At 40.4% G+C, this 246790-nt stretch overlaps 3 protein-coding genes and 1 long non-coding RNA gene across 17 annotated transcripts; 1 reads left to right on the forward strand and 3 right to left on the reverse strand.

The window, feature by feature from the left end:
* Positions 1–105305: 105305 nt before the first annotated feature.
* STYX (serine/threonine/tyrosine interacting protein) lies at positions 105306–216884 on the reverse strand. Of its 8 annotated transcripts, none has more exons than XR_011568722.1 (12): positions 215121–215480; positions 200244–200276; positions 195163–195216; positions 191537–191634; positions 182684–182744; positions 182252–182288; positions 181780–181819; positions 181637–181687; positions 179896–179968; positions 168330–168423; positions 108928–112629; positions 105306–108660 (listed from the first exon to the last, which is right to left on the reverse strand). XR_011568722.1 is itself a non-coding variant. In XM_070796890.1 (12 exons), the coding sequence occupies exons 3-12, from the start codon at positions 200259–200261 to the stop codon at positions 165636–165638; spliced, it is 600 nt and encodes a 199-aa protein (XP_070652991.1). In that variant the 5' UTR covers positions 200262–200276; positions 214847–214871; positions 215121–215480; the 3' UTR covers positions 162129–165635. The 8 variants fall into 8 exon arrangements, 7 of the variants coding, with proteins under 7 accessions (XP_070652989.1, XP_070652991.1, XP_070652988.1 ...); XM_070796890.1 differs by lacking the exons at positions 105306–108660; positions 108928–112629 and adding exons at positions 162129–165709; positions 214847–214871; XM_070796888.1 differs by having other exon boundaries at positions 105306–112629.
* LOC139185193 (uncharacterized) lies at positions 128007–147858 on the reverse strand. The gene is made up of 2 exons (XR_011568723.1): positions 147689–147858; positions 128007–133231 (listed from the first exon to the last, which is right to left on the reverse strand). It is a non-coding gene; the product is annotated as an uncharacterized lncRNA (long non-coding RNA).
* GNPNAT1 (glucosamine-phosphate N-acetyltransferase 1) lies at positions 147942–165462 on the forward strand. 5 transcript variants are annotated; one of them, XM_019968110.2, is made up of 6 exons: positions 147942–148167; positions 153079–153246; positions 154212–154274; positions 155443–155570; positions 158129–158190; positions 159463–165462. In XM_019968110.2, the coding sequence occupies exons 2-6, from the start codon at positions 153093–153095 to the stop codon at positions 159608–159610; spliced, it is 555 nt and encodes a 184-aa protein (XP_019823669.1). In that variant the 5' UTR covers positions 147942–148167; positions 153079–153092; the 3' UTR covers positions 159611–165462. The 5 variants fall into 5 exon arrangements, with proteins under 5 accessions (XP_019823669.1, XP_019823671.1, XP_019823670.1 ...); XM_019968111.2 differs by having other exon boundaries at positions 147994–148255; XM_070796892.1 differs by lacking the exon at positions 147942–148167 and adding an exon at positions 148205–148225.
* A 506-nt stretch (positions 216885–217390) lies between the features above and the next one.
* PSMC6 (proteasome 26S subunit, ATPase 6) lies at positions 217391–241449 on the reverse strand. 3 transcript variants are annotated; one of them, XM_070796884.1, is made up of 15 exons: positions 241299–241449; positions 240245–240324; positions 240114–240153; positions 239813–239865; positions 236851–236918; positions 236492–236606; positions 232301–232388; positions 230959–231020; positions 230753–230876; positions 230338–230399; positions 228795–228915; positions 228571–228651; positions 221459–221530; positions 219057–219124; positions 217391–217883 (listed from the first exon to the last, which is right to left on the reverse strand). In XM_070796884.1, exons 1-15 carry the CDS (start codon positions 241423–241425, stop codon positions 217848–217850), a joined length of 1197 nt encoding a protein of 398 aa, XP_070652985.1. In that variant the 5' UTR covers positions 241426–241449; the 3' UTR covers positions 217391–217847. The 3 variants fall into 3 exon arrangements, with proteins under 3 accessions (XP_070652985.1, XP_019823674.1, XP_070652986.1); XM_019968115.2 differs by lacking the exon at positions 219057–219124; XM_070796885.1 differs by lacking the exons at positions 217391–217883; positions 219057–219124 and adding an exon at positions 219151–220159.
* Positions 241450–246790: the final 5341 nt, after the last annotated feature.

Consider the following 246790-nt stretch of genomic DNA (forward strand, 5'->3'; position numbering starts at 1 on the left):
AAGCAAGAGAGTTCCAGAAAAACATGTACTTCTACTTTATTGACCTCACCAAAACCTTTGACTGTGTGGATAACAACAAACTGTGGAAAATTCTGAAAGAGATGGGAAAACCAGACCACCTGACCTGCCTCTTGAGAAACCTGTATGCAGGTCAGGAAGCAACAGTTAGAACTGGACATGGAACAACAGACTGGTTCCAAATAGGAAAAGGAGTATGTCAAGGCTGTATATTGTCACCCTGCTTATTTAAACTATATGCAGAGTACATCATAAGAAACGCTGGGCTGGGTGAAGCACAAACTGGAATCAAGATTGCTGGGAGAAATATCAATAACCTCAGATATGCAGATGACACCACCCTTTTGGCAGAAAGTGAAGAACTAAAGAGCCTCTTGATGAAAGTGAAAGAGGAGAGTGAAAAAGTTGGCTTAAAGCTCAACATTCAGAAACTAAGACCATGGCATCCGGTCCCATCAGTTCAGTTCAGTTCAGTTCAGTCACTCAGTCATGTCCGACTCTTTGTGACCCCATGAACCACAGCACGCCAGGCCTCCCTGTTCATCACCAACTCCAGAGTCCACCCAAACCCATGTCCATTGAGTCGGTGATGCCATCCAACCATCTCATCCTCTGTCGTCTCCTTCTCCTCCTGCCCTCAATCTTTCCCAGCATCAGGATCTTTTCCAATGAGTCAGCTCTTTGCATCAGGTGGCCAAAGTACTGGAGTTTCAGCTTCAACATCAGTCCTTCCAATGAACACCCAGGACTAATCTCCTTTAGGATGGACTGGTTGGATCTCCTTGAAGTCCAAGGGACTCTCAAAACTTCATGGAAAATAGATGGGGAAACAGTGGAAACAGTGGCTGACTTAATTTTTTGGGGCTCCAAAATCACTGCAGATGGTGATTGCAGCCATGAAATTAAAAAATGCTTACTCCTTGGAAGAAAAGTTATGACCAACCTAGACAGCATATTACAAAGCAGAGACATTACTTTGTCAAGAAAGGTTCGTCTAGTCAAGGCTGTGGCTTTTCCAGTAGTCGTGTATGGATGTGAGAGTTGGACTGTGAAGAAAGCTGAGTGCAGAATTGATGCTTTTGAACTGTGGTGTTGGAGAAGACTCTTGAGTGTCCCTTGGACTGCAAGGAGATCCAACCAGTCCATTCTGAAGGAGATCAGCCCTGGGATTTCTTTGGAAGGAATGATGCTAAAGCTGAAACTCCAGTACTTTGGCCACCTCATGCGAAGAGTTAACTCATTGGAAAAGACTCTGATGCTGGGAGGGATTGGGGGCAGGAGGAGAAGGGGACGACAGAGGATGAGATGGCTGGATGGCATCACTGACTCGATGGATGTGAGTCTCAGTGAACTCCAGGAGTTGGTGATGGACAGGGAGGCCTGGCATGCTGCAACTCATGGAGTCGCAAAGAGTCAGACGCGACTGAGTGACTGAACTGAACTGAACTGAACACAGTCAAAGGCTTTAGTGTAGTCAATGAAGCAGAAGTAGAAGTTTTTCTGAAATTCCCTTTCTTTTTTCTACGATCCAGTGGATGTTAGCAATTTGATCTCTGGTTCCTCTTCCTTTTCTAAATCCAGCTTGAACATCTAGAATTTCTCAGTTCACATCCTGTTGAAGGATAACTTGAAGGATTTTAAGCATTACCTTGCAAAAATGTGAAATGAGTGCAATTGTATGGTAGTGTGAACATTCTTTGGTATTGACTTTCTTTATTATATATGTCTTTTTCTGTTTTCTATAGTAGTTCATTGGTATAAATTGATAGATTCCTCCTGTAGGTGATATCTGATGATATTTCTCCCTCTCCGACTTACTTCCATGCACATGGTAATGTCTTTGTCCATCTTTGCTGCTCCCAATGGATTTATTTAATTCTGTTTTATGAGTGAGGAGTATTCTAGTGTCTAGTTGTCTCACTAAGTCTTCCGTTTTTTATCTCTGGCCATGTTTGTTGATTCTCCTTCTCGGCTCTAATAAATAGTGCTGCTCTGAATATACGAGTGCACGAGTCATTTCAAATTATGATTTTCTCTGTATCTGAACCCAGGAGTGGGACTGCTGGATCATATGGTACCTGTGTGTTGAGTTTTTTAAAGAACCTCCTGCTGTTTTCCACAGTGGCTGCACCCATTTACACCCCCACCAAGAAAGAAGGAAGATTCCTTTTTGTCTCTGACCTCTGCAGCGTTTATTCTTTGTGGGTCTTTCTGATGATGGCCATTCTGACCATGGTGAGGTGATTCCTCAGTGTTGTTTTGATTTGCATTGATTTGATAATTAGTCATGTGAACTACGTTTCCATGTGCTTTTTGATCCTATACAGTGAGAGTACAGTTTGCCTGTTGAAATTGGCTTCTTGAACGACAACCCTATTTTGAATTCATTTTTTGGTGATTTACCCCAAGGACTTCACTTGAGGGCAGGTGTCCTTTCCAGCCCTGCCTGCCTTGTGAATATTCAGAACCGATTCAGTTCAGTTCAGTTGCTCAGTCACGTCTGACTCACTGCAACCCCAATGACTGCAGCACGCCAGCCTTCCCTGTCCATCACCATCTCCCAGAGCTTGCTCAAACTCATGTCCATCCAGTCAGTGATGCCATCCAACCCTGTCATCCTCTGTCATCCCCTTCTCCTCGTGCCCTCAAACTTTCCCAGCATCAGGGTCTTTTCCAAGGAGTCAGCCCTTCGCATCAGGTGGCCAAAGTATTGGAGTTTCAGCTTCAACACCAGTCCTTCCAATGAACACCCAGGACTGATCTCCTTTAGGATAGACTGGTTGGATCTCCTTGCAGTCCAAGGGACTCTCAAGAGTCTTCTCCAACACCACAGTTCAAAGGCATCAATTCTTTGGTGCTCAGCCTTCTTCACAGTCCAACTCTCACATCCATACATGACCACTGGAAAAACCATAGGCTTGACTAGACGGACCTTTCTTGACAAAGTAATGTCTCTGCTTTTTAATATGCTGTCTAGGTTTGTCATAACTTTCCTTCCAAAGAGTAAGCGTCTTTTAATTTTATGGCTGCAGTCACCATCTGCAGTGATTTTGGAGCCCCAAAAAATAAAGTCTGACACTGTTTCCACCATTTCCCCATCTATTTGCCATGAAGTGATGGGACCGGATACCATGATCATCGTTTTCTGAATGTTGAGCTTTAAGCCAACTTTTTCACTCTCCTCTTTCACTTTCATCAAGAGCTTTTTAGTTCCTCTTCACTTTCTGCCATAAGGGTGGTGTCATCTGCATATCTGAGGTCATTGATATTTCTCCCAGCAATCTTGATTCTAGCTTGTGCTTCCTCCAGCCCAGCATTTCTCATGATGTACTCTGCATATAAGTTAAATAAGCAGGGTGACAATATACAGCAGCAATTGCAGCTCTTCAATATGAGCCGTTGAGACTTCAGGAACTCAGGAAGAAGAATATCTGCTCTCTAGCAGCCATCAGACTGCAGACACTCCCTAAGGTGAGCCCTGAGGAAAGGAAGCTCAGGATGCTGGCCCAGATTGGTGAGGTGCATATGAAAGGAAAGATTTCAGGGAGCCCTGACTCTTGCATCTTCCCTTACACAGAAAAGCACTAAATTCCTTGACTCAGGATGTCTGGCTTTCTTTAGCAGTAATCTTTTGATATTCAGACTACCTGCCCTTTGTTACAAAGCTCTGTGTAAGCTGGCTCCTCCCCTCCCCATCCCAGGAGCAGTTCTCTCAGGGTTGCTTGAGATGGTGTCTCCTGAGCTCGAAGTCCTAAAAATTCCTACTGAATAAAAAAACATAACTCTCAACTTTTAGGTTCTGAATATTTTTTAAGTCGACAGGGCTGTTGTAATTTTGTTCCCATTTTCCTTGTTTAAGGAACCTCCACGCTGTTTCCATGGGCTTCCCAGGTGGCGCTAGTGGTAAAGAACCCTCCTGCCCACCCGGGAAACAGACGTGCGTTGGATCCCTGGGTGGGGAAGATCCCCTAGAGACAACCCACTCCGGTATTTCTTGCCTGGAGAATCCCATGGACAGAGGAGCCTGGCAGGTTACAGTTCATAGGGTCAAGAAGAGTCAGACATGACTGGAATGACTTAGCACGTGTGCACACTGTCTCCATAGTGGCTGTTCCCAGTTGGCATTCCAGCATCGATGGGGGAAGGTTCTCATTTCTCCACACCCTCTCCAGCCTTGGTTCTTTGTAGAGTGTTTGACAATGGTCATTCTGATCGGTGTGAGGTGATACCTCATTGTAGTTTTGATTTGGATTTCTCTAATATTTAGCGAGGTTAACATCATTCTCTGTGATTGTTTTTTAAAGGGTATGAGTGAAATATCTAGCAATTGGCTTTTGAATGTCTGCCCTGTGTTTCGACCAACACTGCTAGAACAGTCCTTGAAGGCAGGTGTTGTTTACGCACAACCCCATGGGTCTTCTGAATATTAAGTGCCCATCAGCACAGCTTTACACGTTGCTGTCATGGAAAGTGCCAGCAGCATTTTTTCATGCCCCTTTCTTTTTTCTTTCTGTGCAATTTCATTTTGATCCTATATTGGAATAGAGTTGATTTCCAATGTTGTGTTTGTGTAAGGTGTACAGGAACTTAATTCAGTCATGCATAAATGTGTATCTATTCTTTTTCAGGTTCTTCTTCCCATATATAGAAGAGCCTAAAAAGTACCGAGAAGCAAGAATCAGAGAAGAGAAAAAAAATGCAGGAAGAGGTGGCGGAGGTGTTGGAAACAAATGCAAAATCCAAGAAATGTAATCCTGTAGAAGCAGGGCTCTACAAATTTAAAGCATGGAAACTGGATTCTAGAATTCTTTACAGTGGGGGCATTTTCCCTAAGAAACTGCCAGAGAAGCAGGCAGTGCCTAGTGGCTTTGACTTTGAAACGGAGAAAAGAAATCAAACAGGGAGAAGCAAAGAGGATAAACACTTTAAATTTATGTGAAGCCTTGCCCTTATCGCATCTTGTTAGGTGTTGTGGGTGTTCCTGAGAAGAAAGAAATTCCACTCACTGTCCCCAGGACTCCTGCCTTTGTTCAGAAGAAGAGAACCCCCAAACCCACCCAAGAAGATGAGGATGAGGAGCAGCCAGTAATAATAAGAGCTTGATAACTGCCCCTTGACGGAGTACCTTCGAAGCCCAAAATCCCAGTGGTGAGAACTGTGGAAATATACCCTTTCTCTTTTGATTCAGAAAAGTCATTTACAGAAAGAGAAGAAAATAAAACAACTGCAGAAAGGGGAGGTGCCCAAGTTCTAGGTGCTTCCTTTGCCCCATTTTCCCATCATTAACCTGCAGGAGAAGATGAAGAACACAACTCAAGTGGAGCCTTCTGCTTGGAACCTGGCAGAAGATGTGCCTGAAGGCACAGACTTGGGTTCTCTCTGTGCCCTGGTGACAAAGAGGGCTCCTCCCAGTGTGATGGTAAGAGCAGCTTTGGTTCCCGGATGGTGTCTGCAGCCGAGTCTAGCGGTGGAGCTGACTAGAGAACTTGGGTGGTACCCACATAGTCACTTATAGAAATTTGTGTTGCTTCCATCCTCCTCCTCTTTTTTAATATGTCAGAATATACAGTTGATTTAGTTTGTAATTTATTCACTTAAAGTGTGATTTTTACTGCTTTTATCCTTCACTTTTTATATTTAAAGTTAAAAATAAAGATACTTGATTTAGTTTATAGTTTATGTCTGATTCTTTCCTCTTCTCTATGCAAAATGAATTTGGAGTTAAGGAGCCCTTTGCTATGAAGGGGGAGCCTCGTTAACCATCTGACAAGGAAGAGACTTGACTGATGTGTCCCTCACCGAGGCTGTCTGCTGGCTTCAGGCAGAGCTGCTGTTCAGGCACCTTCTGCCCTTATTGGTGCTGACAATGGGGGAACGCTGAGCAGGACATGTTTTAAGTCATCCTGTGACCTGGGCTGGAATCGATGTTTGTCTTGGTGAAAGTGAAAGTCTCTCAGTTGTGTCTGACTCTGTGACCCCTTGGACTATATAGTCCATAGAATTCTCCAGGCCAGAATACTGGAGCAGGTAATCTTTCCCTTCTCCAGGGGTATCTTCCCAACCCAGGAATGTAACCCAGGTCTCCCACACTGCAGGCGGATTCTTTACTAGCTGAGCCACAGGGAAGCCCAAGAATACTGATATGGGTAGCCTATCCTTTCTCCAGGGGATGGATCTTCCTGACCCAGGAATTGAACCAGGGTCTCCTGCGTTGCACATGGATTCTTTACCAACTGAGCTACCAGGGAAGCTCAACTTGACTACAGATCAAAAGCAGTTCCATACTCCTCTCCACAGTGATTCTTAGCATTTATAGCTCATCAGCACCGTGAGTGTTCTCTTTCCTCCGTGTCTTCTCCACCATTCACCTTTGTAGACTGAGGATGGCCTCAAACAGGTGCAGTGTTCCCTCGCTGTGGTTTTGATTTGCATGTCTCTAACAATTCCTGATGTGCAGCACATTTTCATGGGCTTTGATTTAACTAGTGTGTGCGGAATTGACTGTGGAAATTTTCTTCTTCACCCTCTGTCCAGTTTTTATTTATTTTCAATTAGTTACCCATGGAAGTTTTTAAAGTGCCAGTGTCATTTAGAGCCCAGCAGTCTTTGTGAATATGAAGTGTTTATAAGTGTTGCAGTGAAATAAAAAATAGTTTTCTTTTTCTCTTTTGCCTTTTGAGTCCTTGTCTATTTAACTGTTCCTGATCTAGACGGCATTGATAATTAAGTTTCCTTCTTTTCAGAAGACTAACCTGTTATACAAGCTATATCCTACATGTGTGTGTGTGTTAGTCACTCAGTCATGTCTGACTCTTTGTGATCCCATGGACTGTAGCTCACCAGGCTCCTCTATCCATAAAATTTTCCTGGCTAGTATACTGGAGTGGGTAGCCAATCCCTTCTCCAGGGATATCCCACACCTATCGCCCTCTATCTCTGCATGAGCCATACTTTGCTTCTATTATCTTTTAATTTTATGCTAGTCACATTCTAATGCTTAACTTTATGGTACTCTCTCTGCAAAACTCCCCTTATAGTTTGTTTTCCCCTCTTTTTGCATTACAGGGAGAAAGCCGCAGTGCAATCCACAAAAGTCAAGGAACCCACCTCCTGAGCCTTGCCGGACCCAAGTTACTGGGCTCCCTGATGCCAGCCTAGTGACTGTTTTGAAACAAAAATGCAAAAAGAAAGAATACTCTTTTTGCTCTTTTGCTCTTTATCTCCAACCTCTAACTACGAGCCCAAACTGTGTGATCCCCTTGATTCCTCATCGTGGGGGAGACACAGTTCTTGAGGCACAAGCATATTGTGTTTTTGTCTCTGCCAGCTTAGGGATTAAAGCCACCTTTCTATTTCCTCCAAAACACATGTATTTCCACAAAGGTATAAGGTTTTTATATTCTTGTTCCTTTTATCATTGTTTCAAAAAAGTCAATAGCTCAATCTTCTGAAAAGAAGAAAACTTAGTTATCAATGCAGACTATAGATCAGGAACAGCTAAAGTAGAGAAGGAATCAAAAGACCAAAGAGAAAAAACTGTTTCTTATTTCACTGCAGCATAAGCAATAGCTTTACAGTTTCTGTTGTGGGAAACGGCCACAAGGAGACAGGATTTCTTCATCCCCTACTCCTGTTACTATAGTAACCAAAGCCTTAGGGTTACTCCTAGTCCATGGTTTCTTCTGGCACAGGCCAGAAGCCTGTGTCTCATTAATCCTTGTTTTTTTTGTTTTTTTGTCTTTTTAAGTTAGCGTTTACGTTTTTAGGAGGATAGCTGACTTACAACGTTGTGTTAGTCGGTGTAGAGATTCTTCATCAGTTATCTCCATAAACATATTGATTCATCTTTTTTTTCTCACGTAACATTATTATAGAGTGTGTAGTACACTACCCTTTCTAAAGTAGGTTCATGCTGATTCTATATTCTATATGTATTTGTGAGTATAAATGAATCCCCACCTCCTAATTTATCCCTTCCACCCACCACTCCTCTTTGGTAACCATGTTTGTTTCCTAAGACTGTGCGTGTATTTCGCTGTTATAAAATAGCTCATTGGTATCAGTTTCCTTCTGAAGTACTTCACTTACTATGATTGTCCTAGATTAATCTATGATTGTTCTAGATTATCCCTGTAAATGGGATTTTGTTTTCATGGCAATCACATTCCATTCTATGCATAGATGACTTCTTTCTTCATTCATCTGTCCATGTACATCTTGGTTACTTATATGTCTCAGCTGTTGTAAATGATGCACAGTGCATGCTTGTGTGCACTGCTGTCAGTCGCTACTTCTATCTTGCAAAACCAAAACAGTTCCCATGAGACACGCAGTCTGCATTCCCCTCCCTCATCTCCTGGCACTCACCATCCTGTGGGCATCAGCCCCAGCAGGATGTTACCTGAGCGGGAGCCTAGGAGGTTTCAGCCACCCTCCCCCAACCCTGCGGGGAAGCAGGACCTGAGGATGCTCCACTCCAACTGACCATCAGGATGGACGGACCCGCTCTCCCTGCCAGACCTTAGGGGACTGTCCTTCCTGGGCGACCGGGGCAGCGCCTCCTGCTGGAAGCTTGCGACGCTGCAGCCGAGCCACTTCCAGTCTGTCCCTGCAGGACCCTGGGCTGCGCTCGAGGTTCCTGGCTCTCTCCTGGGCCCTGACCACCACGTAGCCGCAGAACCTGCTCACAGCTTTGTTCTGCCCCTTGAGATGTTTAGTGACGAAGCTTTTGTTCCGTTTCCTGACGTGGGTGAAATGTGGAGCCCAGGGATGATCTCTTCTTCAAGAAGGGTACATCCTAGTTCCCACGTAGGGGTGAGCCCCCGTCCAACGATGAGAGACCCCGGGGGTGTGCCTCCTGGGAGCACAGCCCTAAGCTACTTTGAACCTGACCAAGTTCTGTCTACATGGTAGATTCAGACCTCTCCAAGTCCTGTCTACCCTGATTATGTTTAGATGAGACCGTGTGCTTCTATAATGAGAATATTTACACCTGACCGGGTTCTCTGTGCAGTAGGACATGGAGACCTGGGTAGAGACCCCACCTGGCCTCTGTCCCAGAAAACTCCGTGCCTACATCTGAATGTCAGCGCTCAGATGCTGGGGTCTGGAGCTGAGGTGGGTTTCTCTGGGTAACCGTGCTTTTCTCTGAATGGTGTTCCAAGGCCCTCCCAGGGGTCAGTGCTGAGGTAGGGCTCTGAGGCTTTCCCTCTGACAAGTTCACCTCCCCTGGGGCTCATAGAGACACCTCGGGTGGGCTACCTGCTTGCTGTCATTCAGTCTCTAAGTCCGTCCAACTCTTTGTGACCCCATGGACTGCAGCACGCCAGGCTTCCCTGTCCTCCTCTATCTCCCGGTGTTTGCTCAAGCCCACGTCGGTTGAGTCGGTGATGCCATCCAGCCATCTCATCCTCTGTTGTCCCCTTCTCCTCCTGCCTTCAATCTTTCTTAGCATCAGGGTTTTTTCCAATGAGTCAGCTTTTCCCAGCAGGTGGCCTAAGTATTGTAGCTTCAGCTTCAGCATCGGTCCTTCCAATAAATATTCACAGTTGATTTCCTTTAGGATTGACTGGTTTGATCTTGCTGTCCAAGGTCTCTTAAGAGTCTTCTCCAGCACCACAGTTCAAAAGCATCATTTCTTCAGCACTCAGCTTTCTTTATGGTCCAACTCTCACATCCATACATGACTACTGGAAAAACCATAGCTTTGACTACATGGACCTGGCTTGTTTACACTTTGGAGGCCCACCAATCACAGCCATGGTATCCTGACCACGGAATGTGTAACCCCAGGTAGGAGGCTCTGGGGTCTGTGTGAATCTCACTCCATCTGTGTGGGTCAGAATCATGTGCAGAGGGAGACCATACACTCAAAGCCAAGAAAAAGGGAAGAATATATGTGAGCTTCACTTGACCTGTGTTTAGTAATTAATGCTTTACAGTATCATTTTACACAGGCCTGTGCCAATTCCGGAGAAAGCAATGGCACCCTACTCCAGTACTCTTGCCTGGAGAATCCCATGGACGGAGGAGCCTGGTGGGCTGCAGTCCATGGGGTCACGAAGAGTCGGACACGACTGAGAGATTTCACTTTCACTTTTCACTTTCATGCATTGGAGAAGGAAATGGCAACCCACTCCAGTGTTCTTGCCTGGAGAATCCCAGGGACGGGGGAGCCTGTTGGGCTGCCATCTATGGGGTCGCACAAAGTTGGACATGACTGACGTGACTTGGCAGCAGCAGCAGTGCCTATTCCCTCTTTACCCCTGCAAGATTCCCTATCCGTGGGGCTCCTGGAGACTCCTCAGGTGAGCTGCTGCTGCTACTGCTGCTGCTAAGTTGCTTCAGTCGTGTCCAACTCTATGCGACCCCATAGACGGCAGCCTACGAGGCTCCTCCGTCCCTGGGATTCTCCAGACAAGAACACTGGAGTGGGTTGCCATTTCCTTCTCCAATGCATGACAATGAAAAGTGAAAGTGAAGTCGCTCAGTCGTGTCCGACTCTTCGAGACCCCATGGATTGCAGCCTACAGGCTCCTCCTTCCATGGGGTTTTCCAGGCAAGAGTACTGGAGTGGGGTGCCATTGCCTTCTCCATCTCAGGTGAGCTACCTGGTAATTATTCCAATTCACCAGCACGAACATGGCAAGAGGGGAGCAGGTTTATCTGGGCAATTGATTGCAGGGCACATGGATCAGGCAAAAAGCCAATGGGCAGCAGGTGAGGTTGCTGCTCTGCTCTCCTTCCAGCAGAGTGTCCTTACTCAGCAGAGACCAGACCTGCCCCTCGTCTTCCAGCCCAGCGTCTGGTGTGTTTTCACAGCACCTCAGCAGGACAACAAAAGACTGAGACTGCCAGCACCAAGGTAGTGTTTTCAAGTAGCTGTCATTATCATGACAGCTGTAAAACCAGTTAATATAACGTAGAACTGAAGGGAAAAGAGGAGGACTGCTATGGGACAAGTGTTGGGGAACGAGACTGACCCGACAGTTCTATATCTGCCAAGCCAGGAGCTTACAGGAACTCACTCATTTCCACCGAAGGGGCCCAACCAGCAGAGGCCTGGTGTCCTAACCAAGGGTCTTGCCACCAAAGGTGCAGGGTCTGGGAGAGGGGATCACCCTAGAGACTGTAGACATGTGACCCCAGGTACATGGTCTGGGAAGGAGGGTCACCCTGGAGACTGTGGACATAGGACCCCAGGTGCAAGGTCTGGAAGGGATCACCCTGGAGACTTTAGACATGTGACCCCAGGTGCAGGGTCTGGAGGGGTCACCCTGGAGACTGTAGTAGACATGTGACCCCAGGTATGGGGTCTGGGGGGGATCACCCTGGAGACTGTAGACATGTGACCCCAGGTACGGGGTCTAGGAAGGAGGGTCACCCTGGAGACTGTGGACATAGGACCCCAGGTGCAAGGTCTGGAAGGGATCACCCTGGAGACTTTAGACATGTGACCCCAGGTGCAGGGTCTGGAGGGGTCACCCTGGAGACTGTAGTAGACATGTGACCCCAGGTATGGGGTCTGGGGGGGATCACCCTGGAGACTGTAGACATGTGACCCCAGGTACGGGGTCTAGGAAGGAGGGTCACCCTGGAGACTGTGGACATAGGACCCCAGGTGCAGGGTCTGGAAGGGATCACCCTGGAGACTGTGGGCATGTGACCCCAGGCGCAGGGTCTGAGGATTGTGTGGGTCTCATCCCATCCACACAAGTCAGGTCCTGTACCTGCAGACCCCACATGTGCTCTTTACATACGTGTGCCTTGTCCCCTCTGAGATTTCCAACATCTGAATGGAGGATGTTGCCCTGATTAACCTGCGGTCCTTTTTTTTTTTTAATTTATTTATTTATTTTTTAATTTTATTTTATTTTTAAACTTTACAATATTGTATTGGTTTTGCCAAATATAGAAATGAATCCACCACAGGTATACATGTGTTCCCCATCCTGAACCCTCCTCCCTCCTTCCTCCCCATACCATCCCTCTGGGTCGTCCCAGTGCAACAGCCCCAAGCATCCAGTATCGTGCATCGAACCTGGACTGGCGACTCGTTTCATATATGATATTATACGTATTTCAATGCCATTCTCCAAAATCATCCCACCCTCTCCCTCTCCCACAGAGTCCAAAAGACTCTTCTATACATCAGTGTCTCTTTGGCTGTCTCATATACAGGGTTATTGTTACCATCTTTCTAAATTCCATATATATGCGTTAGTATACTGTATTGGTGTTTTTCTTTCTGGCTTACTTCACTCTGTATAATAGGCTCCAGTTTCATCCACCTCATTAGAACTGATTCAAATGGCTGAGTAATACTCCATTGTGTATATGTACCACAGCTTTCTTATCCATTCATCTGTTGATGGACATCTAGGTTGCTTCCATGTCCTGGCTATTATAAACAGTGCTGCAATGAACATTGGGGTACACGTGTCTCTTTCAATTCTGGTTTCCTCAGTATGTATGCCCAACAGTGGGATTGCTGGATCATAAGGCAGTTCTATTTCCAGTTTTTTAAGGAATCTCCACACTGTTCTCCATAGTGGCTGTACTAGTTTGCATTCCCACCAACAGTGTAAGAGGGTTCCCTTTTCTCCACACCCTCTCCAGCATTTATTGCTTGTAGACTTTTGGATCGCAGCCATTCTGACTGGCGTGAAATGGTACCTCATAGTGGTTTTGATTTGCATTTCTCTGATAATGAGTGATGTTGAGCATCTTTACATGTGTTTGTTAGTCATCTGTATGTCTTCTTTGGAGAAATGTCTATTTAGTTCTTTGGCCCATTTTTTGATTGGGTCATTTAGTTTTCTGGAATTGAGCTGTAGGAGTTGCTTGTATATTTTTGAGATTAGTTGTTTGTCAGTTGCTTCATTTGCTATTATTTTCTCCCATTCTGAAGGCTGTCTTTTCACCTTGCTTATAGTTTCCTTTGTTGTGCAGAAGCCTTTAAGTTTAATTAGGTCCCATTTGTTTATTTTTGCTTTTATTTCCAATATTCTGGGAGGTGGGTCATAGAGGATCCTGCTGTGATGTATGTCGGAGAGTGTTTTGCCTATGTTCTCTTCTAGGAGTTTTATAGTTTCTGGTCTTACGTTTAGATCTTTAATCCATTTTGAGTTTATTTTTGTGTATGGTGTTAGAAAGTGGTCTAGTTTCATTCTTTTACAAGTGGTTGACCAGTTTTCCCAGCACCACTTGTTAAAGAGATTGTCTTTAATCCATTGTATATTCTTGCCTCCTTTGTCAAAGATAAGGTGTCCATATGTGCGTGGATTTATCTCTGGGCTTTCTATTTTGTTCCATTGATCTATATTTCTGTCTTTGTGCCAGTACCATACTGTCTTGATAACTGTGGCTTTGTAGTAGAGCCTGAAGTCAGGTAGGTTGATTCCTCCAGTTCCATTCTTCTTTCTCAGGATCGCTTTGGCTATTCGAGGTTTTTTGTATTTCCATACAAATTGTGAAATTATTTGTTCTAGCTCTGTGAAGAATACTGTTGGTAGCTTGATAGGGATTGCATTGAATCTATAGATTGCTTTGGGTAGTATACTCATTTTCACTATATTGATTCTTCCAATCCATGACCATAGTATATTTCTCCATCTATTAGTGTCCTCTTTGATTTCTTTCACCAATGTTTTATAGTTTTCTATATATAGATCTTTAGTTTCTTTAGGTAGATATATTCCTAAGTATTTTATTCTTTCCGTTGCAATGGTGAATGGAATTGTTTCCTTAATTTCTCTGTTTTCTCATTATTAGTGTATAGGAATGCAAGGGATTTCTGTGTGTTGATTTTATATCCTGCAACTTTACTATAATCATTGATTAGTTCTAGTAATTTTCTGGTGGAGTCTTTAGGGTTTTCTATGTAGAGGATCATGTCATCTGCAAACAGTGAGAATTTTACTTCTTCTTTCCCAATTTGGATTCCTTTTATCTCTTTTTCTGCTCTGATTGCTGTGGCCAAAACTTCCAAAACTATGTTGAAGAGTAATGGTGAAAGTGGGCACCCTTGTCTTGTTCCTGACTTTAGAGGAAATGCTTTCAATTTTTCACCATTGAGGATAATGTTTGCTGTGGGTTTGTCATATATAGCTTTTATTATGTTGAGATATGTTCCTTCTATTCCTGCTTTCTGGAGAGTTTTTTTTTTTATCATAAATAGATATTGAATTTTGTCAAAGGCTTTCTCTGCATGTATTGAGATAATCATATGGCTTTTATTTTTCAATTTGTTAATGTGGTGTATTACATTGATTGATTTGCAGATATTGAAGAATCCTTGCATCCCTGGGATAAAGCCCACTTGGTCATGGTGTATGATCTTTTTGATGTGTTGTTGAATTCTGATTGCTAAAATTTTGTTAAGGATTTTTGCATCTATGTTCATCAGTGATATTGGCCTGTAATTTTCTTTTTTTGTGGGGTCTTTGTCAGGTTTTGGTATTAGGGTGATGGTGGCCTCATAGAATGAGTTTGGAAGTTTACCTTCCTCTGCAATTTTCTGGGAGAGTTTGAGCAGGATAGGTGTTAGCTCTTCTCTAAATTTTTGGTAGAATTCAGCTGTGAAGCCATCTGGACCTGGGCTTTTGTTTGCTGGAAGATTTTTGATTACAGTTTCAATTTCCGTGCTTGTGATGGGTCTGTTAAGATTTTCTATTTTTTTCAGGTCCAGTTTTGGAAAGTTGTACTTTTCTAAGAATTTGTCCATTTCTTCCACATTATCCATTTTATTGGCATATAATTGTTGATAGTAGTCTCTTATGATCCTTTGTATTTCTGTGTTGTCTGTTGTGATCTCTCCATTTTCATTTCTAATTTTATTGATTTGATTTTTCTCCCTTTGTTTCTTGATGAGTCTGGCTAATGGTTTGTCAATTTTATTTATCCTTTCAAAGAACCAGCTTTTGGCTTTGTTGATTTTTGCTATGGTCTCTTTTGTTTCTTTTGCATTTATTTCTGCCCTTATTTTTAAGATTTCTTTCCTTCTACTAACCTGGGGTTCTTCATTTCTTCCTTTTCTAGTTGCTTTAGGTGTAGAGTTAGGTTATTTATTTGACTTTTTTCTTGTTTCTTGAGGTGTGCCTGTATTGCTATGAACTTTCCCCTTAGGACTGCTTTTACAGTGTCCCACAGGTTTTGGGTTGTTGTGTTTTCATTTTCATTCATTTCTATGCAAATTTTGATTTCTTTTTTGATTTCTTCTGTGGTTTTTTGGTTATTCAGCCGCATGTTGTTCAGCCTCCATATGTTGGAATTTTTAATAGTTTTGCTCCTGTAATTGAGATCTAATCTTACTGCATTGTGGTCAGAAAAGATGCTTGGAATGATTTCAATTTTTTTGAATTTACCAAGACTAGATTTATGGCCCAGGATGTGATCTATCCTGGAGAAGGTTCCATGTGCACTTGAGAAAAAGGTAGAATTCATTGTTTTGGGATGAAATGTCCTATAGATATCAATTAGGTCTAACTTGTCTATTGTATCATTTAAAGTTTGTGTTTCCTTGTTAATTTTCTGTTTAGTTGATCTATCCATAGGTGTGAGTGGGGTATTAAAGTCTCCCACTATTATTGTGTTATTGTTAATTTCTCCTTTCATACTTGTTAGCATTTGTCTTACATATTGCAGTGCTCCCGTGTTGGGTGCATATATATTTATAATTGTTATATCTTCTTCTTGGATTGATCCTTTGATCATTATGTAGTGACCATCTTTGTCTCTTTTCACAGCCTTTGTTTTAAAGTCTATTTTATCTGATATGAGTATTGCTACTCCTGCTTTCTTTTGGTCCCTATTAGCATGAAAAATCTTTTTCCAGCCCTTCACTTTCAGTCTGTATGTGTCCCCTGTTTTGAGGTGGGTTTCTTGTAGACAGCATATGTAGGGGTCTTGTTTTTGTACCCATTCAGCCAGTCTTTGTCTTTTGGTTGGGGCATTCAACCCATTTACGTTTAAGGTAATTATTGATAAGTATGATCCCGTTGCCATTTACTTTATTGTTTTGGGTTCGAATTTATACACTGTTTTTGTGTTTCCTGTCTAGAGAATATCCTTTAGTATTTGTTGGAGAGCTGGTTTGGTGGTGCTGAATTCTCTCAGCTTTTGCTTGTCTGTAAGCTTTTGATTTCTCCTTCATATTTGAATGAGATCCTTGCTGGGTACAATAATCTGGGCTGTAGGTTATTTTCTTTCATCACTTTAAGTATGTCTTGCCATACCCTCCTGGCTTAGAGAGTTTCTATTGAAAGATCAGCTGTTATCCTTATGGGAATTCCCTTGTGTGTTACTTGCTGTTTTTCCCTTGCTGCTTTTAATATTTGTTCTTTGTGTTTGATCTTTGTTAATTTGATTAATATATGTCTTGGGGTGTTTCACCTTGGGTTTATCCTGTTTGGGACCCTCTGGGTTTCTTGGACTTGAGTGATTATTTCCTTCCCCATTTTAGGGAAGTTTTCAACTATTATCTCCTCAAGTATTTTCTCATGGTCTTCCTTTTTGTCTTCTTCTTCTGGGACCCCTTTGATTCGAATGTTGTAGTGTTTAATATTGTCCTGGAGGTCTCTGAGATTGTCCTTATTTCTTTTAATTCATTTTTCTTTTTTCCTCTCTGATTCATTTATTTCTACCATTCTATCTTCTAATTCACTAATCCTATCTTCTGCCTCTGTTATTCTACTATTTGTTTCTTCCAGAGTGTTTTTTATTTCATTTATTGCATTATTCATTATATATTGACTCTTTTTGATTTCTTCTAGGTCCTTGTTAAACCTTTCTTGCATCTTCTCAATCCTTGTCTCCAGGCTATTTATCTGTTATTCCATTTTGATTTCAAGATTTTGGATCAATTTCACTATCATTATTCAGAATTCTTTATCAGGCAGATTCCCTATCTCTTCCTCTTCTGTTTGGTTTGGTGGGCATTTATCCTGTTCCTTTATCTGCTGGGTATTCCTCTGTCTCTTCATCTTGTTTAAATTGCTGAGTTTGGGGTGTCCTTTTTGTATTCTGGCAGTTTGTGGAGTTCTCTTTATTGTGGCGTTTCCTCACTGTGTGTGGGTTTGTACAGGTGGCTTGTCAACGTTTCTTGGTTAGGGAAACTTGTGTTGGAATTCTGGTGGGTGGATTTGGATTTCTTCTCTCTGGAGTGCAATGAAGTGTCCAGTAGTGAGTTATGAGATGTCTGTGGTTTTGGGGTGACTTTGCGCAGCCTGTATCTTGGAGCTCAGGGCTGTGTTCCTGTGTTGCTGGAGAATTTGCTTGGTATGTCTTGCCCTGGAACTTGTTGGCCCTTGTGTGGTGCTTGGTTTCAGTGTATGTATGGAGGCGTTTGATGAGCTCCTGTCAATTAATGATCCCTGGAGTCAGGAGTTCCCTGGAGTCAGGGTTTGGACTTAAGCCTCCTGCTTCCAGTTATCGGTCTTATTTTTACACTAGTTTCAAAACTTCTCCTTCTATACAGCACCATTGATAAAACATCTACATTAAAGATGAAAAGTTTCTCCACCGTGAGGGTCACCCAGAGAGGTTCACAGTGTTACATGGAGAACAGAAGAGGGAGGAGGGAGTTAGAGGTGACCTGAATGAGATGAGGTGGAATCAATAGAGGAGAGAGTGGGCTAGCTAGTAATCACTTCCTTATGTGCACTCCACAACTGGACCACTCAGAGATGTTCACGGAGTTATACAGAGAAGAGAAGAAGGAGGAAGGAGACAGAGGTGGCCAGGAGGATAAAATGGGGAAATGAAAAGGAGGGAGACAGATCCAGCCAGTAATCAGTTCCCTAAGTGTTCTCCACCATCTGGAACACACAGAAATTCACAGAGTTGGGTAGAGTAGAGAGGGGTTAGGGAGGAGACACAGGCGACCTGGTGGAGAAAAAGGAGAGTCCAAAGGGAGAGAGAGCAGTCAAGCCAGTAATCTCATTCCCTAGTGAAAAATGGGTACTGAAGATTGGGTTCTTAAAGGTACAAAATTGGTAACAAATACATAAAAGCAAAAATTAAAAATCTAGAGTAGAGTTTGGGATTTCAAAAATACAGTGTTAAAGAAAAGAAGGAAAAGAAAGAGAGAAAACAAACAAACAAAAACAAAGTCGCAAAAATTATAAAGAAAATATAGGTAAAAAGTTGATAACAAATACCAAAAAGCAAAAGTTAAACATCTAGAGTAGAGTTTGGAATTTCAAAAATACAATGTTAAAAAAAAGAAGAAGAAAAAGAAAGAGAAAAACAAACAAAAACAAACAAAGTCACAAAAATTATAAAGAAAATATAGGTACAAAATTGATAACAAATACCAAAAAGCATAAATTAAAAATCTAGAGTAGAGATTGGAATTTCAAAAATACAATGTTAAAGAAAAGAAGGGGAAAAAAATTATAAAATATATATATATATGAAGTTTGCTTTAAAAAAAATAGGGTCTTTTTTTTTTTTTTTGTGAAGTAATAGTAGGTTATAAAAGTGAAAATTAAAGGAATAATAGAGGACTTAAAATTTTTTTTTTAATTAAAAAAAAGAAAGAATGAATGATCGTATAAATAGTAAAAATATATCTAGGACTTTCTCTGGTTTTGTTGTGAGTATTGTGGGGTCAGTTCATTTTTGGCTAGTTCCTTGGTCCAACTTATATTTCTCAAGATCTATAGGCCCCTTGCTATGTAGTCAGTACTAACCACAGGGTTTAATCGATTGCCTGTAGCTTCCAAGGCGGTTCCCTCTGTTATAGCTTCTTCCATTTGCTGGTCTCTTCAGTGTCTGGTTTCCGCCCTGACACAAAGGGGACAGTGGTGGACACTTTGTTTTTTTTAGGCTCACTTGTTCAGTCGCGCTTTGGGGAGGGATGGACGCTGCAAACAAATAACACTGGTGTGTGCTCGCAGTGCCTCAGCCACACTGGGCCTGTCTCCGCTCATGGCGCGTGTAGCCTCCCTGCCCACACTGCTCAGGCTCTAGGTTGCTCCTCCAGGAACCATCCGAGGCCGGCCCTGGGCTGCTTGCACCTCCCAGGTCCAAGCCGCTCAGGTTCAGGCACTCGGGTAGTCCTCAGAGGCGCAGACTCGGTTGGGCCTGCGTTTTGTGCCCTTCCCAGGTCCAAGCAGCTCAGGTGATGAGGTGTTTGGCCAGCAGGATTGCTGCGACTTATCGCCTCCCCGCCCTCGGTTATCTAGGTGTACATCCAGCGCCCTTTCTCAGGAGGATGTTGACGGTCCAGACCCCCAAGAAGTTTTAGTTAGCAAAGAAGTCTGCTTACAGTTTTATAGATAATGTCTCTCTGGGGCTGCGATTGCCCCCTTCCGGCTCTGGCTGCGTGTCACCGGAGGGGGAAGGTCTGCAGCCGGCTATCTCTGTTCAGTCCTTTGTTCCGTGCACAGGCCTGGCGGTGTCTTAGGTTAGGGCTGGCTTTTCACGTGGTAGATATCCCACAGTCTGGTTTGCTAACCCAAATTATTTCGCTCAGATAGTGCTCGGGGTATTCAGGCCAGATCCTTACTCTAAGCGATGCAGCCTGCGCCGTGCCTCCCTGCCCAGCCCCCGCTTGCTAGTGATGTGTGCAGGCGTCTGCGCTGCTTCTCCGCTGGGGGAGTTACCGTAGGGCTCGTAATCTGCAGGTTTTAATTGTTTATTTATTTTTCCTCCCTGTTATGTTGCCCTCTGTGCTTCCAAGGCTCGGCACAGATTCGGCAGTGAGAAGGTTTCCTGGTGTTTGGAAACCTCTCTTTTTAAGACTCCCTTCCCGGGACAGAACTCCGTCCCTCCCTCTTTTGTCTCTTTTTTGTCTTTATATTTTTTCCTACCTCCTTTCGAAGACTTGGGTTGCTTTTCTGGGTGCCTGATGTCCTCTGCCGGCATTCAGAAGTTGTTTTGTGAAATTTACTTGGCGTTTAAATGTTCTTTTGATGAATTTGTGGGGGAGAAAGTGTTCTCCCCGTCCTACTCCTCCGCCATCTTAGCTCCTCCCTCTGCAGTCCTTTTTTTTCTCTTTATATTGTCACAATCACATGAGGTCAGGCACCTTTGAGTGAGTTGCCACTCTGCATTCTGCTGAGTGAAAGAGAAGCTTTGGTGGGGTCATGTATTGATATCATAGCATATCATGTATCTAATTCATAGGGTCACCACTGTCGGGTTTCCTCTAGACTGAGTTCATGTAATTTAATTTGTAATTTATTGTTATTTTATATTGGGGCAGAGTTTATTTCCAATGTTTTGTTTGTTTTAGGTGTACATGTGTTACAGAAATCAGTACTCGAGAAACCAAGCACCACACTTGGAGAGTTGGAAAACTCAGGTTTATTATGCCAGTGGGCCCAGAGGAGTTAACACTCCAAGCTCTGAGCCCTGAACAAAGGGGTTGCAGAGTTTTTATACACGGACAGGCATGATTAAGCAGGTTTGCAGGGGCTGGGCAATTGCAAAGAGCAGGACAAGGGTGAGTGAGATAAACTCCAGTTCCTAGTATTGTGAGTCCCCACTTTCTGAGACTACGCGACCTACGTGATCCAGACTTTGCAAGGAGCAAGCTGAGTTACAGGGTCAGAACGAGCAGGAGGCTATGTAAAATTTTAACTTTTCCTCTTCATTCCCCCCTCTTGATGCTTCTATCACTTACTGTAGAAAGCATCATCTCATGTTTGGATAGGACATTCAGAGCCCCATCGTTTACGGGCTATATTGAGCTATTACCATTTATAACTTTGTGGAATCAATTCAAGAGGTTATGAAGTGGGTAACAGCACTGAGAATACGAAGGCCAAACAAGAATGCCCCAAAGAACATGAAGAGAGGACCTGTTAAAGGGAGAAGCCACAATGCCAGCTCCAGATATTGTTCTAATTACCCCAGGAATTTGCTATTTCCTCTCTCCTTTTTATGATTTGTTTCCTTAGCTGTTGGGCCCTGTCCTTGACTATTACTGATTGGTTTACATAAAAGCTGCATTCTTTGTTCAAGAAGAGGCAGAGTCCTCCCTTTTCAGCTGTCAGTAGGTCTAGCCCTCTCTTATTCTGTAAACGGAGAAGGAAATGGCAACCCACTCCAGTGTTCTTCCCTGGAGAATCCCAGGGATGGCGGAGCCTGGTGGGCTGTCGTCTATGGGGTCACACAGAGTCGGACACAACTGAAGCGACTTAGCAGCAGCAGCATTCTGTAAAACCACCTCAGCCAGGGAATCTAGTTGGTCCTGTAAGGCCACTTAAGATTTGGCTACTCTCTCAATGTCCAGACCAACTAGTAAAGGTATAAGCTGGATGGCTCTTTTTGACTGTGTATGTCCTGCCAGAGGTACGGTGAGAGTCTGGTTGTTAGGGACAGTGCTCATCTGGGGAGTGAGGAAAGCTAAGGTGCAGATACCCATCCAATTGACTGGTAGATGTAAGCAAGCATCTGGCCCACAAAGAAAAGGCCTTGACGGGGGTGGCACCGTCTTGTGTTTGTCAGAGGATAAGTGGGCCACTCACCTTTTAAAGTTTGAATACATTCGTCCCTGGCTAAATTGCCTATAGGCTCAGTTCCTCCATCATTTGTAAAGCATTCTGGAGCCTTTTGAGTTAACTCAATTGTCCTAAAGACTGGCCCTTGTAAGGGAGAGTCTATAGGAGTTCCCATGGCTGTTGCATTATTTGATGGTACTGGTGTAGCTAAGTACCGTGGAGCTCCTAAGGATGAGCAGAGCCAGCAGTTCCTGGCCAGCACAGCTGGTGTTGTTGAGAAGGCGATGAGCTGTGTTGAGAACCTGGTCCTGATGGGGGTCTAAGGGGGGGTTAACTCTGTAGCCTGGGTCTTACTGCCAACAGGCAGAGCTTGAGTTTTTAGGGCAAAGTTGGTCCATGATTTTGCTTGTCTGCATTATTGTCCCTGTCCAGTAGGTCTTTCCATTTATTCGGCAGACAGACACCTGCTCTGGGTGGTAGCATGTGCGTGGCATTTGGGGGTAGACAGAGGCACAGGGGCATGATGGCAATGCCATGGTGTTGGGATACCGCCTGGGGTTTGGATCCTCTGATGGGGGAAAGGTAGCAGCAGCAGGGGGCATGACTGGAAAACATTTTGGCCCCCAGGCCCCTGGATATACATCGCATGGTTATGAAGGCAGTGGGTGATCAGCCTATAGGATTGGCTATCTATACATTGTTCTAGCTGATGGTTGAGTAAGTGATTTTCCAAGGGTTGACTGTAACGTTGACAGGTGCATGATGGATAAGGAACGGCACCATCTGTTAGAGCAAGGGGCACCAAAAGCCTGCAAAGCAGCCTGCACGTAACAGATAACTGAGCTCTAGCAAAAGCTTTTCTCCCCGTCTTTGGGTTGTCACGGCTATAGCAACTGAGCCTATCGTGAAGGTTATATTGTGAGCGATTTAGTTAGCAGGGAGAATCGATCATGAGAGTCTGATAAGAATGAGGCTTCCCACTACAGTGAGATAACAGACAGCTAACCACAGCTTCCAGAAAAACATCTGTTTCTACTTTATTGACTATGCCAAAGCCTTTGACTGTGTGGATCACAATAAACTGTGGAAAATTCTGAAAGAGATGGGAATACCAGACCACCTGACCTGCCTCTTGAGAAATCTATATGCAGGTCAGGAAGCAACAGTTAGAACTGGACATGGGACAACAGACTGGTTCCAAATAGGAAAAGGAGTACGTCAAGGCTGTATATTGTCACCCTGCTTATTTAACTTCTATGCAGAGTACATCATGAGAAACGCTGGGCTGGAAGAAGCACAAGCTGGAATCAAGATTGCTGGGAGAAATATTAATAACCTCAGATATGCAGGTGACACCACCCTTATGGCAGAAAGTGAAGAGGAACTCAAAAGCCTCTTGATGAAAGTGAAAGTGGAGAGTGAAAAGTTGGCTTAAAGGTCAACATTCAGAAAACTAAGATCATGGCATCTGGTCCCATCACTACATGGCAAATAGATGGGGAAACAGTGGAAAGAGTGTCAGACTTTATTTTTGGGGGCTCCAAAATCACTGCACATGGTGATTGCAACCATGAACTTAAAAGACGCTTACTCCTTGGAAGGAAAGTTATGACCAACCTAGACAGCATATTGAAAAGCAGAGACATTACTTTGACAACAAAGGTCCGTCTAGTCAAGGCTATGGTTTTTCCAGTGATCATGTATGGATGTGAGAGTTGGACTGTGAAGAAAGCTGAGTGCCAAAGAATTGATGCTTTTGAACTGTGGTGTTGGAGAAGACTCTTGAGAGTCCCTTGGACTGCAAGGAGATTCAACCAGTCCATTCTGAAGGAGATCAGCTCTGGGATTTCTTTGGAAGGAATGATGCTAAAGCTGACACTCCAGTACTTTGGCCACCTCATGCGAAGAGTTGACTCATTGGAAAAGACTCTAATGCTGGGAGGGATTGGCGGCAGGAGGAGAAGGAGACGACAGAAGATGAGATGGCTGGATGGCATCAGTGACTCGATGGACATGAGTCTGAGTGAACTCCGGGAGTTGGTGATGGACAGGGAGGCCTGGCATGCTGCGATTCATGGGGTCGCAAAGAGTTGGACACGACTGAGCAACTGAACTTAACTGATACTGTTTTCTATATTGCCTGTTTCAAAAGTGTTGTCCCAAGCGTATTATACAAAATGAAGTAAGTCAGGAGAAACCACCAATGCAGTATATTAATGCGTATATATGGAATTTAGAAAGATGGTAACGATGACCCTATATGCAAGGCAGCAAAAGAGACACAGATATAAAAACAGACTTTTGACTGTGGTAGAAGGCGAGGGTGGGATGATTTGAGGCAATAGAATTGAAACATGTATATTACCATATGTAAAATAGATGACTGAGGCATGGTCAGTGCGTGACGCAGGGCACTCAGAGCTGGTGCTCTGGGACAACCCAGAGAGATGGGGTGGGAAGAGAGGTGGGAGGGGGCTTCAGGATGGGGGGGCACATGTGTAGCCGTGGCTGATTCATGTCAATGTATGACAAAAACCATCACAATATTGTAAAGTAATTATACTCCAATTAAAATCAATTAATTTTTAAAAATTAAAAAAAAAGTGTTGTCTCTTACATTACCAAGTGTGTGACAAAATGGTTATGTAATTTCCCCAAACTATGGTCAGATTCATTACCTTGAAGGAGCTCTGCCATCTACCTCTACAAAGATTAAATCATGGCCACTGAAGCCATTGACCTTCAACACCCCCTGAAAGGAGTTCAGGATAGAAATTAGGAATGAGGCACTCTGTGCTCTGTAAAAAAAAAAAAAAAACTGCAGAAGAGACATTCAGATAGACACTTTGGGGAGGAGATTTTATGACCCCCGATTCTTGTATCTTCTCTAACCTAGAGAAACACTAACATTGCTGACAGTGACAGCTGCTTTGGCTATTAAGACAAAAATTTACAATTAAAGTCAAAATAGAGTAGCTATGGAAATAACCAGGTGACACTATGGTGTCATTTCAGACAGGTCCTTGTATTGTTGAGAGCTTGAGTTTTCTGAGCTGTGTCAGACTTAGGATGCCGTCAGCCATTCTGAAAACCAAGCCTGCTAGCAGCAGGTGACTACAATCTTACTTTTTAAAGGTCTCTTCTTGTAACTATTATACATTTAAGTGAGGAAATTGCTCGGCATCATATGTTGACAAGAAAAAAAAAATGTGTAGTGACCAATATCCACATTAAAGGTTAAGACCTACATAGATAAACCTAGACAACTGGCTACCTGACTACAGGTCCCTTCAAAGTGTTAAGTATAAACTAGGATTCAGGCTTAATTTTTCCTAATTTGTCTATTAATGTTCAGGTTGTCATTCCTCCAACTATTTCTGAGTCCTAAAGGCTCCATCCCTTTGAACAGGATGACCCAAGCACTGACCCTATCTGGACCACAATCAAAATCACCATCAAATGTAATGTGGTTCTTACTCCTTCTTTGACTCCTAGTTACAATAACTCTTTTACTGATCTATGGCCTCTGGTTTCTTAAACTACCTGTTAAGACTTAACTCTTCCAGATAACAACCGATTTACATCAAGATAATAATGATGCAGAGAGAAAACCCACACCCCCAAAGAGATTACAGCCACTCCTCTGAACAGACTCTGTGGGAATAACCACAAAAGTCACTCAGGGGTCCCTTAATAAAACAGGGCCAGAGCTCTGTGACCTCGATTAGATAGGGTCTATGAGTCCCATGTTGTTGGGGTCCTTTAATGGACTGGAACCTGGTGGTCCGGAGTTGACGATAAGAAAGTAAAAGAGAGAGAGAGGCTGATATTCCCTGGTTTACACAGAAAACCAATAAAGCCCTTGACACAGAGCTTGCGTTGCTCACGAAGGCACTGGGCACCCTCTCGAGGTGGTGAAGGCACAGGGCACCTTCTCGAGAGGGTCTCAGAAGCCCGGGCAGAAGAGTGAGCACGACGGGTTTCTACACTCCAGAGAATTAGCCGGGGAAAGAGAGAAAGAAAGACACAGGGACACAAGCTCTGATGAAGCAAGGGTGGGTATATATACTGTCTTACAAGGTAGCTATTTTCAGCAAAGATAAAGATCAAAAGTCCAGACTTACAAATTATCAAGGAAACATAAGGCAATCCATATCAAAGAAAGAGGGTTGTAAATAATCACTTTTACCGTATGGTTCATAAAAAGGAAGAGGGTCATAAATAGTTACTTATCACCATATGGAAAAACTAACAGAGGAAATGCATGCATTCCTCAGCCCTGGGAGCGGTTTGCCACTCCTCTTAATTCCTGAATATTCAGGAATTAATAAGGAACAGAGGATTCATGACAGATCCAAAACAGCACACAGGAAGCCTCCTGTTAAATGCTTTCTGGCACCATGTCAGCATTAAAGTTACAAAAGATTGACTTTCTATCCCTCATCAACCCAAAAAAGATTTCTTGGGGTTCACATCTCTCAAGGAAAATTTGAAGTAGGAGACAGCTGGGCCCCTGGGCTGAACAGCTGATGGTTATCAAACAGAGCAAAACTGAGGTTTGTCCTCAACCAGACAAGAACAAGAATGACACCTATTTCCCTTTCTCCATTGATAACAGAGGAAATAAAATGACAGGGAATTTGTTGCAGTGAAAAGGAAAAAAAAAGAGGAGTGAGATTTTTTCTTTTCTTTCCTGAGAACAAAGAAGATGAAGAGAACAGTGAGCAGGCCTGAGCATTCCTAGTTGTTTTCGTTTTTTTTTTCTTTTTTCTTTGTTACATTAGCTGCTCCTAACTCCATGCGTCTGTAACTTAGTTTGCTTTCCTGCCCCCTAACTCTGCAGGAGCTACACTCACACCTATGGTCCTTTGCTTACCCTTACAACACCCTCCTCCTTGCAGTTCACATCAGAAGGAGGCTGCAGAGCCACTGGCCTGCCAGACTCAATCACTGGGTTACTGATGCCAGCCTATGACTGTTTTTGAGAAGATTCTAACATATTTGTTAGAGGATGTGTTAGAATGCAGGAGGGGGGCACAGTTCTTGGGGCACGAGCCCCCTGTGTTCTCCTCTCCACTGGCTGAGTATTAAAACCACCTTTCTATTTCCTCCAAGTTCTGTCTCCATATTTTTTTATTCAGCTGCAGTGGACAGAGAAAGCCAAGATTTCTCCTAAGTACATTGCAAACAACCGTGCAGGAGGGTTCCTTTCTCTCCACGCCCTCTCTAGCATTTGTTCTTTAAGATGTTTCAGTTCAGTTCAGTTCAGTCGCTCAGTCCTGTCCGACTCTTTGTGACCCCATGAATCGCAGCACTCCAGGCCTCCCTGTCCATCACCAACTCCCGGAGTTCACTCAGACTCACGTCCATCGAGTCAGTGATGCCATCCAGCCATCTCATCCTCTGTCATTCCCTTCTCCTCCTGCCCCCAATCCCTCCCAGCATCAGAGTCTTTTCCAATGAGTCACCTCTTCACATGAAGTGGCCAAAGTACTGGAGTTTCAGCTTTAGCATCATTCCTTCCAAAGAAATCCCAGGGCTGATCTCCTTCAGAATGGACTGGTTGGATCTCCTTGCAGTCCAAGGGACTCTCAAGAGTCTTCTCCAACACCACAGTTCAAAAGCATCAATTCTTCAGCACTCAGCTTTCTTCACAGTCCAACTCTCACATCCATACATGACCACAGGAAAAACCATAGCCTTGACTAGACGAACCTTTGTTGGCAAAGTAATGTCTTTGCTTTTGAATATGCTATCTAGGTTGGTCATAACTTTCCTTCCAAGGAGTAAGCGTCTTCTAATTTCATGGCTGCAGTCACCATCTGTAGTGATTTTGGAGCCCAGAAAAATAAAGTCTGACACTGTTTCCACTGTTTCCCCATCTATTTCCCATGAAGTGGTGGGACCGGATGCCATGATCTTCATTTTCTGAATGTTGAGCTTTAAGCCAACTTTTTCACTCTCCACTTTCACTTTCATCAAGAGGCTTTTGAGTTCCTCTTCACTTTCTGCCATAAGGGTGGTGTCATCTGCATATCTGAGGTTATTGATATTCCTTATTTACCACTAAATTCTCCTTTGGTTTTTTATTTTCTAAACACTTCTGTATAAGTTATGTTCCTGAGGTACAAAATGTAGCCTACGTCTTCCCTTCCCATGGGCTATGCCTTGACCAAACATCTGACAGTTATGGTAATTATGCTTTCTGCTGTTCCTCCCCCGGGTTCCCTGAGGATGGGGTTTACCAGAGCCTGTCAATGATCAAACAGGCTTCTCTAGAGGAACATGAATCACTGCCAAGTTCTCTGACTTTTAGGCTGATGCTCGTCCTATTCTGGTGAATAATTTTGTTGTTATAATTATGTGGATGTAGGGCTGAGCATAGAGGGATATCTAATCCCAGTGTGGGTCTTCGTTGTGGTGTCATCAGAAGTGTTAAAGTCAGCTTCATGGCTTATTTATATTTTTTTATTATTTTATTTTTTAATTTGAAGACTTGTCTTCCACTTTTACTGATATGTAATTGACATATAGAGACTGTATAATTTTAAAATATACGCTGTAATAAGTTGACTTATATACATGATGAAGTGATTATCACAAAAAAATTATTGAACATCCAGTCTTATGTAAAAACAACATTAAATAAATATAAAAAATATTTTTTCTTTGTGTTGAGAACTCAAGATTCTCTTAACTTTCATAGGTAACATACACAGTGTTAATTTTATTTCGTGGTTTATTTTCTTTTAGCTATGGATTTTTACAGCTTCACTAGGACTTAACTTTATTTTGAGGTAATCCTTAACATGCTTTACACTGGATTTCTACTGATATGAGTTAATCTTAGGGCCAAAGTAGCTGACATGTGCCAACCCTAATTAGTTAACATAACTCACTCAGACTTCCTCTCGTGTGTGCTTGGTCTCAGTCGTGTCCGACTCTTTGCAACCCCATGGACTGTGGCCCGCCAGGCTCCTCTGTCCATGGGATTCTCCAGGCCAGAACACTAGAGTAGGCTCCCATTTCCTCCTCCAGGGGATCTTCCCAACCCAGGGATGGGCCCTGCGTCTTCCTTGTCTCCTGCCTTGCAGGGGGTTCTCTACCTGCTGAGCCTCCTCTATGGCTTACCTTTCATCCCTGCCGTTTCCCATGGGGCAGGGTTACTCAGCCATCGTCTTTGTGTACCTGGTGTCTGCTCCTTTTAATCTTCTGTGTTTAGAGACCTCACCAGATGCAGATAATTACATGTGTAACTGTATCAATATTAGACATTAGTAGACTGGAACTTGTGTGTTTATGGGGTTATTAAATCCATCCAGGTGTTTATAGGGCTTCACTTTAATTGTTAAGCTACATCACCAAGTTGAGTAGGATTTTGTAAGTATAAGTTTTATCATTTAGGTGATATATTGATATTCAGTATAGTAGTTTGGGTTGGGTTAAAATTAGAATTGAAATATTTAACATTTTTTCTTTTGAAGATCATTAAAATGTACTTTATTGGTTATTTTGTTTGAGGTACATGGCAGATCCAGAGGGATATATATATATATATTTTTTTTTTACATCCATTATCTCTTTTATTGGGGTATAGTTGCTTTACAATGTTGTGCTGGTTTCTGCTGTACAATGAAGTGAACCAGCTGAGGTGTACATATATCCTCTCCCACCTGAGCCTCCCTCCTCCCCATCCCACCCCTCTAGGTCATCACAGAGCACAGAGCTGAGCTCCCTGTGCAGGACAGCAGCTTCCCACATGGTGGTGAGTATACATCAATGCTACTCTCTCTGTTTGTGCCACCTCCTCCTTCCCAGACTGTGTCCCCAAGTCTGTTCCCTAAGTCCCTGTCTCCAGTGCTGCCCTGCAAATAGGCTCATCAGGACCTTGAGTCAACATTTTACAAGAAAAGGACATGGGGGTTTGTACAGGGTTTTATTAGCTGGAACACCATTAGCTCCTCCTGCTGTCTACTTCTTGCCCAGCAGCTGGTCTAGAGGGGAAGGGCATGTATTCAGCAGAATTAACTGGAAAATGGGACAGCAAGGAAGGCAAATTTGTGATAATTTAAAGCAACTCTGTATGGTGGCTTTTGTTAAAAAAAAAAAATCCCAGTTCCAGGAGCCTCTCCAGGAACCAAGCCGGCAGCTGACACAGAGCATCTGTATTAAACCCAGCCACGCCACTCTCGGCACGTCACCACACAGTCATTTACATGGAGTTTGTCAATTTATTGGGTTTCTCTGGTGGCTCAGCTGTTAAAGAATCTGCCTGCAGTGCAGGAGACCTGGGTTCGATCCCTGGGTTAGGAAGATCCCCTGGAGAAGGGAACGGCTACCCACTCCAGTATTCTGGCCTGGAGAATTCCGTGGACTGTATAGTCCATGGGGTTGCAAAGAATCGGACACGACTGAGAGACTTTTACTTTCATTTTGTCAATTTCTTACAACTGCTACACTCGACAACACTTCGATATACCATGTGTCTCTGCCATTTGCTATTGTAAAATCACGCAGAATCTATGGAAATACAGCTCAGTTCAAGTGTGGCTTTCCATTCAATTCAGTTTGGTTCAGACTCTCAGTCATGTCCGACTCTGCGTTTCCATTAAATAGCTTCAATTTACTCATCCGTACGATGAACTTTTAACCATGGTCAGAGTGGGCTTATCCAGGTCACAGGATAGTTTTAAAAATCAAATGAAGTAGTTCACTTTCAAGTAATGAATTTGTTTATTTATGTTTGGCTGTGCTGGGTCTTCATTGCTGCTCAGGCTCTTTAGCTGTGGCAAGTGGAGACCACTCTCTAGCTCTGGCGTGTGGACTTCTCATTTCAGTGGCTTCTCTTGTTGCAGAGCACAGGCTCTAGGGTGCAGGCTCAGTAGTTGTGGGGCACACGGTTAATTACTCCACGACATGTAGGATCTTCCTGGAGCAGGGATCAAACCCATGTCCCCTGCATTGGCAGGCAGACTCTTCACCACTGGACCACCAAGGAAACTCATGATGTAATTTATGCACAAGAGAATTTTATGGAAGTCATACATGCAAACAAGTCCAGTAGTTGGAATTCTTCAGAAGGAAGTAATGAGTGTATCATTTCAGGTTTATATTTAAAGCTTTGCTTGCATAATAGTTTAAAATCATTTCCTAAAAACACAGCAGTGCACATGCCTCTAAGCGGGAAGCTGATGTAGTGGAATGCTGTGGAGAGAGAACAAGGAACTGTGTGTCTATCCACACACACACTAATCAGAAATGTCATTAGTGGCAGTTTTCTCTGGGTAGTGGAATCACAGAAAATGATTAAAACTTTCTGTTTGCTTTGCAGTAAGTAATGAATTTTCTCCCATATATGTAAAACTTTGATAACTTTTAAAAGAGATTACTTGGGGGGAAAAAAATCAATGCGTCCCTGTAAAACAGCATTTAGATAGCTCTCCCCAGAATTTTCATTCTACAGAATTCCACTATTCGAGGCTTGCAGTCGAACAGTAAGTGCAAGGCCATTCCTGAGTGCTATCAGAAAAGTCTGTTTAGCAAAATTACTGCCTTTGCAAGTAATCACACCAGCAAAAGAAAAGGATTTCTCTTCCATTTCCCATCATTATAAGTTCAAATTAAATTCTGTCTTCTCTTTGTTTCCTTGTGCTCTTGTCTGTGTGTTTTCTCTGTGGCTTAGAAGAGGATCATTTTGTGAGACTGTCTCTATGGAAACTCTAAGAAAATACAGAAAGAATTGGCCAAGTTGGAACGAACACACACAGTGAAATCCATTTCGTAGTCCTTTTATGGACTGTGATTGGCCAGTGCATCTCTGTCTTTTCTGGTTCTGAGGCTGAAATGCTTCAGCTCTCATTTTGTACAGCCTCGGCCACCTCTGAGACACCGTGTCCCTCTGACCCGAGGAGGAAGGCTTTGCTCCCTACACAACAGCCCCAGCAGGACAGCTGTTCTCATTCCCGCTGTGTCTGGGGATCTGAGGTAAAGGAGAGGAGGCTTTGCTTGCTTTGTTTACTGCTTTTCTTTCTCCCTGATGAAAGCCAAGGCCCTGTAAATGTTATTGTATTCTATTTATTCTATAATCGTTACTTAACAAAAGGGTTTAGCCTTTCTTCTCTACTGAATCTCAAATGAGAGCCTTTAAAAATGTAACTTCTCTCTTCAGGTAATGCAACAGTAACACATATTCAGGATATGACGAACTCTTGGACAGACTCTTTTGCATCCTGCTGGTTGTAGAAGCATTTTCCCTGCAAAAAGTCATCAAGATGCTTGAACAAGTGGTAGTCAGTTGGTGAGAGTGTGTGTGTGATATAGCATACACCTTGTCCAGATGGACTTATAATATCAAAAATCTCAATGAAATTATTTAATATGTACCATTTTTGAAAATATGAACTGTTGAAGACCGCTGTTGAAGACCAGGTCAGTGGATGGACTGAGTAGAAGCTCCAAAACACTTTCCAAAGCCACCCCTTATAAGAAAAAATTGTCATGGTAAATGTTTGGTGGTCTGCTGCCCAAACTGATCCGCTACAGCTTTTTGAATCCCAGCAAAACTATTATATCTGAGGAGTATGCTCAGCAAATCAATGAGATGCACCGATAGCTCCAAAGCTTGCAGCCAGCATTGGTCCACAGAAAGGGTCCAAGTCTTCTCCATGACAATGCCCCACTGCACATCATACAACTAACATTTCAAAAGTTGAACAAACTGCTATGATGTTTTGCCTCATCTACCATATTCACCTGACCTCTCGCCAACTGACTACCACTTGTTCGAGCATCTTGATGACTTTTTACAGGGAAAACACTTCCACAACCAGCGGGATGCAAAAAAAAGCTGTCCAAGAGTTCATCATATCCCAAAGCATGGATTTTTTTTTTTTTTTTTTTGCTACAGGAATAAACAAACTTATTTCTCATTGGCAAAAATGTGTTGATTCTAATGGTTCCTATTTTGATTAATAAAGATATGTTTGAGCCTAGTTATAATGATTTAAAACTCACAGTTCAAAACCACAGTTATGCTTGCCCCAAATTAATAGATGGACAATAGGCACATAATAAGATGCTCAGCATCACTAATTACTAGAAATGCAAATCAAAATCACAATGAAATACCACCTCACACCAGTCAGAGTGGCCATTGTCCAACCATTCTTGTAGACAGGACACAAGTCAGGGATCTCGATGTATCTTTGTACCTATTTGTATCTTTCATTCGTAAAAGTGGTGAATAGCAGAGAGGCAGAAAGTAGCATGATGTTTTGAAAGGTTCTTAATTCTCACCAAATGAGAATTTCTAGCAACATATTTATTTTAGATAAAATGGAAAGATGATATTAAATATAAAATTATGAAAAAGAAGGAACTGAAGAAGTTCTGATGCAAATATTGTTGAACTCTTTTGTCAATCTCAGGGAGAGAGTATTAAATGTTTAATGGCATTTCAATGATGATAATCTTGGAATTAGATTTCTCCAACAGTGTTAATGCTGAGGGAGGCTATTTCATACATTTGTAAAATGTCATGTAGGTGGGATTTACATATATAGCAGCAGTTATACAGACATGCAGATAACTAACATTTGTTTGCTAATATGTATCACTGTAAATCTAAGATAGGGCACAGAACAATAGATTAAAACATTTGTCCAGCCAATGAAACAGCAAATTAGCTAGTTGCCATGGGATTTTTAATTGGAAAATTGCTGACTAGATCCAGGCATGGTATGGTATTTTAAATTAGTGTCTTCCTTTATCAGATAATTGCAATAATTTGAGGACGTGAGAAAGAAGCAGCACATCTTTTGTCTGCCATAGTTCGTGACTGCATGAAAAGAACGTTGGTTATTCTACATCCGAAAGAGTGGAAGGCTCTTAGTCCTCAGGGCAATGAGCAGGATGCTGTAACTCTGTTCCTTTGGGCACGTGGAGCTTTAGAACTTCCTGTAAACCCAAGTTCAATGCTGTTACTTTGCTTAAATCTCACGTCTCTGAGTAAGTTAGTTCTCATGTTACCATCAAGGAGCATGGGTAAGCAAGTTTCATCTAGAGAACTAGAGTGCATGCCCACAGAATTTCATGCAGAAATAAAATAATCCCTCAGATCCAGCAGACTGGCTTTTACATGGAAGTTCCTGAGCATGAATGTGTGTGATTTAATCTGCTTCTCAAACCCAGGGCACCTGAACATTTGCCCGAGATCCTGAAGGAAAAGAGAGATCATGAAAGGACAAAGCAAGCTTCATCACCAGCTCCTTTATGATGGTCTCTGGTGGTAGACATGACAACATGGAGAATGTGCCTACATCAGACGGTCCCCAGAGCCCAGAACCCCAGCAGGAGGACCACAACCACAGCCAGGGGCCACCCAACCTGGAGTGCCAGACTTCAGTCCCCACCACGTCTCCCAGCATGCAACAAACGATTAAATTGTTGAATGGATGAGAGAGTGTCACTCTCATGACAATGAGAGATGATCTGGAGCAAAGAGCTTGGAAGGAGGAAACCGTGCTTGTCTGATCACCTCTTAGGGCTCATCCATGTAAAATGTGAGAGTCAGTGGCCTTATTCTGCACAACACACCACACACACACATACACAACACACAACATATGCACACAACACACACACACACACAACCTTTTTCACAGAAGTAGAGTGAGGGGAGGGCCCTGGGCCCTTTGGGCTGCTGTAACAAAAGACCACAGCCATGGAGGCTTATAAACAATAGACCATTCTGGAGGCTGAAGGCCAAGTGTGGTTGGGGTCAGGGTCAGGGTCGGGTCCAGGTGGACCTCACAGGGAGATAGGGGCAGGGGCTCCATGGTCCTTCTGTAACAGCACTGACCCCATTCCTGAGGGCTCCACTCTCACGATGAAGTGTCTCTCCTGGGCCACCTCCCAGTACCATCACATGGGCATCAAGATCTAATGCGTGAATCTGGGGGAGACACAAACGTAGCAGGAGCCGAACTGAACATCCCTGGGCCATACTTTTGAGTTATTACTTTTTCACCTTTTTACTTAACAAGATAAATTTAAAAGCCAGATGTGATCAACCAGGATTACTATTCTTTGTAAAATTAAAATTAATAGAAATGTTGTACCAACTTTGCATACTTGGGGTAAACCACCCTTGATTGTGGTGTATAACTATTTTTATACATTGTTGGGTTCTATTTCAGAGAAGGCGATGGCACCCACGCCAGTACTCTTGCCTGGAAAATCCCATGGACGGAGGACCCTGGTAGGCTGCAGTCCGTGGGGTCACTAAGAGTCGGACACGACTGAGCGACTTCACTTTGACTTTTCACTTTCATGCATTGGAGAAGGAAATGGCAACCCACTCCAGTGTTCTTGCCTGGAGAATCCCAGGGACGGTGGGGCCTGGTGGGCTGCCGTCTATGGGGTTGCACAGAGTCGGACACGACTGAAGCGACTTAGCAGCAGGGTTCTATTTGCTAATATTTTCACATAGCGATAGTTCACGTTTATATTCATGAGAGATATTGGTCTGTAGTTTCCTTTCGTTTTTTAGAATTTGCTTCTGGCTGTGCTGGGCCTTCCTTGCTGTGTGAGCTTTTCTCTAGTTGCGACAGACGGGGGTTCCTCTCCATCTGTGGTGCACGGCTTCTCTCTGAGGTGGCTTCCCTTGTGGAGCATGGGCTCTAGAGCACAGGCTCAGTGGTTGTGGTGCATGGGCTTAGTCGCTCTGTGGCCTGTGGAATCTTCCTGGACCGGACATCAAACCTGTGCCCCTGCAATGGCACATGGGCTCTTCTCCACTGTACCAACAGGGAGGTTCATTACATTATTTCTGTTGTTTTAAACTTGTTAAAGTGTGTCTGTGGCCCAGAATGTGGCATGGTGTATCTTTGTGAGTCTTCCAGGTGAGCATGAGAACAACGTGTGTTCTGTTGTTGCCATAATTCGTAGATGTGAATTGTATCCAGTTGATGAATGTTATGTTTTTAATATTCATTTATTTGGCTGTGTCGGGTCTTAGTTGCAGCATGCGGGATCTTCACTGCATCACGTGGAATCCTTTGCTGCAGCTCACAGGCTCTCTAGTTGTGACGTGCAGGCTCAGGAGTTGGGGGTGCGGGCTCTAAAGCACGTGGCTTCAGGAGTTGTGGCACGCGGCCTTAGTTGCGCCATGGCATGTGGGATCTTAGATCCTGAACCAGGGTTTGAATGTGTGTCCCTTGCATTGCAAGGCGGATTCTTAACCACTGGACCACGAGGGAAGTTCCTAGATGTTATTGTTGAGTTTCCTTCCTGATTTTCTTCCTGATGATCTGTCCATTTCTAATAGACTTGTGTTGAAATCTCCAGCTCGGATAATGGATTTACCTACGTCTTTTGCAATTCTATTAGTTTCTCCTTCACACAGTTTGCCCATTGTTAGGTTCATTCACATGAAGGATTGTTATGTCTTCTTGATAATTGATTCCTTTATCATTATTTAATACACTCTTTATCCCTGATACCTTTCCCTGCTTTGAAGCTTGTTCTGTGAAATTAATAGGTTACTCCTGTTTTCTCTGGACTGCTGTTTATATGTGGATTTTCCTTCATCTGTTTGTCTTTACACTCAGTGTGAGTTTCCTTAGACAATGTGTGATTGACTCTGCTGTTTTGACCCAGCTTACAAACAATTATTGGTCATTTAGATCACTGACGTTCAAAGTGGTTGCTGATGTAGCTGGATTCGTATCTGCCATGTTTTTACTGTAGTTTATTTGTTGCCCTTTACCATCTAATTTTTTTCAACACTTTTCCTGCTTTTTGTGACTTTACCTGAGCATTTTGTATGATGTCATTTTCTCCCTTTTATTAGCATGTCACTTAAATATTCTTTTTTTACTTGTTTTAGTGGTAGCCCTAGAGTTTGCATCATACATTTACAGCTAATAGTAGGCCACTTTCAAATAATGTCATAATTCAAAGGTAGTATAAATACCTTAAAGTAAAAAGGCAATGGCACCCCACTCCAGTACTCTTGCCTGGAAAATCCCATGGATGGACGAGCCTGGTAGGCTGCAGTCCATGGGGTTGCTAAGAGTCGAACACGACTGAGTGACTTCACTTTCACTTTTCACTTTCATGCATTGGAGAAGGAAATGGCAACCCACTCCAGTGTTCTTGCCTGGAGGATCCCAGGGATGGGGGAGCCTGGTGGGCTGCTGTCTATGGGGTCGCACAGAGTTGGACACGACTGAAGTGACTTAGCAGCTTTGCAGCAGCAACAAAATAATCCTAGTCCCTTCCTTCAATCCCTTGAATCTTTGCTGTCATTTTTAAAATATATATACAAGCATGTTGTTATTGTTTAGACACTAAGTCATGTCTGACTATTTGTGACCCCGTGGACTGTGGGATTTACCAGGCAAGAATACTGGAGCAGGTTGCCATTTCCTTTACCAGGAGATTTTCCTAACCCAGAGATCAAACCTGCATCTCCTGCATTGGCAGGCAGATTCTTTACTGCTGAGCAACCTGCGAAGCCCATATACAAGCATACACAAGCATATATAAGTATATTATATATGATTACATAACTGAATATATTGTTGGTAGTATTCTTTAACAAAATGTTATCTGATAGATGCATGAGAACTAAGAAAAATAAAAGTTTATTTTGACTTCACTTATTCTTTCTTCAGTGCTCTTTCTTCCTTTATATAGGCCTAAATTTCTGACCTTCTCTCTAAACAACTATTTTTCCCTTCTGTCTAAATAATTTATTATTTTCCTTCTCTAAAAGCTCCATCTTGGACCTAGAAAGGTATTTCAACACCAGACAAGGTGCTTTGTTTTTTGTTTTCCCCCGCTCTGGTGTCTCAGGATTTCTTGTCTATCTTTGGTCTTATGGAGATTAAGCATAAAATTCCAGCCGGTATTGTTTCATAACCCTCAAAACGATGATGCCATTAAAATGCTGCACTCAGTGTGCCAGCAAATTTGAAAAACTCAGCAGTGGCCATCGGACTGGAAAAGATCAGTTTTCTTTCTTATCCAAAAGAAGGGCAATGCAAATGAATGTTCAAACTACCACACAACTGTGCTTATTTCACATGCTAGCAAGGTAATCCTCAAAATCCATCAAGATGGGCTTCAGCAGTACATGAACCAAGAACTTCCAGATGTACAAGCTGGATTTAGAAAGGCAGAGGAACCAGAGGTCAAATTGTCAACATCCATTGGATCATAGAAAAAGAAAGAGAATTCCAGAAAAACATCTACTTCTGTTTCGTTAACTATGCTAAAGGCTTTGTTTGTGTGGATAACAACAAACTGTGGGAAATTCTTAAAGAGATAGGAACAACAGACCATCTTACCTGCCTCCTGAGAGACTTGAATGCAGGTCAAGAAGCAACAGCTAGAACCAGGCATGGAATAATGAACTGGCTCAAAATTGGGAAAGAAGTACGTCAAGGCCGTATACTGTCACCTTGTTTCTTTAATTGCTATGCAGAGAACATCATAAGAAACACTGGGCTCAATGAGTCACAAGCTGGAATCAAGATTACCGGGAGAAATATCAACAACCTCAGATACGCAGATGATACCACCCTATGGCAGAAAGCAAAGAGAGACTAAAGGGCCTCTTGATGAGAGTGAAAGATAAGAGTGAAAAAGCTGGCTTAAAACTCAACATTCACAAAAAGAAGATCATGGCATCCGGTCCCATCACTTCATGGCAATAGATGGGGAAACAATGGAAATAGCAACAGACTTTATTTTGGGGGGCTTCAAAATCACTGCAGATGATGACTGGACCATGAAATTAAAAGACACTTGCTCCTTGGAAGAAAAACTATGACCAACCTAGACAGCATATTAAAAAGTAGAGACATCACTTTGCCAACAGGGATGCATCTAGTCAAAGCTATGGTTTTTCCAGTAGTCATGTATAGATGTGAGAGTTGGACCATAAAGAATGCTGAGTACTGAAGAATTGATGCTTTCGAACTGTGGTGCTGGAGAAGACTCTTGAGAGTCCCTCAGACAGCAAACAGACCAAACCAGTCAATCCTAAAGGAAATCAACCCTGAGTATTCCTTGGAAGGGCTGACTCTGAAGCTCCAATACTTTGGCCATCTGATGCGAAGAACTGACTCATTGGAAAGGACCCTGATGCTGGGAAAGACTGAAGGCAGGAGGAGAAGGGGACGACAGAGGATGAGATGGTTGGATGGCATCACTGACTCAGTGAACATGAGTTTGACCATACTCCAGGAGACAGTGAAAGACAGGGAAGCCTGGCGTGCTGTAGTCCATGGGATTCCAAAGAGTCAGACATGACTTCATGACTGAACAACAACAAATGGGTTCATACATTTCATTTGTTTCTTTCTTTCTGCTCCTTCAGTTAGGCCCTGATGACCCCAGGTGGTTGTGCAGCCTCGTTAAGAAGAACAGAGTGCTGTCTCTGTTAGAGGACAGAGGCTTTTCTCACTGGTATTTAATGTGAGGACCAGGTTGAACTCCTCAGGGAAAAGCCCATAATCTTGTGGGTGTCCCTCCATCATTAGGTCCTTCTGGAGTTTTTAACACAGGTTGTCGCCCATGAGCCTCAGGCAACTCATAAATTACAGTTAAGGCTTTCCTAGCCCAGGACTGGCTCCTGTGGTAATTTCCACTTGTGTGTCTCCACTCCAGATGTTTCGTTACCCCATGTGGGATTCAGAACCGGAACAGAGGTGGGTAATTCCTGGCTCCGGGGCAGCTAGGCAGTGAGGAAACCTGAGTAGGTTAACCTCTGTAAAGTGGTTTCTCTTGAGGTCAGGTCTGGTGAAGGCCTGGAGCATTGGGGAAAAATGACACTGAAACAAAAGTGTCGTGAAGAAGTCCTTGGACCTTATAAGCAAAAGCAACATTCCTTAGTGCCAATAAAAAGTGCACATTAGGTTTTGACTTGATTTACTGATCATCAGTCCTTGAGTTGAGAAGATCCCTTGGAAAATGGAATGGCTACCCCTCCAGTATTCTTGCCTGGAGGATTCCATGGACAGAGGATCCATGTGGTCACAAAGAGTCAGACACAACTGAAGCAATTGACACACTTTTGCTTCTTATCCAGTGTAATGGAGCAAGATGTCACCAGTGATATTTATATGATAAAAACTTTTAAAGCTTTGAACATGTAGTTTTGTTAGTCTGACTTCATCCTCTCTATACTCAGAGACCACACATTATAAGTACAAGCTGGGAGGATATCTGTGCAAGTAATTCAGGGAAGCTTGAGACTTGTGACTGTGTCAGCAGGATGTGATGACTCCGTGACAGACACGTGTGTGTGAGTGACTGGTTGTCTTGGAGACGAGATATTCAGGGCCACATAGAAAGACATTTCAGACATTGTCTTGACCGAGGTCTTCCCAACAGGGCGATTCCTAAATGACAGACTCCGAAGAATAAGTAGTCTGTTCCTGGGAACCACACGCAAGTCTCCTCATCAGATGTTTGTTTACATAGCAAATCATTGCCTGAGATACTGAACCACCCTGAATCCTTGACACGCTATTTTTGTGTGATATAGAAACTCACAAGTGTGCTCTCGGGTGACTGTACAAGCCAGCTAAAGTAATTTAGCAGGTTCAAGGCCACTTCTGCTTTCACCTGACTCACTTTTTAGAGAGATCTGTTTTTAAGGTAGGGTTTAAATGCTGCATGAGACCCGAATCTCTTTTTTCCTTTAAAAAAAATAAAACTTATTGGTGTATAATTGCCTTACAGTGTTCTGTTTGTTTCTACTGTACAGCAAAGTGAATCTGTTGTATGTATAACTATATCCCCTCTTCTTTTGGATTTCCTTCTCATTTAGGTCACCAAGGGGGACAGAGGAGTGAGATGATTTGGGGGACTGACATATATACATTATTGATACTATGAATAAAATAGATAATTAATGAGAACCTACTGTACAGCACAGAATCTTTAAAAATTTTTTTATTTATTTGCTTATGGCTGTGCTGGGTCTTCACTGATGTGTGGGCTTTTTTCTAGGTGTGGTGTGTGGTGGTTTCTCTTGTTGCTCCCAGGCTCTAGAGCACAGGCTCAATAGTTATGGCACAGGCGTAATTCCTCTGCAGCGTGTGGGGTCTGCCTGGACCAGGGATGGAACCCATGTCTCCTGCATTGGCAGGTGGATTCTTTACCACTGAGCCACCAAAGAAGCCCCCAGAATCTTTTTAAAACACTCTTCTGTCAGTTCAGTTCAGTTCAGTCACTCAGCCATATTCGACTCTTTGCGATCCAATGGACTGCAGCACGCCAGGCCTCACTGTCCATCACCAACTCCTGGAGATTAATCAAACTCATGCCTATTGAGTCGGTGATGCCATCCAACCAGCTCATCCTTTGTCGTCCCCTTCTCCTTGTGCCTTCAATCTTTCCCAGCATCAGGGTCTTTTCAAATAAGTCAGTTCTCTGCATCAGGTGGCCAAAGTATTGGAGTTTCAGCTTCAGCATCAGTCCTTCCAATGTATATTCAGGACTGATCTCCTTGAGGATGGACTGGATGGATCTCTTTGCAGTCCAAGGGACCCTCAAGAGTCTTCTTCAACACCACAGTTCAAAAGCATCAAGTTTTCAGCTCTCAGCTTCTTTTATAGTCCAACTCTCATATCCTTACATGACTATTGGAAAATCCATAGCTTTGACTAAAAGGACCTTTGTTGACAGAGTAATGTCTTTGCTTTTAAATATGCTGTCTAGGTTGGTCATGGCTTTTCTTCCAAGAATCAAACATCTTTTAATATCATGGCTGCAATCACCACCTGCAGTGATTTTGGAGCCCCTCAAAATAAAGTCTGCCACTGTTTCTACTGTTTCCCCATATATTTGCCATGAAGTGATGGGACTAGATGCTATGATCTTAGTTTTTTGAATGTTGAGTTTCAAGCTAACTTTTTCACTCTCCTCTTTCACTTTCATCAAGAGGCTCTTTAGTTTTTCTTCACTTTATGCCATAAGGGTGGTGTCATCTGCATGTCTGATGTTATTGCTATTTCTCCTGGCAATCTTGATTCCAGCTTGTGACTCATCCAATCCAGCGTTTCTCATGATTCACTCTGCACAATAAGTTAAATAAGCAGGGTAACAATATACAGCCTTGACGTACTCCTTTCCCAATTTGGAACCAGTCTGTTGTTCCATGCCCAGTTCTAACTGTTGCTTCTTGACCTGCATACAGATTTCTCAGGAGGCAGGTCAGGTGGTCTGGTATTCCCATCTCTTGAAAGATTTTCCACAGTTAGTTGTGATCCACATAGTCAAAGGCTTTGGTATAGTCAATAAAGCAGAAGTAGATGTTTTTCTGGGACTCTCTTGCTTTTTTGGATGATCCAGCAGATGTTGGCAATTTGATCTCTGGTTCCTCTGCCTTTTCTAAATCTAACTTGAACATCTGGAAGTTCACGGTTCATGTACTGTTGAAGCCTGGCTTGGAAAATTTAGAGCAGTACTTTGCTAGCATATGAGATGAGTGCAATTGTGTGGTAGTTTGAGCATTCTTTGGCATTACCTTTCTTTGGGATTGGAATTAAACTGACCTTTTCAAGTCCTGTGGCCACTGCTGAGTTTTCCAAATTTGGTGGTATATTGAACTGTGGTGTTGGAGAAGACTCTTGAGGGTCCCTTGGACTGCAAGGAGATCAAACCAGTCCATCCTAAAGGAAATCAGTCCTGAATATTCAGGAAGGACTGATGCTGAAGCTGAAACTCCAGTACTTTGGCCACCTGATGCAAAGAACTGACTCATTTGAAAAGACCCTGATGCTGGGAAAGATTGAAGGTGGGAGGAGAAGGGGACAATAGAGGATGAGATGATTGGATAGCATCACTGACTCAATGGACATGAGTTTGAGTAACCTCCAGCAGTTGGTGATGGACAGGAAAGCCCAGTGTGCTGCAGTCCATGGGATTGCCAAGAGTTGGACGTGACTGAGCAACTGAAATGACTTACTGACTGAATGCGGCACTTCCACAGCATCATCTTTTAGGATTTGAAATAGCTCAACTGGAAATCCATCACCTCCACTAGCTTTGTTCGTAGTGATGCTTCCTAAAGCCCTCTTGACCTTGCATTCCAGGATGTCTGGCTCTAGGTGAGTGATCACACCATTGTGATTATCTTGGTCGTGAAGATCTTTTTTGTATAGTTCTGTGTATTCTTGCCACCTCTTCTTAATATCTTCTGCTTCTGTTAGGTCCATACCATTTCTGTTGTTTACTGTGCCCATCTTTGCATGAAATGTTCCCTTGGTATCTCTAATTTTTTTGACGAGATCTCTAGCCTGTCCCATTCTATTGTTTTCCTCTATTTCTTTGCATTGATCACTGAGGGAGGCTTTCTTATCTCTCCTTGCTAGTCTTTGGAACTCTGCATTCAAATGGGTATATATTTATCTTTCCTTTTCTCCTTTGCCTTTAGCCTCTCTTCTTTTCTCAGCTATTTGTAAGGCCTCCTCAGACAGCCATTTTGCCTTTTTGCATTTCTTTTTTTTGGGAACGGTCTTGATCACTGCCTCCTGTACAATCATCTGGAAAACAGAGCAGAAACTGTTTTAAATTAAACACGAGTTTAAACTGTTTGATTATGGCATTATGTTTGCATGAATAAAGATGATAGTTTCATAAGACAATTTTAAAATGATATGAAAAAGAAAAAACCTTTCAAATAAATGGCCTAATGTTGTAGTAGTGAAATAAAAAGGACAAAGATTTAAGAAAGAGAAGAATCAATAAAAACATATTTGTGAGGAGATGAGAGTATTCACTTTTTGTTTGAATAGTATATTGATTAAATATTGGCTCTGATTACCACATTCAGCCTTTGAAACAGTTCCATCCACGGCACTGATGCTGACTTTCAATGTCATGTCAGGGCTGAGTCACCGGAACTGGGTGGTAGAATTTTACTAGTAAGGCTTTTTGCGTCCCCATTTCGGTGTGGACCACGGGAGAATGCGGGAGACATTGCAAGGCCTCAGGCAGAATAGGGTTGGGATGAGCATGGTTGCTCTAAGTTGATGTGCTGGTGATGGTTCACATTCTAAGATGCGACTTCAGAGGCAGACATAATTGAATAGTAAAAAAAAAAAAATATTTCCCTTGAAATGAAATTACCCCTCAGCCCTCATTACTGTGCATAAAATAGATAACTAAGGGGAACCTACTGCACAGCATAGGGAACCCTACTCGGTGCTCTGTGATGATCTAAATGGGAAGGAAGTCCAGAAATGAGGGGATTTATGTATCTGTATAGCTGATTCACTTTGCTGTATGGTAGAAATGAACACAACATTGTAAAGCATCTATACCCCATTAGAAAACAAACAAACAAACCAAAAAACCTGACTGCACATTAGGCATTTGAGTAGGCCCTAGGGTTGCAAGCAATGGATAAGCAATCAAAACCTGTCCTCATGGAGCTCAAGGTCTAGTGAGGAGAAAGAGAAGACGGGGGATTAATAAATCTATAAATAAAGGAAACTGCAGAGATATATGTCATTAAGCACTGTGAAAGAAACAAGCAGGGAAGCTATTTAGGGAATTTCTGGTGTTGATACAGTGTTTGTAAAGATGGTTAAGGGTTATCTCTCTAAGAAGGTAACATTTGAACAACAGCCTGAGGGTGCAGGAGCTCGTTGTGTGCCAGAGATGAGGGGGACACTTGTGGAAGCTTGTTCTCAGGCGAGGGAACAGAACCTGCAAAGACCCCAAGGCAGGGGCGCAGCGAGGAAGCCTGTCTGTCTGGGGCCAGGGAGAGGGAGCAGGACTGAGGAGACTCGGCTCACAGGTTATGTATTGTGGTGGCTGTGGCTCCTGCTCCCAGTGACAGGATGGCTTTGGAGGGGGTGGTAAAGAGAGGCCTTGTCGACTTAGTGTGAACAGCCGGTAGATTTACATTTAGCCTCCAGTTCTATCACACAGGGGATTTGTTTTTAAGTTTGTAACATCATATTAGGGCTTCTTAGGTGGCGCACTGGTAAAGAATCCACCTGTCAGTGCAGGGGGCACGAAAGACACGGGTTTGATTCCTGAGTCGGGAAAATCCCCTGGAGAAGGGCATGGCAACCCATTCTACTGTCCTTGCCTGGAGAATCCCACGGACAGAGGAGGCTGGTGCGCTACAGTCCATGTGGTCTCAAAAAGTCGGATATGACTGAGCGACTGAGCATATTGTCAAATGAAGAAAAGTATTAGAAATGCCCGGGGGTCCAATAGCAGCTGGAGAAGGAGATGTTGACTGTCCCATGAATGTGAAACCATCTTAGGAGAGGATACACACTTTCTCTAGCATACAAATCCTTCTATAACCATAGAACTCTACAAAAGGCACTTTCCCACTTTCAAATATTTCTTGTGTGTGTATTCTTTCTGTTGTAAAGAACGTAAATTTGTACTAGCTTGCTTTATTGATCATTGGAAAACATTTGTTTAACAGAAAGTTGCTTTTAAAAAGCAGATAAACAGTCAGCAAAGATTATTAAAATGGTTTATTTTTAAACTCCCTTCTAAGAGTAGGTCACTGCAGTCAATAAATGTGTTATTCATACTTTTCAGCACAGTTATATTTTGCTATTTGAGACACAGCATGGACCACTTGTGAGTCTTATGTTTTGGCTTTGATTTTTATTTTATTTTCGGCTGTACTGGGTCTTCTTGCTGCACTCAGGCTTTGTCTAGTTGCTGCGACAGGGGGCTCCCCTCTAGTTCCTGTGAGTGCCAGGGCTTCTCATTGCAGTGGCTTCTTTTTTGTGTGGAGCATGTTGTGGGCTCTCGGTGCACGGGCTTCAGTAGTTGTAGCGTTCAGGCTTAGCTGCCCCGCAGCACGTGGGATCTTCCCAGGCCAGGGATTGAACCTGTGTCCCCTGCACTGATAGGTGGAAGCTTACCCAGTGGACCTCCAGGGAAGTCCCACTTGTTAGTCCTGATACTTGACACTGTGCCCCTGGATCTTGGTGTGTTGGTTTTAGACTCACAAAAGCTTCACGCCCCTGACTCCACACAGGTGTGATGGAGGTGGAGATGCCCGCTGTGCGTGGAGAACTCTGAGGTTCCACTTGGTGCCTGAATGAGAGAGAGTGCATCCGTGCAGGGGCAGGAGCTGGAGTGGGGCCGGCTAATCCAAGTTACCTAATGGACGCTAGGGACCCAACTGCAGCAGGAACTCCGAATGTCATCTTGTAAAAAGGAGACAGACGTACGTACCTGAGGGCAGACGACACAGGACACAGGCACTCGTTGCTCCTCTTCTTCATCTCATGCTTTTGGTGTCGGGGCTGGGTGACCTCACAGCCCAGGTCTGGCTGAGGCTGTAAACGCTGGTGGTCGGTGGATGTGATTCAGTGCCTCCCTTTGCCTTGCGGTTGCTCATTCACAGTGAAAGTGTTAGTCACTCAGTTGCGTCAGATCTTTGGGGTCCCATGGACTGGAACCGCCAGACTCCTCTGTCCACGGCATTTCCCAGGCAAGAATACTGGAGTGGATTGCCATTCCCTTCTTCAGGGGATCCTCCTGACCCAGGGCTCCGACCCATGTCTCTTGCTTGGCAGGCAGATCCTTTACCACTGAGTCACCTGGGAAGTTCGAACCGCTCCTTAGGTGAGAGCAAAGCCAGGGAGTGCAGGTCAGCCCTATAGTCATCCGAGCAAACAGTGTGCTTCCTCCTTCATGAGAGAAGGCACCTCGGGCTCATCTCCTCCAAGTGTGTCTCCCTGGAAATAAAGCTGTGATGATTATCAGTCTACTTACTCCCGAGAAACAGTCCTCAGAAACGTTAGTCTAGTTTTTATTGATGTAAACACACTAGTCTTCACGGTGAACCCCAGTAGGCACTGAAACGTTTCTGTCGACCCCGATGCTTGAGGAGAACAAGTTTTCCTTTATTTTGTATTAGATTACTAGTCATGAGTAAACAAGTGTAATCTTTTTTTTTTCGACACATCTGGGTAAATAATTCAGATGTAATCCTTTCTTATGAGTCATAAGAAATTGTAAATTGTCTAATATGTGCTTAACTGACTTTGTGCTTAAGATCACAAACAGTGAGACTAAAAACGATAATAATGAAATATAGCCATTATTTCTGCTTATGATAACTTTATAATAGTAAGTACAGAGCTGAACCTCTACTATTCTCTTGCCATTTATGTAACATGCACCAAAATATTTCCATTTTAGATCCTGTTACATTGTATTATAATTGTGGGAATTGTCCCAGTTCCCTATGCTACACTTTAGGATTATGTTGTAACATTTTTATAAGTCAAGATTTATAAGTCAAGCAAGTTGTTTTCACTTGGAAAAATTACTGGGCTCCGGGAGTGCAGACTCAGCCTGCTGCAAACCTTCAGGATGCAGTTCAGTGGGCTTCTTTAGTTGGCAGAATAGCATGATAAAAAGAGCCAATTACATGAGAAAAATAAGGGCCACTTTTGTCAGCCATAGCATGCATAGTTTGCTTGCAATAAAATGATGGTTATAGTCCTTGTTTATCTGAAGTGTTTAAATGTTGTTACAATAATATTTTCCTTCAGCACATTTCACCATCTTGTAACATTTATTTGCAATCATATAATAACATTACTCAATATTCTTACTTAGTAAAAATGGACTCAATATTTCTTTTTCTTAAAACTTATTTTAAAATGTATTTAGCTGCCATAGGCCTTAGTTGCAGTGTGTGGACTGTTTCATCTTCATTACAGTGTGCGGACTCTTTATTGCGACATGTGGGATCTAGTTCCCTGACTGAGAGGGTAACAGGCAGGAAGGCTGCTGCTGCTAAGCTGCTAAGTCGCTTCAGTCGTGTCCGACTCTGTGCGACCCCAGAGACAGCAGCCCATCAGGCTCCCCCGTCCCTGGGATTCTCCAGGCAAGAACACTGGAGTGGGTTGCCATTTCCTTCTCCAATGCATGAAAGTGAAATCGCTCAGTCGTGTCTGACTCTTAGCAACCCCATGGGCTGCAGCCCACCAGGCTCCTCCGTCAGTGGGATTTTCCAGGCAAGAGTACTGGAGTGGAGTGCCATTGCCTTCTCCAGGCAGAAAGGCGAGGGGTCTCCAAATGGAGAAAATAGGCTACAAGGGTCAGATGTTTTTTATCTCTCTCTTAAGTGGCAGGAGGAAACAAACCACAAGTGTCAGATTTTTTCCCCTTCTCTACACAAAATTAAAAGATTTCTTTGTTGTTGCCATGGTCCTTCTGTGTTGCCATGACAACACCTGGCTCCACCTGAACTATTCTCAAACCTTGAGCTAACCAATGTGTTTTCTTATGGAAATGTTTTTCTTAAGCTATGTTAATGAACTGTGTATTTACCTAAGACTCTGTCTTTCTTCAAGTCAATAAGACTCAGAACTGACTTGACAAACCAGTATGTTTTATTCAACAAACCAGTGTGTTTTAATTATGCAAGTGTTCTCTTAAGCTATGTTAATGAGACTATATATTTGCTTGGAAACCTGCCTTGCTTCAAGATTCATGTCAATAGTTTTATGGCCTGGGCCAATTCACCTTGTGCCAATGTTATCTCAAAATGCATATTGTGGGTGAGAGGCCTGGTGCCACTCTCTGAGTTTCGAGATGTTTCCTTTCTCTAATTAGCAGCCTGCTAGTAGGTATATCAGTTCAGTTCAGTTCAGTCGCTCAGTCGTGTCCGACTCTTTAAGACTAGCAGGTGGGCACTTTTTCTGCCCCCTTCCAATGTCTATGTCAGAAGCCTTCTCTATCTGTTTTATACTTTAATAAAACTTTATTACACAAAAGGTCTGAGCGATCAAGCCTCGTCACTGGCCCCAGGTTGAATTCTTCTCCTCCGGAGGCCAAGAATCCCAGCATCTTTAATGGCTCAGCAACAACCTGTCATGATCAGGGATCAAACCCATACCCCCCGCACTGGGACTGTGGAGTCTTAGCCACTGGACCACCAGGGAAGTACCTGGACTCAGTATTTTTGATTCATCTAGTTGCCACTGTCCTTTCTTTTATGATACATTCAGTCTTGTACTTGAGCACTTACTATTTGAAATAAATTCACTGTAGTTCCATTTTTTACACACTTTTCTCTACTGCAACATGGTGTCTTAGATTCCATCTGCTTTATTTAGGTCATGGAGATGAGAGTGAGTGATGAAGTGTGTGTGGGGCTAATAGTACCATCAGTCCCGGTTTTCCTAAACATGAATTTAGAAATACCCTTCACGCCTCCATCTCTGAGTCAGTCTGTTCTGTGGGACACACCAAGCACAGCTGATCAAATAGAGCTTTACTATTTTCCTCCAAACTATCATTGTTTATGGGCTGGTGGCTCAGATAGTAAAGAATCTGCCTGCAATGAGGGAGACCTGGATTCGATCCCTGGGTTTGGAAGATCCCCTGGAGGAGGGCATGGTACCCATTCCAGTATTCTTGCCTGAAGAATCTGCACGGACAGAGGAGCCTGGTGAACTACAGTCCGTGGGGGTTACAAAGAGTCGAACGTGACTGAGCAACTAAGCACAGCACAGAACATCATTGCTTCTATGCCAATTACAGGACTCCCCCGGTGGCTCAGTGGGTAAAAAAATCCACCTGCAATGCAGGAGTCACAGGACATGCAGGTTTGATCCCTGTGTTGGGAAGATCCCTTGGAGGAGGAAATGGCAACCCACTCCAGTATTCTCGCCTGTAAAATCCCGTGGACAGAGGAGCCTGGCAGGCTACAGTTTATGGGATCACAAAGAGCAGGACTAAAGCAGGCACCCACGCATATGACAATTACGCTTCAGTACTTCAATTAAACAGTTTAAGAAACAGTAACTATCAGTAATCTAGACATTTACATTGTACTTCTATGAAAGTAACAGGAAATACTCTTTTAAAAATTGGGTCTTCTATTCACTTTGTTGCTGTTCAGTTGCTAAGTTGTGTCCAACCCTTTGCGATTCCATGGACTGCTGCCTTTTTACACTGTTCATGGGGTTTTCCAGGCGAGAATATTGGAATGGGTTGCCACTTTCTTCTCCAGTGGACCACATTTTGTCAGAACTCTTCACTATGACCTGTGTGTCTTGGGTGGCCCTGCATGGCATGGCTCATAGTTTCACTGAGTTATGCAAGCCCCTTCGCCAGGACAAGGCTGTGATGTATAAAATAGATAATTAAGGAGAACCTACTGTACAGCACAGGAAACTACTCAGTGCTCTGTGCTGACTTAAATGGGAAGGAAATCCGAAAATGAGGGGATATGTGTATACATGTGGCTGATTCACTTTGCTGTACAGCAGAAATTAACATAACAGTGTAAAGTAGCTATACTCCAATAAAAAAAAAGTAAAGAAAAATAATGTGACTGTTCCAATTTTGTTTATAAAGGCATTAGAATGAGCATAACTCAGCTAGAGATATGTGAATCTTCTAAAGTCTTATGAAATACTCAAAGCATAATTCAAGAGATAAGAAAATGATGAATGAGAAGATGGATGTTAACTGAGCCTACTGTAGTAATCATTTCTCAATACATATCAATCAAAACTGTCGTGGTGTATGCCTTAAACTTATACAGTGATGTATGTCAATTATTTCCTAATAAAGCTGTAAAAGTAATAAAATAAATTTTAAAATTAAAAAACAAAAAATAGGTCTTAGTGGGGTCATTTAGATCAGCCCCATGAGAAGCCTTCTGTCTTCAGGGGGTCTTCCTTCAAACACCAACCTCCCCTTCCAAAGTTTCAGTGTTTCCTCAGTTCCTATGTACAAAATCAAAGCCTTTGAAATGGTACACAGAAGTGCTCCTAATCTGAACCTTGTAAATCGCCCTCACCTTCTCTTATACCCAAACACTTCTTCATCTTAGGTATGCAGAGTCATTTGTGATTATTTCTGTTCATCACCTCTGCATCCATTGTTCTTTCCTGACTGCCTGGAAAACTCTCAGTATGCTCTCAGAGGTAACCTGAGTGTTAACTTCCCTAAATTGAATCCTATTCAGGGAGTGTACTTGAGCGCCTCCCCTGAAAGGCTTTCTTCTGGACCCTGGACCTGCTTTTCCTGCCCTGGAGCCTGCCCAGCCTGGCGACCCACTACGCTGAAGCCCCACAGTGAGCTGTATGTGCTGTGAATAGTTTGTGTCATAACTTCGGACACCACTGAGCAACTGAACAAGGACTCACAAGCAAAACTTTTACGGTTGCTATTGCAGGGAATGGCCACAAGGTGACAGGCTTTTCTCAAGCCCAATTGTGATTACCTGGGAAATGAAAGCTTTCCAGAATTTTAATTCAGGGCTGTAATTTAATGTGGAATGTACTTGAAGAAAACCCAAAAGCTTTTGTGTTTTTCCTGAGTATTCTTTTTTAAATTAACCTGTATTCCATATTATAGTAACATTGATACACAATGTGTTGTCGGTGGCAGGTGACCTGAATATATTTTCTATTTTGCTGTTATTTCTGCTTTCTCACCATTGTACCCTGATTAAATTCTAGACAATGTAACTTCTGTTTCTTTTAAATTTACCGTCTAAGCCAGTGGGGAAGTCCTTCATCTGCATTAGCAGAAAAAATAATATCACCAAAGTTAGAAATCTGATTATGAAATAACATGTTCCAAATTATCTGGAAGTAGTTAGGACTTTCTTTTTGAAAGGAATGATTTTGAAATAACCTAAACTTTGGTCGATCTTGCATTTCTGTGTTAAAATTTGAAACATTCTTTCCGTTTATTTTAAACTCTTCTCTGAGAAACTAAATCACACAGTGCTTTTGCCCATTAGGCTCAGGCATTTTGATAAAAGAGATAAAAAAAATGAGACACCTCAGATGTCCTAAGACAGTCTGGTAAGTGATTTGTCTCACAAGAAACTGCGAGGCTTGACGCGTAATAGCCCTCATAAGCATGAAGGGTCACTGATGTACACACATGTCATTGACCATAATCTTCTATCAACCAGTGACCAAGGGTTTCAGGAGCTGTGACAGGAAGCTCTCACTTCCCACTGACTCTAAATCTCTGTGACTTCCTGTGCTCCTTGAAAGGAGTCAGACTCCTGTGTCTGACTCTTTGCAACCTCCATACAGTCCATGGAATTCTCCAGGGCAGAATACTGGAATGGGTAGCTGTTCCCTTCTCCAGGGGATCTTCCCAACCCAGGGATCGAACCCAGGTCTCCCACATTGCAGGCAAATTCTTTATCAGCTGAGCCACCAGGGAAGCCCAAGAATACCGGAGTGGGTAGCCCATCCCTTCTCCAGGGGATGTTCCTGACCCAGGAATCGAACTGGGGTCTCCTGCATTGCAGGCGGATTCTGAGCTCCTTACTTTAATGAATTCTGTCCCCATGCCCTTCCTCCCTGTTGACTGATGGTGATGGCAGCCCACAGAGCAGAAGGTCTGGTCCAATAACTGACTTACAGGCTCTTTCTTCTCTTCCCTTTCCAGTCCTACCTTTTCACCTCTTTCTCTTTTCTCTGCTCATTGCTCACCTTTGATGTTATCAATGGGAGGTGGTGGACAAGCATTATTCTTCATCCAAAAAACAATAAGTGAAAATGCATTGCTATCCCAGTAGGAACATTTTAATTTAGACATAAGAGCAGCACACAATGAATATGATCTTGTACAGTTTTCTGTAGATTTGTTGTTGTCCAGTCTCTTGGTTGTGTCTGACTCTTTGCAATCCCATGGACTGCAGGACACCACGCTTCCCTGTCCTTCATCATCTCCCAGGGTTTGCTGAACTTCATGTCCATTGAGTTGGTGATGCCACCCAACCATCTCATCCTCTGTCATCCCCTTCTCCTCCTACCTTAAATCTTTCCCAGCATCAGGGTCTTTTCCAATGAGTCAGTTCTCCGCATCAGGTGGCCAAAGTATTGGAACTTCAGCTTCAGCATCCATCCTTCCAATGAATATTCAGGACTAATTTTCTTTAGGAAGGACTGGTTGGATCTTCCTTGCCATCCAAGGGTCTCTCAAGAGTCTTCTCCAATACCACAGTTCAAAAGCATCAATTCTTCGATGCTCAGTCTTCTTTATGGTCCAACTCTCACATCCATACATGACTACTGGAAAACCCATAGCTGTGACTAGACAGACCTCTGTTGGCAAAGTAATGTCTCTGCTTTTTACTATGTTGTCTAGGTTGGTCATAGCTTTTCATCCAAGGAGCAAGCATCATTTAATTTCATGGCTCCAGTCACCATCTACACTGATTTTGTAGCCCAAGAAAATAAACGTCTCTCATTGTTTCCATTATTTCTTCATCTATTTGCTATGAAGTGATGGGACCAGATGTCATAATCTTCATTTTTTAAATGTTGAGTTTTAAGCCAGCTTTTTCACTCCCCTGTTTTACCCTTATCAAGAGGCTCTTTAGTTCCTGTTCGCTTTCTGCCATAAGGATGGTATCATCTGCATATCTGTGGTTATTGATATTTCTCCTGGCAGTCTTGATTCCAGCTTGTGCTTCATCCAGCCCAGCATTTTGCTGATGTACTCTGCATAGAAGTTAAATAAGCAGGGTGAGAATATACAGCCTTGACGTACTCTTTTCCTGATATAGGACTGGCCACTTCCTCCACCTCCACTTGGGACCCCTGTTGGGGGGAAGTGGCTGCCTTGTGAGGGGGGACACAGCAGCTCTGGAAAGACACAGGTGACCCGTAAGTGGGGCCTCCCTCCCACCTTCACCTGCGTGGTCCACAGAGGCGGACACCCAGCTCCGGCCAAGCCTTCTGATGCCTGCAGCGCCCATGACATTCCACCTGCATCCCGCAGACTCCCAGATATCCTGCCCCAAGCATCTCATTAAAAGAGATAGTGAGAAAACTCTTTCCTAAGCTTCTAAATTCTGTCAGGAAGCAGACAGTGGTAAGGGTAGCATCCTCCCAACTGAGTTTCTACGCTTAGCCGCTCCCCTCTGCAATTGGTCTAGCCTCCTCCACCCGTGTGTCTGGCTACAGTGGCCTTCCCTTAACCCCATGTGTTTCCCGTAGCTCCCACTCTCTCCAGACTTGTAAAACCCCCTCATGTGGTGCAAGGAAATCGGCTCTTTCAGAAATGTATTAACTCACCCAGATTTCAAATGTATTATTCTTCCAAATGGCTGACAATTTTCACCTTTTTAAAGAATTTATTTATTTATTATGTGTTTGGCTGCATGAGGTCTTAGTTGGGGCACAGGGTATCTTCGCTGCGTTATGTGGGATCTTTTGAGTCACTGTGCAAACTCTAGTTGTGGCTCTGCGACTCAGGAGCTGTGGCATGTGTAGGGTAAGGGAGTTGGTTCGGAAAAAGAAGGAGACCGGCCCCTTCCAGGAACAAATTACCTTTAATGAGGTGAGAAGGGGCAGCAGTCAGATTAGTGCGCTGCTGCACTAACCCAAGAAAAGAGTAAGTATAGGCGTATATGTGGAAAACTGTTTTGAGGGGGCCTGGTCTTCTCCAAGGTTGTTTCAGATTAGTTATCTCTTAAACAGCTGGGGCAGGGAATTCTGGAGATCAGCCAGAGGATGGAACTGCCTAGGAGCTGGGCATAATCAGCCCTAATGTCCATTTTTTCCTTCGGGTGAGAGAGTTCTTTGTTTTGCATAGAATGGTGGGGAGGACCTGGCGGGGAGTTTTAACTCCAGGCTATTTTGAGCCCTGTAACTTACCTTCAGCATGGAAGCTCTGTTGCCCCTTTTTATGTGGGATTTTAGTTCTCTGATCAGCGATCAGCAACTGAACCCTAGTTCCCCTGCATTGCCAGGTGGATTCTTAACCACTGAACCACCAGTGAGGTCCCTGAAAATTTCACTTTTGAAAACTGAGATAACCAGTTTGATTTGGGTGTTACCTAAGTGTACAGTTGAGTGCACGTGTCAAGTCACACAGTCATTTCATCAGGTTTTAGAAGCACACAGCCAGAGCACAAAAGCTTTCTTCATACATCTGCAGAGAGCGTGCACTCTGACCAAAACTCTAGCTTACAAGTTTCAAAGTGATAACTGTAAAGCTGCCATCAACAGATTCCCAGCTAACAGGTTCCCAGCTACACTTTGACAACATCTTTGGTGTTGCCTTGGGGCTCTTGCTAATACTGAGCATAGATAAGTTGTTGTTCTTCAGCAGACAGTTCTTTTATGTGCTGAGCCCTGTCTTCACGGTGCTGGGCAGAGACTGCAGCACAAGAGTGCATAGTGCTTCTTACTTCTCTGAAAGGCATTATTATGGCTTTTCTCAATTGTGTCCTGATTTAAAATAATCCAAACTAATAATCCTCAAAATAAAGCTGTAATACAACTACCTGAAGATGATGAATTTTTTTTCAAAAACATAATTACAAAACTCTATTTAGTCACCTTATTTATGGATCAGTTGGTGAAAGTTCTTGTGAGATACATAAAACAGTAACTATGAGCTAAAACTGATTTATTAACAGTTCAAATTCAAAACTATGTACATTAGCTCTATTTTTGATTTGGATCAAATCAGCTTGAAGAAATCAGATCATTCTTCATCAGACTGAAGAAATTAGTAGACCGAAAGAGAAAGGATGTTTTTACCTACTCTCTAAGACTCTGACCTTTACTTCTGATATGGTAAGGAAGTACTTTCTGTATTCAGTTCAATTCAGTTCAGTAGCTCAGTCGTGTCTGACTCTTTGCGACCCCATGAACCGCAGCACGCCAGACCTCCCTGTCCATCACCAACTCCCAGAGTCCACCCAAACCCATGTCCATTGAGTCGGTGATGCCATCCAACCATCTCATCCTCTGTCGTCCCCTTCCTCTCCTGCCCTCAATCTTTTTCAGCATCAGGGTCTTTTCCAGTAAGTCAGCTCTTCGCCTCAGGTGGCCAAAGTATTGGAGTTTCAGCTTCAAAATCAGTCCTTCCAATGAACACCCAGGACTGATCTCCTTTAGGATGGACTGGTTGGATCTCCTTGCAGTCCAAGGGACTCTCAAGAGTCTTCTCCAACACCACAGTTCAAAAGCATCAGTTTTTCAGTGCTCAGCTTTCTTTATAGTCCAATTCTCACATCCATACATGACCACTGGAAAAACCATAGCCTTGATTAGACAGACCTTTGTTGGCAAAATAATGTCTCTGCTTTTCAGTATGCTATCTAGGTTGGTCATAACTTTCCTTCCAAGGAGTAAGCATCTTTTAATTTCATGGCTGCAATCACCATCTGCAGTGATTTTGGAGCCCAGAAAAATAAAGTCAGCCACTGTTTCCACTGTTTCCCCGTCTATTTGCCATGAAGTGATGGGACTAGATGCCATGATCTTAGTTTTCTGAATGTGGAGCTTTAAGCCAATTTTTTCACTCTCCTCTTTCACTTTCATCAAGAGGCCCTTTAGTTCTTCTTCACTTTCTGCCATAAGGGTGGTGTCATCTGCATATCTGAGGTTATTGATATTTCTCCTGGCAATCTTGATTCCAGCTTGTGCTTCCTCCAGCCCAGCGTTTCTCATGATGTACTCTGCGTATAAGTTAAATAAGCAGGGTGACAATATACAGCCTTGATGTACTCCTTTTCCTATTTGGAACCAGTCTGTTGTTCCATGTCCAATTCTAACTGTTGCTTCCTGACCTGAATACAGGTTTCTCAAGGGGCAGATCAGGTGGTCTGGTATTCCCATCTCTTTCAGAATTTTCCACAGTTTATTGTCATCCACACAGTCAAAGACTTTGACATAGTCAATAAAGCAGAAATAGATGTTTTTCTGGAACTCTCTTGCTTTTTCGATGATCCAGCAGATGTTGGCAATTTGATCTCTGGTTCCTCTGCCTTTTCTAAAACCAGCTTGAACATCTGGAAGTTCATGGTTCACATATTGCTGAAGCCTGGCTTGGAGAATTTTGAGCATTACTTTACTAACGTGTGAGATGAGTGCACTTGTGTGGTAGTTTGAGCATTTTTTGGCATTGCCTTTCTTTGGGATTGGAATGAAACCTGACCTTTTCCAGTCCTGTGGCCACTGCTGAGTTTTCCAAATTTGCTGGCATATTGAGTGCAACACTTTCACAGCATCATCTTTCAGGAGTTGACATAGTTCAACTGGAATTCCATCACCTCCACTAGCTTTGTGCCAAAACAATTCTTTATATTCCAGACTCTAGTATTTTGAGGGCATACATATAACACATTTATGTGAGAAAGAAGTAACAGAAAACAGATGTTCAGGAAAACTTCAAACAGCATGAATGACTGTGGCATTTTGCTCTGCCCTGTTTTCCATAATTGTTTTCTGGGCTTTCAATAATGTGGATTTTGAAAATAAGCAGACTTGCCTTTTCTCATTGGTTAAATGGAGTGAAAAGGGAGAAAGAAGAACTGACTCACTGAAGGTAGAAATCTGTGAAAACCCTTGGCAGCTCCCAAAGGTGTTGGTCTTTTTATTTGTTAACAATTAACACTTGAGTTATGTTTGTTAACAACACAACAATTAGGTTTCTATTTTAATGGAGGTGCACAGTGCTCTTTGTACTTAATCCACACCGAATATACGAAAATGGCCTGTTCAATTTCTCCAAAGGAAAAATGCTGGCCAGAGGATGTTTGGTGAGGCATGATGGGGCATGAGTGGTGAGCTGCCCACTTGCCCTGTGGGCTGAGGAGGGGCAGGGAGCTGGCTGTGGTTCCCATCTCAGCTTCTACAGAATAAACAGAGAGCAGGCCAGTAACCTTGGCTCAGAGGAGTTGGGGTCTTCCCAGGTAGCTCATTGGTAAAGAATCTGCCTGCCAATGTCAGAGATGTGGGTTTAATCCCTGGGTCTGAAAGATCCCCTGGAAAAGGGAATGGCAACCCACTCCAGTATTCTTGCCTGGAGAACCCCATGGACAGAGGACCCTGGTGGGCTACAGTCCATGGGGTCACAGAGTCAGACACGATGGAACGACTGAACAACAGCAATAGAGAGCTCTCAGCTCAGAGGCACTCACACTGTACCTGACAGTTGACATGTGAATTCAGTCAACACCATGAACACTAGCTTATCATTTTTATGTATTTCAAGTGTTCACATAGTTAATTTATCAAAGACATTTCACTTTTAATTTAGTTTTTTGTTAAATTATAAAAATTGATCTTTAGAAATTGAGATACAAATGTAACTTTTAGAAAACTTTCCATGAAAGATTCTGTATTTGTTATTAAAAAAAATTACACTTTCTTTTAGTGCCACCTTTTTTCAACCTTGTTCTGTGTAGCTCTTGGCAACTCTTATTGGTAGTAAGATGGTCTAACTTTTGAGGCCATAAGTGAATCAGAGTGAAAACAATCTTAAAATTACCCCGAGAGGAAGAAAACTGAGGAGTACCGTTCATTTTCCTTTGACGTCTGCTCTGTTATATATATATAAGACATATATAAGCTCTATATATATGTAGAATGTTCTGGGGTGAACCCCAAAGCAGAAACAACTCATGATGTTAATGGCCGTGTGCTCACACAGCCAGATTATGGACTGTAGCCCAGCAGGCTCCTCTGTCTATGTAATTCTCCAGGCAAGATTACTGCAGTGGGTTACCATGCCCTCCTCCAGGGGATCTTCCCAGCCCTGGGATCAAACCCATGTCTCCTGCACTGCAGCAGATTCTTTACTGTCTGAGCCACCAGGGAAGCCACAAGATTATCTCAGGCTGTCGTCAATTTGTAGAGGGTCTCCATCTGTGTCTCGTGAGAATTTATGATCAAGTAGAAAGGCTCTGCTATTTTATCATTCTCTTTAATTTCAGTATGCTCTTATGTCTCTGCATGACTGTATAATTATAAAAAATGTAATGGCCATAGCTAGTAAAGGATACCTGGTGCATTTTCAAAAACCTTCCCATGCGACTGGTACACTTTTTAGGACTCTTTTTTTTTTATCATAAATGAAGTTTTTTATTCATCAGCAGTGAAAATGACAGTGATAATAACTTGAGAACTTGGGATTTAATTTTAAGAATACTATTTTACAACATAAATTGAAAATATGGAAACAGACATCGAAATAAAGATTTTTGTTTTATTTTAAGCATGTCATTACTCAGATTGTTTTCGTAGTACTCTTGTGACTTGTGTAGTACTTCTATAATGAAGAAATCTGCTGTGAAATGGTCACGTGTTCAGTACATATATTTGTGCTAAGACATAAGATCTTCTTAAAGGTCTGTTGTTTGAGGTTAGCATCTGAGGACTACCTGGTTTTTATCCTTCTTTATTTTTGCATTTCTCTATGATTGGGTCACTGTACTAATGCAAGGACATCCTCTGATGCCCATTATCATTATCAAGGCACTTTACATCCATATTAACGATGAGTTGCTTAGCAACTGACTAGTTGATGAAACCTACTGGATCTCCTCGCTGCCTTTTTGGAATATGTCAGGAACTAAATGGAGTATATTTGATTTTTCACAACACTTTAGCATTCTACCATCTCTGAAGGTTTATAAGCAGTTTTATTTATTTGTTTTTGAATAGGTTTCATTTTTGTTTTTCAAACCCAGATTTCCATGAATAGTGGGCTTCCCTTGTGGCTCAGCTGGTAAAGAACCTACCTGGAATGAGGGAGACCTGGGTTTGATCCCTGGGTTGGGAAGATCCCCTGGAGAAGGGAAAGGCTACCCACTCCAGTATTCGGGCCTGGAGAATTCCATGGACTGTATAGTCCATGGGGTCGCAAAGAGTGAACTCCGGGAGTTGGTGATGGACAGGGAGGCCTGGCGTGCTGCAATTCATGGGGTTGCAAAGAGTCGGACACGACTGAGCGACTGATCTGATCTGATCTGAGCAACTTTCACTTGGTGAATAGGCTTTATTTTTGTTCTTCAACCTCAGACTTCCTTGTGACTTCCTTGGAAGTTGACTTACTTGGAAGTTGATTACAACTTTTATCTTCAAGAGATAGTATTCCTAATATTTAAAGATTTGTTTCATATATTAGATCTTGAGAGCTCAATCTTGATCAGTCTTTGTAACTAGTCGGTTAAATTATGCTATGTCCAAAATATAATGTTAGATTATTGTTAGGTTGGCTTGATTTCTACTTTCAGCAAAGGGGTTTAAATTCATCTGGAGCCACACAGCATTATACTACACTAGATGTATCAGTTGGTAAAGAATCTGCCTGCAGTGTGGGAGATCCAGGTTTGATCCCTGGTTTGGGAAGATCCCCTGGAAAAGGGGAATGGCAGTCCACTCCAGTATTCTTGCCTGGAGAATCCCATGGGCATAGGAACCTGGGACTACAGTCCATGGGGTCATAAAGAGTCAGGCATGACTGAATGACTAATACTTTAATTTTCTGACAAAGAACGGCAGTGCTTGATAAGTGACCAACAAGTGCAGAGAGTACAGAAGTTCAGGAAGGAAGCAAAAATCATGTCCTTGATGTTATTCAGGACAGGATAACCATGATGTGTCTCTTGGATACCGTAGAGGGATAAGAGAAAGCAGACCTTTCTAGATGGAGAAAATACAGCATCCTGAATTCCTCTTAGGTGTACAGAAATGCATAAAGATGACAACATTTGTGAAGGCATTGTAAAGGTTTTTCTCTTAAACCATTCTAATGAGATTAGTATATAATTTAAAGTAGAATGCCTATCATTCACATGTATTACATCAATGGATGGCTTACCTCATTCAATACCACACAGACTGTGGATCACAATAAACTATGGAAAATTCTGAAAGAGATGGGAATACCAGACCACCTAACGTGCCTCTTGAGAAATCTGTATGCAGGTCAGGAAGCAACAGTTAGAACTGGACATGGAACAACAGACTGGTTCCAAATCAGGAAAGGAGTATGTTAAGCTCAACATTCAGAAAACTAAGATCATGGCATCCAGTCCCATCACTTCATGGGAAATAGATGGGGAAATGGTGGAAACAGTGACAGACTTTATTTTTGGGGGCTCCAAAATCACTACAGATGGTGACTGCAGCCATGAAATTAAAAGACGCTTACTCCTTGGAAGAAATGTTATGACCAGCCTAGACAACATATTAAAAAGCAGAGACATTACTTTGCTGACAAAGTTCTGTCTAGTCATGTATGGATGTGAGAGTTGGACTATAAAGAAAGTGGAGCACTGAGGAATTGATGCTTTTGAACTGTGGTGTTGGAGAAGACTCTTGAGAGACTTTTGGACTGCAAGGAGATCCAACCAGGCAATCCTAAAGGAGATCAGTCCTGAGTGTTCATTGCAAGGACTGATGTTGAAGCTGAAACTCCCATACTTTGGCCACCTGATGAGAAGAGCTGACTCATTGGAAAAGAACCTGATGCTGGGAAAGATTGAGGGCAGGAGGAGAAGGGGACGACAGGGGATGAGATGGTTGGATGGCATCATCAACTTGATGGACATGGGTTTGAGTAAACTCTGGGATTTGGTGATGGACAGGGAGGCCTGGGGTGCTGCAGTCCATGGGGTCGCAAAGAGTTGGACACGAATGAGCAACTGAACTGAACTGAAAGATGTCTATAGCAAAAAGACTAATAATGTTATAGTTGGAGTTATACAAGAAAGAATGTGAGACTCCAGTTCTTATTTTTAGTTAAACCACTGTTCCATTCAGTTAGCAAGTAGTGAGTAAGTACCTCAAAGAGTCAGACATGACTGAGCACCCATGCACACACCATAAACAGAAATGGGGAAGCAATATAATACAACAATGTTTATGGCATATTTAACACTCCCAGGCAGTTAGTCACATGATTCCACGTTTCACTTTTACACCTGGAATACACTGGACATTGATTTTTTTTTTTTTTTAATGCTGGGTTTCAAGGCATTTTGTTCCCCTATAGTGAGCCAATCAACCCAGAACCAGTCACTCTTTCCATTACATCGTCCCTATTATCATAAATCAGGTAATTCTCTCTCTGTGGGTATTTCCTTCTAAATTCTCAATCCTGTTCCCTCAGTTCTCTCCATGGATCAATTTCCTACTGTGTTAATTACTTTATAATAAAAATTCTCCATAGATGATGATGTAAATTCTCCAGGTTTCTTCTTCTTGCTTGGACACACTAAACCCTTAGACTTGCCACATGATTTTACAGCCATCTTGATAATTTCCACAACAACTTCTATTGGGATTAAAAAAAAATTATTGGAGCATTCTACTGGGATTTTAATTAAGATCAAATCTATGGATCAATCTAGGGAGAACTGATAGTTTTACAATATTGAAATTTTTAACCCACAAATCTGATGTAACCTCTATTTAGGTTTTTAAATGTTTCCCCTTTAATTTTCTTCAATAATATTTTGTACTTTGCAGTCTAACTGGTACTAGATTTATTCCTAGGTATTTGGTCTTTTATGCATTTTTGGTAAATCATATTTAAAATTCTTTTGTTTTCAATTTCTTTTTATTTTTATAAAGGAATACAATGGATCACTGACCTATGTCCAGAGATCATCTTAAATTTAAATTTATTTTAAAAATTATTTGGATTTTTGACACAATCATATTGTATACAATATATGATGGTTTTGTGTTTTGTATTTCCAATTCCTATGACTTTCATCTTTTCTTTGTAGCCTAATTACACTGGCTCAAGTGTAATTCTCTTTTTAATATACTTTTTTAAATTTATTTTTTATTGAAGGATAATTACTTTACAGAATTTTGTTGTTTTCATCAAACCTCAACATCGATCAGCCATCAGATCAGATCAGTCGCTCAGTCGTGTCTGACTCTTTGCGACCCCATGAATCGCAGCATGCCAGGCCTCCCTGTCCATCACCAACTCCCAGAATTCACTGAGACTCACGTCCATCGAGTCAGTGATGCCATCCAGCCATCTCATCCTCTGTCGTCCCCTTCTCCTTCTGCCCCCAATCCCTCACAGCATCAGAGTCTTTTCCAATGAGTCAACTCTTCGCATGAGGTGGCCAAAGTACTGGAGTTTCACCTTTACCATCATTCCTTCCAAAGAAATCCCAGGGCTGATCTCCTTCAGAATGGACTGGTTGGATCTCCTTGCAGTCCAAGGGACTCTCAAGAGTCTTCTCCAACACACCAAAAGCATCAATTCTTCAGTGCTCAGCCTTCTTCACAGTCCAACTCTCACATCCATACATGACCACAGGAAAAACCATAGCCTTGACTAGACGAACCTTTGTTGGCAAAGTAATGTCTCTGCTTTTGAATATGCTATCTAGGTTGGTCATAACTTTCCTTCCAAGGAGTAAGCATCTTTTAATTTTATGGCTGCAGTCACCATCTGTAGTGATTTTGGAGCCCAGAAAAATAAAGTCTGACACTGTTTCCACTGTTTCCCCATCTATTTCCCATGAAGTGGTGGGACCGGATGCCATGACCTTTGTTTTCTGAATGTTGAGCTTTAAGCCAACTTTTTCACTCTCCACTTTCACTTTCATCAAGAGGCTTTTGAGTTCCTCTTCACTTTCTGCCATAAGGGTGGTGTCATCTGCATATCTGAGGTTATTGATATTTCTCCCGGCAGTCTTGATTCCAGCTTGTGTTTCTTCCAGTCCAGCGTTTCTCAATCAGCCGTAGGTATACATATATCCCCTCCCTTTTGAACCTCCATCCTATCTCCCTCCCCATCCCAACCCTCGAGGTTGATACAGAGCCCCTGTTTGACTTTCCTGAGCCATACAGCAAATTCCTGTTGGCTATCTATTTTACATATGGTAATGTAAGTTTCCATGTTACTCTTTGCATACATCTCACCCTTTCCTCCCCTCTCCCCATGTCCGTAAGTCTATTCTCTATGTCTGTTTCTCCATTTCTGCCCTGTAAATAAATTCTTCAGAACTATTTTTCTAGATTCCGTATATGTGCATTAGAATATGATATTTATCTTTCTCTTTCTGACTCACTTCACTCTGTATAATAGGTTCTAGGTTCATCCACCTCATCAGAACTGACTCAAATGCATTCCTTTTTATGGCTGAGTAATATTCCATTGTGTATATGTACCACAACTTCTTTATCCATTCATCTGTCAATGGACATCTAGGTTGCTTCCGTGTTCTAGCTATTGTAAACAGTGCTGCAATGAACAATGGGATACATGTGTTTTTTCAACCCCGGTTTCCTCAGGGTATATGCCTAGGAGTGGGATTGCTGGGTCATACAGCGACTTAACAGCAACAGTAACATGGTGGTTTTATTTCTAGTTTTTTAAGGAATCTCCATACCATCTTTCATAGTGGCTGTAATCAATTTACATTCCCACCAACAGTGCAAGAGTGTTCCCTTTTCTCCATACCCTCTCCAGCATTTATTGTTTGTAGACATTTTGATGATGGCCATTCTGACAGGTGTGAGGTGATATCTCATTATGGTTTTGATTTGCATTTCTCTAATAATGAGCGATGTTGAGCATCTTTTCATGTGTTTGTTAGCCATCTGTATGTCTCCTTTGGACAAATGTCTGTTTAGGTCTTTTTCCCACTTTTCGATTGGGTTGTTTGTTTTCCTGGTATTGAGTTCTATGAGCTACTTGTATATTTTGGAAATTAATCCTTTGTCAGTTGTTTCATTGCTATTATTTTCTCCCATTCCAAGGGTTGTCTTTCCACCTTGCTTATAGTTTCCTTTGCTGTGCAAAAGCTTTTGAGTTTAATCAGGTCCCACTTGTTTACTTTTGTTTTTATTTCCATTACTCTAGGAGGTAGATCATAGAGGATCTTGCTTTGATTTATGTCAACGAGTGTTCTGCCTATGTTTTCCACTAAGAGCTTTATAGTTTCTGGTCTTATATTTAGGTCTTTAATTCCATGTTCCTGGGTAGGAAGAATCAGTATTATGAAAATGACTATACTACCAAATGCAATCTACAGATTCAATACGATCCCTATCAAATTACCAATGGAATTTTTCACAGAACTAGAACAAAAAATTTCACAATGCATATGGAAACACAAAAGACCTTGAATAGCCAAAGCAGTCTTGAGAAAGAAGAATGGAGCTGGAGGAATCCACCTTTCTGACTTCAGATTAAAATATAAAGCTGCAGTCATCAAGACAGTATGGTACTGGCACAAAAACAGAAATATAGACCAATGGAACAAGATAGAAAGCCCAGAAATAAACCCACGCACCTATGGGTACCTTGTTTTTGACAAAGTGAAAGTGAAATGGCTGTGCTACTGCTGCTGCTAAGTCGCTTCAGTCGTGTCCGACTCTGTGTGACCCCGTAGACGGCAGCCCACCAGGCTCCCCCGTCCCTGGGATTCTCCAGGCAAGAATACTGGAGTGGGGTGCCATTTCCTTCTCCAATGCATGAAAGTGAAAAGTGAAAGTGAAGTCGCTCAGTCGTGCCCGACTCTTAGCAACCCCATGGACTGCAGCCCACCAGGCTCCTCCGTCCATGGGATTTTCCAGGCAAGAGTACTGGAGTGGGGTGCCATTGGCTCAGTCATGTCCAACTCTTTGTGACCCCATGGACTGTAGCCTACAAGGCTCCTCCATCCATGGGATTTTCCAGGCAAGAGTACTGGGGTGGGTTACCATTTCCTTCTCCAGGGGATCTTCCCGACCCATGGATTGAACCAGGGTATCCCACGTTGTAGGCAGGCACTTCACTGTCTGAGCCACTAGGGAAGTCTGCCTTTTGACAAAGGAGGCAGGCTAGAATATACAATGGGGCAAATATAGTGTGTTCAATAAATGGTGCTGGGAAAACTGGACAGCTACATGTAAAAGAATGAAATTAGAACACTTCCTAACACCATACACAAAGATAAACTCAAAATGGATTAAAGACCTAAATGTAAGACCAGAAACCATAAAACTCTTAGAGGAAAACAGGCAGAACACTCTATGTCAAGTGTAATTCTTAATAGAAATTACAGTGGTTTCCCCCTCTGATCCTTAATGTGATAGGTTGCATTCCTAAAGATAAGCCACTCTTACTTGCAGAAAGTGAAGAAGAACTAAAGAGCCTCTTGATGAAAGTGAAAGGGGAGAGTGAAAAAGCTTGCTTAAAACTCAACACTCAAAAAATCAAGATCATGGCAAATAGAAGGGGGAAAAGTAGAAGCAGTGACAGGCTTTATTTTCTTGGGCTCCCAAATCACTGCAGATGGTGACTGCAACCATGAAATTAAAAGATGCTTGCTCCTTGGAAGAAAAGCTCTGACAAACCTAGACAGCATATTAAAAAGCAGAGACATCACTTTGTGGTGACCAGAGCAAGCTGGGACTCAATAAAACCTCTTTGGGATGTAAATTAGCTCTTTTTTTCACTTTCTTTTTATTTTTCCTAGAAGGGACATTTTGAGTAATTGCCTTGCTCTGGCTAGCTGAATTTCCTTTGTGTATGAGTATTCTAGATCTATCCCTGTGGCTACTGTAAGGCGAGTGCAGAGAAAAGAGAGCAAGCCGGGCAGTCAGGCAATGAAAAGGGAAATTTATTAGAGGGAAAAGAGACGGTGACTGGCCCTTAAGCAGGACCAGTGTCCTCCCTTTCTGATGAGGTCTTTCATATACCCCACCAATGAAAAATTCTCTGATGGTTAATTCTCTGCAGTTGAGTCCTGTGGTCACATAGTCAGAGGTCTGGAATCCGGTGGTCTCGTAGCCTTGAGAAGGTAGGCGCCAGTGGGAAAACAGAATGTTGTTTGGGCAATTTGGTCAGTCTCAAGAGTCACTGTGATTTTATTCTTTGTTTGCAAGGTCAACATCATGAGCCATTTCTACCGTGAACCCCCAAATAGACTCTAACATTCAGCCTTTTTGATTTGGGATAAGAGCCAAAGGTCAATTTTGCCTAACTGCTTCCTGCAGGACAGAGGCACATCGGGGTGAGATGAGGAAAGTCTGGAATGTGAGTCAAGGGGATTTGTGTGGGGTCAAAGTTTTTGAGCGAGCTAGAAGTAGCTCATGGATAGTTCAGCTGGTAAATGCTCATTAACGGTCCTGAAGAAATTTTGAAAAAGATGCATTAAACATGGGCCAAAAGTTAAAATAAGGGTAAGCAGAAGAAGAAGGCCTAGCAAAGGTAGGACCCAGGGCAACCAATTCCAATTGCTTCACCAGTTTTCCCATGAATGACTGAGGTGTTTATATATTCTAGAGGCCCTGTTTGTTAGATCTCTTGCTGCTTCCTTTACAACCCGGTGGCTCAGCTGGTGAAGAATCTGCCTGCAATGCGGAAGACCTGGGTTTGATCCCTGGGTTGGGAAGATCCCCTGGAGAAGGGAAAGGCTACCCACTACAGTATTCTGGCCTGGAGAATTCCATGGACTGCATAGTCCATGGTGTTGCAAAGTGTCGGACACAACTGAGCGACTTTCACTTTCTTTCTTTAGAACGCCTGATTTGTTGGTGTAGAAGCAGCATGCTTCCTCCAAAAATAGACACAGGCCCCTGTTTTCTGCCGTGAGAAGGTCTAATCCTCTTCTGTTTTGGAGGACCACGACTGCCGGGGAATCGAGCTGGTTTTGAATAGTGATAAGGCTAGTAGCTATTTCTTCTAGGCTCTCAGTGAGGTCTTTAGAAAGGCTTTGGTAGTAATTTAAAGAGGTTGTGAGTCCTGCAGTCGCTGTTCCAATCCCAGCCACTATTCCTATACTTCTTAATAAAGGAATGAATTGAATTGCCCATTTGGGTCAGTTATGAATTAGTGGGATAGGAAGGGCCTGTAAGGAATATGTAGTTGCCAGGTTATGCCAAAGGATTGGGCTACTAGTTGAGTGATTTGGGAAATGAAAGCTGGCCCATTATCGGATTGGAGAGAGAGTGGGAGGACAAAGCGAGGGGTGACTTCTCATATGAGAAGTGTTACTCAGTGTTACTCAGTTTCTGAGGCAGTTTCTGATCTCATAGGAAAAGCCTCAATCCACCCTGAAAAAGTGTCTCTGACAGTGAACATGAGTTTTAATTTTCGTGTTGGAGGAATGTGCGTGAAGTCAATTGGCCAGTCCTCTCCTGGGATATGCCCTCAAGCCTGACATTTTGAGAGTGAGGGAATAGGCTTTAGGGTCCCCTGTGGTAAGACTGAGGAGCAGATAATGCAAGAGTAAGTGACTTGTAGGAGTGAAAGAATGTTAGGATAGGTGATAAGAGGTCTTCAGTTCAGTTCAACTGCTCAGTCGTGTCACGCCAGGCTTCCCTGTCCATCACCAACTCTCAGAGCTTGCTCAAACTCATGCTCATCGAGTCAGTGATGCCATAAGAGGCCTTAAGAGATGATAAAGAGGTTTGGTGCCTACTTGACGGGCCTGATGAGCGTCTGTAAGCATCAGTGTGGCCTGAGATTGGGGAAGGACAGAGCAGCCCTGTTTTTGTAACCAGTCTGCTTGTAGTTGTGCTCCCTCTTGCAATAATCGTGTGTTTTCTTCGGGGAGGTGAAGGGGTTTTATGTTGGAGATTACTATAAGTTGTTGAGCTGGTGATTGGAGTGAGGCTTGTTTTGCTTCTCTGTCTGTGGTGTCATTGCCCCATGAAATGAGGTCTGAGGCCCCCTGGTGACCTTGGCAATGTATGATGCCTACTTCAGTTGGCATATTAGCTGCTTTTAAAAGCTGGAATATGAGCAGGGCGTTAGTTATGGGAGAACCTTTGGCAGATAGGAGCCCTCGCTCCTTCCAGATGGCAGCATGTAAGTGTACGATGTGGAAAGAATCAGTGTATATGTTTGCTCTCTTGTTAGCTGTGAGGGTAAGTGCTCTAGTTAGTGCAATAAGTACTGCCTTTTGGGAAGAGGTTCCCGAGGGGAGAGGTAGGGATTCAATAATTTCAGTGTCAGAGACAACTGCAATCCAGCTACCTTTTTTCCTTCTGATGTGGTAGAGGAGCTGCCATCTGTATACCAAGTAAAGTCAGGGTTATTTAAAGGTGTTGGGGAAATGTGGGAGAAATGGGGCATCAGGTCCTCTAATGCCTCTTTGCAAGTATGGGTGGGGCTCAGAAGAATTCGGGATGAGGGTGGCAGGGTTGAGAGTAGGACAGAGTTCAAAGGAAAACGGGAGATTCAAGAAGGGTGACATGAATTAGATGAAAGCGTGAAGGAGATAGAAGGGTCATGGATTTGTGAGACGGTCCTTAAAGTCACGTGGTGAATGAATGACAGTGGGTGCTCCAAAAGGAAGATTTTTACTTTCCTGAGTGAGGAACACAGCTGCTGCCAGAGCAGGTAGGCAGGCTCTCGATCCTCAAATTGTGGCATCTAATTGCTTTGACAGATAAGCAACAGGGGTGAAGGAGGGGCCCTAATTTTGTCTCAAAACTCTTAGGGCAATTTTGTGTCTCTCAGTAGAGTATAAAGGGGCAAGAAAGGTCAGGACATGTGAGAGCTGGGGCTGAGAGAATGGCTTGCTTAAGGGTTTTAAAGGCTGAATGGATATTTGATTTTAGCTCTAGTTCTGAAAGATCTTCTCGGGTGGCTTGATACAGGGGTTGTGCCAAGAGGGCAAAATTAGGAATCCAGAGGTGTCGATATCCAGCTAACTCCAAGAAGGACAGGATCTCTGTTTCTGATGAAGGGAGTGGTAGGGTAGATATAAGGGACTTTCTATCAGTAGTAATATGTCTTTTGGTTGGTAATAAAAGGACTCTAAGATAAGTGAACTCTAGGAAGAGAGAGCTGAACCTTGGTGGGAGATACTCAATAGCCTCGATTGGCTAGAAAATTGAAGAGTTGTATAGTGTGTTGTTGAGAGTGGGTAAGCCTCCTCCTACAAAGGAGGAGATCATCCACATATTGGAGGACAGTACTGAGATTAAGGGAGAAGGCGATGGCACCCCACTCCAGTATTCTTGCCTGGAAAATCCCATGTATGGAGGAGCCTGGTGGGCTGCACTCCATGGGGTTGCTAAGAGTCAGACATGACTGAGTAACTTCCCTTTCAATTTTCACTTTCCACTTTCATGCATTGGAGAAGGAAATGGCAACCCACTCCAGTGTTCTTGCCTGCAGAATCCCAGGGACGGGGGAGCCTGGTGGGCTGCCGTCTATGGGGTCACACAGAGTCGGACATGACTGAAGCGACTTAGCAGCAGCGGCAGCACTCAGAGTAAGGTCAAGAGAGGTTAGGTCTGATGCTAGAGCTTGGCCGAAGAAATGAGGGCTATCACGAAAGACTTGTGGGAGGACTGTCCCTGTCAGCCGTTGGGAGTGATGACTGTCTGGATCGGTCCAGATAAAGGCAAAGAGGTCTTGAGAGTTTGGGTGTAAAGGGATGGTAAAGGAGGCATCCTTGAGGTGTAGAACAGTGAAGTGTGTAGTGGAAGAGGGAATGAGAGAAGAGTATAGGGATTTGGAACTACTGGGTATATGGGAATGACAGCCACATTGATAACTCTCAGGTCTTGGACCAGGCAATAGGAGCCATTTGGCTTTTTGATGGGTAAGATAGAGGTGTTATAGGGAGAGTGGCTTGGGCGCAAGAGACCCTGATGTAGGAGTTTAGTGATGATAGGTTTTAACCCTTGTTGATGTTTTTTGGGGACTGGATATTGTGGTTGATTGGGGAATTTAGAGGGATTTTTGAGGTGGATATGAATTGAGCATGGTGAGAGGTGACAGATGGGTTGTCGGTATCCCAAACTATGGGGTTTATGGACGAGGAGGGCAATGGGGTGGGGGAAGAGAAGGTGGGGTTGAGGAGCAGTAGCCAGGCTAGATCAGAAGATGGGCCTGGGACAGTAATAGAGGCTTTAAATTTTGAGAGAAGGTCTCTCCAAGAATAGGAGTGGGGCATTTTGGGAGTATGAGAAAAGAATGGGAAAATGGGGTATGTTGAAGTGTGCAAAGTTGAGGCTCGGTTATTCATAGTGTAGCTATTAAACCATCAACCCCTGTAACAGAGACCTGAGAGACCTTGGTTTTTCCAGAGTAGGCAGGCACAGCAGAGTAAGTGGCACCCGTGTCGATGAGAAAAGAGATCGGCTTAACTGAGACTGAGAAAGTTACCCTGGGCTCCATAGACATGATGAGAGTCAGGGCCCTGGGCACCTTCAGTTTTCAGTGGCGAGTCCAAGGAGGCTGGGCAGAGCTGGGTCGGAGGACTCCTGCTCGGGACCAGGAGGGGATGTCCAGATCCCTGGAGGGGGATTTGGGCCATTGACCTTCCAATGTCCCTTTGTGCCACAGCTGGGACACGGACCTGGAGGGGCCTCGGTTTAGCATGAGAGGGCCCAGTGACCGTCTTTGCCGCAGTTGAAGCAAGGCCCAGGGGGCTGCCTGTCTTTGTTGATTGGTGGAGACGTGGAGCCATGTAGGGCAATGGCCAATAGGTGGCATTTAATCTGATCCCCCTGGGCCTTCTCTAGATTTGTCTTCTCTTCCTGGTTATTGAAAATCGTAAAGGCTAAATTTAAAAGGTCTCATTGAGGGGTTTGAGGGCCTTCTGCCTTTTTTAGTTTCTTTCAGATATCTGAGGATGACTGGGAGATAAAATGGCTGTTAAGGACAATGATGCCCTCTGTTGAAGTGGGGTCTAATCTTGTAGGGCTTCCATTAACCTGGCTAGAAACTGTGCCCAGCTTTCGTCTAGTCCTTGAGTTATTAGCTGGAGCTTATAAAAGTTGATGGCTTTATGTCCTGCCATTTGAAGGCCCATGATGAGGCAAGCAAGCATGTGATTACGGGCTGCTCCTCCAGGTCTCTCTGCCTGATAATCCCAGTTGGCATCATCTTGGGGGACAGCTGTGGCCCCTCTGGGCTTAGTGTTGTCTGTCCTGTGTATTCATCAGATGTGCCTGAGAGGCTTGCTATACTCATACTCGTTCCTACTCTTCTGGGAGAAGAGTGGAGGGAAGTATGATGAAAATATCATGCCAGGTTAAGTTGTAAGACTGGGTAAGATACTTGAATTCTTTTATTTATTTTATTTTTTTCAAGATAAATTCAAAAGGTTTATTGCACCAGATGCCACAGAAAAATGGATCAAAGTAATATGTGAACAAGTTTTAAGAAAAAAGACTTCCATACATTGATACTGATATCTATTTAACTGATCAAAAACAAAGTCCTATCAATTTGTTGTATTGGAACTTCAATGATAACAAATCAACCCTGGAATTTTCTCCTTTTAAAACATCACTTAAATTTAAGCATATTGCAGTTTTGCTTCCAAGATTTATGGTTCACCAAATATGGACTTTTAAAAATTAACATTCAGAGGGGGCTGCTTGATTTAGGCAAATATTATATTAAAAGGTTCCTGCCCCCAAAGCACAATAGGAAACAAATGGTTCACATTTACCAAGAAGCTCAAGACTTTTTCAATTTATTGGTGAAAGTATGCATGAACAAAATACTTTCAAAAGCACATGTAAGTGGAAAAATCCAGATATTTAAAAGAACTGTAAGGTCACTTTATATTCTTTATTTTTATGTACAACCAACTCCAGTGAGGAACCTAAAAAGCTACAGACTGAATTTTATAAAATCTCAGGACCTAATTAGAAGAGCCAAAACAAGAGTTTAGTATCATTTAGCAGGTGGGGATTTTCCTCCCTCAAAAAAAGTTAACTTTGAAAAATATGATAAGTTTAAAAAGTTGCAATGTGTAAACGGCAGTTTCATGGGATGTGAAAAGTTTATCGTTACTTTCATTAAAAAACAGCACACTTCAGAAAAATGGATTGGAGCCTGTACAAAAAGCTATTTAACACTGATAAAAATAAAATACTTTGGAATTATGCACAAGTATGGAAGCTACATTTTAAGTTTTCATTGTCATGTTTAAACGTACACAAGTATCTTTACATTCATATCACTCATCAATCTACGAAAAATTAAGCCTCGACATGCTGGAGGAAGGCCGGCACGGCAATGCTGGCGCACACCCGCTCCGTCTGCCTCCCATTCGCCTGGACAAGCAAGATGCTACAAGAGGTACACTCAACAGGTAAGACGTCAAAGTTGAAGAAACCCTAAACGTGGAATCCTGTCAACTGAGGTAGTTTTCTCTATTTGTACTTTTTTTTTTTAAATTTTGCTTTCTTCTTGAGGTGGGCCTGGGCAAGGGCGGGTCCCTTCCTTACCTCTGTGGCTGAGACAGAACCCGGCCCCGGGGTGGTGTCTGGCGTGTCTCCACCCAGTTCCATGAGATTCTTTTTCCACTTTTGGGAAGAGGTTGAGTTTATGAGAGAACAGGTGGATGTTCTTGAGAGGAGGAGGGTTCACAGAAGAGCAGCAACATTCCTGGTCTGTGGTGCAGGCGGCAGCCGTGAGGGGTGGGCTGCCTGGTGTCCTGAGGGGTCTCCCTTGTCACCTCCTTCTAGAGGAGGGGGGCATGCAGACGCCAAGCTAGTTTTCTCGGCTGCCAGGGGCTGGGCCACATCTTTTCTGCATGAAGCTTAGAATTGACCATTTAAAGCTCAGCTTCCCTGTGCTGGGTCTAATGCTCCACAGGCTGCTACCTGCACTGATTTTGCATCTAGTTATTGTCTGTAAACCCTGGAGGGTGGCAGGGGAGGGAAAGTGTCCAGAACATGCCAGTGAGAAGGGGGTCAGAGACTGGGGGATGCTCAAAGCTGGTGCAGTGGGGACGCTGTGACCTCGCTCAGCACGTGCATCACACATAAGGGACTCAGATGGGGAGAGGGCGGCCATGGGCCAGGTTGAATTCTTTTAGATCATTATCAGAGTCTGAAGAGAAAGAGCCAAGCTGCTTTTGGATTTGAGATAGATCGGTGAGGGAGAATGGGACATGAACCCCAACAATGCCTTCTGCTCCAGCTGCTTCCCATACAGGAGAAGTGGAACAGGGTAAGGAGAGGGGTCCTGCCATAAAGTTTCCTGCTTGTTCAGGACCAGATATGGGGAGGGGCTCTAGGGAGGTCGGGGTAAAGCCTTGGGACCCTCCAGTAGAGGGTGGGGCTGAGGTCTCAGAGCTTATCTCAGGCACAGGCTGGGGAGGGGGGCTGGGAGCCACAGAGAAGGAGGGAGGGAGGAGGGGGCATAAGGTGGATGCTGTGAAACTGAATCTGGAGCAGCTGCAAGGGGATTGGGAGCAATAGGGGGTGGACTGTGGTCGGAAGGATCGAAGGAAGAAGAAGAAAAGTCTGAACAGGGATCAGGAGACATTGTATGAGGAGGATGTGGCCCAGAGTGGGCTAAGAGTGTCTGAGAAGTAGAACAGGATTCACAGAGGGAGGGTCGTGAGCGGAGAGCAAAGAAAGCCTGGACATGAGGGATCTCTGACCACTTGCTGTTGTGGTGGCAGAAGTTACTGAGGTCCCGTAGAGGATTATAATCGAGAGTTCTGTTTTCTGGCCATAGGGACCCATTATCAAGTCTGTATTGTGGCCTGACAGTGTTAGAATAGTAAATAAGTCTTTTTGGTCCAATTGCCCCTTGGAAGTCCAAGGCTTTTAGGTTTTGGAGAAGGCATCCTAGAGGAGCAGATTTTGAGGGCTGGGACTAAGAATTTCCCGTTGCGGCTGAATAGGAAGGGTAGACAAGGGCGAGGGAAAGCGAGGAGAAAGGTCTGAGAGAAAAGGCATCCCTGTTCTCAGGACCTTCTCAGAGAGTAATAAGTCTGCTTTGAAATGGGTGCCCCCTATTTCAAAGTCAGACGGAGCACAAGGCTGAGGGCCCGAGGGCCGTGGGGATCCTCCCGCCTAGCGCTAGGGCTTGGAAATGAGGCTAGAGAGAGAGGGAGGGAGGATCCAAGGGAATGGGATTTCACTCACCCTTGAAACAGATGGATGAAATCTGGGCTGGTGGGTGGATGTCAGTCCAGCAAGGCAAGTGGATGGTACCGTCCTGGAGCTCGTCTCAGTTTCTCGGACAGGTCCAAGGGAGGGGACCACTGGAGGTGGGCTCCTGAGACCCAGTTGTGGTGGATTTTCCCTCCCAGGTTTCAGCACCAAAATGCAAAGCGAGTGCAGAGAAAAGGAGAGCAAGCCGGGCAGTCAGGCAAGAAAAGGAAATTTATTAGAGGGAAATGAGAGGGTGACTGGCTGTTAAGAAGAACCAGTGTCCTCCCTTTCTGATGGGGTCTTTCTTATACCCTGCCAATGAAAAATTCTCTGAAGGGATGGTTAATTTTTAGCCTGTAGTTGAGTCCTGTGGTCACATAGCCAGAGGTCTGGAATCCTGAGGTCTCCTAGCTTTGAGAAGGTAGGTGCCAGTGGGAAAACAGAATGCCATTTGGGCAATTTGGTCAGTCTCAAGGGTCGCTGTGATTTTATTCTTGTTTTTGAGGTCAACATAATGAGGCATTTCTACCACAAGCCCCCATGTAGGCCTGATCAGCTCCCAGGGGCACAATATCCTCATTTAGTGTTGTTTTGATATGACCGAGTGATAGTCCATCGTACATACGGAGCACATCTTGTTGAAGCTTTAACCTGTTCGTGAGGATTTTGCTGTTTATCGTCGTTGCTCTTGTAGGTGGTGCTGCAGCACTCATTGGGGTGCATGCGTCTTTGGAAAGATGGCTTTCTTGGGATCTAAGACCAGATGGGAGAATGTTAGATCCCAGGCTTAGCTTCTCTCGATAGTTTACTTTCAGGCATTCGGAGACTGTCAACTATCCTTCGTTTTGACAGACTACCTTCCCACCGACTGTGTAGGGGGTTCTTCTTACTCAATGGCATCCCTGCAGTAATTAGGGATGCAGAGCATCTTGGCCTGTGGTGGAGATTTGGGTTTTGTATTATTTCTTAAAGGTTGTGTGGAAAAGTTCCCTTTGCTGTTGACTTCCTGAAAAGTCCATGGTGTTTGGAATTTCTTTCTGCAACACCCACCCCAGGAAATGGCCTGAGGGCAGCTGTCATTGACAACCCCCCCAAGACATTTGTATGTTGGTTTAAACTCAACATTCAAAAAACAAAGATCATGGCATCCGGTCCCATTCAGTTCAGTTCAGTCGCTCAGTCGTGTCCGACTCTTTGCGACCCCATGAACTGCAGCACGCCAGGCCTCCCTGTCCATCACCAACTCCCAGAGATCACTCAAACTCACGACCATCAAGTTGGTGATGCCATCCAGCCATCTCATCCTCTGTCGTCCCCCTTCTCCTCCTGCCCTCAATCCCTCCCAGCATCAGAGTCTTTTCCAATGAGTCAACTCTTCACATGAGGTGGCCAAAGTATCGGAGTCTCAGCTTTAGCATCATTCCTTCCAAAGAACACCTAGGACTGATCTCCTTTAGAATGGACTGGTTGGATCTCCTTGCAGTCCAAGGGACTCTCAAGAGTCTTCTCCAACACCACAGTTCAAAAGCATCAATTCTTCGGTGCTCAGCTTTCTTCACAGTCCACTCTCACATCCATACATGACTCCCATTACTTCCTGGCGAATAGATGGGGAAATAATGGAAACAGTAACAGACTCTATTTTAGGGGGCTTCTAAATCACTCTAGATGGTGGCTGTGGCCATGAAATAAAAGACACTTGCTCCTTGGAAGAAAAGCTATGATCAATCTAGACAGCATGGTAAAAAACAGAGACATTACTTTGCCAACAAAGATCTGTCTAGTCAAAGCTATGGTTTTTCCAGTAGTCATGTATGGATGTGAGAGTTGGACCATAAAGAAGGCTGAGAGCCGAAGAATTGATGCTTTGGAAATGTGGTGTTGGAGAAGACTCCTGAGAGTCCCTTGGACTGCAAGAAGATCCAACCAGTCCATCCTAAAGGAAATTAGTCCTGAATATTCTTTGGAAGGACTGAAGCTGAAGCTGAAACTCTAATACTTTGGCCACCTGATGCGAAGAGCTGACTCATTTGAAAAGACCCTGATGCTGGGAAAGACAGAAGGTGGGAGGAGAGGGGGACGACAGAGGATGAGATGGTTGGATGGCATCACCAACTCAGTGGACACGAGCTTGAGTAAACTCTGAAAGTTGGTGATGGACAGGGAGGCCTGGCGTGCTGCAGTCAATGGGGTCGCAAAAAGTCAGACACGACTGAGCAACTAAACTGAACTGAACTGAACAGGTGGTGTGGTTGTCATTACAGGAAGTCTCCACAAGGCAGTACTTTCCCCTGCCCGCCTCTGGTTCCTCAGATAACCAGAGCCTCAGGGAAAGTGGGCTTCCTGGGCTGTGAATTGAAGTGGAATGTGCCAGAGCAAAATACCTGCAGCCTTGTGACTCACTGCTTCTTCCCCCTAAAGCTTCACACACCCGACCACCAGACTAACCCCAACCACAGCCACGGCACCCAGCTGAGGGTACTTAGGTGCTAGGAGGCTGCGCTCTCAGGAAAGAGGCTTGAGCTGGGACCCCCAGCAGCAGGGGATGTGCAGGCTAGGTCACTGTTGCTGCCATGATCCTCCAGGCTTTGATCCCACTTGGGACTCTGGTCCCAGCTGAGATAAGCAGACGGTTGTGATTTTCAAAGGCATTCAGAAATAATAAGGGCTCAATGAAGGGCACCCTGCCAGGCTCTTTGGACCCCACCTCAGTCCAGCCTTGGGACTCAAGCCTAGTCAGGCTCCTGGGATGCCATAGAAGCCCAAATGAGGGAGGCTGGAAACAATAAAATTGGCATTGATTTTCTCTCCCTTCCTTTGACTTCATGCCAATGAAGCAGGAGTAGAGTCAACCTGCCCACTGTGCTTGATGTCAGTGTACCGTCAGCTGATTCAGGTATGGTGTATCCATGGAACATGTCTAATTTTGGGGGGTGGTTTTTTTTTTTTTTTTGCCATAGAGTTTATTGCAGAAGGTTGAGCAATGTGCTGAGCATCTGGTCCTTGTGGGTTATCTATCTCACATACAGTGTTCTGTGTATATGAGGAAGGAAGGAAGAAAATAGTCTATGTGGAGTATCTCTTAGAGATGCCCGTTTCTGTGTATATGTGGAAGGGAGGAAGGAAGCTGATAATCCTTGTGGATTACTATTACAGATACAGATTTCTGTGTCTATATTAGTCTCAACCTCCTAATTCATCCCAGGCCCTTCACTTTTTTCTTGAACACTTGGTTTGAATTTGAATTCTTATAGTCTGTCTTTGGGTTGTAAATTCTTTTGTTTCACCTTTTTTATTTTGCCTAGAAGGGACATCTTGTGTTATTGGCTTCCTTTGTCTGTGTGAGATCCTTTAGGGTATGATCCTTCTAGATCTATCCCTGTGGCTACCAGTGACATAATTTCCTTACTTCAGTCTTGGTTTTTATGGCTAATAGTCCATCATATATATGTATATCATACATATATATCTTGTTTAAGCTTAATCTATTGGTGAAGATTTTGCTGTCTCTGTTGGTTATTGTGAGTAATGTTGCAGTGCTAGTTGGGGGTCCATGTGCCTTTTTGAATGATGGATTTATCATTGTGGAAATGTCAGATCCTAGACCTACCTTCTCTTGATAGTGTATTTTCAGGCATTCAGAAATGTCTTATTCAGGCATAAGAAAGTCTTCCTCAGTGATCAATGCAAAGGAATAGAGGAAAACAAAAGAATGGGAAAGACTAGAAATGTCTTCAAGAAAATTAGAGATACCAAGGGAACTTTTCATGCAAAGATGGGCACAATAAAGGACAGAAATGGTATGGACCTAACAGAAGCAGGAGATATTAAGAGGTGGCAAGAATACACAGAAGAAGAACAATACAAAAAAAAGATCTTCATGACCCAGATAACCATAATAGTGTGATCACTCACCTAGAGCCAGACATCCTGGAACTCGAAGTCAAATGGGCTTTAGGAAGCATCACTACAAACAAACTTAGTGGAGGTGAAGGAATTCCAGTTGAGCTATTTCAAATCCTAAAAGATGATGCTGTGGAAGTGCTGCACTCAATATGCCAGCAAATTTGGAAAACTCAGTAGTGGCCACAGGACTGGAAAAGGTCAGTTTTCATTCCAATCCCAAAGAAAGTCAATGCCAAAGAATGCTCAAACTACTGCACAATTGCACTCATCTCACACGCTAGCAAAATAATGCTCAAAAGTCTCCAAGCCAGGTTTCAACAGTACATGAACTGTGAACTTTCAGATGTTCAAGCTGGATTTAGAAAAGGCAGAGGAACCAGAGATCAAATTGCCAACATCCGCTGGATCATGGAAAAAGCAAGAGAGTTCCAGAAAAACATCTACTTCTGCTTTATTGACTATGCTAAAGCCTTTGACTGTGTGGATCACAACAAACTGTGAAAAATTCTTCAAGAGATGGGAATACCAGATCACCTTACCTGCCTCCTGAGAAATCTGAATGCAGGTCAAGAAGCAGCAGTTAGAACTGGACATGGAACAACAGACTGTTTTCAAATTGGGAAAGAAGTACGTCAAGGCTGTATATTGTCACCCTGCCTATTTAACTTATATGCAGAGTACACCATGCAAAATGCCAGGCTGGATGAAGCACAAGCTAGAATCAAGATTGCTGGGAGAAATATCAATAATGTCAGACACGCAGATGACACTGTTTGGTAGTTAGACTAGGAAAAAAAAAAAAAAAAGGTCCACAAAAATAGAACAAAGGAAGGTCCAGGACCGGAGTGAAGACCTCAGGTAAAACAAACAGCCCTCCTGGCTAGCCCAATTTACATAGGGCAGGCTGAGCAGGGAGGAGACAAGTGTATAAAAGGAGGAAGCCTAGAAGGATTGAGGCCTCTCTTGTCTTTTGGGTCAGCCCGGCCTCACTTCTCGAGGATGTACTATCCTTTGGTTTTCCTAAGAAAACTGAGCTGTAACACCGATTCATCCATTGCTTCAAATTTTTGCTGCAGCAAGACAGAACCGAGGAAATTACATGCCCCTCCTACACCACCACCCTTATGGCAGAAAGTGAAGAGGAAGTAAAGAACCTCTTGATGAAAGTGAAAGAGGAGAGTGAAAAAGTTGGTTTAAATCTCAACATTCAGAAAACTAAGACTATGGCATCCAGTCTCATCACTTCATGGCAAATAGATGGAGAAACAATGGAAACAGTGAGAATTTATTTTCTTGGGCTTCAAAATCACTGCAGATGGTGACTGCAGCCATGAAATTAAAAGACGCTTGCTCCTTGGAAGAAAAGCTATGACCAGCCTAGATAGCATATTAAAAAGCAGAGACACTACTTTGCCAACAAAGGTCCATCTAGTCAAAGCTATGGTTTTTCCAGTAGTCATGTATGGATGTGAGAGCTGGACTATAAAGAAAGCTGAGTGCTGAAGAATTGATGCTTTTGAACTGTGGTGTTGGAGAAGACTCTTGAAAGTCCCTTGGACTGCAAAGAGGTCCAACCAGTCAGTGCTAAAGGAAATCAGTCCTGAATATTCATTGGAAGGACACGCTGAAGCTGAAGCTCCAAGACTTTGGCCACCCGATGTGAAGAACAGACTCATTGGAAAAATCCTGATGCTGGGAAAGATTGAAGACAGGAGGAGAAGGGGATGACTGAGGATGAGATGGTTGGATGGCATCACCAACTCGATGGACATGTTTGAGCAAGCTTTGGGAGGTGATGGACAGGGAAGCCTGACATGCTGCAGTCCATGGGGTCGCAAAGTGTCCGACTCGACTGAGTGACTGAGCTGAGACCTAGCCTCTCTTGATAGTGTATTTTCAGGCATTCAGAGACTGCATTATACTGGGTGTTGTCAGTGTGCCTTCCCAACTACTGTGTAGGGGCGTTCCCTTTCCTTAGGCTCTGCTGCCTTTAGTGTTTGTAGCCTCCTGAGGATGCTCTGATGGGACTGATGGGACTTGATTTCTTGTTTTCATTTTGATTGACATTCCTGCAGTATTTAGGGATGCCTGAGCATCTTGTCCTGTAGTAGAAGTTTGAGTCTTAGTTTTTTCCGTGAACAGTGTGAGGAAAATTTACCTGTGGCAGTTGGCTTCCTGAAAGCTGGTTGTGTTTGGAATTTATTTCTGCAATTCCTGCCGCAGGACATGTCCTGAGGACACCTGTCGTTAACAGACCCCAACGCTAGAGAAACAGGTGCCAGTAAGCGTGGAGGTGCAGTTGTAGGTACAGAAAGTGTCCACAAGGTGACAGCACTTTTACCTGGCCACCTCTGGTTCCTTGGGCAACTTGGCTTCCTGGGCTGCGAATTGGAATGGAATGTGCCTGAGCAATTTAAGGGGTTGGGTCTCACTTCTTCCCCTTAAAGCTTCACCCCTCCCCTCCAGACTCTTTCCAACCGGGGCCACAGTACCCTGCTGAGGGGCCTAGGAGGCTGTACTTTCAAGAAGGAAGCTTGAGTTGGGGACCCCAGCACCAGAGGTCCTGGGGGTTAGGTAACATTTCCAAGGTCCTGGAAGATAGAGGGTCGGGTTCCCATCCTTGGGGAGCACTAGGGACTCTGGTCTCAGTCAGGGAAACCAGACAGAAGACGTTTAAGAGGGGTCTCAATTAAGGGCTCGATGCTCGGCTGTATTGACTCCACCCCAATCCAGCGATGGGACCCAAGCCTGCTCAGGCTCCAGGGATGGAATAGCAGTGCAAGTCAGGAAGGTTGGAGGGAATAAACAAGGCGATGCTTTTATTTTCTTTAATTGCATGCCTGTGCTATGTTGGAGTATATTAATTTTGCAGTTTTCTGTTTGTTGTTAGTGTATAGCTGCCTGATTCATTTATGACATATACGTACATATACATACATACAAATTCTGTTTATTCCTTTGCCACAGAGGTTTTTTGCAGAAGGTCAGCATAGTTCCCTGTGCTGATCACCAGGTCCTTGTGGAGTATCTAGTATAGATACAAATATCTGTTATTTCCAACCTCCTAATTAATTCCTTGGGCTTTTCAATTTTCAAAAAATTCTTGTGTTTGCATTCTCAGAGTCAATTTTTGTGTTGTAATTTAGTTCCTTTGTATCTCTTTCTAAATTTTGCCTAGAAGGGACATCACACACTCTTGTCTTCATCTGTCCGGCTGATTTCGCTTTGTATGTGATCCTCCAGCATCCATTTCTATGGCTACAAGTGGAATGATTCATAATTTCAGTGGCGGTTTTTCATTGCTAAATAATAGTCCATTGTCTGTAAGTACCAGGTCTTTGCTAAGCTTTAGTCTCTCAGTGGACATTTTGCGGGGTCTGTGTCTTGGCTCTTGTAAGTAGTGCTGAAGTGAATGTTGGGGTGCATGGGACTTTTTGAATAATGGTTTTCTCAGGATATAGGCTGAGATGTGGGAATGTCAGATCCTAGGGTTAGCTCTCTTGAATTTTTTTTTTTCCTGCCACGCAGAGGCTTTCAGTTCTAGTGGCTGTTGCCAGTGTTCCTTCGGCCAAGCATGTGGGGGGTTCCCCACTCCTCCCTTCTCTTTCCTACATATATTGTTTGTAGACTTGTGAGAACAGCATTCTTGACTGGTGGAATTTGATTTCTGGTTGTCATTTTGACTAGCATTCCTCCTGCAATAATTAGGGATACTAAGAATCTTGTCTTGTGGTGGTTAGGGTATTTTTTCTTTCATTTTTGTTTTCTTTTAGGCATGTGTGGAAAAATTTATGTCTTGATTGGCATCTTGTAAGTTGGGTGTATTTGCAATTTCAGTTCAGTTCAGTTGCTCAGTCATGTCCAATTCTTTGCAACCCCATGGACTACAGCATGCCAGTCTTCCCTGTCCACCACCAACTCCCAGAGCTTGCTCAAACTCACGTCCATCAAGTCAGTGACGCTATCCAACCATCTCATCCTCTGTCATCCCCTTATTCTCCTGCCTTCAATCTTTCCCAGCATCAGGGTCTTTTCCAATGAGTCCATTCTTTGCATCAGGTGGCCAAAGTATTGGAGCTTTAGCATCAGTCCTTCCAATGAATATTCAGGACTGACTTCCTTTACGATGGACCGGTTGGATCTCCTTGCAGTCCAAGGGACTCTCAAGGGTCTTCTCCAACACCACAGTTCAAAAGCATCAATTCTTTGATGCTCAGCTTTCTTTATAGTCCAACTCTCACATCCATACATGACTACTGGAAAAACCATAGCTTTGAATAGACAGACCTTTGTCGGCAAAGTAATGTCTCTGCTTTTTAATATGTTGTCTGTGTTGGTTATAGCTTTTCTTCCAAGGAGCAAGGGTCATTTCATTTCATGGCTGCAGTCACCGTCTACAGTGCTTTTGGAGCTCCCAAAATAAAGTCTCTCACTGTTTCCATTGCAATTTATTTCTCTAATATTTACCTCAAGACCTTTCTTGAGGCAAGCTGTCATTGACAGCACCCCCGGCCCCCTTGTGAATTGGAGGTGGCATTAAATGCCTTTGGTCAAGGTGTAGTTACAGAAAAGGTCCACAGGTGGCGGCACTTGTTGATGCCCACTCTGGTTCCTGGGGCAAGCAGATCAGATCAGATCAGTCACTCAGTCCTGTCCGACTCTTTGCGACCCCCTGAAGTGCAGCACGCCAGGCCTCCCTGTCCATCACCAACTCCCAGAGTACACTGAGACTCACGTCCATCGAGTCAGTGATGCCATCCAGCCATCTCATCCTCTGTCGTCCCCTTCTCCTCCTGCCCGCAATCCCTCCCAGCATCAGTCTTTTCCAATGAGTCAACTCTTCGCATGAGGTGGCCAAAGTACTGGAGTTTCAGCTTCAGCATTAGGCAAAGCTGGCTTCCAGGGTTGTGAAATAGAGTGGAAAGTACCTGAGTGAACATTTAAGGGCTTGTGTCTCACTACTTATTCCCCGTAAAGCATCACACACACACGGCTTCCAGACTGATCCCAACGGAAGCCACAGCACCTTGCTGACTGTGCTTCAGTGCCTAGGAGTCTGCACTCTCAGGAAGGAGGCTTGAGCTGAGAACTCCAGCACGAGGAGCCATGGAGGTTAGGAGACTGTTGCTCCCAAGGTCTTCAAGGACTTGATCCCACTCGAGTCTCTGGTCCCAACCAGAGCACAGCAGGGCACATGCTTAACAAGGGCTCAACAAACACCCTGCCAGACTGTCTCAAGAACACAGCAGTCTAGCCTGGACACCCAAGCTGCACAGACTCCAGGATGGATCACACGCCAAGTCAGGAAGATCAGGGGAACAAAGCAGGCACCGCTTTTCTTTCTTTTTCTTTAACATCATGCCGATGCTATGTTGGAGGACAGTCGATTTGCAGTGTTGTGCTTTTCGTCAGTGTATAGCCGCTGGATTCAGGTATAACATATCCACAGTGTATCTCTATTGCGGTTTTGAACTTTTTAACATAGATAGAAGGTCAAGAAGAGAGCCAAGCATCAGGTCCTTGTGAATTATATATCTCAGATACACTTTTCTGTGTATATAAAGAAGTTAGGAGACAATTTTTGTGGATTATCTCTTAGATACAGATTTCTGTCTTTAGAGATACAGATTGCTGTCTATATATGGGAGGCAGAAAGGAAGCGAAGAGGAAAAGTTAAAATTTTACATAACCTCCTGCTCGTTTTGCCTCTGTAACTCAGCTTGCTCCTTGCAAAGTCTGGATCACGTGGGTCACAGTCTCAGAAAGTGGGGACTTATAATACTAGGAACTGGAGCTTATCTCACTCACCCTTGTCCTGCTCTTTGCAATTGCTCAGCCCCTGAAAACCTGCTTAATCATGCCCGCCCACGTGAAGGTCAGGTATTCCCTCCCCATCTTGAGTGCTGTTCCCACATGCACGGAACCCCTTAGTTTAAACCAGCCTATTAGCAGCTAGCTGTGTTCACTGTCTGCCGGGAGCCGGCGAGAGACATTCCGCTCATGACAAAGGTCATGAGGAAGGAGGCTCGGCATACGCAAAGGCGCGATCGAGCCTCGGGAGTCTCCCCGGATATTCTCGAGTATCTTCCCCCAAAAAACCAGAGTCTGCCTACTTTAGTGCTTTGTGCTCTCACCTCTGACTTTACTGGGGGCTGTCCCCTACCACCATCTCGCTCTGTCAAAGAGTTAACTTACAGCTCCAATTAATAAAGTTCCTGGGTAATTAGGAGTGTTTAAATCCAAACCCCTCAGATGGCTCTCTAACTCGCCTGACAAGTTTACCCGGACTCCTGCAGCTATGCATACGATTGTTTACAGTCTCCCAGCCTCGAGAGGCACGGGAAGCTTAAGATATTCAAATAGCTTAGAGCCTCTCAGAGAATTAGAAACTGTCAGAATAAGACTAGTAAAGGATTTCATTGATCAGTCAATGTTTGTTGCCAAGTTTTCACATCCCCTGAATTGTATCCTTGAATATGTATTAATTAATATAGTTGGTATATAGAAAAAATAAGTAGTGGCCTTGGTGTTAGTAACTTTAGACCCTTAAGGTAATAAATTCTTTCCTTTGTTGTAAACCCATTACACATCCACCCTATAGGAATGCAATTTTATCTTTGGAAGATGGCGCCAAACCTTAAAATAATTACTCTTAGAGAAAATAAGTCTTTGTTGATAAGTCCTTGTCAAGAGCCATAAAATGTTAATAGGCCTTCTGGCCAGAAGATGATGTAAATCACCTAAACCATTTGTACACGATAAATTTGCAGGAAAGAAACCCTGGTTTTTGATAAAAATCAAAGACTGCTGACTTTGGATCCCCTATTATCCTCTATGTGTAACTTAGGGTATATAAGCCCCTGTTGAAAATAAAGCTACGGGCCTTGCTCACCAGCGCTTGGTCTCCCCATGTCATTCTTCCCTTTAACTTCCAGCTGAGTCTCCATCTGGAGCGCGGAACCCACCACGCTTACTAATTATGCCTGGGCTTCTAAGACCCACTCGAGAAGGTGTCTAGGGTGAGGCACCTTCCGCTATTCGAGAGGGCGCCTGCGGCCTACGTAAGTGGTGCAAACTTCTTGTCTTGAAGTTTTATTGGTCTCCCGCGTAAACCAAGCTACTCAGCCTCTTTTCTCCACTGAATTTTCCTACTGAGCTATCCTCATTCTATTATTCTTTATATCTCTAATTAGCATATAAATAGTCGCCTAGGCCGTCTCTCCTTCGAATACCCTGGATCAGCTGGGGCTGGTCCCCGGCAACTGTCTGTCTATAAAAACTCTGTAACCCTTTTGTTCAGGGCTCAGAGCTTAGACTGTTAACTCCTTGGTCCCGCCAGCATAATACACCTGAGTTCTCCAACTCTCTGAGTATGGTGCTTGGTTTCTCAATTACTGGTTTCTGCAACGTTTCTGGAGGCCCCAGCGAGATTCCAACGACGCCAGCCCCTTGAGCCGTTGGACTGGTGGCTCGGCTGGGCTGGAGCAAAGGAACTCCAAGATGAACAAGGAGGCTTGCCGCCTGACAGTATTCCGGGGTCTCTTTCAGAGTGGTGTTCTGACTCTCCAGACAGCCGACCCCCGACTGGACTCATTGGAGTGACGGACCAACTCACCAGGAATGGCCGCAGGATCAGGTAAGGCCCCAGGGCCACTCCCCAGTCACGTCCTACCCCAACGGGTAGGAGAGGAGACTGATCATCTCCTTGGAGCTCCCAGGAAGGGAGCAACAGTTAAGGAAACCCGAGGACTCAGGAGAAGGGAGGCATTGTGACTGAGAACCTCCTTGGAGCTTCCAGGAAGGGAGCAACAGTTAAGGAAACCTGGGGACTTGGGAGAAGGGAGGCATTGTGATAGCCTCTGAAAGATTGTGAGTGCATGACTGCTGATTGAACGGAGTGAGAGAAATTTTTCTTTTTTGGAAACTGCAAAACCAATTCTTTTTGCATACTCAATTAAAAATATTTAGCTTGTTAAAAGGCCTGCCTAGGAAAAAGCTTGAAGTTAACCCTTTCCAGGTCCTTGAAATACATAACCCACTTTGCCTAAGACCTCAGCCTTGGGCAAATTAGAACTTCAAGCAAAGAAAAAAAAAGGGGTCAAAGAGATATTTTAAATCTCAAACAGAAAACTCTAAGATCTCTCTCTGTCTGACTGTCTGGATTTATGTATACTTCAGTGTATGTCTTTTTTTTCTTCTGATAATACTGTTGAAGTTTTAAATGAGTTCTAATTGGCCTGAACAAAAGTAAGTGCTTATAAATCAAACAATTCCAAGTACAAGAAAAATTAACCTAAATAAATTTCAGATTCACATGAACTGGAAAATATTCAATATTAAATATCTAGTATTAATGTTTGTTTGCTAATCTAATAAGGAAAGTACGGTGTGTGTTTTTGGTAAAGAGGGTATAAAAAATAAAATTATATTTTATAAGGGGAAAAGACAGTAGGTCTGACTTACAGGTGGCTGTTACAGAAAGTGATTAAAAGGTTGGTGGAAAGTGGACTCTGAAAAAAAGTTTGGGGCATGGTTAGGACTAAGTTTAAAATAAATTTAATTAAGTTTACATAAATGAGTTTAAAGTAAGTTGGTGCAAAAACTTGAGTTTGGTCTTTCTGTGTTAGGAGGACATACTTTCTTCAGATGCTGAACTGCTTTTAATAATAGATCAAAGTTTCTTTACCTCTTAATTGATCTGTTCTATATTTACCTTTGAAATCTTTTGTTAACTTTGGCTAAGTAAATAACTATTATTTCACAGTAACTTATACGAGCCTACTTGACTGTTATAAACCCTTTCGACATTTATTGACAAAACTTCCTAAATAACTTGACTTCTAGCTAACTTTGGGATGCTTCAGAGGGCCCCTGAGACATCCCAGAGAGCTATTAAGCTACCTGGGTTCACTGCACATGTTAAATTACATAAGAAGTAGTGTTGAAGGGGTGATAAATCTTTTCAGGTTATACTGTATGGTTGATGTTACTAATATAGATATCCTAGAATTATGTGAAATTCATATACATCTGATATGCCCTGATACTGTATTAAACTGTTATGACCAGGTTTCTTTGTCAATTGCAATAGAATCAGATTTTAAACATGCTTCTATGGTTTTACTCTCAAGCCTTTAGAAGAATACTGCTAGTTCTTCAAGATTTTTGGAAAAGACTTTCTAACATTAAGCAGATAAACAAATTTTGTTATTAACAGTAAGCTGGTACCAGAGTGGAATTTGGTCTTTTCTCTGTTTAGAGAACAAAGTTTTCTTAGAATGCAGCTTTTGATAACAGATTATGAATTTCTTTGTCTTTAAGTGATTTATATTTGTTTTTAAAATGTTTTTGTTACTTTGGTAAAGTAAATAAACATTATTTAAGATTGCGGGACATGTAGACAAAGCTCATTCTGCTTCTACAAAAAATAACTCCTCAAGGTTAGACTTTTGCTATCCAGATAGCCTTAAAACATGGCAATAGTCTGCTCCTAAATCAGGAAATTAAAAATGGATGAACAACAGCTGAAAATCAAAAAGCCAGGGCTATAGGAAATCCAGGATGGCCACTTGGCTTTTCCCGGCTCCCTGACAGACCTTATTTTTATTTGATGGGTTAAAGACTTCCCTGGCTACAGTGTTAATGCCCTCAGAATGAGTTCTAAAAAAAAAAAAAAGAAAGAAAAAATTATGTTTCACTGAATATTAACTTCTAGTTTTGTTAATTAAGGTCTGTGCTTACTAACTTTCACTTCTGAAATAGTTCCTTGTTATGTTATGTCGCTAAAAGATTTAATTAAGTTATTAAAAAGGACACTCTAAGATTGTTTCTAAAGCTTGTCTCAGTAACCAGTCTTTGGATAAAGGTCAGATGCTCCATGCTCCATACACCAGGAGATAAACACTTGGCTATTATCATTTAACTGAGTCGGATGACCTGGGGTATACCAGGCTATACCCAGTGAAAGTTCTTGACTTGAATTCTTGCTTGTGACCTTACTAATAACAGCTAGCTATATTATTTTCTATGTAGCTTGTTTCAGAAGATTATTTCTTACATTACCAAATGTGTGACTGAGCCTGTGATAAAATGCTGATATGTAGTTCCATATGAGATCAATAACGGTAATAATGTAGCTCTAGATATGAGAAGCAGCAGCAAGAGGAAAGGCCGTGGACCAAGAGGCTAACAAGACAGGTATGGTGCAGAGACTTTTGTTACTTGCAAGGCCTGGCCTAGTGACAACACACTGAGTGACCTGTCAGTGGAATTTTTGTTAGACCTGGGAATGAGCCTTCCCAGCACCGCGGGTCACAGTGACCATGAAAGGCCCCCAAACATGGTCAAATATGTGGCTATGAAGGGGCCCTGTTGATTGAAAGTTGGCCCTTGCTGGCTGCCTCTACAAAGATTGAATCATGACCACTACAAGATGCTGATCTTCAACACCCCCTTTGAAAGGAGTTCAGGATAGAGACAAAAAATAAGGCACTCTGTGCTCTGGGAAAAAAAAGAAAACACACACACACACAAACAGGCCTTCAGATAGTCAGATGTTTTCAGGTAAAGATTTTTATGAGTCCAAATTCTTGCATCTTCTCATACCTAGAGAAACACTAATGTCATGAATCAGTGTCTGGACCTGGTTCTCCTGGCTAGCCCCTCAGCAGCTTTCCTAAGTCTATTGATCTTTGGACCATATATCTTTAACTTTCTTGTTAAGTTTGTTTCTCCAAGTAGTAGTACAACAAGAATATCCCCCGGCCAACACCCAGACAATGCTAGAACAAGCTGCCTTATCATTCTGTGGACTCTCATCTCCCTCTGTAAATGCACCCCGAGGTCCTCAGGCTAGTCTCCCTTTGAGGTCTTATATGGGAAATCACCCCCAGTGATAGAAAAGCTCAAGGGAGACCACCAGCAACTAGCTGACCTGGAGATGTCCCGAAACCTCCAGGCCCTGGAGAAGTTTTCTGCCATATAGCCCGAGAAACCTTAGAAAGGACACCCATTTATTTGGGCAATTGGGTTCATCCCTATCAGCCAGGAGATGAGGTATAGGTTAAAGATTGGAAGAAGGAACCACTTAAGCCAGTTTGGACAGGCCCTCACACGGTCGTCCTGGCAACCCCTACTGCTGATAAAGTTACAGGCGTCATCCCTTGGATCCACCGCACCAGAGTCAAGAAGGCAGCGGCTTCCTGTGATGAAGACACCTGGAAAACAGTTCAGGACCCCAAAAAACTCCCCAAGGTCCAGTTCCAAAGACAACAGCCCTCACCCACAAAGGATGCTGATCTCTGCTGTAGCCACTCCAGAAGCTGACTAGTCAGTGCACAGCAGAAGCTTGAGGATTCTTCAGCCTTGCTCCAGCCACACTCCGGCAGCTGGCTGGTCAACACATGGAGGAAGCTTGAGGACCTGGCTATCAAGATATTGATGGATTTTCATTGTCAACCCTGGCCTGTATCCCTAATCAGTATTATTGCTGTGCTCTTTGTTACAGGACCAACTAGACTCCCTGGCTTTACAGAACTGTAAGACTCTGGTTTTACAGAATAGGAGAGGGCTAGACCTACTGACCAGAGAAAGCAATGGCACCCCACTCTGCCGGGGTCCAGCCCCGGTGGATCCAGGGAATTCGAAGCGGGGACGGCGTCGGCGAGGATCAGGAAACAACTGCTTAATTAAACTTTAATTAAGGATATAAAGAGTAATAGAATAAGGATAGCTCAGTGAGGAAATTCAGTGGAGAAAAGAGGCTGAATAATTCAGCCAGAAGGTAAGAGAAAGAACGACATGGTGAGACCAAGTTTCGGTGAACAAGGCCCGCACTTTATTTTCCAAAGTAGTTTTTATACCTTAAGTTATGCATAGAGGATAATGGGGGAAGGGGTAGAGTCATGAAGCAAGCCAGGCTTTCTTCCTGCAAATTTATCATATGCAAAAGCTTAGGTGATTTGCATCATCTTCTGGGCCGGAGGCCTGTTAACATTTTAAGACCCTTTCTTCAGAAAACTTATTTTTCTCTAAAGGTGATAAGTCAAGCTCCACCCTCCAAAAGCATTAGATAAAGTTGCATTCCTACAGAGCAAAGGTGTGGTGGGCTATAACAAGAAAAAGAATTAACTCAAGGGTCCCAGGTTACAAACATTAAAGCTACTACTTACACCAATTATATTAATCAATACACTGCCAGGGACACAGCAGGTAAGGGATATGGAAACTTAGCAGCAAACATTGGCCCAAAAAGTGAAAATCCTTCACCAATACAATTTCTAATCAATCTTTTAACTGCTCAAAGGAATCTGTATTTAGACAGTTTAGAACATCTCATGCCTCTCACAGTTGGGAGGCTCTGAGCAATCACATGTGGCCGGAAAAACCTATTCAGGCAGGCTAGAGGATTTCCAAAGGAGTTTGTAGGTTGAAACACTGTCACACCCAGGAATTATTAACTGGAGCTGTAAGCTAACTCTTTTCAGAGAGGTAGTGGGGGACAGCCCCCTGTAAAGTCAGAGGTGTAGGGGAAAGCACAAAGCAGAAAGTAGGCAGACTCTGAGAATTTCCAGGGGGACTCCTGAGGCTCGATCCCACCCTTGCGTATGCGGAGCCTCCTTCCTCATGACCTTTGTCATGGGTGGAGCTCCTCACACTGGCTCCCGGCAGTGATAGAATTCCAGTTGAGCTATTCCAGATCCTGAAAGATGATTCTGTGGAAAGTGCTGCACTCAATATGCAATATGCCGGCTCCCGGCACCACTCCAGTACTCTTGCCTGGAAAATCCCATGGACGGAGGAGCCTGGTGGGCTGCAGTCCATGGGGTCGCGAAGAGTCGGACATGACTGAAGCAACTTAGCAGCAGCAGCAGCAGACCTACTGACAGCTGAAAAGAGAGGACTCTGCCTCTTCTTGAATGAAGAATGCTGCTTTTATGTAAACCAATCAGAAATAGTCAGGGACATGGCCCAAAAGCTAAGGGAACAAATCATAAAAAGCAGAGAGAAACTAGCCAATTCCTGGGCTAATTGGAACAACATCTGGAGCTGGCATCGTGGCTTCTCCCTTTAATGGGTCCTCTCTCTCATGCTCTTTGCGGCCCTCTTGTTTGGCCCTTGTGTTCTCAATGCAATCACCCAGTTCATAACCCAGTTCTCGGATTGAATCTATAAAGTTACAAGTGGTAATAGCTCAATATAGACCCCTAAACGATGGGGAGCTCTGAATGTCCTACCAGAACATGAGATGATGCTTTCTACAACAAGTGATAGAAGCATCAAGAGGGGGAATGAAGAGGAAAAGTTAGAATTTTACATAACCTCCTGCTCCTTCTGCTTCTGTAACTCAGCTTTCTCCTTGCAAAGTCTGGATCACGTAGGTCACGTAGTCTCAGAAAGTCGGGACTTACAGTACTAGGAACTGGAGCTTATCTCACTCACCCTTGTCCTGCTCTTTGCAATTGCCCAATCCCTGCAGGCTCAACCATGCCTGTCTGTGTAAAGGTCAGGCATCTCCCACCCCATCCTGACTGCTGTTCCCACACACACAAAACCCCTTAGTTTAAACCAGCTTATTAGCAGGTAGTGTTGCTCACTATAGTCTGTCTATAAAAACTCTGCAACCCCTTTGTTCAGGGCTCAGCGCTTAGTGTTCTGGGCCTGCCGGTGTAATAAACCTGAGTTTTCCAACTCTCCGAGTGTGGTGCTTGGTTTCTTGATTACTGGTTTCTGCAACAGAAGGAAGGGGATAATCACTGTGGATTATCTATTACAATACAGATTTCTCATGTATATAGGCACGGATATCCTAACTCATCCCCAGGCTGTCACTTATGATTCTCTGGAACCATTCGTTTGATTTTGAATTCTCAGTCTCTTTTTGGGTTGTAAGTTTGTTGCCTTGTATGTCTACTTTTATTTTGTCTGGAAGGTACCTCATATACCATGGTCTTCCTCTGCCTGACAGACTTCCCTTAGTGTATGATCCTCCAAGGCCCATCCCTGTGGCTAGTACTGTCACAATTACCTAATTTCAGCGATGGTTTTTTACGAGTGAGACAGTCTACTGTATACACGTACCACACCTCGTTTCAGCTTTAGTCCCTCATTGTCGATTTTGCTGGTAGTGTGGCTCGGCTATTGGAAGCAGGGCTGAAGCTTTGTTGGGTGTCCGTGCCTTTTGATCAGTGGTTTTCTCAGGACATAGGCCAAGGTGTGGGAATGTCAGATCCTAGTTTTAATCTGAGAGGTTTTTTTTTTCAGGCATTCAGAAACTGTCCATTCTACTGACTGTTGCCAATGTAAATTCCCAGAGATAGCTTAGGAGGATTCTTTTTCCTCCAGGCGCTCTCCCACATTTATCGGTTGTAGATTGGTGCTGATGACCACTGTGCCTGGAGGGATTTGATTTCCCATTGTCATTTTGAACGGCACTCCTCCAACAATTAGGGATCCTTAGTATGTTGTCTTGTTGTGGAGGTTTGACTTTGTTTTGGCTTTTTAAATTTTTCCTAAAAGGTTGTCAGGAGCATTTGCCTTTGACAACTGGGCTACTGAAACTCAGCTGTGTTTGAAATTTATTTCTCCATCACCCACCCCAGGTCATTTCCTGAGGCGGGTAATGTTAATTTCTGTCATTAACAGAAATCCAGCCCTGTGATTTGAGTTGCCAGGGAACACCTTTCATGCATTGGAGAAGGAAATGGCAACCCACTCCAGTGTTCTTGCCTGGAGAATCCCAGGGACGGGGGAGCCTGGTGGGCTTCCATCTGTGGGGTCACACAGAGTCGGACACGACTGAAGTGACTTAGCAGCAACAGCAGCAAACACCAGAGAAAATGCTGTAGTTACAGAAAATGTCCACAGGGTAGCAGCATTATTCAGGCCTACCTTTGGTTCCTGGGGTAACAAAAACCTTAGGGAAAGTTTGCTGCCTGAGCTAACCCAAAAGGGCTTGCATCTCAGTAATCTTTCCCCCTAAAGCATCACACAAACAGCCCGCCCTGGCGAGTCTTCCCAGGACCTCAGTACACTGCTGAGGGTGCTTAGGTGCTAGTGCTAGGAGGCTGCACCCTCAGGAACGAGGCTTGAGCTGGGATCCCCAGCCCCAGGAGAGGTCGAGGCTAGCTGAACCTTGCCTTCAAATCCCTTGAGGCCTTGATGCCACGTGGGACTCTGGTCCCAGCCAGAATGTAGGAGACACTAGCCCTTTAAAAGGGTCAACCAAGGGCACCCCGCCGGATTGTCAACCATGCCCAGTTCAGCAGTGGGACTCAAGCCTGTCCAGGCTCCAGGGACGTGATAGCATCCCAAGTCAGGGAGGGCGGAGATAAGAGAGTAGGCACTGCTTTTCTCTGCTTTTCTTCCCATCTTGTCAATGCTGCAGTGCAGTACACTCAATCTGCAGTCTTGGGATTGTCGTCAGCATACAGCCTCCTGACTCAGGCCTATGTATTTATGGGGTGGGGTATCTCTATTTTTTTTTTTTTTTGCCATAGAAGGATGAGAAGAGTGCTGAACATCAGGTCCTTCTGAATTATCTATCTCAGTTATACTATTCTGTGTATACATAGACAAACTTAGATAATTATTGTGGATTATCTCTTAAGATAATCAGATTTCTGTGGATCTGTGCAAGGAAGGAAGGATGGAAGGAGAGAAAAGAATATTCCTTGTGGATTATCTATTACAGATTCACATTTCTTGTCTATGAGGGTAAGGACTTCCTAATTCATTCAAGGCCATTCACATTTTTTTTTTTTTCCTGGAACCCTTTGTCTGTCTTTGAATTCTCTGAGTCTCTTTTTGGATTGTAAATTTTTTGCCTTATATGTCTATTTTTCTTCTGCTGGGAAGGTAAATCCTATACCATAGTCTTCCTCTGCCTCCCTGGCTTCCCTTGGCCTAGATCCTTTAACGTCCATCCCTGTGGCTAACAGTGTCTTAATTCCCTAATTTCAGTAGCTGTTTTTAATGAGTGAGAAATAGTCTACTGTATATATGTACCACATCTTGTTCCAGCTTTAACCTCTTGCTGGGAATTTTTCTGGTTGTGTCTCTATTATTGGAAGTGTAACCCAGAAGTGTTAAATTTACATCAGATTTGCTTCTGTGACTTTAACCCTATTTGTTACTGTAAGCATACAAAATGGCCTGCGATCTGAGCGGCCCATCCTTGAAGGACTGTAGGAAGTGAAACTAACACATTCCCCCGCCTGAGGCTTGCCATTCTAGGGACATTTGCAAGGACTGAATAGTCTTTTTCTTTATTGCCTCACTTCCCTGCCATCTCTGATCCATAAAAGGACCTGGCAACCAGGCCCTGACAAGATGTTTATTTTGGGGTGCTAGCCTGCCTTCTCCGGAGAAGGCAGAGGCACCCCACTCCAGTACTCTTGCCTGGAAAATCCCATGGATGGAGGAGCCTGGTAGCCTGCAGTCCATGGGGTCTCTAAGAGTTGGACACGACTGAGCAACTTCACTTTCACTTTTCACTTTCATGCATTGGAGAAGGAAATGGCAACCCACTCGTGTTCTTGCCTGGAGAATCCCAGGGACGGAGGAGCCTGGTGGGCTGCCATCTATGGGGTCGCACAGAGTCGGACAGGACTGAAGTGACTTAGCAGCCTGCCTTCTCAGTCAGCTGGCTCCCTGATTAAAATCTCTTCCTTGCCTCTACAGCTCATCTCTCAATGAATTCACTGACCCGCCATGCAGTGATAAGAGTAAGCCTGGACTCAGTAAAAGTTTGTCTTAATTATTTAAAGATGTAGGAAACTTCTGCTTGCCTTTAATAGGAAAGTCACAAAATTCAATTTCTTAAAATTCAGTATTTAGTACATAAAAGTTATCAGACCTTTGAAACTTTATTATGGACCTATTGTGTCATGGCTCTGCTGTGGTTTTCCTAATAGAAAATCCGAGCATAATTTTAAAAGAGACTCTAATCACCATATCTAATCACAAAGAGAGCTTAAGTACTGACATTTCAGTTAACTTAAATACATTTAAAAAAATAATGACTGTCAGCTAAACCAGGAAGCTGCCATTAGAACAGCTGGAGTTGAAAGAAGCTTATTTCATTAAAGACACCCTTTTAAAAATTTCAGCTTAATAATCCATGTTAACTTTCGAGATTACCTTTGTAGACATAGTAAAATATTAGGAAAAATTTCAATGGCCTCCTTTTTCTGTTGTTATTAACATGAATAGTTCTTCCACAACAGAAACAAAATTCCGTGTCTCTATAGGAGATATCAAGCCCTCATTAAAATCTGCAGCTACTTAGTAAGTCAATGGACTTGTGGAGCAATCTTCTTATATTACTTTTGCACGTGTGAAGAGAGTAACGCCTTGCCCTACCCGTGTCCTGCATGTATTATTAGTAAGTATTTAGTCATCCAACAAATCATTTGTTATGTGCTCAACTTTACATAAACGTTGGTTGAACTGAAATGAGTTAAGTAAGTTGATCTGCAAGGCCAGGCAACCACATGAAGCTCCCCAGGGAGCCTTTGGGGGTGCCTCAACCTGCGGCACTGGGGAAAGATGCCCATGGGGGAGGGGGGTGCTCTTTCTAGGGGCAGGCCTAGAGGTCACAGTGGTCAGCTTTCACGGACTCGGAAAGTGGCACCTATCATATACAGAGGCAGCATCTGACACTGGAATAATACTCTCTTCCTCAAACCTCTCTCTCCCTACATTTTCTCATGCCATTTTCCCTGGTTCTCCTTTCTCTGGCTCCTCTCTCTGCCCAGCCCCCGTCAAGGTTAGGCCAGGCCTCCTTGGATAGACTCTCGTCCTCTCATTCCACACATTCTCCCAGGGTGCAGCGGTCCATGCCATCACGTCAGCATCCTTGAGAGGAGGGCTGAGGACTCCCAGGTCCCCCTCTCAGCTCAGACCTCTCTAGTGGCGCTGGACCCCACCTCTCAGGTATCTCGTGAATGTCTCCACTGCACCGAGGCCAAGGCAGAGCTCCTCACAACCCTCCCCTACTCTTCTACCAGCTGTCAGCACTCCCGCCCCACCCACCCACCCACCCACCCCGGCACCAGATCTATCCAGTGACTTCCCGCCCTCTCACAGCTGAGCATCACAAATACCTAGTCAGCCACGTTAGGGTCCTTCAGGTCTACCCATGAAAGAGTTCTTGAACCTGCCTAATCCTTTCCAACCCATGCCTTAGTTCAGGACCTCACATTCCCCATCTGGATTATCCCATCACCTGACACTATTCTTCCTGATTCCAGTTAGAGCTCCTTACAGTCAGGCCTCCGCGCCAAAGGATCTTTCCAATACACAGCTGCTGTGTACTGGATAGTGATAGGAGGTTTCCTATCACTATCAAGTCCGAAAAAAAAACAAACAGAAAGAAAGGAAGATAGTGTGCGTGTCTGTGTAAGTGTAATATTAACATAAGTACTAGATCGCCAGAGAAAGAGGCCCACCTACTTTTCAAGGCAGAATAGTACAGTTGAAGTGAATGGAGCCTGAAGTTTGAATGCCTGAGTTCAAATTTCAAATTCATAACTTATAACGTATGTGACCCCGGAAATGTGTGATGCTTCAGTGTATGTATTAGTTACTTAGTGCCGTGTAACAAATTACCTCAAGACTTAGTAGCTTACCAGGTGCAGCAACTGCTGAAGCCCAAGTACCGTAGAGGCTGTGCTCCGCAGCAAGAGAAGCCACCGTAATAAGCATTATCACACAAGTAGAGAGTAGCCTCTGCTCTCCACATCTAGAGAACAGCCCGCACAGCAACGAAGACCCAGCACCAGCCATAAAGGAAAAAAAAACTTAGTAGCTTGAAAGAACAAATACTTATCATCCCAGAGACGTTGGGGGATCAGGAATTTGGAAGCAGCCGCACTATATAGGTGGCGGTCGAGGCTGGGGCTGCAGTCTTTTGAAGACCAGACGGAGGCTAAATTTTCTTTCCAAAATGGCTCCCTCACGGGGCAGGAGGCTCCTGGCAGGAGGGCTCTATTTCTTGGCATGTGGGCCTCTCCATAAGGCTGCTTAGGTGTCCCTATCAGAATGCTGCTGGCTTCCTCCAGAATGAATGAGACAGCAAAAAGGAGGAGACTTTAATGCCTTTTATGACCTAGTCTCAGAAGTCACAAACTGTCAGTTCTGTTATATTTTATTAGTTGGAAGCAAGTCATTAGCCAGTCCAGACTCAAGGGGAGAGGAATTAGGGTCTACTTATAGGGAAGCAGATTAAAAAGTTTGTGGACATACTTTAATGCTACCACAATGTCCTTGTCTGAAAAATGGAGATAATAATAGTAATTTCGTAGAGTTATATGAGGAGTAAAGGATCTAATGGATGCTCAGGGTTTAGAATGGTGCCCTGCATGTGGTAAGAACTAAGTATTGCTGCTGCTAAGTCGCTTCAGTCGTGTCCGACTCTGTGTGAACCCATAGACGGCAGCCCACCAGGCTCCCCCCGTCCCTGGGATTCTCCAGGCAAGCATACTGGAGTGGGTTGCCATTTCCTTCTCCAGTGCATGAAAGTGAAAAGTGAAAGTGAAGTTGCTCAGTTGTGCCCGACTCTTAGCGACCCCATGGACTGGAGCCTTCCAGGCTCCTCCGTCCATGGGATTTTCCAGGCAAGAGTACTGGAGTGGGGTCCCATTGCCTTCTCCGAAGAACTAAGTACTAGCTACTGTTAAAATTTCACACCCTCCCTCATCAACTCCCCTCACAAATCATGTCACCTGGCCTTTCTGAGCTAATTGTCATTCCTTAAATAGAGTATGCAAACACCCCTGTGCCCTGGACCTCCTGGAAGATTCCCCTATTCCATGTTTTTCCTCCAACCCTTAGTGGTCCTCCTCCAAGCACCTTCCCAGAACCTCTCAAGCAGGCCGAGGTGCCCTGCAGCCAGCATCCCAGGGCTTCTCAGCCAAGTGTGCACCACACACACCTGCTTCCTCCCGCTCCAGCTCCTGGCGGCGGGCTTAGGGAGGGTGTGCTCCCTCCTCGGAAAGGCCTCCCCTGACTCTCCCAGCAGAACCAGGAGCTCCTTCCCAGGAACCTCTTGGCATCTCAAGCATATTTTGTGAATCATCACGTCATCATCGTCTTTGTCACCCACTTACACTGAGAGGGACTCCTTATCTTCAAAGCTGCAGGTACAAGCACAGTGTCCAGAACACAGTGGGTGAATAAGACAGAATTTGTTGAACAAATGGATAAGTGTCTAAAACTTCAGAGAATATTTTTAATGAACAGGCGGCAGAAGAATCACAGAAAAATCAACAAAACGGGTCAAGCACATCATAAACCTCACGAGGTAAGCTCTGGCCAAACAAGGTCACACTCTTCATCTGGGATGCTCACAGTTCTGTTTTCTCAGAATCTACTTTTGTCTTCCTCACCAATTAATATAAATGGTTTAAAAGTATAAGTTTATGTTATAAGCTTATATAACACTATGTTTATAGATTATAATGCTAAAACTTTGACAGAAAATAAAGCTGTTCATTGCTTACAATTTATAATAAAAAGGTATAAAAATTTCCCCTGTATTTAATACATTTTCATAATCTCTTGTTTAAACATTACTTCATTATTAATGCCTTTAAATGTAGTTAAACAAAACACCCAGAGACAAGTGTAAGAAGTTTGCCTATAAACACACCAAAAATGGAATATGACTCAGACCAAATAAATACTTCTAAAAACAGGCACAAAGGAAATCTTAATCTGAAATCTTTTTCAACAGCAACTCACACACACAGGTAAACTGAGAACTCTCAGCTTACTCACAGTAAACTTTGTGACTGGGCACTAAAGAATGGTACATTTGATAACCCAGGAACAAGTAGGGAGAAATGTGAAGATGTTAATGTGCTATTTGCGGGATGAGAAGTAGATGACCTTGGCCTCCTGTCAGAGGAAATATACACTGAAATATCTTTCTTAATGTCTCACTGAAAGTTTTAGTTTGAACTTAACCCACTGTACTCTATGAATGTTCCTGTTCTTCTAAGATAAGATTTCTTTCCATTTTTTGAAAGGTGTGTTTGTAAGCACTTGTGGTAGCTTTCAAGAGCCAAAGTTAAGCTTAATAATGTTGGCTTAAGAGGCAGTGGAATAAGCATTTCTGAATGAAGCATCCTGCCTGGCGTCCCCTCAAATCATACCATCTATGTGTTCTATCCACTTTAAAGCAGGTCCTGGATGGGGAGGATTAGGGAATGGCTACACTTAAGAGTTTCTGCTAACACAACCCTGGGTAAAATAAAGGAACATTCATGCATATGCTGCTGTACCCTTCCAGACGTGTTCATGGCTGTGGCTGATACAAGATACTATTCCAGGGCTTTAGTAGCAGCTTTTATGCCACCAGCTCCAACACTTAAACACTTCCTTCTCTGAATAACTAAGAAATAAAAGCAAACAGTGGCCTCTAAACTATGGGAAAAACCTTGAAAGACAAGGACCCACAAGGCACCTACTGTAGATAAAGGCGAAATTATGAAGGTTTTAGAGGTAAAACAGGATACAAGGGGACAAAACACAATCTTTAAAAGAATGGCAGTAGGGACTTCCCCGGCAGTCCAGTGGTTAAGACTCCAGGCTTCCACTGCAGCCGGCAAGAGTTCAATCCCTGATCAGGGAGCTAAGATCCTACATGCCGTGCATGCAGCCAAAAAAATACATACGTTTTTTAAAAAACAGGATGAAATAGCCCTTGAGGATATGACATAAACTGGTTAGAGCCAACTAGGTGGAAGATAGTGGAAGATTCGACTGTCGGTGTGCAGGGAGCTGCCCGTGAGAACGGGGTCCTTTGTCTGAAGGACACAGCTCTGGGAGCTGCCTCAGTCCTTGAGGGTTTGCTTGCAAACATAGCTCTCTGTCCCGCCACCCCAGAGATTAGGCGATTATTTACTGCAGACACCTGGAGTTCTGGGCAAACTTCTCACGCACAGGGAAATGTTATCTGGTGTAAGAAATAATAACAGGGTGCATTACCATGCTCTCAAGATTTCTTGTAACTGTTTGTAAGATGTATAGGTCAACCAAGAAAAAGTTAACTGTCTTGTCTTTCTCACGCTCTCCTGTATAAATATAAGATGCTGAATAAAGCCGGTGTCAGACCGCTTCCCTTTGTGGAGACGTGTCTGAACCTCTCGACCCCATCTTTGTTGTAGAATTCTTTTGCTGTAGTTTTCTTTCTCAGCCGCACCGTGCACGTTCTCAGGACCTGATCAACTTTGCCGGCTGGCACCAGCACCGGTGGACCTTGAGCCTCATTATACACGCACGGTAATACATCGGCTAAATGACACATCCACCGGGGCCATGACAGTTCCAAAGCTGACCACAAAAGGCAGAAAGAGGGCAAGTAGCCAGTTCCTGAAAATCCCTGCCCTTTCTCTCCAAAGCAGTTGGAATAATCGTCCTACTCATTAGTTTATGAAAGTCGTAGGTCAAGAAAACTTAACCACCCCGTATTTTGGGGCCTCTTGCCTTCTGAGATGGCCCACATTCTGTCTATGGAGTATGTCTCTCTCTCAGTAAATCAACTTCTTAACTATCACTTTGCCTCTTAGGCCAACAATATTTGAATTTCTTCTGCTTTGAGACATAAAGAACCTGAAGCAAGTCCTGATGCCAGGTATGTGATCAATTAAAAGGCAGTGGATTCAAGTCCCAACCTGAGTTGTGTGGTTTCAAAGGAACACTGTGACCAGAAAAACATTTCAGAATCAGAAGGAACCTTAAATGTATGGGAGCCTTGTTGACCCAGATTTTTCCTTGCAAGCACAATTTCAAATATGCTGCTCCTCTGTCAGATCAAGTTGTAGGTCATCTGGGCCAACACCTTAACTTTATAGGCAAAGAAATCAAGAATAAATAATTTTCCAAAGATCACACAAGTAATTAGTGCCAGATGGAAATGTTCAACCAGTTCATTCCTCACTGTCCTTCTAACTGAGCCCCAGGACAAAGTCAAGGTCTCCCGCAATTTACTTCTAGTCCTTTCTCACTATATAACCCTAAATATGCTTTTTAAGAGTTGCATCATTACAAGACAATCTGAATTAAGAAAGGAAGGTTCAGATGAGCTAAAATTTCCTCCAATGACAAGAATGAAGGGCTTTAAGTTGTGGATTGGGAACTAACAAGAGGCTGTTTCAATTAAACTGAGAACATTTCAGTCAACCAGCTCAAGTATGAACTAAGGAACAGCTAGCAAAATATCTAAATATGTGACCTTTATATTAGTTAGAAAACTTGACAAGCATTGTAAGGCACAAAAATAGATCTCAAAACCTGAGTCAATAAAAACCACAGAATACAATGAAGAAAAGAGAAAGAAAATGCTGAAGAAGAAAAGTGGACAACGTACACTCAGGGAAGTTTGTTGAGATGTGGTGATTACTCACTACTGTCCAAAATGAATGTCAGACTCTGGAGTTTACAAATGTCACTCTTAATCAGAGTTAAAAGGAAAACGAGTGGGACGTATGTAATAATTCTGTGGGAGTGGAATTCCGTGGAAGTGATGTGGTAGGGTTTCCTCCCTCTGACCATCAGTTCAAGTAAGGAAGGCAGAAAGGCTGCCGGCCTCAGATGACCTGCAGAGTGACAGGTTTCAAAATCATTTAAAACGCTACCTGTTTCTTTTAAAAAAATAACATTTTTTTTCTGTCTATAAATGTACTTATTGTACTTCTGTAGAAAGTATACTTTGCAGAAAACTTAAAAGACAGAGAGAAAAAGAAGAAAAGCACTCATTCTTCTTGGGACACATCCAGATGACCTTTATCAATGCTTGCTTATGTTTTTCATCATTTTTCTCCAAATGCAGTAATATTTTATACGAGATAATATGTTTATAGATTTTTAACCTCACCTTTAACTCAGTAAAGTATTATGAACCTCTTTTTGTCATTTAACATTATTTTGCAAGTAATTTGTACATGGCTGCCGTACATCAAAAAGTGTGCGTGTGAGTTGCTCTGTGGTGTCCCACCCTTTGTGACCCCATGGCTGTAGTCTGCCAGGGTCCTCTGTCCATGGAACTCTCCAGGCAAGAACAGTGGAGTGGGTTACCATGCCCTCCTCCAGAGATCTTCCCAGCCCAGGGATTGAGCCCCAGTCTCTTGTATTGCAGGCATATTCTTTACTGTCTGAGCCCCCAGGGAAGCCCACTTTATATAATGATTTTATTTATAAATGTTTATAAATAATACCATTATCAATATATTTGTATATAAATCATTGTCCAGGGACTTCCCCAGTGATCCAGTGGTTAAGAATCTGCCTTCCAATGCAGGGGACAAGGGTTCAATCCCTGGTGGGGGAACTTAGATCCCTTTGGCCATGGAGCAACGAAACCCACTACACAAGTAGAGAGAAGCCCACAGACTGTGACTAGAGAAGCCTGTGCACTGCAGTTAAGAGCCCATGCACCGCAATGAAGACCCAGCACAGCCAAAAAACAATAGTAATAAATAGGACTTCTCTGCAGGTTCAGTGGTTAAGAATCCACCTGCCAATGTAGGGGACACAGGTTCACTTCCTGGTCAGGGAAGATTCCACATGCCGAGGGGCAACTAAGCCTGTGAGCCACAAGCACTAAACCCATGCTCTAGAGCCCGCATGCCAAACTACTGAAGCCTGGTGCCCTAGAGCCGGTGCCCCACAGCAAGAGAAGCCACTTCAAGGAGAAGCCCACGCGTCACGACTAGGGAGTGGCCCCCACTCACCATAACCAGAAAAAGGCTGTGCCCAGCAAAGGAGACTCAGAGCAGCCAAAGATAAATAATCAGTTGTATTTCTAGGGACTGAGCAACTTCACTTTCACTTTTCACTTTCATGCATTGGAGAAGGAAATGGCAACCCACTCCAGTGTTCTTGCCTGGAGAATCCCAGGGACGGGGGAGCCTAGTGGGCTGCTGTCTATGGGGTCGCACAGAGTCGGACATGACTGAAGTGACTTAGCAGCAGCAGCAATACAAAAAATTCTTTAAAAATATAAATAAACAAATCACTGTCCACATTCCTATATTATTCCTACAGAGAGGAGCCTAGACTTTGAACTACTAGATCGGTTTGAACAACTTAAAGTTCTTGTTGACATCTGTCAAATTAATTTTCAGAAAAGTTGCACTGATTTACACTCTCTTTGCCAGTGGATAAGGAGCCTGTCTTACCAATGCCTTCGTATCTCTGAGGATGAACATTACAGACTTTTTGCTCATCTGGGAGGAAAAAGAGGCACTATACTGCTCTTCAGTTTTGATTATTAATAAGTTTTAATGACTTTTACATAATTACTAGTAATTTATATTTTCTCTTTGTATCCTCCAACCATTGAGTAAAGTATTTAGATATATATATATATTTATGTATATGATAGCTCATTATCTTTCCTTACAATCTATTGTCACTTGGACAAATTATTTTCTTTTAGAACGTCTTAAAGAAACTTTTATGAATCAATAAAGTGAAATAAATTCTTAAACCTGTCACAAACAGTATACATAGAACTGTATGAAATAATGATGGGATGTCTAATTTTTCCTCAAATAAACCATACATTAAACATTTTGCAAAAAAAAAAAAAAAAAAAAAGTCCAAGATCGGCCTCAAATCAAGTTTTCTTTATCTTGAGACAAAATTTCAATGAGTCTCAGTGTGTTCACCTGTAAAATAAAACACAACACTTCAAAAGTAGGCAGTCTTGTGCCTAACATAAAACAATACACAGCACCACCTAGAGGTAAAAAGAAATACTTTTACACATTTTCCCTAAGTTAAAGAATCTTTCGTCTTCAGCAAAATATCAAGTCAATAAGTTTTATGTTAGCAGAAGTTGCCTGAGTAAATGTATTGGAATTTTCATAGTCTCTACAATAGAGGATCAAATTCTTAAAATGAATCTGTCACAGCATCTTCAAGACTTCTTAGCTCCTATGCAAATTTAACTCATTTTTTTTCCTACTGTCACTTTTTTAGGGGATAAATCTTGAGAAAACTGGCATTGCTTGAAAGAAACCATGACACTATCTTAAGTCTGACTCTAAGGCCCACAGATGTCATGATTACTAGATAATATGATGCAGCATAGTGTACAATAGATATTTGGTATACTGGAGGATTTCTTTACGCTTTAGGGCTTTGTGGACTTGATGAAAACCATGGTCAGAAAACAATCTCTCCATGATTAAAATATAGTGTCAGCTTCAACTCAGAGAAAATAATGCCTGGGTTGAATATGTAGGTAGCATCAAAGATTTCCAGTGATGGCGCACTGAATCTACCTGAATCTGAAGAAAATGTTGATCTTTGGAAAGGTATGATGTCTATGGATGTCTGATCGCTGTTTACATCTGGAATATTACAGCGCTCTGTTTCCACGCTGCTGTTAAGGACAGCTTCCTCTTTGTAGCCTCCTCTGGAATGGCACTGGTTTCATCTGCGCCTTCTAGATTGTTCTGAGTGTGTTTTTCAGCTTCATCATGCTTAACCTTCCAATTAAGCTGTAAGCTCACCAAGTGAATTTGCATCTCCTGAAGGCCTTGGGTCCAGCCTCCCACCTTCTAGGCCTCCCATATTGGGAACGTTTGAATGGACTAAGTGACAAGTACCTTGCTGGTGGGTATAAAGACACAATTTCTCTGGCAAATGTGAATGTACCAGGTAAAATGAAGCTCGGATAAATAAAGGTTAAGTAACTATTGTGACAAAGTTCAGAAAGTGTTGCCTAAGATCTGAGTTTATCCTTGACTGATGATTTAAAAGAAAAACAACAAAAATCCTTTCTGAAACTGCCTTAAATTTGTACGGTCTCCAATTTCTAATTCATATTTTTGGGAATAGATTACCATTGGGGAATTGCACAATCATACATTGTTTTTAACAGGGAAGACAAAATGGACTAAAAGCTTTCCCAACATTTTATTTTGAAAGTTATATGACTGTGCGACTGAACTGAACTGAACTGAAACATCCAGAAAAGATGCAAGAATAGTATGATAAGCAGCCATACACCTATCACCTACCTTTAACCATTATTAACATTCTTTATGTAACTACACTTATTTCTGAAACTCTGAAACTGAGTTACATAACACTTTACCCCTAAACACTTCAAGCAAAAATTTAAGAACAATGATATTCTCCATAACCCAGTGTAACCGTCACACTCAAGAAAATTAACAAGAATGCTCTAATATCTACCTGAAATCCAAATGTCCATAATTGTTCCAAGGAGATCCTTTATAGTTGTTAAAAAAACAAACAAACAAGATCTAATCAAGGATTACAGGTTGCACAATTTATGTTGCATTCGTTTATTGGGTGCTTACTAGGTTACACAGGCCTTCTGGTTTAATTTTCACAAGGAAACTTGCTATAGCTTTTGATACTATGTCAAATGGTGATAAAATCTTTACCTGTGAACACTTGATATATTTTACTTATTCACCATTTTACTCACAGAATTTAGCACAGAGCCTTGAACATACTAAATACGAAATAAATGGAACATGGTGTACTTGTCCATTCTGATGGAAAAACTACAACTAAAAACACGATGGAAAGGACCTAATGTGTTGTGATGACACACCTAGGCAGAAGCAGCCCCTCTCCGCATCCCCCTGCTTTTCCAGGCACTTTGGTGGGAACATTGGAGCCGTCCACCTTAGCTGCCTTCAGTGACCCGTTACAGGATAACAATGACAGTTTATGCCAACTTTGCTTCTATTCAATAGATCCATTTTTTGTTTTAATATTAAAATTTATTTTTAATTTAGCATCAAGGAGGAAAGAGTTTCCCATTTGTTTTGTCAGGCTACAGGGTATATCAGACACAAATATGGAACACAAACTAAATGGTAGCCAATAGAAAACATAAGTTTAGCATCTAAGCACTTTCTTTTCTCTTTTTTGAGTCATAGGAGTTTGAGAACTCAGATTCACCTAACAATATAGATACAAAGAGCAAACAATTTTTTAATCTTTGTGAATTATGGCAGGCTAATCCCTGAAAACATATACACAGAACATTGCAAACGAGGTGATAGACTGCAACAATTTCAGCCTAATTTTGGTGATATTTTGATAAGTATTACCTGGTAAGAAGGTAAGTCATTTATGTCATTTATTGGGCTAAAATATTCTCTGATACTTTGTCAGCCTCTTGTAGAATCTTGAGAGACTTATCCATCAAACAACTGTTTTAGAAAGATGATGATTTTTTACCATGAATACTGTAATTTCTATGATGTATGAGTGAAGAATCTGAAATAACTCATAGTTTCCATGATAAATATTCATCATAGTAATTTTGTACAGAAATGTATAATTCGGCCCTCCAGTTGCTAGCTGAATCTGCTGAATAAAGCCAACTTTGTAAAGCGGAACAATGGAGCCATTCATCTTATTTGGATTTTACCAGTTTGCTGTGATGTCTTTTTGGTTGTCTATGAAGGGAAACAGTTTAAACCTGTTTAAAGAAATTCCTACCAGTACCTTCCCCTGAGCCAGCATACATCTATCCAAAGAAGCAATTTTTCAGGTACTTCTTTGTGTGAATACTTTGCATTAGGCTGGTATTAGTAAAACTGCATGCAGAATTTACTCTTGTTTTTAAACCATCCCACTTCACAGGCTGAGAAAGCCAAAAGAGACATTTTCTGGGGTAAGGCATCTTCAGGAAGGGTGCAGGGAGGCAGAGTGTGCCAAGGTTTTTTGGTGGCAGACTCCTGCAGGGCTTTTTTTTTTTTTGCTGTCATAAACGTGGCTTCAGTTATGCAGGTATCTGTACATTTTTGCCCAGTGAATACTGTGCTCTTTAAACCACTTAGAAAGTGTTTTAAAACATTTTAGAAAGTGTCCTTTCAAAAACACAATTTAGCAAGTATAGATGAGATCAGTGCAGTTTCAGAGTGGGTTACAAAGAGGAAGCTGTCCTTAGTATCAGTGTGGAAACAAGACTGTTGTAATATTCTAGATGTTAACAGCAACTGGACATCCATAGACTTCATACCTTTCCATAGACCTCATACCTTTCCATAGACCAAAATTTTCTTCCAGTTCAAGTAGATTCAGTGCGCCATCACTGGAAATCTTTGATGCTGCCTGCATTTTCAACCCAGGCATTATTTTCTCTGAAATTGAAGCCAGGGAGTGACACTATGTTTTAATCATGGAGAGATCGTTTTCTGACCATGGTTTTCATCAAGTCCACAAAGCCCTGAAGCGTACAGAATACTTCCAGTACACCGAGTACCTATTGTACACTATGATACAGTATGATTCTTGAAAATTTCATCACCAGCAATCGAGCAGGTTTCAAATCTGGGGACATGTCGTCATGTCCCCAGAAATATGTAAACTATAGAGAACAAAGGCTGATAGGCTCAAATTTCATTAATAATCACGTAGAAGGCCTTTAGCATTTTTTAGTAAAGCGCTGAACCCAACAAAAAAAATGACTGCTTCCCTCTTAACTAGAATATAAATTTCATGAGAACAGAGACTAACTCTGTGTGGATCGTTACTATACACACTGTGCTAGCATATGGTAGGCATTCGATAAATATTTGCTCAAGGGATATGATGAATGTTTTTAACTCCTGAGGCAGCTATTAAGCTCTGAAAAAACAGTGGACCGGGGCAGACTATTGAGTCTAAGCAGTGCCATGATGTGGGTACTTTCTCCTCCACTTAGCTCTAACCTGAGCCATCGCCAGAAATCACATCGAAACAATACATCTGAACTGAGCCCAAAAGACCTGAAGGCTCAAGCAAAGTAACAATGCAGGCGGCTTCCACTCTAGGCCCGCAGATGCTGCCACGATCCTGTTCTTCAGTCCTCACCTACAGGACTGCGGGCAGCTCCCTGTGACCTGAGTGAGGCTAGGAACCCCCAGACCTAGTAAATGGATTTGTCTTACCGTACTTTAAGAAATACTTTCTGTCTTTTGAAATGGGATTTAAATAACAGATCAAGGTTTGCTATTATCATAAATGTATAAAGTGCTTTGTGAAAAATAAAATGGATCATGGATTCAGGATAATAAAAAAAAATGTTTTAAAATTATTAACACATGGAAAAAAAAAGAATTACTTTCAAGCCTTAAGAGCTAATACTATTTTCTGGTGTAAGAAAAGATAAATAGACCAACTGAGCAAAACAGACAGCTTAGAAACAGGCTTATATTATATTTATATGGATATTTGATATACGACAGAGGTGACATCCAAATCAATATGAAGAGGATGGAATAATTAATAAAGGGTATTGGGACAACAGGATATCCATTGTGGAATAAATTTAGATTTGTACCCCACAGCTCAACACAAATTAATCCTAGGTACACTGAGGATCTGACTGTGAAAGAAATCATTTTAAAACTCTTAGAAGAATAATGCTACAACATAGATGAAAGACATCTGAAATAAGCAAATCCCAAAGGGAACATACCATATTATTCCACTCATATGAAGTACCTAGTCAAAATTCACAGAGACAGGAAGTCGAGTGGTAATCGTCAGGGGCTGGGGAAGAGGACAGGACAGTTAATCTTAATGGGTAGAGTTGCATTCAGTTTTGCCAGATGATAAAAATCCTGGAGACAGATGGTGGTGATGGTTGCACAACAATGTGAACGTCCTTACAGCCCCTGAACACATGTGAAAATGGTAAAATTTATGTTAGGTACATTTTACCACAATTTAAAAACTCAGAAGAAAATACGGATAATGCCTTCCATTTCAATATTGCATACTTGTTTGTACAGACAGTTCCTCCCACAGATAACTAAAAATGCTTAATAAGCATCTAAAATAGTCTTTAAAACACCACTGACGATTCCTGACACTACAAGCTACAGTGTTAAAGTGGGACTGGATTGGTAGGAGGAGGTACAAGACTCTTTGAGGGAATTCACCTTAATCAGAGGCCTCACGGAATTGCCAGAAATAATTTTCAGGAAAATGAGCCGCCTGCAGCGGGAAAAAAAACAAAAACAAGCACACAAGAAACAAGGACTCATGAGTAAGAACCAACAGAAATAAACAGCAGAAAAGAACTCATGAAGACTGAAATTAACTAAAGGAGTTGTCTGTACGTTCTGAGATGCAAAAAGAAGTGGAAAATTTATTGGTAAATCCTGTACAGATGTAATATAATAATAATCTCTTATGGAGTAAAATTTGAAAAGAGAGAATTAAAATATGCAACAACAATAAGGTAAATAAGGAGGAAGATAAATGAAGTTAAGATATTCTAAAGTTCTTATGTTATACCAAAGATAAAAGTATTGCTTTTTAGGACTTTGGTAAGTTAATAAACCTGTTAAAATTTCTAGTCACCACTAAAGATGATAAACAGTACACTATACCTTTCAAATAAAGGGGAAAACATGGAGTGATTATACCAAAAACCTTAACCAAGCCCAAAGAATTCAATAAAGAAGAGAAAAAATGTTGTACAAGAAACCACAAAGTAAAATGACAGATTTAAACCTAAATATATAGGAAATTATATTTAATGATAATGCACTAAATGCTCCAACGAAAAGGTTAGATCATCAGACTAAGTAAAATTAAAAAACCCATGGGATTTCCCTGGTGGTTCCAGTGTTAAGAATCCACCTGCCAATGCAGGGGAAATGGGTTCCATCGATGGTCTGGGAAGATCCCACATGCTTCAGAGCAACTAAACCCACAACTACTAAGTCTGAGAGCAGCAACTACTGAAGACCATGCTCCGCAACAGAAACCCGTGCACCAAAACCAGAGAGTACCCCCCACTGGCCACAGAGCCAGAAAGCCTGGCACAGTAATGAAGACCCAGCACAGCCAAAAAGAAACTCATTTTACAAAACAATGATACCCTCTGCAAAAGAAAGACACCCAAAACATAAGACAGAAAAGTTTAAAGTAAAAAGATGTTAAACTGTATACATTTTGCAAATATAACCAAAAGATAGCTAGCATGGCATATTAATATGAGAGGGAAAAAAAAACCTTTAGGGAAAAAAAAACCTTTAAGGCAAAAAGCCCTACCAGAGATAAAGAGGTTCAAACTTTTTACAAAGAAAACTCCAGTCCTAGATGGCTTACTGGACAAGCTCTATTAAATATTCAAGAACTAATTCCAAAATGTTTCGGGGCTAGTGTAACATATAAGTGAAAACCTACAGAAAGAGAAAGGATAAGTACAGGACAATCTCACTCACAAATACAAATGCAGAAATCTTTTAGCAAAATAATAGCAAAGCAAACCAAGCACAGTATTAAAAGGGAAATGTAACATGACCAAGTTGGTTTTATTTCAGATGTAAAAAGTTGGTTTCACATTGGAATAAAAACCAAACAATGTACTTTACGAAATTATAGTGAAATAGCATACAAATATTTCAATAGATGCAGAAAGTGTTCAATAAAATTCAACATTTATGACTTTAAAAAAATCTTAGTCAAGTAGAAATAGAAAGGAACATCTATTGAACACTGCATTGTAGGGTTTTTTTGGTCATGTCACACAGCATGTGGGATCTTAGTTCCCCAACCAGAGATCAAACCCACATCCACTGCATTGGAAGCACAGAGTCCTAATCACTGGATGGCCAGGGAAGTCCCTACACTGTAGTTCTTAAACAGTGAAGGACAGCAAGAAAGAAAAAAAAAAAAAAAATATATATATATATAAGGATTTGAATTAAACTAAACTATCATTAATTATTTGAAAATTATAGTTAAGTAATTCAAAATAATACTTCAATTAATTGTTGTATAGGAAAATCAGTATACTACATCACTGTAGGATAGAAAAAGCAATATGAAAATTTTATTTTTTCCTTTATACTAGCAATTAGTAGGTAAAAAATAATTTTAAAAAATACCATTTGCAATGACATTAAAGTTTGAAAACTTGGAAATAAATCAAGCTCTAAATTTTAGATTCTATGGAGAGAATTTAGGGAGAAACTTTGAAAAGCTTATCTAAAATCTCAAAGAAGACCCAAATAAATATACCAGGATTGGAGGATTCAGCATCTTAAAGAGGCTGAGCTCCACTACTGATCATAAAGAAGTCAGTAGCACAGAACTTGCTCTTCCACAGTAAACAACCAGAAACCTGGACAAAGGATATGAGACAACTGTTTGCAAACGACAGGGAAAGACGGATAACTGAGAGAAGGAAAATAAAATGCCCCAGCGTCCCACACGGTGGCAACTTTGAGACTACAGCACAGCAAAGAAAAACTCAGAGCACAGTGGTCTCATGAAATTAAGGAGACAGAGATGGGGTTTCAAGGAGGGGAGGGAGCTAGAATTTGTGGGACAAAGTACCAGAGAGGAGGGAGCTATACAGAGAGAGAACTTTCAAAATCTGCACAGAGGTCTTGATCTTTGGCTGAACACCAGTCTGCACAAACACAGGGTGAAATTCCACACAGCTGGGCAAAGAACGACTACCAGACTACATACACTGGACAATTCTCAGCACACAGGGAGTCTGACGCTGTTCAAGTTCTAGCCAGCCAGAGTAGAGAGACCTCACTGAGCCATAGGGCGATCGACGGAAACCCCAGGGTGGGTCACGGCTTCTTATTAAAGCTAAACTAAAGGCTATTCTAGGCACACTCCAACAAAGTTTAAAATAATCCTCAAGGATATCAGGTCAATCCACAAGTAACCTAACAATTAATCTTGTGCCAAAACAAACTTTAAAACTCTTTGAAGAAAAACAACAGAGGGCAAACACTCAATAGCATAACATTTATAATCTATGATATCGAACAAAAAATCACTAGACATAGAAAAAAGTAACAAGTTCTGAACCAGAAAAGGACTGAAATTGATATATATATATAAAATATATGTGCTCTTTATACACACATAATATATATGTGTGTATACTATATACACAGGCATACACATTTTTTGTCCCAGCCCTTTTTACTTTGACTTAAGTGAAAGCTGCTCAGTCATGTTCAACTCTTTGCAACCCCATGGACTATACAGTCCATGGAATTCTCCAGGCCAGAATACTGGAGTGGGTGGCCTTTCCCTTCTCCAGGGGATCTTCCCAACCCAGGGATCAAACCCAGGTCTCCCACATTGCAGGCGGATTTTTTATCAGCTGAGCCACACTTAACTTCAGTGCTAATGCCACCAGATCTCCTGATAATGCAAAAGTGATCACTTCATGTCCATAAAAGTTAGTTTCATCTGTTTTACAATAAAAAACTACATAAACATTAGTGAATATGGAAAAGGACATTTAGCTAATTTTGCTCATTTGTGTGCATTAAGCTAAGAGTTTAGAAAAAAAGATAAACTTTTTTCTCCCTGTGTTTTCTTTGGCTTTACCTATAATCACAGAACACTGATTCTCCCAGAGGTATGCTTCCAGTAGAGTGGAAGTTCAACAGGTCAAAGCTGGCCCATCACCTGCTTTTTTCCCTTTTTTTTTGAACAGTGATTAGTCATTTTATTGGTGTACCATAATTTATTTTACCAATTCGTGAAATAAATTTAGGAATTTACACAGGTTCCTTTTTTCTGTTACAGGTAACAGCATGGTGAACATTCTCACAGATAGTTGTCTTCATACAGCTCTTATTCTTCAGTATGTATTTCTGAAAATGGAACACATTTAGTTGAAACTATTTAAAGACCGCTTTTGAAAAAGAGGAAAAAACTGTTTCCTGAAAACTTATAACTCATAGGGCAGCAGTAGTGTTTGGTGCTAATAAGCCATCATCCACACTTGGTATTTTCCGTAGGACAAACACTACGAAAGCTTTACAGACACCGTGTCAATCAACCACTCACTGACCTTACGAGATTATCATCATCCTCATTTTACAGATGGGAAAATTGAGGACCAAAGGGACAAAGTAACTTGCTTAAGGTTATGCCGTGGGAAATAGCAGAGCTAGAATTCGGGCACAGCTCAGACTACCCCAAAGCTCCTGCTCATATTCTTATGCTACCCCTCCAGCCACTGGCACATTCATAAAAAGTGATGTCTTAAGAAGTACCTGATTATTTTGACTAGCAAGCTTAGTGTACCTGTCCCTTTTTTTAAAAAAATTATTTATTTTAATTGGAGGCTAATTAATTTATAATATTGTGGTGGTTTTGCCATATATTGACATCAATCAGCCACGGGTGTACATTGTCCCCTGTCCCAAACCTCCCCCCTACCTCCCTCCCCACCCCACCCCTCTGGGTTGTCCAAGTGTACCGGCTTTGAGTGCCCTGTATCATGCATCGAACTTGGACTGGTCATCTGTTTCAGATTTGGTAATAAACATGTTTTAATGCTATTCTCTCAAATCATCCCACCCTCGCCTTCTCCCACAGAGTCCAAAAGTCTGTTCTTTATATCTGTGTCTCTTTTTTGCTGTCTTGCATATAGTGTTGTTGTTACCATCTTTCTAAATTTCATATATATGCAATAATATACTGTATTGGTGTTTTTCTTTCTGATTTACTTCACTCTGTATAATAGACTCCAGTTTCATCCACCTCATTAGAACTTACTCAAATGAGTTCTTTTTAATAGCTGAGTAATATTCCATTGTGTATATCTACCATAACTTTCTTATCCATTTGTCTGCTGATAGACATGAAGGGTGCATCCATGTCCTAGCTACTGTAAACAGGGCTGCATAGCCTGCTTTTACAAATAAAGTTTTACTGGAATCCAGCGATGCCCATTTGCTTACATACTGTCAATGTCTACTTTTGTGCTGTAACAGCAGAGTTGAACAGTCACGACAGAGACCACAAAGCCTAAAATACTTACTATCTGGCTCTACCAGAAAAGAGAGAGCAAACAAAAGCTATATTTAGCAGAAGAAATAAGTCAGACATGGCAAACAGTAATAAATGATCATTTGAATAGAATTCATCAGAAACTTCCATCTTGGAGAAGTTCTTTTTGTACATTCTGATACTTAAAAAACCTAAAATCCATAGCCATTCTTTTTAATAGTTTCAGATGTTTTGACAGTGGTGTACGTTTGGTAGACTAACCCCAGAAAATGGCACCATCAGATACAACTCTTTCAGTTTCAATTTGTCTAAGCAGTTTTGTACAGATAAGTGTGACTCTGCGATACCATGGCCCGCAGCCCACCAGGCTCCTCTGTCCATGGGATTTTCCAGGCAAGCATACTGCAGTGGTTTTCCATTTCCTTCTCCAGGGGATCTTCCCAACCCAGGGATCAAACCCGGGTCTCCTACACTCCAGGCAGATTCTTTACTGACTGAGCTACCAGGGAAGCTGGCTACAGATAGGTAGTATTCTCACAGTGTATATCCAATGATGGTGCCATTCTTTGGTTTTCTTACCTCAAATATCCTACCAAGTATGGCTATACATAGTTTTTGCTTGCATTTTAATTGGAATAAACATTTGTGTAAGAAAATATTTGGCATAAAACTTGAAATTCCTGATGTCTTTTGAAAAAATCAAAATATCTGACATCAGGGCTACATTCCTGTGACAACGTGCAGCTACTCAGTTTGGAGGTAACATACAAATTTCCAAATCACCCATCAGTACCTACTAATTTCTGACACTTAAAACATTCCAATTTTTTCATTTATATTTCTTTTTCTTGGCACCACCCTCTCCCATCCCCAAGGCAGCTGATATTACTATTCTTCCTCGCTACTTCCCATTTTCCTTTGCAGGTTCTTTTCCTTCATCCCTCTCTTAAACACTAGTGTTTCTCAGGGTCTCAGTTTTGGCTTTCTTCTCATGGTTTATAACTCTCACTGGACAACCTCATCTATACGCACAAACTGAACTTGAACTACCAGGCCCATTGATAAGGTTAAGAGTATGGACAGCAACCTTACGATGGTAGGGATCACTAAGAATTTTCAGGATCTTCCTTCTCTAGTCCTGATCTCCTATCTGAACCCATGTTTCACATTTCTATCTACAGACATCTCCCAGCAACTAAGACGACATACCCAACACTAAACCATCAGCTCATTTCCCAAACCAGTTTCTCATTATTTCCTCCTATTGTTTAATGACACTGTAAACCACTCAGTAATCCAAGACAGACTCTCGGGATTCACCTCTGAGTCTTTCTTCACGTTCATAGTCATATCCAAATTTTACTAAGTCCTAGCAATTATACTCCATTAATATGTCTAAATATTTCTTTCTCTTATTCATTCCCCTTTGAATGTAGTTCAGATACTCCTCATCTTCATGCAGAGCCATAACAATAACTTCTTAACTCGTCTCCAAGCTTCTGTTTTGTCTCCCTTCAGTTCATTCTCCATGTTGCCGGCAGTGTACACTTCCTGAGAGTGCAAATCTGACCACAGCACCCTGCTTAAACTCTTCCAGGGGCTCCCCATCACTTACAGCATTAAGTCTACCTTTCTCTGGATGAAGTACAGGAACTCGGAGGTCTAAATTCTATCTTTATAGCTTCACTGCCTACCACTACCCCATGTGTCTTGCACTTCAAATACTCTGCACAATTTGCAGTTATTTAGTAAGTCATGATCTTTGTCATCTCCACCTTTGCATGTAATGTTTTTTGGTTTTTGTTTTTTGCCACCTGAGATGGATTTTTTTTCCTTCTCTCATCTGCTTTTTAAAGTCCTGCATAAACTCCAAACTTGATTCAAATGTCACATCCTCCAGGAAAATTTCTATCATCTTCAGAGTTAAGTGTCTACTATTCCCACTTCTTTTAGGGAACTTTCCACATTGTTTTAATGATTATTTATTTTAGTCGAGGGAGAAAGACAAGCCTATGGCACTGTTTTTCCATCAGTGATGAGGAGTAACTATGTCTTCACTCTCTCAACTATGAACTATGTACATAGTTCAAGATTTTGTAAACTAGGGTCCCCAAATCCCTGACTGTTTTTAAAACTGTTGTCTATCACTTATAAATTCTCCCTCATCATAATTCACAATTAAAAAGTATTTTTATATAAAAAGTCTTTTAGCTTATTAAGTCAACATTCCTCTGCTGACATACTCTTAGAGATCTACAAGGAGCATTGACGGGAGGGCTGTTGGTTTCTCAAGTTTGAAAAACGCTGTTCTGAATAACTGGCTGAGATATTTATAACCACGTCAGGTTTTCTCTCTAAAAATCTAAGTGACCAGTACAGAATAAAACCCACACCACCTTATTTATGGTGTACCACTCACAACCGCCTTTTCAGTACTTTAGAAGTTAGCATTAACAAAATTGACACATGAATGAAGTATGTCTTCTTGTTAGTTCAGAAATTCAAGATGTTTAGGAACAGAACGAAGTACATATGTTTAAGGAACCTATCAGCATTCTAATCTTCAAACTAACTTCATCAACCACAACACAGGATGTAGTAGCACACATGAGAACTGTATCACTGTATTAAAAAAAATCTGGGCAAGTGGGGAACGACTGAAGGGAGATATCCTTTGACAAGTGAGAGAAAAGCATTAGCTACAAATATAAGTTTAACCATTTGAGTAACAGCTCCACAAAGACTGGGGTTCTGGGTGTCCCTGTTACTGGCACTGAGTGCATCTTAGGTGGCTGCTGGGGAAGTGGAAGCCTATTTCCCTCCTTCTCTGTCTGGGTAGCCAACAATTTCAAATTCAGACCACTGAACGCTAACTGTTCAGCTGACAAGAGGCTGGGAGTAGGTGGTATCAGTTCAGTTCAGTCGCTCAGTCGTGTCCAACTGTTTGCAACCCCATGGAATGCAGCACACCAGGCTTCCCTGTCCATCACCAACTGCCGGAGTCCACCAAATCCATGCCCATTGAGTCAGTGATGCCATCCAACCATCTCATTCTCTGTCATCCCCTTCTCCTCCCGCCTTCAATCTTTCCTAGCATCAGGGTCTTTTCAAATCAGTCAGCTCTTCGCATCAGGTGGCCAAAGTATTGGAGTTTCAGCTTCAGCATTAGTCCTTCCAATGAACACTCAGGACTGCTCTCCTTTAGGATGGACTGGTTGGATCTCCTTGCAGTCCAAGGGACTTTCAAGTCTTCTCCAACACCACAGTTCAAAAGCATCAATTCTTTGGTGCTCAGCTTTCTTTATAGTCCAACTCTCACATCCATACATGACTACTTGAAAAACCATAGCCTTGACTAGATGGACCTTTGTTGGCAAAGTAATGTCTCTGCTTTTGAATATGCTATCTAGGTTGGTCATAACCTTCCTTCCAAGGAGTAAGCGTCTTTTAATTTCATGGCTGCAAACACCATCTGCAGTGATTTTGGAGTCCAAAAAAATAGTCAGCCACTGTTTCCCCATCTATTTGCCATGAAGTGATGGGACCATGCACCAAACTAATGACCTAAATCACTCACCACCTAGCCGTGTTACCTCACAGATGAAGTGGGCCCACCCAGCTGTCCCGTCAGAGTGTCCCCATGTGGATAATGCCTCAACCAACAAAAATTTCCCCTTTGCATCCTTTCACCTTGTTTTCTGTCCTTCATTTTTTCTTGAAATCCCCACTTCCTTCCTTTCCCTCAAAACACACAGGTCATCTCCTGTGTTATCTTTAAAATCCAAGGCTACTCCCCACCTCCAACCCAATTTTCCATTGCTTGGTAAAGAAATAAGGGGTCATTCCTTGAGTAGATATTTCCTGAGTGCATACTGGGTGCCAGACACTGGGACCAAGAGAGGCTTAATCCTTTTTTTCAAGGTGGAGTCAACAAATGAAATGATTATAAATTAGTATTATGAAGGAAATAAATAATGATGGAAATGGAGCTCTAATCACAAGGCCAAGGTGGATTTCCCTGCAGAGGCTGAGAGCTGAAAGAGGAGAAGGAGCTAGATTTGCAGTGGATGCTGGGGGAGAACATTCCAGGCAGAAGGAACAACTTACTGGAAGGTAAGAACAATCTTGATCTGTGAGAGAAACTGAGAAGTAAGGTCTGGCTGGAGCCCAGTGAGAGAGAGGAACAAGACACAGGATGAGGATGGATTAGAGAGGAAGGGACTGGCTCACCTTAGGCCTTATGGGCCAAGATACTGAGCTTGACTTTCAAGAGCCATGGGACCCCATCAGAGTGGTTTTGTTGGAGGGGAACATTATGATCTAATTTGTTTTGAAAGGGTCACCCTCCAGCTGAGGAGAATGGACTGAAAAGGGAAATCTGACAGAACAGCTACGTACATTACTTTATAACATTAACGTGCAAACAAATAAACTAGAGACCTTGTTAAAGTGCTGTTTCTTGCATGGGGGACAGGGAACTGAGAGCCTGAAATTCTACTAGTTCCCACATGATGCTGATGCTGTTGGTCTATGAACCACATTTTTAGTGGCAAGTTACTGGGAGACCATGGAGTATCCAGGTAAGTTCAGTTCAGTTCAGTCATTCAGTCGTGTCTGACTTTGCGACCCCATGGAATGCAGCACACCAGGCCTCCATCCATCACCAACTCCTGGAGTTTACTCAAACTCATATCCATTGAGTTGGTGATGTCATCCAACCATCTCATCCTCTCTGGACCCCTTCTCCTCCCACCCTCAATCTTTCCCAGCATCAGGATCTTTTCAAATGAGTCAGCTCTCCACATCAGGTGGCCAAAGTACTGGAGTGTAGGCTTCAACATCAGTCCTCCCAATGAACACCCAGGATTGATCTCCTTTAGGATGGACTGGTTGGATCTCCTTGCAGTCCAAGGGACTCTCAAGAGTCTTTTCCAACATCACAGTTCAAAAGCATCAATTCTTCGGCGCTCAGCTTTCCTTATAGTCCAACTCTCACATCCATACATGACTACTGGAAAAACCATAGCCTTGACTGGACAGACCTTTGTTGGCAAAGTAATGTCTCTGCTTTTTAATATGCTGTTTAGGGCAATCATAGCTGTTCTTCCAAGGAGCAAGCATCTTTTAATTTCATGGCTGCAGTCACCATCTGCAGTGATTTTGGAGTCCCCCTAAAATAAAGTCTGCCACTGTTTCCACTGTTTCCCCATCTATTTGCCAAGAAGTGATGGGACTGGATGCCATGATCTTAGTTTTCTGAATGTTGAGCTTTAAGCCAACTTTTTCACTCTCTTCTTCCACTTTCATCAAGAGGTTCTTTAGTTCTTCGCTTTCTGCCATAAGGGCGATGTCATCTGCATATCTGAGGTTACTGATATTTCTCCCAGTGATCTTGATTCCAGCTTGTGCTTCATCCAGCCCAGCGTTTCTCATGATGTACTCTGCATAGAAGTTAAATAAGCAGGGTGACAATATACAACCTTGACATACTCCTTTTCCTATTTGGAACCAGTCTGTTGTTCCATGTCCAGTTCTAACTGTTGCTTCCTGACCTGCATACAGATTTCTCAGGAGGCAGGTCAGGTGGTCTGGGATGCCCATCTCTTTAAGAATTTTCCACAGTTTGTTGTGATCCACACAGTCAAAGGCTGTGGCGCAGTCAATAAAGCAGAAGTAGATGTTTTTCTGGAACTCTCTTGCTTTTTTGATGATCCAGCGCACGTTGGCAATTTGATCTCTGGGAGATGATTGTAATTAGGAACAGGGTCATGACAATAAAGATAGAGAAAAGTAAGTGTATCCATAACATATTTTATGCTGGATTGGGAAAAAAGAACATCAAGATGGGTGGTAACTTCTCCTTCTGCCCCCCCCCCCTTTTTTTTTAATGAGAATTCTCACATTGGAACGATGTTTTAGGTCAAAAGCTCTCATTACACAGGAATCTCATCTGAATGCTGGAGACACTTCTGGACTTGACTATGCTAAAAGAGCATTTCTTCTTCATTAATGTGCATTACAACATCTTCTCCTATTGACATGTATTGTGATTGTCATTCTCAATCACTCTTATTAGTTCCTAGGATTCCCTCCCCCTCTACAGTGGTAAGTATGAAATTAGTCACCAGAACAGTCATTCTCAAAGTGTGGTCCCCAAACTAGCAGCATCAGCATCAAATGGGAATTTGTCACAAATGAAAATTCTTAGATGCCACCTTACATGTACTGAATCAGAAAATCTGAGAATGGATTCCAGAAATCTGTGCTTTAACAAATCCTCTAGGTGATCATGGTGCTCATTTAAGTTTAGGAAGCACTGAATTAGAAAATTAGTAAATATTAGTGTATATGTTATTAGACATTAACATCTTTCTGAGTGAATCTTTTGGGAAGGAAAGACAAAGAAGATACAACAACCCTAACCAAACAAATTAGAATACCTGGAGACCACAAACACAGCCATCTGAGCCTCTTAGATTATGTGTATAGGCAGCTTTCACTATTACTGTTTGCTCTTTCTGTGCGCTACTATGATGACAAGAAGAAAATTAGGAAATAAAAAGAAAACCCCATCTTCTTCCCTTTAAAATAAATTAAGGGACTTCCCCGGTGGTCCAGTGGCTAAGACTGCACATCTGCACTCCCAATGCAAGGGGCCTGGGTTCGATCCCTGGTCAGGGAACTAGATCCCACATGCCAGAACTAAAACCCAGCATGGCCAAATAAGTATTTTAAAAATAAATTGTTTAATGCTTTTCAGCTTAAGAGGATATTTGAGAGGCTTTGTGCCTCTCCTTTCTCTTAGCCACAGTTGTCAATTAGGGGTATGAGGATGGAGGACTATGAGAATCACCTAAGAAGCTCTCTCAAAATATGTTCTCTCTCTCTCTCCCTCCTCCAGCTGAGATGCTGATAGGAATGTGGGTGAACTAGCACATATATCCCAAGAAATCTTCCTGTGATTCCAATCTACTTCCATCCTCACCTCTCCCCATATCCCCAAGCAGCTCTCTTAGTATCTTGTCAATACAGAAGTAAGTATCAAGATCACAAAATCTATCTTCTGTCCTCTAGGACTCACTAATATGCACCTACTCTGGCTTTGGTAGCATGCTGTGAGGTATGGTCTCAGCCCTGAAGGCTGTAATACTCTAGATTAAAGAAACAATTAGTGAAAAGCATTAGACTAAATGCAATCAAGTGTCACACTGTGTGATGGAGACTTTAGGACCATGAAATTTGGGAAATAAGATCTAGGCTTCCCACTCATTTTCACAATATCTTTTCATCTTGGAATACTGGGGGCCAGATGGTCTGAGATACCAGAAGGACAAATACACAATCACATTCCACTCATGCATATGAACAAAAACACAGCAGGGAACAGTAACAGAAGTTACTTTATGCAGCACACCTGAAAACTGCAAATGCATTAGGGCCAAAGCAACCTGAGAAAACAAAAGAAGTCTTTTAAGAGCCACTGTTGAGCTTGCATTTCATGTTTCTCCATTCCTTTCCTGTTGCCTGATGCTTAACTATTTTGCTTCTTGTTTATTCTTTCAGGAGTGGATAAGTAGGACAAGGGAAACAGCAGGTAAATTTTAGTATACTACCTCTGGTATTCTTTAATAATAAAAGGTCCAGTGATGAGAGTATTTCAAAGTGTTAGCTAAGCTTTGCGTAGGAATATGGATGTGAATTCCAAGATGTTAAGTAAAAAAACAAAAACACAAGGTGAGACTAGTGTGTATGTTTGTTATTTCTGTTGCTGCTGCTAAGTCGCTTCAGTCGTGTCCGACTCTGTGCGACCCCATAGACGGCAGCCCACCAGGCTCCCCCCATCCCTGGGATTCTCCAGGCAAGAACACTGGAGTGGGTTGCCATTTCCTTCTCCAATGCATTAAAGTGAAAAGGGAAAGTGAAGTCGCTCAGTCGTGTCCGACTCTTAGCAACCCCATGGACTGCAGCCTACCAGGCTCCTCCACCCATGGGATTTTCCAGGCAAGAGTACTGGAGTGGGGTGCCATTCTGTTAAACATATGAAAAAGAACATTTATATTTCTCTATAAATACTTTGGGAAAGATACACAAGTAACTGGTAACATTAATTGCTCTTCAAAAGAGGAACTGAGTGGACAGGGTTAAAAGAAGAGAAAGCTGTGGTACATATACACAATGGAGTTACTCAGCCATTAAAAAGAATACATTTGAATCAGTTCTAATGAGGTGGATGAAACTGGAGCCTATTATACAGAGTGAAGTAAGCCAGAAAGAAAAACACCAATACAGTATACTAACGCATATATATGGAATTTAGAAAGATGGTAACAATAACCCTGTATACGAGACAGCAAAAGAGACACTGATGTATAGAACAGTCTTTTGGACTCTGTGGGAGAGGGAGAGGTGGGATGATTTGGGGGAATGGCATTGAAATACGTATAATATCATATATGAAATGAGTTGCCAGTCCAGGTTTGATGCACGATACTGGATGCTTGGGGCTGGTGCACTGGGACAACCCAGAGGGATGGTATGGGGAGGGGGGAGGGAGGAAGGAGGAGGGAGGTGGGAGGAGGGTTCAGGATGGGGAACACATGTATACCTGTGGAGGATTCATTTCGATATTTGGCAAAACTAATACAATATTGTAAAGTTTAAAAATAAAATTTAAAAGAAAAAAAAGAAGAGCTTTCACGGGATGCTCTTGTTATTTCTTGAATTTTGCACCATGTATTTGAATGACCTACTTTTTAAAAACAAATAAGCTTTTTTAAAAGAGTACTGGCTAAAAGGAGATTTAGGAATCTCAATCCTTTCTTCTAGGAGGCTTTGTGGGATACTAGAAAAAGCATTGTTTTAGGAGTTCACATACACAAAAAATAAAAGACCTGGTTCCCAAACCTGGTCTGCTTCTTACTAGTTTTGTGACCTTGGCCAAGTTCCTTAAATTAGCTGAATCTCAGTTTAATGTGTGATTTTGCACATTAATAAAATCAGTATAACAAAAGCTACTTTGTGAGGATCAGACATTATATAATACTGCCATGTGCTTACTCAATGGTAGCTATTATTCTATGGATTTCAATTATTCCCGCTATTCATTTCCACCAGTTCTGTGTTGGATGTTGATTAAAGGGAACCTGAGATATGAATGAGGTCTAGGAGGATCTTAGTTTACAGATACCAACTACCCACCTTTGGGAGAAAATCAATCATTCTTTTAAAAATTTTTAAATCATTCTTTTAAAAATTGTACTCAGGTGCTTTTTGGGTCTTTAGGTGCAAAAGTCCAAAGGCTTCTCAAGGCTTCATAAGGACTATTCCTTAATGTTCAAACTACAGCGTAATTGCACTTATCTCACATGGTAGCAAAGTAATGCTCAAAATTCTCCAAGTCAGGCTTCAACAGTATGTGAACCATGAAATTCCAGATGTTCAAGCTGGATTTAGAAAAGGCAGAGGAACCAGAGATCAAATTGCCAACATCCATTGGATCATTGAAAAAGCGAGAGAGTTCCAGAAAGACATCTACTTCTGCTTTATTGACTATCCCAAAGCCTTTGACTGTGTGGATCACAACAAACTGTGTAGAATTCTTTAAGAGATGGGAATACCAGACCACCTGACCTGCCTCCTGAGAAATCTGTATGGAGGTCAAGAAGCAACAGTTAAACCGAACATGGAACAAGAGACTGGTTCCAAATCAGGAAAGGAGTACATCAAGGCTATATATTGTCACCCTGCTTATTTAACTTATATGCACAGTACATCATGCGAAATGCCAGGCTAGAGGAAACACAAGCTGGAATCAAGATTGCCGGGAGAAATATCAATAACCTCAGATATGCATATGACACCACCCTTATGGCAGAGAAGAACTAAAGAGCCTCTTGATGAAAGTGAAAGAGGAGAGTGAAAACGCTGGCTTAAACCTAAACATTCAGAAAACTAAAATCATGGCATCTAGTCCCATCACTTCATGGCAAATAGATGGGGAAACAATGGAAACAGTGGCAGACTTTATTTTAGGGGGACTCCAAAATCACTGCAGATGGTGACTGCAGCCGTGAAATTAAAAGACGCTTGCTCCTTGGAAGAACAGCTATGATTGGCCTAAATAGCATATTAAAAAGCAGAGACATTACTTTGCCAACAAAGGTCTGTCTAGTCAAGGCTATGGTTTTTCCAGTAGTCATGTATGGATGTGAGAGTTGGACTATAAGGAAAGCTGAGCGCCGAAGAATTGATGCTTTTGAACTGTGATGTTGGAGAAGACTCTTGAGAGTCCCTTGGACTGCAAGGAGATCCAACCAGTCCATCCTAAAGGAGATCAGTCCTGAATATTCATTGGAAGGACTGAAGCTGAAGCTCCAATACTTTGGCCACCTGATGCAAAGAACTGACTCATTGGAAAAGACCCTGATGCTGGGAAAGATTGTTGGTGATGGACAGGGAAGCCTGGCGTGCTGCAGTCTTTGCTGGGCTCACAAAGAGTCAGACACGACTGAGCGACCGAATTGAAGGACTATTCCAAGAGATCTAGCAACCTCTGGCGTGTAATGATGGCCAGCTCCATAATGCAATTTCATACTAGCTCCCCCTCCTTCCTTGCTTCACTCTTTTTCTTATTTCTGTTTCTTGGACCAGTCGCCCTGATACAGGGATAGCACATAAGCCTTGTGCCTCAGGCGATATCTACTTGATGCAGAAACCCCAGCTAAGACTGGGCCTGCCTAATACTACCGAAGAGAGTCTGGGACTGTGCTGCAGGTACTACTGGTGCCCAGCCCATGTGCCTCGAGGCCTCCGTATTAACAGGACTTGCTTTCCTAACTGCCAGCATTTGCATCTCATGTGCTGCTAGAGGGCTTTCTTTGCCACCCTCAACCAATATTTTCTCTCTTAAATGAGATGTCTTTAAATTTTCTTGATGGTACAGTTTTCCCCATAAAACTTTTAATTCTGATGAAATCCAGTTTATCCAATTTATGTTTTTATCAGTTGTCCTTTTAGTGTTATATATAAAAAATTATTGACTAACTCAAGGTCACTAAAATTTGTTCCAATGTTTCTTCTAGTAGTTTTATAGTTTCTTTACATTTAGATCTAGATCAGTTAATTTTTGTGTATAGTTGAGATAGAGGGTCCAATTTTATTCTTTCACATGTGAATATTCAATTTTCCCAGCACCATGTATTGAAAAGACAATTTTTTCCCCATTGAATTGTCTTAGCATTCTTGTGGAAAATCAACTGACCACAAACCTAAGGGTTTATTTCTAGATTCTCCATTTTCTTCCATTAATCTATATGTCTGTGCCATGCGTGCATGCCAAGTCGCTTCAGTCATGTCTGACTCTGTAACTCCATGGACCGTAGCACTCCAGGGTTCTCTGTCCATGGGATTCTCCAGGCAAAAATACTGGAGTGGGTTGCCATGCCCTCCTCCAGGGGATCTTCTTGACCCACGATCAAACCCGCGTCTCTTACGTCTCCTGCATTGGCAGGCGAGTTCTTTACCACTAGCGCCACCTGGGAAGCCCATCTGTATGTCTATTCTGTGCCAAAAACACATTGTCTTGATTATTGTAGTTTTGTAGTAAAGTTTGAAGTTGGGAAGTGTAAGTTCTCCAAATGCTTTTGGACTCCAAAGCCATAAAATATTTTTATATGGTTTTCTAAAACTTTTATTTTTTGCCCTTCTCATTTATACCTTTTATCTACTTGGAATTTATTTTAGCACATGGTGGGAGGCAGGGCTCTAAAGTCATGCATCTAAATTGTATTAACATTTTTTTTTTTTAAAGTTCTTTCTTCAAGTGACCCACCAAGCAAGCCTCTTACAAATCAACTCTCCATCTAGGCAGGCCTCTATTTGGGGATCCTATTCTGTTCCACTGGTCATTTTTTTCTATCCTGAACCAGCATCACCCTTCCTTAATTACTGAAGATTTTAAGAAGGTAATCTGTAAAGCAATTCTCCCCATCTTGTTCTTCTTCACGAGTGTATTTTTGGCTCTTATATATAAATTATAGATACACCTTGACAAAATTACATACATACATATACACACACTATGTATTTCATGGCTATAGAACTACTTTTCAGAGATTCAATTTCTTCTAGAGATAGCTGCAGGAAGACATTTTCTAAGACTACCAATTGTAATCTAATTTTCAAAGTTTTTATCATAAACTTAATATCTTTTATCTTATTAAATGTTGGAAGCATTTCTAAGCCTTCTTTTTCATTCCTATTATTATTTGTTTATGCATTCTCTTTTTTTTCTTGATGAATCTTGCTAGAAGTTTGCTGTTTTATGATTCTTACATTGGCCTTGTACAGCAAAGGCCTCATGCTGACCTTTGTTTACTATGTTACTACTTTCCTCTCTTACTGTTACTGTATCCTCACATACATTTTGTTTATTCTGCTGTTTCTTTTCTAATTTCCTAAATTTTATGAACTGAGCATTAATTGCTAGCCTTTCTTCATTTCTAATGGAAGCATTTAAGACAATAAGTTTCCCTCAATGCTCTGTCTAGCTGTCACTTTTCACTTATAAAATTTCCAGTTGGTTCTGTTTCTCTAGTTTCCATTTCTCTGCTGAGATTCCCCATCTGTTTACTCACATTTTTCAAGGAAAAATCCATCTTTTTCTTTAAACCCTTGAACAATGTATTTGTAAAAGCTGTTTTAAAGTCTATGTGTACTTATTCCAACATCCAGGGTCGTATCTGTTTCTATTGGCTACTTATCTCTTGATTAAGGGTCACATTCCCTTGTTTCTTGAGTTAGTTGTCCAATAATTTCTTCCTGTGCATGGAACAATTTTGGCTGCTACACTGTGAGGAACTCTATGATACTGTTTTTCTTTAAAGCTTGTTGAGTTTTTTTCTGGCACATTGTTGATTACACTTATTTGCCTTGATTCTATTCTGGTTTTGTCCTTAATTTAAGGCATGGACCTTACTGGAGTTTCAACTGAATGCCCAGGTACTCAATAAGATCCCTCCAGTCTGGATGGATTGGAACTCCACAATCTTCCAGCAATGGTGTTTCTGTTAAGTTCTCAGTCCCCTAATAGTCACTCCTGGCTGATCTCACAATGGCCTTGACTTACATATGTTGAGTCAAGCACTTAGCCACACTCCTGAACACAACCTCCTATGAGATTCCCCTCTTCACAGCTCCATCATTTTGGGGGTACTGGCTCACAAACTACAGTCACCTCAGCAACTCAAATCTGATCTCTGCCTCTTCTACTCGGCTGCTCTGCACTTCGGCCCACCTCTTGCTCCACACACCAAAAAGTGCTCCTGTTCCAAAAGGGAAGGCAATCATAAAGGTCACTTCACATTTCCCTTGTGTTTAAGGATCACTGACCTGCGCTGTTGTCCACTGCTGGAGAGCAGTCCTCTTCTGTGCTTTGCCACTTTCATACTCATTTATGGCACGAAGCTAAGCCTAACATCCGGAGAAGGCGATGGCACCCCACTCCAGTACTCTTGCCTGGAAAATCCCATGGGTGGAGGAGCCTGGTAGGCTGCAGTCCATGGGGTTGCTAAGAGTCAGACACAACTGAGTGACTTCACTTTCACTTTTCACTTTCATGCACTGGAGAAGGAAATGGCAACCCACTCCAGGGTTCTTGCCTGGAGAATCCCAGGGACAGGGGAGCCTGGTGGGCTGCCGTCTATGGGGTGGCACTGAGTTGGACACGACTGAAGTGACTTAGCAACTTAGCAAAGCCTAACATCAGTTATCACATCAACTATAGAAACAGCAATCCCCATCATTTCTTAATATGCAACATTTTTAACACTCAGTTTAAAGACTCTCAAATTCCCACTATTTTCTAAGTGGTTCATGAGTATGTTTCTTAGTCTCCAAACATAAGCTTTTCATGTTTTTTCAGTGCATATTTCTTATTTAATCCCAATGTGATCAAAGAAAGCAATATGTATGATACCATTCTTTTGAAATTTGTTCAGACTTCCTTTATATATCAATATATGGTCACAAATATTCCACTGAAAGATGTGTATTCTGCAGTTTTGGGGTGGAATGTTCTGTGTGTCCACTGAATCAAATATATTCATTGTTTCTATATTCTTTTTGATTTTTGTCTGCTTGATCTACCACTGAGAAATTGGTAGTAAAATCAGTCATTATAATTTGTGGGACTTCTCTACAGTTCTCTGTTGATTCTGCTGATTCGATTCTTAAATCTAGTGACTCTCTTTATTTTTAGTAATGCTCTTAGCTTTAAAATCTTACTTTTTCTGATAGTGATAGATTTATACTAGCTTTTCTGTTTGCTTGATATATACTTTTCATGCTTTTATTTTCAACCTTCTTATATTCTTATTTTTAGCTGTATCTTTTGTGAACATTTATAGACATTCAGTTCAGTCCTGTTTCATTACTATTTCATTACTGTCCCCCAGCAACACTTGGCATAGTAGCTTGTGATGAAGCTTCATAATAGCTTTCTCATTTTTTGTTCAGCTTTGGAAACTGGTAAAACATAGGGAAGATTAGTAGCTGGAGGGTAGAAAGTGTTTGAGTCTATTAGAAGGTCATGGGGAAAAAAAGTATAGTAAAAAAAGAAACATCAATTTGTGGGAATGATCTTCAAATGAATCAGATACTATATGAGACATATCAAGATAAGAGAAAACAAGAAATTACAGTTTTCAGTTCAGTCACTCAGTCGTGTCTGATTCTTTGCAACCCCATGACTGCAGCACGCTAGGCTTCCCTGTCCATCACCAACTCCCAGAGCCTACTCAAACTCATGTCCATCACATTGGTGATGCCATCCAACCATCTCATCCTCTGTCGTCCCCTTCTCCTCCTGCCTTCAATTTTCCCAGCATCAGGGTCTTTTGCAATGAGTCAGTTCTTCGTATCAAGTGGCCAAAGTACTGGAGTTTCAGCTTCAGCATCGGTCCTTCCAAGGAATATTTTGGACTGATCTCCTTCAGAATGGACTGGTTGGATCTCCTTTAAGTCCAAGGGACTCTCAAGAGTCTTCTCCAACACCACAGTTCAAAAGCATCAATTCTTTGGTGCTTAGCTTTCTTTATAGTCCAACTCTCTCATCCATACATGACTACTGGAAAAACCATAGCTTTGACTAGACAGACCTTCGTCAGTAAAGTAATGCGTCTGCTTTTTAAAATGCTGTCTAGGTTGGTTATAGCTTTTCTTCCAAGGAGCGTCTTTTAATTTCATGGTTGCAGTCACCACCTGCAGTGATTTTGGAGCCCAAGGAAATAAAATGTCACTGTTTCCATTGTTTCCCCATCTATTTGCCATGAAGCGATGGGACTGGATGCCATGATCTTCGTTTTCTGAATGTTGAGATTTAAACCAACTTTTTAACTCTCCTCTTTCACTTTCATCAAGAGGCTCTTTAGTTCTTCTTCACTTTCTGCCATAAGGGTGGTGTCATATGCATATCTGAAGTTATTGATATTTCTCCCAGCAATCGTGATTCCAGCTTGTGCTTCTTCCAGCCCAGCATTTCACATGATGTACTCCACATATGTTAAGTAAGTGGGGTGACAATATACAGCCTTGATGTACTCCTGATTTGGAAGCAGTCTGTTGTTCCATGTTCAGTTCTAATTGTTGCTTCTTGACCTGCATACAGGTTTCTCAGGAGGCAGGTAAAGTGGTCTCGTATGCCCATCTCTTTCAGAATTTTTCACAGTTTGTTGTGATCCACACAGTCAAAGGCTTTGGCATAGTTAATAAAACAGAAGTAGATGTCTTTCTGGAACTCTCTTGCTTTTTGGATGATCCAGCAGATGTTGGCAATTTGATCTCTGGTTCCTCTGCCTTTTGTAAATCCAGCTTAAACATCTGGAAGTTCAAAGTTCAAGTACTTTTGAAGCCTGGCTTGGAGAATCTTGAGCATTATTTTGCTAGTGTGTGAGATGAGTGCAATTGTGCGGTAGTTTGAACATTCTTTGGCATTGCCTTTCTTTGGGATTAGAATGAAAACTGACCTTTTCCAGTCTTGTGGCCACTGCTGAGTTTTCCAGATTTGCTGGCATATTGAGTGCAGCACTTTCACAGCATCATCTTTTAGCATTTGAAATAGCTCAACTGGAATTCCATCACCTCCACTAGCTTTGTTCATAGTGGTGCTTCCTAAGGCCCACTTGACTTCGCAACAATTTTAGAATCTATAAGAAAATGTGTGCACAGATGTGTGTGCGCGTGCTCAGTCCTGTCTCTTTGTGACCCCAGAAACTGTAACTTGCCAGGCTCCTCTGTTCATGGAATTTTCCAGGCACGAATACTAGAGTGGGTTGCCATTTCCTTCTCCAGGAGATCTTCCTGACCGAGGGATCGAACCTGAGTCTTTTGCACCTGCTGCATTGGAAGGCAGATTCTTTACCACTAGTGCCGCCTGCGAAGACTTCTATAAGAATGGGTAGACTTGATGCAATATAGTACAAGCCTGAATGCCTGGACTAAAAGGACATAAAATACCCAAGAATAGGACTGTAAATGACCACTAAAAGGATATAAATATCCAGAACTTATAAAGCAAGACTTGGGATTAAGTAATAAACATAAATGATGAGAACCTATATTTGTATATCTATATGTAATTTGCATCCTAAGGTTTTTGTATTCTAAATGTCTTACTGTGTATGCTATGTGCTGGTCAACTATGATTCATGACTCTCCTTCCCAAACCTTCTCTTCTTCCAGGATTCTTTATTTAAATAAATGACATCCACCCATTCGGTTTGGCCAGAAATCTAGAAGTCAGCCTTGATTCATCCTTTCTTCACAATCAAATCCTATTGACTCTGTCTCTTAAGTATCTCTTGACTCAGTCCACTTTTTCTTCCTCTTCTCCGCCAACTTCCTAATCTATTTCCTCTAACTGCCTCCTAACTGCTTTCTCTACATGTATCTGTACAGGATCATGTCCTCCATTCTGCACATAGTGCCTAGAATGATCTTTTAAAAATGCAAGTGCCCATGTCACTTCCCTGATTAAACATATAAAACAACAAAATAAATAAAAAGGGAACTCCAATGGCTTCCCTCCCATCACTCCCAGAATAGAGACGAAGCCCTCAGTGAGGCCCCTGAGAACTGGCTCCTGCCTCTCACCACAGCCCCTCTGGCTTTCCTCTCACAGTACTTCAAAATCAACTCAGTGCCGTTGCCTCTGCCTAAACCACTTTCCCCTCTATTCTTCACCTAGCCTACTTCTCATTTTTCTTGTTTAGCTTGGATATCTCTAAAAATCCACTGTAATCTCCCAAATAGGTTGAAAGCTCCCACAACACCCTGTACTATGTCTGCATAATCTCAGTGCATTTATAGATACTTGTGTAACACTGGTGTCCCCTGCTCTCTTATTAGTTCCATAAGGGCTGGAAGTTGTCTATCTTATTTCTCTTTAGATCTCCAGTCCTTAGCATTGTTTCTTGGTACATGGTAGGATCTTAATATTTGGCAAATGATCAACACACCAAAGACTGAATGAATGATCATTGAATAGAGAATCTGTGATATATTAGAGGAGTATCAAGCAAAGCTCTATCCTCAGAAATCTAAGGAAATCCTTCCTTCAGAGGAGGATTAGTAATTAACATAGGGAACATATGAGGACCATATGAATGGTTCTTTTATGATTCTTTATGTTTCCCTTTGTTCGGGTTTCTGCCTGGAAGAACCAGGCTTGGGATTTTCGTACACTCAAACCATACCAGTAAAATACAGAAGGAGGATAATCTGTGTCTCCACGTTTCGCAGGAGGAAATTGAAGTTCAGAGATCAAAATAACTGTTTATTGTCTCAAAGCAGTTTTGCGACCTTTGAATTATAATGATGCTATTATGTTTTCTGTGTTTGACATTGAGGTATGGCCACTATTCTAAAGCTGTTTTCATGATTAAATAAGGCCGGTGAGTAGACAGTTTGATTCTAAATCCTAAAAATGTTTCCAACTGAATGTCAGTATAATGCAGTCATCCTTCCTTCCTGAGGTAACAACACTGTTCTCAAAATAGAGATTCTGCCTCACAGAATACATCATAATGAGGGTGAACTAAGTTATGAAAACAAGACTCTGTGCATCAGACTTCCAAGTCATCTGGGTCAATGAAGTGCAGTTCTCTCTAGATTGAATTCTCTTTTCTTTGGCCACAGCTCTTCCAACATAGCTTCCTAGCGGCATCATGCATTTTCCTCTAAAGATGATGTTCCAGTTGTGTGACTAACAACAGACCAATTTGACAAGAGTTACTCACTGCTTGACCAAGCCTATCACCACTTCCATTAAATGCAGGGTGGTTCTAAGTGAGTGCTCTCTCAGACACTCCTCCTTGGGGCCTGGGTGTGCCCTCACAATCTGGTCCAGTAAGTGTGAGACAATCCAGTAAACTCCGGGCCGAACTGGGCTGATTTCATTTTTTGTTTCAATCATAGTCATCTAACTGTTGAGACTCTTGGTCATTTTAAGGAAAAACGACAGAATTTACTCAAATGTTTGCATAATGTAGCCTAATTCTATGGCAACAGAAAGGAAATCACTGAAAGAACAAAATTTCTAGTGGAAGAATCATGGCAAGTATGTGACTAAGAAAAGTCTCTATTCAACTGTACCTTTTACTGGCCAATTACTTGAAAAAAGTGCCTAAAGTATTTTTGAGCTCTCTAATCCTCAAGACTTTCAAGTCGCTTGTGGATATACTATTTCATGTGGCTTGCTTTTTTCTTTTACATTCTCAACATAGCAAAATGCTGTGAGAATGATTAGTGACTGATATTGTATTTAACAAAGTCATCATTAAGTTTTATTTCTCATTCCATAATTTCCACAGAGAATTTCTAATATGTCTAAACATGTTAAAGGAATGACTGAAAGGGAGATAATAAAGTAATGATTAAGAGTTTAACAAATAATTAGAAAAACAAGACAAACATATTCAAGTATGCAGTGATAAAAAGCAAAATGTAATCAAATGCTAGACTGTACGGTACCCAGAGTTAGTGAGGATGCAGAGAAATAAACAAGTTAAAACACTGTTACTGAGGAAGTTAACTGATAAACCCTTTTTTTTTTTTTTTTTAGAAAATTTTGAAGATCTATTAAATTTTCTATCATGATTTTTCTTTTCCAAAATGCAGACATAAAATTTAGATGTGAGTCTTACAACTGGACCTCCCTAGTGGCTCAGACTGTAATAAATCTTTCTGCAATGTGGGAGACTGGGGTTCAATCCCTGGATCGAGAAGATCTCTTGGAGAAGGGAATAGCTACCCACTCCAGTATTCTTACCTGGAGAATTCCATTCCTGGTACCTGCTCATGCCTTTAAATTTTTAGCTTCTCAGGTGGTGCCAATGGTAAAGAATCCGCCTGCCAATGCAGGAGACAAAGATGTGTGTTCAATCTTTGGGTTGGGAAGATCCCCTGGAGGAGGAAACGGCAACCCATGGAAAATCACATGAACAGAGGAGGAGCCTGGCAAGCTCCATGGGGTTACAAAAGAGTCATGGCTACTTTTTTGTTTTTAATTTTTTTCATGGAAAACTTTAAACACATACAAAAATAGAAAAATGCATTTTCATGTACACATCACCAAACCACACATCATTTTATTTTCTTGGAACATTCATCCTCTGAAAATAATCACAAAACTTACTTCATCATACTTTTCAGTAAAAGGGAAAGTGTTAGTCATTCAGTTGCGTCCGACTCTTTGACACCCCATGGATTGTGGCCCTCCAGGCTCCTCTGTCCATGGGATTGCCCAGGCAAAAATATTGGAGTGGGTTGCCATTCCCTTCTCCAGGGGATATTCCCAACCCAGGGATAGAACCCTGGGCTCCTGCACTGCACACAGATTCTTTACCATATGAACCATCAGAGAAGCCCTTGTCACCTCATATAGGTCTTCCATGACCATTTTACTTAAAACTGTATCCCCAATCCTCAGAATGGAGGAAAATATTTGCAAACAAAAAAACTAATGAGGGATTAATCTCCAAAATATACAAACAGTTCATGCAGCTCAATATTAAAAAAACAAACAAGAAATGGGTGGAAGACCTAAAAAGACCTTTCTCCAAAGTAGATATACAGATGGCCAATAGGCACATGAAAAGATGCTCAACATCACTGATTATCAGAGAAATTCAAATACAAACTATAAGGAGGCATCATCTCACACTTATCAGAATGGCCATCATCAAGAAGTTTACAAATAATAAATGCTGGAGAGGGTGTGGAGAAAAGAGAACCCTTCTACACTGTTGGTGGGAATGTATACTGGCACAGCCACCATGGAAAACAGTATGGAGGTTCCTTAAAAAACTAAAAATAGAGCTATTATATGACCCAGCAATCCCACTCCTAGGCATATAGCCAGAGAAAACCATAATTCAAAAGGATGCATGCACACCATGTCCATTGAGCACTATTTACAATAGCCAGACCATGAAAGCAACTAAATGTCCATCGACAGGGGAATGGATAAAGAAGACATGTACACATATACAATGGAATATTTCTCAGCCATAAAAAGGAATGAAATAGTGCCATTTGCAGAGACATGGATGGACCTACAGACTGTCATAGGCTTACTAAAGTAAGTCAGGAAGAGAAAAACAAACATATAATATCCCTTATATGTGGAATCCAAAAAAAAGGTACAGATGAACTTATAAACAAACTTACAACTACCAAGGGAGGAAGGAGGACTGGAATGACTTAGGAGACAGACTGATAAAATATACATTACTGTGTATAAAATAGACATGAGACCCTACTTTATAGAGAACAGGGAACTCGACTCAATGCTCTGTGGTGACCTAAATGGGAATGAAATCTAAATAAGAAAGGATACACATATATGTGTAACTGATTCACTTTGCTGTACAGCAGAAACTAACACACCATTGTAAAGCAACTATACTCCAATAAAAATTTTTTAAAGACTGTATTCCCAACACATCCCTATTTCTCATCATAACATTTATTATTTCTAACATATTATACTTAACAATATTACACTTCCTGTTTGCAATGCATTAAACTGTATGAAGACAGAGATTATCAAATTCTTTCATTGGTATACCCCATACCTAGAACAACGCCTGGCACACAGAAGGGCTTAATGATTAACAAATGAACGTGTATTGATATGGAGAGATGTCCATGATATGGTAAGTTTAAAGAAATATAAAACTACATCACAGTTTAAATAATAATATACCATGCTGAGGGGAAAGAAGTGGATTGTGACAGAGGCAGTAGCACTCACCCACTTCACTCCACATTTCTCAGCTTACCTGCAGTTATGGCCAATAAACTGCAATTGGAAGGGGAGAATTATGGGCCGAGGCAGTAAAAAGTCCATGTGAGATTTTACAGTCTCTTTTCACTGCTATGGTGACCAAAGGGGCCTTGTATTCCAGGGTGTGACTGCAGCACGTGGACTCTCCAGTACCCTGGGTCTCTGAATGACTGCATGAGGAAACGGTCCTGCCAATCTGTGTAAGACACGTAGCACTGGCAGGAAATAAACCTTTGCTGTGTTAAATCACTGAGATTTTGGGGGTTGTTTGTTAATAGAGACATAATCTAGCTTATCCAGATGAATACATGTAGAAAAACTAGTATTCATTAAGCTCTTTCTATATGCCAGGAACTACACTCAACGCTTTACACATTATCTTATTAAAACCCTCACGAACCCCCATAAGCCATTACTATCACGCTGAGGAAAGTGAGGCAGCCTGAGGGCAAATAACCAGTCCAAGGCTGCCAGCTAAATGCAGAAGTTGGAAATGGAACCCAGGCAGTTTGGAGTACAAGCTACCAAGCTGTTAACAGGAGTTATCCCTGAGGGCAGGGTTATGGGGACTTACTACTCTTCGTTCTACATTTCTGTAATGTTGCAAATTTTAAAATAATCATTCATTACCTTTGCAGTAAGCAATAAGCAAACAGATAAATGACGTGTTAGATACTTAAAGACTGTGAATTCAGAGACGGAAGTCAAGTGACCGCTGGAGTTTGGTGTAATTAAGAAACGTCTAAAAATGGCCCTCTACCATCCATATAGGCATGCCTGGTTTTATAGGTGAATTTCAGCATGGGAATCATATTATATTTCATAATAAAACTGGATTTATTTCTAGGAGAATAATATTCTTATATATTTTAACTTTTGGCAAGAAAGGAATTAATAAAAATGGCCATGCCTATAGCATTATGAATATTGTAGTTCAGGGAATGTTTTGCAGGTTTTCCAGGAAAGTCATCCTTCAATACCTGCAACAAGTTGGTTCCAACTGGGCTATCTTGGAGATAACAAAATATGCAGATGCTCAAGTCCCTTATATAAAATGGCCTGTTATTTGCACACAGTCTACACACATCCTCCCCATATATTTTATTTTTTTTCCCCATATACTTTAAATCATCTCTGAATTACTCATAATACCTAATACAATGCAAATGCTATGTAAATAGTTGCTGATGCTTGGCAAATTCAAGTTTGGCTTTTTAGAACTTTCTGGAATTCTTTTTTTTAAGGTTTTGCTCCATATTTGGTAGAATCCATGGATGCACACTTGTAGATACAGAGGGTCAACTGTACTTCATGGCAAATAGATGGGGAAAAAATGGAAAACAGTGACAGACTATATTTTCTTGGGCTTCAAAATTACTGCAGTGACTGAAGCCACGAAATTAAAAGACACTTGCTCTTTTCTTAGAAGAAAAGCTATGATAAACCTAGACAGTATATTAAAAAGCAGAAGTATCACTTTGCTGACAAAGGTCCAATAGTCAAAGCTATGGTTTTTCCAGTAGTCATGTACGGATGTGAGAGTTGGACCATTAAGAAGGCTCAGTGCCGAAGAACTGAATCTTTCCAATTGTGGTGTTGGAAAAGACTCTTGAGAGTCCCTTAGACTGCAAGGAGATTAAACCAGTCAATCCTAAAGGAAATCAACAATAAATACTCGTTGGAAGGACTGATGCTGAAGCTGAAGCTCCAATACTTTGGCAAAGAGCCAAGTCATTGAAAAAGACCCTGATGCTGGGAAAGACTGGGGGCAAGAGGAGAAGGGGGCAGAAGAGGATGAGATGGTTAGATAGCATCACTGACTCAATGGACATGAGTCTGAGCAAACTCTAGGAGATAGTGAAGGACAGGGAAGCCTGGCTGCAGTTCATGGGGTTGCAAAGAGTCAGACGTGACTTAGCGACTGAACAACAACAGCTGTATTTAACAATGGTCTTTAAAAAAAATGCAATAATAAAAAAATAATTCCTTACAGCTAAATATGGCTATATTAAATGTATTTTTAACTTCTCTGTTCAGTGATATTAAAACATATATGGCATAATATATAATAATACGGTGTATAAGTAGCTTTGCTGGCTGCCCATGATCTGAATCCCCGTTTTGGGAACTGAACAACATTTGACTTTGGACAAGGGGAAACTGAAAGGCCAAAATTCTGGTTGTCCCAGATTCTGAGCAGCTCACTGGGCTACTGGCTGCTTCTATCATCATTGTCTGATCTCGGGTCTCACCAGGCTTCCCACCGATTCCGTAAACTAGTAATCCTTCCAGAATTGGTTTCTCCTGCATAGAAGGAAGAACTTCACTACCAATCCAGGCAAACTGACAGCTATATAATCTGAAGGCACAGTTTAGGAGAAATGAACCACCTTTGAAAGATTCAAGAAGAAGACCTAAATCTATAACGCAACAATAAATGCCATGAAAGCACTTTGACCAGACCTGAGATACACTGCATACCACCACATTTCTCCCAGCCTTTTGCTTCCTATCCAGGATTTTCTGTCATATCTGAGTGTTCCCTGACTCCATGCATAAAACACCTATGCTTAACTCCCATCTTTCATCTTTCATTTGTAATATCCCAGTTTCAGACAGGTGTCATTACGGAACATGATCTACTCAACAGTAAAAATGCTTTTAAGTTTGTGGTTGAATGTTACAGAAAACAAATCTCTGAACTAGTTTTTTAGGTTAGGTTCAAAAGTATAAAATAAAATACAACCTCACCAGTAAGAAAATGAAAATTCCCCAAATTTCATTTGCCTGATCTCACAGTATTCATTTGAGAACCAAATGAAGCAATTTATTTAAGATATACCGACTGTAAGATGCACTATTAGTTTTTCTTACTGGTATATAATAAAAAACTAGTTTATTATAAACCACTAAGAAAGAAAAATATGGCCAGTTAAAAACTACAACACATACTTTCTTCTTCTATAACACATACTTCTTTGGAATGTTAACTCTTAGTAAAAGAGTCCTTTATACTTAACTAAACATGGATCATTATACCTAGTTCTTGTGCATACACTGAGAGAAAAATATGAAGAAAATAAATCGGTTAAGGTATTCTTAAAACTTCTCACTGAATCCAACATCCTGAATCACTTTTCAATTCAATCACTGATATTCATTTTTTCCCACATAATATCATTATCCATCCCAACAAGAATGTTGGTGATGCAGTATTTGTTATAACAAACTGAAAAATGTTTTTCTGCTTCAAAATGGCAACACAGGAGAATCCTGAAACCACCTCTCACAGACACACTGAATCTATAGCTACACACACACCAATTTCCTTCGAAAGATATCTGGAAACTAACTGAGCAACTCATACACATCAGATGAACCAAACCCCCCAACATCTAAATGGGTAGGTGGGACACAATCTCACCATAAACCTCATCCCGTGCAGTGACATAAAACCAGCAGAGAACTCACAACTCAGCTTCCCCCAGAGGACTGAAGGGTTTGGACCCCACTGCTGGTATCACAACTCTTACGACTTCCACCTGAGAAATGGACCCCAAAACATCGGCTCTGAAAGCCAACAGGGATTGCAGACATGAGACCCACAAGGGTATAGCAAACTAATCCAATAGATAGTTCTTAGACTGTGTGGATTCCCTGTGGTTAAACCCCAGGGCCCAGCGCAGGGGCAGCAGACTGAAATGAACCTAGTCTTTCCGTGAAAGAGGCTAGTCACTAACCTTAAAAGCCCAAGGGACAGGCTTCTAACTTAAAAGGCTTCCAAGGGCTGACTATTGCTCTCCAGAAACCGCGGAGGCTGGTAGGTTCATCTTCCTGCTCTCCTCCTGCCTCGTCCAGGTTGCCAGGATCTTTCAGAAAGGGGCTCATGTGCATGTCTGATGCCCCAGGTTTTGTGGCTGCTGCCCAGAGGATGCCACTTGCTCTCCTGGCTTTGGTGGCCAGTGAGGCTTCTGCTTAAGGGTCTCACTGGACTGTAACAAACAGAGAAACACCTTTTCACTAGTTATCCCTCCCAGGCCCAGGGTGGAGGGAGCAGACTGAACTGACCAGTCTTTCTGTGAGAGAAGACTATTAGCTCTGTTAATAGCTGTGGCCAGAGGGGATGACTACCCTCCTCTCCACAGACTAGGGAGGCCAGTGGGCACCACCTTAATACTGTCTCTGTGCCCCACTCTATACTGCTTGCGTCTCTGAGAAAGGCGCTTTTGCACACATCTGCCACCTGGGGTTTTTTGACTGCCCCTCAGAGGTCTGGCACCAGTGACCAGTGGACCCTGTGTTCATGGGTTCAATGGGATGATAGCAAAAAAGAAAAAAAGTTTTAAACTGGCTATCCCTTCAGGGCTCAGCAGAGAGGACGCAGACAGATTCATTTACCAGTCCTCCCCTGAAGGAAAATATTCACATACTAAAGTGTGCTGCCTGAGAGTCTGGCTTCCATTTAGTCCGCCTCTAGGTGCTGACTGAGATCCTCCCCTTTGGCATGCAGACAAATCTTGGCAGATCCTCAATTACTGGGAGCCTGTAAGAACACAGAAGGCTGCTTGGATAACCACAAAGGTTTAAGTGAGAGGCATGAGCTACTACAGGGTTGAAGAAATTCCATCTTCTGAATCAGACCACTCCTTCCAGACTGAGACATGGCATTAAGCCAATATAGACAGTCAGGGAAAATTATATCCACAGAGAAATAAGTTCCAAGGAAAAGAACAAGATAAAATCCCAGAAAAAGACTTTAATGACATGGAGTTAAATTCAGAATAATCTAATGTTGTAAGGGTGGTGGGTTAGTCAGTTATAAACATGGAAAATAACTACAACTACTGTAATTTGTTAATGCATACACAAGATAAAAAGATGCAAATTGTGAAATCAAAAATATAAAATGTGAAGGGGGGTAAAGCTTCAGAATGTGTGCAAACTTAAGTTATTATCAACTTAAAATAGACTGTTAACAAATATAGCATATTGCATGTGAGCCTTATGATAACCACAAAGCAAAAAACTATAGTAGGTATACAAAAGATAAAGAAATTAAAGGTTACCACTACAGAAAATCACCCATCACAACAGAAGAGAGCAAGAGAAGAAGAGAACAAACGAATTACAAAACACCCAGAAACCAATCAGCAAAATGGCAATAAGCTCATACTTATTAATACTTTATATATAAATGTTATAAATTCTCCAATTGAAATATACAGAATGGCTGATGGATAAAAATATATGCTGTCTATCAGAGACACCAGCTTTAAGAATACACAGAGACAAAAAGTGACGAAAATAGTCTATGCAAACAAAAACCAAAGAAAACTGTGGTAGCTATATCTGCATCAGACAAAAGACTTAAAGACAAACCTATAATAGGAGATGAAGAAGAATGATAAAGGGGTCAATCCAATAAGAAGATATAGCATTTATAGATTTACATGTATCTAACATTGAAGCAGAGGAGACTGGTGGCCTATAGTCCACGGGGGCGCGCAGAGTCGGACACAACTGAAGCAACTTAGCAAACACACACACACAACATAGGAACTGTGGAAAATTCTTAAAGAGATGGGAATACGAGACCGCCTGACCTGCCTCCTGAGAAACCTGCATGCAGGTCAAGAAGCAACAGTTAGAACCAGACATGAAACAATGGACTGGTTCAAAATTGAGAAAGGAATACGTCAAAGCTGTATATTGTCACCTCGCTTATTTAACTTATATGCAGAGTACATCATGCGAAATGCCGGGCTGGATGAAGCACAAGCTGGAATCAAGATGGCCAGGAGAAATATCAATAACCTCAGATACGCAGATGATACCACCCTATGGCAGAAAGCAAAGAACTAAAGAGCCTCTTGATAAAAGTGAAAGAGGAGAGTGAAAAAGATGGCTTAAAACTCAACATTCAAAAAACAAAGACCATGGCATCCGGTCCCATTACTTTACTGGTAAATAAATAGGGAAACAATGGAAACAGTGAGACTTTATTTTCTTGGGCTCCAAAATCACTGCAGATGGTGACTCCAGCCAAGAAATTAAAAGATGCTTGCTCCTTGGAAGAAGTTCAGTTCAGTCGCTCAGTTATGTCTGACTCTTTGCAACCCCATGGACTGCGGCAAGCCAGGATTCCTTGTCCATAACCAACTCCTGGTGCATGCTCAAACTCATGTCCATGGAGTCAGTGATGCCATCCAACCATCCCATCCTGTCATCCCCTTCTCCTGCCTTCAATCTTTCCCAGCATCAGGGTCTTTTCCAGTGAGTCAGTTCTTCCTATCAGGTAGCCAGAGTACTGGAGCTTCAGCATCAGTCCTTCCAATGGATATTCAGGACTGATTTCCTTTAGGATTGACTAGTTGGATCTCCTTGCAGTCCAAGGGATTCTCAAGAGTCTTCTCCAGTACCACAGATCAAAAGCATCAATTCTTTAGCGCTCAGCTTTCTTTATAGTCCAACTCTCACATCCATACATGACCACTGGAAACTGCATAGCTTTGACTATACAGACCTTTGTCGGTAAACTAATGCCTCTGCTTTTTAATATGCTATCTAGATTTGTCATAGTTTTCTTCCAAGGAGCCAGAGTCTTTTAATTTCATGGCTACAATCACCATCTGCAGTGATTTTGAAGCAACCCATCAACAGAAAACTGGATTAAAGATTTACTGAGCATGGCCCCGCCCATCAGAGCAAAACCCAGATTCCCCCACAGCCAGTCCCTCCCATCAGCAAGCTTCCATAACCCTCTTATCCTTATCCATCAGAGGACAGATAGAATGGAAACCACAATTACAGAAAACTAACCAAACTGATCACTTGTCTAACAAGTGATTACAGCCTTGTCTAACTCAATGAAACTATGAGGCAAGCCTTGTAGGGCCACCCACGATGGACGGGTCAGGGTGGAGAGTTTTGACAAAACATGGTCCACTGGAGAAGGGAATGGCAAACCACTTCAATATTCTTGCTTTGAGAACCCCATGAACAGTATGAAAAGGCAAGAAGATAGGACACTGAAAGATGAACTCCCCAGGTTGGTAGGTGCCCAATATGCTACTGGAGAACAGTGGAGAAACAGCTCCAGAAAGAATGAAGAAGCTGAGCCAAAGCTAAAACAGTGCCCAGTTGTGGATGTGACTAATGATCAAAGTAAAATCTGATGCTCTAAAGAACAATATTGCATAGGAACCTGGAATGTTAGGTCCATGAATCAAGGTAAATTGGAAGTGGTCAAACAGGAGATGGCAAGAGTGAACATCAACATTTTAGGAATCAGTGAACAAAAATGGACTGGAATGGGTGAATTTAATTCAGATGACCATTATATCTACTACTGTGGGCAAGAATCCCTTAGAAGAATGAAGTAGCCCTCACAGTCAACAAAAGAGTCCAAAATGCAGTACTTGGGTGCAATCTCAAAAATGACAGAATGATCTCTGTTTGTTTCCAAGGCAAACCATTCAATATCACAGTATTCCAAGTCTATGCCCCAACCACTAAAACCGAAAAAGCTGAAGTTGAATGATTCTATGAAGACCTACAAGACCTTCTAAAACTAACACCAAAAAAATATATATCCTTGGGAGAAAAGGCATGACCAACCTAGATAGCATATTGTAAAGCAGAGACATTATTTTACCAACAAAGGTCCGTATAGCCAAAGCTATGGATCACTCTTCTACCCTGTTGGCTCAGACGGTAAAGCATCTGCCTATAGTGCAGGAGACCTGAGTTTGACCCCTGGGTCAGGAAGATACGATCCCCTAGAGAAGGAAGTGGCAACCCACTGCAGTACTCTTGCCTGGAAAATCCCATGGATGGAGGAGCCTGGTGGGCTACAGTCCATGGGGTCGCAAAGAGTCAGATATGACTGAGTGACTTCACTTTCACTTTCACTATGGTGTTTCTGGCTTCCCTGGTGGCTCAGACGGTAAAGCGTCTGCCTACAATGTGGGAGACCCGGGTTCGATCCTTGGGATGGGAAGATCCCCTGGAGAAGGAAATGGCAACCCACTCCAGTATTCTTGCCTGGAAAATCCCATGGACTGAGGATCCTTGTAGGCTACAGTCCATGAGGTCACAAAGAGTGACTTCACCTCACTTCATGGTGTTTCCAGTAGTCGTGTATGGATGTGAGAGTTGGACTACAAAAAAGGCTGAGTGCCAGCCATTAAAAAGAATACATTTGAATCAGTTCTAATGAGGTGGATGAAACTGGAGCCTATTATACAGAGTGAAGTAAGCCAGAAGGAAAAACATAAATACAGTATACTAACGCATATATATGGAATTTAGAAAGATGGTAACAATAACCCCGTGTACAAGACAGCAAAAGAGACACTGATGTATAGAACAGTCTTATGGACTCTGTGGGAGAGGGAGAGGGTGGGAAGATTTGGGAGAATGGCAATGAAACATGTAAAATATCATGTAGGAAACGAGTTGCCAGTCCAGGTTCGATGCACGATGCTGGATGCTTGGGGCTGGTGCACTGGGAAGGCCCAGAGGGATGGTATGGGGAGGGAGGAGGGAGGAGGGTTCGGGATGGGGAACACATGTATCCCTGTGGCGGATTCATTTTGATATTTGGCAAAACTAATACAATTATGTAAAGTTTAAAAATAAAATAAAATTAGAAAAAAAAATTGAAAACAACAACAACAACAACAACAAAAAAATCACTGACTGCAGCTGGGCAGGCTGAAAAACAAAAACAAAAACAAAAACAAAAAAGGCTGAGTGCTAAAGAATTGATGCTTTTGATCTGTGGTGCCGGAGAAGACTCTTGAGAGTCCCTTGGACTACAAGGAGATCCAATTAGTCAATCCTAAAGGAAATTAGTCTTGAATATCCATTGGAAGAACTGATGCTGAAGCTCCAATACTCTGGCTACCTGATGGGAAGAACTGACTCACTGGAAAAGACCCTGATATTGGAAAAGATTGAAGGCAGGAGAAGCGGGCAACAGAGGATGGGAGGGTTGTTGGATGGCATCAACGACTCAGTGGACATGAGTTTAAGCAAGCTCCAGGAATTGGTGATGGACAGAGAAGCCTGGTGTACTGCAGTCCATGGGGCTGCAAAGAGTCAGACACGACTGAGTGACTGAACTGAGCAACATGGTGACTATAATTAACAATTGTTGTTTAGTTGCTAACTTGTGCCTGATTCTGTTGTGATACTGTGGACTGTAGGCTGCCAGTCTCCTCTGTCTATGGGATTTCCCAAGCAAGAATACTGGAGTGGGTTGCCATTTTCTTCTCCAGGGGATCCCAACTCAGGGACTGAATTCGCATCTCCTGCATTGTAGGCAGACTGTTTACCACTATATCATCTGGGAAGCCCATAGTTAACAACACTGTACTGTATATCTGAAAGTTGCTAAGAGAACAAATCCTAAATTCTCATCGCACACACACACAGTTTGCAATAATGTGAGGTTTATGGATGTTAACTAAACTTACTGTGGTGATCACTTCCCCACATATATAATACATATATCAAAATCATCATGTTGAAGACCTAAAACTAATATTTAATACAATGTTTTATGCCAATTCTATTTTTTTTTAAAACCATTAAAAAAATCATTAGAGGACACATCAATGGTTCTATTAAACTATAAGTTGATACTGTCACTGGGCTACCTTGAGCTCATCGTGACAGTCAAAGAAAAGAGGGTCACTGTCTGGCCAGACTGACTGAATCTGACTGTTGAGGAAGAACTGGGTTCCCATGGTACAATGAGGGAGTAGTATGTCTTGAACGCAGATCTTCTGGGGTACCTCTTAGAACTCCTGTGGCTTGTGATCAATTTTGTAATTGATTATTTCACTGATAAATTATAAAATCCACAGGGTTCTTTTGCTCAGGAGGAACCTGTTGTAAACATAGGGCCAGAAGTCTGAAAGAAAACAAGGTTGTATGTTTCTTTATTGCATGCATGCTAAGTTGCTTCAGTTGTGACCAACTCTTTGTGACCCTACGGATTGTAGGCCACCAGGCTCCTCTCCCCATGGTGATTCTTCAGGCAAGAATATTGGAGTGGGTTGCCATTTCCTTCTCCAGGGGATCTTCCTGATCCAGGGATCTATGTCTCTTACATCTCATGCATTGGCAGGCAAGTTCTTTACCACTAGTGCCACCTAGAGCCAGACAGCCTGGAGTGTGAAGTCAAATGGGCCTTAGGAAGCATCACTAGAACAAAGCTAGTGGAGGTGATGGAATTCCAGCTGAGCTATTTCAAATCCTAAAAGATGATGCTGTTAAAGTGCTGCATTCAATATGCCAGCAAATTTGGAAAACTCAGCAGTGGCCACAGGACTGGAAAAGGTCAGTTTTCATTCCCATCCCAAAGAGCAATGCCAAAGAATGTTCAAACTATTGCACAATTACATTCATTTCACACGTTAGCAAGGTAATGCTCAAAATCGTTATAGCTAGGCTTCAATAGAACATGAACTGAGAAGTTCCAGAAGTACAAGCTGTATTTAGAGAAGGCACAGGAACCAGAGATCAAACTGCTAATATCCATTGGATAGCGGAAAAAGCAAGAGAATTCACGAAAAACATCTGCTTCATTAATGACACTAAAGCCTTTGACTGTGTGGATCACAAAAACACACAGTCAAATTCTTAAAGAGATACCAGACCACCTTACCTGCGGAAAATTCTTAAAGAGATACCAGACCACCTTACCTGCCTCTTGAGAAACCTGCATGCAGGTCAAGAAGCAACAGTTAGAACTGGACATGGAACAATGGACTGGTTCCAAATTGGGAACAGAGTACATCAAGGCTGTATATTGTCACTTTGCTATGTAAGTTGAATATAACTTATATGCAGAGTACATCAAGCAAAATGCTGGACTAAATAGAGGACAAGCTGGAATGAAGATTGCAGGGAGAGATATCAATAACTTCAGATATACAGATGATACCACCCTAATGGCAGAAAGTGAAGAGGAACTAAAAAGCCTCTTGACGAAAGTGAAAGAGGAGAGTGAAAAAGATGGCTTAAAACTCAATATTCAAAAAACAAAGATCATGGTATCTGGTCTCATCACTTTGTGGCAAATAGATGGGGAAACAATGGAAACAGTGAGAGACTTTATTTTCTTGGGCTCCAAAATCACTGCGACAGTGATGGCAGCCATGAAATTAAAAGATGCTTGCTCCCTGGAAGAAAAGCTATGACAAACTTAGACAGTGTATTAAAAGGCAGAGACATTACTGTGCCAATAAATATGGTCTGTATATTCAAAACTATGGTTTTTCCAGTAGTCATGTATGGATGTAAGAGTTGGACCATTAAGAAGGCTGAGTGCTGAAGATTTGATGCTTTCAAACTGTGGTGCTGGAGAAGAATCTTGAGTGTCTCTTGGACTGCAAGGAGATCAAACCAGTCAATCCTAAAGGAAATCATTCGTGCATATTCATTGAAAGGACTGATGCTGAAGCTGAAGCTCCAATACTCTGGCCACCTAATGGGAAGAGCAGACTCATTGGAAAAGACCAATTGCTGGGAAAGACTGAAGGCAAGAGGAGATGGGGATGACCGAAGACGAGATGGTTAGATGGCATCAGCAACTTAATGGGCATGAGTTTGAGCAACCTCTGGGAGATGGTGAAGAACAGAAAATCCTGGCGTGCTTCGTGGGGTCTCAAGGAGTCAGACACGACTGAGCAATAGAACAAGTGTCACCTAGGAAGCCCCTTTCTTAAGATTAGTGTTTACTTTTCTTTATATCTTAATTGTTTTGTATACATGAAGGCAAAAACAAGGATGGATAGAGATATTTGAAGGTTTGAGAACACATCAGAAAGTTATCTGAAATTTAAGTCTCACAAATAAGCAGAAAATGCTAATCCTTTGAACAGTATTAAAAAAAAGGTCAATAAATTGAAATTTATGGTACAAGACAAAGAAGAAGAGCTACTGGCTATATAACTTTGGTTATGTAAAGTAGTTAACATCTCTGAAGTTGTTTCCCAATCTGTGAAATGAGGACACCTGCTAGTTAGGTAAGTCGCTTGGCAGGTGGGAAGTCAGAGAAGTCAGTTTTCTTATCCTAATCCAGGGTTTCTCAACTTTACCAATACTGACATTCAGGCCAGGTCATTGTTTGCTGTGGGGAGCTGTTCTGTATACTGTAAAACATTTAGCAGCGTCCCTGACTTCTACCCACATCACTCTCTATCATCATGTGAGAGGCCAGTAACACTTCTCTCCCAGACTCAAGGTTGAAAATGACCACCCATTGTTAATTGCCTTCTGGGAGGCAAAGTCGCTGCAGCTGAGAGTCACAGTGTTCATCCAAAGGGTTTGAGCGGGAATTAAAACGTAGTCTGGGAGTAGAATGCAGGGGCTCCACCACACAGAGGCAGGATTTGTGACTCAGAAAACTAGGGATGAGGAGCTTCGAGCCTCCAGTGAGTACCCGAAGTCCTAATCAATAAATGAATTGACTCTGAAGGGAAGGTGCAACAAGGGGCAAAGAGGGCAAGGCGCTGAGACTGGTCTTCGAATCAAAGATACACACCCTAGTCACCACTCACAGTGCTTAGCTGATTCCGAGGCAAGATTATTTTCCAGTTAAACCGAGACACCGAGGCCGTGGGAGCCTGACAAGCGAGGAGGTGCGGGCCGAGTTGAGAATGCCTCCCGGCGCGCCGGCCGGGTGGAGTCCCAGAGAAATTTCCACAGCCTCCCGGCCCCCGCCCCACGTGCTGACGTCAGCCGCAGGTCCCGCCTCCACTCCGCCCCGTCCTCCGGGCCTCGCCCCCGCCCCCTCCGCAGGCACCTCCCCCTGCCCTGCTCGCGGCCCTGCGTAAGCGGGCAGGGGCGGGCTGGAGGCGTTGGTGCTGCCACGTCTTGGCGGCTGCGAGCGTAGCGGCCGAGGGGCAGCGGGCTGTAGCGCGGGAGGCGGGAAGAGGTGGGGCTGGCTCTGAAGCCGGATCCGGATCCAGTGCAGTGTACCCGGGTGGGTGAGAATCCGTCGAGCCTGGAGAAGAGCGCAGACTGCTGACCTCTGCGGGTGAGAGTCTGGGGGTCGGGAGAGAGAGCAGGTCCGGACCGGATGCCCTGAGTGCCAGGTTGGGCCTGCCTTCAGGTTTATCAAACAGGTGTGACTGCTACCCCCGGGCGAGGCGAGCTAGGCCCGGCGAGGGGCGGGAGCAGATTCCGTTCGGGGATCCAGGCATTTATCTTCGCCAGCTGGGTGCACATGGGGGCGTAGAGGGCAGTTTGGAGCAAGTTGAGCGAACGCACGCCTGGAGCAGAGGTTAGGGATGGTGGTCAGTGGTCCAGGCATGCAGGAGGTGGCCTTAGCCAGGCAGGAGCAGAGACTAGGGTGAAATTGACTCCGTTCGGCAGCTTTAACGTGGGGAATTGAAACAGCTGTTCACAGTCTCTGCCGCCTTCGGTTTTGAAATGGGCATGAACGCTGTTGGCCCCCCTGTTCGCTTCGGAGGAGCACCCCACGGCGGTCAGGAGCCACTTGAGGACCTGATTCTGCTCCGAAGATCACCTCCTGCACTGATTAAATTGGGGTTTCACTGTGGGAAAGACGGACATCCTTTGTCTCTTCCGGGGGAATTCTACCCTCTAGAGACACTAAGTATTGTGACTTCTCTTACAGGAGCTAACATTTATGTAAATCGAACTCTTAAAATGCCATACAAAATTGAAGGGCGACTAGTTTTGTTAGGATATACACTCGTGAATGAATCCTAGAATGGATCTCAGGAAATCATTTAGGTCAGTTTCATTAGGCAGGATTCACTGACATTTTGTAGAATAGGGGAAATAGCTCCCAGTCTGGCACGATGATGTCAAGATTGGCCTCTACTGAGTTTGATACTGGAGGGCAAGAACGACATTGGAGGATTTAAGATTCACTCATTGGCTATTACCTTGAGGTCACGTCCCGAAAGCGCCACGTGCTATATAGGGTGCTCATGGATAGACTGGGAATAATGCCTAAATTATAGGGATCAAATAAACTATCAAGAAATTTTAAAATTCTCAACTGAAGTGTAATTGCATAATTTAATATAGCCAGGCCTATTAAAATCATCAGTGAGTGAAGTGTTCTTAGGTTCAAACAAAATTCAAATTGACATTGTTATGAAATGTATGTAGACGAACCCCAAAGTCTCAAACAGCACAAGGTCCCCCTTCCTGCTTTAACCGTGTACTAAATAAAGTACTGCTCCAAGAGCTCATGAGATATAAAGACAAGTTTAGATTTGACCTTAGATTGTTTTTTAAATTTTTATATCAACTTCTGAAATCTTCATTCTCAGTATCTATTACTTGTTGCTCTCAGTTGTTTGTTCCTAGCAGCAGCTCATCCCCTTGTGTATCAGTAAAGATGGTGAGAAACCTGTTGAAATTGTGTCCAGAGAATGGTCAACCAACTGATGTGATCTTAGTAAAAATGAATTGGCTGTATGGTTTTTGTGATATCATTTGTGGCAGTTTGGAAATCTTTCTTCTGGATTTTCTGAATGACCTCCAGATAAGTCTTGTACTATTTGTTATTCACTAGGCATTTATTGTGCTAATCTTACGCATTAAGGGCCTTTAAATACCTGCTAACTTAGTAGTTAAATAGAAAAGGTTTTTGAGAAATACTTAACGGTTAGGGTTGTTTTTAAAATTAGTCTAAAATCTTCAAAGACAGACCCCAACAAGGGAATTCCCTGGCAGTCCAGCAGTTAAAACTTGGTGCTTTCATTGCCATAGACCTGGGTTCGATCCCTGGTTGGAGAGCTAAGATCCCACAAGCAGCACACCCCTCACCCCGACCCCTGGCCAAAAAACCCAAAATCCCAAATAGACTCCAGTGATAATGATGGAATTCGGCTTCAAATTCCTAATGTGGTACCTGGGGCCACTTTAAGATCCTGAAAATTATCTTTTGCAAACCAAATAAACTTAACAATTTTGCTGTTTTCTAAAATCTTTTGAAATTTAGTATCAAATCACACCTTACTTTAACTTACTCAATATATTAATTGGACACCAACAGAATTTTACTACATGGGGACATAGTAAAATAAAAGATAGTAACCTTAAGTATGGCTCTGTTTTATAAAATAGCTCATATAAACATTTTGATATTAATTTTTGATTGTATAAGGATACAGATTCTTAACTTCTATCCAGAATGCTTTAAGAATTTTAACTAGCCTGAAATTCTTATTTTCCAAATATAGGTTATGAGTGCTGCTTTGACTAAATGTTGTGTGTGTGTTAGTCGCTCTGTCATGTACGACCCTGCAACCCATGGACTGTAACCCGCCAGGCTCCTCTGTCCATGGGATTCTCCAGACAAGAATACTGGACTGGATTGCCACTCCCTTCTCCAGAGGATCTTCCGGATCCAGGGATTGAACCCTGGTCTCCCTCATTGTAGGCTGATTCTTTAACAACTGAGCCACAAGGGAAGCCCAAATGAAAGTGAAAGTGGCTCAGTCGTGTCCAACTCTTTGGTCAGGCCAGAATACTGGGTGGGTAGCTGTTCCCTTCTCCAGGGGGTCTTCCCAACCCAGGGATCGACCCCAGGTCTCCCACATTGCAGGCAGATTCTTTACCAGCTGAGCCACAAGGGAAGCCCAAGAATACTGTAGTGGGTAGCCTATCCCTTTTCCAGAGGATCTTCCCTACCCAGGAATCGAACCGGGGTCTCCTGCATTGCAGGTGGCGGCTTTACCTACTGAGCTATCAGGGAAGCCCCTTCTTTCAGATTAGAGTAATCAAGAGCTTCAGGGGCCCAATTATCTGGAACAAATACTAAAGTGCACACACTAAAATTACTTGTAATAAAACCTGTTTCAAATGAACCATGGGTGTGTGCTCAGTCACTTCAGTCAAGTCCAACTACAGTCCATGGGATTTTCCTGGCAAGAATACTGGAGTGGGTTGCCATGCCCCCTCCAGAGTATCTTTCTGACCCAGGGATCAAACCTAAGCCTCCTGCATCTCCTGCTTTGGAGGTGGATTCTTTACTGCTGAGCCGCCAAGAAGTCCCCAGATAGACCATAAGCTGGTTAAATTTTATGAATGATTGTTTTAATCATCACAATTTCCTTTCTTTACTGTTCTTAGATCCAAGCATAGTGTTTAGAGCAAGTTTTCTTCCAAGAATGTTTTCAGTTTAACATAAGCATAACCTTTTTGTAGCCGCTGTACCCAGCAGTGTGACTCATGAATTAATTTAAAAGTGAAAAAACATGAATATATAAAAATAAGTTAACATGAACATACACAAAAATAAATTTTAGATTAGTAGCTAAATTATATCTTGTTGAGCATGTGTAGTGTGCGAGGCACTGGTAGGTGTCTGTATATACTAAGCCATTTCTTCACCAGTTTCATCTCCATTTTACAAATGACGAAACATTGTTTAATTTACACGGCCATGATCAGATAGTTGACATCTGAATATCAGGTCTGACTCTAGAGCCCATGGTCTTTCCTCATCTACGTTTCAGTCTCGGCTTTGGTATAATTTTGTGACCTTGGGCAAGTTACTTGTCTACACCTGCATTTCCTCATCTGTTAACATGGAGATCATCATCAGTACTCTAGGATTGTTACAGTGAGTGAGTAACATGTAAAGTTCTTTGAACAATGCCTGGCACATAATAAGTGCTGAACAAATAATAACTTCTATTATTACACCACACTACCTTCCCAAAGCCTCTGCTAGATTGCAGCATTCCCTATATAGTTACATCGGGTTATGCAATATAATCTAGCTTTATGGAAAAGTTAAAAGTAGTTGCCCTTAGACATACTGTGATTTATGAAATAAGAGAACATCTGGGAGTTGGGTTATTGGTGGAAGTTATTCTGTTATTAAGTGGACTTTAATTTTTTCCTGTATTGCTTTGTTTTATGGTAGTATATTATGCACATAGATAGATGAGATACGGAGCGCTATGGTAGTATATTATGCATATAGATAGATGAGATACGGAGCGCAGAGTACAAGTTATATGCGAATTTTCTACTGTGCATTTTTGACAGCATGGAGGATTTGCACCCTAAACCCGTGCTGGTCAAGGACCAACTCTGGTTTAACTGGGTGTGGTGTTAGAAATGAAAGTTTAGTGTTACCACACAGTCTCCTGGTAATTGTTTGGAAGACTGTTCCCTCCAGCAATCCTCTTCTACAGAAGCGTGCCCCCCCACCTGTTTCTATGCTTCATGTTTTTCATTCTAGCATTCTAGCTTTCATTTAGTTTCAGTTTTATTAAGACTACACCTAATAAGAACCTGACCATTTCTGAATGTTCAAAAAGAGAGAAAAATACCGTAATTAATCATTTTCCAATAGCATGAAAAACACAGGCTATTCTTAAAAAGTTGCTTAGATGCAGCTGAGCAACTTCTAGATTTTTAGAAAACCTGCTATGAAAACAAAATCCAATAGATACTTAGTGTGAATTTATCATAGCTGAGACCAAATATTCCAGTGAATGCAGAGAATCTTCTGTTCATGGTTCATATTTTTTTTAAAGCTACATGCTCAGTAGTCTTCCTTAGTATCAGATAAAACCAACAAATTATTCCTTAATCCAATAATGTTAAAAAAAAAAAAAAGTCATTTAAAAGTCAGATATTCAAAATGCTACGCTAGTAGCACTGGCCCATAGGAAAAAATGTTTTAAAAGTCCTGTTAGAAAAATGGAGTTTAAAAGTGTAACAACTTCTAAATTTAGTCGTTCATTTACTGTATGACAGAATTTCTGAGTTTTCTATATAGCTCTAGCTGTGGCATTTGATGTTACATTCAGGATAGACTAAAATAAGTACCTGGCATACCTGTTAAAGATTTTTTCTAAGTGCCATTCATTTTTATTAAGAAATTGACAATTTTGCCAATCAAAAATTTTCTATTAAATAAAATGCCTTAACATTTAAAATTTTGTTTTAGATCTTACTGCAAAGATGAAACCTGATGAAACTCCTATGTTTGACCCAAGTCTACTCAAAGAAGTGGACTGGAGTCAGAATACAGCTACATTTTCTCCAGCCATTTCCCCAACACATCCTGGAGAAGGTTTGGTTTTGAGGCCTCTTTGTACTGCTGATTTAAATAGAGGTATGGGCTCAGTTTATAAATGCTACTTAGACTTATAATTAGCATTGTTTTTTCCACATACATGATGATGCTGATAATTTTTTTTAAATATTTGACTTTCATATTAGTTTTTTGTGCTTAAATTTTAAAGTGACTGAGAACTTAATTACAATGTGTATAGGCCAGATATTACTGTACTACAGTACTGAATTACACCATTTCAAATGACTTATATACAACAGTGCTCCTTCCTAATTAAGCAGCAAAAAGGGGGAAATTACCTTGTATAAAAAGTAAGAATCTTCTCTAAGAAGCTGGATGGAAAATGAGAATGAAGATAATTTGCCTCAGATAGTTGCAAAAGGTTTTGTCTACATGTATTCCTTTTTTTAATATCTAAATTCTCCAAAATAATATCCTTAAATTTCAGTAACCAAAAATCAACTTTTTACAGTTTTCATTTTTTTGGCAGGAAATCTTAAATTATTTTGGTCGAATCAGTTCTTCAATATATAAAAGTTAAGATTCCCAAAGTTCTATGCTGTTCATATTAACATAACATTAATCGGGAATCTTTAAAAAAACTGTTGTCTCAACAATGTTATATTTTACAAATAATATCATATTTGATCACAATGAGAATCTTGCATTTTTAAAACCAAAGCACGTATTTGGGAAAATTTGACATCCCTTGCATTGAATCTACTGCAAATTACATTTAAAACTGTATATGCTGGTTCTATATACTGAGTCTTAAGGTCAGCACTATTCCAAAAATCTTATGCAGGCAAAAACATTAGTAAAATCTATTATTGTTTTACATATTGATTATATAGAAAGAATGGGTTTGTTTAATCTTTTAAAATAATTTAAGAATGGTTCATTACATAAAGTTTTGAAAAAATAATGCCCACCAGCTTGACACATTGCTTCTTTTAATATATATTTGCTCTTCTCATGACTTGAAATCTGTTTTTCAAAACTAGGTTTTTTTAAGGTACTAGGTCAGCTGACAGAGACTGGAGTTGTCAACCCAGAACAATTTATGAGTAAGTCCTACAGCCTCTTTTTCCTGAAGAAAAAGAAATGAAACAAGATTATATTTTTGTTTCAAACTCTGTTCACTGTCTACTTGTTTTGTTCAAATAGCTGGAAAATATTCAAATAACAAATTAGCTATTATTTGTTTAATGTGGCCAATCTATTCTAGAATCCAAAAGTAACTACTACCATGTTTTACAAAATACCTGGCTATTTTTAGATAATTACTATAGCATAGGACCTGGGTGGCAGTTTTAGAGATTTTCATTATAGTATTTTCCTTCCACGTAGTTAGGTTATTTCACAGAAACTTCATTGTCAAAAATGTAATAAAAATATGTGACGATAGAAACCCAGAAGGGTCAGTTGACATACCCAAAATCACAGGGAGTTGTTGGTAAGGAAAAAACTACAACCTTCCTAACTCCATCCAGTGCTCTTAACACTGTCTTCCTATCTTCTTCATTTTCTTCAATAGGTAATTTTATTTTGTACTCTATATGACCCTCTTGAAGTAAAAGTTATTATTTTGTGATTCTGTTTTCCTTCTTTGAATCTATTTCATCCCATTTCAGACCCATTACTAGAATACAACTGTGGGAATAAACAGTATGTTAATACTCTTGGGCTCAGTTTTTATTCCTAAATTCTTCTTTGTGGGAATACTAGATGAGAAATCATGTTATTTTATCAATATAAGTCAGTTTGAGGGGAAGGTATTTATTCCATTTTTGCTCCTATTTGCTATGTGGCTTTGGAAAAATTACTGGGAAACGGAGACTTTTTTATCTATTTCACAGGGTGCTTTCAAAGCAAACAAAAATGATGATTGTATTTCTAAAACGGGTCATATAATCATGAAACATTTGGGATCACAAGAGGAAAACTGAAAACTACTTTGTCAGATTATAAAATAGCTGTATTAGCCTTCCTTCATTCTGCTAGCAGATCTTTTAAATGTATGGACTATGTTCTAGTCAGTACTGACTGCTGATGTTTCAAATACATGGTCATGCTTAATAACTGACATTTTCTCTAGACACAAAGTTGTAATTTACTGTGATAAAATAGCTTTAAATATTCATTAAATTATTTTGGTTAATTCTAGTATTTTTTTTTTTTTTGGTACCTAATAAAGTTTAATGTCCATATAACACACTTTTCCAATTTCCACAGAATCTTTTGAGCACATGAAGAAATCTGGGGATTACTATGTTACAGTTGTGGAAGATGTGACTTTAGGCCAGATAGTTGCTACAGCAACTCTGATAATAGAACATAAATTCATCCATTCCTGTGCTAAGGTATGTGTTCACATTAATGCTTATGAGTAAAATGGATATCAACTTTGAGTTTCCATCAGACAAGTCTGTTTTCCCACTGCTTTTTACTGCAAAATGAGAGAGCAAAATATAGCCTGGAATAGTTTTGTTTTCTAGAAATCACTTAGTCATTTTCCCATTCTCTTAAGAGTTGTGAGACAGAAAATGTTATTAATATGAATTGTTTGCTAAAAATTGTTCTGTAAGGTGTTAGAATTGGTATCAGTTCAGTTCAGTCACGTCGAACTCTCTGCTACCCCATGAATCGCAGCATGCCAGGTATACCTGTCCATTACCAACTCCCGGAGTTCACCCAAACTCTTGTGCATTGAGTCAGTGATACCATCCAACCATCTCATCCTCCGTCGTCCCCTTCTCCTCCTGTCCCCAACCCCTCCCAGCATCAGGGTCTTTCCAATGAGTCAACTCTTTGCATGAGGTGGCCAAAGTATTGGAGTTTCAGCCTCAGCATCAGTCCTTCCAGTGAACACCCAGGACTGGTCTCCTTTAGGATGGACTGATTGGATCTCCTTGCAGTCCAAGGGACTCTTGAGTCTTCTCCAACACCACAGTTCAAAAGCATCAATTCTTCAGCGCTCAGGTTTCTTCACAGTCCAACTCTCACATCCATACATGAGCACTGGAAAAACCATAGCTTTGACTAGATGGACCTTTGTTGGCAAAGTAATATCTCTGCTTTTTAATATGCTGTCTAGGTTGGTCATAACTTTCCTTCCAAGGAGTAAGCGTCTTTTAATTTCATAGCTGCAATCACCATCTGCAGTGATTTTGGAGCCCAAATAAATAAAAGTGTGACACTGTTTCCACTATTTCCCCATCTATTTCCCATGAAGCGATGGGACCAGATGCCATGATCTTTGTTTTCTGAATGTTGAGCTTTAAGCCAACTTTTTCACTCTCCTCTTTCACTGTCATCAAGAGCTTTTTAGTTCCTCTTCACTTTCTGCCATAAGGGTGGTGTCATCTGCATATCTGAGGTTATTGATATTTCTCCCGGCAATCTTGATTCCAGCTTGTGCTTCTTCCAGCCCAGCGTTTCTCATGATGTACTCTGCATAGAAGTTAAATAAGCAGGGTGACAATATACAGCCTTGACGTACTCCGTTTCCTATTTGGAACCAGTCTGTTCTTCCATGTCCAGTTCTGTTGATTCCTGACCTGCATGTAGGTTTCTCAAGAGGTAGGTCAGGTGGTCTGGTATTCCCATCTCTTTCAGAATTTTCCACAGTTTATTGTGATCCACACAGTCAAAGGCTTTGGCATAGTCAATAAAGCAGAAATAGATGTTTTTCTGGAACTCTCTTGCTTTTTCCATGATCCAGCGGATGTTGGCAATTTGATCTCTGGGTCCTCTGCCTTTTCTAAATCCAGCTTGAACATCTGGAAGTTCACAGTTCACATATTGCTGAAGCCTGGCTTGGAGAATTTTGAGCATTACTTTACTAGCGTGTGAGATGAGTGCAATTGTGCGGTACTTTGAGCATTCTTTGGCATTGCCTTTGGGATTGGAATGAAAACTGACCTTTTCCAGTCCTGTGGCCACTGCTGAGTTTTCCAAATTTGCTGGCATATTGAGTGCAGCACTTTCACAGCATCATCTTTTAGGATTTGAAATAGCTCAACTGGAATTCCATCCCCTCCACTAGCTTTGTTCATAGTGATGCTTTCTAAGGCCCACTTGACTTCACATTCCAGGATGTCTGGCTCTAGATCAGTGATCACATATTTTTTGTACAGTTCTTCTGTGTATTCTTGTCACCTCTTAATATCTTCTGCTTCTGTTAGGTCCATAGCATTTCTGTCCTTTGTCGAGCCCATCTTTGCATGATATGTTCCCTTGGTATCTCTAATTTTCTTGAAGAGAATTGGTATAGACGTAGAAAAATCAAGTCAGCATTGTGGAATTTGTGGAATTAGTGTTTGGAATCACTAATGCTAATTTTTTTCAAAAATGATACTTGGAATGTACTACATTAACACAAATTCCCATCAGTTTCCCAGTGGTCAAGAGTTCAGAATAACATGTTCTAATCATGACCCTTCTAATGCCTGTAGAGTCCCTTCACTCCTCATGATTCACAGGAAATAGTAAAGAAAACAAGATCTAGATAACCCAGTGAGAATATGATAAACATTTGGAATGTATTCTGTGAGGTATGAATTTTGGTGTGGTTTCTGTACTAGAAATTAGTATACTGTATTTGTTATGTCTGAAATAAATTGCTTTTAAGCAGGAATAGGATAATGGATGTAGTACCTTTAGTAACAAGATTACATTTTGGTGATGTGGATTCTGAGATTTGTTTTAAAATAATGGGATGGGATGGCTCGGGATATGGGTGAATTAGGCCACAAATTGATTCACTATATTATTTCTTCTATAATAAGTTTAAAAAATTTGCAATTTTTGAAGTTAAGGTTTATAAAACATTCATCAGTGAATTCTTACCATCATTTGTTGATTTAACTAAAAACAAAACCTACATGCTTAGTCTTTTAAACATTGTGTATATTTTCAGAGAGGACGAGTAGAAGATGTTGTTGTTAGTGATGAATGCAGAGGAAAGCAGCTTGGCAAACTGTAAGTAGGCAGAAACAAGGTAACCGTGGATAAAGCAGCTACTCTCTGTGTTTCAGTTTACATTTTCTTGCCAAGATACTTGTTAAAAATGTTTCCCTGTTTGAAGTTTTTTAAGTGTCATTAATTATGAACCCATTCTCACTCGAGCTTAGACTGAATTTAGTGAAAAGTATTTTTATATATAACTTTTGTCATAAAGTTTGGAAATTGGAACTGTACTGTTAAAACAGCCAACATCTTAAAGTTATTAACTTTTAATAGTAGCACTTTTTCATATTACTAGGAAGAAGAAACTTTTGTTGAGTCAAGTAATTTGTCTATCATGTTTAAAAACAAAGGACATGTTCTCAGTCATATGACTTTTAGAACCGGCCTTCACTGTATAATCCTCTATACATTTATCTAAGTCTTTTAACTTTCATAGGTTAGAATTTGCTTTTTAGTATTTTCTGAGTTTTACGGAATTCACTCAGTAAATATTAAGCACATGTGCTAGATACTATTCAAAGTATTTGATACCTATCAGTGAACAAAACAGACCAATTTCTAGTATTTCTGATGCACGTTCACTTAGCCATACCTTTTATAATTGTGTAACTTCAAGCAAGAGGTTCTGTCTTCAGAATGATGAGGTTTTTTTCTGTATGGGCAACCTGAGAAATTCCTAGTTTTCTCTCAAGGCAGTTAGAATCACATTTTTATACTTGGTTTGGATTCTTTAAGAATTTATAAAGATGTATATGTTTTTGTTTCCACTTCATATTAGACTAAATCCATAGGTAACCTGATACATTCTTTCACAGATATTTAGGTAGCTTTTAAAATGATAAAGAACAAAGCAATTATTTATCCACTTTATGTGGGAATGTTGACTGAATAGTTTTGACTATTCAACACTGACTAAATAGTATGAATAGAATTTAGATACAAAGGCTAATTTTGGCCATATTTTTTAAAAGGCTGCCAGTCTTTGGTGTTAACAATTTTAAAATCTACTTGTAAAGAGGGTTTGGGGTGAGTTTTCTTTTTATTAATAGACCAGAGATTACTACATAAAGTATATCTGGAACAAAATAAAATGCTTTGGGTGATTTAAATGCTTCATATATTTGTAACTTGAATTTTAAATGAATATAGTGAGAAAGGCCATGATATAAACCTATTTGTAATGTAAACAAAGTTTTGTAAACTATTCACTCACATTGTTATTAATATCCATTTTTATTAACAAATGCTCTATGCCTCTCCCCCCAACCCTTTTTAAAATTTCAGGTTATTATCAACCCTTACTTTGCTAAGCAAGAAACTGAACTGTTATAAGATTACCCTGGAATGTCTACCACAAAATGTTGGTTTCTATAAAAAGTTTGGATATACAGTATCTGAAGAAAACTACATGTGTCGGAGGTTTCTAAAGTAAAATCTTTTAAGAAAGACATCTATCAAAGGAGCTGATGCAGCAAGGCTATCCTCTGTTCCTTGAGTTAAAATTATTTTGTTGCTGCGACCAGGTGACCTCCATAAATACTGGATTGTGATACAAGTATAATGACACTTAGAAGATTACTTTGGGCTGGTGGGACATGCTGAATTTAGATTACAAATAAATTATTAAGGGGATGATTTTTAACCAAAGGAGTATATTTTTAACTTGAATCTTTTCTTGCATTGTATTTTTCTAAAGTTTGGCTTCATTTCTTAGTAGTCAGAGTATAGGTAGTAAGGAGTTATGTCTGCTATCTGTACTGCTCATTAAAAGAAAAAAAGCATACAGTGAATAAGATTGTTTCTTATCACTTCATAAAATTAATATTTTTGTTTCAAAGAAATATATCTAAATACCACTTAAGGGTATGTCATTTCACACGTTACATGAAATTGGATGTTAGATATAACTAAATGTAGTACAGTCCAACACTTGCCTATCCTAATACTGTACTGGCAGACAACCTGGTGAGCCTTTAAAAGAAGTAGAAATGAAGATTAACTTATAAAACGTGACAATTAAATATACATCTAAAAGTTGTTATAATTCTAATGTAGCTGAAGTACTACCTGTCTTATATGTGAAATATAATAATTATTCATGTTTAAATATCTAAGAGAAATATAAGGTACTTTTTAACAGTGAGTTAGTAAATAAATCCTGGTATATTATATATTTCTAACCTTATTTCTCATCTTTCCATGGGGTGTCCAAAGCCTGTCTTCTAACATTTTTATGAAAAGCGGATTACAAAGTTGTGGAACATTTTAAAATGTATCATACTACATTTATTACATCCTTAAAATGTTGATGGAAGCTTTTCTATTTAATGTGACTATAATGGTACTATTATTCTGGTCACTATCCTATTTTGATTTTAATTTTTTTTTTAAGTAAGTAAGAATTATATACTTCACAACTGGTTCTTATCTTCTGCATTCCATGTTACATTAAACGTGTTCATATGAATAATTTTGTTAGAATCCTAATGTTTTCTGTGCTTTTCTTGAGTTGTCTATTGAAACAATTAGGTCGAGTCAGGGTTTGTAAAATTTTAATTTTGTGTACTCTTTGTAAAAGGAGCATAGAAAGTAAAAACCACCTGTTTCTCATCCTGTTGACCCACACCTGGTTCAACGAGATTTCCTATTTCCCTCCATGCAGTAAAGCTAGTTAACTTTCTAAATAACAGAAATTCTTTACCAATAGAGGGTGTGCTACTTACCTGCTGATGACCTAAGCACATGAATTGGTGTGTCCCTAGTGAAAGCGACAAAACTAATTTTGCTTTTTAAGAAAAAGGAGTCCTATAACCTTGGTAACAGTAGCTTCACTAGGTATATCCTGGTAATTAAAAACCCATGGTAAAAAATAAACCTAATAGAAACTTCTCTGGTGGTCCAGTGGTTGAGACTCCTTGCTTCCTATACAAGGGGCATGGGTTTGATCCCTGGTTGGGGAACTAAGATCCCTGCGTGGCTGGGACCCTAATAAAAGGCAAATGTTTTATTATAATTCTTACCACTAAACAATGTGAAGTAATATAAGCTGGCTATTTCAATAAATCCCTTTAAATAATGTTCTTACAGTCTTATCTTAAATTCCCCCGATAGGAAACAAAAGTTGTAGGTAAGGTATAATACATAAAAATTGTGTCCCTGAGGAATTGATGATCTGCACGTAGCTTTAGTTAACCAGAAAAGCTTGATTTTACTAAGGCATCCTGTGGGTAAACTTGAGTATGAAAAAAACTGCAGATACATTTCAGTAATACATTTTTGGGTACTCTTCACTTTTGAAAAGGTATAATGAAGTGGCAGTTGTGATTTTTATTTTGTTCCATGTGTTTTATATATTTGTATTTTACTGACTAAAATGCACATCTTTTTTTACATGTAACATTTGGAAATCTGGATGCATTTTATGATCAATTGTTTGTCATGATTTATTCAGCAATATTTTTGCCTTTTAGTGGGATCAAAAAGATAGTGTAGTGATGCTGATGATGACATCTCAGATTTGATGAAGGATATTATGTAGGTAGGCTAACAAGGGGAAAACTAAAAGCATGAAGTATTTTTTTAAATGAGCTGGAAGCTGTTCTACGAATGGCCTTACCTCTGCCTTCAGACACAAATTCCCTCACTTTCAACTCCAAACTTGTTCAAATAATCATTAAAAAATATCTTGAGCCTAAACTTGGGACCTCCCTGTACTGACCTTAATTTTTATGTGTGTAATCACAGTGTTTTAGAAAATACCCTTAAGTGCTTCTCATTATCCAATGTTCATTTGTCCTTCAGATTTAATGTGTGTGTGGGATTAAAACTGGGTTACTTTTACCTAGAAGACAACAATCTAAGTAAAGCGGTTATGGCATAAGCAGTATAAATGAACTTTTCAATCTTTTTTGAGGTATAATGGCACAACAGTTTTAATACAACCACCAATCTTCACAAAATAATTTTAATACTTTGTGCCTGAGCTAGCAGCATCTTGCACTGTGACATTCCTATACATACATAATAAGCATTTTATCCAAGTACAAATGTTAAAAGCAGAGTAACTTAAGCAATTGTCTATACAAAGGTAAATAGACACTGTAGGTTATTTTTTTCTTGAATCATTTTTGCTGCATAGTAAATTGCAATTACATGTCAGTATAATGTTACTGATCTATAGAATACACTTTGAACTGTGAGGTATGGCAACTCCCTATGAGAGAGAGCTAACATGTAAACCTGAATATTTTGAGTGATTTTTTTTTTTTTTTTAGCTGCCATGGATGGGTAAGACAAAAAAAATCCAGCATTCAAAGACCCTAGCAACTTATTTTTCTAATAAAAAAAAAAAAAAAAACTTTTAGTAATTTTCAGCTATTTCCTATCATTTTCTTATTGGAGCACTGATGAATGGACAAAAATATTGAGGTGAAGCTAAGTCTGCTATGGAATTATGGATTAAACAGTTATTTGAAAAAAAAAAAAATCCGCCAGGTAACTGCTCATTTACTTTACATCAAGTTGAGATTTTGATATATATATCTCTATATATGCATCCCAACTTTATAATTCAAGATTGCAGTTAAATACTTCTAAATTCACTTAAATTACCATGGTAATAAGACAATTAGAAACCTTATATTTTCTTTAAAAGGACATGCTTAACATTTTCTGACATTACTTCTAAACTCAGATGAAGCACAAAATCCTCCCAAAACAAATATACTGCTTTGAAAGTTAAGTGGTTGAAAGTTGGTAGCAAAAGCTATCATGGTTTAACATTTCCACCACAGAGTAGATACAAATAAACAAAGGTAACTGCTCTTTATACATCTGATATGAAATTAACACAGACCAATGGACTGAAATTACAAGGTAAGAATACTGCCATTCTAGTTGAATATTTTCAATATTTAAGTTTCATACTTTCAAAATGGACAATAAAGCAGTTCTCCTATGTTCTGATGTGATATCATTTTAAATTCTGTGCCCAGATTAATATTTAATGCTTATAATTGGGTGCTGAGTCACTCATATATTATTCAAATATTCTATAAAATAAATCATGATTGGTTAAATGTACTATAATTAGCTATCACAAAACATCAAAGGAAATAGAGGAATTATAGAAACGGAACCAAATAAAAAGAATAGGAAGAGCTACCAGAAGAACCAGTTAAACACTGGATGGAAGAATATACTTAAAACAAACTTGCAGTGTTCTTATATGAAAGAAAAGTTAAACTTTTTGTCCATATTAATTTGTCCTCAAGAAAATGAAGTCCCTTTTTCTAGTGTCTGTGAGAGTCTTTACAGTGCTGGGCAGGCACTTTAGTGACAACATAAAAATTACAGTGATTAAAAGTGGAAAATTACCAAATATAATTCAATAACCAAACCTGTATCCTTGGCCAGACTATTAGAGAAGATATGTATATTTTAAGAAATTAATTTAGAAAATCTTAACTGTCTCATTTTAAAAATCTAAATGGACTATTATGAAGATTCTTTTAAGCAGTTTTTGTGGAAGGAGCATCATAGATTATTAGTTTGCAAAAGAGATCTTTGCTGACCTACCCAATAGTAATCTATATACAGGGAAGCTGTGTTATCTGGCACTTTACCAACTGGAATTTCTGAACACTCAATGCAAATCTTGACTATACTAGACCACCACACCAAATGATATAACACACCAATCATACAACAGAATACAAGACCTCAAGGGACTGACAATATGCTGTTTTTAGGGTGGTAAAATAGGGGAAGGGAAGAGGAATCAGAAGAAAACCACCTGGGTCAACAGAATTAACGCTTAATTAACAAAGCAGTTTTGATTCACTTCCACTCTCCTGTTATGCTGGATAAAAAAACTTACTGTATTACTTCACCTTAGGGAGGAAAGCAAAGTAGGTAAGTTGGTATAATAGGTTACTTTATGGGGTACCTCTTGGTACCAAAGGAAGGTATGGAAATCACTCTCATCAGTAAAGCACCTCAAGAGAGGACTGAGAAAAATGAAATACAAAGGAGTTTCATTCGTGCTACCCTAAATCATCAACTATAAAAAGTTAAAACACTCCTCTCCTCCCCAACATCATACTTAAAGTAGTAAAAATGTTTTTTTAAGAACAATTTTTATATGTATAAATAAAAACATGGAGAACCTAGGATCCATAAAGTGACTTTGCTAATGCAAATTATGGGGGAAATTTGGATTAACTCAATGTAAAGAAAGAACTGATTACAACACTAATTTGTATACACTGAAGTCTTCCACAATCACTTTTCTACAAAAAATGCATCCTCAAAGAAAACTTACTGTCTGAGCCAGAACAATCTCACAGAATCATTAAGACAACATAAAATGAAGGAGTAAAATGTTCCATATTCCAAATAATTTTACTCAGGTTTCTTCAAGCCTTAAGACTTTCAGTTTAAATTAATTTATGGTTAAAAAAAATTATAGAAAAATGTTCAAAACTTTTCACTGTTCTACATACTAATTTAGAGGTCATAAGGATTTATTTACTTATTTTTTCTAATGAAGCAAGGCACTTTTCTTTTTGGGGCTTTGTTTAGGAAAAATAGTGCTACATTGGTTTATTATATTTAGAACCATTTTGGACAAAGAAAAAATCGGCTACACGACTCCGAAAAGAAGAAACAGAACATTTGGCTTTTAAGAACGCTAAAGGAAAGTCACTTGAAAGTTGAAAACTCTCCTTGTATTTGTGAACATCTGGTATTATAAAGCAAACATTTTCCTTTGTTCATTAAACTTTTTCTTTCTACAGAATAAAATTAGGAAGGTAATAGGAAAGGAAGCAATACTTGGATCATGTTAAAATAAGGACAGTTGGCTGTCATGATTTAAAGATTATTAATAAGGGATCAAGAAGTTTAAAAAAAGATAAACTATTGAATTATACTAAAAAAGAAATGTGGCAGATTCCTACATTTGTTAATGTTTCTGTAAGAGGCTCCATCATAAAATTGAACTGTAAAATTATTTTTAAAATGTAATATGTAGAACATAAAATGAATTTTTAGCAAACTTTAGGAAATTCTTTTGTTATAAATTACCCAGATTTTATAAACAAATCCCCCCTAACTTGCATTTTGTTTAAAGTAACAACTTTATATCATACAAATAAATTTCAAGTATGAAAAGTGCATTATTGCAATAATACCTCTTTGCAAGTCCAAAATTCTTGGTTTATAATAAAACTGTAAAGAATTAAAAAAAAAAAAAAAAGGAGTAAAACCATCAGTGCCATCTATTGCAGAAGTCCAACATCTTAAAATGTTGCTCAACAAGTCGCAGAGAAACACGTCTGGAAGCAACATATAATTGAAAAGAAACTACTTGTGTTTTTACCATTTTACATTATTACTGTCTGTAGTATTTTTCTCCTCAAATAGAAATTCACATCCTCTATAATGCTGCTCTTGAATCAGCCATTCTGCGCAGCTGCCACTTGCATGTTTCCAAAATCATCTTCTTCTTCATGTGTTCTCTTCAAACTGCCTAAAAGTTATTGCATGAACACAACATATGGTATAATGGGAACTTAAATAAATTCATTCATTAGAATGTTACAGCTAGGAAAGGCTTCATTTTTCATGAAGTGTTATCATATATATATGACAATGAAAATTTCATGACTGAATTTTTAATAAACCTTTGTACTGATAAAATACTTTTGTTACAAATAACCCAAAGAACTTTGTATCTTCGTGACATCATCCCTCTTAATAATTATTAAGGTATTTTATATAATGAACATTAATTTTTAAAATAATGGTTCATAAATATTTGGTTACCATTTTCTAGGCATCCATCATAAACATGTGACTCTGAACATATTACTTATGAACTTCATATAACTTTATGAAGTTATAATTTGTATAATTTTATTTTGTAGATGTAATTATCCTTTTGCTTCACAGATGCTGTCAAAAATGTTTTTCCAGTGAAACTGATTGTTATCAACAAGTGTAGAATTGGAAGGAAGGCATGTAGCAGATAAGAGAATTTCTTTTATCTACTCCTCATATCATAGTCTGCTAGTACAGGAATTTCCCACACAGAGTATGTGTGGGATTGTATATGCCCAACAATCATAATCAAGAAATTTGAGTCTCAATGGAGGAAAACTTTAGGGAACAACTGAACTGGTAAAGGGTTTGCTGCGTTATCTGCCAAATAGTTACATCACCTTAAACTTATGCCCTAAAAGTTGTGCTAAATCATGGTTAGTGTTAGTCCAGAGGGTGGATTGGATTCCGAAGGGAAACCAGTATTTCACTACAAGATTAATAAGAAAAGAACAGAAATATAGTACTGATGGAATAAAGAAGAAAATATGCTAGTCGTTAAAATAAGTCTAAATGTGTGCATACGTGCTAAGTCGCTTCAGTTGTGTCCAATCTTTGTGACCCTATAGACTGCAGCCCACTAGGTTCCTCTGTCCATGGGATTCTCCAGGCAGTAATACCGGAGTAGGTTGCCATGCCGTCCTCCAGGGGAATCTTCCTGACCCAGGGATTGAACTTGTGTCTCTTATGTCTCCTGCATTGGCAGTTAGGCTCTTTACCATTACACCACCTGGAAAGCCTTAAGTCTAAATACAGCTGTTATAACAGATTCAGATGCAGTGCTACATCTGCATTCTACTAAAGGAGGTTGAGAGACATAGCTAGCTAATTCAAGGCAGAAAGTGAGGAGGTACAGATAAAGTTCTATGGCAGAATAACTAGAAGTTAGAGGAAGAATAAGTTAATCATCATGTTTTCTTGAGGCAACGACATCTGAACCAAGTTTTTATGGAGAGACTGGATGTGATGCTTTCTAGGTGGAGAATAGAAGACACACGGGTAACCATTAGTAGCTCAGTTTTCTGCAGTACATATATAGAGGTACAGTGAGAGATACAAATAAAGATCAAAAGGGCCTTTAATTACTATCTGTGATGTGTTTGCTTCAGTAAAAAATTAAGCCAACGAAGACTTTTAGACAAGAAGAAAACCACTATTAGAATTATCTTTCATGAAAATATGTCTGGCCACAATGTATGGAACATGTAGGATGGGAGGCCAATACAGACCTGAACTATACTGAGATTAAAGGTATTATAAAAAGAAAGAATTTTTGTTACTGAAGAAACAGAGCCTCCCATTTTGGAAAATGATTACATAGAAGTTGCAAACTAAAGAGTCAATGACAAGTAGGAAGTTAAGCTTGAAGTTTGGTTACATAGTTTCATCAACTAAGGAGGTACAATAGAGTGCTGGACTTGTGGATGAGATCACCAGTGTTCAATTTCTAAATCCAACACTAACCAGGTATGTAACCTATTTTTCCTAACTTAAAAGGCTGTTGGTGCAAATAAGACTGAAAGGAACTCTGGGAGAGAAAAATAATAAACTAATAAATTCCATGAATGCTCTAATAAAAAGAAAGGAGACAAAAAAGGGTAGCAAGGTCTTGGAGAGGAATGTAAACGTTAAAAGATTTTGAGAGCATGCCTGGATCATTAAATGGGGGAGGAAACACTCTAAAATAGGGAAGAAAAAAGGACAGATATTTATGGCAACAGAGAAACTGAGTCACCCTGCTTTCACTTACTAGCCACCTTTTATTTTCAATAAGATCACCTAAGTCTATTTAGGGCCTCCGGTACCAGACCCCTCTTATTATTTTAATCTTTCCAACACAGTTATACTACTTAATTGTGGAGAAGGGAATGACAACTCACTCCAATATTCTAGACTGGAGAATTCCATGGACAGAGGAGCCTGGTGGGCTACAGTCCATGGGGTCACAAAGAGTTGGACACCACTGAGCAACTGACCCTTTCACTTTAAACTACTTAAAGATTTAAAGGTCAACAAAATGGAAATCTGATCTTCCAACCAGCATGTTCTACTTAACTAGTGGCATACACACAGAAGCTCAGTATAATATATAATTAATTATAAAATTAAAATTAGAAATTATTTTAATTCAATAGCCCATCCAAAAGTTTCTAAACAATTTAAATTGCTCAGTGTAACTTGCTAATGAGTGACAGATGCATCTGCATCTTCTCTTCTACTTTTCATATCATCTATCTCCCCAAATTTCTCCAAAATGAAAAAATCCTTACCTGTGGAGCCAGAATGAACAGATAATGACCTTTCTATCTGAAGTGGTGACATCATCTGTATTGTTAATTTTGCTAGGTAGATGGCTTCATATTCCTAGAAAAGATTTTAATTAACTTGAGTATACATTTAACTTGAGTATACAATTAACTTGAGTATACATTTAAATTCTTGGATACCCAAAACAAAATGAAATTTAAAAAGTGGTTAATGCATGCATTATCGGTATTCTTAGTTTATACTGAAAACTCCAGTGCCATATGGCTGTAAGAGAAATGCTTAAAATTCCTATCTTATAATTTCATATATACTGATGAGACTATAAATCAAATCAAGCCAATAGCCTGCAATAGGGTATCACACACTGAACTAGCAATCAGGACATATTCCCTGCCACTGGGGCAGATCTCTGACTTAAGAAGAAAATGAAATAAAATATTAAAAAAATCAGACTAATATAAAGTACTTAATGGATTCAAGTATATTCAGTTCAGTCACTCATTCATGTCTGACTCTTTGTGACCCCATTGACCGCACCCTGCCCATCACCAACTCCTGGAGCTTGCTCAAACTCATTGAGTTGGTGGTGCCATCCAACCATCTCATCCTCTGTTGTCCTCTTCTCCTCCCACCTTCAATCTTCAAGCATATATCTGGTTCAAGTATGTATCTGGTTCTAATTTCTTAAAATCAATAGTCCTCGACTTCCAGTTAAAGATGAAATAATAAAAGCATTCATGTACCTTCTTTCCTTAAAGGGAGGAGATAGAACAAGATATATAGAGAACTCCTGATTTGATGAAACTATAAAACATCGATAACCCTGAATATGAGAAAGAAGAGTAAGGAAAAAAGAACAGTGCCTACCTTTATGACAGAAGAAAGAGAATTATAATTAGGAAGAGGCCTCAAGAGGACTTTTGGAATTCTGGAAAATGTTCAATTTCATTATCTGGATGGTAGTTACATGGATGTTTGTTTACACTTTATGCACTTACATATGTGTATTATATTTCACAATAATATTAAAAAAATGGAACCAGACTAAGCTATGCACAGAAAATACCTGGCTGCATATATCAAACAAAGTGGGTACAATTTAGAGTTCTCCAAAAAGGGTGGCAGACCTAAGACAAATCTTAGAAGCCCCTGCATAGTATGAAGTATGTGTGGGTCTATCAAGGAAAATGTGAACATCCACACCTGGCATTTTTGCAAGAAGCAAGCCTGGTGGAGGAGAAACTGTTGCCAAGCATCTGCTAATCTTGGTCAGCTAAAAGTAAAAACTAAATCACTAATTCTCAGGCTGACTATACCTGAGGATCACCTGAAAAGTCTTAAAACCAGTATATATATACTCAGCTTACCCCTCTCCTTGGCTGCCCCCTTTCCAGTGATTCTCATTTAATGGTATGGGTAAAGTTCCCCAGGTGACTCCAATGTGCATGTAGTATTTATGAACCTAAAAAGGAAAAACCTGTGACAGAGGGGCTCCTTTTCTCCACTCACTGAGTAGATTCATACTAGTGGGAAAAACTGTTGGTGAGAAAGTCTTCCAAAACAACTGGGAAAATTTAAGCTGCCTATATTTCCCAATCTCTCCCCAAAACTTTATTATTGGGAAAATGGCTTATCTAAGAAGAATGCCTCCAGTTCGAAGATGACCAATAATCAAAAATGAACCAATATAAGTCTTATGTAAAAGTGTTTCTAAGGGGAAAAAAGCAACATTATAACCAAAGTCCATATATGAAGAAAACTGCATGAAAATTACACGAGGCAGGTGGAAATTGTGAATAATTCTCCATAAAATCAATGAGATAACGGCATTTCTGAAACAAGTTCAAAGAAGAGATAAAAGGACTCATGGAAGAAATTTAACAATGAAAGAGATGACGTAACTCTTAGAGCTCAATAGAAAAACAGAAAGAAGAAAATAAACCACAGAAATAATGACTGTAAGAGAATCAACAAAGAGGAGAACGGACCATACCATGCAATTCTAGCACATTATTAATGTACCTCTTTCTCCTGGATTGTTCCCAACAGCACATAAATATGCCCTTTCCTACCATATTAGAAAACAAACAAAATGCCCCTCTTAATCCCAGTTTCCCCTCCAACTACTGTTTTTCTGTTTTCCCCTTTTAATTCCTGGAAATATCTGTTCTGGCTGTTCACATTCCTCTCTTCCCATTATGCTTATACGCCCCATTCCACAAAAACTTGTTTGTCAAGGGCACTGATCACTTCGTGCTCCTACTCAATGTCAGTTCTCAGCCCTTACTTAACCTATTATCAACCTCTGAAACAAAGGATCATCTCCTACTCTTAAAATGCCTTCTTCACTTGACTTTCCAAGCACCAGACCATCCTGGTTTTCTTCCCAACTCACTGGCCACTCTTTTCAGCCTCCTCTGCTGATTCCCCATCTCCCCAATCTCTACATGTTGGGAGTACATTAAGTTTCTGTTTTTGAAGTCCTTTTCTACCCACACTCCCTTCTCTGGTGATCTCACTCAGTTTTAAAGCTTTCAATAGCATCCATATACCGAAAACCCCTATATATAAGGTTCTTTCTCATGAACACCAGGCTTATATGCAGACCTGCCCACTATCTAATAGCTCTCTTAACCTTAACATGACCAAAAAGTCTCAATTTTATTCCCTTCAAATTTCATGCAGTTTCTCCTATACAAGTAAGCAACAGTTCCTCTTCCAGTTGTTCAGACTAAAAGGCTTAGAATCATCCCAGTCTCTCTTCTCCAATCCAACAGCAAATTCTGTAAGCTATACTGTCAAGTAAATCCAGAATCTGATCTCTTTTCATCAACAATCACCTCTGTCTAAATCCGTATTCTCTCCTAACTCCCATCACTCCATAGCCTCGTAATTTATGTACTTGCTTCTGCCCTAACCCCAACAACCCTTACAGTATATATACATGGTATACTACATTTAACACAGATGACCCAGTTTATTCCTTCACTTAAAAGTCAAAGGCCTTATTTATAATGGCCTATAAATGCCTATCACGTGGCCCCTTACCTCCCAGGTTTAATCTATTATTACTATTCATTTGCTCACTCTGTTCCAGCTATACTGACCTCCTCACACTTCTTGAAAATACTAGGCATACTCCCATCTCAAGGCACTTGCACATATTCCTTCTATCTAGAACGCTTTCCCCCAAGTACCGAAATAGCTCATTCTCTTAATTTCTTCAGGTCTTTGGTCAAATAACATTTTTGCAATAAGGCCTTTTCTTATCACCTTTCAAAAATGCAATTGTGTCTCACTTCTTTATATGACCTTAACGGCTCTCTTATTTTCCTCTGTGACCTATTACCATATGATCTACTACTTTTGTGTTGTTGTAGTTTAGTCATTCCGTCTGACTCTTTGTGACCCAATGGACTGAAGCCCACCAGGCTCCTCTGTCCATGGGATTTCTCTGGCAAGGATACTGCCATTTCCTTCTCCATAACCTCCTATATTTTAGTTTGCTGCTACTAAGTCGCTTCAGTCACGTCCGACTCTGTGCGACCCCATAGATGGCAGCCCACTAGGTTGGTTTACTGTCTAATTCATTAAAATAAGTTTTATGAAGTCAGGGATTTGTCTGTTTTGTTCTCTGCTTTACTGCCACTGCTTATAACAATGTCAAATAAACATCTGATGAAACAACAAAGCATGGGAATGGAAAGAAAAGCTTGCCAAAAATCAAGCCAAAAGACAAAAAAACAAAGTTGAAAATAAATACAGAGAAAATGGTAGATATGGAAGAAAAAAAGAAAACAATATAAAATATGTCTCTGGGAGAAAAAAACAGGCAAGTGAAAAAGAACAACAATAGCCAAATACGTATTAGAAGAAAACTTTCTGTAATAAGGGAAGATGTGAATCTCTAAGTGGTAAGGGCATATTATGACTAAAAGGAAATTAATATAGAACAATCAAAAAGATATACTTAATAAAGCATCCTATGCTCATCCAGAAAACAGCTCCTCCTTCCAATCAAGTCTTCTAAGAGGGAAGAATTTTAAAAATTAAGCTCCCTTCAGACTTCTCTAGGACAATTATTCAATGTTAGGTCTGTGTAGAAACTCATAAGAGAAAAAGTATTAAAATTTTTTTAATCTAGCCAAGTGCCATTCAAACATAAACACAACAGAGCTTCCCTGGTGGTCCAGTGATTAAGACTCCATACTTCCACTGCAGACGGCATGGGTTTGATCCCTGGTCAGGCAACTAAGATCCCACATGCCATGCAGTGTGGCCAAAACAAACATAAGAGCAAGAGAAAAACATTTTCCAAAATGCTAGGACTTAAGTTTCGAAGAACTCTTCTTGAAAATAATGTTCAAACTCCAGGAGTTGAATAAGGAGGCTAAAATGCTACTTAAATATAGAACTCAGCATGAACAATGAGAAAATGCGGTTATAGCATAGAATGCAAATATTATAATTTGTAACAATGTAGAAAAAGTAAAAGCCGGGAAATGTAACAGGACATAGTTTAAGTGGATGATCCTATATTGCTAAGTAAAAAGAGGTACCATATTTAAATATTTTTAAAAGTGTAAGCGGTATCTCCTAGAAGAACTAAGATTAGTATCAACAAAATAGGTTGTGGAGGGGAAGGAGGAAAGTAGAGGTATATAAATTTTTATCTTTTACACTGGAAATCCATTGATAGTTATTTAAATGTGATAACTCAAGGAACATATGTATATACTATAAAGTTAGATTGTGCCCATTAAGTAAACAACTTATAAATTTAAAAGTATCAAAAGAATACAAACAAAAAATTCATCAATTTATAGTGAAAAGTTCAAAAAAGATGTATTTTAAGAGAAAGCATGATATGAAAATAAAATGACAGACAAAAGTGTATGTCATTTTTAGTACAAAAAAGTGGGATAAATTCACCTATTAAAGAAAAATATGAGTAAAAAATCAAAATAACAAAATCCAGCCATAGGGCACATACAAGAAATGCATGTAAAACAAAGCGATTTAGAAAGGTGGAAAGAAAAGCAATGAAGAAACTCACAAGACAAATGCAAACAAAAAAGGATCACAATATTAAGGTTAATTTCAAAGTAAAATAACTGGACAATAAACATATAACTACAATGAAGATCTAACTTGAATTTTATCTATGAAATAATGCAGCACTAAAATTGGCAAAGAAACTAGAGGAATTAAAGAAGTAAACAGAAACAGAACAAAGGGAGTTTCAGTTCACCTCTAAGCCCCCAAAAGATGAAGTGAACAAATACAATGTACCCTCTGTATCCATGAATGCAGAACCCACAGATACACAGAACTGACTGTACTATGCCATTTTACATGAGATTTGGAATCCATGGTGAGGGAGTGTGTATGGCCCTGGAACCAATTCCTCACAGATATAGAAGGATGACTGCAGACTGAATTTTATGCCCTGAAAACAGAGAATATATCTTCTTTTCCAATAGTCATAATAACAACTGTTTATTACACCACAAAGAAAACATTTAAAATTTAGTTATATGATTTATGAAAAAAACTCTCAAACGTGAAGTAAAAATAAAATCAAAAGTGAAATGACAGAATATCAAGTTATAACAAGAATAAAAATATTACATAGCAAAATTTATAGAGGATATGTAGAATCAGTTCAGTTCAGTTCAGTCGCTCAGTCGTGTCCGACTCTTTGTGACCCCATGAATCACAGCACGCCAGGCCTCCCTGTCCATCACCAACTCCCGGAGTCCACCCAAACCCATGTCCATCGAGTCAGTGATGCCATCCAGCCATCTCATCCTCTGTTGTTCCCTTCTCCTCCGGCCCCCAATCCCTCCCAGCATCAGAGTCTTTTCCAATGAGTCATATGGCTAAAGAAATGCTAAGAGGATAATTTACAGTCTTGAATTCTTATAGCTCAAGACCCGAGTTTGACCCCTGGGTTGGGAGGATATCCTGGAGAAGGGACTGGCTACCCACTCCAGTATTCTTGTCTGGAGAATCTCAAGAACAGAGGGATATATAGTCCGTGGGGTCACAAAGAGTCAGAGATGACTGAGCGACTAAGCATGCAACTGAGAAAATCCACAAAAGAATAACAGCAGCAGCAGCAAAAACAACAAAAACCTAAGGAAAGCACAAAGCAAGAAGAAATTCAAATACAGAAATTATATAAACAAACCAGATAAAGGGGAAAAAGAAAGCACTGATATACAAAATTAGAAAAAAAGAATGAAAAAAATAACCAAAGAAATTAGAAGATATCAAAAAATGCAAAACATTATTTTCCTCAATTTTATCTCAAATCCAGTGAAATTATATAGAAGATTATGAAATCATCCAAAGTGACCTAAACAGGCTATGAAAATCAGACCTAGCCATTAACCAAATGAAGAAAGCTGTCCAAGAATTGGTTCACCCTCAAAATATATGAATGAATGTAATAATGAATAACTGAATTAAATTGAAAAAATCAAGGTCCAGTGATTTCACAGGTACTATATATCAAACATTAAGAAGCAGGTAACTCCAATCTAATTTAAACTGTTCTAGAGCAAATAAAGAGAAAGCAAGTTTTCATTTTAAACATGAGAAAAATGTGACAGACACTCTAACCAGAAGATGGTAGTACAGAAAAAAAAAATTACAAACCAGTATAACTTATTCAACTAATTCCAAAATCTTAAAAAAAAAAAAAAAAAAATTTGACAAACAGAATCTAGCAACACATTAATGGAATATAGTCTACCATAGCAAAGTGAGATTCATTTGTGAATCAAAATGATTCAAAATTAACAAGTCTAGCATCAGATCAGATCAGATCAGTCGCTCAGTCGTGTCCGACCCTTTGCGATCCCATGAATTGCAGCACGCCAGGCCTCCCTGTCCATCACCAACTCCCAGAGTTCACCGAACTCATGTCCATCGAGTCAGTGATGCCATCCAGCCATCTCATCCTCTCTGGTCCCCTTCTCCTCTTGCCCCCAATCCCTCCCAGCATCAGAGACTTTTCCAATGAGTCAACTCTTCGCATGAGGTGGCCAAAGTACTGGAGTTTCAGCTTTAGCATCATTCCTTCCAAAGAAATCCCAGGGCTGATCTCCTTCAGAATGGACTGGTTGGATCTCCTTGCAGTCCAAGGGACTCTCAAGAGTCTTCTCCAACACCACAGTTCAAAAGCATCAATTCTTCAGTGCTCAGCCTTCTTCACAGTCCAACTCTCACATCCATACGTGACCACAGGAAAAACCATAGCCTTGACTAGACGGACCTTTGTTGGCAAAGTAACGTCTCTGCTTTTCAGTATGCTATCTAGGTTGGTCATAACTTTCCTTCCAAGGAGTAAGAGTCTTTTAATTTCATGGCTGCAGTCACCATCTGCAGTGATTTTGGAGCCCAGAAAAGTAAAGTCTGACACTGTTTCCCCATCTATTTCCCTTGAAGTGATGGGACTGGATGCCATGATCTTCGTCTTCTGAATGTTGAGCTTTAAGCCAACTTTTTCAGTCTCCACTTTCACTTTCATCAAGAGGTTTTTTAGTTCCTCTTCACTTTCTGCCATAAGGGTGGTGTCATCTGCATATCTGAGGTTATTGATATTTCTCCCGGCAATCTTGATTCCGGCTTGTGTTTCTTCCAGTCCAGCATTTCTCATGATGTACTCTGCATAGAAGTTAAATAAGCAGGGTGACAATATACAGCCTTGATGTACTCCTTTTCCTATTTGGAACCAGTCTGTTGTTCCATGTCCAGTTCTAACTGTTGCTTCCTGACCTGCATACAAATTTCTCAAGAGGCAGGTCAGGTGGTCCGGTATTCCCATCTCTTTCAGAATTTTCCACAGTTTGTTGTAATCCACACAGTCAAAGGCTTTGGCATAGTCAATAAAGCAGAAATAGATGTTTTTCTGGAACTCTCTTGCTTTTTCCATGATCCAGTGGATGTTGGCAATTTGATCTCTGGTTCCTCTGCCTTTTCTAAAACCAGCTTGAACATCAGGAAGTTCACAGTTCACGTATTGCTGAAGCCTGGCTTGGAGAATTTTGAGCATTACTTTACTAGCGTGTGAGATGAGTGCAACTGTGCGGTAGTTTGAGCATTCTTTGGCATTGCCTTTCTTTGGGATTGGAATGAAAACTGACCTTTCCCAGTCCTGTGGCCACTGCTGAGTTTTCCAAATTTGCTGGCATATTGAGTGCAGCACTTTCACAGCATCATCTTTCAGGATTTGGAATAGTTCAACTGGAATTCTATCACCTCCACTAGCTTTGTTCGTAGTGATGCTTTCTAAGGCCCACTTGACTTCACATTCCAGGATGTCTGGCTCTAGGTCAGTGATCACACCATCGTGATTATCTGTGTCATGAAGATCTTTTTTGTACAGTTTTTCTGTGTATTCTTGCCATCTCTTCTTAATATCTTCTGCTTCTGTTAGGTCCATACCATTTCTGTCCTTTATCGAGCCCATCTTTGCATGAAATGTTCCTTTGGTATCTCTAATTTTCTTGAAGAGATCTCTAGTCTTTCCCATTCTGTTGTTTTCCTCTATTTCTTTGCATTGATCACTGAAGAAGGCTTTCTTATCTCTTCTTGCTATTCTTTGGAACTCTGCATTCAGATGTTTATATCTTTCCTTTTCTCCTTTGCTTTTCACTTCTCTTCTTTTCACAGCTATTTGTAAGGCCTCCCCAGACAGCCATTTTGCTTTTTTGCATTTCTTTTCCATGGGGATGGTCTTGATCCCTGTCTCCTGTATAATGTCACAAACCTCATTCCATAGTTCATCAGGCACTCTATCTATCAGATCTAGGCCCTTAAATCTATTTCTCACTTGCACTGTATAATCAGAAGGGATTTGATTTAGGTCATACCTGAATGGTCTAGGTCTAGCATTATGTGATTCAGTTCACCATATTAATGACTTAAAGGACCGAAACTAGAGTCATTTCATAAAAAAATGTTTTTTAAGTTAAAAATCAGTATCTATTCCTGATAAAAAAATCTTTTAAATATGCACAAGCAAATACTCACTGAAACACACACAGTGCAATAATAAAAGCAATGAAATTGAAATCAAGAATAAAGTAAGTATGAATATCACACCACTATTACTTATCCAATTGTTGTGATACAATGACCATCAAGTGAGAAAGAAAAAAAATTAGAAAAGAGGCAAAATTATTATGATTTGAAGATGAAAATGGAGGATAATCAACTGGAAAATTCTTTAAATTTGGTCCTAGAGTTTAGTAAGGTTGCCAATTAAAAACATAAACAGCTTTCCTATAAAAAAAAAATAAGCAATTAGAAAACACACTAGAAAGATATTTGAAAAAACAATTTTAATTATAATGGAGTAAAAGAAAATAGCTAGGAATAAATTTCATAAGAAAAACATATATTTTATACAAGGAAAACTTTAAAACACTAAAGGACACAGAAATTGACTTGAATAAATGGAACATACTCTTAGGAACATACTCTTTGAAAAATTTAAAGGTGTCAACTCTTTCTGCACCCTTTCCAGTAAAGATCACACCACAAAATATGTGTTAAGAACTTGCCAGGAAATTTTCGGAAAGAACATTAATGAGGAAATCTTGATTAAATTACTTAATATAAGTAATACAGACTACTTACAAATATTATAGCATTTAAAACTTTGATACAAAGGCAGCAATAAGCAGATCAATGGAACAAAATACAAAGTCAGAAACAGACTCGTGTGGATTTAAAATTTGGTATATAATAAAAATGGCATTTCAAATCATTGGCTGTGCTGTGCTTAAGTCGCTCAGTCGTGTCCAACTCTTTGCGATCCCATGCACTGTACGTAGCTCACCAGGCTCCTCTGTCCATGGAGAGTCTCCAGGCAAGAACACTGGAGTGGGTTGCCATGCCCTCCCCCAGGGGATCTTCCCAACCCAGGGAGCAAACTCAAGTCTCCTGCACTGCAGGTGGATTCTTTATTATCTGAGCCACGAGGGAAGCCTTCAAATCACTGGCTACAGATAAATTTTCTACAAAGAATCCTTATAAACCAATGAGAAAAAGACCAACAACATGTTAGAAAAACGGGCAAACTACAAGCAGCTGCCACTTTTACCACCATGACAACAATGGTCCAAAAGTTTCATGAAACTTGCTGTTGGTATTGACTAGGTATGGGTAAGTAGGTACTCTTTGTTTCCTGGAGTCTTTTTAAAGGCAATTTAGCAACATCAACTTTCAAATGCCCTCTGACCCAGCAATTCCACTCTGATCAATTATCTTAGAGGTACATTCACACATGTAAACAAAGATACACCTATTAGGACATTCTTTCCAATGTTGTTTAAAATCATGAAAGACTGGAAACAACTTAAAGCTCCATGTATAAGCATGCTATGCTATGCTAAGTCGCTTCAGTCGTGTCCAACTCTGTGCGACCCCATAGATGGCAGCCCACCAGACTCCGTCGTCCCTGGGATTCTCCAAGCAAGAATACTGGAGTGGGTTGCCATTTCCTTCTCCAGTGCATGAAGAGAAAAGTGAAAGTGAAGTCGCTCAGTCGTGTCCAACTCTTAGTGACCCCATGGACTGCAGCCCACCAGGCTCCTCCGTCCATGGGATTTTCCAGGCAAGAGTACTGGAGTGGGGTGCCATTGCCTTCTCCAATGTATGAGGAACTGGTCACATAAAACTGTGATATACACACACACACACACACACAAATATTATTAAGGTAGAGCTATATATAATCTTCAAGATACACTATTAAGGAGACTTACTTTTCAAGTATTCTTCTTAAGCATAACTGAATTTTTATATTTTTAATCATGACTATTTTTCTCTTTTTAAAATGAAATAAAAACTAAAAGTGAATTAAAAATAAAAACAAAGTAAATTAAGTTTGGTAACTAACACATTTTGTAGCGCTCTTGATATTTCAATGTAAGATTTATTCCTGCATAACTGGATGCAATCAGCCAGAGCACATTCTTTGACTTATGATTTTTCATCTTGGAAAAAATTAATCAGATAATTCACAGTTTTATTTTCCTTTTAGTGTATCTTCTACACATCATCAAAGTGTGAAAGAACATGGAGAAGATAAAGCATATAAAATAGAAAAAGCTGCTATATGTAACACACTTGCAACCAAAATTTTCTTATGCTCTGTATGTAATCAAAATAGAGGGAAAATGGAAGACACGTCTAAGATCAACTATTTTACTTTAGATTTAACAATGTGGTTTTAATCCTTTTTTTCTTGTCAATGGCAGCTTAAAAAAAATACTTTTAAATAGATTTAAACTTGAACAAAGAAATTAGTCAGATTATGGCAATTTTTAAGTATTTACCAAGTACTACAACTAAATCATATGAATACAAGCTTTTAATTATCATACTTTCTGACTGCCTTATTGGAGAAGGAAATGGCAACCCACTCCAGTGTTCTTGCCTGGAGAATCCCAGGTTTGGGGGAGCCTGGTGGGGTCGCACAGGGTCGGACACGACTGAAGCAACTGAGCAGCAGCAGCTGACTGCCTTAAAGAGGAAAAATAGAGAAGTTACCTGAAGTTGATGGACAAATCCAGCATTAGGATTAATACAAAATCTTCTTTCTTGAACATAAGCAAACGCATCTCTGAAAACAAAAAAATAGGAAAACTAAGGCGGTAATATTATTTCATGAATTAATCTCAATTTTTCCAGAATTTATCTAAAGTAGGAACTTACCTAACAATTTACCTAAAACAGAAAATCATAATCAGACAGCTTGTACTACAGAGAGGTAGTGAACTGCAGTGGGAAAATCCTTTGCTCCCCAGCTGTGTTCTAGGGGATACTTTTCAACTTCTCTAAGTTTATTTTTTTCATGTGTAAATTGGGGATCATAACAATTCCTATCTTTAAGCACTACTATGAATATGGAAGATAGTAAGTATAACATATCATGTATAGCATGTGTCACACACACTCCATGTTCAGATTTTATTACTGGTTAAATTAGAAACATATGGACTCCCTTGTGTTGTTGAGATAAAAGTGTCCAGCAGTGTATCTGGCATCTGGCAGAGACCCAATAAATTAAGTTATTATTTGCTGACATGGCACCAAATAATAAAAAATATATATAAAACAAAATCTACCAAGCATTAATCTTTTCAATGAAATAAACACAAAACATTTGTATTCAAATAATATTTAAGAACACCTTTAAGCAAATTTTTCCATTATAAATTTAAGATAAAAATACCAAATGAAATAAAAGATTTGAATGTCCACTATGTGTCAGGCATGTGGATCCAATGTTGAACACAGCTCAAGTGGACAAGGTTAACGGAGTACACAGCATAAGAACGGAAGGTTTATACAGACATGTCATGTGAAGTTTCACTGGCCACATTTAGAATTATTAAGGATCAGAAACCTCTGAGAGCTTTTTAGGGTAAGGTGAAATATGATTTATCTTTTGAAACAATCATTTTGACTGCAGTGTGAAGAACAGAACAGACTAGAGAAAGAAAGAAAACACAAGACCACTAAGATAACTACTGGAAGAGCTTGTATTAGGGAGATTAAATAATGAAACATGACTAGAGCTTGATTAGGGAGATTCAATAATGAGAAAGAGCCAGAATCAAGGAAAATTTTAGGACATAAAACAGAATTTGGTAATGGATCAGTCTGGGACATGAGTGCAAGAGTATCAATGACTACAGTAGATTGGTAACCTGTACAAGACACTCTAAGAAAGGAAATACTGTACATTGGCCAGCTTTGTTTTAGGGTGAAAAGCACATTAGCCTCTCTCTCCCTTTCGTCTATGCAATATGCTTGGAAAAGATGATTTTGCGTAAAACAAATAATAAATTGTGAATAGACCATAAAACAATTCTTAAGCAATTTTTCACCCAACTACTGTTAAAGGAAAACATAATAAATTAACCTTTTTAACAAAGAAAGCAATTACATCTTTGTCTAATAAGAATTTTAAAACTTAGATAAACCAATTTCCTAGTAGTAAGCAAGCAGTTTTCCATGGGTTACTCCAACTGTAATTATCTTGGGTTTTTAAAATAATAAGAGAACTAGCTTCATAAAGTAACAAAATAGCCTAAGTGGATCTATACAAGGTAGACCAGCTACAGAGGTTAAGAGACTAACCACAGGATAAAAGGGACTGATTAATCAACCATAACTAGATGACAAAAATCAAGAGATTATTAACTTCCAGTGCCCAAACTGTCTCCATTAAGCTTCATTTTAATGAGAATTTAAACTTTGGCTAGGTTTCAGAATACTTTCTTACCTGTACTTCATTCCAAATGTTTCCATAATGTATGCAATAACAAAGGCAGCACTAAAGAGGGGGAAAATATTTTAGAAAAAAAAACAGAAAACATACTCATTAATTAAATGCTGGAGAAAGAAAGATTATTGCTAACATCATACCTCCTGGAGATCCCCGCATTCCCATGGACAAGAACTTTTCCTGAAAAACAAGAAATAGTTATTCTGATAGAAAGATACCTGATGCAGCAGCTAAAATATACTGAAACCATGTATCATACCACAGTAAAATAAATCTTATCTTAAGCATTTTATGTATTCTGTATACACAACTTGGATACTTACTAATTTTCAAATCCTTGAATTTATTTATATTAACTGTGTGGAGATTACAATAGACTTTTAGATTAAAAAGATTTAAAGCTGACAATATGAAAATAGTTCTATAGAGATATTTAAAAAAGTCTATCCAAATGAAGTAAGTTTTGGGAAATTTGGAAAGTCTATTATACATAATTATAATTTTCATATTCATTTAAGACTAAATGAATTTAGTCTTAAATAACTAAAAATTAACTATAATGAATAATTTCCTAAAAATAAACATAAGTTAAATGAAAGAAAAATTACTTACCTCCACTTTGTAAGCTCTCATCAATAAATTCTTTTGTCTGAAGGAAAGACAGTGTGTTATAATAAAATATATGGAGTAACATAAGCATAAAATACAAACATATATACACAAAAACAAAATATACTGAAAATATTTTCCTGCTTATTTGAATAAAAATTACCTTGCATCAAAAATTTCCAAAATGCCACAAATACCATTATTATAAGTTTAAATATTTTGCATTTAAGAAATCTGAAATATAATTTCTCAAATATTTTGAGATCATAAAAAAGATTTTTAAAATAGTCAATTTTCTTTAAAATACAATCCCACAATTTTCAGACATTACAAGTAATAGCAGAATAGGAGAAAATCATGTCCCATTAAGTTTTAAAACCACAATTAAGAAAGCAAATCATAAATATTAAATGATATTAAAATATTGTTACCTACCATGGGGAAAAAACGTATTATATTTTCAACCGGATTATCTGCAATATCCAAGACTAAATATCTGAAAATAGAATATTGTGTGATTAAGCACACTTTCAGATAAAACTCTTCATATATAAAAAATACAAAAATTTCTTGACAACCATGAAAGTAACTTTCAAAATATCATATTCCCAAGGACCAAGCCATATATTTTATAATGCTTGAAGGCACAGCATTTAAAGCCCTAAATAACAGTTAACACATTAACATTTCTCTGATATCTTACGTATAAAAAAAATCTATCTTCTTAAAATAGAAAAATCATAAACGGTAAGAAATTTTCCTCTAGATCAGAGTAGACCTAGAAAATAAAGACAAAAATTACCTATTTTCTCCTCTTTGTTATTCTTCCATTTCTAGCAACTTCCCTAAGACTAGAAGAGTTTTCTTTGGATGGCCCTGCCACCCTTCCTCACAACCCTACAGAGGACAATTCAGAGACACACCAAAGCCTGACAGAGAAAAAACTGACAGAAATAGAATGCAGCAGTCTGACAGAGCCGTGAGTCAAACATTCATTGTCTGAACTAACCTACAACAGAGGACAACTAACCTGTCCTCAAATTTTACACTTGAAAAACATTTAAAATAAGTCATTTCAATATACAAGCCTTACTTTTGTGAAAAACTGCCATTTCTGGAAATCTGCTGGCAGTTCAATGGTTAGGACTCAGTGCTTTCACTGTCAGGGACAGGGACAGGGACAGTTCCCCTGGTCGGGGAACTAAGATCCTGCAAGCCTTGTCACACAGCCTCAACAACTGCTCCCCTCACCCCACCCCCAACCAAAAAACAAAGAAAACTTTCATTTCTAACCCATCCAAGACCATCTGTTTATTAACACAACTTAGTTAAGTAATTGAGTTATAAAATCAAAATGTAAAGTCAATATTGCTTTAATAATTACTTTGGTGGTAGCAACTTCAATAAACTCAGGACTTATCACAGAGAAGCTATACCCAGGACGTTTTGGCACTAACAACAAAAATTAGAAAGGTATAGTATGGCATTTTAAAATATAACATTGTCATTTTCTTTAATATATACAAGTCTAAATGTGTGTATACATGATGTGCATGCAAGCGTGCACTATAAGCTGCTTCAGTCGTGTTCAACTCTTTGCCACCCTATGGACTGTAGCCCACCAGGCTCCTCTATCCATGGGGATTCTCCAGGCAAGGATGCTAGAGTGGGTTGCCATGCCCTTCTCCAGGGGACCTTCCTGACCCAGGGATCGAACCTGTGTCTCCTATGTCTCCTGCATTAGCAGGTGGATTCTTTACCACTAGTGCCACCTGGGAAGCCCGTGTATACATGAAACACACACATAACACAAAAAATTTAGAAGGAAATTTAACAAAATGTTAATGTCAAGCTCCTCTGGGTTGTGGAATTATGGCTGGGTTTTTAAATATTTCTCTTGGTGTTATTCTGTATTTTCATAAATATGTATAAAGAACAAGTGTATCTTCTGCAATTGGAAAAAATTCAATCTATTTCATTTTAGATTACATGCAACCCCTTTTTAAAACTAATTTTCTTTAACTGAAAAATGTGTATGCACAGTAAAAAATTCTAACAGCATAAAGATATCTGCAATGAAAACTAGGTTTCCCTACCATCCCAGACCCTAAATTTCCCTTCCCAGAAATAACCACTGTCAAGTTTCTAGTCTGTCAGTCCAGAAGTTTCCTATACAAGAATAATGCCTAATGTACTGCACATACTTTAAACACTTGGAGAGTACACATGTGGCTCTGCATCTTGTTTCCTTCATGCAATAAATTGTAAAGATTAGTCTATATCAGCACATACACAAATATTCCATTCTTTTGCCTGACTACATAGTCTATTATGTATTCACAAAATATATTTTAAGAGTATTTTACACTGAGGGACATTCAGGTTGCTTTCATTTTTACAAAAATAAAGCAGAACATTAAAAGATTTCTAACATATACGGTTTTATACTAATACTTCTAGAATGATATCCAAAGAAGAGTTAACAGTACCTGCCTGCTAGCCAGGGATAAATTAGGTAGCTGGGTTTAGGGAAGGAAAGAAACCTTTCTTCTCATACCTTTTTGACCCTTTGGTCTTTGTATCATGTGTAATATATGCTTTGTTTTTTAAGTGAAGCCAAAATAAAGAACATTAAAAACCATCAGATGCTCAACCTCATCATTTTAAGATAAATGTGAAAGGCAAACTAAAACTACACAACACAATTTTTACTCCAGGAGATCACAAAGCTGAAGGGCAATTTACTCCAGATGCAGGGCTAACCAAGAGAGACGGGTCATAGTGAAGAGTGAAGAGTTCTGACAAAACGTGGTCCACCGGAGGAGGAAAAGGTAAACCACTCCAGTGTTTCTGTCAGAAGAACCCCACGGACACTATGAAAAGACAAAAAGATATGACACTGGAAGACGAGCCTCCAGGTTGGAAGGTGTCCAATATGTTACTAGGGAAGAGCAGAGGGCAATTACTAATAGCTCCAGAAAGAATAAAGTGCCTGGGCCAAAGTGGAAATGACACTCAGTTGTGGATGTGTCTGGTAGTGAAAGTGAAGTCCAATGCCATAAGGAACAATACTGCATAGGAACCTGGAATATTAGGTCCATCCATCAAGGTAAACTGGACACAGTCAAGCAGGAGATGGCAAGATTGAACACTGACATCTTAGGAATCAGTGAACTAAAATGGACTGGAATGGGTGAATTTAATTCAGATGATCATTATATCAACTACTATGAGCAAGAATTCCTTAGAAGAAATGAAGTAGTCCTCAAAGCCAAAAAAGAGTTCAAACTGCAGTACTTGGGTACAACCTCAAAAATGACAGAATGATCCTGCTTCGTCCCCAAGGCAAGCCATTCAACATCAGTCATCCAAATCGATGCCCCAACCAACTGATATTGAATAAGCTGAAGACAATCAGTTCTACAAAGACCTGGAACACTTCCTAGAACTAACACCAAAAAATGATGTCCTTTTCACCATAAGGGACTGGAATACAAAAGTAGGGAATCAAGAGATACCCAGAATAACAGGCAAGTTTGGCCTTGGAATACAAAATGAAGCATGGCAAAGGATAAAAGAGTTTTGCCAAGAGAACACGCTGGTCATAGTAAGCACCCTTTTCCAAAAACCCAAGAGATGACTCTACACATGGACATCACCAGATAGTCAACACCAAAATCATACTATGTTCTTTGCAGCTGAAGACAGAGAAGGTCTATACAGTCAGCAAAAACAGGACCTGGAACTGACTGTGGCTCTGATCATGAGCTCCTTATAGCAAAATTCAGCTTAAATTGAAGAAAGTGGGGAAAACCATCAGGCCATTCAGTTATGACCGAAATCAATTCCCTTATGATTATACAGTGAGGTGACAAATAGCCTCAAGGGATTAGATCTGGTGGACAGAGTGTCTGAAGAACTATGGATGGAGGTTCATAACATGGTACAAGAGGCAATAACCAAAAACATCTCAAAGAAAAAGAAATGCAAGAAGGATAAGTAGTTGTCTGAGGAGGCTTTACAAATAGCTGAGGAAAGAAGAGAAGTGAAAGGCAAGGAAGAAAGGTATATCCAACTGAATGCAGAATTTCAGAGAACAGCAAGGAGAGATAAGAAGGCCTTCTTCAATGAACAATGCAAAGAAACAGAGGAAACAACAGAATGGACTAGAGATCTCTTCAAGAAAACTAGAGATATCAAAGCAACATTTCACACAACAATGGTCACAATAAAGGACAGAACTGTAAGGACCAAACCAAAGCGGAAGAGATTAAGAAGAGGTGGCAAGAATACACAGAATAACTATACAAATAAGGTCTTAATATCCTGGATATCCACAATGGTGAGGCCACTCACCTAGAGCAGGATATCCTGGAGTGTGAAGTAAAGTGAGCCTAAGGAAGCACTACTAAGAACAAAGCTAGTAGTGTGTGTTAGTTGCTCAATTATGTTCAACTCTCTGAGACCCCATGGACTGCAGCCTGCCAGGCTCCTCTATCCATGGAATTCTCCAGGCAAGAATACTGGAGTGGGTTGCCATTCTTTTCTCCAGAGGATCTTCCCAACCCAGGGATCAAACCTGCGTCTCTTATATCTCCTGCTTTGTGAGGCAGGTTCTTTACCACTAGTGTCACCTGGGAAGCCTAAAGCTAGTAGAAGTGATGGAATTCCAGCTGAGCTATTTAAAACCCTAAAAGATGATGCTGTTAAAGTGCTGCACTAAATATGACAGCAAATTTGGAAAACTCAGCAGTGGTCACAGGACTGGAAAAGGTCAGTTTTCATTCCAATTTCAAAGAAGGGTAATGCCAAAGAATGCTCAAACTACCATACAATTCTGCTCATTTCACATGCTAGTAAGGTTATATTCAAAATCCTTCACGCTAGGCTTAAACAGTATGTGAACTGAGAATTTCCAGACGTACAAGCTGGATTTAGAAAAGGCAGAAGAACTGGAGATCAAATTGACAACATTTACTGGATCATGGAGAAAGCAAGGGAGTTCCAGAAAAAACATCTATTTCTACTTCTTTAAACTTTGACTGTGTGGATCACAGCAAACTGTGGAAAATTCTTGAAGAGATGGGAATACAAGACCACCTTAGCTGCCTCCTGAGAAACCTGTATGCAGGGCAAGAAGCAATAGTTAGAAATGGAAATGGAAAAACTGATTGGCTTAGAACTGGAAAAGGAGACAACAAGGCTGTATATCGTCACCCTGATTATTTAACTTATATGTAGACTACATCTTGTGAAATGTGGGGCTGGATGAACAACAAGCTGGAATCAAGACTGCCAAGAAAAATGTCAACAATCTTAGATATGCAGATGATACCACTCTAATGTCAGGAAATGAAGAGGAACTAAAGGGCCTCTTAATGAGGGTGAAAGAGGAGAGTGAAAAAGTTGGCTTAAAATTCAACATTCAAAAACTAAGATTATGGCATCCAGTGCCATCATTTCATGGCAAAAAGAAGGGGAAAAAGTGAAAGCAGTGGCAGATTTTATTTTCCTGGAGTCCAAAATCACTGCATGGTATAGTGACCACAGCCATGAAATTAAAAGACACTTGCTCTTTGGAAGAAGAGCTACGACAAACCTAGACAGCATATTAAAAAGCAAAACCATCATTTTGCTGACAAAGGTCCCTACAGTCAAAGCTATGGTTTTTCCAGTAGTAAAGACTAATAGAGTTTTGCCAAGAAAATGTACTGGTCATAACAAACACACTCTTCCAACACCACAAGAGAAGACTCTATACATGGACGTCACCAGATGGTCAACACCAAAATCAGATTGATTATATTCTTTGCAGCCAAAGACGGAGAAGCTCTACACAGTCAGCAAAAACAAGACCAGGAGCTAACTGTGGCTCAGATCATGAACTCCTTATTGCCAAATTCAGACTTAAATTGAAGAAAGTAGGGAAAACCACTAGACCATTCAGGTATGATCTAAATCAAATCCCTTCTGATTATACAGTGCAAGTGAGAAATAGATTTAAGGGCCTAGATATGATAGAGTGCCTGATGAACTATGGACTGAGGTTTGTGACATTATACAGGAGACAGGGATCAAGACCATCCCCATGGAAAAGAAATGCAAAAAAGCAAAATGGCTGTCTGGGGAGGCCTTACAAATAGCTGTGAAAAGAAGAGAAGCAAAAAGCAAAGGAGAAAAGGAAAGATATAAGCATCTGAATGCAGAGTTCCAAAGAATAGCAAGAAGAGATAAGAAAGCCTTCTTCAGCAATCAATGCAAAGAAACAGAGGAAAATAACAGAATGGGAAAGACGAGAGATCTCTTCAAGAAAATGAGAGATACCAAGGGAACATTTCATGCTAAGATGGGCTGGATAAGGGACAGAAATGGTACGGACCTAACAGAAGCAGAAGATATTAAGAAGAGATGGCAAGAATACACAGAAGAACTGTACAAAAAAGATCTTCACAACCCAGATAATCACAATGGTGTGATCACTGACCTAGAGCCAGACATCCTGGAATGTGAAGTCAAGTGGGCCTTAGAAAGCATCACTACGAACAAAGCTAGTGGAGGTGATTGAATTCCAGTTGAGCTCTTTCAAATCCTGAAAGATGATGCTGTGAAAGTGCTGCACTCAATATGCCAGCAAATTTGGAAAACTCAGCAGTGGCCACAGGACTGGAAAAGGTCAGTTTTCATTCCAATCCCAAAGAAAGGAAATGCCAAAGAATGTTCAAACTACTGCACAATTGCACTCATCTCACATGCTAGTAAAGTAATGCTCAAAATTCTCCAAGCCAGGCTTCAGCAATACGTGAACCGTGAACTTCCTGATATTCAAGCTGGTTTTAGAAAAGGCAGAGGAACCAGAGATCAAATTGCCAACATCCACTGGATCATGGAAAAAGCAAGAGAGTTCCAGAAGAACATCTATTTCTGCTTTATTGACTATGCCAAAGCCTTTGACTGTGTGGATCACAACAAACTGTGGAAAATTCTGAAAGAGATGGGAATACCAGACCACCTGACCTGCCTCTTGAGAAATCTGTATGCAGGTCAGGAAGCAACAGTTAGAACTGGACATGGAACAACAGACTGGTTCCAAATAGGAAAAGGAGTTCATCAAGGCTGTATATTGTCACCCTGCTTATTTAACTTCTATGCAGAGTACATCATGAGAAATGCTGGACTGGAAGAAACACAAGCTGGAATCAAGATTGCCGGGAGAAATATCAATAACCTCAGATATGCAGATGACACCACCCTTATGGCAGAAAGTGAAGAGGAACTCAAAAGCCTCTTGATGAAAGTGAAAGTGGAGAGTGAAAAAGTTGGCTTAAAGCTCAACATTCAGAAAAGAAGATCATGGCATCCGGTCCCACCACTTCATGGGAAATAGATGGGGAAACAGTGGAAACAGTGTCAGACTTTAATTTTTCTGGGCTCCAAAATCACTGCAGATGGTGACTGCAGCCATGAAATTAAAAGATGCTTACTCTTTGGAAGGAAAGTTATGACCAACCTAGATAGCATATTCAAAAGCAGAGACATTACTTTGCCAACAAAGGTTCATCTAGTCAAGGCTATGGTTTTTCCTGTGGTCACGTATGGATGTGAGAGTTGAACTGTGAAGAAGGCTGAGCGCCGAAGAATTGATGCTTTTGAACTGTGGTGTTGGAGAAGACTCTTGAGAGTCCCTTGGACTGCAAGGAGATCCAACCAGTCCATTCTGAAGGATATCGGCCCTGGGATTTCTTTGGAAGGAATGATGCTAAAGCTGAAACTCCAGTACTTTGGCCACCTCATGCGAAGAGTTGACTCATTGGAAAAGACTCTGATGCTGGGAGGGATTGGGGGCAGGAGGAGAAGGGGACCAGAGAGGATGAGATGGCTGGATGGCGTCACTGACTCAATGGACGTGAGTCTGGGTGAACTCCGGGAGTTGGTGATGGACAGGGAGGCCTGGCGTGGTGCGATTCATGGGGCTGCAAAGAGTCGGACATGACTGAGCGACTGAACTGAACTGATGTACATATATGAGAGCTGAACCATAAAGACTTAGTGATGAAGAACTGATGCTTTCTAATTGTAGTGCTGGAGAAGACTCTTGAGAGTCCCTTGGACTGCAGGGAGATCAAACCAGTCAATCCTAAAAAACCTCAATCCTGAATATTCATTGGAAGGACTGATGCTGAAGCTGTAGCTCCAGTACCTTGGCTACTTGATGCGAAGAGCTAACTTACTGGAAAAGACCCTGATGCTGGGAAAGATTGAAAGCAAAGGGACAAGGGGGCAGCAGAGGATTAGATGGTTAAGATAGCACCACTGACTCAATGGACATGAATTTGAGTGAACTCCAGTAGACAGTGGAGGACAGGGGAGCCTGGTGTGCTACAGTCCATGGATTGCAAAAAGTCAGACATGAACTAGCAAATGAACAAGATTGGAAAAAATTAAAAATATTTTATAATTCTGTCTGAGAGAGATACCAAGGAAGGAGTCACTGTCATTTACTTTGCACTGGGAATGCAAACTGATGCAACTCAATGGAGGGCAATTTGTAACATCTATTAAAATTTAAATGCTCACATTCTTTAATCCAGTCATTCTACTACAAATTTATCCTACTGATATATTCACATATGAATTAAATGACATAGAGGGATAGTCACTACATTAGCAATAGTCTGGAAACAATCTAAATGTCTAACAATAGGAGATAGTTTGAATAGATTTTAGTAGAGTAATACAATAGATTACTGTCTACTTAAAAAGAATAACACAGGAATTCTCTGGTGGGCTAGTGGTTAGTATTCCAGGCTGTCATTGATGTGGCCCAGTTGGTTGGGGAACTGAGGTTCTACCAGCCAGAAGATGCAATGAAGAAAAAAAAAAAAGAAGAATGTAGCTAAGTAATAATATGAAGCAATCTCCTAAATACATAATTTTTTTTAAAAAGCCTAAGTTGATCTGTAAATATATATGTAACATAAATCTAAAAAGATACTCAAAAAAAAGTAACAATAGATACTTGTAGTGAGGGGAACAGACTATTTATAGGACAGGAATAGGGAAACTACTTTTCAGTATACATTCTTTTGAACATTTAGAATTCTACATTATGTGCATAAATTACTTATTTAAAATATTTTAAGGGAAGTTTATTCTTTAAATGATGTACTGTATGACCCATCTTTATAAAACATATATATACAGAAGTCCAATATAATAAAATCAATTTAAAATAAAAACATTACATGTTTGATACCCATAACATTTTTATGTTATATCAACAATTCTTACCTAAATAATTGTTGAAAGTTGGGTTTAATAAAGTTTGCTTCAATATTTTGTCGTATACATATTATATGAGTTATTCCATGTTTCTGTAGTATAGGTAGCTATTAAAAAAAAGAGAAATAGTTTGAAATACAAAACATCATCTTACTGTAATAGAGATCTGAAAATACATAGGACTCAACTTTATAGTTAGTATAGCCACATCTGAGCTTTAAATACAGGGAATCAAAGCTAATTTCATAACATGCTTAAAGTCATCAGCAAAATATTTCAATGATTCAAGATAAACACACTACATGTTCTCAAAAGGCTTATAGAATTATTTTATATCTATAATTTTAGAGTTTGATATGACCTTAAAGATAATTTATTTGGGAAACAATACTCTACCTTCATTATATATATTAACCCTTTGACCTTTATATTATGTATAACATACTTTATTTATAATTTACATTTATATACTCTTTATTATTTATTTTTAATACTAGATAGTGGTTAAAGGCATGGGCTACGTACAGAGTCATGAGCTATGGAGTCCAAGCTCTAGATCCCAGCTCTGCTAATGACCTGAGCACTGTGGCTCAATTTTCTCACGTGAAAACTAGGAAAACACTACCTATTCACTGAATAGTTGTGAGAATTCTATAAGATAATCTTTGGAATAGTGGCTGGGACACATAGCAAGTTTTTTTAGTAAATGGCAGTTATATATATTGGTTACAATTCTTATTTATTAGAGAGAACTACTCTAACATAAACAGTTATTCAACATTTCTGACCTAGTTAATAGCAGTGCTGGAGCCCAAATCTCTAGACTGCTCTTTGCATCTCCCAGGACACTTTTTCTATTTTAAGCCAGAATTAATTTATACAATTCACAAAAACTAACTTCTAGGTTTTAAAAATTCTCCTAAAGTTAAAACTGGCGACTCCAAAGTATTCTGTGGTGCTTTGTGGCTCTATATTTAAAGAAATTTAACATGATAACTCTAAAAACTGTTAAGTTTTTATTTGTAAGTGACCATAGGCTTCAGTGAAATTTACAGACAACATGTTATTTAAATAGTTAGAATATGTATGCCATCAGTGACTTTGTTCACTGATTCATGCTAACTATGTGTAAAGCAGTGCCTGGAACACAGTTGTTGTTCAATAATTACATGTTCAAGAAATGAATGAACAAATCATGATGAATCAGAATTATTAATAAGCCTGTGTTTTCTATTTTCAGTTTATAATCCTATATATTTAATTCCCTTTCTATATTAATAGAACAGTAATACTAATAATGCATAAAAAAGTTCAAGAATAATTTCTACTTATTACAGATCAAATGCTTGTGTCTCCCTAAAACTCCTATGTTGAAGCCCTAACCTCCAAGGTAATATTAGTTTGTGGGGCCTTTGGGAGGTAATTAGATATAAATGAGGCTATGAGGTGGAGTACCCATGCTGGAATTAGTGCTCTTACAAGAGGAAGAGGGATCAGAGCTTCATCCCTCTGCCATGTGAGACTACCTCAAGAAGGCAGCAAACCATGAAGAGGGCCCTCACCAAAACTTAACCATGCTGGTGCCCTCATCTCAAACTTCCCAGCCTCCAGAACTGTGAGAAATAAATGTCTGTGGCTGAGACCATCCACTCGATGGTATTTTATTATAGCAGCCTAAGCCAAGAAAGTGTTGTTTCTAAATGTTAATTTTTGCAGCAAAATTTCCTATGTCTGGCATAGATTACAGTTCAGTTATCTGTATTTCCTGAATACATCCTGAGACAGGGGAAAGGAGGTTAAGAATTTGGTAGGATTAATAATAAATCAATGTTTCATATTCACATTTATAGAACCTCCAAAGTGAATTCAATATTCATTCACTTGTCTATCACTGATCTATGATATGTGAACTTTTCGTACCTACTCTATGAATATGAGAAACTACAAGAAGACATATATAATCAGGGATAAAACCTGTTTGTTTTAACAAACTTGGAAGGCACATTAGATTACTAAGTAAAAACAAACCTTAAGACGGAACCCAAATATAATAGCACATAAATTTTTTTTTTCATTTTCAACAGACTTTTATTTATACAAAGCAAACTATAACCTTATCTCACAAACAGAAAAAATTTTATAAAAAGAAACAGTTCACTACCTACAAAGACCCTAAATATGTCCCTTTTATTAAAACTGTATTTGAATGTAATAAAAGGCCAAACTAAATGAGTTTATAAGGAGCTTATTCCTTAAGGATTTTTTATTTCTATTACTCTTCTGCTATTACTGTTTAAGATGATATGAAAAGAAATATGGGCTGAACTATAATGATTTATGGTGGGAAATAATCAAATTTTGCCATAGAAGCTTTTCTGCAATCTAATGAGACCATGGTGAAGTTAGGAGGGAAGAGGTTTTGAGACAATGTATCTGTAAACAAATACTTACAAATTAATATGACAAACAGTATAATATATATATTTATAAAGCACAGTGAGAATACCAAAAGCAAATAGTCTAAAATCATTCTGAATCCCAGTATTTGTGAATATTACATTATTTGGGCAATAACTGTGTTTTTACAAAGTAGATCACATTTAAGTCTATAGTTATCTACCATATCCTTTTCTAAGTACTTATTTAGATATATATTTTTATCAACATCCCACCTTCTCAACTTAGTTGCAGGCCATCAAATTACTACTATTATTCTTAGATATGCCTCAACAGTCAAAAAGCTTTCCAGTTTCAAAATGAATGACATTAACTTTAAAAAACAAAACGTCCCATCACCTAAAGTTCATAAATATTACCAAATTATTTCAAAAAAGTTTTTAATTCTAAAGTTTTTAAAAAAAACCTATGCAGGTATCAAACCGACTTCTAAATAGGCAGGGTATTAGGGAAAACATCTGTGATATAATGTTTTATATTATAATTCAAAGAGAATTAGCATTGCCATAATTCATAGGGCTGAATCCTCTAGGAATTGGTAACACTGCTATTAATACATATATCTGAATGAGATCTACCCTTTCAATTGTGTAACTAAAGAAATACATTTCAGTGTAAATATACAGGACACCTAGATATATAATACAATACTTTACAACCTGGAGGTTCTAGATCTCCATAGTTTGGAAAAACAGAAATAAAATTTGAGTCACTTCAATTAAAATATGTGGGTTCTATGAATGTATTTGTACACGCTCATCACACACATTCTATTTTACCCTTTAATATGTAAAATAATCTTATTTGGGGATTTAATTACATCTCATATTTCTCAGAAACTATGATTAGCAATTGCAGATGTCCAATATCCAGATTAGCAATTCCAGGTATCCTGGAAGGTAAATAAATTATTAAAGGTCAGTTTGGGCAAGTATTTTAAGCACATGGATTTCATGAGGAAAATAAAAATATAAAACCTCACTTGTGATTTGTGGTTAAACACTTGAGAATCACTGGTCCATTAAAATTTCAAAAGAAGTAGGTACTCCAGAGTCACAATTACTGCTAATATGCAATATCAGTGGCCCTTCCTCAAACAAAACTCTTTCTACTACAAAAACTCACCCGAAAAAGTTGGTTAATAAGGTCTATTGATGAATCTAATTTAAAGTTCTTACCTTGCTTTTCATGGCAGAAGAATATGGGCCTAAAAACAAACCAGGCAGAATTTCCTAGAAAAAAATATTGAGCTATTTACCACCAGCAATTTAAATCTATACAAAACACGTACCATGTAAGTATTTTCATAGCTGTTATAATAATTTGCTAAAAAGTTTATTATTTAGGGAGAATTTTCTAGCAACACTGAGCAAATGACTGGGAAGAGAAATGCAGATGTGCTTTATATAACATGATGACACATTTAAAATTTAAATTAATTCTGAAAAGTCAGGTATTTGAACTTCCATAGTGCTTTTTTATAAGCAGTCTGAGAATCAGTACTTTTGTCTTTTAGTATAATTAGTATTGTTGTCTTTTCGATTACTAAAATACCTCTAATTTTACTTCTATTCTCTGCTACAGTCTAGAAATAAAACAGGTATTAAAAAAAATCACCCTTTTAGAATTACACAAAATCTTATTCAATCAAATGAAAAGTAGCACAAGATTCAGCAATTTATTTTATTTTTATTTTTTAAGATTCAGCAATTTAAATAAATAACATCTGAACCGTGAATTAAAATTTATTCTATGAGAATTCAATATAGAAACTCTTCAGTAGGGATATATCATACCCTATATACTAACACAATTTTATACTTCAATTCTATGGGATATCAGAATTATTTGTGTATAGATTTGATTTCATAGCTTCTTGTATGCAGAAACTAAATTTTACTCATATTTGCATTCCCCATAGCACCAAATAAAATACCTCATTGGTAATCACATATTTTTAACAAGTGAATTTTCACTAAGAGAAACAGGTTTTTTAGAGGTCAAGGAATTCCTGAGGAGAGACACTCCTTGACCTTGGGAGTGGCAGAGATGAAAAACGAAACAAAAAGTTTCGCTATGTAGGTTCAGTTCAGCTGCTCAGTTGTAGCCAAACTCTTTGCGACCCATGGACTACAGCATGCCAGGCTTCCTTGTCTATCACCAAGTCCTGGAGCTTATTCAAACTCAGGTCCATCAAGTCAGTAAAGCCATCCAACCATCTCATCCTCTGTTGTCCCCTTATCCTCCCACCTTCGATCTTTCCCAACATCAGTGTCTTTTCCAATGAGTCACTTCTTCACAGAAGGAGGCCAAAGGACTGGAGTTTCAGCTTCAGCATCAATCCTTCCAATGAATATTTAGGACTGTTTTCCTTCAGGATGGACTGGTTGGATCTCCTTGCAATCCAAGGGACTCTCAAGAGTCTTCTCCAACACCACAGTTCAAAAACATCAATTCTTTGGCGCTCAGCTTGCTTTATAGTCCAACTCTCATATCCATACATGACTACTAGAAAAACCATAGCTTTGACTAGACGGACCTTTGTTGGCAAAGTAATGTCTCTGCTTTTTAATATGCTGTCTAGGTTGGTCATAGCTTTTCTTCCAAGGAGCAAGCGTCTTTTAATTTCATAGTGGCAGTCAACATCTGCAGTGATTTTGGAGCCACCCAAAATAAAGTCTCTCACTACTTGCCCATATACTTGCCATGAAGTGATGGGACCAGATGCCATGATCTTAGTTTTCTGAATGTTGAGCTTTAAGCCAACTTTTTCACTCTCACTTTCATCAAGAGGCTCTTTAGTTCTTCTCTGCTTTCTGCCATAAGGGTGGTGTCATTTGCATATCTGAGGTTATTGATATTTCTCCTAGCAATCTTGATTCCAGCTTGTGCTTCCTCCAGCCCGGCATTTCGCATGATGCACTCTGCATAGAAGTTAAATAAGCAGGGTGACAATATATAGCCTTGACGTACTCCTTTCATGATTTGGAACCAGTCTGTTGTTCCATGTCCAGTTCTAACTGTTGCTTCCTGACTGGTCTGGTATACTTATCTCTTTAATAATTTTTCAGTTTGTTGTGATCCACACAGTCAAAGGCTTTGGCATAGTCAATAAAGTAGAAGTAAATGTCTTTCTGGAACTCTCTTGCTTTTTTGAAGATCCAGCGGGTGTTGGCAATTTGATCTCTGGTTCCTCTGCCTTTTCTAAATCCAGCTTGAATATCTGGAAGTTCACCATTCACATACTGTTGAAGCCTGGCTTGGTGAATTTTGAGCATTACTTTGCTAGCGTGTGAGATGAGTGCAATTGTGCGGTAGTTTGAACATTCTTTGGCATTGCCTTTCTTTGGGATTGGAATAAAAACTGACTGTTTTCAGTCCTGTGGCCACTGCTAAGTTTTCCAAATTTGCTGGCATATTCACTGCAGCACTTTCACGGAATCATCTTTTAGGATTTGAAATAGCTCAGCTGGAATTCCATCACCTCCACTAGCTTTGTTCACAGTGATACTTCCTAAGACCCACTTGACTTTGGACTTCAGGATGTCTGACTCTAGGTTGAGTGATCACACCATCGTGGTTATCTGGGTCATGAAGATCTTTTTTGTATAGTTCTATGTATTCTTGCCACCTCTTCTTAATATTTTCTACTTCTGTTAGTTCCATACCATTTCTGTCCTTTACTGTGTGCCGGGAGCCAGCACGGGAGTTCCTACCCATGACAAGGTCATGCAGGAGAGCCCTGACGGGCAAGGCAAGTCAGGGCTTGAGGGCCCCCCCTGGATCTGCCTAAGCGTCTACCCCAAAACCAGAATCTGTCTTACTATTTTACGACTTTCACCAACTCCTCTGACATTAACGGGGGGCCATCCCTGACCACCTTTCTTTGAAGGAAATCAACTTAGAGCTCTAGCTAATTAGCCTCCTGGGCATAATAGGAGTGTTTCAATTCAAACCCCTCAGATGGCTAACTTGCTTGACAGGTTTATCCGGACTACGAATATGATTGTTTACAGCCTCCCAACCTTGAGAGGCATGGGAAGCTTAAGATATTCAAATAGTATAGAGCCTCTCAGAGAGTTAGAAATTGTTAGAATAGAACTAGTAGAAGATTTCATTGTTGAGCCAATGCTTGCTGCCAAGTTTCCAAATCCCCTGTATTGTATCCTTAAAAGTGTATTAATTAATATAGTTGGTATACAGAAAAATGTAAGTAGTGGCCTTGGTGCTAACAACTTTAGACCCTTAAGGTAATAAATTCTTTCCTTGTTGTAAACCCACTGCACCTCTGCCCTACAGGAATGCAACTTTATCTAACGCCTTCAGAGGATAGCGCCAAACTTTAAAATAATTACTCTTAGAGAAAATAAGTCTTATGGTTGACAAACCTTTATCAGAGTCATAAAATGTTAACAGGCCTTCTGGCCAGAAGATGATGTAAATCACCTAAACCATTTGTATACGATAAGTCTGCAGAAAAGAAAACTTGGTCTCGATAAGGATCAAAGACTGCTGACTTTGCATGATTTTACACCCCCTATTATCCTCTATGCACAATTTAAGGTATATAAGCTCCCTTTGAAAATAAAGCTACGTGCCTTGCTCAAAGCTTGGTCTCCCCGTGTCGTTCTTTCTTGCTTCCTTTTCTCTCATTTTCTTCTCTGTTCTTCCTTCAGGACAAATAATTGGGAGTGTGGGGGCCCTCTGAGACCATTTATTTGCCCGGGCTTCTAAGACCCACTCCAGAAGGTGCCTAAGGTGGGGTACCTTCTGCTATTCGAGAGGGCGCCTATGGCCTCCATGGTCAGTGCAAGCCTGGTGTCACAGGTTTTATTGGCTTTCCGCGTAAACCAGTTATATTAAGCCTCTGATCTTTCTCCTTTTATCTATCCTTTTAATCGCCAACGCCGTCCCCCCGAGGGAATCCCTGGACCCAACCGGGGCTGGACCCCGGTAATTGTGCCCAACTTTGCCCATCTTTGCATGAAATATTCCCTTGGTATCTCTTATTTTCTTGAAGAGACCTTAGTCTTTCCCATTCTATTGTTTTCCTCTATTTCTTTACACTGATCACTGAGGAAGGCTTTCTTATCTCTCCTTGCTATTCTTTGTAACTCTGTATTCAAATGGGTATACCTTTCTTTTTCTCCTTTGCCTTTAGCTTCTCTTCTTTTCTCAGCTATTTGTAAGACCTCCTCAGACAACCATTTTGCCTTTTTCTATTTCTTTTTCTTGGGGATGGTCTTGATCACTGCCTCCTGTACAATGTCAAGCTATCACTAATTCATTCATTCCATACTGTATTTTTTTTCCATAAATTCCCTTTATTAAATGTTGGTTTGTACCATCCAGAAAATAGTCTTTATCAATTCCCTGTGGAAAATTCACCTGCTTATTCTTTATTTAAAATTAAAAAATTTTTAATTTCAGTATAGTAGATTTACAATATTATACTAGTTTCAGGTGTATAGCATAGTGATTCAGTATTTTTGCAGATTATACTCCATTAAATGTTATTATACAGTAATAGCTATAATTCTTTATCTGATACAATAAAAACTTGTTGCTATTTTATACATAGGTGTTTTTAATCTCTTAATCCCATACACCTAATTTGTCCCACCACACTTTTCTCTCTCCTTTGGTAACCACTAGTTTGTTTTCTGTATCTTTATAATTGCTAAGTCATGTCCGACACTTTGCGACCCCATGGACTGTAACCTTCCAGGCTCCCTTGTTCATGGGATTCTCCAGGCAAGAATACTAGAGTGGGTTGCCATTTCCTCCTCCACATAGTGTGAGTATTCACCTCAATCTTCTGGAGAATTTCACTAAATTAACTGAAGTTGACTGGAAATCAGACACAAATGTAAACAATTAAGTCAAAACGGTGATATGCTTTACAGTCTACTCTCCAGAGTTTATCTAAACTACACAAACACAGAAAGCAAACTGCTTTCAGAAATAATACAAATACTGTGCCCAATTTTTCAGATGAAGAAAACCAAAGTGACTCATTAAACACATACATATGTAACTATTTCAATGATTCTAAGAAATTTCATCTCCCATCTTTTTAAGAGCCACAATTAACTTTTAACATGTTAAAAGTTAATATGAGTATTTAAAATACTCAGTGATGAACCTACAGATTATGAGTCAATAGGGCTCAAATCCTTTGTGAAATTAGGTTAAATTATTTAATAATGATAGTAACAGTAATACAGGTTGGCTGGAATAAACAAGGAGGTTGTCATACCTGCATCTCTCGTCTCATAGGGTAGGTCCACTCCTTAAAAATGGAAGGAAAACATAAGAAAAGTAAATAACATTATGAAAAATGTCACCCAACTAAAGGTCAAAGATGTGATATACAAGTGTACGGATTTTTTAAAAATACATTATACTTGGCGAATATTCTATAAACACAAGCAGATCAACTGGCTTCATAAATACGTGAAAATTTAAGTGATAAGAAACAACGATTAAGGTGACTCTTAAGTAGTCAGGCTTCCAAAATTATGATTATGTTACTTTATAACAGACCGAATAGTTCAGTAATTGAAAGTATAGGTATTCCAGATGTTTCTCACAAAAATGATATTCTAAATCAGAGATGTAAAACAGACACCTTGTCATTTTGCCACCTCTAATCAACTGACAGTAGATAGCTCTTGGGCTTCCCTTGTGGCTCAGCTGGTAAAGAATCTGCCTGCAACGCGGGAGACCTTGGTTTGATCCCTGAGTTGGGAAGATCCCCTGGAGAAGGGAAAGGCTACCCACTCCACTATTCGGGCCTGGAGAATTCCATGGACTGTATAGTCCATGGGGTTGCCAAGTCGGACACGATTGAGTGACTTTCACTTTATCGGCTTCCCTGATAGCTCAGTTGATAAAGAATCTGCCTGCAAAGCAGAAGACCCTGGTTCAATTTCTGGGTTGGGAAGATCCGCTGGAGAAGGGATACGCTACCCACTCCAGTATTCTGGCCTGGAGAATTCCATGGACTGTATACTCCATGGGGTTGCAGAGTTGGACACGACTGAGCAACTTTCACTTTCAGACAGCTATTAATTAAACCTTTTGTGGAGAAAAATTCAAGGAAGAAAAGAGTGCTGTGATCATTGAGCAACATCTGCAACGGATGAAAAAAGAACAGAATGTGATAGGTATTTATCTGCCATGCCTGATCTAAACTGCTAGATGCTTATCAAATAGCCTTTCCCATATCTTACTTGGGCTTGATTCTGTCTAGTTCAAGTCCCTTTAAAGATACACTTTACGTCAGTACAGAGTTCATTCTTGGAATGCAGACCAAAATAAAATAGCTAGAAAGGGAAGTTGCTCAGTCGTGTGAGACTCTGCAACCCCATGGACTGTAGCCTACCACGTTCCTCCATCCATCGTCCATCGGATTTTGCAGGCAAGAGTAGGTTGCCATTTCCTTCTCCATGAAAAATGCCAAAGCAAAATGGCAAAGACAGAAAATATTTTAAAAGTTAGAAGAAGATAAAAGCAATTACAGTGAATTGAAATGAGAAATCAAATACACTACAGGTAGTCTTCATTTGTAAATGGACTACATTCTAAAAGTTTCTAGCTTAGTTGTTTAAAACTCAGAATTAAAAATAGTAATTAGGTTTCTAAAGTTAAAACTGCAAAAAGGTTTTTTAAATTTCTTTAGAAAATTTTAGAATTACAGAAAAGTTAAAAAAATAGTACAAAGAATTCCCTTTACCCTCCACCCAGATTCCCCAAGTCAGAAAAGTATTTTTAACACAGAAGGTAGAAATGTTATACTTCTGTAATGGAAAGAGAATATATACTCCTACAATGACCATCACCATTCCTTTTTTTTTTTTAATAAAGAGAAACAAAATACATTTTTTGTTTCAAATCTTGAAAACTGGTCTCAACAATGTAGAACTGGTCTATAAACCCTGAGAAACCATCTACAAAATGACTGTTAAAATACATCTTCCAAAGTATCTTTAGCTTTGCACAGTGGCAGTATCATAGCCAATGATAGCCAATCTGAGGCATGTTAACTTTGATTCAAAAGTATCTTTAAATGCACAGATGAACTAAGAAGTGAGGAAAGTCCCCAGACAGACACACACTCACAAACATAAGAAAGCACAAACCCAGTAAGGGCAGTAAACACTGAAACACAGCATCCTGAGAAAATCTGCTAGTCTTTTCAGTCTTATGTTTCTGTTCTTTTTCTTTTAAATAAAAAACAAATTTTTATTCATATCTTCCACTTAACAAAAATGTTGTAGGCTTAGATATGAACCCAAAATAACAATTTTTAGAAGAAAACATATGAGAATATTTTTGTGACTGGGTTAGGCGAATACTTCTTAAATATGACACCAAAATCACAATACATAAAAGAAAAACTTCAATAAACTGGACTTCCATCATGATACAAATATCTGTTCTTTATAAGAAGCATTCATAGTTAAAAATTGAAACTTGGAGCCATGAACTGGAGAAAATACTTGTAAGGAATGTATTTGATAAATAAACTGTATCTATATAGAACATAAAAAGAACTCTTAAAACTCAATAATAAGATTTGAAGAAACAACGAAGAGACTGAATTACTGATCAAAATCATCCCAACAAACAAGTCCAGAACCAGACAACTTCACTGGTAAATTCAACCAAACGTTCAAAGAAAAATTAATATCAATCCTTTACAAACTTTTCCAAAAAACAAAAAAACTGGGAACACTTTTCAAATTCATTTTATGAAGGCAGCACTGTTGTTCAGTGCCTAACTCATGTCCACCTCTTGGCGACCCTATGGACTGCAGCAGGCCAGGCTTCTCTGTCCTCCACTATCTCCCAGAAAGTGAAAGTGAAAGTCACTCAGTGGAGTCTGACTCTTTGCAACCCCATGGACTGTATAGTCCATGGAATTCTCCAGGCCAGAATACTGGAGTGGGTAGCCTTTCCCTTCTCCAGAGGATCTTCCCAACCCAGGGATTGAACCCAGATTTCCCACATGGCAGGCAAATCGCCAGAATTCTGGAGAATTCCATGAACTGTATAGTCCACGAGGTGGCAACGAGTTGGACATGACTGAGCAACTTTCACTATCTCCCACTATTTTCTCAAAATCCTGTTCACTGAGTTGATGATGCTATCTAACCATCTTATCCTCTGCCACACCCTTCTCCTTTTGCCTTCAATCTTTCCCAGCATCAGGGTCTTTTCCCGTGAGTTGGCTTTTAAAATGGATGTAAGAATGAAGTGCTAAAACGACCAAATCTGAATGTAGAGCTCAAATAATTTTTACAAATATCAGATCAGATCAGTCGCTCAGTCATGTCCGACTCTTTGCGACCCCATGAATCGCACCACGGCAGGCCTTCCTGTCCATCACCAACTCCGGGAGTTCACCCAGACTCACGTCCATCGAGTCAGTGATGCCATCCAGCCATCTCATCTGTCGTCCCCTTCTCCTCCTGCCCTCAATCCCTCCCAGCATCAGAGTCTTTTCCAATGAGTCAACTCTTCGCATGAGGTGGCCAAAGTACTGGAGTTTCAGCTTTAGCATCATTCCTTCCAAAGAAATCCCAGGGCTGATCTCCTTCAGAATGGACTGGTTGGATATCCTTGTAGTACAAGGGACTCTCAAGAGTCTTCTCCAACACACCAAAAGCATCAATTCTTCAGCGCTCAACCTTCTTCACAGTCCAACTCTCACATCCATACATGACCACAGGAAAAACCATAGCCTTGACTAGACGAACCTTTGTTGGCAAAGTAACGTCTCTGCTTTTGAATATGCTATCTAGGTTGGTCATAACTTTCCTTCCAAGGAGTAAGCGTCTTTTAATTTCATGGCTGCAGTCACCATCTGTAGTGATTTTGGAGCCCAGAAAAATAAAGTCTGACACTGTTTCTACTGTTTCCCCATCTATTTCCCATGAAGTGGTGGGACCGGATGCCATGATCTTCTTTTCTGAATGTTGAGCTTTAAGCCAACTTTTTCACTCTCCTCTTTCACTTTCATCAAGAGGCTTTTGAGTTCCTCTTCACTTTCTGCCATAAGGGTGGTGTCATCTGCATATCTGAGGTTATTGAGATTTCTCCCGGCAATCTTGATTCCAGCTTGTGTTTCTTCCAGTCCAGTGTTCCTCATGATGTACTCTGCATAGAAGTTAAATAAACAGGGTGACAATATACAGCCTTGACATACTCCTTTTCCTATTTGGAACCAGTCTGTTGTTCCATGTCCAGTTCTAACTGTTGCTTCCTGACCTGCATACAAATTTCTCAAGAGGCAGACCAGGTGGTCTGGTATTCCCATCTCTTTCAGAATTTTCCACAGTTTATTGTGATCCACACAGTCAAAGGCTTTGGCATAGTCAATAAAGCAGAAATAGATGTTTTTCTGGAACTCTCTTGCTTTTTCCATGATCCAGCGGATGTTGGCAATTTGATCTCTGGTTCCTCTGCCTTTTCTAAAACCAGCTTGAACATCAGGAAGTTCACAGTTCACATATTGCTGAAGCCTGGCTTGGAGAATTTTGAGCATTACTTTACTAGCGTGTGAGATGAGTGCAACTGTGCGGTAGTTTGAGCATTCTTTGGCATTGCCTTTCTTTACAAATATACTTACCCACAAAATCACAACTTAGATGGAGATTTCCATCATCCCAGAAAGTTCCCTCTTTCCTCTTCTCAGTCAGTATCTCCTGTCTTCAGACTGACTTTTATCACTACAGATTTTAGTTTTGTCTGTCCTAAAACTTCATGTAAGTGGAATCATTTGTTGTTTAGTCACTAAGTTGTGTTCAACTCTTTTATGACCCCATGGACCAGAGCCCACTCAGCTCCTCTGTCCATGGGATTCCCAAGGCCAGAATACTGGAGTGGGTTGCCAGTCTCTTCTCCAGATCTTCCCAACCGAGAGATCAAACCCTCATCTCCTGCACTGGCAGGAGAATTATTTACTAATGAACCACCAGGAAAGAATCATACAGCAGTACTATTTTAGGTCTGGTTTATCTCAACCTAATGTCTATGAGATTCATCTATGCTGTTGTGTATGTCAGTAGTTTATGCCTTTTTATTGCTGTGCAGTCACAACTGACTCATTCTCCTGTTCATGGAGATTTAAGTAGCTTTCTGGTTTTGGCAATTATGAATAAAGGTGCTGTGAAAACTCTTTTATATGCCCTTTGATGGACATATGCATTTATTTCTCTTGAATATATGTGGCAATTAAATGACAATCAGAGTAGGCCTATATTTGGCTTTACCAGACAGTGTCAAAAGTTTTCCAAAAGCAATTTATGCGCCCACCAGCAATGGATGGGAGTTTTAGTTGTTCCACATTCTCACCATGGTCTTGCTTTAAATGGCACTGCATTTGAGAGAAAGCCTAGGACCTACTCAAAGTGGAAAGCGAGATCATGACCAAAACACTGGGTCCCCAAAGGGCAATACCTTCAGTGAAGACACACTGGAGGGAGTAGAAGCTTACTTCATCCCCATAAAAATGAGTACCCCTGCCTTTCCTATCTTTGGGCCTGAGTAGGTGGTGGTGGTAATAGTGGGATGGGGTGTTAACCAGTCTGATTCGTGAGACCAAGTGAAAATTTAATGTCAAGTGGTCCTGAATGAGTGTCCTGGGAGAAGTAAATGCATTTTCTCTCTGGAGGAACATACTCTAAACCTAAATCAGAAATAATTCAAAAGTTAAGTTCTAAGAACTCACAATTTAAAAATTCATTAAAAAAAAAAGGAGGAAATAAGCTAGTATCAGAAGCCATACAACTGAATCACATCCACAAAAACTTCAGATATTAATTACAACAATAAAAAATATTGCTGTCTTTGTGGATATGATAAAACATTCACTATAAGAGTACCCTTCAGTTCAGTTCAGTTCAGTCCTCAGTCGTGTCCGACTCTTTGCAACCCCATGAATCACAGCACACCAGGCCTCCCTGTCCATCACCAACTCCCTCCCGGAGTTTACTCAAACTCATGTCCATCGAGTCAGTGATGCCATCCAGCCATCTCATCCTCTGTCGTTCCCTTCTCCTCCTGCCCCCAATCCCTCCCAGCATCAGGGTCTTTTCCAATGAGTCAACTCTTCACATGAGGTGGCCAAAGTACTGGAGTTTCAGCTTTAGCATCAGTCCTTCCAATGAACACCCAGGACTGATCTCCTTTAGAATGGACTGGCTGGATCTCCTTGCAGCCCAAGGACTCTCAAGAGTCTTCTCCAACACCACACTTCAAAGGCATCAATTCTTCGGTGCTCAGCTTTCTTCACAGTCCAACTCTAACATCCATACATGATCACTGGAAAAACCACAGCCTTGACTAGATGGACCTTTGTTGGCAAAAAAAAAATCTCTGCTTTTCAATATGCTATCTAGGTTGGTCATAACTTTCCTTCCAAGGAGTAAGCATCTTTTAATTTCCTGGCTGCAATCACCATCTGCAGTGATTTTGGAGCCCAGAAAAATAAAGTCTGACACTGTTTCCATCTACTTCCCATGAAGTGGTGGGACCGGATGCCATGATCTTCGTTTTCTGAATGTTGAGCTTTAAGCCAACTTTTTCACTCTCCTCTTTCATCAAGAGGCTTTTGAGTTCCTCTTCACTTTCTGCCATAAGGGTGGTGTCATCTGCATATCTGAGGTTATTGATATTTCTCCCGACAATCTTGATTCCAGCTTGTGCTTCTTCCACCCTAGTGTTTCTCATGATGTACTCTGCATAGAAGTTAAATAAGCAGGGTGACAATACACAGCCTTGAAGATGCTGTAAAGAGCAATAATGCATAGGAACCTGGAATGTTAGGTCCATGAATCAAGGCAAATTGGTCAAACAGGAGATAGCAAGAGTGAACATTGACATTCTAGGAATCAGCGAACTAAAATGGACTGGAATGGGTGCATTTAACTCAGATGACCATTATATCTACTACTGTGGGCAGGAATCCCTTAGAAGAAATGGAGTAGCCATCATGGTCAACAAAAGAGTCTGAAATGCAGTACTTGGACGCAATCTCAAAAACAATAGAATGATCTCAGTTCGTTTCCAAGGCAAACCATTCAATACCACGGTGATCCAAGCCTATGCCCCAACCAGTAACGCTGAAGAAGCTGAAGTTGATCGGTTCTATAAAGACCTACAAGACCTTTTAGAACTAACACCCAAAATAGATGTCCTTCTCATTATAGGGGACTGGAATGCAAAAAAAAAAAAAAGTACCCTTAAGTATAATCAAATATTAAGAAATCAATTTTTTAAAGACCCAAAAGGAATATGTAGAACTGAAAATGTACAATTGAAATGAAAAGTCATCAGATAGGCTAAACAGAAGAAAGGATACTGTTAAAGAGAGAATTTGTGAATTAGAAAACAAAACTAATGAAATGACCTAAATCCAGAGTTGGAAAATATGAGCAGTTAACAGACTGGTAAGATAGAAGTAAAAGGTCTAACATCCATAGAATCTAAGTTCTAGAAGGAGGGGTGAAAAAATAAAGGGGAAATATTGCACACAATATTAATAAGAATTTTCCAAAACGAGTTAAAGGTACCTTAGAAATAGGCAGCCCATAAGGGAAAGAAATGCACAGGTAAACAGGAAAAGAGGAAACTGCTCAGCACAGCAAACACAGAAAGAAGATTTTTTTTTTCCAGACTAAAAGCAAATAGAAGAATGGAAATATGAATAGAGGCCAGAAGACCTACATATATGCAGCCAATTAATTTTCCTGAAAAGACACCAATGTAATTCAATGGAGAAAGAAGTCTTTCAACAAGTGATGCTGGAAATAACTGAATAAATGTCTGGGAAATAAAATAAATTTTGATCCTGACCACACATGCACACATGTGCATACACACAGACAGACACACACAAATGTCTCATGTGTCTTCATTGCTGTAATCTACTTCCAATACTTGATGACAGTGCTCGGCACACAGTGAATCAGTCAAAGAGATGCAGCTTTGTGTGGGTCTATGAGACTTGACCCAAACAATGTTTGACTCCTGTGTGCATAGGAGCTCAGTTGTGTTCAACTCTCAACAGCCCCGATGGACTGTAGCCTGCCAGGATTCTCTGCCCATGGAATTTTCCAGGCAAGAACACTGGAGTGGGCTGTCATTTCCTCTTTCAGGGATCTTCCCAACCCAGGGATCAAACCTACCTTCCATTTCCTGCATTGGCAGGCAGGTTCTTTACCACTAATGCCACCTGGGGAAGCCAGTGGGCACTCAATAATTGTTGAATGAATGAAAAAAAAGTATATGTGTGTTTGTGTGTAAACATAAATGCAAAAATGATATAATTTCTAGAAGAAAACATAGAAGAATATCTGCAACCTTGGGAAAGGAACAATGTCTTAAAGAGGACACAAAAGGTACTAAGCACAAAGGAAAAACAATTTAGTAAATTTGATTTAATGAAAATTAAAAAATTCTAATCAACTGAAATATACTGCTAAGAATACAAAAGATCAAGCCACAGACTGAAAGAAAATATTTGTAGTACATATATTCAACAAAAGACTTGTATCCAAAATACAAAATACCAACAATAAAGTGAAAACCTAATTTTTAAAATGGGAAAATAAGTGAAGAGACATCTCATGGAAAATAACTAAAAGGTCAATATCACACGAAAACATGTTCAACATCATTAGTCAGTCATTAAGGAAATTCAAATTAAAACCACTACATACCCACTAATGACTAATGTTAAAAAGTGACAGTACTATATAAGTCAGTGTTGATGTGGAGCCAGTGGGACTCTCAAACACTGCTGATGCGAGTATAAAATGAAATGCTAATAATACACCTACTCTATTAATTGAGCAATTCTTAACAAAGATTTGCTAAAGAGAAATGAAAACATATGTCCACCAAAAAGACTTGTACAAGAATATTCAAAGTAGCTTTATTCATCATAACCCCAAGTAACCCAAACGTCTATACATAGTATACTCATACAATGAAACAGTACTCAGCAATAAAAAAGAATCAACAACTCATAAACACAACAGAGATGAACTTCACAGATACTATGATCAGTGAAAAAAGTCATTAACAAAACAGTTTCTTTTGCATGATTCCATTTATATGAAGTTCAAGAACTGACAAAACTACACTATGGTTATAGAAATCATAATATTCATTGCCTAATGTGGGGTGTGGTAGGCGTTGCTTGGAAATATGAGGTAACTTCCTATGTTGGGAGAAATGGTCTATATCTTGATAGAAGCAGTAAACACTGGTGTATATATTTAACAAAACTCACTGATTGTACATAATATCTGCATTATACTCTATGTAAATTTTATAATCTCTATCAAAAGGAGAGAGAATCCGGACAAGACGACAGATTACATATAAAGAAAAGACAATTCAACTGACTGATTTCTCAACTACAAGAATGAAACGCCAGAAGAGTAATACATTCAAAATGGTGAAATAAGTAACTGTTAGTCTAGGATATATATTGAGAAAATCATCTTTCAAGAACAAAAGTGAAATAAAAGACAATTCCATATAAACAAAAGAGAGTCTACTACCAGCAGACTCTTATTAAAAGAACATCTAAAGTATGTTTTTTTGAAGAAAAAGTACTGCTGTCTCTATTTTACATTTCTACTTTAGGCACTGAGAGCATACATAACCTGACTTCAAGTTCAAGTAGTCTGACTCTATAGAGTCCATTCTATTCATCACTACACTATACAGTCTCTCAATGTAAGAAGGAACTATAAGCAAACATATAGTTATATTTTAACAAATATAGACTATATAATATGATTAGCTTATAGAGATTAATAGAATAGAAAAAAGTATGTAATTTACAAGCCAGTAGAGGGGCAAATGTAATCAAACTGTACAAACTGAATGTTTATCTGCTTTTATAACTTACCAATATATTATAACCTTCTTATATTGAAAAAATGTTAAGTCAAATACTCTTGTCATTTTAGTCACAGAACCCTTAACCATTGAGCACAGTACCTATACAGAATATGCACTGAGGAGATTCATGGCACTAGACTCTATGGATCTTTTTTTTTTTTTTTTTTAAGATTCTCTAGCAGCCTTATATTCCTGAAAAAACTTGTCAGAGTTGTGAGAAAGGATGTGATTAAAGAAATATGTACGTTTGAATTTACCAAAACTGAAATTTCTACATTATGTGTGACAAAAGAAGAAAAAAAGAGGACCATATATAGAGAAGTGGTGTACATATATTCTAGGGACTATGAGGCAATATACCTGATGGCACTTAAAGCCACAGGATAAACATGTGCTTCTTTCTGGTGTCAATTTTATCATAAATTCCACCCCCCACCCCACCCCCCCCCGATGAAAAAAATATTTTCACTGACCACTAACTTAGAACATTCATGTTAAAACAAACATGACCATATGAATAGAATTCAAAATTTATACGAATTTTTAAGTGAAACAAGAGGCTTCAAATAAATTTTGAGCTTCTCATAAGGTTGTATTCGATAGAACACATATACTGTATTTATAGAAGAGATAATAAAGGAGTAAGAAGCAAGCTGTATAGAAGAGAATGAAAAATTACTCCTATTCACTGGACAGATAAAAATTACTCTTATTCACCTGTTATATGACTTGCTGTAACAGGCATGGTTCCTTTGAAACCTAGAATGTCTTTTCTCATAGAAAATTTCATTTGGAGCATTTCCTGGTGCCAGCATCAGATCCTGATCTCAGAAGTTTACCTTCTTTATCTAGCCTGATTACTACCTACAGAACAAATCTTAAACTTGCCTTGTCTACCAACTCTGCCTTTAGATCAGGACTTTGAAAGTCATTTATGCTCACAGTCTTGCTCTACCAGACATGTATCTGTCTGAACATGTATCTAATAACCAAGTCTTGCATATATATCACACTCAATCTTAATCTCAGCCTGCCCACATTGTTTCAAAAATTCATCTCTTTAGAGATGGTAGTATTAATAAGGCAGACTCTCATTATAACTGATATGATGTATTTTGAGTTACTCCTATAATTAATTAGTAGAATCAATTTCCCAAACTCTGCTGATTAGCCAAGCAGTCCAACTATGTTTCTCAAACCAAAGCAAGCCAGTTAAGCCAAAATATCCTTAATTGTGAAACACACCATGCTTCTGATGGGAATTCACAAGTGAAAATCCTTCAATCAATATGAGCTATAAGATACCACATATTAAAACATCTTTCAGGCTCTCTTCTTACTTCTCAAGCAAATGCAATTACATGACCTATAAAATCACACTTAGGGGACAGAAAGAATGCTATAAAAATGTTCAAAGACCAATAAACAAATAAATGTACCAACTTAGGCTGGTTGAAACATAATGTTTACAAATACCAAGAGGACTGTTTAAACAACAGGTTGGGGCAGTTAAGGAAAAAAAAAATTAGAATACTATACCTGAGCTGGGACACTTCACAAAACAGAAAAAGTAGTATTATAGTTTCTCTCACCGCTCCCTGCCCCCAAAAAAGATCCTCTTCAGAGTAAGCTCTTTCCTTCTGGCCTAGCTCAAGCTCTGCTTAAACCAAAGGACCAAAAGCAATTTTTACTTTAAAAATGAGAGGGTTGGGAGGATATGGAAAAACAAAGAAGTATTTAAGTAAGATGCTTCCAAATCAGTTATTTCTAAACCTAACTGCCACTGGAATTATCTAGTTCCATCTTAAACCAATTAACTCAGAAAAGGAGTCCAGCCTTGGTTATTTTTTAAAAGTTCCTTGAGTGATCCTACTCTTGTTGTTTAGTCACTCAGTAGTTCCCAACTCTGTGACCTCATGGACTCCTCTAGCCCACCAGGCTCCTCTGTCCATGGGATTTCACAGGCAAGAATACTGCAGCAGGTTGCCATTTCTTCCTCCAGGAAATCCTCCCAATCCAGTAATCAAACCTGAGTACCCTACAGTGCAGTCAGATTCTTTACAGCTGAGCCACTGGGGAAGTCCAGCAAGTGCTACAGAAGCTTAGAAACCTGGGGATCGAACTCCTCTGGAGATGGGAGAGTGGACACGAGGAACTGACAAAATCAGGGAAAGCTTCTCAGAAGAAATGATGCCTCATGTGGGATCTAGCCCCAAAATAAATAGTTAATCAGGAGAGGGCAAGGGAAATGTGCTGGCAGTCATGGCAGGGGAAAATTGTAGCTTAAAGCTCCTAAGGTAGGGGGAAAAACATAGAAGCATTCCAGAAACGGAGAGAAGGTGACTATAGATAGGGCCCGAATGGAGCAAGGGGAAGAGTTGCTCATAACATGATTAAGAGAGGCAGGTGATGCCAGTTCACACAGGACCATGCTGATGACATTAGGGTTTGAACTTCATCCTCAAAACAACATGAAATTACAGCAATTTTAAAGGAATGACAATCTTTTTGCAAGCTGACCTAAATTTTTGCTAGCAACCATTCTGGGAAGAGTGCTCTATCCAGTATTTCAAGAAACTTGGAGGTAAAAATTTTTATAGAGGTGACAGGATCATAAAGTTATCATATCCTGATTACATCAATCATTAATAGTCTTCACTGAAATTACTGTACTTGAATTTCTTTTTTACTTAAGCAAGACTGGAATGTGATTGGGAGTGCTTCCTATGTGGAAAAAATTATGCTGGCTGGTCACCATAATTGTGTAAGAACATCTGCCACTTTACATATTTCACTGGAAATTAAAAAATTAACATTGTTTTATTAGTCACTTTTCCTTCTCCAATGCATGAAAAGTGAAAAGTGAAAGTGAAGTCGCTCAGTTGTGTCCGATTCTTAGCGACACCATGGACTGTAGCCTACGAGGTTCCTCCGTCCATGGGATTCTCCAGGCAAGAGTACTGGAGTGGGTTGCCATTGCCTTCTCCAATTAGTCACTTTACCATGCGTAATTAACTAGATGCCCTATTTACGATTATTTACAGTTCTGTCTGGCCAGAAAGCATCTTCCATCTTCTGTGAAATGCTCCTATCATCTTGGTGGGAGGACTACCAATGATAAACTTCAGTCCCCTCAGCCCAGAAGTATGTGACCTAGACTGGATCCCTCACTATATTCACCCCTTCCTGGCTCTCCTGACTGATCCCAAGGATAAGCCAATCCACTAGATTTTGAACACTAAAGCTTAGAGAAAAGTGCCTTTCCCCTCTTAATGTGAATGCTCTAAGGGTCTGACCCTCAAGCAACTGATGGTCAAACTTGATACCTGTGGAGAAGCCCAAGAAAAAGAACAGATCTTGACAGAAAATAGAGACAGGCATTAATGAAAGGCAGGGGCTGTACTGCTGCATTTTTAATACCATCTAGTCAAGTCTCTGAGACCAGTTTGCACTCCAAACTTTCTGGATTTTGTTACTTCTTTTCTCTGTTGCTTAAGCTCCTCTGGTTTCTGTCACTTGTAACTGAGAGATAACAAACATCCAATGCTACAGAATAAGGAACGAACTGGCTTTCAGTGGATGATATGAATATCATTATGTACTAGGGTTAAGTATTACTTCTCTCCAACACAAGAAAAGCAGCAAGCAGGAAAGAAGTAAGCTGTATTCCTAAGAATTTTACAATCTTTGCAAGGATAAGATATATTATTATTCAATAAGAGATTAGATGCAAAGTCTAAACATTTTAAACTAGAACTATTAAGACGAGAACAGGGAAGAATTGAGGTGTATTTAAAAGGACAATGAACTGAGAACAAGAAGACCAAGGTGCACTAGGAATACCATTTATTCTTAGTAAGCTACTATTTCTTCATCTTAAAAGTGGGAAAGCTCTACATTATTTCTAAGGTTGCCTAGTGTTGAAATTACTGAATCATTTCAAGGATATAAAAGAAAAAAGTATAAAATCATTTTTAACCTAACCTAAATTCTACTTTTTTTTTTCTATTTGAATCTCCTAAAACATGAAATTCTCAAGGATTATTATCACAAGCAATGATCCCCCAAATCAAAAAAAGTGAACCAACCACAAAAGAAGACATTCAATAGAATGAATACCTGCCATAAACTGAATGATCTCTTAAAAGTAGAAATTTAACATTTCTTTCTTGAGACTACTAGAGCGCATTTTGTCTTCAGAAAATTTCTAATTTAGTAGTCTCCAATACCATAAAGCGGAGAAGGCAATGGCACCCCACTCCAGTACTCCTGCCTGGACAATCCCATGGATGGAGGAGCCTGGAAAGCTGCAGTCCATGGGGTCGCTTAGGGTCAGACACGACTGAGCGACTTCACTTTCCCTTTTCACTTTCATGCATTGGAGAAGGAAATGGCAACCCACTCCAGTGTTCTTGCCTGGAGAATCCCAGGGATGGGGGAGCCTGGTGGGCTGCCGTCGGGTCGCGCAGAGTCGGACACGACTGAAGTGACTTAGCAGCAGCAATACCATAAAGAATTTTAAACTAGGAATAGATGGGGGAAAACTCAATACAAACGTTAGGGAGGGAAGATGTAAGATGGGATAAAAAGAACCCCGAGTTAGAAATCAGGAGACCAAGTTATAAAGAATCCCCATATTAATTTCCCTCCAAAGGGCAAGTTTTTTGACTGAAGTTTTCAGATTCAAATGAGCTAGTTTCGTGCCATTTTACTATGATCACGGCTTGCCTCAAGAACACCAAAAATCAAATCAAATCAAAACAAACCAACTGCTTCTGGAAACTTGTTGAAGGCACACTTCCAAGTTCAGGCCCCACATCAATTCCACACGTGGGCTCATGTGTCCCACAAGTCAATCGATGACACCAAAGATTACCCCTCAAAATGAGATTAAAAACATACCCTTGCATTGCTTTGGCAATAAAAGGGTTACCTTACTTCAAGTAAGTCCTCGACGCCGAATCTGGGGAAGAAAGGACTGAAGTAAGTAGACCAGACCCGGCCCCGGCGTTTTCGGAGGGGAAGAGGAACTCCCGGAGCCATGGTCGGGGCAGACGGCCCCGGAGCGAGAGACTCCGCCCCGGGGTCCCGAGACGCCCTCAGGAGGCAACAGGGGTACCAGTAGGTGAAAGCTCCGACGGCTGGGGCCTGGGGTCCGCCCCTCGGCGAAGAGCCACTGAGGCCTGTGCGTGTTAGTCACTGACAGACTCACCTCGGCGTCTTCTTTGCACTGTGGGAGCGAGGGGAACTCCAGCTTCACGTCCTCCATGGTCCTGGCCCGCGGGTTTGTGGGTGGGGCCGGGTAGGAGTGGGAGTTACCCGCCAGCCGACCCTCGGGCAGGCAGTGGCGGTGAAAGGAAAGGTAGACCGGAGGACTGACCGGGAGGCAGCGGGCTTACAACTAACACACGCAGACTATAGGGTCCCGGCGACTCCGGCAACAGCGGCCGCGACAGCCGGGAAGAAGGTTGGGCGGCTCGTATCCGGCCGCCATGCTGCTGCCGTCTTCCTCCCCCCCGTGCTTCCGCGCCCCTCAGGCCGCCCAGGCTCTGGCACCAACACGAGCCCTACAACCGTCTACCCTCCTTCCCCCTCCCGCCGTCCCCCCGCCGCCCCAGCCAATCCCAGCCTACGCTTGCCTTCGGCCCGCCCCCGCTGCAGCCGCCAGGTGTCAGCGCGCCGCCGCCCCGCCCCTTCGCGAGCGCGCAGACGCGGGGGGGCGGGGCCCCGGAGGCGCCCGGGCGGGAGCTTGCCGGGTGCGGAGGAGGTGGGGCTGCCGCAGGAGGGAGAAGGAAGGACTGTCCTGGGAAAGGCAGTGGGATAATCTGAAACGACAATGCCCTTTCTGGAATCAACGCAAATCCCTACTTTGGTGTAAGAACCGGGAAGACATCCTAGCCACCATAAACTGGCATACGAAAGGAAACTATAGTTTTCTCCTCTATTGAGAATCCTGCGCAATCTGTGGTGAGGTTATAACCAAAAAAGAGTAATGAAGAGTTCACCTGAAAATTATGTAATGCTACACAGAGAATGAAACACTATCACTTTTAAGCAAATCGAAACGGTGTACTTTTAACAATACTTGGGAATACGACAATTGGAAAATATCAAGAAAAAATCTTAAAAATTGATAGCTCACTAATTTGTACATAATACTGAAGGTCTCTTTAATTTTAAGATTAGACTTCAACGTTTTAGTAAACTATAAACTACATGGCTTTCGATATCTTTTTAAAAGGAGTTTGAATCAGTTAATACTATATTGTTTATAAAGTTCAGGTATATAACACTTTCTCTGGGCCTAGGGAGATAATGGTATCTTTTTTGTTTTTTAAACAGATGAAAATTAAGAAAATTAGTGGAAGAACCCACACTTAAAACATTCAAGATTTGTACACCAAACTTACTCTTTTAAAAACTCCACCCCCCCCCCACTAAAGTAAAAAAGTGAGAAAATCATTCAATAACTGAACTGCGAATTACAATGGAAAGAATAAAAAAGAGCACATTGATATTTGACCGAAACCTGACATCCTATTACTTTTTATAGTCATATTTATGAAACACGCTAAATATATAGAGAAATAGAACTGTTTGAGTATTAAATGGCTAGTTTGAGGGCTCCATTTTCTTTATCACTATCTATAAACAGTTCTCTTTTAGTTATAAAAAGGTACATATTACTCTGCTAGCAAGTTTTTTATTAGAAGAATGATTTTATACTTACCTGAGTCATACTCACTTCTTCAGTGTTTACTAAACTGAAGACAGTTTCTTTTTTTTAACTGCACCTTTAATAACATAATCTTAATTGATGCCCAATGATGATTTCCTATTGTAATTTGTTAAAGCTTTAATTGCCACATAATATGAGAAAGAATTGTGTATAGGTAACAGAACTTTTGTTTTGAACACTTCTGACATCAACATCCCCTACATCAGACACTCTGAGCCTGGTATCCATAGATACCTATGGAGTCCATGGGTGAGCTTGGGAAACAATACATCTTGTAAGTTTTAATATACGCAAAATTGTGTGTACCTATGTGTAAATTTTTCTGAGAAGAGTGTACAAACCTCCTCAAAAGGAAATTATCATCTTACAAAAATCAAGAAAACCAAGTCACATTTAATAGCAAACATTACTTTTAATCATAATCTTAAAAAAAAGGTATGGATGTGCATGTACTATATCAATCAACTATCATACAGCCTAATCATAGTAGGCAAAGAAATAAATACTTTCTGGAAGGAGGGATATACAGATATAGACTCTCTCTCTCTCACACACACATACACACCTATGTTACATGTAATAAAATGGTCTTGAACACTGAGTGTAGGTACTGTTTTAAAGTTCAAAAATCTACAATCTAAATACAACTTCATCTTGGTTATTAGTTTATTATACTTACTAAAGAACCTAATAGACCATTGTAAATGTAGTCTTATAAAAGACAAGAATATTTGTAGGAGAGCTAAATTTAACAGATTTTATTAAACTTTTTAGGATGAGGAAAACAAGTGATATAAAATAAGTCATAAGAAATGCTCCCTGGTACTACTATGTCAAACCATTTTCAAGGTTTTACAAAATACTCACACAGCAAATACAAAAAGCTTCAACATACTCTTCTGACTTCTGCTGCAATAAATGCAACATTAACAAACATACAAATTTCCTCTGTACTTCTTAAAAGCAGAATTACTGAATTACTAATTTTTACAATGTTATTCATACACATTTTTATTCATATGCTATTAATGAGATCATTGCCAATACATTATTTTCCTTAACTTTTTTAAAATTAAGCCAGTAGATGTCATGCAGCCATCAAAAACCTTACAGTAAATTAAACAGGTTTGTAGTCCAATTTAGACTCTAGCTTCTTAGAATCAGCCACTTTCCTGACTGCTTTCATGAAGTCTTCCTGTACTACAAAATCATGATCGGCACGAATTGCAAACATACCTGTGGAGAATAAAACAACATGACTGCTATATTTAATATGTGATTATTTATTATAAAATAATGAAGCTATATTTAATATGTGATTATTTATTATAAAATAACGAAGAAGGGTAAGTGAAATGGGTGAAGGTGGTCAAAAGGTACAAACTTCCACTTAAAAAAGTAAGTCCTGGAGATGTACAGCATGGTAACTATACTTATTAACACTGCATTTTATATTTGAAAGTTGCTAACAGTAGATCACAAGAAAAATATTTTTATATGTGTGATGACAGAATGTTAACTAGACTTTCTGTGGTGGTCATTCATAATATATACAAATAATCATTATGTTGTACACATGAGACTAAATGTCAATTTAGTTTATGTATCAATTAAACCTATATCTCAATTTAAAAACCTTTAAAAGAAAAGTAAATAATGTAATATTATTCTATGGAATAAATGTGAAGGAACCCAGAGGTACTACTTCTCAGCAAGCAGTTCCAATTTGTTAAAAACCACTATCATTGTTCAACTAATTTCCATAGCTATAGTGAGCATTATTTTCCAAACCAAAAATTAGGAAACAATGAGAAAATTATCTGGATACTTAACTCCAGCTCACATAGTCCCTGTATCCAATGGCATCTTGAAAAAACAAAAGTGAAAGTAAAAGAGAAGTCACTCAGTCGTGTCCGACTCTTTGCAACCCCATGGACTGTAGCCTACCAGGCTCCTCCGTCCATGGGATTCTCCAGGCAAGAGTACTGGAGTGGGGTGCCATTTCCTTCTTCAGGGGATCTTCCCAACCCAGGGATAGAACCCAGGTCTCCTGCATTTCAGACAGATGCTTTACCGTCTGAGTCACCAGTCAGCCAGTGAACAAAACCCAACTATCAACAATACATACATACACATTTTAGGCAGCTCTTTCCTAACTCTACAATGCAGCAATCCCCTGGAAGGAGGAAGCACATGTATGGTTTGCTGCTGCTACTAAGTCGAGTCAGTCGTGTCCGACTGTGCGACCCCAAAGACGGCAGCCCACCAGGCTCCTCTATCCCTGGGATTCTCTAGGCAAGAACACTGGAGTGGGTTGCCATTTCCTTCTCCAACGCATGAAAGTGAAAAGTAAAAGGGAAGTAGCTCAGTCGTGTCCGACTCTTTGTGACCCCGTGGACTGCAGCCTACCAGGCTCCTCTGTCCATGGGATTTTCCAGGCAAGAGTACTGGAGTGGGTTGCCATTGCCTTCTCCCATCTATGGTTTGGGAAAACACAAAACAACTCCAGTAAGTTTGATATCTTTTCCTTGTTAATAATCAAAAACTTAGAGAATAAGAATTAAAGTCAATAGTGGGCTTTAACAAAAGCCAATGGCATATTCATATAAGAGAATTTACCTTTTTCATGTACAAATTGATAATATGACTTTCACAATTCAAATACCACAATTCAATTTTTGCTTTCAAATTTTGACACGTTACTTGTCAAATACTACTTGACAAGGAGGTAAAGGTTTTTATGTGTTTTTAAAAAACGTTAATTGTGTCATAGACGTAGGTCCCAGATTTTTAGACAAACCTAATTTCATAATAAGTTAAAACTGGTAAAATAATCTACTAAATAAATGAATCCTACTACTATTTTCACTGAGAATCTGCTTATACTGAATTTTCACTAACATTAAATGACTGGATTGCAATAGAAAATTTTAAGGGTTGCTTCCTGTCTTCCCTTTTAAGATTTCTATATAAGAAATCTTGGCAATAGTTATTCTGTGCTATCCTCAGAAATTAGGTGAATGGAAATGACTAGTTTTTTTAATAGTGAAGTTTTAAAACCTGTTTAGAAGGCTGTAATTTAATTAGGCAAGCTATTTTTCCAAACCCTGTGCATATTACTGTTTCCAAATAATTTTTAGTGAATGAGTGAATCTGAGATACATTCTCAAAAAGAAAGATAATCTCAGGATCTGAATGGAAAAAGACAACTATAATTGAATTAAATATATTTTAACTCACAGAAAGATATGTTAACAAAAAAAATTTGAAGCTGAATAAAAAGAAAACCAAAGAAATTCAGTTTGTCTCCATATGAGAAGCATAAAAAGCTTAAATTTTAATCCACACACAAGTTACAGTTCTTTATTGGGAAATAGCTAAAAATAAACTTTAAAAAATGTGGGGGAAAGAATATAACTTAATGGTATCAGCTTTTAAGATTATGATACTGCTTTTGTTTGGATTTCAGTTTCACCAAAATAATCTTCCAATAATTTGGTCCAATGTAGATTCTGAAAGGAGAATGAATCATAATTTAAGTTGTGGGCTTCCCTGGTGGCTCAGTTGGTAAAGTATCTGCCTGCAATGTGGGAGACTCAGGTTCGATCCCTATGTTGGGAAGATACCCTGGAGAAGGAAATGGCAACCCACTCTAGTACTCTGGCCTGGAAAATTCCATAGACGGAGGAGCCTGGTAGGCTAGAGTCCATGGGGTTCCAAAGAGTGTGACATGACTGAGCGACTTCACTTTTGGTTTGCTTTTAGTGTAGGTTACTGAGTTTACCTCAATATTTTGGCTTATTAGTAAGTCTTTGTGAGCATGATTAACTGTGACTTCTACTCAGAGTTTCTGGACCTGCAGATTTTGATCTAGATACTGATTCACAGTATACCCGAAGATACTCCTATGGAGAAGCATGTCTGAGCAGCCTCTTTAAACACTGGTGAATTTACAAGAAACGTAAAAATAAGGCTAAAGGTAAAATGAAAACAAGAGGAAATCACATATTGTAATACTTAAAAACTGTTCATCATATGCAACCTATGAAAGTCTAAAATATACTGTAGATATTAATTTTAATTAAAAATTTTGTGTGGAGGACAAATCTAAGTGACTCTATAGGGTTTTAAAGCCACTTGGTACCAGAAATAAAAATCACACAATTCACAGAGAAAATCATACTAAAAAACTACTACATTTCCACAAACTGCATGAACACAAAACTCATAAATCCAGCTTTGAAACTGAACTACTGGCTGACCAGTGTCAGAAGGCCTGTCAACCATTTTGCAGTGGATGGAGTGACCCCCAGTGCTGGCCCGGCTGAGTTTCTGCAGGCGTGGCAGTTCTGAACGGTCTCAGACTTACTCCAGGGGGACAGCATGCTATCACATGCATGTTTTTCCATACCCTACCCAGAGGCATCTGTAAGTGCCAAGAAGTTAACCTTCCCAAGGGGATCTCATCCCATGGAGGAATAGAGGATAAGAGCTGGTAAATAAATGCTCTGGTCTCCCATATTTCAGCCAGACAATCCTGGAAAGAATTCTGTATGTTTCTCTGAAGCTTCATCAGAATCAAACACCTCCTGCCTACAACAGTTACTTTAGCGATGTACCCTTGTAACAGCCTTCCCTCTTCGCATCTCACTTGCCCTGTTCTCTCCTACTTCTTGGAATCAATTCCCAGAAAATAACAAGCACTCAAAACCTTGCAAAGTCCAGGCTCTGCATCTGGACAAACACAAGCACATTTTTAGTAAATTAAACAAATCAAAATCAAGAGTAAAAACTGTACTTTAAAGCCTTACCTGCTTCAGTACAAACATTTCTTAGGTCTGCTCCATTAAAGCCATCTGAAAGCTTCACAATTGCTTCATAATCTGTTTAAGAAAAATACTGGAAATTAGTTGTAAAAAAAAAATAGTTACAGTAGACCTTTACTTGATTTATGACCATATAGAAAATTTAACTTAAGAGCTTGCTTTGAAATAAGTCAGCTAGGCAACATCTGTGTCAATATTCCACAATATCAACAACTAAAAGCAATACTTCTGTTAAGTAAACCAGCACCAAGCAGAAATAAACGTACTTCTAAAACTCTAAAACCAAGAAACAATCAAGATCTGAAAGCATCTTAACCTGTTTGTACACAGAGACACAATTAAACACATGTGAACTTCACGTATCTGTCAAGTTATGACTCTAAAACTGTAACCAAGTATCTAATTTGAACAAATTCAGAACATTCAAAACCAACTGTAACCACAATGGAATTGAATCATTAAAATAAATACAAACTACACCAAAAATAAGTCATCAGACATCATTTTACCACACACAATTTTAAATGCTAGCATGACTATTGGCTACATTTTCTGGTTTCTGTGAAAGCTACAAGTGGTGAGATCTATGATATCAGTAATAGCTACATGACCTTTCTGTCCATATGAGACTTGAAGAGCTGCTGATTAGGGTAAGCAATTATAGACTTGATGAAGGATAGGAAGAAAAGAGGCAACAAAGGCTACTACAATGTGAAAATCTGTGATAAGACATCCTTGTCAGGCAATCTAGAATATGTGAATCTCTATTTGAAATCACATAGACAATTCATCAATTAGTCTTCACTTATCTCTCTCTCCTAGATCATTATCATCAGCAAAAAAAAAAAAAAAAGTGTTGTAAATTCCTCCATCTTAAAGAAAACTCCCCCAGTTCCTATTCTCCATTTCTGCTCCACCTCCGTGTCTTCTCCCCTTTGCTAAAGAAGTCCTAAAAGAAGTGTCTAAACTCAATGCCTCATGTCCTCATCTCTCTGACATCCATCTGCATAAGGCTCTCACTCCAATTTCTTTTCTTGAGATCACCAATGATCCTCACCTAGTAAATCAATCTCAGAACTCTTCTTATCAGGCCCACTGTCAGCATTTGACAGGAAATTAGTCCCTCCTTAAAATAATTTCTTCATTTATCTTCCAGGATACCACCAGCTCCTGGTTAATTCCTACCTCTGTGACTATCCTTTCTCAGTCTCCTTTGATGGTTTTTCCTCTCAACTTCTTAATGCTGCAATTAGCTCAGTTTTTAAAACCCTTCTCTATCCATGGTCACTTCCTTAGAACCATTTTTATGCTGACATTACCCATATTTCTGGCTCCAGCACAGACCTCTCCAATGAACTACTGATGCTCCAAGAATTACTAATCAACATCTTTATTTGGCTATCTAACTGGCATCTCAGATTAAATACTGCCAGAATAAAATTCTTCATTCTCCCTCTAAAACTTAATCTTTCCCGTCTTACCTCAAATTTAATTGATGGCAATTCCATTTGTCCAGTTGCATGAATCAAAAACCTATGTCATTCCTGGTTCTTCTCTTTAGCTCACACTCTACATCTGATTCATTAGCAAGTCCTATGACCTCTATCTTAAAAATATGTCCAGAATCACATTAGTACAAAAGATGCTGCTGCCTCCTTAAACCAAGCCACCATCATCTTTTGCCTGCATTACTGAAATAACGTTATTGATCCTCTTGTTTATATCCTTGTCCCTCTAGTTGTAGCCAGAATGATCTTAATTAAGGTAAGTGAAATTTGAAAAATTTACAAATACTATAATGCCTGGAATTTAAAAAGCCAAAGGGAAATTAAGAGGTAGAAGAGATTACAGATGAAACAAGATTGGCCAAGAGTTAATTACTGAAGCTGGGGAATTAATACTTGATAAGATTATACTCATCTCTACTTTTATATATTTCTAATTTTCTGCAACAGAAGGTTAAATAATAAAAAGGTCATTTTATTCCTCTGCTCACAATCCTCCAATGGTATCCATACCACTAAAAACAAAAGCCAGAGTTCCTACTCAGTGGCCTCAGTAAGGCTTTACACAACCTGATTCCCATTACTTCTATGATTTATTTCACTTGCTGCTGCTGCAAAGTCACTTCAGTTGTGTCTAACTCTTTGCAACCCTAAGGACTGTAGCCCCCCAGGCTCCTCTGTCCATGGGATTTCCCAGGCAAGAACACTGGAGTGCGTTGCCATGCCCTTCTCCAGGGGAATCTCCGCAACCCAGGGATCAAACCCACCTCTCCTGCATAGTAGGCAGATTCTTACTGCTGAGCCACCAGGGAAGCCCACTTCACTTGCTACTGTCCCACTGACTCTGCCACAGACACTCTGATCTCAATGCTGGCCCAGGAATGCATCTACTTCAAGGTCTTCTTACTTGATGATCCTTCTGCATGATCTTTCCCCAAATATTCTTCTAGGTCACTACTTAAAAATCACTTTGGTAAGGCCTTCCCTATGCTTCCCCCTCCCTACCTCCATTCAAAACTGTATACATGTTCATACCTGCTCCTGACATTACCTATTCCCCTTTTCTTGCTTTATTTTTCTCCATACTACTTATCATCATCCAGTAACTATTTATTAGGCAAGTCAAGATGGCAGAGTAGAAGGACGTACGCTCATCTTCTGCAAGAACTCCAAATTACAACTCACTGCTGAACAACTGTTGACAGGAGAATGCTGGTTTCCACCAAAAAGACACCCCACGTCCAAGGGCAAAGGAGAAGCCCCAGCAAGACGGTAGGAGGGGCAAAACTGCGTTTAGAATCAAATCGCATACAACCAGAGACGTTTGGAGGGCTCAAACATACCTTGTGTGCACCAGGACCCAGAGACCCCACAGAGATTGAGCCAGAACAGTGTCTGTGCGTCTCCTGTGGAGGTACAGGTCAGCAGTGGCCTGCCACAGAGACAGGGGCTCTGAGTGCAGCAGATCTGGGTATGACATAAGCCTTCTTGGAGGAGGTCACCATTAACCCCACTATAAAGCCGCCAGAACTTACACACAACTGGGGAAACAGACTCTTGGAGGGCACAAACAAAACCTTGTGCGCACCAGGACCCAGGACAAAGGAGCAGTGACCCAACAAGAAACTGCCCCAGACTTGCCCACGAGTGTCCAGGAGTCTCTGGCAGAGGCATGGGTCAGCGGTGGCTGCTGTGGGGTCGGGGACACTGAGTGCAGCAGAGCGTGCACAGGACCTTTTGAAGGAGGTCACCACCACCTTTATTACCTCCACCATAGTGTGGCCAGCCAGCAGGGAGGGAACACAGCCCATCAACAGAAAATTGGATTAAAGATTTACTGAGCATTGTCCCAGGGCTTGTTCCACCCATCAGAACAAGAACCAGTTTCCCCATCAGTCAGTCTCTGCCATCAGGAAGTTTCCATAAGCCTTTGTCCTTATCCAGCAGAGCGCAACAGAATGAAAACCACAATCACAGAAAACTAATCAAACTGATCTGGACCACAGCCTTGTCTAAATCAAAGAACTATGACACATGAGTGTACCGGCCACCTAAGATGGACGGGTCATGGTGGAGAGTTCTGACAAAACATGGTCCACTGGAGAAGGGAACCCCATGAACAGTATGAAAAGGCAAAAGGATAGGACACTGAAAGATGAACTCCCCAGGTCGGTAGGTACCCAATATGCTACTGGAGATCAGTGGAGAAATAACTCCAGAAAGAATGAAGAGACGGAGCCAAAACAAAAACAACACACCCAGTTGTGGATGTGATTGATGATGGAAGTCAAGTCTGAAAGTGTAAAGAGCAATACTGCATAGGAACCTGGAATGTTAGGTCTACGAATCAAGGCAAATTGGAAGTGGTCAAACAGGAGATGGCAAAAGTGAATATCAACATTTTAGGAATCAGTGATCTAAAATGGACTGGAATGGGTGAATTTAACTCAGATGACCATTATATCTACTGCTGTGGGCAGGAATCCCTTAGAAGAAATGGAGTAGCCCTCATGGTCAACCAAAAAGTGCAAAATGCAGTACTTGGGTGCAATCTCAAAGACGACAGAATGATCTCTTTTATCACAGTAATTCAAGTCTCTGCCCCAACCAATGCTGCTGAAGAAGCTGAAGTTGACCGGTTCTATGAAGACCTACAAGACCTTCTAGAACTAACATCAAAAAAGATGTCCTTTTCATTTTAGGGGACTGAAAAGCAAAAGTAGGAAGTCAAGAGATACCTGGAATAATAGGCTAATTTGGCTTTGGAGTACAAAATGAAGCAGGTCAAAGGCTAACAGAGTTTTGCCAAGAGAAAACACTGGTCTTAGAAAACACCCTCTTTCAAAAACACAAGAGAAGACTTTACACATGGACATCACCAGATGGTCAATACCAAAATCAGATTGATTATATTCTTTGCAGCAAAAGATGGAGAAGCTCTATACAGTTGGCAAAAACAAGACCAGGAGCTGACTGTGGCCCAGGTCATGAACTGCTTATTGCCAAATTCAGACTTAAATTGAAGAAAGTAGAGAAAAACACCAGGCCATTCAGGTATGATCTAAATCAAATCCCTTACAAATATACAGTGGAAGTGACAAATAGATTTAAGGGATTATATCTGATAGAGTACCTGAAGAACTATGGACGGAGGTTCGTGACATTGTACAGGAGGCAGAGATCAGGACCATCCCCAAGAAAAAGAAATGCAAAAAGGCAAAATGGTTGTCTCAGGAGGCCTTACAAATAGCTGAGAAAAGAAGAAAAGCTAAAGGCAAAGGAGAAAAGGAAAGATACACCCATTTGAATCCAGAGTTCCAAAGAAAAGCAAGGAGAGATAAGAAAGGCTTCTTCAGTGATCAATGCAAAGAAATAGAGGAAAACAATACAATCAGAAATACTAGAGATCTCTTCAAGAAAATTAGATACCAAGAGAACATTTTCATGCAAAGATGAGCACAATAAAGGACAGAAATGGTATGGAACTAACAGAAGCAAAAGATACTAAGAGGAGGAGGCAAGAATACACAGAAGAACTATACAAAAAAGACCTTCATGACCCAGATAACCACGATGGTGTGATCACTCACTTAGAGCCAGACATCCTAGAATGCAAAGTCAAGTGGGCCTTAGAAAGCATCACTATGAACAAAGCTAGTGGAGGTGATGGAATTCCAGTTGAGCTATTTCAAATCCTAAAAGATGATGCTGTGAAAGTGCTGCACTCAATATGCCAGCAAATTTGGAAAACTCAGCAGTGACCACAGGACTGGAAAAGATCAGTTTTCATTCCAGTCCCAAAGAAAGGCAATGCCAAAGAATGTTCAAACTACTGCACAATTGCATTCATCTCACACACTAGTAAAATAATGCTCAAAATTTCCCAAGCCAGGCTTCAACAGTACGTGACCCAAGAACTTCCAGATGTTCAAGCTGGATTTAGAAAAGGCAGAAGAACCAGAGATCAAATTGCTAACATCCGCTGGATCATCGAGAAAGCAAGAGAGTTCCAGAAAGACATCTACTTCTGCTTTATTGGCTATGCCAAAGCCTTTGACTCTGTGGATCACAACAAAATGTAGAAAATTCTGAAAGAGATGGGAATACCAGACCACTTGACCTGCCTCCTGAGAAATCTGTATGCAGGTCAAGAAGCAACAGTTAGAACTGGACATGGAACAACAGACTGCTTCCAAATCAGGAAAGGACGTCAAGACTGTATATTGTCACTGTGCTTATTTAACTTATATGCAGAGTGCATCATGTGAAATGCTGGGCTGGATGAAGCACAAGCTGGAATCAAGATTGCTGGGAGAAATATCAATAACCTCAGATATGCAGATGGCACCACCCTTATGGCAGAAAGCAAAGAAAAACTAAAGAGCCTCTTGATGAAAGTGAAAGAGCAGAGTGAAAACGTTGGCTTAAAACTCAACAATCAGAAAAGTAAAATTATGGCATCCAGTCCCATCACTTCATGGCAAATGGATGTGCGAACAGTGGAAACAGTGACAGACTTTATTTTTTTGGGCTCCAAAATCACTGCAGATGGTGACTGCAGCCATGAAATTAAGACACTTGCTCCTTGGAAGAAAAGCTATGACCAGCCTAAACAGCCTGTTAAAAAGCAGAGACATTACTTTACCAACAAAGGTCCGTCTAGTCAAGGCTATGATTTTTCCAGTAGTCATGTATGGATGTGAGAGTTGGACTATAAAGAAAGCTGAGTGCCGAAGAATTGATGCTTTTCAACTGTGGTGTTGGAGAAGACTCGAGAGTCCCTTGGACTGCACGGAGATCCAACCAGTCTATCCTAAAGGAAATCAGTCCTGAATATTCATTTGAAGGACTGAAGCTAAAGCTGACACTCCAATACTTTGGCCTCCTTATGCGAAGAACTGACTCATTGGAAAAGACCCTGATGCTGGGAAAAATTGAAGGCGGGAGGAGAAGGGGATGACAGAGGATGAGATGCTTAGATGGCTTCACTGACTTGATGGACATGAGTTTGAGTAAGCTCCAGGAGTTGGTGATAGACAGGGAAGCCTGGTGTGCTACAGTCCATGGGCTCGCAAGGAGTCAGACATGACTGATCAACTGAACTGAACTGAACATACTAGACTGCTGACTCTGAAGAACACAAAGGGTATACGCATTAGCTCTCTGCATAATCGAAAATCTGTGCATGACTTATAGTCAGCCTTCCATATCCATGATTCTGCATCTGTTTATTCAACCAAAGCCAGTCAGGTAGTACTACAGCATTTGCTAGAGAAAAAGATCCCCATATAAGCCGATCCACACAGTTCAATCCCACGTTGCTCAAGAGTCAACTGAATATTTTACTCACTTCACCTGTCTCTCCTGACAAGTCATATGATGGCAGGAACGTGTCTGTTTTGTTCATTGCTATATCCTAGGCACTTAGAACAACTCAGCATAGAGCAGATGCTCAATAACTATTAGCTGAATTCAAGACCACCGTGTTTCCTGAATCTAAAACTCAATTTGGTAGACTATCGGTAATATCCAGTAGTATTTTGCTTCACGGTTACGAAATGTGAATATATAAAAAATAAGTTATTTCCTTACCTATTTCACCATGCTTTGTAATGGGACCTGCATGGATTTTCAATATATCTAACCTTGCTTGTTCGTTTGGTAAATCAATATCTGAAAATCAGAAAATTATAAAAAATTCTATTACAGTCAGGTTTTTTCTTTGTTAAATAGAGTAGGGGGTGAGGAGGAGGTTTGGGATAGAGAATAGACATAGACGAAGAGAAATGGACAACAGGCAAAGAAATTTAACTCACGTATTTTTCTATCTAATCTGCCTGGACGAAGCAAAGCAGGATCCAGTGTATCTGGTCTGTTAGTAGCCATGATCATTTTAACTCTATGCAGAGTATCAAATCCATCCATTTGATTCAGTAGCTAAGAATGTATTTGTGAATATAAATCAAAGATACATTTTATAAAATATCCCAACCATTAAAAAACTCAAGACAGAACTTTTATATGCCTAAAGCCATGAAATGTATTGCTTACAGATAGATATATGAGGTACAGAATGATCATTTGATGGAATATTTTTTTCTTACATAAAGGGATATATCTTTCATGCTAAAAGTTCCAAGATAGATTATTTAACTATATACCTTTCTACAGCTTTCAGACTAGGTCTAATAAATCTGAAGGCATCCATCTAATCAAAAATTATGAAACTAAACTATGTGGCTCTGATTTCCAATGTTCGAATTTTTTGATAGAATTAATTTTAAAGTAAAAATAGTAACTAACGTTTCAAGTGCTTATGGTATGCCAGATATAAAATTTACATTAGTATAACTGGACACAATGATTTTCTACAAATCTGATAATAAATCCATTAAATATCTTTTCAAATAATTCTATTATACATAGAAATACTGAGACACCTAATATATTTCCTTCGATTTCTAAAGTCTTCTTGAGTAAATGCTGGAAAAAACTGCATTCAATAACATCTTTAAAACAAAGCTAATGTAACAATATGTCTATTTCTTCATGTCAACATGTCTAACATTCCCAAAATGTTAGCTAATAACATATCAGCTACATGAATAAAACTAGCATGTGTTGCTTTAAAAATAATTCAATTTAAGGCTTCTAAAAGACTCTACAACTAATTTTGAACTACTGTGTATATTCTGAGCAGACCAGAAACATTTATAAAAAACAGTTTTCCAATATCCCCACTAAGACACAAACTGACAATGTATTACCTATGCTACCTATCTATTTACAGAAGTTGGAAAATGTGTTTAAAATCTTGCCATCACTTTCACAGAACTTAAGAGTGGGAAAAAGCTTTAATAAACATTTCAATATCCCAGCATCCATCTTCAATAATCAAAACAATTTTAGCTTTCTTTCGTTGTCAACAATAGAGGAAAGTATTAGTAATTTTCAGAATAGCCTAAGACATAATCACAACTCATTTACTGTTATCAGTTTTAATATATTTGCCACTTGTAAAATATCTTTATAAAACTAATACAAGATGACATTCACAACATAAATACAATATACAATTTAAATATTAAATGGCCAGTCTGCTCAAAAAAACAGAACAGTACAGCCGGCAATAAATCAAATGAAAATCTGTGGATATCCCTATTGTTTTCTAGGACTCATTTTCTTACTAGAGACTGTGCCAGAGAAAAGTGCTCATTCCTGGCAATATTTTCTAAGTTCATATGTAAGTGCATTCTTCATTTAAACCATTGTACATATTTTGACTTTCAAATATCCAATGTATACTTATTCATTTTATAAATACTGATTTTCTTCTAAACCACTTTTACCAAATATTACCTCCATTAAAGTTCTCTGAATCTCTCTATCAGCTGAAGTACCCTCAGAAAACCGGCGACCACCTGAAATAATGATATGGAAACTTATGTGTTACTCTTCCTCTTTAAGCATCATTTAAGAAAACAATATGAAAATGATAGTTCTAGGGTTTAAAGTATTAAGATGAAAATTAATTAACAAAAATTATACTGATAGAATTGATTTTGGTATGTTTCTCATTTTCTCAATGTTAAAGTTTATTTATTAAGATTGGTTAAACTTTAAGAATCAAAAAACAGTAACATTCATCTTGCTACTTCACAGAAGTTGCAATTAGAGGTGAAAAGAGATGGAAAATTTTCTTTTAGATTAAAAAAAGTTTTCCTAACACTTTCAAGTAAAGTTTAAAATAAATTTTAAAAACTGTTATTCTTACCAATAGCATCTATTTCATCCATAAAAATGATGCATGGCTGATGGTCCCTGGCATAATTAAACATTTCTCTGATCAAACGAGCACTTTCACCAATGTACTTGTCTACTATAGAACTAGATACAACCTGATTAAAGGAAAAACATTAAGGTAAACATAAGACAATTCAAATTTAATTTCAACAACTACACAAAGAATCTTCCCTTTACCTTTAAGAAATTGCAATCCAGCTGGCTAGCCACAGCTCGTGCCAAGAGTGTTTTTCCTGTACCTGGGAATAAAAAAAGAAGTAATTTTTGAAAAGTAATATAAATTTGAGGGAAAATAAGATAAATTTTCAAAAGCTTTTAAGAATGTAATCCTTTGAATAGTAAATTTTGCAAAAGGAGGCTAAGTCCTGAACAGAATTTCCATTTTATTCAAAATATCCTTTCTAATTTTATTTTAAGCCAACCAAATACATAACTAGAAATATACCAAACCCTACGTACTAACAAACTATGATGGAAACTTGCATATTAAAATCCATTAGTCTATACTGCACACTGAGTGGATCTTTACTTTGGTATGATATTGTAATAGTAAGTATTGGCTATTTGGAAACTACTGATTCAGTGGGTTATTAAAATCTTCCAAATACTGGCATTTTCCATTATACAATATTTAAAAAATCACATTTGCTAATACCATCACCAATCTCATCCTGTCCTGTATTAACACACTGGAAAAGTTGTCAAGCTCATAGTACCAGATATAAAGTTTTCAAAAATTTTCGTGTGAAAAGTTCCAATTTTATCAATGGTTACAGATGGGGTCAGTTGTTTAACATGATTGGCTAACTTCATTTTTTAAAAAATATTTGCAAGGTTACCAATAACCAGTCTGATAATTAATTGTAAATTTTTCTTTCAAGTAAAATGGCACTCTGTGAAAAGCAGCGAATTCAGCAGGCAACTGTATAACAGCACAAATGGTTTTCCTGGAGATATCTACCCTATTAAGAACGCAACAGAAGTACTTTATTTTCCATTTCCTCACAAAATACAAGACATTATTCAAGGATCAAAAGTTCATATTTTTACCAGTTAATCAAGGACATTTTAAAGTGAAACTGGCCTCTTTTCATACTGCACATGTTGAATGGCCACAAAGACAATGACTATTGTAACATTTTGTGCCACTGACTTAACTGATTCATGCTACATCATGAGCAGCCTTGTACCATCAACACAGATGTTAGCTGCCTTTTTCACTGTGTTGACATCTTAGTATTACAAGAGTAAGTTCTGACCTTGCAGATGCCCTGAAAGTATCTCTGGGATACCCATGGGTCTGTGAACCACATGGGAAAACTGGCTAGAATCACACAACATGTTAAGATATATACTTATGAAACGTAAGACTAAGCAAGCCTAATAAAATTATAGACACACATCTCCAGTTGCTTCCTTACTCTGAACAGAATGAAGGCTGAAACGGCAACATTAAATATTTCCATCTTATTGTTTTATTCATTGATTCATACTGAGACAGATGAAGCTTAATACCAACCTGGTGGTCCATATAACAAACAGCCTTTTGGAGGTATTATTCCTACACGCTGGAATAATTCTGGGTTTGTAAGAGGTAATTCTATTACCTGGAAAAGAAGTTACAGGTTCTTAAACAGTTAGTTAACATTTTAACATACTTTCAAATATTTTAAGTACAATATGAGCTATTACATACATGCATAATTCATAAAAGATCTAGAATTCGGTGCTATACAAAACCATTTATATTAGAGGTCTTTTATCAGGCAGATGATATCTCTTAAATCTAAAGAGCTTAAAATATTTTAAAAATTAATTAAAAGGCATGTGGCAGAACTTCCCTGGTGGTCCAGTGCCTAAGACTCCACACTCCCAATGCAGAAGGCTGGGCTGGGGAATTAGATCTTGCATGCTACAATTAAGATGAGGACAGTCAAATAAATACATAAAAATACTCATTTTGTAAAAAAAGCATGTGGTAATTTATACTACTTATTTAACACACTTGTTAAAATAACCACACCCTTAACAGAAGTGATGGTTGCACAGGCATATAACCTGTCAAAACATACTTGAGCTGTACATTTAAAAACTTGTACATTTATAATTTCACTGAATATAACCTCTGCATCAACAAAAAAATTATACAAGAAATCAGTTAAGCAAAAAAATCCCAAAAAGATCCACACTATTTTGCATTTGAATACAACAAAAATAATGATAAAATTGCCACTGAAAGAAATGTTATTTAAATTTTCTTAGGTTGCCATTTGTCATAGTCTTAATAAAACCATAAGTTCTGCTCTTAATGTTCTAATTCAGTTCAGTTGCTCAGTTGTGTCCGACTTTTTGCGACCCCATGGACTGCTGCATGCCAGGCTTCCCTGTCCATCACCAACTCCTGGAGCTTTCTTAAACTCATATCCATTGCTGCCTTTTCTAAATCCAGCTTGAACATCTGGAAGTTCTTGGGTCACATACTGTTGAAGCCTGGCTTGGGAAATTTTGAGCATTATTTTACTAGTGTGTGAGATGAATGCAATTGTGCAGTAGTTTGAACATTCTTTGGCATTGCCTTTCTTTGGGATTGGAATGAAAACTGACCTTTTCCAGTCCTGTGGCCACTGCTGAGTTTTCCAAATTTGCTGGCATATTGAGTGCAGCACTTTCACGGCATCATCTTTTAGGATTTGAAATAGCTCAACTGGAATTCCATCACCTCCACTAGCTTTGTTCGTAGTGGTGCTTCCTAAGGCCCACTTGACTTTGCATTCTAGGATGTCTGGCTCTAAGTGAGTGATCACACCATCGTGGTTATCTGGGTCATGAAGGTCTTTTTTGTATAGTTCTTTCTTGTATTCTTGCCACCTCTTCTTAGTATCTTTTGCTTCTGTTAGGTCCATACCATTTCTGTCCTTTACTGTGCTCATCTTTGCATGAAATGTTCCTTGGTATCTCTATTTTTCTTGAAGAGATCTCTAGTCTTTCCCATTCTGTTGTTTTCCTCTATTTCTTCACATTGATCACTGAGGAAGGCTTTCCCTTATCTCTCCTTGCTATTGAGCCATAGTCAGCTCAATGCCCTAAGACTGATTCAAAGAAAGCAAAGTGAGGGACCAAAAAGGTGAGGATTTGACTGTCCAATTTAAACTCTTCAGTCCGAGTAACTAGTTCAGTTCAGTCGCTCAGTCGTGTCCGACTCTTTGCAACCCTATGGACTGCAGCATGCCAGGCCTCCCTGTCCATCACCAACTCCTGGAGTTTACTCAAACTCATGCCCAATGAGTTGGTGATGCCATTCGACCATCTCATGCTCTGTCATCCCCTTCTCCTCCCGCCTTTAATCTTTCCCAGCATCAGGGTCTTTTCCAATGAGTTAGCTCTTCACATCAGGTGGCCAAAGTATTGAGAGTTTCAGCTTCAACATCAGTCCTTCCAATGAACATTCAGGACTCATTTCCTTTAGGATGGACTGGTTGGATCTCCTTACAGTCCAAGGGACTCTTGAGTCTTCTCCAACACCACAGTTCAAAAGCATCAATTCTTCAGCTCTCAGCCTTCTTCACAGTCCAACTCTCACATCCATACATGACTACTGGAAAAACCAGAGCCTTGACTAGATGGACCTTTGTTGGCAAAGCAATGTCTCTGTTTTTTAATAGGCTGTCTAGGTCGGTCATAACTTTTTTCCCAAGGAGCAAGTGTCTTCTAATTTCATGGCTGTGGTCACCATTTGCAGTGATTTTGGAGCCCCCGAAAATGAAGTCTGCCACTGTTTACCAGTAACTTGAGAGAGAAACTTTTTTGAGTAGTTTTGCACTTAAGGTATGATTGCTGCTGCTACTGCTGCTAAGTCACTTCAGTCGTGTCCGACTCTGTGTGACCCCATAGACGGCAGCCCACCAGGCTCCCCCGTCCCTGGGATTCTCCAGGCAAGAATTCTGGAGTGGGTTGCCATTTCCTCCTCCAATGCATGAAAGTGAGCCTACCAGGCTCCTCCGTCCATGGGATTTTTCAGGCAAGAGTACTGGAGTGGGGTGCCATTGCCTTCTCCAAGGTATGATTAAGACATACCAAAATTGTGGGCAATTAATATTCTCAACTGTCTGCAGATGGAAAGGGGGACTGCATGTTCATGGACTGTGTGTGTGTGTGTTTAATTAATATTCTCAACTGTCTACAGATGTCCATGGTGTGTGTGTGTGTAATTAATATTCTCAACTGTCTGCAGATGGAAAACGGATTGCATGTCTGTGGTGTGTGTATATGTGTGTGTGTGAGAGAGAGAAGACACAGAGAGAGATTCTGCTCCTATGGCTGATGCAGCAAACCACTGTAAAAGATTTCAGTGTTTCATGAAGCACCAGTTCTCTCTCTGCCCTTTCATTAACTACTAAGTGAAAATAACAGGCTTTTATTTATGCTTAAGCCAGTGCTTCCTCAAGAATGGTTAAAAAAATAAATAAAAAAGCTTGGTTTCATAATCATCTGGAATGCTTGCTTATTTTTGCGTTTTAGGCCACACCATGAGGCACATAGGATTTCAGTTTCCCAACCAGGACTGGAACCCAGGGTCCCAGCACTGGGAGTACAGAGTCTTAACCACTGGACAGTAACGCAAGGCCCCCAGAATGCTTGTTTCAATGCTAATTCCTGTGGATTCTACCCCTAATCCGTTACATCAAAACCATGCAGAGAGCTTATGAATCTGTACCTTTAATAAGAGTTCGAGGAAATTTAAAGTGCTGAAATCAGATAATGTAAGCTTTTCTGACTAACCAAATTCATTCCTGAGTATCTCCATCCTAAATTAGGATGAAATCAATACGACAATTTAATCTGCTTAAAAGAGAAGTGTTAAGAAGCTATCTGTGCTGTGAAGCAAGGCAATCCTGATTTGATTCTTCACCTAAGAACTTAATTGTTTCTGTTATCCAGTCGCTAAGCTGTGCCCCATTCTTTACGACCCCATGGACAACAGCACACCATTTAAGCCATCCAAAGCCAGTCTTTTTCTTAAATGACAGTAAACAGTTTTAACAAAATAAAATATGTAAGACACAGATAACTTACTCTATTATAAGGATAATAGTATAACGAGGTTATGGGAAAAAACTACATTACACACACCATCCAAATGTGCTCCAACCCAAGTAAATTACAAGATAATCAAACTAACAGATGGCATGAGCATTGGATTATATCCATTATTCAATATATTCAGCATATGTCAATTATTCTTAGTTTTTTTCCCCTTGTCATAAAAAAAAAAAGGGTAAGATTTTTCTAACATCAAATTATCTCCAAATTACAAAAACCTGTAATTTTTATAGCTAGAGCTTCAGAGCTATTTTTCTCTCAGCAAAAATACTATTTATATAATATTCAGTAAACATTATTTGGACAAAGTAATTTTACATCCTCTCCCTTCCTTCAGGTATTTCTTTTTCATGGTCACTTATTTATTTTTGATACAAATGTACATGATGCGTCTTAACAGACAGCCCACCTACCACCACACAGGTAGGGCGTGGCCACTAGGACAGAGGTAGGGCAGGGAGAGGAGCTGGTAGCGCTGCCATCTGCCTCTCAGCCTCCCGACTGCCGCTCAAGCTCCAGAGACCCAGACACCACAGGCTCTGGCCTTCAGGCATTTTAAAACCAGTACTATTCCTTGGTAAGTTCAGAGAACAAAGCATACACTACCAACCTCTCTTAATTCCCGAATCTGTTCTGATAGCCCTCCAATCTCAGAATAAGAAACATTCCCAGGGTCCTCATGAGACATGTTGTAAACCAATGGATCCACTTCTCTTGGCAAATATCTGTAATGATAAAGTGTGTCCTTTTCTTTTAAAAGATGTATTTTGTCTCAGCCTACAAAGAGTATAAATGATTTGCTTATACAAGAACGTGTAGGAGACCTTATAAAATCATGTTTAAACTAATCTGAAATTAATAAAAGCAGAAAAGTGGCAAAATATTCAGTGATCTCAGGAAGCATCTATTTTGGATAAAATCTTCCCTCCATGACAATAAAAGGTTAACTAAATAGTATAAGATACCTACCTCATGATAGTTAGTGTAGTCATATCCAAAGCAACTCTTGTTCCTGGCTTCAGCTTACTTTTGTCAAGCTAATTTTATAAAACAGAAAGTGTCACATAAACACTTGAAAGGGGGTATAACAGTCTAACAAGAGCATAGTTAGAAGCCAAATAATCATTTTTACCCTTCAGAGAGAACACTAATATTAGATTATAAACAACATGGAGTTCTGCCTCTTAAAAAAGTGCCCTTTTGTGCAGTCTCACTGTGAAACCCCTAATACACAAAATTTGAGGAGGCAACGACTTTGTTTTTGAAGCAGGAACTGACTGCAATATTTTACTTTCAAAGGCTCACTATTTAATAGTTTTGCTCATCATTTTGATTTAGGCACTGACTTTTGACTTTGGAAACTGGTAGCAAAGTATATATACAGATTCCTTAGTGAACATTTGTGAAGAAAGAAAGGAAAGCATCTTACAAGTACGTCCATTAAATTTATTTTAAAAACTATGGTTTTGAGAAGAATATACTCTATGATCACAGTAGATAAGGGAGAAATGAACTGTTTCCCTCTAGAGATTTAGTAAAATTCTAAAGAATAAAAAAAATCCCAGCAACCTTCATTTATGCCTTTGCTACATGTCAGACACCACGGTAAATATATTTTATGTTAAGTTGAATCATACTAAATAATTTATTGGCATATTTAGGCAGTGTAACTTATTTGGGTAGAACTGGATAGAATCTATCCAAAGAGATTCAATCATGCTCAGGCTGTTTGTCAAAAAGAGTTACTTTTCAATAGTTTAGAAAACTGCTTGTTAATACAATTTCAGAATCACACAAATTACTGAACACTTTTCACAGAATTTTGCAGAGAGTGCTTGGTTTAGGATTTAGTGCCAGTTAAAATGAAGTGGGAGGCTTCCCTGGTGGCTCAATAGTAAAGAATCTGCCTGCCAGTGCAGGAGAGAAATGCAGGAGACATGGATTCAATCCCTGGGTCAGAAGATCCCCTGGAGGAGGAAATGGCACCTCACTTCAGTTTTCTTGCCTAGAAAATTTCACGGGCAGAGGAGGGCAACAGTCCACAGAGTTGCGAAGAGTTGGATAAGATAGAGCAACTTGAAGTGGGAGCAAGCTAAATACTAGGTTTAATATAATGGATTAAACTAAAAGTATTTCCCAGATTCAGTAGTTCCCCCTCCCTTATTTATAAATGGAAACTTTATCATAATAAGTATGTATGTATAGGAAAAAATACAGCACATATAGGTTTGGTTACATGCCTAGGTTTCAGGCATCCACTGGGAGTCTTGGAACATATCCCCCACGGATGAGGGACTACTGTACTTGAAACAAGAGCTTAAACAGAGATCAATAAGAAGTTATTTCATTTATATCTATAGGCAATATATACTCTGGCCTTTCTAATATTTTTCAGCATTCAAATGCTCTATTGCCCTCATATAATCATGAAATATCTGTAAATGCCAACTTCTGGCATCCAAAGGGTCCTGAAAGGGACATAAATATTCTTTATAGGATTAGGCATCTAAAATTTTGATTTAGAAAATATCATCCCACTTATATGTAAGCAAAATCTTAAGACTGAACCTTGTCCCTGGGTAAAATTCCATTCTATAGCCATGTCGGGTCAATGTTTTAAAACCTGAACCTGATATAACAAATACTCAGAGAAAGCTCTTCCAATGAGTTTTTAAAAATCTGCTAAAGGCATTTCCTAAAGAATAGAGTAGTACATAAATTGGCTTCAGTGGTTACTAAATAATTCAAATCTATTTGTCAGTTTTTGACTGCAAAATAAAACTTGGAGTTATCTCAATTTGCTTATTCTGCTGCTGCTAAGTCACTTCAGTCGTGTCCGACTCTGTGTGACCCCATAGATGGCAGCCCACCAGGCTCCGCGGTCCCTGGGATTCTCCAGGCAAGAACACTGGAGTGGGTTGCCATTTGCTTATTCTAATCTAAACCAATTCACACAAAATCAATTCAACCTATAGTAAAGTTGATAAGTAATATTTCTGAATGTTTAAAATGCAATTTATAAGGTTTAATACTTTTAAGTGTTCTTCAAAAAGAGACATTAAAATAAAATAATCTGAATTATTTTTCAGTTCTAAGATTCTTTGATTTCTCTGTGTGTAGAGTTGACTGAGCTAATGCAATCAAGCAGAAAAGTAGACTACCAGGACAGTTCAGCTGGTAAGAATCCGCCTGCAATGCGGAACACCTGGGTTCAATCCCTGGGTTGGGAAGATCCCCTGGAGAAAGGAAAGGCTACCTACTCCAGTATTCTGGCCTGGAGAATTCCATAGCCAGTATAGTCCATGGGGTTGCAAACAGTCGGACACGGCTGAGCTTTCATCAGGAGTCAAATCCATGGTTTGAGTTTGCTGCTGCTGCTAAGTTGCTTCAGTCGTGTCCGACTCTGTGCGACCCCAAGACGGCAGCCCACCAGGCTCTCCCGTCCCTGGAATCCTCCAGGCAAGACAATGGAATGGGCTGCCATTTCCTTCTCCAGTGCATGAAAGTGAAAGTGAAGTTGCTCAGTCATCTCTAACTGTGCGACCCCAAGACAGCAGCCCACCAGGCTCCCCCGTCCCTGGGATTCTCCAGGCAAGAATACTGGAGTGGGTTGCCATTTCCTTCTCCAATGCGTGAAAGTGAAAAGTGAAAGTGAAGTTGCTCAGTCATGTCTGACTCTTAGCGATCCCATGGACCCCAGCCTACCAGGCTCCCCCATCCATGGGATTTTCCAGGCAAGGGTACTGGAGTGGGGTGCCATTGCCTTCTCCCATGGTTTGAGTTTAGGCTTTGCTAATAATTAGCTATATCTGAACAAGCCACCTTCGGGAGTTATGGGCATAATTTCTAACTTGCCTACCTGGAAAATTAAATAACTTATCTCAAAGCACTTTTGTCAATTATGAAGCACTATACAAATATAAAATGTTACCTGTCGACGACAACCCACAACATATCTCGGTCCATTTGTAGCTTTAACAATGACTAAAGGGGAAAAAAGAAATGAAAAAACAAATTGAAACATAGAAAGTAAAAACTAAATATATCCACATTGATGGCACGTTGAGTTTTATTTCTGTTCTCCAAAAGACAAGAGTTGAAAGAAAACTCAGTCTATGCAAGAATATCATCCACCTTCATTATAATCATTTAAGCAATAAGCATTCAAAGCTGGTGACAGAAAGGAGGTAACCCTGCTCTTTTTCTCTTTACTAACAATCTAATACACTTACATTTTTCTTCAGTTAACTGCTTAAGTACTTCACCCACAATCTAATAAAGAAAAAAGAGAGCATTATTTTTTGCCAAGAGCTTAAAAAAATAAATCACCATCACCCTCTACATCCCGAACTCCATTACCTACCTGCCCAACACTTTGTAGAGCCTTCAGATCATTTTCAGACTTTTCATATTGCTTGGTAAGTTCTTTTAATTGTTCCCTTACTGAAATAATATAATTTGAACATTTTGAATTAAGTAATCTTCGCGAGTTTAAGCCACCAAATCTTAATTTTTGTCTGTTTCACTTTACATATATTTTATATCCACTGAATCAAACCACACAAAAGTAACAATGCTGTTTGTAGATGACATGTTTCAAAACGAAATATTACAGAGAAAGCACGTATTTTTATTTTCTTGATCGGCAATACTTACTTCTTTGAGCACATTTTAGGTAACATTCTTAACAGATATTGACCTTCTGACATTTCCGAATCTGAGATTACAAATCCGAATAAGAGTTAGACCCTCCTCACTTCATCTATTTACATGCACTGTTACCCTCTGGCTTTTTAACCTAAATAAAGCTCCACAGAAGTATGGTTAAGGTTTTCATTTATTACGTCGGTGACGGTGCATTAAGAAAAAAATGCAACTCTTTTATTTAGTTCAGGAGGTAAGGGAAACGTGTGTAATTAATGCAGTACAATTCAAAACACGAGTAAAGATGAAAAGGGCTACTCTGACTGATACGCCTTATCCCTTAAACCCCATGTTCGGTTTTCTACTCCACTAACAAGCCAATCCCCCTAGAATCTCATCTCTTGCTTGAGCTTCTTTGACTCAAGTCTTTTCCGCGCTCCGGGTTCCGGGGCTCCACCAATACTGCACTCCTTGCACTTCAACCTGGGAAACATCTCTGACCAACTTCTTCTCCACTCTTTGTCGGGTCATTTTCCACTTTTATCTCAGAACTGGGGATGTTCTGTATGTCACCTGGACCAGACTAGATCATTTCCACGCCCGAAAAGGCTCGGCTTCCCAAGTACTGGGCGGAATGACAAAGCGCCTTGTCCCTGGACTGAGGCCTTCTCATCCCCGGGACTCGGTTGCCGAACTCGGCAAAAGGCCTCCGCTTCGGCAGAGACAGAAGCGGGTCCAGGTACGAGATTACGTGGAAAGAAATGTGCACTCACACTCCTTGAGACGGCCGTCAATCTCTTTGTGCTCCAGCAGTTTCTTGCGGTAGTCCTGAAGCGCCTTATCTCTAGGGTCCGCCATGATGAGAAGCCGTCGCTCATAGGGGATGCCGGGAATGGCCATGGCCGCCCGGGCGGGGGAAGGGGCGGGGCGAGGGAGAAGAGCCTCCCTGGAAGGGCAGGTTCGCAGGTGACCCCGCCCCTTCCGGTTGGCTCCGCCTCTTCACTACACTTCTCCAACTTCTGCGTCTAGGGCGCCGGAGCCCGCGGAAGGAGACCTCCACCTACACCGTCCCCTGCTGGTCGGCCTGGGTAGAGCAGGGCGCTGTCCCCTGAGAAGCCTTGGTGTTTTTAAGTCATCCTGTCCTGGAACCACTAAAGAAATGTAATAAATTAATATGAGAGTAAAATAGAGAATATACATATTTCTCTAAGTAGCGCTTATGGCTTTTCGATGTATACCTGTTGGTATAACACAATACTATCTAGGATCTCCAGGTACAGAAGGAGTAAGCTATTGATTTATTTCTTCATTCAGTGAATGAAGTACTAAGGATTTGATCTGGTAGGAAGATTAAAAAAAAAAAAGATTTCAAAGTGTAATAAATGCTGTTCAGTTCAGTTCAGTCGCTCAGTCGTGTCTGACTCTTTGCAACCCCATGAATCGCAGCACGCCAGGCCTCCCTGTCCATCACCATCTCCCTGAGTTCACTCAAACTCATGTCCATCGAGTCGGTGATGCCATCCACCGATGACAGAGCCATCTCACCCTCTGTCGTCCCCTTTTCCTCCTGCCCCCAATCCCTCCCAGCATCAGAGTCTTTTCCAATGAGTCAACTCTTCGCATGAGGTGGCCAAAGTACTGGAGTTTCAGCTTTAGCATCATTCCTTCCAAAGAACACCCAGGATGATCTCCTTTAGAATGGACTGGTTGGATCTCCTTGCAGTCCAAGGAACTCTCAAGAGTCTTCTCCAACACCACAGTTCAAAAGCATCAATTCTTCGGCGCTCAGCCTTCTTCACAGTCCAACTCTCACATCCACACATGACCACTGGAAAAACCATAGCCTTGACTAGACGGACCTTTGTTGGCAAAGTAATGTCTCTGCTTTTCAATATGCTATCTAGGTTGGTCATAACTTTCCTTCCAAGGAGTAAGCGTCTTTTAATTTCATGGCTGCAGTCACCATCTGCAGTGATTTTGGAGGTGAAAGGGGCTTGGCTCATTTCTTGGAACAGAGAGAAGGCCAATGAGACCGGAAGGGATGAGTTGTGGAGATGAGGGGCACAAGATAAAGATGATGAAGTAGACTGAGTAAGGAATGTGAAACCTGATAGAACTGTCTATAAGATTTCTGTGCTTTTGGACAAATGAATCTTTCAAAAATCTCGGTAAAATGAGTATAATGTTTTACCTATCTCATAGGGATGTCATGAGTATTAAATAACAGCGTGCCTCTAAGCTATTAATACATGTGTGCATGCTCAATCGTATCTTACTCTGGCAAGAATACTGTATGGGTTTCCATTTCGTCCTCCAGGGGCTTTTCCAAACTCTGGGATCAAACCCATGTCTCTTGCATCTCCTGCACTAGCAGGCAGAATCTTTACCACTGAGCCAGCAGGGAAGCCCCAAGTATTCAATAGTGTTATTTTAAATTATTTAAGAGTAGTAATGACCTCAAATTTTGTGGTACAGATCCACATTGCTGTACCTCTTCTCAGCATTATTCCTGGAGAGAATTTGTAGTTGTTTCAACAGAATCAGTCGCATTCCCGACTCCATTTGCTGTCATCTCATCCAGCGGCTCTGATGTTTGAATTTCAATAGGTATATCCTATGTATGCATATGAAGTTCAAATTTAAGTAAATTTAACTACCAAAAATTTTGTTAGGAAATTAAAATATTAGAAAATATAAAAGATGTCTTCGAATTTACTGGGAAAAAATCTTACGGACATTGTGTGAATATTCTATTCTGGTTTTTTCCAAATATAACTGGAAATTGCAGTTAGACAATAAACAAGGAAGGTGGACTGAGCAGGGTTAGTCCCTTCTCCCACTCAGGTGCAATTATTCTGGTCTAACTAGTCTATCAATACCAGAGTATTTCACCTCTGACATCAAGAAGTAAAGAAGAGAAGAAGAGGCAAAGAAGAAAAAAGGCACCTCAGTTTGATTCAATTCAATAAATATTTATAAGTACTGGTGTGTTAGTTCAACATACACCAATATTTTACACTCCTTTGACTCTTGTTCACCCATCTGGCAAAATTCCCCTTCAGCTGAACTTCCTATCTATTTTCTCTATGCCTACAACAGAACAGTCCTGTTCCTTTTTTATATACACCTCTAAGACTGTATCCCTGTCCATCAGAAAATGTAACTGAATTGGTAAGTGTACATTCATAAGTGTGCTCAAATATTTAAATGCAATTAAATGTGTCTTTTCCCCAAGGAGACTATAAATTCTAAGAGAACAAGAACTATGACTATTTCTTGTTCATTATTGTATCCTCAGAAGATGGTTTTATACACACACACACACACACACACACACACACACACGTGCATAGGGACTGTGTATCCTTTGTCTTCCACTATCTCCCAGAGTTTGCTCAGATTGATATCCATTGAGTTGGTGATGCTATCTAACCATCTCATCCTCTGTCACACCCTTCTCCTTTTGCCTTTACTATTTCCCAGCATCAGGGTGTTTCCCAATGAGTCAGGTCTTCACATCTGGCGGCCAAAGTATTGAAGCCTCAGCTTTAGCATAAGTCCTTCAGATGAGTATTTAAGGTTGATTTCCTTTAGGATTGACTGGTTTAATCTCCTTGCAGTCTCAAGAGACTTTTCCAGCACCACAATTTGAAAGCATCTATACACATGTACATACACATATATATTATTGAATAAATTTGTGAATATGTTAAACACTGTGATAGATATACAGGGATACAAAAACACTAAGAAATGTCATCAGTTCTCAAGGCACTTAAAATACTGCAGAGCAGAGAAGAAGTGAGGTGAGAAGTTAGGCCATATCTTAGTTATTGAGGAAAGGATCATTAAAAGTGATTTCATAATGAACAGTGATGAGCTGTATTTAGATCCTCAATAAATCATTTACAGATAGTCTCCTAACCTAATGTAGCATTGATAGGTGTTGTGGTTTTAAAATATGTACACAAATGCTTTGATACTTCCCACTTCAAGAAGTGGAGCCTAATTTCCTTCCCCTGGGTCTAGCAACATGTTTCGGACAAATTGAATGAAGTGAAAGTGATGGTACACAGCCATTGAGGCTAGGCCTTAAAAGGCATTCGGGCTTCCTCCGTACTCTGACTTGAATCACTCCCTCTGAGGGAAGCCATCCATCATGCTAAGAAGACACATCGGCAGACCTGTGGAGAGACTCACATGGAAAGGAACAGCCATCAAGGAACTGAGACCTTCTGCCAATAGCCATGTGAGTTAGCCATCTTGGAAGCAGAGCCTCCAGGCCTAGGCAAGCCTTCAGATGACTGAAGCTCTCGGCTTGATTGCAACATCATGAGAAATAAGTCATGCACCCCAGTTCAGCTGTTCCTGAACTGCTGACCCAAAAAACTGAAGATAATGTGTTTGTTGTTTAAGCCACTAAGTTTTGTGATCATTTGTTACATGGTGATGGACAACTAACATGATAAAAACTAATATTTTTCTAGAGAGAAATTGGGAAACAGTACCAGATGGGCAAGTAACAGTGCCTACAAAAACTGAAGATAATAAATGTTTGTTGTTTTAAGCCACTAAAGTTTTGTGATCATTTGTTACACGGTGAAGGATAACTAATACAATAAGAACTAATATTTTTCTAGAGAGAAATCGGGAAACAGTACCAGATAGGCAGGTGGCAACTACTTTTTCTTGTTCACACACCAGCTACAACACTAGAATTTTTAGAAATTTGCCACTTCAAGTATCTACCCTGAAATACTTATCAGAATGCACTTAATTGAATGCATCTATGGTTGACCAGTAAAATGTTGAGGTAGAACAAGAAGTTTGAATTCCTAGACTTGAGGGAAATACCCTTTTTGATCAAGGTAATCCAACCAGTCCATTCTGAAGGAGATCAGCCCTGGGATTTCTTTGGAGGGAATGATGCTGAAGCTGAAACTCCAGTACTTTGGTCACCTCATGCGAAGAGTTGACTCATTGGAAAACACTCTGATGCTGGGAGGGGATTGGGGGCAGGAGGAGAAGGGGACGACAGAGGATGAGATGGCTGGATGGCATCACTGACTTGATGGACGTGAGTCTGAGTGAACTCCGGGAGATGGTGATGGACAGGGAGGCCTGGCGTGCTGCGATTCATGGGGTCACGAAGAGTCAGACACGACTGAGCGACTAAACTGAACTGAACTGAACTGAATACATAAAAATTTTTTAAGTACTATGAGGCTTAGATTGAAAAAGAGTCCATTCCCCCATCCTTTTCTACCCCTGAGATCCATCCTTTAATTCCTTTTTTTGAGGGGGGAGGTGGGTTACCACCACATTTTTAAGTAATATGCTTATGCTGTTATTTCTTGTTAGATCAATTTTAGGATTTATCTTTTGACTTCCTAATAAGGTAAAGACTCAGCACCTTTGTATTATTCCAGATTCCCTCTTTCCCTACCTCCACCTCTCATATACAATATACACAAGTTTTGGTTAAATTGCTGTCCAGTATTTGTCTTATTGTGAGGCCACCCAGGACAAACAATATGCTATAGTTATATTAGGTTTATTGTAAAACTGTTTTGAACTTCCTGTGATTAAAAGCTGCCTCATTTTTAAAAGTGTTTAGTTGGGTTTTTTTTTTTTTTAATCACTTTTTCTCTAGTGTTTTTCAGAAAGTCACATCAAGTATCCCTCCTGTCCTGATTTTCCTGGAGAAACCCCTCCTGGAGGCCACTGTCTTCTTGCTCTAATCTGGGCTCTGTAGGGATGCTGCATAACTCTCTTCTAGAACTTCCCTAACCCATCTCTTGTGTACTATCTTCTCTTTCCTGATACCCAGGTCTCCTCATTTTTGGCTTTTTCCTTTTTTTGGTTGGATCATATCCGCTCAGTGATTTTATGACAAAGGAGTAAAAATGTACATTATCCTTCCTCTCTAACAATATCTTAATTCTGCTCTGCTACTTAATTAACATTGTAACTGGCTATAAAATTCTCAGAATGTTGAAGGCCTTGCTCCGTTGTCCTGTATCTTCCAGGGCTTCTGCAATGCCTTGCTGAGTCTCAATCTTTTGTCAGAAACCAGGATTTCTTTTTTCTTTCTGAACTTTTTGTCTCTGTTAGGAGAATTTTCTATCCACTGGGTATTCAGTGTGTCCAGTGAATCTAGATAGCCATTCTTCCATTTTGGTTATTTTATTGAATTACTTCTAAGATTATCTCCTCTGTTTGTATGTTCTCCCTTCATGGTACTCTTATTAGTCAGACTCTTCTC

This window comes from Bos indicus, chromosome 10, assembly GCF_029378745.1.
Source record: "Bos indicus isolate NIAB-ARS_2022 breed Sahiwal x Tharparkar chromosome 10, NIAB-ARS_B.indTharparkar_mat_pri_1.0, whole genome shotgun sequence".
Classification (NCBI taxonomy): domain Eukaryota; kingdom Metazoa; phylum Chordata; class Mammalia; order Artiodactyla; family Bovidae; genus Bos; species Bos indicus.

Bases quoted from the DNA above. Each gene is read 5' to 3' on its own strand.
- GNPNAT1 (XM_019968110.2), top strand. From the start codon at position 153,093: ATGAAACCTGATGAAACTCCTATGTTTGACCCAAGTCTACTCAAAGAA. The intron at 153,247-154,211 runs GTATGGGCTCAG...TTTCAAAACTAG, and splicing joins TACTGCTGATTTAAATAGAG to GTTTTTTTAAGGTACTAGGT. The intron at 154,275-155,442 runs GTAAGTCCTACA...CAATTTCCACAG, and splicing joins CAACCCAGAACAATTTATGA to AATCTTTTGAGCACATGAAG.
- STYX (XM_019968116.2), bottom strand. From the start codon at position 215,177: ATGGAGGACGTGAAGCTGGAGTTCCCCTCGCTCCCACAGTGCAAAGAA. The intron at 182,289-182,683 runs GTAGGTAACAAT...TCTTTCCTTCAG, and splicing joins TAATACGTTTTTTCCCCATG to ACAAAAGAATTTATTGATGA. The intron at 181,820-182,251 runs GTAAGTAATTTT...CTTGTTTTTCAG, and splicing joins TGAGAGCTTACAAAGTGGAG to GAAAAGTTCTTGTCCATGGG.
- PSMC6 (XM_019968115.2), bottom strand. From the start codon at position 241,425: ATGGCCATTCCCGGCATCCCCTATGAGCGACGGCTTCTCATCATGGCG. The intron at 232,389-236,491 runs GTTGGTAGTGTA...CTTCTTTTCCAG, and splicing joins AGATTCGGGAATTAAGAGAG to GTAATAGAATTACCTCTTAC. The intron at 231,021-232,300 runs GTTGGTATTAAG...TTTTATTCCCAG, and splicing joins TTTGTTATATGGACCACCAG to GTACAGGAAAAACACTCTTG.